At 40.8% G+C, this 218,283-nt stretch overlaps 1 long non-coding RNA gene across 2 annotated transcripts; it reads right to left on the reverse strand.

The window, feature by feature from the left end:
- Positions 1–16,942: 16,942 nt before the first annotated feature.
- On the reverse strand, positions 16,943–213,943 carry LOC123371594. 2 transcript variants are annotated; one of them, XR_006579859.1, is made up of 5 exons: positions 213,741–213,943; positions 153,830–154,835; positions 90,965–91,108; positions 77,343–77,460; positions 16,943–17,041 (listed from the first exon to the last, which is right to left on the reverse strand). It is a non-coding gene; the product is annotated as an uncharacterized LOC123371594 (long non-coding RNA). The 2 variants fall into 2 exon arrangements; XR_006579858.1 differs by lacking the exons at positions 16,943–17,041; positions 77,343–77,460 and adding an exon at positions 83,481–84,198.
- Positions 213,944–218,283: the final 4,340 nt, after the last annotated feature.

A 218,283-nucleotide genomic window follows, 5' to 3' on the forward strand; every position in this document is an offset into this window, starting at 1 on the left:
AGTCTGGTGTACCTGGTTACAATTACCAGTATCATGAAGAGATGAATGTTACCTTTTTAAACACAATCCACCATACCTGATTTTGCACTTTACAACAATTATCTTATACCAGTGTTTTTGTGTGCTCAATTAGAGTTTGGTACAAAATCCATCAAAATCAATTGAAATATTATACAATATAATAATCAGCAGATTAAACCCTTACTGAACAGTTAATATCATTTCATTATACTCCATCTATTTACTTTTTTTAAATTCCGCATTCCACTATATGTGGTAGAAATGTATATTTGCTGTGTAAAAAAAACAACCTGTTCACCACCCTATGGTTTTGACTAAATATTGCTAGAAAACTTTACAGTAGAAAAAAAAATACTAACACAATTTTTAAAGTACCCCAACTTTGAACAACATGAGAGTAAATTATTTCTGTATAATTTTTCCCTAAAAAATATCACAAGAAAATAACCAAAGTCAGAGTCAGGCATAAACAGAGTGGACTGACCAGATACCAGTGAGGCTGATGTGTGCACCGCATTATTTTTTAAACAGGGGCTGGTAAATCAAAATAAAGGCTCAGATTGAAATGTTTTTAGTAGCTCTCTGAAATGATACCAAAGGGATTAAAAGTGCATCCTGGGAAGCTAAAAATGAACAAGAAAGAAGGAAGAATCCATAACTGCATCCTCCCTTTCTATTTTTCAGGAATGCTGCTTTCCCCACAAGAAGGAGATCATCAGAACACCTCTGCAATTTACACTTTGTAGTAAATATCTAAACCAGGCAGACAGCTACACAATGCTAAAGGTACCTGATTCATTTGATGCTGTTTATTTCTATGTAGTTCAGTGAGGAATCCAATGGAAAAAGATCAACGATCGTCTCAAGTGAGAGAAGTGTGGAGCAGTGTGGGGTCTTCTCAACACATGTGTCCAGTTAACTCAAAGTCTCACTTTCTATTTGCTGAGATTTTCCATTAATTCATTTATCTAGACAAGCTTCAAGGCTTTTTATTTTAAATTCAAATTTTTGAAACCAAAAGCAATGAGTAATCTGATCCATGTTTGACTTTACCTCAAGTTCTGCTTCCAAGGTTCATTTCTCCTATAAGTAATATGATGACCAGACACATCACATGCCTTTGTCAAATTTTTCCAAAGCCTTGTTAGTATTAGTCTATCTGAAAGATGATTGTCTGAGTTTTGTTTTGGGAAGCTGTCCAGCAATTATTTATCATGTAAGCCCTGAAAACAATTACTTATATGGGGAGTTATAACTCATGTGAGTTGTCCCACTGGAGTGAATTATTAATATGCACTTAAATAAAGGCTACTTTTATGGGATTTGCAGAATCGAGCCCTAATATTGACAATCAACTATTCAGTGATAAGGAACAAATGACAAAGTTGTACTAAAAGCTACATACTCACGCTGTATGTTTGCATTCAAATTTTCACAAAATGTATTCAATTATTTATCTCAGCCTGCCTATCCCTCTGCTGGCCAACATATGCAATTCCTCTTAATCCGTCAATTCTCTGGTGCACGACAACCTACTGAAGTATGAACAAAAAACACGGCAATATGTAACAATGATCCACGATTGCTCATAGTAATGTTCACATGAAATGCCTAGTCAACCATTTTTAATATATTGTAACTGCTGTTGTAATAGGAAGTCATAAAACACAAAAAAGGAACTTAAATTTGTGAAAGATAATTTGATTCTTCCCACATGGCTAAACAACAAAGTAAAAGAAGCAGTGAGAGGCAAAAAGGCATCCTTTAAAAAGTGGAAGTTAAATCTTAGTGAGAAGCATCCTAGAGAGGAGCATAAACACTGGCAAATAAAGTGTAAAAATACAATTAGGAAGGCCAAAAAAGAATTTGAGGAATGTTAGCCAAAGACTCAAAAAGTAATAGCAATTTTAAGTACATCAGAAGCAGGAAGCCTGCTAAACAACCAGTGGGGCCACTGGACAATTGAGATGCTAAAGGAGCACTCAAGGACTATAAGGCCATTGCAGAGAAACTAAATGAATTCTTTGCATCGGTCTTCACGGCTGAGGATGTGATGGAGACTCCCAAATCTGAGCCATTCTTTTTAGGTGAAAGATCTGAGGAACTGTCCCAGATGGTGGTATCATTAGAGGAGGTTTGGGAACAAATTGATAAATTAAACAGCAATAAGTCACTAGGACCAGGTGGTATTCACCCAAGAGTTCTAAAGGAACTCAAATGTAAAATTGCAGAACTACTAACTGTAGTCTGTAACCAATCATTTAAATCAGCTTCTGTACCAGATAACTGGAGGATAAGTAATGTGACGCCAATTTTTAAAACGGGCTCCAGAGGTGATCCTGGCAATTACAGGCCTGTAAGCCTGACTTCAGAACTGGGCAAACTGGTTGAAACTATAATAAAGAACAATATTGTCAGACATATAGATTAACATAATTTGTTGAGAAAGAGTCAACATGGTTTTAGTAAAGGGAAATCATGCCTCACCAATCTACTAGAATTTTTTGGGAGGGTCAACAGCATATGGATGAAGGGGATCCAATGGATATAGTGTACTTAGATTTTCAGAAAGCCTTTGACAAGGTCCCTCACCAAAGGCTCTTACGCAAAGTAAGCTGCCATAGGATGAGATCGGAAACAAAGGGTAGGTATAAATGGTCAGTTTTCAGAATGGAGAGAGGTAAATAGTGGTGTCCCCCAGAGGTCTGTTCTGGGACCAGTCCTATTCAACATATTCATAAATGATCTAGAAAAAGGGGTAATCAGTGAGATGGCAAAATTTACAGATGATACAAAATTACTAAAGATAGTTAAGACCCAGGCAGACTGCGAAGAGTTACAAAAGGATCTCTCGAAACTGGGTGACTGGGCAACAAAATGGCAGATTAAATTTAATGTTGATAAATGCAAAGTAATGCACATTGGAAAGCATAATCCCAACTATACATATAAAATGATGGGGTCTAAATTAGCTATTACCACTCAAGAAAGAGATCTTGGATAGTTCTGTGGATAGTTCTCTGAAAACATCCACTCAATGTGCAGAGACAGTCAAAAAAGCGAACAGAATTCTGGGAATAATTAAGAAAGGGATAGATAATAGGACAGAAAACATCATGTTGCCTCTATATAAATCTATGGTACACCCACATCTTGAATACTCTGTGCAGATGTGGTCATCCCATCTCAAAAAAAGATATATTGGAATTAGAAAAGGTTCAGAAAAGGGCAACAAAAATGATTCTGGGTATGGAACGGCTTCTGTATGAGGAGAGATTAACAAGATTGGGACTTTTCAGTTTGGAAAAGAGACGGCTAAGAGGAGATATGATTGAGAATAATGACTGGTATAGAGAAAGTAGATAAGGAAGTGTTGTTTATTACTTCTCATAACACAAGAACTAGGGATCACCAAATGAAATTAATAGGCAGCAGGTTTAAAACAAAGAAAATGAAGTATTTCTTCACACAATGCACAGTGTTTCTTCAACCTGTGGAACTCCTTGCCAGAGGATGTTGTGAAGGCCAAGACCATAACAGGGTTCAAAAAAGAACTAGACAAATTCAAGGAGAATAGGTCCATCAATGGCTATTAGCCAAGATGGGCAGGAATGGTGTCCCTAGCCTCTGTTTGCCAAAAGCTGGGACTAAGCAACAGGGATGGATCACTTGATGATTACCCTGTTCTGTTCATTCTCTCTCGGGCACCTGGCACTGGCCGCTCTTGGAAGATACTGGGCTAGATGGACCTTTGGTTGGACCCAGTAGGGCCGTTCTTATGTTCTTATAAATCTTACCAAACATAATTCATACCAAACTGTAGAATTTTCCACACATAATGAGGTTTACCAATGGACAGTTTTGCAAATGATATAAAATACGACATTCATTTCTTTGATTCTGAGTTACTCTTCCTTTTCAGATCTTACTCACATGGGGCTTAGATGGCCAACCACATCCTGTGAACAGCAAATAGTCAAAGTGAACAGTTAAATAGCCCACAGACTAAAGTGTGTTTGTATAAATTGCAAATTGAATAGCTACAATTAGCAAGTACATTTTTAAAAAAACCTCAAGTTTAGTCACAAACAGGGCTAGAACCCTGGTCCTGAAAGTTGTTCCGTGTGGACAGGCCCCTGCAACAGCATGGATCACCATTTCGGTGGGGCTCCTTTTGGGTTAGAACAGCCGAACAAATATGCTGGATCAGGGCCTAAATTTGCAATGAATAAGTTAATCAGTTCTAATCAGTATATGGTATACTCTAAATCCAATATGTAAAACATGTCATTTGTACCATATTTACATATATGCCTCAACCTCATGAACCATCAACTTACTAAGTGATAAATTGACCCTTTCCTTCCTGCTGTCACAAAACTCTCCGGCATGGTTGGCACTACCCAGCCATCTGATAGCCACTACTATTGCTCCTTTGTAACATTGAAGAACATATCTAAGAAAGGTGGCGCTACTATCTCTCTCACCATTCATAGCAAACTGCGGCAGGATTATGTATAGAGTCACTGTTACTAACTGGAGGCATTATGGCTATTTCTCACTTCCACAAACATTGCCTTCAAACATGCTGCCATGTGAGTTATGCTAATCTTTCTGATCCCTTGATTTAGCTATACCCTTCAACAAAGACAATCATTTTTCTTTCGTACTAGACATCCTGGGAATTTCCCTGCCCAAAATTCTTCCCAATTCAAGAAACTGCTACTTTCCAAAAATGAGCACTATAAAAATATTCACTCTGCAAAGCTAAATAAGTAGCACCATTAACTTCACTTGTCTTATGCAAGCACACGTTTCTCAAAAGAACAAAACCAAGTAACAAGTGCAGCCCTCAGTGAGTACTACAGTAGCAAATGTAAGTGGCAAGATGGAATATCTTTTGCTGGAACAAAAAATACAATAATTCTGTGCCTGATACTCTTTCAGCAAATTTTATGTGCTGGTATTACAACATATGTGACTCAAAGCACTATATTTTCCATTTGCAAAGTTACAGTGTAATCTGCACCTCAAAGAAAAATGAAGTGTTTTACATGCTCATTTTACAATGTTTCCATGGCCAGATGGGACCTATTTAGATTTTAAATATCAATAACTGTCACATTTCATCTGTCAAAAGAGATTTTACTTGATCAATATTGTTAATATGGTTGCCAACTCTCCAGGATTGTCCTGGAGTCTCCAAGAATTAAAGATTAATCTTTAATTAAAGTTTATGTCATGTGATGAAACCTCCAGGAAATGTCCAGCTAAAATTGGCAACCCTCACTGTCAATCAATCAAAACTCTCTATGCAAGTCTTAGTTACACAATCTCAGCAAAAGTTTTATAAAGCAATAGCTGTTTAATAGGTTTGTTTAGTTTTTCTCGGCACCGTATGGAGTACCTTGCCTACATGGAAAAATAACAGCATTAGATACAGTCTAAATTAACTTTACCTAGCTTGTGCAGCAAACTCCTGATCTGCTATCCCTGAATGCAGACTACCAGCGGTAACAAATTGGTGGGTGGTTTTGTTATATGAGTAAATGTGTACTACAAAGATGAAGCCACAAAATGCATTCTCAGTTGTGACTTACAAAATTCCAACTCAGGTCTCCAAAGGTGAAAGGCTAATCTTATAATTAACCAACTGTGACATTTAGCTGCTCCCTTGAGCCACATTTTGTTAATTACAAAAAGAAAATCCATTGTAAACAAACAAAAGAATGAAAAATGAACACTGTTCCATCAAATGAAAAGTAGGTGGCTGTGAGGAAGAAATTGAAAACCAACTTTTTTAGTAGGGATTGTTTTGTTGCTCTATGTATATAGTGTATTTTGTTGTACAGTGCATAGCATAATGGGGTGATTATTAGGGCTGTCAAGTGATTTAAAAAAATGCACGATTAAAAAAATTAATCATGATTAATTGCACAATTAATTGCACTGTTAAACAACAATAGAATACCATTTATTTAAATATTTTGGGATGTTTTCTACATTTTCAAATATATTGATTTCAATTACAACACAGAATACGAAGTGTACAATGCTCACTTTATATTTATATTTATTACAAATATTTGCACTGTAAAAAACAAAAGAAATAGTATTTTTCAATTCACTTAATACAAGTACTATATTGCAATCTCTTTATAATGAAAGTTGAACTTACAAATGTAGAATTACGTACAAAAAAACTGTATTAAAAAATAAAACAATGTAAAATGTTAGAGCCTGCAAGTCCATTCAGTCCTACTTCTTGTTCAGCCAATCTCTCAAACAAACAAGTTTGTTTATATTTGCAGGAGATAATGCTGCCCGCTTCATGTTTACAATGTCACCTGAAAGTGAGAACAGGTGTTCTCATGGCACTGTTGTAGCTAGTGTTGCAAGATATTTACATAGAATCATAGAATTCAAGATCAGAAGGGACCATTATGATCATCTAGTCTGACCTCCTGCAAGATGCAGGCCACATAAGCCAATCCACCCACTCCTGAACTAATTCTCTCCCTTGACTCTGCTGTTGAATGCTCCAAATCATGATTTAAAGACTTCAAGTAGTAGATAATCCACCAGCAAGCGACCCCTGCCCCATGCTTTGGAGGAAGGCGAAAAACCTCCAGGGCCACTGCCAATCTACCCTGGAGGAAAATTCCTTCCCGACCCCAAATATGGCGATCAGCTGAACCCCAAGCATGCGGGCAAGACTCTCCAGCCAGACCCTCTGGAAAAGGCTAACAATATCCCAACATTGACCCTTTGTACTAATTACCAGTGTGGCACGTTATTGACCTATTGACTAAACCCGTTATCCTATCATACCATCCCCTCCATAAACTTATCCAGCTTAATCTTAAAGTCATGGAGGTCCTTCGCCCCCACTGTTTCCCTCGGTAGGCTGTTCCAGAATTGCACTCCTCTGATGGTTAGAAACCTTCGTCTAATTTCAAGCCTAAATTTCCTGACTGACAATTTATATCCGTTTGTCCTCGTGTCCACATTAGCACTGAGCTGAAATAATTCCTCTCCTTCCCTGGTATTTATCCCTCTGATATATTTAAAGAGTGCAATCATATCTCCTCTTATCCTTCTTTTGGTTAAGAAAAACAAACGGAGCTCCTCAAGTCTCCTTTCATACGACAGGCTTTCCATTCCTCGGATCATTCTAGTGGCCCTTCTTTGTACCCGTTCCAGTTTGAATTCATCCTTCTTAAACATGGGAGACCAAAACTGCACACAATACTCCAAATGAGATCTCACCAACGCCTTATATAACGGGACTAGCACCTCCTTATCTCTACTAGAAATACCTCGCCTAATGCATCCCAAGACCGCATTAGCTTTTTTTAACGGCCACATCACATTGCCTACTCATAGTCATCTTACGATCAACCAGGACTCCTAGGTCCTTCTCCTCCTCCGTTACTTCCAACTGGTGCGTCCCCAGCTTATAACTAAAATTCTTGTTAGTCATCCCTAAATGCATAACCTTACACTTCTTATTATTGAATTTCATCCTGTTACTAATACTCCAGTTTACAAGGTCATCCAAATCTCCCTGGAGGATATCCCGATCCTTTTCCGAATTGGCAATACCTCCCAACTTGGTGTCATCCGCAAACTTTATCAGCCCACTCCTACTTTTGGTTCCGAGGTCAGCGATAAATAGATTAAATAAATTTGGACCCAAAACCGAACCTTGAGGAACTCCACTGGTAACCCCCCTCCAACCCGACAGATCACCCTTCAATACGACCCTCTGCAGTCTCCCCTTTAACCAGCTCCTTATCCACCTCTGGATTTTCATTTCGATCCCCATCTTTTCCAATTTAACCAGTAATTCTTCATGCGGTACCGTATCAAACGCCTTACTGAAATCTAGATATATTAGATCCACCGCATTTCCCTTGTCTAAAAAATCTGTTACTTTCTCAAAGAAGGAGATCAGGTTGGTTTGGCACAATCTACCTTTCGTAAAACCATGCTGTAATTTGTCCCAGTTGCCATCGGCCTCAAGGTCCGTAACCACTCTCTCCTTTAAAATTTTTTCCATGACTTTGCATACTACAGATGTTAAACTAACAGGCCTGTAGTTACCCGGGTCACTTTTTTTCCCCTTCTTGAATATAGGAACTATATTAGCTAATCTCCAGTCAAACGGTACAACCCCCGAGTTTAGAGATTTATTAAAAATCATCGCTAACGGGCTTGCAATTTCACTTGCCAATTCCCTTAATATTCTAGGATGAAGATTATCTGGGCCCCCCCGATTTACTTCCATTTAGCTGTTCAAGTTTGGCTTCTACCTCAGATACCGTAATGTCTACCCCCATATCTTCATTCCCATCAGTCCCTCTATCACTATTCCTTAGCCCTTCATTAGCCTCATTAAAGACCGAGGCAAAATATTCGTTTAGATATTGTGCCATGCCAAGATTATCCCTAATCTCCACTCCGTTTAAAGTTTTAAGCGGTCCCACTTCTTCCTTCTTGGTTTTCTTCCTATTTATATGGCTAAAAAACCTTTTGCTATTGGTTTTAATCCCCTTCGCTAGGTCCATCTCCACCCGGCTCTTTGCCTTTCTCACTGCTTCCCTACACCCTCTGACCAGAATAAGGTAAATTTCTTTGCTGATCCCTCCCATTTTCCAGTCCTTGTACGCTTTCTGTTTTTTCTTAATCACCCCTCTGAGACGCTTGCTCATCCAGCTCGGTCTAAAACTGCTACCTACGAACTGTTTTCCCTTTCTCGGGATACAGGCCTCTGACAGCTCCTGCAACTTCAACCCGAAGTAACCCCAGGCGTCTTCCGCCTTTAGATCCCTAAATATGTTAGTCCAATCCACTTCCCTAACTAGTCGCCTTAATTTAGTAAAGTTAGCCCTTTTGAAATCGTAAACCTTAGTTTCAGATGCAATTTTGTTTATCCTTCCATTTATTTTGAAACGAATTAGCTCATGATCACTTGAGCCAAGGTTGTCCCCTACAACTATTTCCTCAACAAGGTCCTCGTTACTCACCAAAATCAGATCTAAAATGGCATCCCCCCTCGTCGGTTCAGCAACTACTTGATGAAGGAATTCATCAGCTATCACGTCTAGGAAAAGCTGAGCCCTATTATTATTACTAGCATTTGTTCCCCAATCTATATCCGGGAAGTTAAAGTCTCCCATGATCATACAGTTCCTATTAGTATTTACGTCCTTAAAAACATTAAAGAGCTCTCTATCCATATCCAGGCTAGATCCCGGCGGTCTATAGCACACCCCAATCACTATCCTACATGCCAGATGCGCTAAAGATTCATATGTCCCTTCATGCTTCAACCACCAATCCAAGAGACATGCATCCATGTTGATGACAGGCTCTGCTGACGCCACCAGCAGAAGGTTGATTTTCATTTTTGTTGGTTCAGGTTCTGTTGTTTCTGCATCGGAGTGTTGCTCTTTTAGAACTTCTGAAAGCATGCTCCACACCTCATCCCTCTCAAATTTTAGAAGGCACTTCAGATTCTTAAACCTTGGGTCGAGCTATATTTAGAAATCTCACATTGGTACCTTCTTTGTGTTTTGAGAAATCTGCAGTGAAAGTGTTCTTAAAACGAACAACATGTCCTGGGTCATCATCCGAAACTGTTATAACATGAAATATATGTCAGAATGAGGGTATAACTGAGCAGGGGACATATAATTCTCCCCCAAGGAGTTCAGTCACAAATTTAATTACCACTTTTTTTAAATGAGCATCATCAGCATGGAAGCATGTCCTCTGGAATGGTGGCCAAAGCATTAAGGGGCATATGAATGTTTAGCATATCTGGCACGTAAATACCTTGCAATGCCAGCTACAAACGTGTCATGGAAATGCCTGTTCTCACTTTCTGGTGACATTGTAAGTAAGAAAAGGGCAGCATTATCTCCTGTAATGTAAACAAACTTGTTTGTCTTAATGATTGGCTGAACAAGAAGTGGACTTGTAGGCTCTGAAGTTTTACATTGTTTTGTTTTTGAGTGCAGCTATGTAACAAAAAATATCTACATTTGTAAGTTGACAGAGAGATTTCACTACAGTGCTTGTATGAGGTGAATTGAAAAATACTATTTCTTTTAGCATTTTTATAGTGCAAATATTTGTAATAAAAAATTATATACACTTTGATTTTAATTACAACACAGAATACAATATATATGAAAATTTAGGAAAACATCCAAAATATTTAATAAATTTCAATTGGTATTCTATTGTTTAACAGTGTGATTAAATCTGCAATTAATCGCAGTTAAACTTTTTTAATTGTGATTAATTTTTTTGTTAATCGTGTGAGTTAATTGCGATTGATCGACAGCCCTAGTGATTACTCTATACTGGGGCTTCTAGACATTATGTTAATACAAATAAATAAAATAATAACAATGAAACTTGCATTATTCTTCATCATATAGTGCAGCAGGTGTGAAAGAAATATGAAAGTAGCAGTGCATAAAGGAACACCCATTTTTAATATAGCAGCAAGCCAAATATGGTGGAACTCACTTATAGTGAACTCAGATATGCTGACACCTCATTTAAAATGAAAGAGAAGTTGTTTCAATACATTGTTCATGGTAATATAATGCCAGCACCATACTGAACACTTCACAGATGGATAAGACGACACAAATGGTTAAAATTTAGACAGCCATGAGAAAGTTGCAGTAGTTACAGTGAACCCCTTTTTGAGTTCTAGGATAGCTGTAAAGTTATGTCATTATAAAAGGGTTCCACTGTTGTGCACCTAGAGTGTTCACCATTAAAGTTCTCAGTTACTTTAGACAACTACACATTACAATTCTCCCATTCTCAAAACTGTAATGATTTTCAGCGACTACTGTTCAGTTACAAGTTTTCTTAACACAGTTCATCCCAATCACAGTTTGTGCCAGCCAGCTAATTTTCTTTGCTTGTCACAACTAATTCAATTAAAAAATAAGACTGGCTCTAGAAAACATTTCACTCTAGATTTGATGACTGGCTCCATTCTTTTTTAGCACTTTGTAGAAGATGTTTGTCTGTGTCACAGGGTGCACTCACTGCAGGTGGCCTCCTCCCGGATGTCCTGGGGATTAACTCAGGCAAGATGTTTTGCCCTCTTTGGCAGTGCCCTTCCCATCATGATCTCCCCCTGTGGCCCCTGTTGTTACAGAAACCCTGGCCTCCTCTTTGTGACTCGGCCCTCTGGCGGGTCACTATGAGGTTTCCCTTTCTGAAGGTTTCCCAAAGTCCTTCTGCACAAGCAATCTCAGGCAATCCTCTCCAGCACTGCCCTATTGGTGTCACTTTCCCAGTGGCCAGTAGGGGAACCTGGGCCTGTCCATTACTCAGGTTCTACTCCAGGGACCCTCAACCCAGCAGTTCTGGGCTTTCCTCTCACAGCTCCTTCCCTACTTCTTACAGCTTTTGGTTCTCCTCCTCTCTCTGGGTGTACCAGCTCCAAATCCTGTTCTTTCTCATATGGGTTCCATCAGCAATGAGGTCCCAACCCTCCCTTGCTTCTCCTCCAGGTGCAGCCTGGGCAGTTAATAGGCCTATCTTGCCACTTTAACCCCTTCTAATCCTGTGTGGGGTGGATACCCCATCACCGTCTGATTGAAGATTTTAAAAATCTTAAACTGCATCCACTAACCAGATCTACAGATACAAAATAGGTTGGGTAGGAATGACTGACATCCAATTATTTGTACAACATTGACACAAGACCACACTTTAGTATTAATGTTAAATAAAACTTTTGCTGACAGCAGTGTGTGACATGTTATGACATCTGGCACTTTTCTAAAAATAATGGAGTTCATTTTCTTATTCTGTAATGAGATATCATGAAATCTAACAGCTCCTGAAGTATCAGTAACACATACACATATAAAATCAGGCCACCTCTGGTTTCTTCTATATTGATTATTTTTAAACTTATCACCGGATAAAAATAAATGGCCAAATTCTGGACTAGTTTACACTGACTGTGTGCAACCTGACTGCAAATCATGGGATTCCACTTGGTGCAAGTCAATGCAGAATCTGACCCAAAGGTTTTGACCCAGAAAAGTTACCATAGGCTTCCAAGCCTCACGGAGGCTTATTTTTCATGGTTTACTCCCCTGGCCCTATGGATGGCCAACGTATTCTTTGACCAAATGAAACCTAAAACATTTGAGTCCTTTTTTATTCAACTAAAAACCCACACAAGTTTGGAGAATCTCACATAAACAGACACATGAGAAGCTTTGGAGCAGCAGACAACAGTTCTCATTTTCTTTATGTTGCAAAAATAAACTTAGTTTGTTTTCCTTACTATTCCCTCTGCTCTGAGAAACTCAGCCACACAAGATCTTTATAAATAGAGTATGGGTTAATGGTTTAAAACCTGGGGCTACATTTTTCTCTTGCATGTACTCACAGAAAGCCCCACACATTCACCTGAGGGAAGAATTTGACCTCTAGAGTCAGGTTCTCCAAAGTGATTCATTCTGTGTATATTTCTGGGATTATTTTTTTTTAAGGGAGACTGTTTTGCCAAGATAAATTAGCCTTGATGTTTGGTTAAGTTAGTTGCAATTCTCCCAAACAACAACAACGAAGTACTTTGCTGTAGTGCAGTTATAAACCCTTATCTCTTTCTTGCAAAGAGAAAATGCTGGTTGTCTCTAAAGGTATTTCCTTGCTGCAATAAAAAAACCCTGGCACTAAGTCTCAGAGCCTGGGTCAATTGACTCAGGCTCATAGGGCTTGGTCTCACAGGGCAAAAATTGCAATTTAGACATTCAGGATCAGTCTGGAGCTGGGGGCCTGAAACCCATCCCCCTTGCAGGGTCTCAAAGCTAGGGCTCCAGCCCAAACCAGCCAGTCTACACTGCAATTTTTAGCCCTGTGAGCCCGAGTCAACTGACCCAGGCCAGCTATGGCCAGGCCACAGATCTCTGCAGTGTAGATGTACCCTATGAGGCAGAAAAAGATATTACTTGAGTGTCTATAACATAGATAAAGTGGCTGAGTGTAAACCAGAACAAGGCTTTGTGAATTTATAAGAAGCAGAACTGTGCATATTTTAATATGAGATTAAAGGATTTAGAGCCAAGACTTTAAACGAAGTAAATGTTAATCCGTTTACTTCCAGTCTGATACAAAATAGCACTCTATGAATCCTTAGATTACACTATGTGGTGACTGATGACTTTGCAAACCATGAGCTTGATATCTTTGTGCACTGCCCAGACAAAACTCTTATTGACTTCAATGGATGTAATACCCAGTTTAAGGAAAGCCAGATCAGGCTCTTCATATCATTCCATTGCAGAGAGAAAGCTTTGCATTCTCACTCTTAAAGGAGGAAAAAATGCCTAAAAATAACTACTGGGCACACAAAGACCCAAATTAATGCTCACCATACCCAGATCACAGTGTCCTCAAATTGATTGGTATTACCACGAAGAAATTATCCTGTTGCAAATTTGATTTTAAAACAGATCCTGCTCTAATAGACCTAAGCCTATTGTGCCTATGCTTTAATCGAGGCCTGACTGAATTGCTGTGTGTGTATGTGGACTGCATTACAGCATAGATAGAATATGTATCACTATAGGTAATATATATCATACACACAAACACTATATATTAACTAAAATTGAAGGTTGTCGTAGAAAACTACTGTCCCACAGGTTTCAAAAGTTACTAATAGTGTGAAAAAAAAATATTGTCACACAGTGCATTGTTGGGCATAAGCCTTCTCGTGTCTCTAGAAGTGTTTAAAATTATCTTTATCCACTCTGGCCCTTTTGCACAATTCTACTTTTTTCCCTGTGATATTGTTTTACTTTAATGGGACTGAGAAGCCTAAAAAGCAGCACAAGAGGAAAACATGCACCCCTCCTCCCAATGCAGAACGGCCAAGTTATTTTATTTATTTATACTTCTCAATGAACCTATCATACATTCTAATTTCAATTCTTCTGCTTAAAACAAACAAATATCACTATATCAAAAATAAAGTCAAAATAATTTTGCATTATGATTTCATACAGCACTGAAACTCCAAATTATGGACAAAAGAGAATAAGCATCAAACCTCAGAAATCTTAGTCAGTCTTCACTCCAGCTTCATTTAGCTTCAAATCAAAGTCCACCCAGAGTGGAGAATTACAATGAACCTACACAGTATAGTGTACATGCAGTAACTCCGTGGCCTGAAGCTTTTCAAACTAGCTATCACCAGAATTATGGTCACTTGGAATGAGTTGCCATTCTAATCTGCTGCACAGGAATTTGTGGATTTGCCATATTTAGCACATATGGCAATTCCTAGTAGCTGGTTAGCCATAATGTAATTAATATATTCAAATCTGGAGATTCAGATCTTTAATTATCTGAATTCAGAACTGTTTCATGATGAAGTGTATTTTCATGTACAATAGATACACCTATGTCCGCATCCACAGAGATCACATCCCACCCTGTGTCACAATCCAAAACCTTTGTTAAAGGTGTGCTTTCTATTTTATTTACTGCTACTTTTCCACAGATCTTTTAGATTGCTAGGTACTATAACTGACTAACTGCAGGGTGTTACTGAGGGTATGTTTACACTGCAGTACTGCAGCGTAAGCCCAGACTTACTGGGACTTGAGTCAGCTGACCTGTGTTAGAGAAGCTGGGTCTTGAGCGACTACACTAATGCTTAACCCTACATTAACAATTTTCTAACCCGGGATTAAACACGGAGCTCCAGTGCTCACACAGAGCTGAGTCAAACCAAACATATCCCAGACTCCCCAGTGCCCTCCTGAAATGTGGCTGCTGTAGCCCTTTGACTGTGATGCATCAGGGAAAAACTTGACTGTCCACCCTGTGCATTACAAGTAGTTTGAAGAGCCTGCCAACACAGCCTGCCAAGGAGCCGTTTTCCATGCACGTGGCACTGGGGAGGATGGAAGGGGGGAATTATCCACAGGAGAGGGGTTCAAAAAGGAAGAACTGCATGGTATTTAGTTGCCCTTCCCAGCTGTTCATGAGGCTTGATGGCATGGCCTACCCCCACATGGAGTTGTCCAAGCTACTTCTCTACTGAGGGTACATTGCTGGGAGATCAGGCCATAGTGTGGGAGAGGCAGTAGGACCCTGTTCTCTTCCAGCTAGGATGGAGATGAGTCACTCAAACTGTTCTCTCTGTTGAGCTCCCTTAGCCATTGTTCCTTTTCCAGGAACTGTGTTGCAAGTGCCTACTCCCTTGCTGAAACCCTCTCCTCCAGCTGCACACAGAGCCTCAACCTTTCCTCCTGCCTATCACCAAGCTGTTTCTCCAGTCTTGAGTCCTTCTGGTACTGGACCTGCTTGTCAGCCCTCTCAAGAGCTTCAACCATAACTTCTTCATGGAAGCACTTCCTCTTGGTACAGTCAATGAAGGTACATTAGGCCAGGGATCAAGTTGTAGATGTACAGCAGCCAGTAGAAACTGAAGGGCCTGAAACAGGACAAGAAACAGGATTATTGTCTAAAATACCTCAATGGAAGAGCACAGAATTAATTCTTATGGAATTTCAAGGACATAAAATGTTACATGTCAAAACTCAACTGCAATGTATTGTGAAAGGGATACTTCTGTCCAGAGAATCTCCCTGGACACAGCCTGGTTAATCGCAGTTATAGAAGTGAAGAGACAATGGTAAGTTTCAAATTACAAGCTGTTTTTGTTTTATAAAAATTCCATAAGTACTTGGGTTGTGGGTAGGTGGCAAATAGCTTTTAACAAAAAGTTTTTTCTATCATTTCAGAAAATCTTTCACTTTTGGAGGCCATAATTGTTCTTGTGGTGCCCTATTGGCAAAGGGAGATGTTATTTCAGCTGCTAGTGGGAAACCTGCCGTGTGTGCAGCTGAAGTATTCAAACATATAGTGGCTGAACAGCACATCTATGAGTGGAGTGGGCTAATCAGCTATCCAGGTGGCCCTAGAAAATACGCTCTTCCCTACAATGTGATTACCTATCTGGAGTTCCTGCTTCAGGAAAAGTTTGCAGCTACCAGCATCCGGATTGGGTCAGAATTCATGAGGGATTTAACAGGATGCTGTGTTAGTTTCCACATGGCTTAGCCTGTTATGACAGCATGCAAACATGTAGAAATCCACAGCCTTCCTCCTCCCCACTCCCGGAACATTTCTGGACAAAAATTGGCACCCTGGTTGTCCTTGGGAGAAATGATTTTGTCATCCATGGACTACTTCTAACTGAAATGGGCTAGATTTGGAAATTAAACACACACACACACACACAGAAAGAGAGAGAGTTCACTGTTTTCAGGTGGTTCCATAGACAGTTGAATGTTTACAGTGCAGCAAACTTAAAGCCATTATTACTTTAAAGAAAACAAGAATGATGCTAACAAAAACCTGGGCGTTTCCAATAAAAATACTCTTTAAAGCTGTTCTTTACTGTTTTGCATTTCTCGGTCAACATTTTGAATTTCACATGGTTGGGGGTGTGAGGAAGGAGATGCCAAGGTGCTGGGATATAAAATCTGCTACTAGCAGATACATGTTGATAGCCAAGGCCTCTCATAAATTTTGCATTGGTTCTCAGAGCTGTATTACTGTAGCAATAAATTTTAAATTGGAGTCAGAAACTTACCGCGCATTGTCTCCTCTGAGTTTGCTAAGGGAGATGGAGAAATCAAACAGCTCCTCCATGTATGGACCCAGAATTTGCTGCTGATCCTGTTCCGCAGCCTGCTTTGGGACCAGTTTCAGCAATAGAGTCACTTCGTGGTCCCCATATTGGATTCAGGGGCCAGCAGGGGATATCTCAGCTGACCAGGTCATCATGCACCACTGTTGGTTCAGTGCTGGGCACAGTGCCCACCACCCAGTCAAACTCCTCATAAAATGGGTGTCAGGTTGGCAAATTGACTAAGGTGCAGTTCTGATCCCTGGTCTTCTGGTATTCACTCTTCAGCCTTGTAATCTGCTCCCTGCACTGCTCAACAATCTGAAAAATTTGCAAAGCTTTTTAGCTATCCACTGGTACATGTGATTTTGCTAAAGTCCACTGTTTTGCTGGCCTTGTACCAGACATTCAGCAAAATCTGGCTGTGCTCTCATGACCATGAAGCCACACACTTTGCAAAAAGTCTTGTTTTATTTGGTTTCCATTGCAAACACAGAATGCTGTTTGATGGTGTTTGGAGCTCAGTGGTCAGAAGACAATGGAAGGGTTAACGCTGACTCACTGAGCTTCTGCTGTATGCCAAGAGGGGTTGTTTCTGTTTTCAACTGAATCTATCAGAGACTGTTAGGATAGAGAGGACAAAGGAAGTTGGTCCATGGGACTGTGGGATACTTTTGGAAACTCCCAGGACACTAATCAAGTGGGGCTACATCTGCACTGCAAAGAAACAGGGCTCGAACCCTGGATCAAGGCTTGATGTAGGCACAGTCCCTCAGGGTCCTAGGACTCTAGGTCCAAGCCCAGTCGGAGAGATTTGTATGTAGGTAAAAGGAGGTTTGGGCTCAAGTCTGAGCCCAGGCTTACACTGCAGTGTGGACATACCCTGAGTGCTGTGGCACATCAGCCCCTTCTAGGTATCAGTCTGTGTGCTCTGATCTGCACATGACAAGCTCAGAGACAAGTGTTGTACTGGTCCCCGATACTAGGAGAGGCAATGTGGCCTCATGGATAGATCTTGTCCCAACTCCCACTTCTGAGTTCTATTTCTAGCTCTGCCTCTCACTTTCTGTATGGGCTTGGACAAGCCAGTTCACCTCTCATTGTCTGTTTCCCCTCTCACCTCTCTAGTCTGTTGAGACTAGAAGCTCTTCAGAGCAGGGATTGTCTCTCATTACATTTGTACAGTGCCTAACATGATGGGGCTCCCAATCTCAATTAGACCCCCAAGGCACTACTGCAATACTAACAACTGACTACAGATTCTTGCCTTTGGTGGGTTTCCAGCTGAATACACATCTTCCCAGTGTGTCTCAGAGTTCTTCTAGTAGGGCTGACAGAAGAAAAGAATGCAAATATCCCAACAATAACAGCTCACATAAAATCTCAACAGAGAAGCTCCTGAGTCCTGCCCCAGGAGAGAGGAGCACCCAGATAATCATGCCCCATCGGGCTCTTCAGGTTTACTATGTGGACTGCCCCCTCTTGTTCACCTCTCTTCTGGAAGGTAATTAGTTGCAGGGTCCACAGGACCCACTGGCCAGAGTTTCTGTCATGTGTAGTACTGGACCCTCCAACATTCAGAGGTTTGCAGCTGCTATTTGTCCCTTCCCCACAGATTATAGATCCCACTTATGAATTTCCCCAAAAACTTTCCAAATTTTGCATGAGTTTATGTGCCTTCCTCATCCCTGCAGATCCCTGCTCTTTTCTATCCATTCTAATCTGTAACTCTTGTGGGATACATGCACTCCTACACTACCCCTACATATGATCTTTTAAATTAAGTTGGTCAAATATCACATGGGGGAAAATCCTGGATTGTAAAAACACACTCATGGACTCTTGATCTCTGCCTCTTAACATAAAATTTGCCATGAAAATCAAAGTTACAAAAGGTATAATGGGCAGTTTATACAATTTACACCTTGAAGTTCTATAAATCAAGAAAAAATGTGACTGGTTATAAACACTTTGGACTATATTTTCTAACAACATATAGCTCATTTTTTCCATCTTTTCTGCCAACATGCTGAGTGCTCACTTTTTCCATCTACCCCACACAAACTGCTTTAAAATGCTTCTTTAATACAAATATGCTAGAATTAATATAAAGAAAATAATGTACACTAAGTGGTTGCATGGAGAAAAACAGCACTTGCCAGCAGACATCACACACTAGTCTTTGAGGTTGTCCAGGTCTTTTCTATTTTGACTTTTATTCTGTGACTATCTGAGTGCCTTCCAGCAATACACTGAGTGACATGGTTAGCACCTGTGATGTGATTCCTTCTCCATTGTGAAACTGAGCCTATTTTTATTTTGATTATGATGCATTGTGTTTTTGTGCATGAGGGCATGGTCCAAGAAGTGCACCAACAGAAAGGAGTTTCACAATCTTGGATCGGCCCATGAGATAGCTCCATCTGTTCACGTAAGAAACCTTTAACCTTGCATGAGACCATTCCATCATGCTAAAGGAGTGGAGTTGGAACTGTGGTCATGGCCCCAGAGCATGAGGTGATCTTTCAGAAATCTTGGGCCCAAATCAGTAAGATCCTCCAAAATAAGGACAAGATGCTTTCCTCCCAACCCCCTCTCCCATACCTCTCAATTCCCTTATTTAAAATAGGAAATAGCTGTGGTAACTGGTGCTGGTGAACGTTAACAGGACCAGAACCTATCCATTAATCTAACTTTACATTTCTATTCAGCGAAGATTAAAAATCCCAGCCAACTTCACTGAGCACAGCAAACAACTAGTTGGTAACAACTTTCATTTATACATTCAGTGTTAGATTTGAGTTCTACAGTTCTAATATGTACATGAAAAATACAACAACAAGTTAGGATTTTATTTTCAAAGTAATGTGCAAAGAGCACAGAAATCCCTACTGCTTTCAAGTAAAAATTTCTGTTTTCTGAGATTTCTGTTATTTGCTTGTTTCATTCTTTAAAACTTTTTATTTGTTACAGTGGAGTAACTGCCAATTGAGATGAGGGAAATTTAGGTAACCAGAATGAAATTATCTAAGATAGAACCTCCAGACAACGGTATTAACACCCTTGCAAAAAGTGACATGGATGTGCAATGATTACAGATGGTCAGGACTGCATTTTTCACAACTCCCTCTTAAAGACAGCCCCTCCTGATGCACTGGGGCATTGGTTCAATACAGGCTGGGGCAATGGTTCAGTTTTGTATGGAAAAGTGCTGCAATACCAGTTTCTGCAGCTCCTGAATTTCCTTAGAGTTCTTGACACTACTCAGCAAATTGTAAATAAGATTATGTTTTATTTTTTAAACAAATGTGAAATCTAGCAAAATCAGAGCCCAGTGTAGTAAGGCTGCAGGTATGACAACAATTTTTCCCAAAATATTAGAATAAAGATAATAGCAAAGAAGTGCTTTGAACCTGAGTTGCTTGTTACGAGCTTCTTTTCACACGCTTGTATTATCCTTTTAATAGCTATCAAAATATAGTCATTAAAAGGTGACAGCCTAACCATATTGGATTTCTTTTTAATCAGAGCTTGAGTGCAGTGTAATCATTGTTGTTACATGATGTACTGTGCACTGCCAATGCCAAGTTGGCTTCATCTTGCATCCTTTTTTCCAGTGTGAGAAATTTATTTATTAATTTACCAGTCCTGTAAGTGGTATGTGTGTCTAATGGGGATTTTGACAGTAAAATAGCCTAGTTATAGTGCCTGATTTATTTAATTATTCACTACAACTTTAATCTCCCACTCCCTTAAATTTCAGAAAAGGAATAGATGTTTTACAGCCTGTGTATATTTTCTTGGCTTTTCACCAGCACTATCTAACTATCAAATACACTGTATAACACCTTTTTGGCTCATGTAATTCTGTGATTAGAACAGCTTCCAACAATGACAGAAAGAAATGCTACAGAAAGAAAAAACTCTTTGAGGCAGCTAAAAAAAAATCCCTTCAAACAAATGTGAATTCTTTAATTTTTACCTGTAAGAAATGAAAAAAGTCAGATATTACTTTGGAGACATAACTATATGTATTTAAATAAAGTATGAGAATGGAGAAGTTCTAAACCAGAAGATATTGTGCAGAGGTCTCCCCTGTTTTCCCATCTGCTGCTATTCAAGGCAGAATATTGTGCCAATGACTTTGTGATATTAAAACACTATTTACCTTTTCTACATAATAGAAATTCATCCAAGGAGAATTCACATTTGTAAAGTGTTTTGATAAGCCCCATGTTACCTCCATGATGTACAACAGGTAAGCATTATACTGCTTATCTTATTAGTGATTATTCTGAGGCTCAGGGAGATTTTTCAATAAGATTTGGATCACTTGGAATAATCCAGAAGACTGGAAGAAAGCTAATATTGTGCAAGTTTTAAAAAGGGTAATTACCAGGATGACCCAAGTAATTATAGGCCTGTCAGCCTGACATCGATCTGAGACCAGATAATAGTGCACCTGACAAGGGACTTGATTAATAAAGAATTAAAAGAGGGTAATATAATTAATGCAAATCAACATGGATTTATGGAAAATAAATACTTCTTAAACATGCTTGATATCTTTTTTGGACAAGATTACAAGTAAATAAAGGTAATAGTGTTGATGTAATGCAGTTAGACTTCTGTACAATGTTTGGCTTGGTACAACATGGCATTTTGATTAAGAAACTAGAATTATACAAATTCAGTATGGCACACACTAAATGGATTAAGAACTGGTTGACTGATAGGTGTCAAAAATTTAATTGTAAATGGGGAAGCATCATCAGGCAAGTGTGTTTCCAGCAGGGTCCAGCAGAGATCAGTTCTTGGCCCTATACTAGCTAACATTTTTCTCAATAACCTGGACGAAAATATAAAATCATCACTGATAAAATTTGCAGATGACTCAAAAATTGGGGGAAGCCAATTCTTGCACCAGTTTAACAAATTAGAGATGGAGAGACCAAATGATCCTTTCATTCTCATGTTTCTTTCTGAGACTTTCCTCCTGTTCTCTCTTAGACATTGTAGGGAGGCTGAGCGGCCTCCCTCCAACCGAGAGGGGGAGGGAGTATTAGACGCACTTTGAAGGGCGGAGCCTAGATCGCCCTGCCCCCCTTGCCAGAAGTACCAGGGCGAAGCCGGAAGTATAAAAGGCCGGCCCGGTAGCTCAGTTGAGGGAGAGCCTACAACAGAGGAGGACACTTGGCCTGTTCTCCAGAGGCCCCAAGAAGAACCTGTGCCTGGCTGTTCCTGATCCCTTGGTATGGATGAGGACTGGCTCCATTTACCCTGAAGAGCCGGAAGAGGCCTGGAGGCCGCAGGTACCAAACCCTGGGCAGGCAGGAAGTAGCCCAGGGACAGCCACGGAGCAACCAGCTGCAGAGCCCAGTGTGGCTAGAGAGATACCTGTGCTAAATGCTCACTACCCATATGTGCAGTAGAGACCATACCTCCATCAGACAGTGGTGAGTTTAGAAGTATTGTTCATAGGCAGGTTTTTATAGCACCAGAGAAGTCACCAATTACCACTATGATGCTATTTCCAGAAGCACCTTCTGCAGTTGGTATTTCTGGAAAGCGAGAATTAACAGTTGTCCCTTGCAGGTAAGTAAGAGAACGAGGAGCCAATGCTAGATACAGGAACCCTGATTATTCCTTTGAAGATTACATTGTTTTGAAAATTTTCAAAACTGCCTACGAGATTTAGGACAACAAGTCCCAATGAAAGTCAATTCACACCATCAATTCTTTAGTCACATTTGAAAATCTCACCTATAAACACATTCTAAAACATTTCTTCAGCCTGAATTTAACCGGACAAACAGAACCCACCAAGTATCTTTAGAACACAGGCCTGTTCTAAACACTCACTTATAGGTAAGCCATTAGATGGAACTGTTAGGTTTAGTGTGAAACAATATTATATGCCACAGGATATAAACAATTCACACTAGAAGTAGGCTAACAATTCATAACAAAAATTGATGACTATTTCCTCCTTATTCACAAATTGCCCACAAAATGATCACAATTGCCTTAGATGTATTTATTATTCAAAATTATTCACAGATGATTTCTGAAAATAATTCTTCAATGGCGAGTTTGTTTCATTTACAATATGAGCAATGAGAATGCACATATAAGCCATATGTTAGTAAATTAATTTGACAGGATATTCACAGAAAACAAAACACAAAAGATGTATGAAGTGTACTTACTTCCAAATATTAGGGCTAGATCACTCCAGTTCCCAGACAAAAGTCCATGGGAAAGGAGGAAAACTCCAGAAAGACTCCCTTGGACATTTAAAGTGATTTCATTTCAAACTTCAAGTGTTCACTTTTTTTTTTTTTTGGTTCATTATTCACCCATTTCTAAGGTCACATAATCCTCGGTTTAACATAGTCTATTTTGTTGAATGCAAGCTGACATTCCATACTCATCACCAAGATATCTGTACAGTATAGAAACAATAAGTGTCTTAATTTTACATTTAACCTAGCTACAACAGGGAAGATCAGGAATTTTTTTCTATTTCATTATGCTCTCCTTCCCTTCCTTATAATCCCTCTTTTTTCCTTCCATTCCTAAACTCCACAGCTTCTCCCTTGTTTCTCTAACCCCTGCTTCTTTCATCTTCTTTCATATTCTGCCCCAACACATCTTCCAGGTCTTGCCTTCCCTATCCCCATATCCCCTCCATCTTCACCCTTTTTTCCCAATTACATGATTTTTACAACTATCCTCTTCTTCTTTACAGTGAACAAGAACAACAAGCATAATAATAGCAAGGTTACAATAAAAAAAAAATCCATCTTTTCGAACAGTCCTCCCAAGTCACAAAACCTATCCAGAAATACAGACTAGCTCATGTTTTATTTACAGGCTTATTTTCATTAATTAAAAAAAATTGTTACGCTTGTCTCTCTCACCAACAGAAGTTGGTCCAATAAAAGATATAACCTCACCCACCTTGTCTCTCTCAATATCCTGGGACCAACATAACTACAACACCACAGCATATAATATGCAAGTAGAATGCGGTTCCTGCTGGGAGCCCACTGAATTTCCTTGAAACTGCCAGGAAGTTATAATAGCAAAACCAAGGCTAGTCTCATATCATTGTGTCATCTATCCACGGGATATCAGTGTAGGACTAAGACTATTTTTTTTTAAATTAAGTGACTACACTTTCTAGTAAGTACTCCAGAGCTTTGAAGTCAACAGGGCTCTACATGGGTGCACTAACCTGCCTATAAACATGTTGCAAGATTAGGGCCTATAATAGGAAATTACCACACTTCATCTTTTATCCCCCATTTTCGATTTAGTGCTGGTGAAAGATGAATGATTAATAGCCATAGAAAACCAAATCCTCTATTTACCCACAGAGAGTGGGCAGCCCTGGCACTGTGTTCTATCCCAGACCTGGAAGAACTATCTCTGGGATAAACTTGTTTAAATTCTCTTACCATTTCAGGCCATTTGTCTTTCTGCTGCAAATACCAGCAGACATGCCAATTCTGATAGCAGAAAGTGTAATCTGACAAAACTAAAAGCAGTTTAATAATGTTTAAAATACACACAGAGCAATAAATACAGTCAATAATTGGAGGAAGTGTTTGTGAAAAGCAACCAAATCTAAACACTTGCACTGACCATGCTCTGCCTGCCTGCAATACGTATATTGTTTAATGTAGTGACCTAAGAACAAGATTTCAATTCCCTGTTTGCCATTTTTCAAAATAAAAAGGCCTGTGATGACAGGTGACTGGTAATTGCAAAGGCAATTATGCTGATGCTATTGACAGATGTCTGGGAATGTGCATTTCCTTGTAAATTGGTGCCATGGGAATACATGCTGGACTATATAACTGATGTAACATTCTTACCATAAATTGACCTGTGTAAAATCTGAACGATCTTGAATGTAAAAGGGATGATGGTGGGTAATAGAGACCAGTCACATAGCCTTGGCATCTCTACTGCACACCCTTAACAGAAGTCTGGAAAACACTGTCTCAGTGTTATATCTCTAGCCTTATATCTCTTCCCTCAGGACAGGATCCATATGTAAAATCTTGCCCTTTCTTTCCCCAAAAACATTCTCAAAGGGTATATTACATTAAATGTATAAGAGTTTTTAAAAGCCAAATACCCCACACAGCCTTTTTTCTCTTTCAATTTTATATTTATTGCAATGCTCTGGATACACATGAACTTTAATTACTCTATTTAATATGGTTTCACCTGTCTTAAAATGGTAGCTACAAGCACCTTGCAAAATGGACTGAAAGGGGCCTAACTACACTTTCGCTTCTGTTTGTATTGTAACCTTCCTTTATCATGCTTCCTAAATAACAACAGATATCCTGATCAGCAGTAGCTCTACTCCATTAGGAGAATACCATGGTTTTATAGTGAATAATGAAACTGTGGTACTTGATTTCTATGTGCTGAGCCATTAATTTAGGAATTCTGCCTATATACAGAGACAGCAGCTATTCTGTTGCGATAGTTGCTGCAGCCTATCATTTACAGGAGATACACACAGAGTTCTCTCTTATATAGACTTTATTTTTGCTTTCATTTGCTCTTTTCCTTAAACTAAAACGAAATTCAAACTGTATAAGATTATTCTTTGGTTATGGCAAAACACACAATACGTACCAATGACAATTACTACACTGTGAAGAATATAGCCTTTTTTGTTCTCATACCAGTTTGTTCTGCACAAGGTTGCTGGGCATTTTTCTGGGTAGGATGAAGTAAATACCTAAAAATCATCCTCTTGTAAACATAGGAAAATTAATAGAAACAGAGGAAAATTCTTCCATAATAATGTCTACAGTTAATTGGAAAAGATGCTTCTAAAGTATACCTGCCACCGTATTCAATTTTTTCTGTTTTTAAAAATGTATTGTACAGTAAGCATAACTAAAGTAGATACATTTATTAATTACATTTACTACAGATCCTATAATGCACTTTATCAGCTGTCCCAGTATTTTCAGACCAAGATGACTGAGGCTGCAAATCATCACAGCTGTATATGTAGTAGTTGTCTTACCACAGATATAGTAAATAAACAGAGAAGGCAAAATAGATACCACAGTAACTAGAAATTCTTATGTATGCAATAACACAAAGCAGGGATTTGTGTCAATTTCAAAGGCTCTTGCTCCATGTACAGTACCAAGTTACCACAGCAATGACCCTTTGAAGAGGAAATGCCAGCAGCTGAATTTGCAGACAGTTTGGGCCAATCCGAAACAGCCCCAAAAATGAAGTGAATTATATTTAAAAGCAAAAGGGCCTGATTTAGGTCAAAATCAGTCTAATTAAATTCATTCTTAATTTAATGTGAAGGTTTTTTCCATAGCTGTGCTGGAGGTAAAGAAGGGGTTTTTGACTGTGCCACAATCTCTGCAAAATAGAACTGTTCCAGATGGCAGACAATTGGTTTAGTCCAGGCTTGGTTGCAAAATGAATGTTTTGCTCTGTGAGGAATGACCCTCTGCTTTTCAGACAACGTAGCTCAGATTCAGAGCAGAATTTTTTCCACCCTGGGAAAGATAAATACAAAGTTTTCTGTGCTTGAGTTTTGACCAGTATCACTTACATTCTGGAGGTTCTTGGGGAGCTGTGGATTACAATCTGGACTAATGTGACATTTGACTGGTTAAACCCAATGGTGAAACATTTAGCCAGTTCTTAGAAGAAATTGTTACTGTGCCCTTGTGAAGGCAGGATGCCAATCTCCTTTAAAGAACTGATTGTTAGCCAGGAAGCCATCTCTTGATGCTTGTTGACAATTTCACTATCTATCACTGTATGGAGGTCACATCAATTAAGTATCAAGTGGCTACAGGTGGAATAAAAAAGGTATAGCTCCAAGCAGTGTTGGAAAAGCCATCTTTATTCAAAGCTAACAGCCTAAACCATAAACAAAGTCTCATTCCCCTGAATGAGTCCTGGAGTGCAGTCAGTTCCAGAGAGAAAAAAAAAACCATCTTCACCTTCCCTTACCCAGGGGAATTTATACAAGCTAGAAAACTGGCATCAAACTCCCCATCAATTAGGCAGAAGGTTGGCCACTGGAAACCTGTTGGTGAATCACTCAATTCCACCTCAGACTTTGGGTAACTGTTTTGGGCGGGGCTTCTAGACTATTGTATTTTAGATGTGTGCTTTGTACTCAATAAAAACAAGGATTTTTGGATGGAAGCACTCTTGTGCGTACCAATTATTTATTAGATGGGGGTGCTGTGTCCCCCACTGATTTATTTCCTGCCATTGCCTGGAAAACAGAGATTAATTACCATAGCTTTGGGTTCAGTCAGATAATCCCAGGTAACTGATGTATCCTACCTGACTCTTTGTTGGGTATAATGGGGATTAGAAAGGGGGCCTCAGAAAGCAGGAATGACTTAATCAATGAATTGTTGTTCTTAACACTGGAAATAGTACAACTAGGTATACATTAGTAATAGTGTGGATTCCAGTGCATGTTGGGATATCAGGTAATGAAATTAAAAATGAGGAGGTTAATATGAAGATCCCTCTGAGTAAACAGACTTCAAAAGTTTGGTTAAGAGATAACTAAAGAAGGAATGTTAAGAACTGCGGACCAGTGGAAAAAAAGGTAAAGCTTCTATGAAATACATCCTAAACTCGAAGAGCTGAGAGACCTCAAGATGAAAGAATATAGTCTGGAGGAATTGGTGAGAGTACTGGGAAAGTAGGCTAGCATTAAGAAAGCATTACTTCCCTTTTTTAAGGATACAGGACTGGGTAAGAGGATACAGATATTTGTTTATATGAAAACTGTAGTAGGTGGTGGTTATAGCCTCACATGCTGAGGCTGCTGAACCATATAATGATAAAGAATAAAAGAAAGGAGGAAATCTGGAGTCACACAGTCAACAAAGAAAAATGTTGCTGTTGTGTTTTGTGTGTCACTACTATACCATGGTATGATTTATATCAAATTTGTAATCCCTGCTTTGAATCTCCTCCATGACTCACATGTGTAGTAATAATTTTTCATACATAATAAGGATTTGGGCTCAAACAGTACCTACAGTACCTGAGAGTAGCAGATGACAAATAAAATGTATCGCTTTGCAATTTTAACTACATTTAATGTCTGTCTTGAGTGTATATCTTATAATTAAACTTCCAGAGATTAATTTCAGTACCCTCCTCCTGCCTTCCCTCTATGACGAAGAAAATACCTAAATGAAAAATGTGGATACTGAAAGTATTCTTACCAGTGAGAATGCTGTATGATCCCCGTATGTTTGTTTGGAGAATGGGGATTGAGCTGGTAGGTCTTTCCTTTAGTGCTCATGAAGAAGGGGTGCAGAGGCTGTCCCTTTCCTGGAGTTCTACAAGAAAGGAATTCAGAGGATGAGGATTAAGGGAAGGCAAAAGGATGGAGTGTAGTGGAAAGGTACAGTAACCTAAATGTTCCGAGCAGCACCCATGTTTAGCCTCACCTGTCCACATTTCCCATGAAGAAATCTGGGAGGGAGATGACAGAGCTCAGAGCTATTCCTTCACCCTACATGATTTTTGCCAACTATACATTCAATTTAAAAACGCAAAGTGAGACTATATGTATGAGGAGAAATTTTGAAGGCTAAATACACAGAAACAGGCTTTGGAAGAAAGAATAATGTAGAGTGCTCATTCATTTGAAAAATACTTGCTGATGAGCCACGCATTATCAAGGTTTTTGTCAGCAAACAATTCTAGGATACAATAGATTGTTTAATGGACCCATTTAATCAATGTGAGTCAAAGTTAACTGACAGTACAAACAGGTAATGATAAAAGGTAATTGTAGCACAGAGAGGGGTTAATAGTGGACTGCCTCAATCCTATGTATGATGACTGATGAAGGTTTAATATAGTTACAAATAATCTGGGGGCTATTGTACGTGACAAAATTATTGAAGCTAATCAAGACTAGTGAACACTAAAGAATTTCACAAAAAGCTAAGAAAGCTAGATGACCGGGCAACCTGATGACACAGGAAATTCAGTGTAAACAAGTGCAAATTAATGCAAATTGAAAAGAACAAACTGAATTGTTCCTACATAGATGGCGAGGGTATGTCTACACAGCAACTAGACACCCGCGGCCGGCCTGTGCCAGACAGTTCGGACTCAGGCTGTGAGGCTGTTTCATTGCTGTTTAGGCTTCCGGACTCAGGATGGAGCCCAAGCTCTGGGACCCTCCCACTTTGCAGGGTCCAAAGAGATTAGGTTTTATTTAAAAATGGAGAAAAAATAATACTTAAAAATGTTATACTGTCATTACATGAACCAATGATCTACCTTAAATACCATGTTTAGTTCTGGTCACCCCATCTCAGAAAAGATATAAAATTATATAAAGAATTAGCAAGAAGTAGAAAAGGTCAAGAGAGGCAATTAAAGTAAGAGGAAGACTGTTCTATAACCAATGTGTTAAAAATAATTAAATGAGGCAGGAATCCCATGGAAAAAGTAGTATGCAATCATGTAATTACAGACTGTATCATAATTAAAACTGAGTGGAATTTTTCAAAAAGTTTATTTGCTAAAAAAATGTCGTTTCAGCCAACACAGAACTAGTGGCAAATTTGTCATGAATTCCACACACAGTTTTGGCCTAAAAAAAAATTGGGAGTGAGTGGTGATAGATCCATAAAGGAGGCGGCGACAGTGCTAGCTTTGTCATTTTTAGCCCCATTGTTACATCACTTACCCAGGAAATAGAAAAGACTCAGGTTCCATTCCCCTTGGTAACAGATGTAGAGAAGGGATTTGAACTCTGATCTCCCACCTCTCAGGAGAATGCCCTAGCCACTGGGATATTCTAGGACAGAGGTCCCCAAAGCAGTGCCTGCGGGCACCATGGTGCCCGCCTGGGCATCCATGTGCCCCCGCCTACTGGCCGCCAGACAAGCAGCCACTGAAATGCCGCCGAGAAGTGGCAACATCAAGAAGCGCTACCGCCAAAATCCCACTGAATTTTGGTAGCATTTCGGCGGCTACGCTTCTTGACGTTGCTGCTTCATCACGTCAGCATTTCGGCAGCTGCTTGTCCAGCGGCCACAGTCCTCGGCGGCTAGTCATCCGGCACCCGCCCCACAGAAAAGGTTGGGGACCACTGTTCTAGGATATATCACCCTTAATCTGCTCTGTTAAAGCTGTTCCACTTTGTATAAATAATTAAATAGTCATTGAAGCAGGGATCTGAAATGGGGTGTCCTTCATGCCAGGCTATTGCCCTAATCACTGAGCTAAATTAGGTGAGTGACCTGAACCTCTGCTGGACATTTTGTGAAACGAGCCATTTTAAAATGCACCAGCTCAAACAACATGTTTCATTTGACCAAAAACTGACTTTTCTGATTCACCAAAACTTGATTTGGTTTGACCCAACACAAAATTTTTTCTTCAATTTTTCATATCTGCCAGAAAACTGAGCAATCAGTTATCCACCCAGCTTTATTCCCAATGCATATTCACAAGTAGGATCAAAATAAGGTTTCACAGAAAACCTGCATTGATTTAAAGAGAAATTTGAATAAAGAGTCTGATCTACTAACACAGAAGTGGAAGACTGCCCCAGGGATAGGAGTGGCATGGAGGAAGATACACAGATTAAACTGGGGGCTGACTCATCATTGCTCTCACCTTATGCTGTTATGCTGTTATTTAGACCCTGTGTAATATCAGTATAAAGGGGGTTCACTATATTATTCTTATATGGTAGGGTCCCAAACACTTTTACACTAATGTGAATGACTACACAAAGTACAGGGCCAGGGTAAATCAGGGACAAAGGGAAAGGACAAGAGCAAGTCTTGTGTGGTGCATGAAAGGGAATTTGAGAAGATTAAGACAGAGAAATAAGCAGTAGGGTAGTTATGTACAGCCTTGAACATGAGGGTGAAGAGCTTCAATTTCATGTGGAAGATTCATAGGAGCCGGTGAAAGAAGCCAGATTCAAAACAGAGAGTGGCATGGTCTGAGTACTGGGAAAAGAAGTTCATTTTAGTAGCAGCATTTGGGATGGACAGTAGAAGCGATAAATTAGAGGTCAGAGAAGATGAAATTTTAATAGCTGAGGTGGGAAATGATCCAGACATGCATAAGTGTTATAGGTGGCTCTCTCAAGAGCAAGGAGCAAAATTGTGGTGCAATGTATTTTTCAAAGGATTGTATTGATTGTTTAGTAGCAAATACAAAATAATTTCAATTATAATCCCTCTTTACACACACATAAATCATGGGGGCAAAGGGGCAGAGAATAACTTTTTGTGCTAGAAGAGTCCCTTACTCAACTCTGGTCAACAATGGATTATTTTTTTAGAAGTTTGCAAAACGTTTATCTACATGACAGGAATGTTGGAAGGTGTGAAAATATTATTTATACTAACACAAGACTTCATAGTATTTAGAGAAAAAAGTATGCCTTAATTTATCAGTGCTCATAAAGAATTTTCAGAGGTTCAAATGGAATGTCCTCTTGTAGTACAAAGTTCCCAGCTATTATTCCTAACAAGATACAATGTCTGAGAGGAAGACGCTCACACTACAAATCCATGTTGAAGAGTGCACATACAAAAAGAAACAGGAAATCTGCAGGCCATGAAGTATCAATAACCAATGAAGATCACTTCCCTCACCCCTACCTCCCCGAGCTTTTTTTTTTCTTAGTCTTAGGTATTGAGTACAAGCGTGAATAGGCTATAACACTGATTTATCTGATGGATTATTTTATCTGTCTTTCACATGCAATTGTTTCATTATTGTGCCTTAAACTTGTCAAGGGAAAGCCCAATACATTACAACTGGCATATTCTTTGTTGACAGTGAGGTAAAAGTTTAGCTGCATAGGTCCTGCTCTTAATAACTGTGGTATTGTTGTTGTTAGACACGGGTCCAAGAGACAGCTAAAGTTCTCTCTGTCAGCAGAAAACTTGGCACTGCCATATTGATTTTTAGGCCTCATTGTAAAAGACTTACAATTCCACAGTCTTTAGCAAACAAACAGCTAGGAGGTATTTTTATTGTTTTATTTTTCAAAACTATTTCTAAAGAGATAGCCAGCTGGAATCTATTGATGGGCTCTGTGTATGTGTTGTGGGGGAGGTGGAAGGGGTAAGATGGGGGAGAGGACAAAGAGAGAGACTGGACAGAGTTGGGGGAGTTAGAGGGGGCCTCAGTCTCCATATGTATTTCACCAAGTATAATTGCTTTATTCTGGAATAACTTTTGTAAATGAGTGTAAGATTGCATGTGGGACAGAGCAGGTCAGAGAAAGCAATTTTATGGTTCTTGTTTTCATTGGCAATTGTAGAAAGTTAAAACCTTTTATGACTTCATCCTGAATTTGCTATCATAACAACTTATTTTTGAATTGCTGCCTTTGGAAAATGTACCTTAGTAGGATGCATTTTCCTCACTGTTAGAGCCCTCACAAATCAACAACACAACCTGCCACACATTTTAACCAAAACATCTGAGAATTTACTTTGAATAGCTTTGATATGCCTGATTTGAGCTGGATTCCAAAAGCCATTGTGAACCTGATCATTATTTTCCCACTAAAGAAAACCGACACACTGAATTTCTATTTGTCAGTTCACCACTTGAATAGATTTCTTGAGAGAGGATTTCAGAAACTGCCAGCCAAGTAGCTAATATCCTTGTTTTTACTGACAAGAAAATCCTGCCTGCTCCAATATATAGAGAAGCAGCCCCCTAACTTTTTTTAAGTTTTAAGTTAACTCTGCTTTGAGGTAGTTGGTGCTATGTACATGATCTATGTCTACCCAATACATATTAATATGTCCGAAGAATTGCTGTGTGTTTCTATCTAAACCTACAAATACCTCTCCCAAAATAAGCAGTCTCTCATTTTTTCTGCACTTATTCTAGTCCTGTCAGTACACATGTAAATAAGAATCCACTTTAGATGAAAAGTGATGCCCGATCAAGACTGATTTTAATTTCTGTGCACAGAATCAGTAGATAACTTATTTGTAGTTGCAGTGTGTGTTTTTAGAATTTAAGAAACTCTTTTCATTGCACAGATCAGTGACTGCTCAGTAAACAAAAGAAGACTATTTAGACAAAAGAGTCTACCACCGTTAAGCTTTACATCCAGAAAAGAATACAAAGGGATTTGTCAACCTATACCAGTGGTCCCCAATGCGATGCCCGCCGGTGCCATGGCTTAGGGTTGTCGCTTGTCGACGGCAAGCGGCGTCATCGAGAGGCATCGCCGTCGAAATGCTCCACCGCCGCAGTGGTCCTTCGTCTGACACCTGCCAGACGAAAAGGTTGGGGACCACTGACCTATACTGACCTCTCCTCAGCAGTCTGACTTGGAGTTGTGTGACAATTAACTGAGCCATTTAAAATAAATATGTTAGAAGTTGAAGCAATATTATCAAGCTGTAAGATAATCATATGTACTATTGTTCATTGTGTATTTGGATTGTTTTACAGAAGAGGACCTACTTTCAGTTTTAATCCTTCTGAAGTCATTTTTACACACTTTTTTAGAAACTAAATTTCCCAATTACAGTATAAATATTCTCTGGGTATCACATTATGCTACAAAAATTTCATATAGCCATAATTCATAGTTACTTTAATTATGCATCTGTGTAATTTGATATGCAACTGGAGCTTGATTTAGACTCCAGTCACATGTTGCTGAAGCTCACACTAGTAGCTACCATGTGAGTGACAAAGTTGGATGGTCCTTTGATGTTATGCTTCAAATGAATCCCACAAAAGTTTGTTTTAAACTTAGTACAAGTGTTTCACCCCAAATCAATTAAAAACTTGATTTTCAAATTATTGAACCCTGTAAACCAGCTGCTATTCATCCAAATAAGCAGCCAGGAGTGAGTGCTAAGGGTACCTGCATGGCCCCACAGTATGCCAACATTTTATGGCTGACTTAGAACAACGCTTCCTCAGCTCTCATCCTTTACTTGCGCTACATTGATGATGTCTTCTTCATATGAACCCATGGGAAGGGGGCCCTTGAAGAATTCCACCTGGATTTCAACAATTTCCACCCCACCACCAACCTCAGCTTGGACCTGTCCACACAAGAGATCCACTTCCTGGACATTACAGTGCAAATAAGGGATGGTCACATAAACACCACCCTATACTGGAAACCTACCGACCACTATTCTTACCTACATGCCTCCAGCTTACATCCAGGACACATCACACAATCCATTGTCTGCAGCCAAGCCCTAAAATATAATCGCATTTGTTCCAATCCCTCAGACAGACAGAGACAAACACCTACAAGATCTTTATCAAGTATTTTTAAAACTACAATATCCACCTGGGGAAGTGAGGAAACAGATTGACAAAGCGAGATGGTTACCCAGAAGTCACCTACTACAGGACAGGCCCAACAAAAAAAAAAAAAACAGAACACCACTGGCCATCATGTATGGCCCCCAGCTAAAACCTTTCCAGCACATCATCAATGATCTACAACCTATCCTGGAAAATGATCCCTCACTCTTACAGACCTTGGGAGGCAGGCCAGTCCTCGCTTACAGAAAGCCCCCCAACCTGAAGCAAATACTCACCAGCAACTACACACCACAGCACAGAAACACTAACCCAGGAACCAATCCCTGTAACAAACCTTGTTGCCTACTCTGTCTCCATATCTACTCTAGCAACACCATCACAGAACCCAACCACATCAGGGGCTCATTCACCTGCACATCTACTAATGTGATATATGACATCATGTGCCAGCAATGTCCCTCTGCCATGTACATTGGCCAAACCAGACAGTCTCTACATAAAAGAATAAATGGACACAAATCAGACATCAGGAATGGTAACATACAAAAGCCAGTAGGAGAACACTTCAATCTCCCTGGACATTCAATAACAGATTTAAAAGTAGCCATCCTTCAACCAAAAAACTTCAAAACTTCACAGATTTCAACAAGAAACTGCAGAGCTACAATTCATTTGCAAACTTAACACCATAAATTTGGGCTTGAATAGGGACTAGGAGTGACTGGCTCACTGCAAAAACAATTTTCACACTCTTGGTTTTGACACCTCCTCATCAATTATTGGGAGTGGACCACATCCACCCTGACTGAATTGGCCTTGTTATCACTGCTTCTCCGCTTGTAAGGTAACTCCCTTCTCTTCATGTGCCAGTATATCTATGCCTGAATCTGAAGAAGTGGGGTTTTTTACCCATGAAGGCTTATGCCCAAATAAATCTGTTAGTCTTTAAGGTGCCACCAGATTCCTCATTGCAGGAGTGAGTGAGCACTCATCTCCCAAACCTTCCTTTCTCTTCTAGCAGAGACTTGCTAGTAGGCTCCACTTATGCATCAGCAGTAGAGCAAAAACAATACAGCAGAGCATTGACCTCAATGTGATTCCACCTGAGCACAGGGATTCACTCAAGCAGTTCTCAATGTAGGATTGTGGCCGGTAGCAAGAGTGGGTTGAGAGGATCCCTGCCCAAGATGCCCATCAAAGATTCACACAGCTGTAAGGGTGCATCCACACAGTTCTCAATGCAGAATCAGAGCCTTAGTGTGTCAGAATTCTAGTTGCAAATGGTGCAATACCCTTCTTGCATGTATTAAGTAATTTCCTCTATACCAATGCCTCAGGAGGGTTTTTAAGAACCTTGTCCCCCCGCTGTGTCAATCAGTCCCCCACATAAAATATACCATGTGCATTGCATTTACTTGTCTATAATTTTCTGTCACCACTGAAGTTATTCACCCAAAATAATTGTGTGTGTGGTCCCAGATGTGAAGGGTGTAGTCAAATCTTTGTCTGGTTCATTTAATTACCTCTGTGCCAGGGCTCTAAGGAGGGGCTTGTGGAACTCTGTCCCCCCTGCTGTGCTAATAAGTGGCATCCCACAGTACATACTGACTGGCAATGAAAAGCAGAGAACAGGAATTTTTTTCTGACAAATTTAGGCCTCAGGCAGATGCATGAGACCAATCAGCACCAGCAGAGCTTCAGATACACAGCCTGGCATTTCTGCTAGTCACGAATCACAGACTACCAAGAATAAGTGATTCTTATTCTTATTTATGCAAGAATAAATGGCCTGGTTTGCAGAGTAAATGGCCTAGTTTGACTGGATAAGTCAAGTTCAAGGTCTTGGTCCATATCTTCCAGGTGTTCAAGGGCCTGAGCCCAGATAGCAAGAAAAAAAACCCATCATCTAAAAGTTCTGGAACTGAGACCCTGGTTGACAACTCTGCTCCTCTGGCACCATGGAACTTTTTACCACAAGGGTAAATCTCGCCTGTTCATGAGACAGCTTTGCCAGGGGCTAGCCAGATACAATAGAAGGATTGCCACAAGTACGAAGAACCATCACAAACCTCACTACGTGCTGCTCCAAGTGCATTTCTTCAACTTGACTTCTCTAATATAAATCGCAGAGCAATGTGTACATACTAAAAAAACATACAGAAAGCCCCACTTCACTCTACACCCAATTCTCAATCTGGGGAGAGAATAAGAAGGAACCACACGTGACAGATGTTAGGATATTTAATGTGCACCTGGAGGGCACTCCTATACTACCAGTATAGGAGTATAAGGACAGTATAAGAGCACATAAAGAACAGAATAAACTAGCATGAGGCCTCTTTATACCATTCAGACTCCTTTTTACCCAGCCAGATTGGTAAATGGGGGTCAGTGAGACTCAAGGCCTTAGTGGTCAAAATGCAAGCCACACATACCACCCAGATAAGGAAAACAGACAGAGCCAAAACAGCACCGGAGGTGGTCAGTCTGGGACCCCCACACACACTTTCCTCTACACCCCTAAGACCTGGATTAGATTTTGGGCACCGTACCTCAGCCACATGAGCTTGGGGAATGTAAAAAATAACAGCTCCTGTGGGGAGCCAGCCCAGGAGCACTAGAAGACACCTCATAAGAAGCAGATGAAGCACTTTCTATCATTAGATTGTGACTTTTTCCACTTGAGCCTCAGTGCATTATATTTTGTTTATGGTTTGGCTGTAAGTTTAGATCTCCTCCCATCATAGGCGGCTAGAAGGGGCTCAACCCCTCGGCCTCAATCTAGCTCTGCCTTGTCATTTTCTGAGCCATCCCACTGCGTATGTGAAAACCCAGCTCAGCAAGCGAAGCCCTGGCTAGGAAGTGGGTGAGGTGAATGGGGCATTGCAGAGGGAGAGCCCTGTCTGCACACTGGACTAACTGGCAGGTGGAGCTAGATTGCTCAGTCCCAGTAGAGGGCACTGACTCCTTAGCGGTGCCCAGGGGCGGCTCCAGACCCCAGCACGCCAAGCACGTGCTTGGGGCGGCATGCCGCGGGGGGCGCTCTGCCGGTCGCCGGGAGGACTGCAGGCGGATCTGGTGGACCTCCCGCAGGCATGCCTGCGGAGGGTCCCGTGGAGCCGCGGGACCAGTGGACCCTCCGCAGGCACACCTGCAGGAGATCCACCGGAGCCGCGGGACCAGTGACCGGCAGAGCGCCCCCTGTGGCATGCCGCCCTACTTGGGGCGGCGAAATATTTAGAGCCGCCCCTGGCGGTGCCTCCTGGGAAGTTTGAAAAGTGCCAGTGGTGGGAGGCTGCACTGGGTGGGGAAGCAGGAGTGTCAGGAGTGGGAGCAATCGTGCCCGGGGAGCCCCGGGTGAGTGGGAGAGACCTGCCTGAGTAGAGATCCTGGGGGGGTTCCCAAAAGGAGTTGAGATTGGCATAGAGCAGAGAGTCCCCATGTTGGGAATAGGAATGAGGCTCTCTAGGAAAGAGCGAGAGTCCCAGGAGACACGGGGGATCCTGAAGCCCTGAGTCTGCGGGCACCGACATCAGGCATGGGGCAGGGCAGGCATCACAGGGGGAGGACCCCATCTGTGCACAGACATGTGTTAAGTGTCACTGTGGCAGGCTCCTCCGAATCTGTGATTGGCAAAAGCCCATGGGCTTCAACAGGAGCCATGGCTGAGGTTGAGTGCTGGGCAAGCTCAGCCCCCCCAAAAAGAATATTTTCACCAGCCATCTATGCCTCCCACCCCTTTTCCTCATAGCCTTTCCACTGCCAGCCTCACTTTCCCTGTCCCCCATGTTCCTCTTCAGCCTGTGCTCCCCTTCCACTGCCCCTTCTTTCTTCTCCCCATCTCCTCTTCCTTCAAACTCCCTTTCCCCCTTTTGTTTTTCCCTCTCCCTTCCTCCCATAAACTTATGCCCTCCTGTCTTTTGCCCCCCACTGCAAGCCAACCTCTAATAAAATTTAAAAAAAATAACACCACACAAACAAAACCCCAACACCTAACAGTTAAAAAAATGTGGAAACAAAAATGACATTTGCTAGCCATCATTTTGTTCTCTCTGCTTGTATGTGCTATCCATTTCTCCTTTGCCTTTCTTCTCAATTTAGATTGTAAGATCTTTAAGGGAGGGACTATCTCTTATTCCATGTTTCTACAGTGCTTAGCACAATGGAAACAAACTTTTGGTTTGGCTTTGTAGGCACCGGTGTAATGAAAATAATAAATAGTAACAACCACCATTCTGAAACAACAGAGGTAACAGAAACTCCACCACTGCTGCCTACTGATCCACTTGGGCAAACTTGCCTAAAACTTCACCATTTCTATTACTGCATGTCACTGTTGAGATGTTGCACTGGATGATTTTCAGGTTGGTTTTGTTTCTTGTTTTGTTTTTAATTCTTTCCCCTTCACCCGCAAACATTACAAGAGCAATAGGAGAATATTTTATTGCCATTTAAACTATTTTTGCAGCACATTGGATGAAATTCTGTTGTTCCCTATTCAATAAGCCACATTATGCAAGTGGATACAATCTCTAATACAATGATTCCAGCAATATTGTCTCACTGGGGAACAGGAGTTTGAGAGGAACCCATATGGAGGCTGAAGTGAGGCTCTTTGTACTGCACTTCCACACACATACATATTCACATTTTGATCACTTGGGTCACACAATGGCAGATTTACACTGTTAACTACTGTTGATTTTGTATGTATTTTATTTATTTATTTTGATTTCTATAAATCAAAAGTTGCTATACCAAGTTCTACGCATCCACTGCAGACCTTTGGTATTCATCATGATAAGTCTGAAGATTGTTTTTCCCTCTAATTTTTGTGGGGTTTTTTGTTTTTTTTTTAAACTTTGGGTCATTATTTTGATGTTTTGTGGTTTGGGTAATCTTTTTTGTTGAGGTCTCTCTCTTTATTATTATTCTGGGTTTATAGGACATTTCTTTGCTTAATTTTAAATTTTGTTTTATTAAATTTTAAGACATTTAGAGGCCTTTGGACATCCATAGTTGATAGCTACACTTATCAACATTAATAACTAGGTCAGTCTTTAGCAGTTGCAGCATTTTGTAGTTTATCTTTCATCTGGTGTGGTGCTTATTCATAAACTTAGCACAAGTTTTCTCTCAATGGGATTTTTAAAATTACCCCTCTCTCTGACAAACACTCTTACAACTGCCTCAGATTTGCACATGAAAGCATGTTCGTATGCCATTACGGTCTCAACAGAGTAGATTTCCCTAATGCTACTGTGCGCATATGTTCAGTAGCTTGGCTGGATCATATCTCTTGGGGAGAGAGGCGGCTCTGACTCAAACCAAATCAGCTCTAATGTGGAAATGGAATAGAACAAAGGTAGATGGAGAGAGTGAGTGTACCATGTTAGGAAAATAGGCCAATAGATTCAGGTGGGGCATATTGCTTTTTTTAACATCTGTTTCTGTTTTTCAGTTGTAGGGCAATATGTGAAACCAACATTTCAGTAATTGAATGGACATTAAAAGCAAGAGATCTCCATGCAGCAAAGAGGCCACTAGGGGATGCAGATTCATTTAGTTAAATACTTAGTGAAATGAACCTCCGCAGACAAGGCTGTGAGATTGTGACTGCTTTCAGTTTTGTTCTGTATAACTTTTGTTCCACCCCCTTCCATGCAGTGCAATTTTCCTAAATCCAATGCCTCAGTATGCTGAGAGTCAGGGGCGGCTCCAGGCACCAGCACACCAAGTGCGTGCCTGGGGCGGCAAGCCGCGGGGGGCGCTCTGCCAGTCACCGCGAGGGCAGCAGGCAGGTTGCCTTCAGCGGCATGCCTGCGGAGGGTCCGCTGGTGCTATGGCTTCGGCGGACCTCCCACAGGTGTGCCGCCGAATCTGCGGGACCGGGGACCTCCCGCAGGCAAGCCGCCGAAGCCAGCCTGCCTGCTGTGCTTGGGGCAGCAAAATACCTAGAGCCACCCCTGCTGAGAGTCTTAATTCCTCATACAAGTTATTTGAGAAGTAGCAGCTTCCATCCAAGGTAGCTCGGGTAGCAGCCAGATTCAAAGAAGAGATAGGGAGTACGTGAATCAGGAGACTTGATCTGATGAGGGGATAGCTAAATAAATTCAGGACCTTGACATCTAAAAATGGACTTATGTCCCTACTTCCATTTAATTTTACAGACCACACAGAGCTAGTACTCTTTAAGAGAAGAGGCTGCCGTTTTAATTAAAACTGAATTTGGCATAGATATTTTGGATTGCAAGGGAGATTTCATCTCTTTTCTGGTGTATAGGAGATGGATTTATTTAAACTGTAATTTTAACTGTGTCGAGTTCAAAGCAAGAGAAATGAAAATGAAATCTTGTATGTGCACCAGGTTGATTTTTGATATTTCTCTATTATTTTGATATTTCTCTACTATTTTGCATCATGTTTTAATTAAAGGAAGGAAGGACAGTACTGAGATTTCTGGAGTTCCTACAAGGTGTGAAATTCAGTCAACCAAAGCAAAATGTTTCAGATTATTTAAAAAAAAAACAAAAAAAAGATAGTGTCCAGAAGCAGCAGTGCTTTTCATATAGAGAAGCAACTGCTAGATAGGGCTGCTGCTCTTGCATCCTCATTAGAGTGGTATAGAAATGAGGTATCCCTCAGTGGCAGGCCTCTTGCCTACATTACAAAAGCAGAGGTACTGCGGCATGGTCACTCAGGGGAAGGCGGTGGGAGCTGAAGATTAAACTAAACAAGAACCACAAGAATTATCATCTGTATAATAAAATCATTTATACCTAACATGCTATTCCATGTCTAATAAAGTGCAGTATTATAGGAATGGGTGTAATCTGATTGAACCATTCTATCTCCAACTACCTGATCATACTAGAAACAGATCTCCTGAACTGCTAGTTGCACATCTAACCAGTCACTGCATGCAGATATTTCTGAAAACTTTAAGCCATAAGGATGAGTGACAATGTCTTCAGAGTGCTTTGCAAATGTAAACCATCACATAATTTCTAATGAATATTACTATCAAGCCTGTGAGAATGTGTTTGGAAGAAAGAACCAAATGCAGCCAGACGTGCTTTGGAAAATGCTACAAATTACAGATTTTGTTTTAAAATATCCAAATGAACTATGTAGAACTGTGTATTTTGTTGGTGGTCCAATTAATTTTCTTCTAACTTGTAGCAAGTGTATCTTAATGTGCTTCAGTGATGTTGGGATCTTGATTGACTCATTTTTATGATCAGGTTTCAGCGTGTCCAAATAGTTAACACACAAAAATGTGGTATGCAGTGAAGAACATAACAGAAATGAATGAAGCAATGAATGAAGCAATGAATCAAGTGGTACTTATGTACCTATCATGCTATTATGTGGCATCTCACATGTTGTAATTTTTCCCCTCCCTCTTGTTCATAGTTTGCCATAATTGAAAACAGGAAGCAATGCTGTGTAAGCCTCTGTAAGAAATAGTGAAAGAATAAGTATAATATTAACAAGAAAGCCCCGTTGCCTAAGCTCAGGATGAGTGTCATGCAATGATCTCTGTTCATAGCTTTTAAAAGAAGTGTCATCAAGAGAGACTAAAAAGCACCTGTTGGAAAAAGATGAGTGGTAAGCAAAGAATAGTGGATCATAAATTGTGGTGTTATTTTGATAATATATTAGTCTAAAACTATTTTTTAATCACAGGGATGTTAAATGAACTAGTCAGGTCCCTTTGAAGTTGCTCTCTGATCATGAGACACATCAAAAGATTCCAAATCAGTATAATGTATTCTAATTATTCTAATTATTAAAATTCGTGAAAATCTGACACAGTTAATGGCTGCTGTAATGGAGCAAGCTCCAGACACTCACCAAAACCCTCATTAGCTCAGGAATATACTTTCTGCTGTAACAACCACAGCAGGCAAATATGCACAGTATTGTTAACTGAGTCTCACTAAGGGTATGTCTACACTACAAAATTAGGTCATTTTATAGACGTCGATTTTTAGAAACTGATTTTGTACAGTTGATTGTGTATGTCCACACTAGGGCCTGGTCGCACCACACAAAACAGGTCTAGCAAAAGAACAGGTTTCTGAATTTATACTCAATTATTCTGAAATTCAGTTCTTTGCTCACTTCTGAAATGCTTTTTGGGAGAAGTCAATAAACAAGAGACCCAGACAATGATTACTACAGGAAGCATACGTTTGTTTCACAGACTATAATGGATTTTCATGGACTACTAAACTGATAATGATGAGAGTCCCATATGATTGTTGGACGTTAATTGAATGTTAATTTGTATTGTTCTGGTACTACAATAAAAATGGGATAACCAATGAAATGAAAAAGAAATGTTAACCTAATAAAAGGAAATACATTTTTACAAGACACATGGTTAACTTGTAGAATTAACTTGAGTAAGCAAGTCCAGGTAAACCCAAGGCTCATCCATAGTCTTTACTTCAACCTGCTAACTCACAGGAAAATGACAAACTGCATTGTCTTCATTAGGATTTTACTTCATGTTATCTGGTGTTAGCTAACACAAGTTAAGAACACAACTTTTTTCCTAGTAAAGATAAGACCCTGAGAGTATAGAGGATGAGTACAGTCACTATTTAACACTGGAATTAGATAGTTGTATCTGAATAAGCATATGTTTCTTACTCCATATACAAAAATAGACAGCCAAAGGACAGTTTTTGTTATTATTGTAATGTATTTTATAGGCCAAATTCTCCACTTAGAAGTGTACAGCTGAATTCAGTATTGATATTCTGCTCTCTGTAGATGCATGGAACTCCCATTAACCAATGCATCAATTGGGACAACAAAAATATTAGAGTCATGGTCTGATGGGAGTACCTGATAGGAGAAATTGGTGGCATGTTTTAATAAAGCAATTTAAAAAAATACCAATACTTAATGCATTAGGGCATGCTAAAGCCATAGAGTTACTGCCTGAAATGAATGTCATAAAAGGGTTGAGCCGCTTTAGTCAAAGCCTGACCTAAATGGTTTTCATGTGTTGTGATACATTGACCACATTTTGTCGCGATTATCATCCGGCTGCTGCATTTTCAAAAAGTCGAGTTACTATGTGTTAAATCTATGTCATTTATATTACATGATGTGACAGCATGCTATTCTAAATTACATCGAGATATACTGTATCAGGTAATGCTGCAGTAAATTGCAATGCATCACATCACACATATTGCATTGCAATTTACTGGTATCAGGTCGTTAGGAAATATTCCTGTCCATCTCCTTCCTTTAACTTAGCAGGTAGAAATACAATATATCACCAACACAATACTTCTAAAATATTTTTTTGGGGGGAAGGGAATCACTGTGAAGCATCCTGTTACCCAGCTTGCTGGCTGAGCGCTCAAGCCAAGGAGAAGCAAAAGAGAGGATTATCTAGTATCAAAAAAAAAAAAGAAAAGAAAACAAATGCACGCACTTCATGAATCTAATGAGTAACACACCACTTACTGTAGGTCAGCTTTGGAAACTGAAGTAGTCACTAACCTGGTCATTAATCTCAACCTCTTTTTTCATATCAAGGATAGTGCACCTTATACCATTCCCTCCCAACTGATTGTCAGTATCAGGGCTGTCAAACTAAACATGTTTAGTGCCAACTCAAACAAACTTCTAGTAATTCTTCCACAGACAGGCAAGACCCTAAGCCTCCAGCCCAGAGAATTCACATCTTAAAACAAAACTACACTGTGCTGTGTAGCCCAGGGGACCCAGAGAGAAAATCCCTTGCAGTTCCTCTGTTTCTTTATGGAAGGGAGGGGGATCTTATAGTACGTGCAAAGGTTTTCTTATTGTCCGACTGATAGGTTTCATGGGAATGTTTATATAAAAGGCACAATCGGGAAGAAAAATATTGCTCTAAATACAAGAGAAAAAAATTAGGAGTTAAAGTTCTGGTGTCACAGTGCATTGGCCAATCTGTAAGGATAGCTGGTTTCCTGAAAACCAGCACATCACAGATTTTTCCCTAAGTCATGTGGCTCTGAAATTACTAACAGATACATAATTTTAGCCTCTTGTTTCTTTCCCTGTTTTGTTTTAAACCCTGCACATCCGTGTGGTGGATTCACACAGTTTCTAAAGCAGATCCCTTTCAATGACAGATCTTCAGGCACCCTGCCGCTTGTGTTAATGAGAAGCATTGGTTTCAAATCAAGGCATCAAAAGAACAATTTTCTCAGAACATTATCCTGTAAGGGGTCTCTAAAGCAGCTTTCCCTCTGGATTTAAACAATCTATGCTACAAACAGAATCTCTCCAGTTAGATTTATGATGTGAGAAGTAACACCGTTTTGGACAGGCCTTTTGAATGAATATAAGAACATAAGAACAACCATACTGGGTCAGACTAATGGTCCATCTAGGCCAGTATCCTGTCTCTGACAGTGGACGGTGCCAGATGCTTCAGAGAGAATGAAGAGATCAGGGCAATTGCAAGTAATTATTTTTCCTCCAACCAAGAGCTCAGTTCAGCATAGTGTTCAATTTTCATGACAGACTCCAAGAGCACCTATGGCTCAACTATGGCTAATCATAGAATATCAGGGTTGGAAGGGACCTCAGGAGGTCATCTAGTCCAACCCCCTGCTCAAAGCAGGACCAATCCCCAGCTAAACCATCCCAGCCAGTGTCAAGCCTGACCTTAAAAACGTCCTTAAGTCTGACTCAGAAGCCAAGAATTTCTCTTCTCTGCTCCCATTTCCTGTTCAATTCTGGCAGTCCATGTGGAGCAAGAAGTCCCTATAGAATGTGTACTACATATATTATATATAGGGCTATCATTTAATCACAGTTAATGCAAGCGATTAATGCAAAACAAATTAACTAGATTTTAAAAAATAGTCATGGTTAATTGCAGTTTTAATTGCCCTGTTAAACAATAATAGAATACCAATTTAAATGTATTATAAACATTTTTGATGCTTTTCTACATTTTCAAATTCAATTCCAACACAGAATACAAAGTGTACAGTGCTCACTTTATATTACAATAGCACCATGTGACTGCCTGCCCTTACTTCCAGGTGACACTGTAAATAAGAAGTGGGCAGCGTTATCTCCTGTAAATGCAAACTTGTTTGCCTTAGTGACTGGCTGAACAAGAAGTAGGACTGAGTGGACTTGTAGGCTCTAAAGTTTTACATTGTTTTATTTTAGAGTGCAGTTATGTATCAAAATAATAATAATTGTACATTTGTAAGTTGGACTTTCATGATAAAGAGATTGCACTACAGTACTTATATGAGAAGAATTGAAAAATACTATTTCTTTTGTTTATCTTTCTTAAAGTGCAAATATTTATAATAGAAAATAATAATAAAGTGAACACTATACACTTTGTATGTTGTGTTGTAATTGGAATCAATATATTTGAAAATGTAGAAAAACATCCAAAATACTCATAATAAATATAAATTCGTATTCTGTTACTGTTTAACAGTTCAATTAAAACTGCGATTAATCATGACTGTTTTTTAAATCTCGTGATTAACTGATTTTTAAAAAATAATTTGACAGCCCTAATTATATACTATCATCCTGGGCACTTAAAACTCCCCCTGTTCTGCAGGGGATTTTCCTGCTCTTCGGGGTGAATTCTGTTGAATAGCACTACATTCTTTAAAACAGAGAAACCATAGCAATTTTAAGGGGCCAAGATTGTAAATCAGCTGAGCAAAGTCACGAAAAATTCTATTGTTTACAAATAATGTGGGCTGGTTCTCAGTGGCATAACCATCTCATAGTTCATCATGTATGAAGGATAAAACTTGGGACTGGTGAAGAAATTAGGTTAAAATAAGAACCATTCTGAACATTCACCCAATCTCTCTTTTGAGGTTTGAAAAGTATGGCTGGTTGACTAGTTAGTTAATTTAATTTTTATGCCTGTGGTGATCTATCATAAAAAGACTATTTCTGGCCCAGGCAGAAATGGGAGCCACTGAACATATCATATGAAGGACTGTTCAAACCTGCAATCTCCCATTGCAGGCACAAACCAGGAGTGAGACAGTTGTGTCATGGATGGTCACTGTATCATGCTAGCTAGTTAGCAGCAAGTAAGTACCATAAAAAGGGTCCAGACAGCCTCAACACTTGGAAGATACAAATAAATATGTAAATCAAATAATCTTTAAAAGGAGGAGATGCTTTCCAGCAACTTCCCAGCAACAACAACAGTTGTTTGTAGGGCCAGTTGTTACAAATACTGCACTTCCACTTCTCCCTATATACAAAGGAATTTGTTCTTAGGATTGGACTTCTCATCAGCTTTGATTTCTAACATAAGTAAGTGTTTCAATGCTTGTTATAGGTACTTTTAGGACTTTGGGTGTCATGACAGCCAGTTATGAAGGGCTTCCATGCATCATGCCCAAGCTCACTGAATAGCTGCAAAAGAGCCAAAATGTTTTGTTTCTTGTTTCTGTAGCTATTCTATATTCCAGTCTGTGTGTTGTGTCTCTGCATCCAGTAGCAAAGGGATAAGCATGTCCAGTATATTACCATAAGCAAACCAGGAAAAGGTTTTATGTAGTTAGAGTACTAATTTATTTTACTTTGTTCTATATCATTGCTACCCCAGAGGCCTACTCAACAGCTGCTGAATCTATGGAAGGACTCACACTGACTTCAGTGCGCACTGGATGAGGCCCTAATGCCACTAAATATGGATCAAGCTGATGACAGTAACCTCTCCAACCTACCCACATCAGTAGGACATGTGGAACGTGAATAGGCAATATCTTTACGTAGGCGTTTATGAATACAACTATGAAACTAGCAGCAACTCATATGAACATATATTCATTTCCTTCTGCACCCAGGTTGTTCTCAAGAGAAGAAAATCTCATTTTTGTATACTCACCTTTGACTATGATCACACAATCAGAAATATTTCTCATTCAGAACCTAGAAGTGCAAATATTTGCCTTTGACTCACTTAAAAAGACCTCACAGTTGTATTCATTATTTAGGGGTCTGACCTTCTGACAGGTTGCCTCCTTCAAAGACCAAGGGCACAACATGTGTCTTATGCTCTGTCAGATTCATTCCTTTCAGGTTCAGTTTGGCCCTTAGTACCACAATCTAGCCTGAATTTGCCTTCTCACCAAGTGCCTGCATGCTGTATTCCAAATATATGTAATTGGGTCAACTTCAAGCCATCTTTATGGGTTTTGACAGCATTTCCAAGTGACTCTTTGTCCTGAGTTTATGGGTATGGTTAGGGATGTGCTCCAGCTCTGAGTTAAATTAGCTTTTTAAAATATAGCAACAGTGCAAGACAAATACTGTATTAATCCAATTTGCATGAGCTAGAATAGCACAGAGGGGGCATAAAGATGTTCTAAAGGAGAATTCCCATGCAGAAAATCCTCAATCCAGTTAATTTTGGAATTAATTCAAAGATGTTCATGACCTTATTTTATAGGCTTCTGTAAATAAGGGGTGCAGCACATTTTGTTTGAACAGAAAAAGGAGTTCAAATTTTGCTTATTAACCAAACCCCTAAAATCTATACCAAATCTCCATTGGTCATACTAATATTTCTTCAGATTTCACTGAGAGAAGCCCTTAAACTTTGTGCCTAAATAAACCGGATCAAAGACATAAGACAATTATATGTTCATGCAAAAGACAGCACATTTTTGTCAAGACGCCTCATAACTAAATCTGTTTGTGTCACCACATGAATCCAGAAAAATGGCCATTTCTAGCACTGCCCAACATTTTACCTCCTGCTCCCCAGACTGTTTCTCTGTGAATTGCCCACAATGAGAATTTCCGTAAGTTTTGACCATCTGCTCCCAGATGTTTCCCTTAAAGGCACAGTATTAGGGCAGCAAGGGGGAGAGAATATAATAATGATAATATTAATAATATCTAGCTCTTATAGAACCCTTTTCATCATTAGATTTCAAAGCATAATATCTCCATTTTACAGATGGGGAAACTGAGATACAGGGAGGAAGTAATTTGCCCAAGGTCATCCAGCTGGACAGTGGCAGAGCCAAAAATAGAGCATAGGTCTCCTGAGTCTCAGTCCAGTCAGTCCCCTATTGACTAGGTATGAGTGACCTTCCTCAACCTTTACTTAGTGTTAAGGATAAATAATAAAGATAATTAATAGTAAGCCAAACTACTAATGATTATTTGTTTTAGTGACTGCCTTGGGGTGTGATCCTGTTCCCACTGAAGTCAATGGCAAACTTCCATTGTCTTCAGTGGGGACAGAATCAAATCCCTGGTTTCCTTCCCCTTCCCCAATAGAAGGACAATAATCACACAAGTTTAATATCTATTTTTCTGCTTTAGAAGTAACATTGAAAAAATGTACACAAATGTCACTGTGTATTTGTTTTTCCGTTCATTGACCTGACTTGTGATTTGCCCTTGGAAAACTCAATAAAAGAAAATACAAAAAAAATAAGATAATGGGAGTATGATCAACCCACAAAGCCTTTCTTGGACTTAGTTTTTGGACATTTTTGTGTTTAAGATATTTTTAAAATTGCATTAACTGAACTGAGAACTGTTTTCCCCCATTCCCTCATCTCTTCCCTCTTTTCAGACTAATCTATTCAAGTACTTTGGGGACTGCCAATTTGGAACATCCCTCTGACCTTGACAATTGGCAGCTGTGATCAATCACTCATAAAATCCTGCATGTCAGCTAGAAACTAGTTGTGCTTCTTAAGCAAGTCAATCTGTTAAATAGCTTAAGACATAAATCCATGCAAAACATTTGAAAAACAAACCCTTTGAGGAAGTATTGTTTTATGACTCTTTAAACTAAAGATGGAGCAGAAACTCCTCATCCTTATTATTCTGAACTGCTCACAGATACTACAGAGATATCTTTTGTAGATAGTGGGGACGATAGCTCACTTTCTGGTGAAATTTACCAAAGCAATCATGTACATTGGTCCACACTGCCCATCTCAACAGTATATAGTAGTAACCAACTTTTTCAGGCAATTGAAACAGTTTATCAGACCTACACTTAATTTATAAGTTCACAATCAGACGCTACTGCCTCCATTTCAATTGTCTATACTATCACTTGCAATCAAGCAGACTTCTCCAAATCCCAGTCTCACAATTAGCCCAGACTCCACTGCAGTTTAGAATGCACAAAACAGAAGCTCATTTAGAAGCCAAAGTGCGTGAACTAGTGGGCATATCAGTGGGGCAGGAACCACTGTATGGCAGGGAACCACTGCTATCATAGAAAATGGAGGGAAACTTCTCCCTTACTATGTATGTGCATTGACTAAACTGATACCAGTAAACAAAGGAGCCAGGCTTTCTAAACTACACTTAGAAAGCAGGGGAAATCTGTAAATCTTACCCTGATTCCTAGGAACTAATTCTGGTTTTATTCGCCAGGATGCAAACTAGGAGGAGTAATTCAATGGAAGCCAAATGGAGTGAGGCTGCGCCTGCTACTGAAGGCAATGGAGTCTCTCACCTTATACTTATAATGCAAGCTCTTCAGGGCTCTTGTTATAGATTTGTACAGGGCCTAGAACCATACAGAGGCTAAAGTCTCTTGGCATTACCACAGTACAAATAATAATACCTTATCTGAAGAAAGCTGAAAAATGGGCTTTTGAACTCATCCAATTACATGCCTGTTGGTAGGGGTGGGTGTGTCCTCTCTCAGCTCCTTTGTATTAAGAACAAATATACTATTTTCATAGGACAGGAAGGTTCCTATTGTTAACATTTCCTGCCTAAGCCAGTTCCTCAAGTAAGTCTGATCCAATGTATCTTCTGACCTAAAATAGCAAAACTCATATTGCCTTCAGTGGGATAAAAATCAGACTCTAAACTTAAAATGAGGTTGGGTCTATTAGTGTCTAGCATGATTCAAATATTTTTAATCATTTCTGGATTGTTTTAATAGATTAGCTTTTTCTCATTTTCTTCCTTATTCGTATTCAGCAAGTTGATTTATTTTTCCTTGAGTAACAAAGCATAATTCATTAAGATGAGAGAGTACAAACATATTGGAATTAATGTGCAAAGCAATGCACCATTCAAATCAAATGTTAATTTCCTTTCCCCTGAAGAAATGGTTCAGGTCTTCCAAACAAACTACCAGTACATCATGGAAAAGAAAATCCATAAAAGTTATATTACAGACCACAGAAAGCAGGTAGAACAGAATTTTGGCAGAATCAGTTTAGCATGGAAACTCATACTCTTCCTAATTATTTCTGTTTTTAAAAGTACTGGGTCAAATGATTTCTTGGTCCAGTTTACTTGTTATTAAGATTCTATACACGATCCAGCATCCCCAGATGCTCCTATGAATATAATTTAAATAACGTGTAAAACCTCTGCATATTTAATCTGTCCCTTTAAGCAAAAAAATCTAGCTCCTTCTCCCTCCCCACTTTGGACAAAACCAAAATGAAATAGTAATTTTAAAAGCTCAAATGTAGAAGCTAATGCTAATCTTTTTGGAATAAGAAGCAGCAAAGAATCCTGTGGCACCTTATAGACTAACAGACGTTTTGCAGCATGAGCTTTCGTGGGTGAATACCCACTTCTTCGGATGCAAGATGTCTTGCATCCGAAGAAGTGGGTATTCACCCACGAAAGCTCATGCTGCAAAACGTCTGTTAGTCTATAAGGTGCCACAGGATTCTTTGCTGCTTCTACAGAACCAGACTAACACGGCTACCCCTCTGATACTTGATTTTTGGAATAAATTAGTCATTTGCGACTTTATCAAGTAGTATGAAATGAGAAAGAATAAAAAAGAAATTAAAGAGGTAGTGAGACACAGAAAGGAAAGGAAGTGAGAGAGGAGAAATAGACACAATGAGAGGGTCAGCGGTCAAATGCCCCCTGAAGTCAATGGGAGTCTTTAATGGGCTTTGGATCATGCACAAATGAGGATCGGGCACAATAAAATCTGATCACCAAAAAAACCTTGTACAGCATGAGGCTGCCTTGCACCATCTTCTGGAACCAGGAGAACAAGTCCAGACTGCCTCTCCCTGGACTGGATCCAACTCCCACTAAAATCAATGGAAGCTGAGTCAGGGCCCTAGCAAGCATGGGGTTTTTTTTAATTAGTTTTTTTTAAATTTTATTATGTGATAATGTAATGCTTTCTCAGGACTTCCAGAACTGTAAATCATATTGTTACTCTTCTGCCTCAGCAAGAGAGAGGTTTGTTATTGCTAAACTGCATGCCAGCTCCCTGACACACCAATGTTATACAGCCCAACAACTCCTCAGGACTCTGCCAGACCTTTCCTTTCCTGTCAGATAAGTCTGGATGCTCCCAGTTCCCAACCACCCTGGAAGAACATCCCTCTGTAGTACCCTGCCTGTCACTGGACACTTACAGAAATTACCAAGTCCACTGTCTCCAAAGGGAGAGAATACACACTAACCTGCTGGCTCAGCTGAGGATGTACACCTCACTTCAATATAACAGCATTGAGATACATTTATAATAAAACAAGAAAAGTTTTTTAATAAAGCATAGAGATTTAAGTGATACTAAGCAGAGATACTAGAAACAGAAAATGGTTACAAAAATAGAATCATGCTTCCTAGTGATTAAAACTTAACTCAACAGGCTACTACCCTAACTAAGATAGTTCTCTTACCTAAAACAGCCTTTCAGCATCACCCTGCCATGTGGTAGGGGATGCACCCCTCAAAGACATAGAAAGCACTCACCTGTTTGTCCCCTAAGTGATGAAAAACAAAGGGGTTCTCTCCCCTTCTTCTTCTAGTCCAGTAAACCTTTGAAATGCATTTTCTTTTGAACTGTATCCCCAGATAAAGTTATCTTCCCCTGCTGTTTGTGCCCCAGAGAGCTGACACCATGCTCTCTTTATCCTCACACACAACTATTTCAAATTTACTGACAATATATATCTCCAGATCAGTGGCACCGCTATGGGCACCCGTATGGCCCCACAATATGCCAATATTTTTATGGCCGACCTGGAACAACGCTTCCTCAGCTCCCGTCCACTCACGCCCCTTCTCTACCTACGCTACATCGATGACATCTTCATCATCTGGACCCATGGGAAGGAGACTCTGGAAAAATTCCACCACGATTTCAACAGCTTCCACCCCTCCATCAACCTCAGCCTGGACCAATCTACACGGGAGGTCCACTTCCTAGACACCATGGTGCAAATAAGTGATGGTCACATCAACACCACCCTATACCGAAAACCTACCGACCGCTATGACTACCTTCATGCCTCCAGCTTCCATCCCAGACACACCACAAGATCCATTGTCTACAGCCAAGCACTGAGGTACAACCGTATCTGCTCTAACCCCGCAGACAGAGACCAACACCTAGAAAATCTCCACCAAGCATTCTCAAGACTACAGTACCCACACGAGGAAATAAGGAAACAGATCAACAGAGCCAGACGTGTACCCAGAAGCCTCCTACTGGAAGACAAACCCAAGAAAGAAACCAACAGGACTCCACTGGCCATCACATACAGTCCCCAGCTAAAACCCCTACAACGCATCATCAGGGATCTACAACCCATCCTGGACAATGATCCCACACTTTCACAGGCCTTGGGTGGCAGACCAGTTCTCGCCCACAGACAACCTGCCAACCTGAAGCATATTCTCACCAGCAACTGCACACCGCACCATAGTAACTCTAGCTCAGGAACCAATCCATGCAACAAACCTCGATGCCAACTCTGCCCACATATCTACACCAGCAACACCATCACAGGACCAAACCAGATCAGCCACAACATCACCGGTTCATTCACCTGCACTTCCACCAATGTAATATATGCCATCATATGCCAGCAATGCCCCTCTGCTATGTACATCGGCCAAACTGGACAGTCTCTAAGGAAAAGGATAAATGGACACAAATCAGACATTAGGAATGGCAATATACAAAAACCTGTAGGAGAACACTTCAACCTCCCTGGCCACACAATAGCAGATCTTAAGGTGGCCATCCTACAGCAAAAAAACTTTAGGACCAGACTTCAAAGAGAAACTGCTGAGCTCCAGTTCATCTGCAAATTTGACACCATCAGCTCAGGACTAAACAAAGACTGTGAATGGCTTGCCAATTACAGAACCAGTTTCTCCTCCCTTGGTTTTCACACCTCAACTGCTAGAACAGGGCCTCATCCACCCTGATTGATCTAACCTCGTTATCTCTAGCTTGCTTCTTGCTTGCTTATATATACCTGCCCCAGGAAATTTCCACCACTTGCATCTGAAGAAGTGGGTATTCACCCACGAAAGCTCATGCTGCAAAACGTCTGTTAGTCTATAAGGTGCCACAGGATTCTTTGCTGCTTCTACAGAACCAGACTAACACGGCTACCCCTCTGATACTTGACACCATGCTCTCTTCCTCGCCCTTCTCTCAATGTGCCTTCCTGTTAATTCAGATGCAAAGGTAATTTCCGTAGTTTCTGGCTTTAGGCAGACAGATACATCAATATTCTTTTGTTTAGGACAAACTTGTTTATCAACTCTGCCTCCAAAATATATTAAGGAACCTATTTCCAGCACACATGCATAACTCTTTACATACCATCCGTACATTTCATGCAATGATATTAATGACCAGTGTATCACCAGCTTTCATTTGATACTTCACATGACACTCTTTATAGATAAATACTATGACAGCAATATGTTAGGAGTTAGAACAGTGGGCCTTCTGCCAGTTGGCATTAAAAAGCTTTTAGGGTCACAGATAATAAAAATGATTTCCACTCTGAGATTGAAGGAGGTGATTTTTTCCACTGTCTCTGCAAAACTCTGTTGTATAAAGTAAGAGCTGTGAAGGCAAATTTTAAAGATAGGATGGCATGAGTTCATCCTCATCAAGGCCCAGGATACAGTTTAACAGAGGTTAATGAGGTATTGTGGTGCCCTTGTCCATGTCAGGGCTACTATCTGGTAGGCTCAAAGGATGGTGGTAGTGTCTTCAGAAGATTGCAGGCTAAAAGTCTAACAGAATGTGCAGTCTGACTGGTGTCTATTCAATATTTTATTTTGGGTTGACATAGTTTGGGAAAAGATGAAGTGCCAGATTCATTTCCAAGTTCATCCTACAGAGAAATTTCAAATTTCTTATTCCAGTTTGTCCTGGATAAAGGTGAGGATGACAGTATTTAACCACTGGTATCACTGCCCAGAGAAATGGCATCCCTCTGTTTTGGACCTAAACTACTGAGTGGAAAGGTGATGGGTTCAGAATTACAATGGCCTCGTGAAATTTCCTCAATCTGATGTCCATGGAGGAAAGATTCCAAACCATAGGAGATCTACAGAAATTCATCAACACTTAAATATAACAATTTATCTTTCCTAGCATCAAACATTTTATTGTCCTATAAATGAGCAGTTTACTACTGGTAGATGAAACCCATTGCTTCCTGGGGATTAAAACTATTGTTTTTGAGTGTGATACCTCGTATCTTGTCTTGATAATCCATGTAGAACTGAAATCAGTAGGAGCTATTAGGGACTCAGCCCTTTTACAAACCAGGCCACTTATTTAGGTGCCTAAATATGGATTTGTGAAGCCAATGTCTGACATCCAGTTATGAAAAGTATCATTCTTTCAATAACTGACAGATATTACCCATTATCTTTATTTTACATGTGAGGAAACTGAGGCAGGAAGATAGGAGATTAGGCAAACCACCTGTCCGCTCTCTGCCTCAGTTTCCTCATCTGTAAAATAAAGATAATGGGTAATATCTATCAGTTACTGAAAGAATGATACTTTTCATAACTGGATGTCAGACATTGGCTTCACAAAGCCGTATTTAGGCACCTAAATAAGTGGCTGGTTTGTAAAAGGGCTGAGTCCCTAATAGCTTCCACTGATTTCAGTTCTAGATATCAGATAGCTTACAGGTTTCAGCTTCATTGGAAGCTTGTTCTGGGTTGTCAGGTGCCTAAATATGGGTTAAGTCGTTCAGCTTTAGGCATCTAGCTTTGAAAAAAATTGGTCAATACCTACCTACCTGACAGGGTCATTGTGGGGCTTTCTTCATGTTGTAGAATAAATCTGAGGGTCACAACATAATGCAATGTAAGTGCAAAGTATTGGAACTATAAACGTTTTGGGGAAAACATGGTCTGTGATCAATATATATTATATTATTATTATTATTATTATTACCGTATTAAAGTAAAATCCACTATGATCAATGTATGGCTAATCAAAATACAGTTTTGAACAATGAGTATCCAAAGTCATGTTCTGATTGGACAATTCAGTCTTTCCAATGATGTCAGAGCCACGTACCAATTCCCCAGGATATATGTCTGGATCTAATTAAGAAGATAAAAAATAAGAAAATCCCTATGAACTTTGTGATAAATGGGTTTTTAAATCTCATTTCATAAAGGGAAGCATCTAAAGCATTTTTTTAGAATCAAGATTTCTATAACCCCAATATTTTTCCTTTGTTGCTAGAAAAATCCTGATCCTTCTTCCATAGAGAAATTGTTGCAGACATTATTTTGGAAAAACAACAGCTGCCAGGAATGACAACTTGGATCAATTTCATTTCACTTGGGATCTTTTGCAAGGGATCTTCTCTTGAGTACTATCATTTACTCTTACAATTTCTTCTTTTCCAATCTTATTTCTTATTTACATTCTTGCTTACTTTAACTTCTTTTTCTGTTTAACTTTTGTAAATAAAACCTATGCCTGTTAAATAATTGTTTTGTTCAAAGGAGATATTAAGGGCACAAGAACTATATTAGAAATAGTCTTTTCTATTGGGTGTTTATTTTCAAAAACCTGCCACATTCAAAATCTTCTGCATATTTGTCCATTAAAATTAGAATGAAATGTTATGTAATCTTTTCTGTTTTACTACTATAGATTTTATTAAAATATTTATTGTATTTATTAATGTAAAGTTACAGGAAATGGGGATGGTCAGGGAAGTTTTTTTTAACTCTCTGTCACTGTTACAGGGCAAGCTGCACCTCTGTCATCTTTCTGATCTCTAAGGGGATGTCTTCACAGCAACTAGACACCAGTGGCTAGCCTGTTCCAGCAGACTTGGGCTCACGGGGCTTGGGCACCTGGGCTGTTCCTCTGCTGTGTATGTTAGAGAGCTTTCCCTTCACCCTCTTCCCTGGTTCTTGTCACGGAGACAGAAAGCAGAAGACCACAAGTCCTAAGTGCACGCAATGTGATGTTTATTGGAGTTAGTTTCCAGTAAGCAGGTGTCCCATAACTCTGCCACCATAGAGCCTTGTTTCCCAGTGTTCTGTCTCCTCCGTCCTCAGTAGACATAATTATACCTGAAATGCATGCCCACAGTCCCACCCCTTACAACTTATGGTCATGTTCCATTCTTGGGGGGTTATGAGTCTGAGGTCTTCATCCCACCCCTTTTGTACCCCAGGAAAGGAGTAAGGAGTCAGGTTGTGCTATGGTCGGGGCAGGCATTCTCCATTCCCTCTTGCCTCTTCTGACTGGTTGTTTGACCTTGCCTTGAGTTAAGGAGTTGAGGCAAGTTTCAAGTGTGCACTCGTATATTATATTCCCACCATGCCCAGTAACACACTAACTACTCTTATCTGTTCTCATTACACTAACAAGGCCAGCTGGCTTAGGCAAAAGCAACATACACAGTATCTTTGTCACATATTAGTAAGGATCCCTTTGCTCGCACATATTAATAAGAATATGTATAAGAATAAGAATATGTATGTATATGAATATGTACATACATATGTACATATATGAATAAGAATAAACAGGCAAGCAAAACCCAAAATATCTCAAGCGAAAATACAGGCCTGGATTCTACATTGGCACTAGCACTCCTAACAGTATAGACACTTCCAGACTCGGGTTGGAGCCTGGGCTCTAGGACCCTGCAACCTAGGTGACTTAGGGATGTAACTAACCTCTGTCATTGTGGTTTGTTCTCTCTCTCACCCTCTCCCCAGAGGAAGAATCACACCTGCAGTGGAGCATTTTTGTTTTGTTTTGGTAAACGTTGCTCTGTGTTTACTTAAAAGAAGGCAAGGTCAAAGAACTGCACCTTGCATTTGGAGCAGAAGATGATGAGATTTCCCATGGCTTTTATCCCCCGAGAAAGCTCTCTCTTCTGCACAGACAAGTTTTACCCTGGAGATAGAATGTGGCTGAGGAGTGGAGCTGGCAACTGACTCAGCAACTGTAGGCTTCTTATTGGAGCTTGAGATGGTCTTTGAGATACCCTGCTCCCAGGACACAGAGCTCCTTGAAGACACTGACTGAGACCTTGAACTTGACTTAATATAATGGAGAACAGGTTTGAGGTGCAGCTGGGGATAGGGATATTTCTCTAACAGAATATTAAAGACAATAACAGTATCTCATCCGTCAACCCTTCATCACTTTTCCTTCCCTCTCCCATCTTCACTTTTCATTTTGGGAAGCTGAACTGGGAGACCTTCCCAGCTTTCTAAAGGAATATTTTAAACTGAAATGTAAACAGAATGCTTCTCTGTAACAGCTTTGCACAGCAGCTGAACTGGGAAAGGAACAGACTTTTTTCTGGAGCCCCAGTAGAAAGGCCAATCCCAAAACATGCATTCTATTTATACCAACACAAACTTATTCTGGAAAAAACTATACAAAAAAAAATCAAGAGTACCTGACAGAGTTGTATAATTATTGGTTTGAAAATTGACACTGTACAAAGGACTTTACAGAAATGTCTCACTGGGATGTATGGGTAGATATAGAACAAACTGTGGATAGGATTTCATATACACTACAAACAAAATTGCAGGTTTCTGCATAGCTAAGAGTAGAGCAACATAAAGAGTTTGGAATGTAAGGTCATAAAAGTTGACATTCTATGACTCTTCACTTCACAGTAGCTCCAAACCAATAAGACAGCCCTCACATGAAAAGCAAAGTAGGCAAAAAACTTAGCAAATATTCTTGTGTGTCATTTGTAAAGCTATGAACTAAACCAAAGTATCAAGGTCAGTTTGAGAGAATGAATCTGAATTGATATTTCACCTGGTAACAGAGGGGGAATGTGAATGCTCTGCATACATCAGTTCTTTTGTCAGGATTTGGAGAAAGGGGGAAAAGACCAATTAGAAATCACACAAGTCTAACTCCTGATGTAGAGTTTTAGCACTTATTTCTACAACAGCCCTTCTTGGTTTCTTTTAAGTTGTTCTGTCAATGGTGATAGGATACTATTCTCCAGGTTATGGCCTCTTTTTTGGTCAGCAAGTAGTAACACAGGATAAAGAAGATCACAGCGAAAGTGGTAGGAGGATGAACTTGGAAGTCAGGGTTGTTTGATGGAATGAAAGAACTTGCAGAGGTTATAGAAATGAGACTCAAAACACTGGCTGCGAATGTCTGACTTCTTATCTGAACTACTTGACTGCATTACCCTACAAAACTTGGTTGGCAATCCATGAGAACAAGCACTCAAAGGAGATTTGTGGTACTTCCAGCTTCCGATAGAATTGCCTCTCATGTTATTTCAGTAATGGCAGGCTTTGTCCAGAATTTGAAGTGGAAACTCAAGGAAGGGCAGAGAAAATGAAAAACCATATGAGAGTGTTATATTAATGTATCTGTATCTCAAAAGGGTTTTGTTTGAGTTAGGGATGAAGTGATTTTTTTGGGGGGGGGAGAAGGAGGGGTAACCCTTTACCACTCCTTAAATTGACTTACATAAATGTCAAACAGACAAAGTGGTTGCAACTTGGAAAAGGGAGAATAAATGAAATGTTAAAATGCAGCAGCAAGTTATAGAACAAGTAAAATCATATGTTTACCTAGGAAGCTTGATCAGTGCCGATGGTTCCATCAAGGATGAGGTTAAAAAGAGATGTGCTTTAGCTACAAGTTCTGCACAGAAGTTGATTGAATTATGGTCTGATAAAAACATTACCTTTAGCACCAAAGTGAAAATGTATCACACTAGTGTGCTAACAATATCACTCTATGGTCATGAAGCAGCTACATTAAATGAAACATTCAAAAGGCTGGAGGCAGTAAAAGTGAGAGTTCTTCAGGTGACAGTGGAAGTAAAGTAGAATGATTTTAAGATAAATAAAGAAGGTAGAAGGAAAGTAGGATGTGAAGTCAGGGTATAGGATTGGCTGCAATCAAAAAGATTACGATGGAGGGGACACTGTAAAAAACAGTGACGTGGTGCCAAAGAAAATAATGCAAATACAACGAAAGTCAGTCAGACCTAGAGGGCAACCATGACTAGATGGCAGGCATATGAACAATCTGGGCTTTATGGAGGACGATGCCATCGACAGGAATGAATGGTGATGCTGCACAGCTCACTGACTGTAAAGATGCCTTGGGATGAGAACGAGATGACAAAATGGACTCCGATCATTTCAACTCCTACTACAGTCAACGAAAGTCATTGACGTCAACAGAAGATGGATCATGCCTTTACTGACTGCCCTTTGTTCTGGATCCAGAAAAACATTTACACTCAGCCTCGGTATTTTGGTGACATAGGCCATTGCACGCATCACAGGAGCAGGGGAAGAGCTTTCTCAGTTGTAACTGCTTTCACATAGGATTAGGCTGTATTTTCAGAGCACATTACAAGATGTCTCTTCACAGAGGCATTTTTCTAACAGATGTGCATGGCCCCAACTCCACTAGAAATATGACATTTATAGTAAAGGACTAAAAAGGAACAGAAGAGGTGGAAATCCTGTGCTCCCTTTTGCTCTATATCCATGAGACAATCCTATCTAGAGACTATGATGATGGGCCCTTTAGAGGATGGGCCCTTATATGTAATAATACTCTAACTGGAACACCCTTTCCTATTTCCGATTGGTTATTTTATAAAATATATTTTCATTAAAGTTTCAATAATGACACACAGAACACCTATCTTATATAAAGTACAAACATCAAGTTTATAAAACAGCCTTCCATGGTATTTTGATCTTTCACCTGTGGTCCCAGCTAGACTTAAGAAATGCAAATATGCATCAAAAGGAAAAATTATCCATTTTGGAACTCACTAATTTCTACCTAAAACTGTTGGGCTGAAAATGTGGAACTTTTCTCAACTGACAGGATGGACAGAATTGGCAATTGGCAGAGTGAACATTTACTGATGAAACCTTCAAAGGCCCAGACTCCATGACCAAAAATCTGTAATACAGTAAATACTATTCAAAAACCTAACAGGCAAAATCTGCACACTAATGCAATTCCACTGAGGTCCAGGGGGTTGCAAAGTGGCAAACAAGAATACAGTCTGGCCCACACTGGTGTTGATAGTTCATTTTGGGGGCAGGGCGAGCTTCACAGATTGGCACCTAACATTTAGAAAGGAAAAGATAACTGCCACAAGTTTGAAGAGCCCACTAATCTGTTGCAAAGATGTAAGCGTCTGCCTATTTTCACATTTGTGAGCAGCTATGCTGAAGTCAGGGGAACTACTTGTGTGCTTAAAGTTGTACCTGTGCTTAAGTGCTTTGATGGCTCAAGCCAGTGTGCTCAGAATCTTGCAGGATCAAGTCTTTAATGCCTTCATGCTGGGTGGACTTTTCATGGATGAGGCACTGTATTTTCCACCAGGGAATTAAAAACAACCAAAGTTCCAAAGATAGTTGAAATGCATGAAACTTAACCCCCTAGGAAGTATTTTAGCTTTGTTAGCTTTCAAAAAAATATAGTAAAAACATATTGCATTTACATTATAATTGCTACTCTCATTAGCATAATTGTTATAGAGTTCTTAAACACATGATTAATAGCTCACATTGCTTACTGGTGATGTCACTAAATGCTGTGCATATGGTACATACTGGTATAATGCTGAAAAGCATGAGCATAAGGCGCATTCCAGGAGAAAACAGTTAAAAGCAATTGTCAAGTCTATTAATTAAACAGAAGCTAGCTTATTTCCCTCTAATACAAAACCTGGACTATGTCTTAGAATTCTGAGACTTTTCACTGCCCACTCAGATATTGGGCCCCAATTATGAGCCCAGGTCTTCAAGCAGGGCTGCTTTTAAAATTCATACAGCTTAACAAAACGGAATGAGGTCCGGATTTTCAAAGCCTAATTAGTGTGTGCATTCCTCTAGCTACTAAGCATCCATTTGCATTTCCATATTAGGGTGGTGTTTTCAGAGGTCCAAAGTCCACTCATATTTCATATGAAAATTCAGCCAAAATGTGCACTTGCAGTAGGTAGCTGAAGGTTTGTGCACAAGCAAAAGCTGCACTCTAAAAATATTTTCTACATCATCATAAACACGCACAAACTCCTGTGCTGTCCTGCACTGTTCACTTCAGGCCAGCTGTGAATAATCTGATGTCCACTGTAAATAGGGCTGAAGGGCTTGCATGAACAGTGAGCCTGGCTCACATACTATCTATCAGCATCTCTTCCTACAACAATAAGGCTAAGAGCAGGGAGCAGACCTGGTGCCAGAGCAAACATTCACATGCTGACCACAATCTTGCTGCTTCATGAAACTGCTGAACACCTTCCCCACAACAGACCATCCTCCTGCTCACACAAAGGTGGATCCTGGATCCAGGATAATGTCTGAGCCAGGTTCAATGGCAAGGACTCCCATCCCGAAAAGGTGGAGAAAATGAACCAAAAGTGGAGGGACCTCTAGAAACAAGCCTCACCAGAACCCCCAATAGCTCAGGGAAACAGCCCTTTCATCATTGCCTCATAGACGTAAGAGGGAACAAAAGCAGTTTAAAAGCCAGCTGCTAAAGTCCCAGATTATGGATATAGGGTAGTTCGGGTAGCAGATGGCACACAAGTGCAGATAACAAATGCTTGCAGTGGAAGAAGCAGGAATGAGACATAATATGCCAAGAAAGCAAGAGCTCAGTGAGGACAAAGATGGCAGACCGCATTAGAACAAATGTGGGGTCAGCCATCCAGAGAAAACCAACACCCTCTTAGTAAGGTGACTGATGCAGTATCCTCTCTGTACTGCCTTAAAGTGGCAAAATCTGACCTCTTATTATACATTGTCTTTTTGAAATTTCAGATTAGTTTTTTAAATAACTATCCTGGGCATTTTTATTCCACTCCAAGAAGAAGAATATAATATGTTGAGAATAATTTTGGCTGATCGATTCATGGGGTCTATATAAGGGAGACTGACAGCTGTAACATCAGCACCAGAAAGTCAAGGGAAAACACCACAAAAGCAAAAATAAAACACTGTCTCTTTAACATGTCCACTCCTTGGCATTGGAGCCAATTTTCAAACAGGCGAAGGAAGGATTTTCCCCTCAGCTTGACTCAGAGACAAGCAGTGCTGAAAGGATGGAACTAATGTCCTGCTGCATTGTTTGTGCGGCGAGAGAATGCCTGCCAGGCACTGTTTCACACTCCTCCACACCATGCAGAAGCAGCCATACAGTTGTATGATAAACGTACATAATACAGTTTCTGATATCTTAATTTAACTGTCACTTATACCGGTGTAAATGAGGAGTAACTGCAGTGAAGGCACTGATGTAAGACTAGTGTGAGCAAGTGTAAATCAGGCCCATTTACTTTAGGGATTTATATTTTTAATATTCCTCGTGTTTATCCTTTGGCTGAGAGGGGTTCAGTGGAAAAATTCAGGGACACTATGGGGAGAGGTATGACTTTTCTCTAGAGATACAAATCTGAAGCATGTCACAGAAATGAAAGGAATTCCCAATCTGATGCCTAACTGAGAAACCTTTCAGCTGTTTGCCTGCTACACAGAAAGTTTCTCTTTAATTAAATAAACTGATAGGCCAAAAAATATGGGGGAGGGACTACCAGCCACTTGCTCTTACTTCTCCTATTAGAAACATACGGCATACAAATGTTTCCCATTTCAGAGGGATGAATTAATATCTTTATGCATTGGGCCTGGGAAATAAATTCTAATACTGAACTTATTTACACACTATGTATAATGAAGACCAGATCTGTTTATAAGAGGAAAAAAGGTTTGTTTTATTTTTTTTGTTCCTAGGAAAATTAAATCAAACTTTGTTGGTCACGGCCTACTTGATTTCAGACTGCCTGGTGGACAAAAGGTTTCTTGAATTTACAATCTATCCAGGGTTACTGATTTTATAATGTGAGGCATGTTTGCATTATATATTTTATGTCTTCTTTCCCTAGACATATTTCTCCCACACACTCAGAGTACAAAATTTACCTACCTCTCCTACCAACCTCTTACAGGAAACACACATAATCTTTATGATACTTAAATGAGTGTATTTATGGCATGTAAATTATGCACTAGACTCTAAATTAAAATCACCCCCCAGTTATTTAATTCATGCTCTAAACCAGGTGTACTCCAGAATGGAAAACTAGCTGCCATTTGCACCAGCTAATCTCAACCTTATTCTATTTAATTTTCAATCAATGGATCCACTCAGCCAGATAAGCCAAATGCAGCGTAAAATTTACAACTATATAAACAGGGGCGGCTCTAGACATTTCGCCGCCCCAAGCAGGGCGGCACGTCGCAGGAGGCGCTCTGCCGGTCGCCGGTCCCGCGGCTCCAGTGGACCTCCCGCAGGCGTGCCTGCAGAGGGTCCGCTGGTCCCGCGACTCCACCGGGCTATTTACTGGTAATTTTCTTACATTACAACTCTATGGGCATTGGGCTATGCCCCCATATTCTTCATAGAGATATTGTTATGAAGTGAGTATGGCATAATTATGATGTACTTTGTGCAAGATAGGATATGTGCGATATCATTGGAAAGGTTATGATTTATTGAATATGGTTATCCTATTTGTATGCATGTATCATTTCTGTATCTGAAGTTAGGAATATTGAATATGTATCAATTACAAGTGTTTACACGCCTGGAGAACACCCACCAGACAGAATGCAATCAGTTGAGACGGCTCACTGCAAGGAAGAGCCATTAGAGAGAATACTAAGTTTCAGAAGATGTTTATCACCCATAGAGAAGCCTTTGAGTTATGGCTGGAGCCTGAGGGCCATGTGATCAAGTTACCTGATACTGGACACCATGATAATGCTAGTATTTTTTTTCACTGACGGGGTGGTGGAGGGGAAAATCTTATTGGAAGACAAAGGATTCCCGCAATATGTAAAACCTATTTAAGGCAGGGGAATGAGATAATCTGGGGTTGTTCTTCATGGAATCCCCGCCCAGGATGACTGCTGTAAACATCTAAGAAACAAAGGGCATGTCTACACTTGCAGAGTTTTTGCGCTGTAAATTTCACTGGTGTTAGGGAATTGGTGAAAGAAAAGTGCCGGTTTGTGTACTCATTTAATTCCTCAGGCATCAGAGAGTGTTTACATTAGCAGCACTTCTATCCCTGATGAGAGCAGCACTCTAAGGCAGCTATCCCACAGTGCAGCTCTCTCCAGTTTGACGATGGGTCTTGTGGGAAGGGGGGCAGTGATCAAGGAGCATCCTGGGTCCCTGCACAGCCTCCTCTCCCCAAACACTGATCAGCTCCAGTAGCTCAGCATTGCTCCAAGCAGGGGATTGTTTGCTCCGTGGAGCAGGCATTGTCACCTGGCCAGATAAGTGAGCACTTGCAAAGAAAACAGGAAGGGGAGTTTCAAAGTTCCCAGGGCTTTACAGCAGGAGGGGTGAGTATCTGTTTACCTGACAGCAGAGCTGCTGGCTAGTTACCTAGGCACTGTGGGATATCCTCAGGAGGCTAAAAGCTGTGTAAACAGGAAGAACGTAACACATCTTCACTTGCACATAACTTCAAAAGCATCACCAGTAAGAGTTGTATGCCTCTCATGGAGGTGGTTTTCTTTTTGTGGTGAAACTTCTGAGTTTCACTGCAAAAAGTCATTGGCAAGTGTTTTTGGTTTTTGCACAAAAAAGGGACTTTTTCTGCGTTAAATGGCAAGTATAGACATGCCCATGAAAAGCGGTTTCTTGAGAGTCTTGGGGAGGAGGCTATTGGGCTGTTTTTTGTAAGGGGAGGGATGGAGAGACTTGGATTGTTTCTGAAGAAATAAAGCATGGGAGAGGAGGAAACCTTTGCTGCTTTGGAGTCAATGTGTATCTTTCACCACAATTTTCGTTGTCACTAAAGTTGGCCCCATGTTTGTACAACAATAAACAGAGTAAATGCTTAATAAAAAAACAATAATCATTTTTCATACCACAATATTAATGCTGCATAAAATTACTACAGTAAACTCACTGCAACTGCATTCAGGGCCACACATGACCAGCCTGACTGTGTTCTCACATCATTGTGAATCAGAAAGTATTCCACTGAAGTCGATTAGGTTACATAGTGTAAAATCAGCACAAGTGAGATCAGAATTAGGCCCTGTGTATCTTCTGAAACTTTGTAACAAAACTCAGACTGAGGCCCTGATCCTGCAAACACTTATACACAAGCTTTCCCTTGAGCACATTAGGAGTTCTGGTGAAGTCAATGGAACTATGCACAAATTATGTGTGTAAGTGTTGTGGCATAGGGCCTACAATATTTAAATTCTCAAAATTAAAAAAAAATCTAAAAATATACCAGCACAAAAGGTGTGGTTTTTAAACAGAAACTTTGAGCTCTGTATTGCAATAATTAGCGCACGCACACTCATCCACAAACACCTCTTATGTAACTAATGTATAGAAATCTGCATGACAGGGGAAGCTGTGACTGTGGGTTTTTTTATTTCTTTAACAGAATATTTGATTTACTATATGTATCTTGTACAAACTTTTCCTTTAAACAATTATAATTTTGCTTGTATTATTTTAAATTTCAGCTGTTACTGTTCAGACTCTTGCTCGTGATTATTCTTTATAACTGTCATATGTTCTTTATCAGAGATAATTTTGTTAGTTAAGAAATGGAGTCATAATTTGAAAACCTGATGGTGAAAACATCATTTCCTGTAATCGAAGACATGACACACCCATTAGTACACTAGTAGGAATATTCAACACATTTGACATTGTGCCAGGAAAGGAATAGATTTGATCTTGGCTCATTGACCAGATCCTAATAACTTTCTTGGCAAATAGAGCAGATCAATTTATCAAAATTAGTTGTTTCCAAACTGTAATGGCACTAAATATTTTATCTTACTGGCAATGGGTACTGATGCTTTGAACATTAAATCAAATGCTATAGCAGATTTAAGCAGAATAGCCTTACATAAACACACCCAAACCACCTGCCCCTAAATTATATGCCATATGCTTTCAGACAGCCAGGGGCTTCAACCAATCCCATCCCACCCTGCTGTTTCCTTAGGGTTACAGGACTAGTGGAATGTAGCCCATTCACCTCTGCCACTCCAAGGAACCTAGTTTAAAGTTCATATTTTTTAGAAAAGTACATTAAAAGTAAATATACAACAGGGGAGTTCATTGGAGTTCTTTGACCCTTTGTAAACCTGACTTATTCCTGTGCTAAATGTAGTGCTGAACTATACAGACTGGGAGTATTCTCAAAGACTGAGATGCTAAATTACTGCCAACATGTGTGACCAGAGCTGTCCTTGGTTGACCTTGGGTGCAGTTCCAGAGGGAACTTTAAGTAACATTTAAGGGCAAAGCTGGTAACCCAGCATAAATATTATTGCATTACAAGCTAGCAGCCTATAAATCCCCTCCTATTTTTGAACCCCCAGAAAAAAAAAATAGATGCTAGGCTCCATATGGAGGGGGCATATCATTGGATCTCAAAAAGCTATAGACCTATTTGGACTTTTTTACTGTTTTATGTCTTCATATCGGGAAACTACGAAAAGCTATAAAGGTTACATACCTATTACTTGCTACTTTGTGAAAAACAAATTGAAAGTGTAGCTGCCCAAAACTCTGTCACATGCATTTTATTCTGGGCACTTTCTCTTTCTTCTTCCTTAGAAAATTGAATCCCCAGATGTGTCTGACTAAACAACAGAGGGAGCTGAATTGTCTCATTTTTCTGTCAAAGAACCAGAAACAATGACTGTGTAAAGACAGTAGGAAGGGTTTTTGTTTTAATTCTATTAACCACACTGAACACTGCCTGGAATCGGACTTAAAGAACATTCATTCAGCTGCTTTCACATATTATAAAGCATAAAGTTAACTTGGACATGCTATTTACTTTTGTTTTAGTTTATAATGGTTTTAATTCACACAAGAATTACACTTTTCTTGATTAATCTCAGTAGAGTCACACACACACACACACACAATATGTGTAACTTTTGTGGCAAGAGCAAGGAGCATTTAAAAAAAACATTCAGCTGAGCTAAAAATACTAAAATCCTTTCATTTTTTCCTTTTCTGTTTTCTCTCAGATACTATTAAAAAAATCAAATAATAAAAGGATCAAAATAATAGTACCCTTCTTTGGTACCCTCAGAAAATACTTCTCCCCTTTTAAAAAACAAACCAAATAAAAACAGTTTTTCTGATTTGATTCATGTCATCTTTCAGTCTTAAAATAAACTTTAAAAATGCCAGATTAGCTATTCTTTTTTCTCAATTCAGTATTCTCTTTTGAAATCTCTAATTCACAAGACTGCAACATATTGGAACAGTGGGAATCAGCACAAAATATTTATCATCATTAGCATGTGTCTCTCTGCTTAACTTATCATTAGTTCTGCAAGATGCTGGATGGGCAGCCCTAGAAAGTGAAGTCCTCTCTGTACAAGAAGATAGAGCAAGCTTCTTCATTCTGCCCCACCAATGTGTCTCAATGTTACCAGTTAGTGCCAAGTGTGGTGGCATTTTTTGTGATATGGACACGTACCCTCCAGCAACTGGACTGAGAAAACCAAACTCATTTTTCCATAGGTAACCGATGGGCCGACAGAGGATATTTGATTGGGTCAAATCCATCTTGATGGCAAAGAGTGCAAAGATCTACATTTCTTTTCAGTTTCCTAAATCTTTCTCTCACAATCACTCCTGCTTTAATGGAAGATAGAAGGCCTGATTCAATTCTCACACAAGTTTTTATACTGATGTAACCCAATTGACAACAATGGAGTTGACTCCTGATTTTATGTTGCTATGAGAAGAGAATGAGACTCAGCAACTGTAGCCTACAAAACACTCTCTCTCTGTAGGAAATGGTTTGCTTCTTGTACAATTGGATTTCCAAGAGCAAACGGCAGCTTATTTTATTATCTATTATATTACAATAACACCTAGAGAGCCCAAATGAGATTAAGGCCCCAAGATTCTAGTGCTAAACATGTACAAAGTAAGAGAGTCCCTGCCCTGAAGATTTTATAATCTAGACAAGACCAACAAATGGTAGGAGAAAGGAAATTTGCTGCCCCCATTTTACAGACGAGGAACTGTGGCACAGAGAGCTCAAGTGACTTACTCAAGGTCCCATAGGAAGTCTGTGGCAGAGTCAGAAATTGAACCCAGATCTTGTGAGATACAGACAAGGGCCTTAATCTTAAAGACTTGTGTTTGTTCTACTGTCCAGAGATTCTGCTCTGTCATTCATAATGCCTTCCTTCTGCTGTGAGCAGAGAGAATTAACTGCAAACAACATTAAATAGAAAGAGGAGGAATCATGCCCTTCCTGATTTTAACTTTTATAAAAAAATTTAAAGCACTTTTGAATTTTTAATAGTAATAAAGCTATTAGTATGTGACTCTCCCTCACTGATTTCCTGCTCTCTCACTCCTGCTTCAAAGCTGGCCATTTTATATTATTTGCCTACACTCACTCAGACTCTATTGAGTCTGCACCAAAGAGTAATATAAAAAGCCTGAAGGTGGCTTACAGATACTACAATGGTTAAACTTTAATATTACATTTTATTTAATTTTATTACCAGCTTCTAATATTTAATATTAGAAGCTGGTAATAAAATGAGCTGAAGGATCCTTCACTGAAAAGCAGATGAAAGTAATAAAAAGGGACAGGTAACTAAAGAACACATATGTTTTCACATTCGATGTACCAGAGCTAGGTGGGGGTCAAGGAGGCAGTGTGGAATGGGAGCTTAGATCAGGTCTCCACTAGGTATACCTACTGTGGAGCGGACAGAGCTCCAGCTCATTCTGCTGTGAAGCCCAACAGTGTTCTAGCAACTACTCCTCCATCTCCTCCTTTGGAGCTCTGCAGGACCCCAATGTAGGGAGAAGGCGAGACTGCATTAATTGAGGCTGGGATTTTGAAAAATCACTGAGTTTTGACCTGACTCTGCTCCTATTGAGTTCAATGGGAGTTAGGCCATTGCTGAGATCTTTGCAAAATCCTTCTGGAATGTTTAGGTTAAGAAATCATGCTATCAGGAATTAAGGAATTTCCATAGTAAATACTCAGCCCACATGGTTGCCACCTTGAGCATATGCCCTAAAACATTTAGTAATAATTTGTCAAAAGCTATAATACAAACTGGAACTGGCTGTACCTACAGCTCTCACAGCATACGGATTTATACTGCATCACCGTAGGACCTGTATTTGTGACCATTTTGTGTAAAATAGAGTTAAATTTGGATCAAATGTGACAGCTCTTGTAAAAAGGGACAGCCGAGAGGTACAGCTGGCACACAGGCAGCTTCACCACAGTAAACATTAGCTCTTTTCTGTCTATTTTTTTTCTGCAGTCACAGCCACTTCTGTCCCCCTTTCATGTATTCTGAAAAAAAGTTGGAGGCAAGACAGCTCCTATTATGTCCTGCAGTTTCATAAACAAAATCAGGCTTTCACATTCAAAGAGACTCATACCTAGGACTAAGCTAACAGTTGAGTTCTAAATCCAAATGCCCCCACTGCCCAATACTTAGCATTCAGGGGTGGTCGAGTTTGTAACTGAGCGACCTTGCCGTGGTGCAGCAAGAATTCAGGGATTTATTGTATGCTATTGGCATTCATCAAGTCCTTTTTGGGGCTTTATATCTCAAAGTGCTTTACGGAGCAATTAACTACATATTGTACCTACAGCACAGTTCCACTGAGGCCATTTAGAGCAGTTTTCATGCCCTTACCAGAACCTAACCCTTAATCTCACATGATTAAAGAAGAGTTAGTAATTCTGAAATCCAAAGCTAAACACAAAACAAGGGAACACCATGCTCTCTTTTTTTATATGCATTTGTTTTTATATAACTATATAGCTACATAGACATTAAAATAGGCTTTCAAAAGTGCCTATCCAAAGCTTTACCTGCAACTGGCACATTATATATAATTGGTCAATTTTAAAAGCAATGGCTTTCATTTTTTGTTGCCATAGGTTGTGAGAAGTGGTGAGCTGGAGCCGGTTCCCACAGGTTCCCGAGAATCGGTTGCTAAAATTAGACCTCCGTGGAGAACCGGTTGTTAAAGGGCCAGGGAGTGGGCAAAGAACTCCGGTCCGTGGGCCGGACCATCCTGTTGCTCCCAGGATTCCCAGCTGGGGAGGCTGAGGCTCCCCCGGCTCTTCTCCCGCTTCCCCCCAGCTGCAGCGTGGCCAGCCGCCAGCATCAGCTGGGCAGCTCAGCTGAGCTCCCAAGTCGTCCTGCTGCCGCTTTTTGAGAGGCCCGGCAAGGTGGGGGTGGAGTCCTGCTGCAAGCTCCAGGGCTGGTCAGAGGGGAAGGGAGGGGGCAAGTGGGGCAATTGGCCCGGGCCCTGCAGGGGTCCCTGGCCCCATGAGGATGTCTCCCCCGGGCCCTCCCCCACTTGCCCCACCCCGAAGAGCCGCAACATGGACAGCAGCTGGGCAGCTCAGCTGAGCTCCTGAGTCGTCCTGCTGCTTTGAGCTGCCGGCCAGGTAAGGGGGGAGGGGGCTGAAAGCTCTAGGGCTGCCGGGGGGCAAGTGGGGCAATTTGCCCCCAGCCCCACAGGTATGTCTCCCCCCCGCCCCGGCCCCTCCCCCGCTCCCACCCCTTAAATCAGAACTTTTTATAGGGAACCGGTTGTTAAGATTTTGGCAGCTCATCATTGGTTGTGAGTCCAAATCATTGTGGACAAAATTTTGTATCCATGACTAATTATAGGTGCAGTTTAGTCCCTGAGCTGTCCAAAGCTTGGGGAGAGGGTTGGGCTTCAGAGTCCAAGCTCCAGCCTGAGATGGAACACCTACATAGCTATTTTTAGCAGCCTAGTGTGAGCCCCACAGCCCAGGGCTCTGAAACTCACTGCCATGGGGGACAGAGGATGAAGATGGGTATGTAGTGTAGTTATAGCCTCGAGTGCCTGACTGCACCACCAAATCAGGTGCAATCCTTAGACATCTAAATGACCTAAAATGTGCACACAAATAACTAACTACACCTATGCAATTTAATAAACAAAGGCCTAGTTAAAGCCAGGCTATAAATCAGGCCCTAAATACTGTCAATTAATCACAGTTAACTCAAGTGATTAATGCAAAGCAAATTAACTAGATCAAATAAAATAATTGTGATTAGTTGCAGTTTTAATTGCTCTGTCAAATAATAATAGAATACCAATTTAAAATTATAAATATTTTTGGATATTTTTCTACATTTTTCAATTGACCTCAGACAAGTACTGGATTGCAACCTCTTTATCAGGAAAGTGCAACTTACATATGTAGAATTATTTTTAACATTACTGCACTCAAAAACAAAACAATGTAAAACTATAGAGACAACAAGTCCACTCAGTCCTACTTCTTGTTCAGCCAGTCACTAAGGGTATGTCTACACTACCAGATTAGTTCGATTTAACTTAATTCGAATTTGTGGAATCGACCTTACAAAGTCGAATTTGTGTGTCCACACTAAGGACACTAATTCGACTTTGTGAGTCCACACTAACGGGGCAAGCGTCGACATTGGAAGCGGTGCACTGTGGGAAGCTATCCCACAGTTCCCGCGTCCCTGCTGCCCATTTGAATTCTGGGATTTCCCCACAATGCATGCTGGGGGGGAAAATGTGTCGAGGGTGGTCTTGGGTAACTGTCATCATTCAACGTGCTTTCGGACGTCTCAAGGGGAGATGGAGGAGCTTACTGACTCGCTCGGATCTCAGCAAAACCAATATCCCCATTGTTATTGCAGCTTGCTGTGTGCTCCACAATCTCTGTGAGAGCAATAGGGAGACCTTTATGGTGGGATGGGAGGTTGAGGCAAATCGCCTGGCTGCTGATTACGCTCAGCCAGACAGTTGTGCAATTAGAAGAGCCCAGCGGGAAGCGCTGTGCATCCGGGAGGCTTTGAAAGCTAGGTTCCTCAGGGAGCAGGGTAACCTGTGACTGTTCAGTTTCTTTACAGAGAAGCTGAACCTGCCCCTGCTTCAGTTACTGTTGACTTTCTTCTGTGGTTACATACCCCGTTCACCACGTTTCCCCCCTTCCAACACACGTTTAAAAATAAAGTTAATGGAACATTGTTAATTAACAATGTTTTCTTTATTAATGAATTCGCGTTAAAGGGTTGCAACAGGGACGCAGACTGTGGTGGGTAGGGTGTGCAGTGATGTTAACACTGCTTCTACACTCGAGGAATGATAGGCTCCTGCTCCTAGAGCGGTCTGCAGTGCCAGACTGGTTGTTTCAACGGAGCCTGCCATCCCTCCTTTTCGGGACTCTGTGTGCGGGGGCTACGTGACCTTGTGGCGGGGGAGGACGGTTACAGATTACCCTGCTGCGTGGCTCTGTGGTCCGGGACAAGGACCGCTGCATAAGTTCTGTAACCGCCCTCCCATGCCACAAAGTCACGTACCCCCTACCCACACAGAACATGGAAAACACCTCCCAGACCGACCAGGGTGCCTATTGACTGCACTGTGTGTGTGACCTGCTGTTGATCCTGCCCCCGTGTCTGTACCCTGGTAAAGGTGACTGTCATATGCAATTAACAACCCCCTTTCCCCCCCCCTCTTCACAGACAGTCTTCTGTAGAAAAACTTGACGGAAATAGTAATTAACTGCAAACTACTTTTAATAATCAACTACACAGTTAGGGGATGAAACTGGGATTGGGGCTTCGGTGAGCCAGGAAGGGAAGGACTTCTCCACATTTAGGGAATGAGAGCTTTCGGGTAATTGAGCACTCTGCAGGGGTGCAGTGACAGTTTTCACAGCCCTTGTCGCCCCTCCTTCTTGTTACTTTGGGTGAGGGGGGGTTGGGACTTTGTGGCGGGGGAGGGCGGTTGCAGATACAGTGCAGGGGGGCTCTGTCCTCCTGCCTGCGGTCCTGCAGAACATCCACAAGGCGCCGGAGCGTGTCAAATTTTCCCTGGGCATTTCCTGTGTGGCTGGTCAGAACATCCAAGCTCGGACTGCTGTCCAGAGCGTCAACAGAGTGGTGCACTGTGGGATAGCTCCCGGAGCTACTAAGGTCGATTTCCATCCACACATACCCTAATTCGACATAGCCATGTCGAATTTAGCGCTACTCCCCTCGTCGGGGAGGAGTACAGAATTCAAACTAAAGAGCCCTCTAGGTCGAACTAATTATCTTCCTGGTGTGGACGGGTGCACGGTTAAGTCGAATTAACGCTGCTAAATTCGACAAACTCCTAGTGTAGACCAGGCCTAAGACAAACAAGTATCAGAGGGGTAGCCGTGTTAGTCTGGATCTGTAAAAGCAGCAAAGAGTCCTGTGATACCTTATAGACTAACAGACGTATTGGAGCATGAGCTTTCGTGGGTGAATACCCACTTCGTCGGATACATGTGGTGGAAATTTCTAGAGGCAGGTATAAATATGCAAGCAAGAGTGAGTCAGGCTAGAGATAACGAGGTTAGTTCAATCAGGGAGGATGAGACCCTCTTCTAGCAGTTGAGGTGTGAACACCAAGGGAGGAGAAACTGGTTCTGTAGTTGGCAAGCCATTCACAGTCTGTTTAATCCTGAGCTGATGGTGTCAAATTTGCAGATGAACTGAAGCTCAGCAGTTTCTCTTTGAAGTCTGGTCCTGAAGTTTTTTTGCTGCAGGATGGCCACCTTAAGATCTGCTATTGTGTGTCCAGGGAGATTGAAGTGTTCTCCTACAGGTTTTTGTGTATTGCCATTCCTAATATCTGATTTGTTAGCATTTACAGGAGATAATGCTGCCTGTTTCTTACAGGGTCGCCCAGAGCGGGGGGCAAGTGGGGCAATTAGCCCCAGGCCCCGGGCCCCGCAGGGGACCCCACAAGAGTTTTTCGGGGCCCCTGGAGCGGGGTCCTTCACTCGCTCTGGGGGCCCCGGAAAACTCTCGTGGGGCCCGGGCCCCCGGAGCTTCTTCGTTCCCGGTCTTCAGTGGCAATTTGGCAGCGGGGGCCCCCAGCTGCTCAAGACCCCAGGCCCCATGAATCCTCTGGGCGGCCCTGGTTTCTTATTTACAGTGTCACCTGAAAGTGAGAACAGGCATTCGCATGGCAGTGTTATAGCCAGCATTGCAAGGTAATTACATACTAGATATACTACACATTCATACATACATGCTTCATCTTGTAGGCTCTAAAGTTTTACATTGTTTTGGTTTTGAGTGCAGTTATGTTAAAAAAATTCTACATTTGTAAGTTGCACTTTCACGATAACGAAATTGTACTGCAATACTTGTGTAAGGTCAATTGAAAAATACTATTTCTTTTGTTTATCTTTTTTACAGTGCAAATATTTGTAATAAAAAATTATATAAATGAGTTCTGTACACTTGTATTCTGTGTTGTAATTGAAAACAATATATCTGAGAATATAGAAAAATATCCAAAATTATTTATAATAAATTTAAATTGATATTCTATTTTTAACAGTGTGATTAAAACTGCAATTAATGACAAGTATTTTTTTTTTAAATCTGGTGATTGATTGTGATTTTTTTTTAATCGTTTGACAGCCCTATTAAATACATGTTCATTTCTGTTGCAGTTGGTCTGAACTAATGGAAGGATAAAGAAAGAACAAAAGAAAAAAGACATCAATTTTGAGCAAGAACTAGATTATTTTTTAACTGGATAATTTGTCATGGGACAGCAGCAGCTGAAATGACTACTACTGAAACCCAACCCAACGCTTTTTCAGGGTCTCTTGTCAGCCACTTGTCCGTCTGCCTGTGGGAGATGTACAGAGTTTTCTGTCCTTGGCCCCCCTTTTTCTTCTTCCTTTACACCTCATCCCATCTTAGTTTCTCGTGTCATCTCTGTGTTGAAAATTTACATTTATACCTCTCCACACCTTCCTGTCCTTCCTTAATTGCGTGACATAAAATCTTGGCTCACCCACCCACAGCTCGACGTCAACATACCTAAAACTAAGCTAGTTATTTTTTCTCCTAAACTCTCCCCTTTTCCTCATTTTCTCTATGGCTGTTGACAGTACTACCCTTCTCCTGCTATCTAGAACTCATAATTCTTTGACTATTCCCTCTCCTCGCTCATTTAGGTGGTCCGGATATTTCGTCACTTCTTTCAAAAAAATAACCCTTTTTCTCCATCTCAACAGCTAAACCACTCAGCCATGCCTTGTCATCTCCAGCCCTGACCACTGTAATCTCCTTCTCTCTGGGCTCTCTGAAGTCACATCATTGCCCTCTCATCAATTCAAAATGCTGCAACCAAAATTATCTTCCTTGGCCATAAATTACATCATGTCATTCCATTCTCTGGATTGTTCAGCTGGCTTTCCCTTTGCCCACCAAATCTAGTTTAAACATCTCATCCTCCTCTTCAAGTCCTATACCACACATATTGTCTCCTACACCATTCCCACCTTGTCCCCTTCTTTCCAGTGATGTCTGCCTCTGCACCACTTTGTTTCTGTCTCCCACCCCTGTCTTCATGCCTCCTTTCATGCTGGCCCTGTGCACAGAACAACCACACTATCCCAGTCCTCAAAGTTCTATTCTCTATTCTTTCAATTCCTTCCCAAAGACACACTATTTCTGAAAATCCCACAAGTATACTCAAATGAAAAACAATAAATTAAGGGATTAAAAATATCTAAAGTAACTTCTTTCTTTAGATCGCCCTCTGCAACTTGTCCTTCTGTGACCGCCTGTAAGCTAGACTGAAAACTCTCCAGGGCAGGTACTGTCTTGCTATCTGTGCTTTGTACAGAGTGTCAAGCACATTGTCATTACTTGACAAAAGATAACTCCCTCTCCACAGAATCCTCTCCGCACCCTCTAGCTGACCTGTGACAAGAGCATAACAGTAGGACTTCTGCCATTAAGCTAATCAACATAGCCCAGAAAACCAAGCCAAGTATCCTGAAAAAACTCCATTGCACTCTCAGCCTGCTGCTTGAAACAAAGTATATGGGAAGGGAGGACTTCTAAGAAACACTGCCAGTATACAACATTATTTCCTCTTCTCCACATCTTAACTACTTGGGGGAAATGTGATAGCTTGTCCTCTCCTATGCCCTATTCTGAACATGGGTTCCACTCTCCTGGGATAGAGAATTATATATCTATTTACTCAGAAATCTGTTTAACATGTGTATATCGTGCCATTTCAACAGCTTTCCTGTTATCAGTGTGCATCTCATTCTGCCTGGAGCAGGTATAATGAACAGCACCCTCGGGCCAATCAGATACATGGTGGAAGCTCATGAGGGCCAAAATTAGGACAGCAAAGAGCCAAATGAGACTCTCAAGTCACAGGTTGAGTGTCACTGCTCAGCAGTGCACACTATCACCAATTACTTACTATATTTTCAGAAGTAATGTGATACTTACATATTGGTCCTCCAACAATCTTCATACAGGATAGAAGTTCTGTAATTCTTAGTCTCTAGTGTTACTTAATCTCCCCGTTTTTGGAACAGTGTATACTGAAGTTTCTTCCCAACTTGCAAGATGATTAATGTTCAAAAGATGTCAGGTTTTGGTTTGGGCACAGGGAGCTAAATAGCCCAGTTGTCTATTAGACCCTGAAATAGGGTGACCAGACAGCAAGTGTGAAAAATCGGGACAGGGTGGGGGGGGGGGGTAAATAGGAGCCTATATAAGAAAAAGACCCAAAATCGGGACTGTCCCTATAAAATCGGAACATCTGGTCACCCTACACTGAAAGAACACTAATATTTTAACATTTCAGTCTCAGTTACAGGGAACAGTGGCATTCAAAAGCCAAAATTTGGAAGCAAAGCCATTCCATTCCCACTCAATTTTATTTGGTAACTTTCCTCTTCACCCATTAAATCAGGTCATTCTGGCTTCCCAATGCCACTGCTCATGACTAATAATAATCACTACCATATTTTGCTAGAAGTTCAGAAACCTCTACCCAAAGAGGGATAAGTGGCCTCCTTTATTGTTAACATGCCAAGACTTTGGTGATTCTGATACATCAACACATCAAACTCACCTTAATAGGGGTAGGACTCTGAGAAACCAAAGCTCCAGTTACCTTCCCCCTAGATTTGTGACTGTGTGAGTGCAAAGGTGGCAGCCCAGACAGATGTAGATGGAAAGGGATAGCCCAACTGTGAAAAGGAACAGAAAGAGGTATTGTTAATGTATTCATTTGGTTTTTTAAACAAAGTATTATTTGGTATAAAGGCAGACTGCATGCTCACTCTCTGAATCAATGACCAGTTTTTAATCACTAGACTGTGCTAGCTTGTTTTCAGACATATAACTAAGAAAACATTTTGTGAAGCCAAAAATACAGTAAAATTGACAGAACCCCAACAGTGTGTGTGGTCCCCACAATGCGAGAACTCTTCATCTCAGGAGCTAGTATCTCAGTTTGGTGCTTAGCCATATTGTATACAGTTCCAGCAGGTGTAATAAATGTCAAATGGATTAGTATAAGCAGTGCTGCCCTCTTGCTGTCTTGTCTGCCTGGCTAGAATTCTACTTGAAAAATACATCAACAGTTTTTAGAGGAGGGGAAATTCTCACTCTGTCTGTCAGTCCAATCCATAAATATTCCCCCTAACACCATGCAAACACACATACACAAATGTTGAGCTCCCGGGCAGAAAAGCTTCTGAAATCAGTGACAGCCCTGTTTAATTATTATGATTTTTGTTTATTTGCATAGCACTGCAGTGTGCAAATTATTTCACAGGTATTTATAAAGACACAGTCCCTGCCCCACAGACTTGATAGTCTACAGAGGCATCCAAAGAGAACTCCTGACTGGTTTGTAGTAAAAGGGCTTGTGTTTGCTCTGTAAAGGATATTTGTGAGAGCGCTCCTGCACCCTTAATGTTTACAGAATAAAAGAATAATCAAATAAATCATTAGATCTGTGCTTGCTAAATCTCATTTTGCTTATTCTATGATGAAAATTCAATATACATTTAACTTTCATTCATTTAATTTGCCAGTAAACAAGGAATTGATGCACTGGCTCAGAAAACCTTGAACTTGGAAGAAAGAACATGTGTTATTTCAAACTAAATGAAGCATGAAAAGTTTAGTTTGGTGGTGATCTCTCAATAGAATCTTATATGGCTGAATTTTCCATAAAGTAATAAACAGTCACTGAAATGGGTTTGTATTCAGACACACTTGGCTCAGCAAGCTGTGGTTTAGCCCCATAGGTAAGCTCAGGTTTGACGTGGGTTAATATAAAATACTCCTTGACGACTTGTTGCGGTAGCTGAAATCTTATGCTTGGTGAACCAGTAAGAGGGTTCAGATCCAATTCTTCCACAGTTCGTGAAGCTGGAACAGGCCTGGTCAGTCAGTGCCCTACTTCATCAATCCTGTGTGCCTGATCGGTCTGAGTTTCACTAAGAAAACAGTAAGGGAGTCCTGAGACTCACAGACATAACAAATAAAAAAATACATTCATGTTTCCAACTGTCCACACATTCTCAAGCAAGTTGCACCTATGTTATATTACTCAGCATGTGGTTTCAATTGTAACAACAATGCACATTTGTTCGACTACATGCTGGCTGCTAACTACACTACTAGCTATGTTTAAACATGGCATGGCCTATGACTGACTCCCTTTCAGGGGTCAAGTGTCTGGCATGCGCTTGCTATGTTATGGTCAATATAATCTTATAGATTACCCAAGCAACAGATCTAGACTCTTTGATGTCATGAAGGCTTATGTATACAGAGTATATATACACTGTGTATGTACCTTTAGGGAGGGAGAAAGGGAAAAGAAAGAGAAAGCTCAATGTCCCTGTAGGCCTTTCCAGCATTTGTCGTTCCCTTTTCATTTGGATTTACTTGAAACTGTTTTTCCCATAAAGAATTAAACGACAACATTCCCCACCACTCACCAAAACGAGTTGATCACCTCTTAACTGGTATTCACAAGGAGACTTTTCTTCTTCTTTTACACCACTGACATGTTGCCTTTCTTTGCAGGAAAGCTGACAACGAATGTTACACCATGGAATTTCACAACAATATTTGATAGTACTTAGTCTCTATCAAAACATTTATGTTCATGGCTTTCAGTGTTCCAGGCTCATGGATTTATGACATGGCCTATATTTTTGCTTTTAGTTCCTACACCCTCATAGTGGGGAGATAAAAGGGTAACTAAAATTAAACATCCTTTGATAAAGCATACCCTATTTTACAACGGCTGTGGATTATTTAACAATGAAAGGGGGCTGTATCCATCAGTCTACTGGAAAAAGAAATTGATCCCTGCCATACATTTTGGATGTGCTTTATTCTTCTTTGAGCCATTTTGCTTTTTAATTGTTAATATATTAGTCTATTAGTGCTTCCTGTCATTTCCCAATATTAGACCCTGTTTTCAGTTGTTTATAACTTTGTGAAATTTAACTATTTAAAAGGGCTGAAATTTTACATGCCTGATTCAGGGTGGCTTTTTTTCCCCCCTCAGATCAAATGGCTCAGCCACTTCCAGGTACAATATGTTGTTTTGCCCAAAGGTCTTTGAAATGCTCTAGCACCCTCAGGCTTAGGAGCTGGCACTTGTGTAGCCTGTGTCAGGGATGTGCTGTTTGCGACCCGCATGAAAATCTGCCCAAATTTGCCAAAAGCCTTTGGAAAAAAATCAGTTTGCACATGCTCAGTAAAGACTTCTTAGGGTTCACCCGCTAAAATAGTACATGATTATATAATAAAAGACTGCATTCATAATACACACACACACACAAGGAGGCCGAATTTACATTGCAGAAGCAACCTTCATTCTGACATTTCCGAACTTTTGAGCACTTGACTTTGCAACCTTAATAATGTTCTTTTAATGTACCTTTCTATGTGTAATTAAACAAATCAGTTCAGGAAACATGTTTCTTTTGCTCCTGGAAACAACCTTTAAATACATTTCTCCAATCCATGTGACACAAACTCCAGCTTGGAAAAAGCTTCCAGCAAGATCAGAATTTAACAACTGAGGCCATTAAAAACAAAACAAAAAAGCTATTTAAAGATTTTACATCCATCTCCACTGTAAAATATGCCATCCTGTTCCTCCTACCCTCCAGACTATGGGGCATCATCTGGCTGCCACAATCGAGCCATGTCTTGCAACCGTAAGACTTTATGGTGCCACTTCGGTCACAGAAAAAGATGGTCCCAAGCATAATGAAGAAGGGCTCTGTTTTGTGTTGCAATACAGATCAAATCTTTCCAGTGAAAGTCCCAGAAAAGAAGGACAGGTTTAAAGGTTTATCCACCCCCAAACAATGTTCTCTCCACAGCAAAGTCAAGTGTTTTCTATAGACCTCAGTATACAGAACCTTCAACAAAATGTGAGCTCTTGGTTTGCTAGAATATCAGTCCTCAGCTGAAAGAGTGTAAACCTGAATTATGATGGGACCCAAAGAGTATCCCCACAAACACACTGGGTGAAGAAAGTAGGATTTGTTTAGTATTAGGTTTCCTCAGAGTTCCCCTAGGTATACAAAATTTACATTTTCTAGTTCAGTTTGTCCCCTTTCAAAGTCTTTGAGAGTTTGCAGGTCTTCTTGCAAAAATAAAAAAAACTAAGACGCAATGTGGAAAAGGCCAATGACCAAATCACATCATCACTATAACTTGGTAAACATGTTACATATCACCGATAAACTGAATAAGACGGAGCCACTAAGTACAGGAATGTGACGGTTATCATCACTATCTTATGTCACAGCTCACTGGGCACTCATGTTGCTTACTTACTGAATGTAGGGGCTGGGAGCTAATATTTTACAGCCGGAGTAACAAGCTAAAGGCGAGTAGCTGACAAGAACAGAAGTGGCATGAGGTAGACTCCTTTACTGCTTTGGGAAGTTGAACAGTAGCAGGGGTGAAAGTAACTTAAAGGATTTACCTGTACTCTGCAGTCCTAGGAGGGGGCGTGGCCTCTACCAGAAGAGGCGGTGCCTTTAAACCCCAGGCGCTTTAAATCAGGATTTAAAGGGCCCAGGGCTGGGGCTGTGGTAGCAGCAGCTGGGAGCCCTGGGCCCTTTAAATCTCCCCCGAGCTAACAGCTGCAGAGAGGGCTGGGAGCCCCAGGGGTGATTTAAAGGGCCTGGGGCTCCAGCTGCTGCTACCACAGCAGAGCCCCAGTCACCTTAAATCACCATCAGAGGGGGCCCCAGCCTCCGGCGGAGCTTTAAAGGGCCTGGGGCTCCGCTGCAGTAGTGGCAGCCGGGAGCCCCTGGCCCTTTAAATCACTGCCAAAGCCCCGCGACTGCTACCCCAGGGCTCCAGCAATGGGGCTTGGGTGGCGATTTAAAGGGCCCAGAGGGTAGCGGCAGTGGGAGCCCCAGGCCCTTTAAATTGCCACTCGAGCCCCGCTACCGGAACCTCAGGGTAGCAGTGGCAGCTGGGGTTTAGGCGGTGATTTAAAGGGCCTGGGGATCCAGCTGCCACTACCCTCCAGGCCCTTTAAATCATAATAATAATTGGAGATATACCTATCTCCTAGAACTGGAAGGGACCTTAAAAGGTCATCGAGTCCAGCCCCCTGCCTTCACTAGCAGGACCAAGTACTGATTTTTGCCCCAAATCCCTAAGTGGCCCCCTCAAGGATTGAACTCACAACCCTGGGTTTAACAGGCCAATGCTCAAACCACTGAGTTATCCCATCCCCGTAGCCCTGCTGCTGGAGCCCTGGGGTAGTGGCGGCGGGGCTCTGGTGGCTATTTTAAAGGCTGGGGCAGTAGCGGCTGCCGCAGCCCCAGATCCTTTAAATAGCCACTGGAGACCCGCCACCACTACCCCAGGGCTTCAGGGACAATTTAAAGGGCCCGGGGCAGTAGTTGCGGCAGGTACCCCAGGCCCTTTAAATCGCTTCCCGAGCCCCGCCACTGCTTCCCCAGGGCTCCAGCAGCAGGGCTCTGGCAGCAGTTTAAAGGGCCTGGGGCTTCAGCTGCTCCTGGGAGCCCCAGGCCCTTTAAATTGTCTCCAGGGGAAGCCAATCCACCTCGGTACAGCACACTGGCTCTTGCCGGTACGCCGTACCGGGGCATACCGGCTTACTTTCACCTCTGAATAGTAGTCATTCACTGACAGATCCTGGTGCCTCTAGAAATAGGGTCACTTATTGAAGCCGAGAGCATTTTAAATAGCCCAGAGTTCCCATCATGCTCTCTAACTATCTGGTTTCTTATATACCATGCCCCTCATCGTAGTATCAGAACTTCCATAGAAGCTAATTTCTCAGCACTTTTGAAAATCAAGCCATTATTTAAGTGGCCAAATAAATACTTGGAAACCTAATTCTATTTTCGAAAATCCTGGCATAGATGTCTAAATAGGAAAAGACAGAGTGGAGAAAGTACACAGGGGAACAATGGTAGGCATGCGAAAGTCATTTTGGGGGGAAATTGTTAGTGACGTAAAAATGGGGACAGTTAGATAAGGATAAATGTCAAAGTAAGCAAGTCTCACATGCTAGGGCATACCTCAGAAAGGAACAATTGCTTGCTGATCTAAGAGGCAAGGATCATAGGTAATCACTCAACCAATTGACCTAGTGCTAGCAGATTGAAAGGTATTCAAGTGGAGCGAGCAGGAGCTAGAAATATGTGGAAGCAGCACACACAGGACCTGGAAGATGAGGGAGGGAGGCCTCACATCACAGAAGCTGCTTCCCCAGCCAACATTCCATGTAGTGTTGATGGGCTCTCGAGACAGAGAAAGACAGAGGCCCACAAAACAAATGGGGTCAGGGTGACGAGGGAGGAAGGAAGGAAACTGGAAAACAAAAACAAAAAAGTGTGTGGGTGTGAAACTGGAAGATACTGTATCTGAGAATAAAAACACCTACTTTCACAAAATGAAAATCACTCCACAATAAAGTTGTTGGGGCGGTGGCAAATTAATTTTGCATATGTGCAGCATAAGCATGTGCAGGACACATTGCATTAAATAATAAAATTACACACAAAAGATCTGCTAAAAGCATCAGGCCAGGCGTTGACAGCTAAAATACAAAGTTACACATTATGGGCCAAATTCAGCTATCAGTTATACCCACGTAGACACATGCAAACCTAGTTGGGCTATCGGATGCCAGAATTTGGCCCATAAAGCATATGGACATAAAGTATGTTTCCCTGCTGCCTAAAGCAGGACAAATGGGAAGTGGAGGCTTACATTCTCTCAGCTCTTCCACTTAACAGATCAGGCATTTGTGAAAAGCAAATATTTTGATTTATCCACTTGCTTACTGTTCTAGTCTGTGGGTATTTCTTTTCCCATGCACAGTGCCAATGAAGAAATAAATGTTTTAACCCCTTTATTGTAAAAGCTCACTTAGAGCTAGGCTGGTGATATCCTATTTCTTTAGCCAGCACCACCTAGCAAAGTGTGTTGGCAACCTTCCCACCCAGAAATGAGGTGAGAGACTTTCAGATGAACCTCCCTTGCAATCCAGTTTCTGGGAGATTCTGTGATGGGTCCATTCCTCTTCTTCAGCCCCAACAAAAAAAATTAGAAGTCAGCACTTATGATCAGCCATGTCCAGCCAAGGCAGTCATGAAACAAAAAGCCTGACCACACATACTTGCTTCACTCGGTAGCAGAGAATTCATCAGACACGTACTATGCAGCCCATACAGTATGATAGCTGAGGGGCCATCTCAAGATGAGATTTAGTCAATAAATTATCTGTTAGTTTTAGTTATTCTGCATGTCAGGTCATAGTTCTGCATTTCTTTGTCCAGGTGGTTACAGATGTTTGCATATTTTTGTCCTTGTCTTTTCACCTCCTCAGCATTGATTTAAGAGTTGTTATTCTCAGCAAATAGAAAGTGTGAGAAAATCAAATCCATCTGTTTCTGCCAAAAAAAAGGAAATGGAAGAATGGAATCAACAGAAAAATTCACTTGCTAAAAACCACTTACGCACACCACAGAAGACTCTGCCAACAAAACCCATGTTCAGACACGATGATCAAAGTAAACAAACTGCCTTCCTGGTAACAAATCCACATCACCTGTCAGTCTTGCCAGATGGTCAGTTGCCTTTGGTCAATTGCCACTTAACCAATTTGAGAAATATTTGACGTCTACCCATCATAAGTTTTCAATTTCTGTATAGCACTCACAGATCAGTTCAGTGGCAGAAAAATACCAGGGATGAACCAGAAGTAATAATTTTACTATATAGTTTCAAACCAAATTTATTTTTTAAATTTAAAGGGGGCGGGGAGTAGTTTTCAGGCAATCCTACCCATCACCATTTATGTTTTTAACCATAAAGAAAGGATACTCTGCTATTTACATACACACAGAAAGGGAGGCAGCATTGTCCAGTGGATAGGGTATGGGACCAGGACTCAGAAGAACTGGGTTCTATTCCCAGCTCTACGACTGGCCTGAAGAATGACTTTGGTCAAATGTCTTTGTGCCTCTGTAAAAAGAGGCTAACAATGCTGACCTTTGTAAAGCACTCTCAGCTCTACTGATGAATAGCCCCAGATAAGAGGTAGGTATTATTATTACATCAGATAATATACAATTATATTTACATTAATAATTCCTAATCATAATGCACACGTTCATCAGATCCAATGAATGAAATAAATTTCCCTTTGGATTTTATCACATTATTTACCTTTTGATATATAGCATCTTAAGTGGGTGTACAGCCCATTATGTCTTTGATCCATAATCTCACTGAAGGTGCAGCATTTCTCATCCAATGTAATGCAGTATACTTCTTTTGCAATTAATTAAGCACAAGCCCAGACACTTTTATTGCCACTGCTATTGAATTTCAGACACATTTTAAAGGATATTTCCAGGATAAAAACTATGGACCAGGTTCACTCTGACTGCCTTGTGCCACTCTGCCAACAAAAAGCAACCTAAATGGCCAGTTTAACTGGGTTTGTGGCTGATTTTTTTTTTAAGATCACCACAGCAGTGCAAAGCAGGCATTGTACTGGTGAATCTGGTTCTGTATTTTCTTTTCAAAAAAACAAATGTCCCGACCTATGATATTAACAAATGTTTGCTTATTAAAACTAAAATAATTTTGAAAATCTGATTTACTGTTCAACATTACTGCTGTTTGCTTACTAATTAGCTCAGCATGGTTTAGTGGAGTACAAGTGACAGAGTAAGGAATTTATTTCTTCTAGTCCTGGCTCTACCAACAACTCACTGAGAGGCCTTGCGTAAGTTACACAGCGTTTCTGTGCCTTCGTTTCCCCATTAATAAAATGAGAATAATAACCACAACAAACAAACTTATTGGAGAGTTGTGAGAAATTATGTTTTCCCCAGGTTAAATCCCTATTATTATTTTGCATTTCACTCAACTTGGATAAAGACAATAGTCAATCTGGCTAGCATTTACTCAGATTCTAGACAATTTCACTTTCATGTTTTCATGCACTGGCACAACACTGTAGTGTTTGAGCTGGCAATGCTGAATGGGCATATTCATTTAAAAAAATCTGCTACAATTTTTAAAAGGTCATGGAAACATTCTGTTTCTCATAGGTTTTACAAAATTCAATTCCTGGGCAAGCTGTGATCTGGTAGTGTTCCTTTATGACCAGCCCCCACCCTGCCTTTTCCTTACCAACGCTGCATGTTGGGTGGGGAGGTAGAACCTGTTTCTCTCTTGCAATTGCAACCTATGGTAGGTATTAGGTAGCCTACAAGAGGGAGTAAGGTGGAGTCCTTAAGCCCCTTTATCCCCTTGCACAGGCAGTGAAGATCTAGTGATAGAGGCTCTCAATTGGTATTCTAAACTACTACTAACCAGGTACTTTGTTATTCAAGATTCTGGAACATAAAATAGGAAACAAGGCAACCTACATTTTTAAGTGAAAGGTTTTGCTCTAAAAATTTTCAGTTTCACCCAACATCCAGCAGAGATCTGTATGATGATGCAAGAACCCACAGATGTAATGAGACACCCATTCCAGTAGCAAGCACTTGCCTTTCCCACACATTGAGAAAAATCCCTTTCCCATCACATTTTAAATTAGACTGGGCACCCAGACACCTTCTGCTTTCACAGTGGCTCAGAATCTCCCCTTCTCCCCACTTTTTTCCACATCCATCTAACAAATCAAATCATGGAACCATAGTTTGTTCGTAGTCTTCCGATTGAATGGTTCTCTCTTTAGATGAAAACAGGAGATGATGTTTTTCTCTTATTCATTGCAAAAAAGTATTCCCTCTCTGATCATAACTGTTTGGTTTGGTTTTTTTTAACCTGAAAACCAACTGAAAGAACTTTTTTAGGTAATTAGAGAGTATCCCTGTCCCAAAAGGAAGTGTTGGAAATAAATCCTGTGAATGCAAAAACACTCTTCAGTTGTATAAATTTTGTCATTGGCAGTAAAAAAGTTTATTTAGTTCAGTCTAGTACTTCAGAGGAAACACTGTTTAAATTATGACTCATGACTAAGGATTCACGTCATCAAAAATAAGTGGAACATTTCTAACAGCCCAATACAGAACCAAGGGCATTCTAGGCATCAACACTACTAGACCTGTGAGATTTCCACTGCTGCAGGTGATTTGTAGAAAACACCATGCCAAAGGCACAGATCTGTCTTCTAGGAAGAAAATGTACTTAATTATAATGTGGGTTTCCTTTTTGTAGTATTTTTTTCTGTGCTTCTTTCTAGTCAAAGTGTGACTCAAGTTTTAGGAGTCTTAGTGTTTAAAGTATTATTTTCATTGAAGATTGTAAGTAAATAAAAGACTGTCTAGAAGCTCTGGGCCATGAGACAATACTCCTCATCCCCATGGATGCATTCCACCAGCATCCTTTCTCCAGGGATAAGCCAATGTGGCTTTACCAAGTGCCGCCGTATGAGGGAGCGGGCTGAGGCCATATCCACTAGACCCCTCTGAGGCTTTCTCCCCACCCGCATGGGGATGGTGACTATCTCACGCCTCTTCTTCCACCCTCCAACCTTGGTTTAACCACAGAATTCAGTAGCCTCACAGTCCATCACCCTGGCAGTAACAGCTCTTATGCCCCGGCTGTCCACAGCATCAGCATACAAGCTGTCTCAGGCGGCATGGGGTTCCTTTGTGCTCCACCCACCACTTGTCTACCAGCTTCCAAGCAGGGTGCTCATGGGTCTCGCAGGGTCTGATGCTAACTCAGGGGGAAATCTGCCTCTGCATATTCCTCTGTCCTTTTGACCATGGCTTCTATGGTGGCAGGCTGATGTCGCCACACCCAGACCTGTATGCTATCGGGGAGGCACTGCACAAACTGTTCGGGGATCATCTGATCCATGATTTGCCCCATAGTTTGGGTGTCGGGCCTCAACCACCACGTCACCCAGTCCGTCAATTTCTGGGCAAAGGCCCAGGGCCGAACGCCCCCTGCCCACCGGCCTGCCTGAAACTTTTGCGGTATTTTTCCAATGAAAGCCCCAGGTGGTCCAAGATGGCTGCCTTCACTGTGTCATAGTCCCTAGCCTGGCCATCTGTCAGGGCCATATTTGCTGCTTGCACCTCCCGCTAGGGGCTAGACGCAAGGCCCATGTTGTCCTGTCCCATCCAATGCCAAGGGCCACCCGCTCAAAGGTGCCCAAAAAGGCATTGGAGTCATCCGCCAGGGCCTTCTTACAGAGGCTGAGGCCCAGGGGGTGAGTACCATCTCCCCTCACAGGAATCACCAGTTTCTGCAGGAGCTACTGTTGCAACGCTGCCTGTTCTTTAATAAAGTCCTGCAAAGTCCTTTGTTGCTCAGCCTGCCAAGCCAGTAGAGCTTGCCTCTCCAGCTGGTAGGACTGCTGAAAGGCCTGCAGTGTTTTCTGCATCTCCCCGTGTCGCTCCATGAGCCACTGCAGAGTGCCCTCCATCTCCGGGTCACCAAACTGTGTCTCTGGCAAAGGATCCTGAACAAGCCCCCACATGTAACAGGGTTCCATGACCTGCCTCTCTTCCTGGGGCCCTCTTGCCCTTCCCAATAAGGCTCAGAAAGGCTTCAGGGTTATGCAACACCCATGTCTTTATTTACTTATCGTTGTCTCACCACCAGTATCCATCTATATACAAGCTTTACAGGTTTGGTTACATCCTTTGCAGGCAGGGTCAGAACTTCAGCTAGGAAGCCAGCTCACTCGCTGACTAACTTCTCCCTTGCTCCCTCCCCCCCCATCTTCCTTCTGGCTCCCTCCCAGGCTTTATAGTCCTCGGCTTGTCAGGCCAGCAGGTGTTGCCAATCCTCAGGCCGGCATCAGGCCTTTTCCATCAGCCCCAATCTGCTTCCCTTGATTGGAGCTGACCGGGCAGGGGCTAATTAGGTGCTTCTGCACCGGCACCCTGCTACAGAATTATATAGTGCATTCAGCATTCTCTTTGACCAATAGAAAGTATCGGTTACTTGCTGTTCACAATACTTGGTGGCACCCAACTAGTCTATGAATGCATTATATAATACCAAAAAGAAACAGCCAGGGAGGCCTTATAAAATATATGGAAAGTGTAATGCTGACAAAACTCTGTTAATAATAAGCACACTTCTCTCTTTACAGCAACTATGGGTGGTCCTCCAAAAAAAATTCTGGCTGCTAGCTGGCTAACTGGCAAATTCAAAACCAAATATCTGCCATCAGGTGTGAAAGGAGTGAGACAATCCAAAAACAACGAGGAGTCCTTGTGGCACCTTATAGACTAACAAATTTATATGGGCATAAGCTTTCGTGGGCTAAAACCCACTTCATCAAATGCATGAAGTGGAACATACAGTAGGAAGAAATATGAAACATGAACAGATGTTAACAGTCAGATGGGTCACTACAAGAACTAAAAAAAACCTAATTTTCCTATGCTAATTTGCCCCTACTGTTACTCACACCTTCTTGTTAACTGTTTGAAATGAGCTGCTCTGATTACCACTACAAAAGTGATTTTTCTTCCTTTTGATAGCCCACTTTAATTGAATTCTCTCAACCCCCCACTGGGTAAGGCAACTCCCATCTTTTCATATACTGCTCTATATTTCTTCCTATTGTATTTTCCACTCCATGCACCAGATGAAGTGAAGTTTAGCCCACAAAAGCTTATGTCCAAATAAATGTGTTTGTCTATAAGGTGCCACAAGGACTCCTGGTTGTTTTTGCTGATACAGACTAACATGGCTGCCCCTCTGAAACCTGAGACACTCCAGTCTCCCGCAGCCATTCGAACTTTGCAGAATTTCCAGCACTGATAAGACTTCCCAACTCATACCTCCTTTGTTAGGCCTCATGACCCTGCCTGAATTACTTTGACACTGGGGATAATCATTCACCATTTACAAGAAGTGTTTCCAACATATCTGAATCAAATATATTTGACAGTCCAGATATATCCCTTCAAGAACTCACACTGCGCTAGTTACATATTCCTGACCAAGGGTTGGGGAGGTGGAAGTTGTGGGTACAATCATAAGATGTACATCAACCAAAACAATAAGCATTCCTGCTGGTCACATCTAATATGGATAGGCACTGTATACATTTCACATACAAAGTACTCATCAGCTAAATCAAAGCTTTTAATTATTGGGCAAGGTTGACTCATGTGAATACACAAAGTTAATCTGTACTTTCTATTTTTTTAAACAACTCATCGAAAAAAGAATCTGTAGGTAACCCTTCTCCGCTACCCACCCAAAATATCAAGTATTGATCTCTGACTCCTCTGTCAGAATCAATTTATTCCCTAGTCAAATAAGTCCCTTTCATTCCTGCTTATATCAAATGTCCTTTCAGACCTCCTTCTAGGTCTCTGTCCCTCATATAGATGGCACATTGCGGGAAATGTTTGCTTTAGCGTTTGCCATCAGGGTTCTGGGATGAGGTATCAGATGACAGGCTTTCATCTGGATATAATTTATTCATTATATCAGTACTTTATATTAAAGAAAGTGCACCAGTGTGAAAATATGAAGGGAAAACACATTTTGGCTATTGAATAACCTGGAAATTATTAAAGTTAAAAGCTCCTGGGTCAGAGGGAGCAGCATCATGTTATTATGATAATATGTTAATGTTTCAGTCACGTAACCTCTGTGGGTCTTTGGAACACCTGTGATGGAAATGAGTTTTGTGCTATTACAATACTAACAAATAGATTGAGCCTAGTCAGTTTAAGTGCTTGAAACTGTTCATGGGACTGCTTTATTAGCTAATAAAACACATCCTGGCATAAATATAATAAAGATTTCATACATGATAATACCCTAAGTCAATTTTCAACAAATTCTTCCCTTTTTTTCCCAATTGTATTAGTCTCTATTTTCCTGTTCCTTAGGTTTTATTCAATACAGCTCCTGCTCAACAGATGGCTGATGCCACTGCAGTGAGATTGAAATTGTGGGAATGCATGTCAGCTGCCATATTATCTGTCATTAAAAAGAGGAGAATACTGCTGGTGAATTTAACTCTTAAAAGTAGCCTTGACCAAGATCTCAGTCCCCCTTTTTTGGCATAGCAGAATATATACTATTGGCAATGCTGTTTTCCCATTCCTTGTCAAGGGAGTCCCTCAATATTCCCCTCTTAGCTTTATCCCCCCAAATTTACACCCTCTCCCTCTTTGCTCCCATTGCCTCTGCTTAGTGTTATTGACTTACAATGATACATAACTGCACAGCTACTACTGTACAAAGTTGCGTGCTTCATGTAGCCCCAGCAATGTCACTGAGAGTGGCATCTGGGAAGCCATTTTCCTTTTCTGATGTCAACACTCCTCCTTTTCCAGCCAGAGATGGAGAGACCTATGAGGCGAGAAGACAGGCCTGAGCTGCAAAGTTCAGATACGGAGCCAAACTTTCCCAAAAGCTTGTGGGGGAGGGTGTTTGGATCAGGAGTTTGATTTGGCCTCATCTCTAAATGAGTTATCCATTATTTTCTGGTGGGGAAAATAATGAAAACATCAATGTTTTTCCTAAGTCTGTTAGGAAACAATAAGCAAGTTATAGAAATATTTAAAAATCTAAAAAGGGAGAGGAATAGACGGAGTCCCTTGTGATTGGAGAGAGAAGCGTGGCGAGTGGTGAAATCAGTTGGCATTGCATGTAGAAGGTAGTGCATGGCAGTTTATGCTGATAGAAAGGGCTTAGTTGCTGGAATCTAGAAACAACTGGAAAATAAGCATGTCATCACACTATTGAAGTCATTAGCTATTTTCTCATTCTAACTGCAGCAAATTTGAAAGCTGCTGATCAATGTCATAAATGGGTCATTGCTTTCGATGAATTGCCAAACAGAAGTGTATGAAATACTACAATTGAAAGAAGTAGTAGGAAAACAAGCAATTAAAGGGACTCAAGGTAGTGAAGAGAGAGAATTCTTCCAAAATAAAATGTAAATATCATTAAGAGTTAAGTAACAAGTTAATTCATGCTCATCTCAAAAAAGTGCAGAAAGTCAGTTTCTTCAGACTCTTCAAAATCAATTTTGTTATTGAATGATTTTTTTTGTCTAATAAAGTGGAAGAGCAGAACAGAAATTCATTTCTGCATGTCAAACATTTTTTATTCCATTCTCTTCACCAAAAATAGCTGAGCAAGATAATTGCTCAAGCAAGAGAAATTAACTGATAATGTCAACGAATGTGTAGAGAAAAATCTATTCCTACTTAATACTATTGATCCTATATCTGAATATAGAACTACAGAGTATTTGTCCAAATTGCTAAGGAAGCCAACTAAGATCAAAGAGAGGAATGACAAGAAGTCTGAGAAGGAGGCCTTTGTCATTTGTTCAAACACCCCAAATAAAATGAAAAAGATGAGGGAACTTTTCAGGTACAATCACCCTATACTTCTGTAATATGGGTGTTAAACACAGTATTTAAACCATATTGAGGAAGAAAAAGCAGCTGCCACAGTCCTAAAGCACATGGTGGAAGCTGAAAAATTCTTCCACAACCATGATCTGTCTCAAGCTTGGTTAACAAATATTGATTCCCCAGCTTCCCAGAGATGCTTGGTGGAGCACCTTTCCACTTACTGTGCATTCACTTTGAATGGGCACAGAACAACACATTATATCTGTACATTTGTGCCCACCTATTGCAATTACATTGAAATCTGCACTGAACACATGTGCTTTATTCAACAAGGATGTTTACACATGCACAAAAAGAAATAAAAAGAAGATGACATATTACCAGCTGATGAAAGCGCTGTCAGAGTCTCTGTGGAAATCTGGGTTGATATAATTAAAAACAAGAACTGGAACCACAAATGGATAAAATTTAAAAAAATCCAGAGAAACTATGGAACTTCAATTATTTCAATAGCATTGGTGGATGCATCTTTGAAAATCAGAACACTTTTATTTTTGCACTTAAATTTGGATTAAGGACCCTAACTTTAAGACACTTTTGATAATTTTGGCCCTAACTTCTCTATCTTGATTTCCTATTTGTAAAATGAGAATATATCATTAGATCTGTGTGAAATTCATAAATTTTGTTTCATGGAATCATAAAAATATTTGGTGTTTAGTTTCATTAACTTTCATACACCCATAATTTATTTAAAGTTTTGACAAAGTAGCTAATTTTGGCATAAAAATATGAATATTCATGTTTTTGACATGACCACAATATTTATGGAAAAGATGAGTACATTTTGGTTCAGAAATGTCCCCATTTGCTAGATCAATTCAGCTGCACAACTTTGAACAAAAATGGGAACATTTTCATGTGTGCAACAACTACAAAAAATAACTGAATATTGAGTAGTTTTGAATTTCACTAAAAATATTTTACACAGTAACATTAATATTTGTTATGAATGTAGGCTTGCCAACATTCCAGGATTGGCCTGGAGCTCCAGAAATTAAAGATGAAACTTTAATTAAAGATTATGTCATGTCAGTAAACCTCCAGGAATATGTTCAACCAAAACTGTCAACCCTATAAATGAACAGTAATCTCTGAGTCCTGTTATCACATTATGCAAGGCAGCAAAATCAACAAATCATCAATTTAGAGGGGAAAAAAGCCATAACCATGAAGATGTTGCATCTTGCATAATCTTTTTTTTCAAATGAGCAAAACAGGCTGTAAAGAGAACAGCTGTAACCTACCTACAAACTAACAGCTGTAAAACAATGCTGTGAAATGGAAGAAATCCCACCTTCGAAAAATCCATTTTTTCCCCCAGTCACACTGTCTAAATTAATAGCTCTGTTCATTTGCATTTTTAAAGCCTTTAGTAAATTTGGCCATTTTTGCAAGATATTTAAATGTCAACATTTTATTGATTTAATAGAAATTCCTTGAGTGGGATTCAAGCGTAATGTTATTTTTTCCTCCCTTTTGCACATATGTTTAAATAATTATGTAAAAGGATTCCTGACTACGTCTTCAGTTCTTTCAGAGGATGACTCATGTAATTCATTTTCACAAGGCACGGTATTGCTTAGGTGTAACTGAACGTTACTTTTATATATTTAATGTGGACTACAACCAACATAGACCAGTATAGGGACTAAATGACTCTTTGCTAATTATGTCAGCAGACAGAAACAAAATACGGGTGTGGGGGAGAAAGGGTGGATGAGGGAGGGTAATTGGCAGTCAGAAGAGGGATGAGGTGCTTGGTGACTTGGTGATGTGTGGGAGAGATTTGGCAGCCTCCCTCTGAATAATATATCTCCATCTATCCTGACCCCTGAGATCTACCACTCTTCCCAGAACATTTAGGTCCATATATTCCCCTTCTGTGCAAAAGCAACAAATAAATGGAAAAAATCAGTAGCTCAACTGAAGCTGCTGAATCGGCACACACTCACCCCCGCTCTCCGGCCCAGTCTGCAACACTGGGAGGGTTATGGGACAGGATAGGAGTCAGGACAGGGACTGCAGAGCCATGGCTTCAACTCCATGGCGCACACCTATCTGCATGAAGGGAGTATCCTCCTCACTATCCTGCAGCCCACCTCCCCACAGCACTGACAGCATTGGCTTCACAGTGGAATTCCACAGGATCGTTCAGCAGGTGTTAATCCCGCCTCCAGTAGAATTCATTCTCTGTTGCTCTTATCTATGGATTGGCTGAAGATTTACAGAGGTGAAGCATGCAGCTTTGTGTGGCTTCTTCTCTTCACCTCCCCACTTCCTCCCCAGCCTACTTGATATTTGTCAAAGAGAGGAAAGTGGTCTTGTGATGCAACAGCATCCTCCTTAGCCATTTTCACCTCCACAGAGCTCCACAGCCCTTCTGCTCCTCTCTGCACTGCACTGGGTGAGGAAGGTTGGAGAAGCAGTCGGTGATCCTTAGTTTGAGGCTCAAATGCAACTGTTCGGGGCCCCATTTTGTGCCATCCTCACTGAAATGTTGTCCAGTGTCATTCAGAGCTCATGAAATCTATGTCTCATGCAATTGGCTACACTCTAGGATTGCTTGCAAACGCACACAACTAAATAAAGTGCAATCACAGAGCCCAGCACAGAGCCCAGCCCAGCTGGGATCCAAATTAATCTTGAAATGTAAGGAGGACATGCCAGGCCTTCCATACTTGCCTGCAATCCACTTGAAACCCAGAGCCTGCCAGCTGGCCATCACGGACCTTGAGGGCCATCTTAAAAACACTGATATCCTGTTCCATAGAGAGTAACTCAGCTGATCGTGGAAACTCCACCTTGCCCTTATGCAGCTGGATTAGAAAGATGTCATTTGCTAATAAGTCATATTAATTTAAGGAGATATTAGACAATTAGAAACCAAGATTGATTGTACTTTGAAGTTCACTTACAATGACAGAACTGTGACATGTCCCATGGGACAACCCTGCCAAGATAATTATGATCTACCCCTGGATAGACCCAGGTTCCAGTTATCTGGACATTCTCAACAGCAGATTTACAGCAGTGGAGCTTTCCAGAAGAGATCAGATTGGAGCTACAACCCAACAATGTGAGTTAAATAAATAACACTCCTTTCTGAGAAAGTATTTCCCCAGAATCAACACTCTTAATATAAACCTTGTGCACACAAAGAGCGGCTTCTCTGCTATGGAAGAACAAAGAGAAAAACAAATTTTTCTGTGGCCTTTCATGGTCCTTAATTTTCTCCAGCCCTTAAGTACTAGGGTGATAGGCACTTTGTAAATCCCTAAGACCAAGAAAAATATATATTTGATAATTTAGTTCCTAGGCCATGTCTTGAAAAACTGCAGATAGACTGTGAAAATATATCAAAACATTTTCCTTTTATTTCCTAGCATGTGTGAACAAACCTATTTTTTAAATAGGGCAAAAATTCAGATGGGAGCATCTTCTTTTTTGCTGATTATTAGGCCAGAGAAAGAGATGACTGCAAATGTTCACTGATTGCAGTTTTCTTGGGGCTCTTCACAACCTTTTATGAATAAACAAAAAGTGTGATCCAGAGATTTATGCAACACTGGAATTCACAAAAAGCAGGTCTGAAATATTGTCATAGGCAGCCAAAGAGTATTCAAGAGTCCTAGGATTCCAACATACACTGTGAGACAGGAACTTCTTTTTAGCAATTTTTACTGAAGGTACCAGAGTTGCCAAAAAAAATTTAATTAAATAGCCAAAACTATCTGAAAATAGTCAAAAAAATTGCCCAGTTTATCACAAGTGGGAATTTTTTAATTTCATTTACATTTGTTTTCATTGTACATTAGGAGGTCAGTTTGTACTGGATCCATTTTTGTATTTCCATCCATTTTTAATGAAGTTTCTTTTTACCTTATTAGAGCACATAGGAATAATAATTGGGTCTGGTGGAAAAGTGGGATCATCAAGGGGTTTTTGGGACCCTGGCTCCCTGCTGCATCAAGCAGCATCTCATCCCACATAAAGTATAACAGCATTTACTGGTCTGTAGTTTTCTGTCATCACCACAGTCACTGACATGTATTACCCCATATAAAATATTCCAGCACAAATGGGACTTTAATATTCTCTGCCTGTGAGTGCTTGCCTGTGCAATGTTAATATTCCCTTTTTGCAAGCACTTATTCAAATAGCTAATAATAGCCTGAATGTTCATGGGGAGCTAACACAACAAGAGCAGAAGAACAGATGAAGATAAAGATAATTCATTTTTGGATTCACTCGAATGCTCACAGCAGTGTCTTCTTCAGTATTCATGCAGCTATTTATGCTGCTCCTTCTTCTCTTTCTTTTCTACCCACCCATGTTGGAGAGGGGATAGCCTATCCACACAAGCCACCATAAATACTGCAACTAATGCTGCCCCTGCCTCATGGCTGCCTGTCCTCCCCTCAAATACAGCCACCTGATGAGGTAGGGCTGGAGACAAACACATTATAATGGATTCTCCCATCAAGTTTGATGGGGGAGCTACAGTCACTTATTGTGGGTCCTGAGGTGAGACTAAAAACCAATTTCGTACCTGCACACCCAACTGCAAGTGCCACAGGTAAAGACAATTGTAGATGAATGTGCATTGCTTTTAGTTTTATACTTTGCTCGTCTCTCCTTGATTGCAGCAATCTGTGAGCTCTCAAAATCTTTCAGTCCAAAGTGGCAGAGCTGCTGTCATTGGATTTCATCATGGGCTAAGATCTCCCAGGTGGTGCGGCCAATAATGCAAGATTGGAGTTTGACCTTAATAGTGTCTTTGTAACATTTTCTTGTTCTGCTGCTAAAATGAGTTCCAGTCTGTAATTCTGCATGAAAGATGGCCTTCAATATTCTACTGTCAGACATATGGACAACATGACCAAACAACCTCAGCTGTGCTCTCACTATAAAAGCTTCAATGCCTTTGATGTTGCAGCACTCAAAGACCTCACTGTTTGGAACCAAATCTTGCCATGTAATTCCCATTATCCATAGTAGACATCATAGGTGGAATTGGTCCAAGTGTTTTATATTGCACTTATAAGTAGTCTACATATCGCAGTCTGCTGAAGGCATCACTGGCTGTACCAATAAGCTTTGAATGTCATCATCAATCATTGCATCTCGTGAAACAAAACTGCCTAGGTAGCAAAATTTGTCAGTGACCTTGAGTGGTACATCATCGATGGACACAACTGGAGTACTTCCCAGACGAGGCTGGACTATGACTTCTGTCTTCTTTAAGCTGATTAAGTCAGAACATCATGCAGAAAGCAGTCAGTGAGCAACTGAATGTCGCTGAGGTTATGGGCCACTAAAACACAATTGGCAAGCAGTAATTTGCGACTTGTCTTCATAACTTTTGTCTTCGCATGCAGGCAATGCAAATACAAGGCACCTCTATGCATACAGTACTGCATACAAATACCACAAAGTCTCTGAATGCATCTATTAGAACAGCTGCAAACATGATTCTAAATAATGCGGGAGCAAGAACACAGCCTCCATTGGTGACAACAAAGGGAGCGGAGTAGTAGTCTTGTCAAAGACATGAACCTGCACGAAAAGACTTCAAAATGTTGACAAACTTAAGAAGGCAACTTGTGGAGAACTATCCACAGGCCATCTCAATTTACAGACTCAAGAACCTTAGTAAGATCAACAGCAACTTCATATATGTCTTGATTCTGCTCACGTCATTTCTCCTGAATTTGCCAGAGTACAAAGATCATGTCTGAAGTACGAGGTGAAGGACAGAAGCCACATTGGCTTTCAGCCAGTATCTTTCTTGGACCACCTCAACCATGGATTGCTTGTTGTCTAGTCTCTACCCTTTGACTTGTCCAGCTGGGGTGCCCTACCCAACAGACTCATAATGGGATGGTAACTCTTGCCGCTGCTACTGAGCAGCAACTGCAATGGAATGCTAAGCTTTATTTTACACTTCAGCCATTAGGAGGCATTTGTGTGTAAAATACCTTCTTTAAGCTAATCTCAACCATACTTCTCAGAGCACTAAAGGATCTTTAGTGAACATGTCTGTTGTCTCTCTCTGAGAAGGAAGCTCTGTAGCCAGTCCATATTTGGTACAGGAGCCACATCTGCTAGTAGGAGCCCTGCAGCCTCCCATATACAAGAAGTACACGGCAGCAACATTTACAAAACACTCAGTGTCACTACACCTTCCCTATCCTTCTTGCAAGTTTAGGAAACACATGATATTTTTCCTCCAAATTGAGGCTCTGTAGAAAAGAATGGCTTTTTCCAGCCAATCTTACCAAATCCTTTTTCCAACTCCTAGGGAAGAGTCCTGTATCAGTTCACGTAAGAACAAGTTACTCCCAAGCTTTCTCTCTTGTTATACTCCACTTCCCCTCCTTTTATGTGGGAATTAGTATCTAAACCCTGCCATATTGTGATAACTGGATTCCTCTGCAATCCGTGCAGTGTGGACTGAGTCCCATTAATTGCCTGCCCACAGTGAATGGAATATTTCACAAGCTAGGGTACAGTTTGGTTTTATCTGAACATTGCTTTTCTATATTCAATGCAGAATAAGAACACCACAGATCAGCATGTAGACCATCATGAAAAACTTTTTAGAAAAAAATCCTCATCCAGTAAGTGAATAGTTGTATCATGGAAATTCTGATAGTCACATCAAGAGCTGAAAGTGACAGGAAATTCTGAACTCGATTGGATAGGATTTTCTTAAGTGCATACTTAGCAGAGTTCTCTGTCCCTCTGTAGTGGTGGCTGGGTCTTCTAGCCCAGCAGTAGAGGCTCATACTTCTAGAATCAAAGGGCCCAAATTCAACCCCCACTGCCAACAAACCATTCAGTGGCACAGTGCTATACCTGAGTTAGGAACAAATGTCTCACTGAATTTCAGTATGGCTTGTGCTTCTAACATCAGTGTACCTAACCTTTTCACTGATCTTTGCAAGACCTCACTGTCTCCTACCTCAGACTCTCCAGGGATACCTAGGATATGTCTACACAGCAGCTGTGAGCATGCTTCCCAGTGCAGGTAGACAGACATGCACTAGCTCTGTTCCAGCCAGCACACTAAAAAATAACAGTATGGCTGCAGCAGCAGAGGTGGCAGCACTGGCTAGCCACCCAAGTACAAACTGACCATGCACATGGGTGGCTAGCCCAATACAGTGCCAGTGCTGCTGCAGCCAACAGCTACTTTTAGCATGCTAGCTTGAGCACAGCTGGCACACATCTGTCCACCCAAGATGGCAAGCACATTACCAGCTGTTGTGTAGACTTACCATTAGGGTATGTCTACGCTGCAATTAAAACCCCATGGCTGGCTTGTGCCAGTTGACTCAGGCTCGCAGGGCTCGGGGTAAGGCGCTGTTTAACTGTGGTATTGACATTCAGGCTCAGGCTGGAGCCCAAGCTCTAGGTGGGAGGACCCACGAGCTCAGGCTCCAGTCTAAGCCTCAATGTCTACACAGCAATTAAACAGCCCCTTAGCCCGACACCCATGAGCCCCCAAGTCAGCTGGCACAGGCCAGCTGCGGGTGCCTAACTGCAGTGTAGACATACCTATAGAGACAATGAAAAGAAGTCCAGCCATACGTGGCTGATGTATAGTCCTGGCCCAAAACCTCCAATCAACTCTCAGAGAAGCCATTAAAATTTACAGTTGAAACCACTGCACCAACCAGACAGCCAAAAACTTCATGTAGCATTAAAACAAGCTCCCCAAATGACTATCCATGGCCCCTGAAAATCAACTACAGCTGCTGAAAACTAGTCCAATTCCACAGGAAACCCACAGAACTGGCAACTTTAAAAACAGCAAGTTTCCCCCAAACAACTTTTAATCATGTACTGGTCCAAAGCGGATGCATCATCTATTTCTCAAAAACCTCATGATAGTTGACTAAGTGTGGCCTTTTCCACTGTCAATCACAGTCCTCTCCAGCACAAAATGGCCAAACACTAAGCTATCAAAAATTTCCAATATAAATTATAAAAATACTTATATGAAAAAAAAATGTCAATACATTTTAGATTATGTGATCACAGAACAGAGGCACAGCAGTTTATATGCAAATATTTATCTCTTTCCCAAACACTATGGACGAAATTCTGAACCAATTGGAGCCTTATATAACCCTATTGACTTCAGCAAAGTCAAACAGATGTACTGCAAGTCAGCACAGAATTTGAACCTGTGACTGTAATCTTGAAACCTCAACAATCTGAGAGGAAAATAAAGGCTATCATTCAGATTTGGGGCTGCATTGTTACTAATTTGCACTGTACTGCTGGCAAGAAGTGGTTATGCAGCCCTCACATCAACCTGCCTGCCTGCTGGCATGAAGTGGTTCTGGGATCATCCCAGTATACGTGGGTCATCTAGCTACTCTAGTAGCTTAGAGCAGCATGGTAGCTCCTACACCCCCCATTCTCCCTGCTGCCTTTGCAGAAAAGGCCAGAGGAAAGGGAAAATAGCTAGGACTTCTCTCCCCTCCACTGATTCCCACTTAATATCCCCATATTATCTCCTTGGAGCTGTTAGCAGCTAGCCCAAATCAGAGCGGCCTTTAGGCTTTTCTAACTTATGCCAAATGAATGGATTGTTGTCTATCATAGCTGTGCATCACCTTTGAAAATCTCCCCCTCTAAATATCCCTCCAGGAACCTCAACTGCTCATACTTGAAACTGGTCAATTGCCTCAGCTAGAAAGCCCAGGACATATGGATGGGAAACCAGAGAAACTAAGACGTCACAAATTCTCACACATCAGCAAAACAAGTTGAGAGTTATCACAGTAAGATCTGCAACATGTATGTCCAAGGAGCAAGCAGAGTGGGAATTCAACCTGAGATGACGTGCCCTAATCACGTGTAGAGATCCACGAGCAATGGATTTCTCTGACCGGAGACTTTTGTCTTGAATGTTCAGTTTTGCCTACTCACCAATTTGTTGAAGATATTGATTAGTCACTTTGAGGAAAGAAAAAATATCATTGGATTTTGCCTGGCTCCAATTCAAACACAGTCAACTATCTTGAGAATCCTAAAGAGACAAATTTCACATTCACAGTTCATATCTGACAAACTGGAGTTAGGCCATCTCATCGAACAAGATGTGCTTCACAAATAAAGGGATACCTAACCTTACATTAAAATATGTGTGGCTGTAGTTAGACTTCAGGTAGTTTAGCTATTACCACCTCTGATTATTTGATAACCCATTTGGTGCAGGTACTTGCCCCAAATACTGTCAGATGGACTGGGGCTACAGATAAATGTGCCAAAAATTCATAATCAACTTGGAGCACTATTTGCAATACCTACTATAACAAGATCTTCATTTGTTCTTAAATCCAGATGTTACAGCACACAATAGCAACTACTGGACTATGACACATGTATATATACTGGATGGACTTTCTAAACATGGTGTTGGATATGCTGCCTCATTAGGGTAAACTCATCCCCCATGCTCCAGGGCTGTTTGCAATTCCAGTGCTTGAGAAATTACCTCATTGATAGATATCGCCAGGCACCCTTCCATTTTTATTTTAAGAAGGTTTGCCAATTGTTTATGGGGTTAATAAATATTAACAGGAATGGTTGCTTCACGCCTCCCTCATGGTCAAAAACATTAATGCAAAAGTTGAAACCCTGCTTTATTCCATGAGTCAGTCATAAGCATACCTGTGTGAATGATTTTGCTCTAATGGATAGACTGGCATTGAAACTAATTGATAACGGATGACTCATGATATATGGTCTGCTTTTCTGGTTCCCTATATTTAATAATCAACATCTATTTATGTTTTAGATATACATTCTCATTATTTGTACTTAGCATATTCCACTTGGTTTATTTTTCCAGACTTTCTTTGTTCTTCACATACTTTCCTTTATTCTTCTGACAATCAATAAAATAGCTAAACAATTTAACAGAGAAACAAGGTGGGTGAGATTAGATCTTTTATTGGACCAATTTCTGTTGAACAAACAGTCACATATATTAAGTCCCACCAATTCTTTCAAAATAAATATCATCAAAAATACATCCAGCATGAAAAAGGGGAAAATAAAGTATAGCAATAGCCCAAATTCATCACTGGTGTAACTTCACTGCACTATTGAAAGAGTGACAGCAGGGTCCCATTTAGCCCATTAAGTGTTTGAGCTTAAAAAATGGTCATTTTAATAAATGTATACTGATTTAGTGCATTTTAAAAATATAAATTAAGCATGGAATCATTTCAAAAATAGCAAGGTAAATTCATCCCTGGTGTAACTCTAGTGTGGTTCATGGAGTTAAAACTGGGATGATATTGGCCCTGTGTTTTTATAATGGGAGTACTTAACTTTATTATTGGCAAAGTTGGTGTGCAATCATTCCTAGAGCTGTTTCCAGGTGGCTTTAAATAAGCTGGGCTCACATACAGTATTTTAGACACAAAAATGAAGCACATTATTTTATAATTTTTTTTTGCATTGAAGTTACATACATAAAGCAGGGATGGGTGAAAGGTTCAGACAAAATAAGATACCTCTCCTGGTTCTGACTGGATCCCTATCTGAATTGTGTCCTCAGTGCTTAGTAATAACTTAACACTGAAGACCTAAGTCAATATAAAGATTGGGCCCAACCTACTCCCACTGAATCAATGGCAAAACTCACAGTGACTTGAACAGGATCAGAATCAGGTGATTCTGTATAGCCTCTGAAATTTAGATGCCACAAAAAACAAATTTAAACAAAACACATGAGGCAATGGCATGCTTGGTGAACAAAATTACGTAAACATTTGATGTAAAATTTATAAATCAATACAAAGCATCAATGGTTTAAGAGGTGTTAGATTTGGACCTGATCCAAAGCCTACTGAACTCAGTAGGAGTTTCTATTAAATTTAATGTGCTTTGGAGAAGGTCCCTGATTTGTTTTTTCCATATCTACTTATTGCAGTTGTTTGGGGTGAGAATTCACTCATTAGATCCAATCAAGAGCAATAAATTGTGTTGCATCCGACGAAGTGGGTATTCACCCATGAAAGCTCATGCTCCAATACGTCTGTTAGTCTATAAGGTGCCACAGGGCTCTTTGCTGCTTTTACAAATTGTGATTTGTGATTCCCATTTTCGCTACTAGGTTAAGGAAACATTAACCTGTGTTATTTGTTAAGTACAAATAAAAACTTCTGTTTTTAAACATATTTTGGTAACTCATGGCCAAGCCCCCTGGAGATACTCGATATGAGATATTATTCAAAATCTGTAAGCCTACTAAATTAAACATGGAACTCTGGGGTCCTTGAAAATTAAGTGGAGAAATCGGAGATTTTTGGCTAGATAACTCCGTGAAAGTAAGTGGCTACACAGTACAGTTAGGTTCATTGTTCTGTGCCTTCTTCAGCCTGGTTACTCCATTTAAACCCAAAGGTTAGGTTTATGCGTTCTTTCCACAGCTTTCATGTTTCTAATATTCTTTTTGATGCTAGCTAGAATTGAAACCTTTTCTGTCCCTTTTTCGTCCCTTTTTCATTTTCCAAATGAGAACAAAGACTATATTTCTCTTGAATATTGTGTCATTAATATTCCTGCTCCAGTATGTCATATTGTTTATTTTGCTGTATTCCTTTGAAGTTTCTAGCAATTTTGCTCATTATTTTTTGATATGCACTTTGTTCTTACCCAATGGTTACTTGAAAAGCTGTTTGCAAGCATGATGTTTAAGTAATCACTTGTTCACCTCTGTGGTGTTTTAATATAGAAACCTTTGTAGTTAGGTTTGTTCACTGTATTTTTCAATGCTTGCAGTAACCGTAAAGGATTCCTTCTCTGCTTTTTTCAATCTCTCTCTCTCTCCGCTTCTATATTGATTTAGTAGCCAATTATGAAGAAGTTTCCCAACCAGTATTCTAGGTCTCTTCATTTCCAACTTGTCAATATTTTACTCCTGTTCTTTGTGGAAAATCCTCCTTGTCTAAACTCTATATGCTGTTGGCTGACTAGGATATCTTGCAGTAATCACCAAAGATGGCATCTTCAGAGTGGATCCTCAATGTGGCCTTGCTGCTTTTACAAACGATGGCATCCTCTGGGGAGCTAGGATGAAATCCTGATGCTGCTAATGGGAGCAGTGCAGAGGGCATGATAGAGGCTGTTTAACATGACACCTTCCAGAACATTGCTGAGTGTACTTTGCTGCTCCTTTAAAGAGGAGTGGAGCCTCCTACCCAGTGCATACTGCTCACACTCTCCTGAGCACTAAATGAGAAGCCTGTCACTTGCACAAGAGGTAGTGAGAAGACACCTTATGCTTTCTTCTCCACCAAATGCACCCACACAACAAAGGGCATATTTTGGCCATTCCTGTGCAACTATAAGAACCCTTAAAATATTAATCTGAGTAAATTAGAATATAGTATGCAGCATTCTTGTTTCTTTCTGTTATGGATACATGCTATCCTGTGTAATGTGCCAGCACCCAGCCCAGGCATTAATTCACATCCTCATAAGCCCTCAAAACAAGATAAATGTCACCCTTAAGAGCACACTAGTCTTTTTTTTCCACATAAGGCTATGTATTAAACTCGTCCTCAACCTGCAGTCTGCAGACCTCTGGTGACCCAGAACAACAGATGCCTTAGGGATGATGTGGAACCAGGACTGGAAGTTTGTGAGGAGAGCAGTCAAGGAGATGATGTACATCTTAGGAAGTGGTTAGTATATATAAGCATTACTGGACTTTTGGGACTAAAGTAGCTTCATAGATTCCTAAGTCAGAAGGGCCCTCTGATTATCTAGTCTGACCTCCTGCATAGCACAGGCCACAGAACTTCCCCAAAATAATTCCTGTTTATACAGTGTATGGGCTACAGATTTACTGACTAGATCACTAGACCATATCTAGATTCATTTCCTTCCTGGGATACACCTTCCATATTCATTTGTCAGATGTCAGCCCATGACCAGGTAGAGGCATTTCCAGCCCATGTCCCAGCCAAGGCAGTTCCCATTCACTCCATCCACTTCTCATAAAGGACAGTCAGAAAAATAGACTAGTCTCAGTAATATAGACTCCAGAAATAGAGATAACCCAAACCAGTTCAGCCCTCCCCAGATTCTATACAGATGAATAGGAATGATTGTCTAACAGAACTTAATACCAAATCCTGACACAGCACAGCTCAACCACTGAACCTTGCTGTGTACTTCTGTAGTTTGAATAGTTGATATTTTCCCTCAATAAGCATATAGAAAAGGCATTATGTGCTGCCTATTTAGGAGTTACAGGAATTGAGAAGTTGTGAGGGAATTCTAGCAGTTGGCAAACAGAATATATATGTGGTAACACTGGAATTCATGCATTCCAAGACCGGACAAGCCCACTGTGATCATCTAGTCTGACTTCCTATCTAACTGAAGTCATAGGACTTCCCTGAAGTAATTTCTTTTTGAAATCGATCTTTTTAAATCAAGATTGGATGTTTTTCTAAAATTCCCATGACAGCCCTTGGTAAATTGTTCCAGTATTTAATTTCTCTCTCTGTTAAAAAAATGTGCCTTGTTTTGAATCTGAATTGGTCTAGCTTAAACTTCCAGCCATTGGATCTTGGTATACCTTTGTCTGATATTCTGCAGAGCCCTCTATTAATCATGTTTTTATTCCCGATGTAGGTACTAATAGAGTGTGATTAATTCACCCCTTAATTTTTCCTTTTATAAGTTAAGTAAATTGAGCTTTTTGAGTCTTTCACTGTAAGGCATGTTTTCCAATCCTTTAATCATTCTCTGAACCCTCTCCAATTTCTCAGCATCTTTCTGAAACTGTGGACAAAGGGTTCTGGTAGCAATCATACCAATGCCAAATACAGAAGTAATATAACCTCCCTACTCCTACCCACTATACCCATTTATACAACCAAGGATCACATATGCCTTCTTGGTCACAATATCAATTCAAAATACCCTTAGAGTTAAGGAACGGGGCTAGGAGTCAGAAAAGTTCTCTTCCCACCTCTAGCTCAGACATCCTGTGTGATCTACACAGTAAGTTACAACCTCTTTGCTCCTCACTTTCTTCTTCTGTAAAATAAATAAATGCCTATCTGAAGGTTTTGGAGAGCTTAATTTGTTCATGTTTGTAAAGTTCTTTGAGATTCTCAGATGTAAGGTGCCATGTACATGCAAAGTTTTATTATTAAAAGCTCTCTCTGCTCTACTGGCTCCTGAGATCTTTATTCATTCGTAATGAGTGTGTTTGTGCAAAATGGCAGCTCTGTTCCACTGCAGAGGAGGCAGCATTGCAAATCATTTCATGGCTCAGTGTTTGTGCCCTTGGAGATCTCAAGATGAAAAATGACATATTTAGCACAACAGTATAACAGTAATTCATTCACTGTTGTGCTATTTTCCTTTCAGTATGCCACGGACCATTTTCGATAATGACTTAGAAATTGCAGTATATTTTTACACTTTACAATTTTTTTCCAGGCATGTCTTGAGTTGTGTCTAAAAGGCGTTTAGTTTCTGCAGTAAACTCCTCCCTGTTAAATTCTTCTCCTGCAAAATTTAAATGTGGATTTATGAACAGAACATTAAAAATGAATTCTGGAGTTGGTTATTAATCAGAATTGGTATTTTCACTCTTCCAGATTAAACCACTTTTTCCAAACTAAAAAACAAAGCCCCATTAAATAAATGACATAAAAATGGAATTTGATTTCAAGCAGAAAAAGCTTGCAATAACAGCTAATAACTGCTAATGTGATTCAAGCAGCATCTTTCTTCTTGCTGCACCTGAGAAAAGAATTCCATCTTTGAAACTGTATTTAATTGTACCAACAGAACTCCACTGGCCATCACATATAGTCCCCAGCTAAAACCCCTCCAATGCATCATCAGGGATCTACAACCCATCCTGGACAATGATCCCTCACTTTCACAGACCTTAGGTGGCAGGCCAGTGCTTGCCCACAGACAACCCGCCAACCTGAAGCATATTCTCACCAGTAACTACACACTGCACCATAGTAACTCTAACTCAGGAAATCAATCCATGCAACAAACCTCGATGCCAACTCTGCCCACATATCTACACCAGCGACACCATCACAGGGCCTAACCAGATCAGCCATACCATCACCGGTTCATTCACCTGCACGTCCACCAATGTAATATATGCCATCATGTGCCAGCAATGCCCCTCTGCTATGTACATTGGCCAAACTGGACAGTCTCTACGTAAAAGGATAAATGGACACAAATCAGATATTAGGAATGGCAATATACAAAAACCTGTAGGAGAACACTTCAATCTCCCTGGACTCACAATAGCAGATTTAAAGGTAGCCATCCTGCAGCAAAAACACTTCAGGACCAGACTTCAAAGAGAAACTGCTGTGCTTCAGTTCATCTGCAAATTTGACACCATCAGCTCAGGATTAAACAAAGACTGTGAATGGCTAGCCAACTACAAAAGTAGTTTCTCCTCCCTTGGTGTTCACACCTCAACTGCTAGAAGAGGGCCTCATCCTCCCTGATTGAACTAACCTCGTTATCTCCAGTCTGATTCTTGCTTGCATATACATATTATATTATATATACACACACATATATACACCTGCCTCTGGAAATTTCCACGACATGCATCCGACGAAGTGGGTATTCACCCACGAAAGCTCATGCTCCAATATGTCTGTTAGTCTATAAGGTGCCACAGGACTCTTTGCTGCTTTTAAAAATACTGTGTACCAAATGTGTTGTTGCTGTGCCAACTTTGGCATATAGCAAAGTTTCTATTCATCTACCACATTCTCAAAAACCTAAGGTATATTGTGTTCCTTTGAAATCTTTTTCTTTCTTGTGACATCAGACATTATTGATTTTGTCTGGAAATAAAGATCGTCAAAAGTACTAAAATGTGTAAAAGAAAAAGTGCACATTTCTTATATGCCTGCATATGTGAGGTGAAATTTTCTAAGAGAATCAAGAACAGGAAACAGACTCCCAAACCAGGAACAGCCACTGCAAACCTTCAGTGATGTGACTTCCACTGAAGAAGTTCTTGTATTTTTAGTACTTCACTTGTATTGAGATTTGAATTTGTGTTTTATCTTCTTGGGCCAGGCATCACAGGACAAGTCTTCATAACTCGCATGAAGCTAGAGCTCAACAGAATGTCTTCGGTATTTTCAAAATTTGTTTCATTTTTGCTGTCGACTAGACTTTATATAATAAATTGGGTCATTCAATTTTAAGTATGCAGTTTTCAGGTAGCCAGCCCATATTTCCCAGATAATGCATGCTAAACTTTTTACAACTGATTGTGTAATTAACAGAACATAAAAAATCATATGCAGATAGTTATTTTGCTTTACTTTGGTATGTGGTCTAAATTGAAGTATCTGGGGGCCTAAAAATATAAAAGGTTCATTTAACAAAAATGTATATAATAGCTATTTATTAATAAAGAAACAAGAAAAAAGTATGAAATTTTCAATTCATTTTCTACACAGTGAATGAGAACTAATACAATCAAGTATGTAATGGCTGAACATAAGCTTTTTCTAAATTTTGCAAATATAGATCTGTCCAATAGATCATAGATTCATAGACTCTAAGACTGGAAGGGACCTCGAGACGTAATCGAGTCCAGTCCCCTGCCCTCATGGCAGGACCAAATACTGTCTAGACCATCCCTGATAGGCATTTATCTAACCTACTCTTAAATATCTCCAGAGATGGAGATTCCACAACCTCCCTAGGCAGTTTATTCCAATGTTTAACCACCCTGACAGTTAGGAACTTTTTCCTAATGTCCAACCTAAACCTCCCTTGCTGAAGTTTAAGCCCATTGCTTCTTGTTCTATCCTTAGAGGCTAAGATGAACAAGTTTTCTCCCACCTCCTTATGACACCCTTTTAGATACCTGAAATTTGCTATCATGTCCCCTCCCAGTCTTCTCTTTTCCAAACTAAACAAACCCAATTCTTTCAGCCTTCCTTCATAGGTCATGTTCTCTAGACCTTTAATCATTCTTGTTGCTCTTCTCTGGACCCTCTCCAATTTCTCCACATCTTTCTTGAAATGCGGTGCCCAGAACTGGACACAATACTCCAGCTGAGGCCTGACCAGCACAGAGTAGAGCGGAAGAATGACTTCTCGTGTCTTGTTCACAACACATCTGTTAATGCATCCCAGAATCACGTTTGCTTTTTTTGCAACAGCATCACACTATTGACTCATATTTAGCTTGTGGTCCACTATAACCCCTAGATCCCTTTCTGTCGTACTCCTTCCTAGACAGTCTCTTCCCATTCTGTATGTATGAAACTGCTGGTTCCTTCCTAAAAAAAATAATGGAGATATCTTATCTCCTAGAACTGGAAGGGACCTTGAAAGATCATTGAGTCCAGCCCCCTGCCTTCACTAGCAGGACCAAGTACTGATTTTTGCCCCAGAGCCCTAAGTGGCCCCCTCAAGGATTGACCTCACAATCCTGGGTTTAGCAGGTCAATGCTCAAACCACTGAGCTATCCCTCCCTGATCACATACAGTAACACTAGATAATGGGAAGGTGCACCAACAGTGACTGGAATTTCCATTGCTTTTATACACCAAAATTATTTAGACTGACATATGATGTTTCCTGTTAGCAGACTTTCATGCAAATACTGGTACAGTGGCACCAATAGGAGTGATAATGGAAATGGTATTATGTATATATAATGTCTTATGTTTTCCCCTCATTTTCTTTACACTAAGATTGGACAATGGTGATGTAAGCATGAAAATCAATTACATCCCCAAAATATGCAAGCAGGCACATTCGGTAAAGGTAACATTGCCTTTCACCAACTCTTATAACTTAGAATTATGCCACAGTGACTAGTGTCGGCACAAAGCTACATTTCAGCACTATTTACTGTACCCTGTGGCCTCCCCATGCCAAAGGTGAACAACACAGTACAAAACATACGTGTGCTTTCAACCAGCCTCCAGACTCAAATTTCAGAACATATGGGACTAATTTTGAAGCCACAGTCAACTTCTAAATCAAGATAGAATGAATCATTTTAAACGATGCCTTTAACCAGCACAATGGGAGAAGCCATCAAACTACCCATGTACTATTGCTGAGGTAGGATTCAGGCTCATGGTGGGCCAATAAAACTTGTGGTAATTTTTCTGTAAGTTAAATGGGTTCTTTCTGGTTACGCATGTGTCTTATTTTAAAATTACTGAATTTCTTCACACACACACAAATCCCACTGAGTCACTGGAAATTAGATCCCACAAATAAGAGAGTGATTCTACAGCTTTGTAGAAATCAGTCTCCAATAACACCTACCCAGGACATCCTCATCTGCACTAGGCTTATAGTCATTAAGATTTATGGGATAAATTAAAAGTTTTTTGAATGATCAGTGGGAGAATGCTGTAAGAAACAACAAGCACATATCTGAAATCTGTTCTGTATTCGGATGTTCCAGTAAAACCATAGTCTGGATTTCCTTTCTGCCTAAGTTTCCCCAACTATAAACTGGTGTTAATATTTACTTGCCTCACTGGCCAGGGGGGATGATTAGTTATTTCATGTTTGTACATGTTATTTATTGATTATTAACTATCTATATTACAGGAGTTTCCATGACCAAACAGATTTAGACCCATTATGCAGGACACTGTACAAACAGAGTTGCAGGCAGTCTCTGCCTCTAAGAGCTTACAATTTAAATGGACAAGACAAATGGCAGGGGAGAGGGATAAATAATACAAGGGTGACTTCAGCTGGTGTAAATTGCCTCACCTTCATTTAAGTCAATGGAGCTACTATGACAATTTACAGCAGCTAGGATCTGCTCAAATGTGAACAGAGTGGTGGTTTGCAAACGTCATGTTAGTTCCATGATATTTTTATTAGTATTAAGAATAATTAGTTTTGTAGCACAAAACCCAATTCTCCCTCCTCACCTGGGGCGTGGTCCAAAGTTCACTGAAGTCAATGGAAATCTTTCAGTAGACTTGACTCAGACCCTTGCTGCCCCCATTTACAGATCAAACCAGCTCCCGCTTAAGTCACTGAGAGTTTTGTCTCTGATTTCAATAGAGGTAGGAACAGATTGAGTGATCAAACATAAGCCAACCCATATTAGGTATTATAAAAAGAACAGCCAGTTCCCAGCTAGGAAAAGTTATTTATTCTGGACTTATAAACACAGAAAAGGCAAAAAGAAGAAGAAAAGGTCCAAAATAAACATTTTTGGACATGCATGACAAGAAACTCTGTGCAAAACAAATGTCATGATACCACTACCACCATGAGTCACTGCCCTAAAAAATACAAAACAGTGACAGAAAAACAAAACCACAAACTATAGGAATTAGAAAGCTACCAAATAACACCCTTCCGGACAAAGTTCCCCACAGTTCAACAACCCTGGGAGGAGAAACTAAACAGCTTAGAAAGAAAGGGGAAAAAAAACCGGATCAGCCTCATGCCACAAAATAACTAACCTGTTCAAGAAAAGCCAGACACACTGGATAATGAATGTGCACACATCTAGCCATATTAAACATTTTAATTTTATTATTAAGTATTAGTATGTTGCATCACACAGGAAAATTTATAAAGGTCACTGATTATAGCAGAGACACAAGGTGGATGAGGCAATATCTTTTATTGGCTCAACTTCTTATTATAATATCTGTTATTGGAACAAGAAGAAGAAATTGGCCCAACAGATATTACCTCTTCTATCTCGTCTCTCTAATATCCTGGGACCAACCAGCTATGACAACTCTGCATGTAAACTAACTATAGCAGGCAGCAAGTAGCCACTGCTACAGACCAGCTTTTAACAAAGCATTCAGGCACATGCTGTATTCCCACTGAAATCAATGAGACTTAAGGGCATGTTTAAAATTAAGCACATGCTTAATGATTTGCTGAATAGGGGCCATGGGTAAAGTTAGATTGGGAGTTGCATTATAATCCCCCGTTTTCTCCATGCTCCCAATACTGGGTCTGGCTTTCAACTCCACTGTGGCCTTCTCCCCTACTCCAGCTCCACCAGGCCTACACCAGTATAGAAGTGCCCTGCAAAAGGAGGAATTCTTTGCTGGGAATCTGACTGATCTAAAGCAGGACAAAAAGGCCTTGGTGGATATGCAAATCTGGCTCTAAGGTTAGGAAGTTAATGCTCAAAAATCAGAAAATGTCAGAAGGTTTTCACTGAAAATCCAGCTCAGAAAATGGCTTTGAAGGAGAAGTTTCATTGCAAAAAGGTTGGTTGATAAAACATTAGTATGGAAACTGGAAATAAGAAATAGGACTCTCACTGCTAAATTTCACAACTGGTACATTGGTTTGGCAGATCTGGCTTTCCATCCAATGGCAATGTTTTATTTAAAAGATAAACAGTAGAAAGTTAAGGAGATCTGGTCCAATCTTCTGTTAGTTTACAATAAATACATTTTGTAATTGTTTTTACATCAAAGTATAATAAGGATGTGTGTGTGTGTGTTTGTTATTAGTGTGTTATTTATGTTCCATCTTTAAGACATTTATTGGAATTATTCCATATTTGTATATTTTATTCCACTTTGGAAAATAAACATTTTAAAAGCAAACAGAGGCAGACAAGGAAAACAAAGGGCAGACTTCTGGTAACACTAGGGTGTCCAGACATCCCAATGTTAGAGGCTTTGTCTTCTATAGGCAAATATATTCCCCCCTCCCGCCCCCCAAAAAAAAGGTCTCAAATTTTCACACTGGCTATCCGGTCACCCTACATAACACAACACAATAAGGGGCCAATGTATAACTCCTTACACATTACTACTGGGCTCTGAGAGTGTGCAAAAAGCCCTTCTTCACCTCAAGAAGACCTCTTCCAACATTGCACTACTGGGCAGGAGTGGGCATATTGGCAGTCTCTGTACTCTCCTAACTAATCCATGTCAGAGACTTATTATAGAAATTGACACACCAAATCAAAGCAGGGGTCATTCTAATCCAGAATCCTGTTTGACAGTATCTTGTACTAGCTGCTTCAGATAAAGTTGCAACAAACCCCATAATGGACAATTATGAAATAATGCATTTATAGGGGACATTTCTTCCAAACCCTACCAATTAGTGATTGCCTTATGCTTTGAAGCATGAAGGGCTATGTTCTACTTATATTTTATCCTATGCAATGTATCTGTTCATGTTCTGATTATCCATATGACTAATCTTTTTCAGAAGTCTATTAAGTTCTTGGACTCAATAGTTCATGGCAATGAGCTCTATGGGTTAAAAATATATTTTATCATATCCACTGTAGCAGTGGATGTTCCCATTCATATAAATGTGTAATACTTATTGAATCATGCAAAACTCTTGGTTGCAGTTGCACTTGTTAATTATGCATTGTACATAAGTATTTGCTTTAAATTGATTTTCAATTTGTCGCCTTACAATTTCACTCAATGTCCTCTTGTTCTTTGAAGTAAGAAACAGGTAAATAGAAGCATCAGATTTACCTTCCCTATACCATTAATTATTTTGTATATCTCTATCATATCTTCTTTCTACATTAAAATTCCCAGTCTTCTCTTTCTCATCTTACATATAATATGTCCATGCCGCTAATCTTTTTTTATTGCCAGCCCCTCAGTCTCTTCTATTTCTGTTATATTTTTTTGAGGGAGGGTGACCAGAACTGGTTATAGTACTCCCTCTCCTTGGAATACACTTGATTTACATAATGCCATCATACTATTTTTCAATATTATTGTCTATCCTATTCTTCAGGCTTTCTAATATCTCTTTACTTTTTAAAGCACATTGAATATCTAACATGCATCATAACCACTATGTATTATTAGTGATTGTCTCAGAAATCAAAAGTATGTTTCACTATAATGCAAGTTAAGAAAGGACAATGAGACCTAAACACATCACAGAGAAACTTCTTTTTTTACATTTGCTGTTCTGATGCTGATTCTGTATTTCTGTTGAAGGAGTAAGCTGAACTGAATACTGTGAATGTTTTTGATATTGATAAAAAGAAACAAATATTAAATACACAGCTGAACTGTAAAGTGGATCACAAGTTCAAAGAAAGACAAAGGACAAGGTTTAGGCTATTAAGAATTACATCTTCTTGTAAATTCCACAAGGTAACAAGCTATCAGGCTATAATTAGGTAATCAGGAATTCCTTTAAAAATGCAGCCAATAAAGACATCCTTGACATATCAGGAAAAATATACTGTTAAACCAGAGGGTTTCTGATTCTATTTTCTATAAACAAAGAGGAAAGTGAATTACTGTAATTGTTGTTGCTTTTATTTTAATCTACATATTGTTTTCCCAAATAAGTACACTCCCCACTGTAGAGCAAAAGCCAGCTGTCAGTGTTATTTTCAAACAAATCCACAGATTATCTAGTAATCATTTCAACTAAGTTGTATAGATAATTATTTCCTTTGGCTATTTCTGCAATGTGGCTGGTTATGTAGTTTTGGTGGAAACACATTGTGAGCCATGCCCCACTCACAACGAGCTTCTGCCAATCCAGACAGTGGTCTAGGATTTAGTGAGTTATTTTTCTGCAGGGGTTCAGGGTCAGCTCCCTTCTGTGAGATAAGTAGGTGTGGCTGACTCCCATCAGGCTCAGCACTTAATTAGGGTATGGCTACACTTGCGAGTTGCAGCACTGGTGGAGGCTTTCCAGCACTGCAATTAGTAAGTGGCCACACCTGCAGGGCACTTCCAGCGCTGCAACTCCCTGGCTGCCGCGCTGGCCGTACACCTCACTCAGCATGGGGAATAAGGATTGCAGCGCTGGTGCTGCAGCGCTGGTCATCAAGTGTGGCCACACACCAGCGCTGTTATTGGCATCCAGGGTATAAGGGTGTATCCCAGAATGCTTTTAACTAAATTACTCCCTTTGTTTTGTTATGCAGCCTCTCTTTGTTTTGTTGTGAACCTCCGGAGCTCTGTAGCTGCTCTACCGGAGCTGCTTATCAGCTCCTGTTTGCTGTGATCAATCTGTGAACAATCAAATGAGATCCTCCTCCCTGTGTGATTCACAGGGATTGAGTGTTTGCATTTTGCTTGACCAGCAGCGAGAAAAGGAGTCATTCACAGGGGTTGAGTGTTTGCTTTGCTTGAGAGAAACGGGGGGAGGGGGCAGAGGGGGGAAAGAGAGTATGTTGGATGCAGGCTGTTTGCAGTTAACAGTAAGGGAGTGGGAAATTTTCTGATTTTGCACAGTGTCAGTTCCAAAAATCCACTCTCTCTTCCCCCCCCCCCCCAGTCCCTGTCACACTGCCCCACACCCCCCTCTTTTGAAAAGCACGTTGCTGCCACTTGAATGCTGGGATAGCTGCCGATAATTCATCACTCCCAACAGCGCTGCAAATGCTGCAAATGTGGCCACACTGCAGTGCTGGTAGCTGTGAGTGTGGCCACACACCAGCGCTGGCCCTGCACAGCTGGACGACCAGCGCTGCAGATTTGTAAGTGTAGCCATACCCTTAGAGTGTAGCTGAGTTATTCCCCAGGCAGTGAGAAGAGGGTTGTGACAACAAGTAGCTCTGAGGAAATCAGAGAGCTAAGGCTTTGAATTGGGCTGGCTTAGTGAATTCCCCAGCCCCAGCTCAGCCCAAACTCCCTGGCCCCATTCTGAAGCTTCCCCCAACTTTGTCTCAGCTTAATCACCAGCTGCTTCTCTCTTCATGCTCCCCTGTTGCAAGCCATGGCTTCATTCATCCCTATCCTCCTGTCTGGTTCCATCATCTCACATTGGTACCAGCTCCAGAGCTCAGTCTGAGCTCCAAGCATCAGGCCAGTGTTCTTCCCTCCTCTCCCCAACAACAAACCCTTAACTCCCAATTATAGGGCGGGGGGGATGGGAATAGTGGTCAGTATCAGGGCGCATGGAGAAGCTGGCAGGGATTGAGAGCAGGGAAAGGATGAGTGAGGAAAGAGAAAACCATTCTGTGGGGAGTAGAGCTGGCTGGAGGAATAAGAGCTCCAGGACATGCTTGAAGCCGAGATGTGGTGTGGGGCTTGACACAGAGCAGGAGAGCCCCACTCCTCCTGCATTACGTCTTCCGTGGAAGGCTTTGTTGCTGTTGGTGGTGGCTGGTAGTTCCTGGCTTCAGGCCTGCTGTAGTTCTTGGAGGTAGCTGTAAGGTCCTTTGGTAGCTGGTTCTAATTCCTGGTCCTTGTTGCAACAGCTCCTTATAATGGCTCCTAGTAACTGCTACTATGCACCTCCTTTTGGCTTTTACTGACATACATCTCCATCTGAAAGTAAGGTGGAGGAGCCAGCAACACCTTTTGGCCTCACATCTCTTTTCAGACCAATGGCAAATGGTGTGAGAATCACTAACATAGGAGAATTGGAAGGAGTCCACTTAGGGTTCTTGGGGAGGAGGAGGAGGAGAGGATTTTTGATTATTTGAAACAAAAAACAGAATGGAATTAAAAGGGGTTTTTTATTATTATTATTTAAATCCCCTCAGGTAAAGATACAAATAGTTTACTAAACAATGTGATGTTCGAGAGTTTTGGACAAACTTTGTTTCAAAATCCTGCAGATTTTCCAAAGGTTTCTCTAGAACGTAGGAAAACGTTATACAGAATTTATCAAACTTCCTCAAGATTTCTAGTTGCTCTGGCAATAAACAAGCAAGCTCTTGTCCAAATACAATTTAATGTTGTTAATGTGATGTTACTATAGTCAGTAAGTAATAAAACCATTAACAGAAAAGGACTATAACATAAAGATGTGATTAAGTTAAAAATGATTGACTACAAAAATGGAGTTCTGCAGAATGGCTTTCTCCCCTGCACTTCAAGTTTGTCAGAGAGTGAAAGCCCATCTTTAAGAAAACTTGTGACTAATAGATTTTAGCTCTAGTGATATTTTAGAGAGAAAATTAAGATAGACAATTATCACAGAAAAAGTTTGCCATTTTGGTCTCCTGCTGTATCCTGTCAATAAAAAGACAAATTGGAACTGATTCTGAGCTCCACTCATGCTAAGACATATACGGAGGATGGCTACTTAGACACAGTGATTAATTCCTGGTGTAACTGCATTGAAATCATTAGTATTACACAAAGGATTAATGTATTATTTGTTATTCAGTCACTACTATTATTAGAGGTGTTTTATGGTTCAGGGGATTTGAGGACTGTTTAAGAAATAAAAAGAAATCTGAACTATGATGAGAGCATGCAAGATTTCAAACTTACTGAAAATGCACAAAGAACAGAATCTTTTAAAGTAAGATAAGATTGATTCTAGACAGCTCCATTTCCAAACATGCCATGTACTGCGGAAGGCACTCTAAGGTGCATCAAATGGCATCAAAGTTTGATGCCCCTCATTGCAGCTCTAGACCTTTCCTATATCAGTCTTTGGCAGAACATTTCAGTTCATAGCACTGTGCGTCAAAGACATTACATTCAGCAGCATTTACTGCTATCCAAAGCATCACCTTGCCAAATATATCAAGTAGCATTGATCATTACAGTGTAAGTATTGTATGTACTTAATGTTTAAAATATTTGGGGGGGAGGGTTCTCTATACAGTACATTTGCAAAACTCCTATCAGATGTTAGGAGACTGCATGGTTTTTTAGAAGATTAGTGATAGATACAAAGCCTTTCACCTCTCCTCTTCAACATCACTTAGAATCCAACCCAGGTCAATGGGTGTTTGAAAGTCATTACAGATGATGGCCATTGTGTATGTGAAATGCACTGGTAGCCTTAGTCCAGTGCTTTAAGGGATCCAAAACAAGGGGGAAGCCTGTTTAAATACCCCAGCCTCTGGGCAGGACCGGGGGCCTCCTTGATTAAACGCAAGCTGTCTTGGTTGTAGGCACAGGATTGTCCTTAAAGGGCAGTACACTCCTTCACAAGTGCCAATGGGAGAAGTATCCAGTACAAAACCACAACCACGTTTGGCATCAATTGGCATTTTTCTAGTCAGTCAAATTAGCAACATGATGGAGATTGAACAAACCTCTCACCTAGAGATGGTCTCTACTGAAAATGGTTGAGGCACAGCAGTGTAGGGAAACTTGTACTTTTGCTACCTGTGCACCACCTGCTTTGTGTAATTGGCACTGGTGCAACTGTTGCTTGAATACGGTGTCCAGTTCTGGTGTCCACAATTCAAGAAGGATGTTGATAAATTGGAGAGGGTTCAGAAAGGACCCACCAGAATGATTAAAGGATTAGAAAGCATGCCTTATATTGATGGACTCAAGGACCTCAATCTACTTAATGAAGAGAATGTAAGGGGTGACTTGATTACAGTCTGTAAGTATCTACATGGGGAACAAATATTTACTAAGAGGCTCATCAGAGAAACTAAACAGAGAACGACACAATTTCTGGAAACTGAATTCACAAATTCAACCTGGAACTAAGGTGTACATTTTTGACAGTGAGGGTAATTAACCACTGGAACAATTTACCAAGGGTCGTGGTGGATTCTCCATCCCTGGCAATTCTGAAATCAATATTGGATGTTTTTCTATAAGATACGCTTTAAGAATTAGTTTGGGAAAGTTCTATGGCCTTCATTATATAGGAGGTCCGACAAGATGATCTCAGTAGCCCCTTCTGGCCTACAACAAAAAAAGGTTAGAGAGACAAGGTAGGTGAGGTAATACATTTTATTGGACCAACTTTCTCACCAAGAGATACTACCTCACACACCTTGTCTCTCTAATATCCTGGGACAGACACAACTATAACAACAATGCATAAACAAAGGTCATCAGTCTCCCATGCTTTGATCCAGAACACATTATAATGTAATCCAGTTCTCGTTATTTATAATGGAAGTAATATTCTTATAGAGCGAACAGACCCTTTAATTTTGATTATCTAACACATTCTTTACTCTGTTGGCTTACTATATCACCACAAGAACAATGTGCTGCACTTATGGCATTGTAATATGGAATAGTTATTTTAAATATACACAAAAAATTCTCATCATCCATAAACTAGATAATGAAAACTGTAGTCTCAGCAACCACTGGGAATATAATCTGGACTAACAATAAAATACAGGACAACATGACTTTGAAGACTGTGTTTGATTCTCTGGGAGCATATGAAAAATATCTTAGTGCTGATGTTACTTTACATCTGCAGTTTGTCATATTAAATTAGCAGTTACATATCAGCCATTTTTGCTTATTTCTAAAGGTTTCTCAGCATTCATTCAGTAAACAGTTTTGCAAACAAGTCATGAACAACCAAGTCAGAAGTCTATGTTACTGCTAATGCTTTACGGTCACACTATAAAGGCTAATAGTTAAGGTTAATAAGGCTTTTTTAAAGGTATATGAACTTTTTCCAATCTGTCATAATTTTGGCAAAAACTATTCTTTAAGGCAGAAATTTTCCATGTTTGGTCTCAGTCTGAGAGGTTTCTTTGCCAAATATGACAAAATATAATTCAGACATCTTTTAAGTTACCAGAACACAAAATATAAAATAGTTTAAGAAGCTTTTTTTTTTTTTAGCTCAGATAACTAAAAAAAGTGATTAAGTTTTAAAACCCAAAGCTTGGCAACTGACACAATTTTTAATAAAGTTAGTTTATATTCAAAAAGATGCCCGATCTGTTATTTGCATAATGTTACCAGTGACATCACCTTGTTTCAATAAAAAGCATTAAGCTCAAAATGGCTGCCAAATATTACATCACATCAATCATGTTCATTTTTACATTCAAAGCAGCTTTGTTTCATGTAAGTGACAAATAAACGTATTTCTTCACCACTTCAATTGCACAACACAACTGTCAGCACTGGAACTAACACTGAAATTCAATATGTGATAAGATAGAAAATAAGATCTTAAAACTCCCACTTGTTTGTATCACAGACTAATTTGCCTCTAAAACTGTTCCTTATCTTTCTCTTTTTCAGGGTCAATATATTTACAGTGAACCTCATACTGGGAACTCTGAAGAATTCAATTTACCTTAAAATCCAAAATGCAATAAAACATACAGTTTTGATGTATTTTTTTCCTAAATAATTGCTTCCATATTTTTGGCTCCCTTTGACTGCATTGTCAAATTGTTTTGATTATTAGCCGATGAAATGACGAAACTTTCTTTCCATCATACTGCCATGAAGATCACACCTAATTAGAATTAATTCCTTTCATATCATGACTCACAAGTATTGTTTAACCACTTCATTAAAAAAGTGCACATTTTTTCTTTATTTACCTCACTAGATGAGCAGGATTATAAAGGCTTCTTCAGAGCTTCCAATCACATTCCTCATATGTATATCCTAAATGAATCTTAAAAGCACAGAACTGAGAAACAGCCTCAAGAGATGTAATCATAAAGTAGATAACCCCCCACCATCACCATGCTTCAAACCTTAGCTGCATGCTGAGAGGAGGAGAGTGTCATACAAATTAAACTACAGTCCAGATCCTATCAGTGAGCTACTATTGTTCAAAAGTCCCAGTATATAGCACCCTCCTGTGAAGGACACTCATCACACCAGTTATGTAAACGTAACTTCCTGATGTTCAACATTTTTTGCTTCCATCAATATGCGTTGTCTCGTACCAGTCACAAACCCTTTTATTAAAATATGTATTTCACCATTCCATTTTTTCTAGAGAATCTCAGTGTTCATTTTTGTCCAGACTAATTAGACATTTCAGATCACATCCTCAGCTGGTTTAAAATACTTTAAACTGTTTAAAAGCCTCCACTGAAGTCACTGCAGCTGCGCCAACTTAGGACTTGTCTACACAAACTATTAGACTGAGGAGAGGTGGGGGTTATACACAAGCTGTGTAAATCTTTCCACCTCCTGATATTTCTCTTAAATGTACTAATTACATGAAGAGATTATGTGAGAAGTGATGAGGGGTGAGAGGAATTTGGCTCTATTTTCCATTCAGTATGAGTATGTCCATAACAAAGGATTCTGAAAAGCTTTTATTATTCATTTGTATTAAAACAATTACAGTAGATTAGAGTCGTTATTGAGTGTCCAAGGAGATTGAAGTGTTCTCCTACTGGTTTTTTAATGTTGTTATTCTTTATGTCTGATTTGTGTCCATTTCTTCTTTTGCATAGAGACTGTCCAATTTGGCCAATGTACATGACAGAGGGTATATTGTGTTTTCTATCAACATCTCATTTACAGTGCGGTATTATGCAACAGATCAATAGGGTGCATTAAGCACTAAACTAGGGCAATGCTGTTAGTTGTAACCTAGCACTCTGAGGAGTACTGCACAGGGACCTCTAACAAATAGTTTTGGCCTCCAACAGATCTTCTAAGATCCACACATTTTGCATGCCAAAACCCTGTCAGTTCCACCGGATTGGGCTGGAGGAGAGAAGCAGATCAAACATGTTCTTCTAACGGAACAATCCAGAGGAAACTTCATGTGGTTCTTCTCACACAATTTCCTGTCCCCTATGCATGTTTTTCCTGCATGAAGCAAACCTGGGCCCTGGTTTCTTCTACTGTGTTGTTCTCACTTTCTGTCTCATTGGCTGCCAAGCGAGACCCATCAACTCCTGCAAATAATATTCACACATGGAGAGCTGAAGCTGTGATTTAACCTTCCCAATAGCATAATACAAAAGAACCCTCCACAAAGAACCCTCCACAAAGATTTGTTTCCCAGTTGCTCTCTTGGCTGTAGGTAAGATACTGCAGTGACTTGAGAAGAACAAAAGCAGGTAAGAAGGTAATAGGACCAAAGGCAGACAAAAGAAAATGAATGTATATGCTGCAATTCTTGGTAAAGCCATTTCCTCAACAGGAGAATAGTAAAATTAAGGCTATAATGTGGCCAGATTTTCTAATAAGCAATACTTCCCAAATCTCCCTGCTGCTTTCTGGAAATTAGATGCAACTGACACACATTACTAACACATTTTCATGCTCTTCACCACTAGCCTTGGTGAGGATGCATATATATATATATATATACACACACACACAATTTTTTTTAACTGCAGTATTGTTATTCTCACATGCTTCATGTTGCATCATACTGTGTGGAATCATTTACCAACAGATGTCTTCTTAGTGACAAACTGTTTCCCAGCTGGAAAATGTATGATATTTTCATCACTGGAGTAATCCATTCGCCGGACAAAGTGGTTAAATGAGCTCTCTCAGTTGTTTTGGGTGTGGCATACCGGTAAACACAGTTACTTCCGATTAACCCACACATATAAAGTGATCTGAGAAATCTTGAAAGATTGTAAAGGAAACAAGCTTCAAAAGGAAATACACACAGGATTTTTATTTTCAATTTCAGTGTATTCTTTAGGCCTGTTTAAACCCTGGGTATTTCCATGCACTTTACCCACATTACAGGAGAAATGAACTTTGCCTTTTCATCTGTATATAAACATTTATGCCTAAACAGATACATTGGCCCCAATCCTGGGCTGCATTCCAGCTCTCTCTCACTCTTTAGAAAGTTGCTGAATTTTCACAGTGAGTAATCCCCCCATTGAGGGTGGGGGTCCTAGGTTGCACAAATCTTATGTAATGACTGCATGCTGCCTTTTCTCACAGTTCCTGATAGAGGAGTCTTTTCAGAGTAGGCCCAGGGAAAGGAGGGAGATATGTGGAGTGGAGGTAATGGGGTGTGACCAGAGCATTCTGCACTCTGGTTATTTTGGGTTACTGGTCTCTTGAAGGCCACTGCAGCTTGAGCATAATGTAGAGCAGCTCCTGGGGCTGTTCTAGCCAATGCTGGGAGCTGGTACTGCCCACATCAGTGCCAGAATCCCAAAGGTGCATACATGGTTTATAACCACCTTGGCCCCTACCCAGAGATTGAAGTTCATAAACTGTTTCTCGTAGGTGCAGCTAAGAATCAGGTCTGAAAAGGGACAAAATATTTGATTTACATCTATTGGAACTTTAATTTTAATAGAAAGGCCTCAAAAATGAAGAGCAATTTTTCCCTTCTGATATTTCTTTTAAGAAAGGTCTGATCTCCAATCTATTTACCAAAATAACACTGATCTTATTAATCAATATGCACCTGGCTAGTTCTTGGATTATTCAGGCCAATAATGGATTCCAAGATCTGGTCCCATCCCTTATCTCTAAAGAAATGGAGTCTGTGCTGGGCAACTTCAACAGTTTACACCTTGTTAGCTTGTTAAAAAACATACAAGAACAAAATCCGTCAAGTATCAGAAGGGTAGCATTGTTAGTCTGTATCCACAAAAACAACAAAGAGTCCGGTGGCACCTTAAAGACTAAGGGATTTATTCGGGCATAAGCTTTCATAGGTAAAAAGACACACTTCTTCAGATGCAACCTTACATGAGTAATCTTTACTGATGTATGTAGTGCCATTTAAATCAACAGGCCTGCTCTCAAAAGTAGGATTTGCAGGATTGGACCCTGAAAGGAGTGACATGGAAAATCTGTGCTATCTGAATACAAAGAGTTAATAGTGTCACTGATTACTGAAAATGAGCTGTTGCAAGGAGTGTAACTGATACAAGGTGCTTATTCTGCCTCCCACCCCCTTATGCTTCCCAGCACACACACTTTTCAGTAAAGGTCAGGAATGTGGACTTAGACACAGGCATTTCTCATAACAGGTTAAGTCTTGGGAATTAACAGCAAGAGGCAAAGCTATCTCAGGTGTCATTCCCCCTTTTAGGAAAATATAGCATAATCAAAATGACAAATTTAAAGAGTTTTTTTAATATAGTAGTTACAACAGTAAACTGAAAAGAAGTCTTGCCACAAGGGGAACATGGTCATAAACTCCCTTTTGCATAGCAACACTGAATGCCCAACCAGCGGTAGTGGAATTCTGCTCTAAATGCCAGATGATCCACACTCTGGCCACATGTTCTTTGTTGCATAGGGAGATGATTGGGGTCCTGTGAGTGTTAACCCACATGTGGTAGAATTATAGGGTTTGGCATCCAGGATGGAAAATGGTCAATTCTGCACCAGCAATAAAAAGATTTTTTTAAATAAAACTAAACTTTCTTATTCCTGGATCCTTCCTCAGAGAAAACTGTCTACCATAACAAAATGTCTTCCTCCACCCCCAGCAATTCTGTGCTGTAGACTTATGTGCTAAAGACTAAAAAGAAGAGTCTACTCTAACCTGTTAGTATTTTAGGCTGGGATGAAGGTATGTCCTCAAAAGATCAAGACCAAAGCCGCAACCATCATTCAACACAGTCTCCACATTGTTTACATATTATGAATATTTTAAAGATAAATAATATTTCATTGTTTTCTATCATATTTTATAGCTTTCCCTTTTGTTTTATACCCAAGGGCTCATATCAAGAGCCACCTTGAATTCAGGGAGGTAACTAAATTGTGGAATTTAGTCTCCCACAAAGAAACTGTTGACTTTTTTTTTTTTAATCTTCCATCCAGAGGCTCTGAGCCAAATAGATTTGAGATGGAGAGATGCCCAGATTTCTTGCAGCACTCATTCACTAAACTATGCTAGCTTATTGTATATTCCAGTACAATAGAATGTATCTGACTCACTGAGAAAACTACTGACCCATTTTGCAGCACTGCAATCCCTGAGATACAATGATCTGCTCTAGTAGAACATGGGGGGTCAGCGTTCCAATGGCTGCACAGGTTGGATGATCTGCATTCAGCTGCCAAGGGAAAAATAGAATTCTGACACAGATGTGCTTCAACTCCAGCTGCACTCACACCTCTTAAATACTACACACACCGAAAAAAAAAAAGCCTTTCAAAACTGTCTTGTTGGCAGTTTTTACAGCAATCACCTCCATAACCATGGTCCATTACTGGCACTTAACAATTGGTCCTTTGGAATGGTGAACAAACCAGTCGTTGAAATCATATAACCCACACAGCTGTCTCTGCTTAACTGTGAGCCTGTGTGACTGCATTCTGATCACGGACTGGATGGGATGTTGCCTCTCAGGATTTTTAACTGCCAGTGTTTCACTGGTTTTCAAGAGGTTAGGAGACTGTTTGTGTTTCCACATCTTGGCCAAGTAACACAGTGTAAGGATCTTTCCTGCAGAATGATGAGGTTGATATGCAGCCTGATTTACAAGCAAATTCATTCTGACATCTATTCTATTGCACAATTGCACTTCAGCAAACAGCACCCTTTCAGTTGCTATTACACAGAGGATCTTGGAGTCACTATGTGGCCTTGCAGTAGTTGCTTATTCTGGAATTTACAAAACCTTGTTCAAGTTACCTATTGTGCTGAGACTAAGTGCATATTTGGATATCCAGTGATTCCTAGCACCAGTTTGCATCTAAGTCCAAATCTCATGAGAGTTCTGGGTGCTGAGTGCTGCAAAGAGGATAGTGCCAGAGCACAGTTAAGATGCTGAGCCCTCAGTTGGCATGTTCAAAAGGGTTTATAAGCTCCCACATATTCAGCCAGGTGCTTCTGACTTGGTTGTGCTAAGTCACACAAGTAACAGCCATTCATCGGTTCTAGCCACCCACTACATCTAAAATCCCTTACCACACTGACTTAAACCAGACTGGAAAACATGGGTAGGTGAAAGAAAATGAACACACAGCACGTTAACATTTGATTCATTTGCATGCAGTCAATGATAGGACCCTTTTGCTTCCCAGTCATTCTCCCTCTCTTGCCATTGATTACTTATAAGAACTATTCCCATTTCATCTTTTTGCATTTCTGATGTGATGCATGCTTCGTGGGTCTGCATGGGCTCTTCTATTCCCCAGCAGCTTCCACAGCATGCCTCCCTGTTGAATATCTGGAGCCCAGAGCAGGGCAGGGATAATGCGGCATTTGATAAGAATTGGTACTGCAGTGGCTGGGTACCATATCATCACGTGATAGCTGGTAGAGCCAGAATGGCCAGGCAGCTAGCTTGCACACCCACCGCAGGGCCTGAATTCTCAAAATGCCAGCCCTGTTTACCCTCATATTTGAACATTCCTGTGATATCCAGAGCATGCAGAACTGAGCATTCAAATTCCCTACTAACCCCCATATCTTCTCTGAAAATTCTCCTGCAGCTATCTATCTCAGTTTCCTTGTCTGTAAAATGGGGATAACAAAGTTACTTCAGAGATGCTGAGAGAATTAAAGTCTGTAAAGTGCTTTGAACATGAGAACTTTTGTTGTTAGTGCTAAACATTTATTACGTGTTGTAAATGCTAACTATTGACTTATTACAACAGCCTGACTATCCTACAGCGACCCAACAGTCAACAATGCAATGTAAATTATTCCAAATGTTCCATGACGATGCACCTATCCAATCTAATCCTGTAATCAATGGGGTTTTTTCCTGAAACAGGACAGTATGGTAAGGTCCATAAAGAGGGACCATAGCTCTAACTGTTTGGTGGACCCTCTTTTCATTACATAGCTACATATGTTGAGTAAAGAAAAAATATATATAGTGCCACCTTGACCTTTCATTCAGCCAGGCCATATGCCACTATCTCCCTATTTTATGCAAAACACTGTGCTGGTTAAAATAGTAAAGAAAAAAAATATTTTAATCCTAAAAAATTAAAGAAATTTCTCTCTCATGCGGGTTTGAAGGAACACTGACCAGCTACACAAGTATATGCATTTTTAAAGGCTAAATATACATGCACCACTTCAAAAATGTAACAGCTCTCCTGGGAAGGGAGGAACCCATTACTTTCAGGCCAGGATTCTTTTTTAAACTATTCCCTTTCCTTCCTCAAATCTGGACTCTGTAAGAATCAGTTCAAAGCTTTTCTCCCACATTCACTGACTTTGTTTCATAAACATCCTCCTCCTTGGCATTGTCTCTAACTTTTAATATACATTTCATCAAACATATTAAAAGTAAATAATTAGATTATTTATACATTGATTATTGTGCACCATGGTGATGAATTAAACAATATGGGACTGTGGAGACAGTTTCTTTTGGCATTTCCAAACAATGTTTGACAGCCTATTTCATATTATGAAGATAAAACTGCCTCAGGAAAGTCCGTTGCTCCAGGATGGAGGAACTGAGAGAGCTGCATGTCATGACATTAAAGTTGCAAGATAGCAATGTTACTTCTGCTGCTGTAGCATCCTGCCAAGAGGAGACACCGTCTGAGGTATTACTGGGAGAGAAAAAAGGAGAGATATCTCAGGCAAGGTGTTCTGTTTCATTTTTTGGCCTAGTGTAATTCCATTGTCTTCAGGGATGAGTCTGCCCTATATGTTCTGCAAAGCATTTTAGAACTTTAATTGAACAACATCATGTTTTCAAAGAGAAATACAGCTCAATATATAAATCACTACATTAAATAAACAGCACCTTAGAACTAACATGTGATATAAGAAAAAGAGTTTTGTTTAAAAACAGTTTTTGAAAAATTTGGCCTGCCCGGCTGGACATGCATTCCAGAGTTCAGCACTTTGGTCTAAATTTTCTCTCCTCAGAGAAAGGTTCCCCTCACACTGGCTCTCTTTCTCCCTGCAGTATCAGATTTCTACGTTGTTTTCTTGCTCTCTCTGGGCCAGATCCTGCACCCACTGAAATCAATGGAAAAATCTTTCCTTGATTTCAATGGAAAGAGAAGAAGGTCCCCTTTCTCTCTTTCAAGTCCCCTGGCTTTCAAAGAGGTTTCACATTTTATTTACAGGACCAGTGTTCCCAACTTGGTCAGTTTTTATCACACGTTTAGTGATCAATATTTAGTATTTCATTTAAAGTCCTAGCTCCTGAAATCAATTGTTTATATGAGAATCTTCACTTTCATGTTTTGTACAAAGTATGTTTTAAGGATACCTAGGCCTAAAAACGTGACCCAAGTACACCCCAAAGGCTCAGAAACCAAGAGTCAATAAAATGAACTCAATATAGATTGTAAGGTCTTTGGGGCAGGGACCATCTTCTCTGTCCAGCGCCTAGCACAATGGAGTTTTGGTTCATGACTAGGACTCAGAGGGGTTACTGCAATAATAATTGCCTGATTTGGGAGAGGGAGAATTTATTATTTTTTTGAATGGTTGGTTTGGCAAAACTGCCAAAAACTCAGTTTCAGCTAAGAAACGGCAGGGAAGAGAATGAGAGACAGGAGAAGAAGGGAAACATATGCTAAAGCTGGTCAGAAAATCGTTTTTCTCCTATGGCAAACTGGTGAAAAATCAAACCAAAAATTCAATTTGGAAATGCTGACGTGGTGACGCATGGGAGGCACTTATAGTTTGGGTGCCTCAGGCCTTCCTTCTCATATAGAAGCTGAGCTGCCTGGCTTGACTACATCTCCCATGATGTACCGAAGTCTCATCTCCTGCTGAGGCATCATAATGCATCCTGGGAGTCCCTAGCTGCAGTGCAATAAGAGAAATAGTCTGACTGGAGAACCTGACCCATAGAGGAAAATGGGGGCATCAGACACCCAGATTACAATTCCCATGAGGTACCACAGCAGCATTTCCAAATCAAAATTTTAGGACAAAATTTTTGGCATTTGGTTGTTTGTTTTTCAATGAAAAGTGAAAATATTCCACAGAAAGCAGAAACGTTTCATGAAAAAATATCAAAAACTGAATATTCCATCGAAGGCAAATTTGATTAAACTTATCAGCCAGCACTACTGTATATTGTTTATAGATACAAGTGGAAGTCATCCCTATGGAGGTCCCAAGTTTTAGTTGAAGTTGAAGTAGAATTTCATTTAGAGATTCAGATGTGGGGAAAGAGAGCTTACTTAATTACCATATAACTACTACCTATCCGCTAGAGTACAACTCCTTGTAACACAGGAAATAGAGCAGGACTTAGAAATGGAATCTCATAATTCTCTCTTCCAATGCTCCCTCACTTTCTCTCTGGGCTTCTTTCTCTAGGGCCTTATGCTTCTCTGCTCCCAGGCCCTCATTACCCTCCCTGCTTTCACAGCACCAACTCTTTCATTCTTTCCATTTCACTGCTGCATAGACTATCTTCAAAGGCAATCCTGATCTTACTGCTCAATTGTGCTAACTCCAAAATAATGATATCACTACAGCCAAGCCTTGGTGTGCACCTGAGAGTTTCACCGTCTGCCCTCCCTTCTCCACTGTGGTGTCTGGGCCATCACACCAGAGATATGCACTGTACAGACTGAGTTAGAACTGTTAACACTTAGAAAACTACATAATGTCCAGATTGACATGGCCTGAAGGGCTACCAAGAGTGGGAACATTCATCAGGTAGTTTGCAGGAGAGTTTGGACAAATAGAAGGGAGGAAAAAGCGACCAGGTGCTTAGGAGGGAATTTTCTGAGAAGAGGTTCAAGTCTAAATACTTGTAGAGCTCAGGCGTAATGTGAGACAGTGCCATAGTTACTTGAAGGACTGGGTTTTAAACTTCTCTGTGATGTTGCTGGAGAAACACAGATAACAGAAGGATCCAGCAGCTGGGACATTTCTCAGGTTGCCTAAGATAAGGTTCAGCAACTGTTGGGAGGCTCAGAACCGGACACTTCTCATTGAAGTGTCTTATCATCTAGGGGGTTGTCAATGGATTCTACAGTTGGAAAGAGGTTCAGGGCACTTGGAGATGATTGTGGGAGTTTCAGATAGAGTACTTCTGCGGTGGGGGGCGTTAACACTGGCAGGGCTGGCAATATAGAAAGCAGAGCCCAGAAAGAAAATAAGACACTGCAATAGCAAAATAGAAAACAGGGAGAGGACGAAAGAAGGCCCTGGACACAAGAGGCCTGATCATACCTCATTGTTGACAATGGGTGTTTTGCTATTGACTTAAATGGCAGCAGTATAAGAGGAAAGAGACTGATGGGACCCCGGCAAGCAGAGAATAAACCAAAATGGCTTTAAGAAAAGAGAGATTGGTTCAAAGAAGAAGGAAAGGGAAGAGAGAGACCTTTCAAGGAGAGGTCAGGAAGAGAAGCCAAATGCTGTCTCCGTGAACTTAGTTACACCCATTTTCATTTATTTAAGATTTATAATATGCACCATCACCCACGGCTTCGGGTTAACACATACTACTATTGGAATTCACACAATAATTAAACATACCTTTTGTGGCATAAACCAGAGGCTTGATATTCTACTGTGTAACCAAATCTTAAGTGATCCAGTGTCAGACCCCACCACTGCACAAGTTTTCCCATCTTGCTGGGGTCAACATTTCAGATCCTGCTACATGACGCCTAGTCATCTGAACCAACTACTTGTCCAAGCACAAGCCATTCACCAGGCATAGAATGACATGGAAAAGATGGTGCTGAACCCCAATTCCTTAAAGGCCAGCCCAGCCCGTGACACAGTGGTGAAACTCCATTAACTGCAATGCAGGGATGCCTCAGGAACCCAAATTTACAGGATGTTGAATACAATGCAACATTCAGAAGCACAAAACACCACAAATACTCCATATTGAAATAGTGAATGTTTGCTTAGTGTTGCCATGGCATTTAGACTTAAAATTATTGGTTGGTGGTCTCTGGTAGGCCAAGCTGCTTTTTCTATAATGCTTTTCTTTTTTGACAGTAGTTTTAAAAGTTATGAAAACTGAGTATGGTATTTTGTTAAATCATTCAATAAAAAGACTAATTTATTAAATAGTGTTTTTTTAAGTGTCAAAACTAGGTTTAAAGAAAAATAAGAACCAGCGCTGGCTGGAGCCAATGGAGTTTTCCATTTACTTGGGCAAATAAAACAAATACTGTAGGTCCAACAATTAAAAAAGGGAACTTATTTGTATTAAAAATGATTAATGCTTAGACAGCAGCTTAAAGGCTGGAAAATAAACTGTTCAGAGCATTTGGCTACTGGAAAAGTCATTTTTAGTAGTTAGCTGCACAACATCTGGAAAAGCAACTTATTTTATTATATATTTAATAATAAACATCATATAGTTTGCATTTAAAAAGTCGGATTTTATAACTGAAGTCTCTAAATGGCTTTGTGGGTTTAGACAAGATAAGACATATATAAGGATATGTAGATATATAGGATATTTAAAATTAGGAGAGGCGTTCACTGATTCGTACAGAAGTTCAGACTCCATAAAATGGCTAATGCCATTCCCCAAACAAAGGCTTGTTAGACATGTAGACATTATGAGCTCAATCCTGCTGGGTGCTTAGCATCCTTGGGAGATGCTCATTAGAATAAAACCCTTTCTCTCTGGAGTCACAGGAATATTCTGCACTTTGCAGGATTGAGACTCAAGGACAGGTATCTGCAGAGTGCTGGGTTGGACACTCATTGAATTGAGGGCACTCTGCACCTTGTAGGATGTTGCCATGGGTCTGGGACACAAATTCAAAACCATTGTTTAAAATCCTTTAATCGGGATTAACTTGTCAGGGGACTGAGTAACAATTTTGTGTAGCTACATATGTCACCTGTTTTATATAGATATATGCATGGTCAATGGGACACTGGAAAAGTCATGATTTGATAGGCATTAATTGTCAGGAAAGGGCCAATACAGATGAATATATTAATATACACACAAATCAGTAACAATATAAACATAAAGCAAGAAAGAAAACAAAGCTGGAATTTTCAGAGGTGCCTAACGGAGCTGAGATAGGCACCAAAGTCCCATTGAATATTGGTGGAGTTTGGGTGCTTAACTGCTTAAGGTGCCTTTGAAAATTCTAGACCCAAAGTCCATTTCATTCCAACCAGTCATTAATGCCCAGGAAATACCATGTGTCTTAAAGCAGATTGCTTAAATCAGCAATGGTGAATCAATGCTCCAGCATTCTTTTAAAGGACTCTAGGACTTATTCTAATCACTTAAACCATTGTAAATTTGGAATAAATCCACTGACATGCTGTAGAAAGTCAGTCTCTCTGGACACCTTTGCTATAAGGAGACAAGACATGGACTGTGGGACTGGATGAGGTTGGTGTAATTAAGGACTGTGCTGTAATTTCTGGCTTAATTATGGTATGTTCCTTCTGCAGAGATGATGGGGCATGCTTCAGTTATCAGTACTGTGACACCTGGCAGTTTGTCTAGCTGCACTCAACTCAGGAAATGTGGGGGGGCGGGTTTTGCTGTCACTTCACTCAGAGTACAGCAGCTTGGCTTGCAAAGTTGCGGGTTTGAGCGTTTGTATGTAATAGTGATACTTGACCGGATGAAATTCTATCAGTGCCTGGACTTCCATGTCTTAGAAACCATTCTAGAGCATATCAAGGTTGCCATGAGGCTTCAGTGTCTGCACCTAGAACTAGGTCAGGCACAATTAACAAGGCCAGATGATCTCTTCCAATATTTCTTTCACTTCTCCCAAGCAAATGCCAAAGTGGTGAGCACAGTAAAAATACACGGTGCTTCTTTTGTCCCCTGAATCTCTTCCATATATCTAGGGAGAAGAGAATTTGGTTTGCCAGATTAAGGATGTTGTGTATTTGGTTGTCATGGTTTTTGTTGCTATGGCAACTGAGTTAGATTATTATGGGTTAGCTCAGCCGGTTTCAACCAGCTGAGTGAGCTCTCTGTATATCTGTAAATAAAATGGAGGTTTTGGTTAGCTGCCTGCTCTCTGGCCTCAAGTGATTGCTTCCTACACCGGCTGCCCCAAGGATATAACACTGGCGACGAGGGTGAGACTCGGTGCTGCTCCAGTAACAGAAGGAAGTAGAAGTTAAGGTAAAGAACAAACAAACAAACAAAAAAAGCTGCTTGTTTGCACTGACTGTGAAAGTGAAACTAAAAATCATGGCTACTCTGACCAGGCCCCTGGAGCCTTTTGATGAGAATACAGAGCAGTGGCATGTGTATACTGAGCGTTTTGAGCTTTTTGGTATTGCAAATGACATTACAGAAGCGAAGAAGGTGCCAATATTCTTAACTGTTGTAGGGGCTAAAACCTACTCTCTGCTACGCAGCTTACTACACCCTGTTAAGCCTGAGACTAAATCTTACAGTGACATTGTGGAAATCCTGGGGTCTCATTTCTCCCCAAAACCACTGGTAATTGCTGAAAGATATAGGTTCCACAAAAGAGACCAAAAGGAAGATGAAACAGTTGTACAATTTGTAGCCATTTTAAAAAAGCTAGCAGAACACTGTGAATTTAAAGAGATGTTAAATGATGCCCTGCGTGACAGGTTAGTGTGTGGCCTCTACAGTGAAGCTATACGGAAGCGCCTACTGACAGAGGCTCAGCTTACATTACAGAAGGCTGTTGATATTGCTGTCTCCATGGAACTGGCTACAAGGGAGGCACAATACATCGGTGCATCCCCTAGGGTGCAAAAAGTGTCACAAGAACTGACCCACAAAACGGTGCAGAGTCAAGAATGTTACCGCTGTGGTAAGCTGGGTCACCAGGCATCAGAATGCTGGTGTAAGGACCTGGTGTGTCGACACTGTGGCAAAAAGGGACACATTGAGTATGCCTGTAAACAAAAGAAAAAGAGGCCTGTGGTCTGGCCGACAAAAAGAGGAACCTTGCATACCCTAGAGCAGACACAGGATGATCAAGGTGACACCTCCTCACAAGAGGAAGTGCCACTGCATGTTTTGTCTTTGGCAGCGGGCTCACATGAATACTGGGTAACCCCTTTATTGGAGGGCAAACCTATACGCATGGAACTAGACACCGGTGCAGCTGTCTTGCTGGTTCCTGAGACTGTGTATAGGGAAAAGCTACAGCATCTTCCGCTTAAGGCAACAAAAACTGTTCTGAAGACGTATACAGGTGAAGCTGTGCCCATGTTGGGCACTATTGATGTTAAGGTGGAGCTCAATGGACAGGCGGCTAAATTGCCACTGTTTGTGGTGAGAGGTGACTACCCAGCCTTAATGGGTAGGTCTTGGCTTGGGAAGATTCAACTGAACTGGGCAGAAGTGCACCGGATGACTAAAGAAGAAACCAGTCTAACCCCTATTCTAAGGAAACATGCTGCTGTTTTTGGAGATGATTTGGGAAGTATGAAGGGAATCACTGTGACATTGAACATTAAACCTGGCAGTCCACCAAAATATCTGAAAGCCCGAACTGTGCCATATGCCATCAGGCCAAAAGTTGAAGCAGACCTGGAGCGCCTGGTCACCAATGGAGTCCTAATACCAGTTACCCATAGCTCATGGGCCACTCCTATCGTTCCAATCGTGAAGAAAGATGGCTCTCTCCGGATTTGCGGTGATTTTAAAGTCACTGTCAACCCAGTGTTGTGTGCAGAGCAATACCCGCTTCCCCGCATCGATGACCTCTTCGCAGGCCTGGCTGGGGGACAAAAGTTCAGTAAGATTGATCTGAGTCAAGCATATTTACAGATGCACGTCGATGAAAAGTCCCAAGAGCTGTTGACTATTGTGACTCATAAGGGGCTTTATCGATACTGTCGCCTACCCTTCGGAATAACATCTGCTCCCGCCCTGTTCCAGAGGGCTATGGACCAGATCTTGTGTGGCTTGGCAGGAGTTCAGTGCTATCTGGATGATATCCTGGTCACTGGAAGAAATGAAGAGGATCACTTAAAGAATTTAGAGGCTACCCTACAAAGACTGGAAGAGTATGGCCTACGAGTTCGTAAAGACAAGTGTGAATTCTTCAAGCCCTCTGTTGAATATTTGGGACACATCATTGATTCTGCAGGTCTTCATGAGGCCCCTGCAAAAGTTAAAGCTATTGTGGAGGCTCCCCCACCTCGAAATGTAAGCCAGCTGCGCTCGTTTCTAGGACTCCTGAACTATTATGGAATGTTCATCTCACAGTTAGCCACACTGCTAAAACCACTTCATGAGCTCCTTGGGCAGAACAAGGCCTGGAAGTGGACTGAAGCCTGTGATGTTGCGTTTAACAAAGCTAAGGATGCATTGCTAAATTCTGAACGCACTTTGATCCATCCTTACCACTGCAATTGGCCTGCGATGCCTCCCCTTATGGAGTGGGAGCAGTCGTGTCACATATTATGCCTTCAGGAGAAGAGAGACCTATTGCTTTTGCTTCACGCACTCTAAGCAAAGCAGAAACTAACTACGCCCAAATCGAACGTGAGGCATTAGGAATTGTTTTTGGAATTCGGCAGTTTCATCAGTACCTGTTTGGGCGAAAATTTACTCTTCTCACAGACCATCGATCTCTGACATCAATTTTTGGACCCTACACAGGCATTCCCCCATTAGCTGCTAGTCATATGCAACGTTGGGCATTGTTACTTTCAGCACACACATATGAAATCAAATATCGGAAATCCACTCTGCACGGCAATGCAGATGGCCTCTCAAGGTTGCCTTTGCCGGTCAAACACCAAGATAGTGCCCAAAAGGAAATCTTCTACTTTGAACAGGTAGAGAATACACCCATCACTGCTACTCAGATAAAGAAGGCAACTCGCGTTGACCCAGTATTGTCCCACGTTATGGACCTGGTGATGCATGGAAAATCTCGACAAACCTCTTCGGTCTCATCCGACCTTGTTCCCTACATGTCCAAGCGGACGGAGTTATCGGTCCAATCTGGTTGTTTGTTGTGGGGGAGACGTGTCATTATTCCACCACCACTGAGATCACAGATGTTAGAACAGCTACATTCCGGTCACTGTGGAATAGTGCGCATGAAGGAAATTGCACGAAGCTATTTTTGGTGGCCTGGACTGGACAGCGCTATTGAAGAGAAGGCAAAAGCTTGTATGTCATGTCAGGGTGTGAGGAATGCACCCCAATGGGCACCCCTACACCCATGGGACTGGCCTGAAAACCCGTGGCAACGTATTCACATTGACTTTGCTGGCCCCCTTGAAGGAAGCATGTTCTTGGTGGCAATAGATGCCCATTCTAAATGGCCAGAAGTCTCTATAATGCAGTCCACTACTGCAGAGAGTACTATCCAAAAACTACGAGGACTCTTTAGTCGTTTTGGTTTGCCAGAACAACTTGTGAGCGACAACGGACCGCAGTTCGTTTCTCAGGAGTTTCAAAATTTTATGAAGGCAAATGGGATATACCACATCACGTCAGCACCATATCATCCGTCCACCAACGGATTAGCTGAAAGATTTGTGCAGACAATGAAAAACGCTTTGAAATCAGCAAGGGGACAACACTCCATTCAAAAGCGTCTGGATACCTTTTTACTTTCCTACAGAAACACACCTCATGCTACGACCCACGCATCTCCGGCCTTTCTAATGGTGGGACGACAGCTGCGCACTTGCTGTGATCTGCTGAAACCTTCTGAACCCCGACAAATTGTGCAACATCAGCAGCAATATCAAGTCATCAGACGGGCACCCAGAGCAAAAGACCGAACCTTTAGCCCGGGACAGCCAGTTTTGGCTCGGAATTATACTTCCAGAGCTAAATGGGTTCCGGCCACAGTCATCACTCAAACAGGACCTGTTTCCTACACAGTCTGGACTGCAGAGAATCTTACCTGGCGGCGACATGTAGATCAGCTGTTGCCAGGTCATGCCAGTCCTCAGGACCCATCTGCAGTTGAGGGGTCTGACTTCACCTCTTCTGGTGAGGAACCGAATCATGAGTCACCTGTTTCTGACTGTTCTCCTCCATTACTGCCGGCGGCTGAGATACCCCTTTGCCCAGCACGAGCTGATACCACCTCCTCACCTGTTCGTGCTGCGGACCCTGAGCCCCTAGTGCTTTCGGGTGCAATAACACCAGAAGTTCGCCGTAATCCACCTAGAGACAGAAGGCCTCCTCATCGGCTGGATCTTTAGCTAGGGCGAACCCACGGTTATGGGGCAAAATAATCCCCAGGGTTTAGCCGGGAATGGAGGCAGTCTACCCTCCTTCTCTAGTCTAGTGTGTGTTTTATTTAGGGGATGTTCTTATTAGGGGGGGAGGAATATGTTGTGTATTTGGTTGTCATGGTTTTTGTTGCTATGGCAACTGAGTTAGATTATTATGGGTTAGCTCAGCCGGTTTCAACCAGCTGAGTGAGCTCTCTGTATATCTGTAAATAAAATGGAGGTTTTGGTTAGCTGCCTGCTCTCTGGCCTCAAGTGATTGCTTCCTACACCGGCTGCCCCAAGGATATAACACAGGACCCACTTGAAAATCATAGGTTCTTGCTCGAGAACTGAAAACTTGTGAGGTTTTAGCTCTGTTTTGCTCTCATAAGAGGAAAACTCCAGGGTCACTCCGCTTTCTTTTTAATTTTTTCTTTTACTGATACTAGAAGCAGGACAAGCATTAATTTTAGACAAGAACTTTCCTTGTTTCCATAGTCCAAGATTCCATTTAGTTAGAAATGTTTTTAGTTAAATTTCCCTTGAAAAACAGCAGTTTAAATTAAGGGTACATATGTTTAACAAAACTCAAAAACATTTTGTGAAACCAAAATGTTATTTAAAAAACAAAAAAAAATAGAATTTTCATAAAAAGTCCCAACACTCCTATGGTTTCCAACTTCTCCTCATCGGACAAACAAATCCAGCCCCACACCTTCCCATCAACTCTTCCATAAGCATGGACCCACGTGAGTCTACTGAACAGAATGTGAAGAAACATGAGTGGCTGAACATGTACTGAAAGAGCTGGGGGAGACCTAGGGAGAAGCAGAGCCAGTCAGTCTGCATTTATCAGGGCTGACCAGCCAAATCCTAAGGAAATCCAAATGGAGCAGGAGCAGAGCCTTCTGTAGCAAGGGAAATCCACTGATATTCCATCACCTGACGGATTCCTTCTTCCACTAGTCCCCAAGGAATTCCCTAAACACACAGCCTGCATATTCACCTCACTTCTGGCCTCCACCCACACACATTTTTAAACAGAAACCAAAACTTTTTTCTACTGGAAAGCTACCTGTTTTTTTAATAAATGAGTCATTTTTGATAGCACGTTCAGGCACACAATGTCATATGTCACACACTGACTTCTGCATTGGGCGTGCATCTTCCACAGAAAAGCTCTTATACCACAGCTATTTCCCAGGGAGCTCACGCAGCCACCATGTAGTCACTTTGCTCTAGTATAGACAGGAGGTAATCCTGGGTATGATTCTCCACTGCCTTCCATCTTGGGTAGTCATTTGCACCTGTGCAGTGTGTGACTGCAAAATAAGTGTAAAATGCTACCAAATCTGCATTCTTCTTTCTCTTAAACATTGTATAATGACTATACAAGAAGTAAGGCTGCAGGAATAAGGCTCTTTGTACCTAGCTGATAACCCCTTCCATTTAAACTGATTATGGTAGTTTGAAAAAGCAATACACCACTAATGACAACAGGCCAAAGCACAGTGTCCCTGGTAATCAGAGCCAGAACTGGTACTACTCACACCTATTCAAATTCAATAGAAAAATAGACTGAATAACTTATTTCCAATATGCAATGGACTGTGGCCTATCCTTGTCCTTCTTGTGCCATTGAGATATGCAACTCCATAATCCATGGTTTCCACACAATGGTCGGAGTGTCACAGGTGTTCATTTCCTCTAGAACTGTGGAATTTTGTTGCTATGTGCTGCTAAACAGCTGCTATGTTTCCATCCAAAAGGTGACAGCATTTCATTGGGCAGTGAAGTTATCTTTTACCTGCCTCACAGAGAGGTGAAGCTTAGTAATTAAGGGGCTAGATTCAGCTCTGGATTAATCAAGCTTCTGCCATCATGACTCAAGGCACAGGGAACCTGTGGGCAGAAAGTCCAAAGCCATGCAGGCTTACAGTCACACCACCTCACAGGTGAACAGAAATGTTTTTCGTGGGGAGCAGGGTGGGAATGTGGCCTGAAGGGCTCACTACATTCTCCAAGTTCCCACCTTCACTGGAGCTCCATAGAAGCCCCAACTACAGTTAAATATTATCTGGCCATTCTTGGGAGCCAGAAGCTTGTTTTGTTGCAGGGAGGTGTAATTTGTAAATGTATATCTCTATACCTAAGTAGCAATGGATCTAGTCCAATCTTGGTAAAGAGCTTTGAGATCCTTCAGAGAAATACACTAAGTGCTAAGTATTATTAGTGTATTATTTGTTCCGAATGCAGTGCAATTTCTGCTTATTTTTCATAGTTCTTCCTTTTATTTTAATCCCTTTCTTGTCATTTAGGATCTCCATTGTAGAGACCATGATGAGTTTTCTGGCTGAAAAAACGAAGACTTCTGCAGCACAAAATCCTCATAGCTTCACTACTCCCATGTTACAGGGACCTACAGCCAACGGGAAAGCCAAAAGGGCCAACTCATGGTCCAGAATAGTAAACGTATCATAAAATATGGGAGGAAAGGAGGAGGGGAAGGGAACAGAGAGGAATGCAGAAGAAAAAAATTAAACTGTTTACTCCCTTATGGCTTTAATTGTGTAGCAAAGAGGTATAGTTATAGCAAGAAAACGCTTGGCTTAGTCCTGCAACAGCCCTAGGTTTTGGACAGAAGCAATGTTATAATGTATAATTATATAATTTACTTGAACAGTTGCTTTCCATATGGGAAGTAATGAATTTGCCCAGCTGCATTTTGGCAAAGACCGAACCTACCATTATTCAGGGTAGAACAATTCTGCTGAAATTTGGAAATCCTACAGAAAGAATCTGTACATTTCTCTGATGGTTCCTGACGCTATTTCTTTTTTTAAAAAAGAAATATATCATTTCGCCCTCCTTTATCAGGGCTTCCAAGCCATATCCAACATATGGGATTTGCAGGATAACTTGATTGTGTTCTGTTTTGCTGGCTTCCAAAATGAGATAACCAGCAATACTGCACTACTCTGTTGCTACAATGAAAGTGGGCCTAGGGGACTGAGGAAAGGATGGTTTTATTTTGAATGCCCCATTCTACACAATTAATCTTATAAGGCAAAATGTGCTTTGAATTAATAGAATTGTTACACTCTTTCAGCTGCTCTGTAATCTATATCCCAGTTAAAATTTTGTCTTCTGTATCAATAACCCATTAACTGAGGAACAACATGGTCCTCAGCAGCCACAGAGGAGGAAGCAGGGTTTATCCTTATGTAAATACACATTCCAGCATCTCAGATATAGACACAAGTTTGGTTACATCCTTTTGATATTTTCAGGAATTCACTTTATGTTCTATGTGTTTTAGAACTGCAGCTAACAGCAATAAAGAATCTTGTGATGTCAATAGTCTCTGTCCAACACACGAGCCTCATCAGATTCCCTCCTGTCACATGAATATCAAGAAATGGGAGGTTTTCAAAATAAAATAAAAAACTAATAGGCCACACTGTTGGCATGTACACACAGGATATAAATTGTGGAGTGTGTGAGCTGGAAAAGAGAAGCCTCAGAGTCTATCATACTTTCAGAAGTTTGAAGCACAAATGACCTAGCTACCAGAATATCTGAGATCCTCAAACTTGAGTCAAATGCATATCAGTTGGTAGCCTTCATATGGCAAATCTTTAGAATATTGTGCATAACATTGCTTTATCAGGCATACACTACTACTTAAGTTTATGTCATCCAAAGATGGAAAAGAGGATGTGTGTCCACAAGGAAAAAGACAAACCAAAATTAAATTGACAAGGGAGCACCGAAAGTGGTTCCACAGATGCCACTGTAGCCCATAACTTTTTCAGTATCCCAGAGGGAAATTACCTCAGATTTCTTGTGTTCTCATTTGCCCAACACATGTTTTTATTACACAAAACTAAAAGATATAAAATGTATTCCATGAAATTCCTCCAAGAATCAATTTGCCACATGATATTGCTTTCTGCTCTCTTTGTGCATCATGGTTTTGAGAAGCAAAACTACGGTGGTCTGGACAATCTATGAAGGGCATCTGAGAGCCTTAGCACAGCTCATGAAGAGTCAGCAATTTGTGCCAGTAGTGCTGATGGTCTTCTGCCAATTCACGTCTAAATCCACTGGAATGTTAAAACATCCATGCTGTGTTTCAAATATCTGCTGGTACCTACTCTGAGTGGCTATAGCATAAATAAAGTGAGACTGTCTTACACAGACAATGTAATAGAAAGCTAGTCACAAGACAATCATGTTTTCAGGATGGATTTTAAAAATCTGCTTAAGTCCTTGTTTTCAGAGGTAAATGAGACTCAATTTGAAGTCAGAGTTTTAGGCACTCAGCGTGTCTGAAAAATCAGACCCTCATAAAGCAAGTATTCACAATGGAGCTAGTGGACCAAATCAGAACAGTTCAGCAAAGCATGAAGCCACTGTGAGCTGCCAGATGTCAATGGGAGCTGCTGAGTTCAGCTCTTTCGAAGATCACCTATTTAGGAGACAAAATTACTCTTGGGTATTTAGGATACTGTGGGGTGCAATCCAAACCCTTCCCTGCAACCGTGGGTGTCTCACAATGCTTTTCTGCTGAAGCTCCCAACCTGGGCTCCTCACAAACAGCATGCAGGTCACATCTTGAGTGTCTGTGTACAGCCACAGCCCTGATCCAGCAGCCTGTCAGCAAACACCAGCCATACTCTGGCTTTCAGCAGCCTTGGTTACTATTGCAGGGTGACCCCAACATACTCCCACTCCCAGATTTTCTCTCAAAAACATGTCTTTTGCACGGTCCAGCCCTCTCCTGGACAGTCCAGATATACTAGGTTCATTGCCCATGTAAGGCAAACAACACACAACAGTCTGCTACCTTAAATGAAGTTACCCAAACAAGGCACAACACTAGATTAGTTTTAATTAAAGAGAGATTTTAAGTGACTACAAGTATAAGGCATTAAAGTCAGAAATGTTTGCATGAGAAATAACGAAAAATGCTTTCTAAACTTAAGAAACTAGATTTGATTCAAGGTAAAGTTCTTACCACATGAGTCCAGCAACAAGGCTGACCAAATATCAGGTCAGGATTTGCTTCCAAAGTCCATAGGTTGTTTCTTTTGTCATCTTAGGTGGACAATAGAGATGGATAGAGATAACTTGGGGTGTTTTGCCCCTCACTTTTATAATTCAGTTGCTTTTTAAATGTATTTTCCTAAAGGTTACCCCCTACTTAAAATTCATTCAAAAAGTAACATGGTGTCTGATGCTGAAAGGCAGATTTTCCTTGTCTCCTGTCTTTCCCCTTTCACTGTCTAAGGATCCTGTTTACAACTTATATGGAAACTGAGGTAAAACACACATTCCTTCTGTTTAGGACCTGCTTGATCAGGTGCTATGTGAGTTTTAACATGTGCCATCATCATCATTTGAGGGAATTCATAACTTTACATATAATGCTGCTACACACATTTTACCATGATATTATTAACCAGCAAGTCATTCGTTTTCAAATGATATCTCATAAGGCATATTTTGGACAAAGATTACTACAATAGTGTGTAGGGTGTGAATACAAGTGTGCGTTTGGTCACAGTATTTCAACACACATATAGCACAGAAGGTTGTTTAACGAAAATGTTCAAGACCTAGAGAGTAAAGGACAGTTTTGTGGGATGGGAATCAGGAAATCTAGGTTCTATTCCAAGGTCAACCACACCTGCATGACCATGAGCAAGTCACTAAATCTTTCTGTGCCTCAGTGTCCCTTTTGGTAATAATAGTTCCTCCCCATAAAGAAGTGTCAGGAGTCTTCATCCATTAACATTTGTGAGATGTTCAGATACCAAGCACCATATAAATGCCTATAAACAAAGAGGTCCTGGTGAGGAAAAGCTGATTTTACCTCTGGGCCCCAGTGAAAGTTGAAAGCTATGGGCAGCTTTAATTTATACTTAGCGGCTCGTAGCCCATACGGCTGCTACAGGAAGCAGGACAGCTGGAACTCTGGACATATCAATAACTGATACACTCTACGCAGGGAAATCCTCTAGACTACACAGTGGGCAGATTTGCTTCCTTTACGGCTACTTTATGCTGCTAGAATGATGTGAAGGAACCATAAGGAAACAGAGACGTGGGCTCCTTTATTTCAGTATTTTGTGGTAATACCTTACTTTGGAAACCAATCTTTCCTAGACCCCATGAGGCTGATGTCCAGATTGTACCTAGAAATGCCACTTCAATGGGAAGTAAACTGCAGACTCTTTGCAGGAACTGATAGCTTGATGGAAGAGGTAACAATACTGAGGGGAAAAAATAAGATAAATAAGGAGAGAGAAAAGAAGAGGAGAGGAACGAGACCTTCTGGAGAAGAAATAAAGGCTACATGGACTATGCGTAGGAAGTGTCCAGAATACTAGCAATAATCTTTGGATGGTGACATCTAATCACTTTGGCTCCAAATCAGAGAGAGAGAGAGAGAGAGAGATTTTACTAGCACTGTAGACTTCTATTTCTCAATTCTTCTTATAGCCAAAAGCAAGATAAAGATATGGTCTACATCTGAGTTTGGAACCCAAGTAGGGCCCTTCGCTCCTGGCTGGCAATGATTGGGAAAAACAAGGAGGCAGCATGCTCAGCCCAAGTGGAACATGAGAACGTTGCTCTGCTTTTTTCTCAGCTTCTGCTGGCAGATTTATGGATCAGCATGGACAAGAAAGAAAACAGCTGTGTGGAACACAAGGCTTTTGATGAAGGGAAGAGTAAAAAGGAGGAGAAATGGAATGTTCCTCAGTGCTCCAAAATAGGCTAAAACACCCATCCCCCCCCCACACACACACACTCCCCAAATCAGCACAGTCCATAATCTCTTCTTGGGGCAAACAAAATACTTCCACAACAGTGATACCCCAAACCAATCACTTTCTAGTATTTGGGATTTTGCTGATGCAATACATTTTCCATTCCACTGAGTGATTCTGGAATAGTTATGCAAATTTTAGCATATTCATCTGTGAACGAAGATGCTGCCAGCCCTTCGCACAGGGTGACAGCTCCTCACTCCATGATTCAACTCCACATTGTGAGAACCTGGGGGGTAGAATATTTTACTGACACACTATTTCCATCTAATTCTTTAACCTGACAAGTGCCGGTCTAACTTCCTCCCATCAGTGAAAAGCAATCCTCGGCCCCTTCCAACATTTTATGAGAAAGAGCTTGTAATTTGGCTGTAAAAAATAGACATATATTCCAAGGTGAAATTTAGCATGAAAAACTCTTTGTCTGAGAACTATACATACCTATAGGCGTGCACACACACACTCACAATATTTGAAATAAAATGTTTAGGTCACTTTTTAAATTAGTTTAAAAATACGGTAATTTCCATATTTCAGGTGCTTTGTCCTACCCTGAACATGAACAGCTGTTTTTATTTAAAGCTGAAACATGACAGGCAATGAGACCACAGTGTGAATGCCTAAAAGTACAGGAAGAAAAGAGCCATAACAGGGCTTTTATTATGAAGGAAGTTGGTAGGGTTTATAACATTAAACTACTGCTCACCAAATGAAAGGGCATGAGATTATTAGGTTTGTCTCTCTGGATGAAGTCTGCATTAAGGCTAGGCAAGGTGAAGGCACTCATCAGAAAGAAATAGAGGGAAAAAACCCAAAAAAATTAAAAAATGGTTCAATACTGTTAATTTTTTCATTAGGAGAAAGGAAAGGAATTATTTACAGTATCCAGCACACCACTGACTGGGCCAATATCATATCTGGTGAAACTGTTAACTTAAGTGAAGTTACACCAAGAATGAGTCTGGTCTCTGAGCCGAATTCTGATCTCATATTAGTTAAAATTAGGAGTAATTCCACTAAAATGAATAAAGTAGCACCATTCTAAGTGTAAAACTGATGTCACCGCAAATCAGACCCTCTGTATTGAAATGATCTTAGTAAACCCCCAAATGGCACATGCTCTGACAACTCAGAGGTCCAGCTGATTGATTGTGTGTGGAATAAGCATGAATGCTTATTGGCAGACATTTTTTTAAATAAATCCCATTATTGGTTATATACAATATTTTACTTTATAAGTGTATCCATCTTACAACCATGGAACGAGTGTTACTTTAAAAGACCCTATAAAAGCATACCAAAGAGGTCCCTTTGCTGACCGAACCATCTTAAGAAACTATCTATCTTTCTCTAGGAAGAAGAAGAAAAAAGGCATTCATCTTCCCATTTTAAGAGCTCACAAATTTACTCCAAAAACAATGGGGCCATCCTTGCATATTGTAACAGAATATGCTACATGACTGCACTGAGATATTATTGATAAACACATACCTTTAATTATTTGTATTTAGTTATTACCTTGTAATTTTTTTTTCCTTTAAGTAAAAAACCCTCAGGAGGAAAAGAAAACAAAACACTGAATTCTTGCTCCTTACAAGTGAAACCTGAAAAAGAGAAACTGAAGATCCAGAGTGCCCTCTAGTGACAATACAGCATCAATATTAGTACTTAATGTGAAGAAAAACATAGTTTGTTTTCATATGAACAAACCAATTCTGATGTATTTTGTTTCTTTTTCCCATTATTCCACATAGAAAGTTTATAAACATGAAGTGAACATTCCTGAACCTTCTTCAGACAGAGATTTTTTTTAAAAGAGACTGGAGAAACTATATAATTTTCATATACTGTCCTTCCCCGCTGAAGGAAATCTGGAATTCATTATGCATGGAAAATAAAGTTCATGCTCAACCTCTCTCAGTTCTGAACACTATAGTGGTTTGAAATGAAAAACAAGTCACTGGTAAACTTGTGCATAGGTGGCTTTGTTTAACACCTGAAGCACCAAGTGTAGGAGAAGGAGAAATCTATCCACCTCACAGGGGAAGAAACATTAAATATACTGGACTGGGCAGGGAGAGAGATGAGTTTTGCACCCAGAACTCGAGATCACCACAGATCCTGTGAACTCTTGATGTCAGGACCATTCATGCTGAAGCTTTGTGCCACTCTGCATTAAGGTTGGCCCCACTCCAACTTCCTACCCTGTTTCCCAGATAAGCTGCTGTTCCTGGAACTCCCCACAATCACTATCTTGAAGGGAGGGGCTGCGCACTTGGAAAAGAAGCTCTGCACAGACTAAAGCTACGTTAACTTTTTTGTGGATTCATTGCTTGTTGCTGAAAGAAAGAAGATACAGGTCGCTTTGATGCTTCTCCTTCTTGGACCAATGAAGGACTGACTCCAGCTTCACACAGGAGTGGAAGATTCACATTCTTGCAAACAGAGGCTGACTCAGACTTGGAAATGGGATAAGAAGCCATTCACTGGTTTGAATCCAGAACATACTGCAAGCAATCAAAGGCCAATGGCTATTCAGCGTGATTTATATCCAGCAAGTTGTCAAGTCCTACTGGACCAATGTCTGCATTGTAACTGTGCTATTGTTGTTATGACTGCAAAGGATATAATAAGTGTAAAGGTTACATATGGACTTGCAGAGGTTGCCCATCTTAGGTCATCACTGACACATTTTGATGAGGTGTGGGGAAAATCTGAACAGCCAGTGCTAGTTTGAGGATAAACAGACTTCTCCCACATCAGGAGCATTAATCCAGTACCTACTCCCAAACTCAGTTTTGAAAGAAAATACATTCGTGAGCATCCACTTGTAGTTTTCTCCTAGGACTCATGATTATTTTCCTTGAGGGTAACCTACAGAAAAATTCCATATAATTTAAATAACGTGACTGAAATAAAAAAACTGAGGACACTCAAAGCTAAAACTGACAATCCAGCCTCAGCTAAAGTTCATTCTAAAAGCCAAAAGCTGTATTTCAGTTGAGGGAGGCACTTTCCGAACCTCAAAATTTTCAGCCCCAAGTGACTTTTTCCAGTTAAATTATAAGCCACTGATTTAATACGTTATCTATTGCCAAAGTTTTCCAAAAGAGGGTAAGAATACCCTCTCTGGGCAATTTGTGTGCAAAAGGAACAGCTCATTAAGGACTCCTTTATTGAAAATATGTAAACAAGGGTCTTGGCCGCAAAGAAACAATTTCCTGGGGCAAACTTTATGGTCTGGTTTCCCAGAAACACACTGAAAACTTAACAAAAGTGAATGCCTTCCATTGTTTTGTCTGGAGCCACAGAATACAACACAGGGCCACACCCAGCAAGGAGTTAACCATATCACCACTGGCATGAACAAAACACAAAGGTTACAGCAAGAACAGATCAGGTAAAGCTGGAGTTTCAAATTATAATACATGGCATGCCTGGACTTTTTTTCCTATGTCAAAAAGATTTCTGTAATTTCTACATTCATTTTGTATTTAGTACACTACAACCTTAATTACCCAAAGTACTATTATTCAATACACCCTAACATCTGGGTAATTGAGATGCTCTTGTATATCAGGCTAAGAGATATTGTGACTGAAGTTCTGATTCTTTAGATGGAGAGCAAATGACAAAGTTATAGTGTGGTTCTACTCTAAAAAGTGATTTTGAAAAAGGTGGCTCCACTGGTCTCTGTATGCCTAAGTCAATCTGTTTACTATATTGACTATAATATATTTTACTACTTTTACACTTTCATTGAACAGGATGCTATAAACTGGAATATGAAAATTGTATATGGATTGCAGATTATGTGATCATGTAAAATCCCTATCGTACAGTATAGGCAGAGTAACAATGTGATGGTGAGTTCTCTTGCTTCCTTATTCATTTTGGGCTATGATACATCAATATGATGTAAATCTGACAATAATATTTGATATTATGCTTTGTAAATCACTAGCACTCTTACTAGCAAAGTGTTGCTATAGTTTTGGGTTTTTCACTGTCCCCATTACAAGTTTCATGTGTGTACAGGGGGGGAAATCTTACTTATTGCTTCTGATAGTACTTTGTTTAGTCAAAGTTAAACATTTTGGTAAGGAAATCTAAGCTGGTGCTTAGTGATTTTCAGAACACAGGACAGAATAAGATAGGATGAGTCTGACTTTCTTGAATGATTTCTGGTTTGTTCCTTGAAAAATCCTTACTAATCATATTCACAAGATTGTCTAGCAAGAACTTCTGATTCCTCATTGTCTGGTGTAACACAGGATTTTCATGACACACACCTTTGACACTTATGTGGGTCACCATTAAAATTATTTCTTCTCTAAATTACAGAGGAAGAAATCCATATTTTTGACCATGGCAAGTAGAAAGACAGACTATTGATGAATGAAATGTCATCATAAAAACTAAGTGAAAACGGATTGTGAGCTTGATTAAAATCTTCACATTCCCCCAGATCCAGCTTTATTTCAAAATGTTAAAATCTACACTTTCAAAGCCAGTTACTAGAAGAAGGGCTCTCCAAGTCCCTGGTGAGCTTATATGAAATGTGAAGAGATTGTCACTTTAGGCCACTCTTTGCTATGTGACAGATTTGTTTGGGATGGCCTGAGGCAGGGGTTGGCAACCTTTCAGAAGTGGTGTGCCGTGTCTTCATTTATTCACTCTAATTTAAGGTTTCGCATGCCAGTAATACATTTTAACATTTTTAGAAGGTCTCTTTCTATAAATCTATAATATATAACTAAACTATTGTCGTATGTAAAGTAAATAAGGTTTTTAAAATGTTTAAGAGCTTCATTTAAAATTAAATTAAAATGCAGAGCCCCCCGGACCGGTGGCCAGGACCTGGGCAGTGTGAGGGCCACTGAAAAATCAGTTTGTGTGCTGCCTTTGGCACACGTGCCATAGGTTGCCTACCCCTGGGAGGTAAGCTGGCAGATACAGAAGCCCTCATCACAGAGGGACATCACAGGACATAAGGAACAGCACAGTGAAATGTGCCACAGTAAAAAAGTGAACTCTGAATCTTGCCATCCTTGAAAAGGGCTCAGAAACCCTGGCGAAGAATTCAGAGTGACTTTGCAGAAAAGGAGAATTGTATTGTTCCCTGTAACAGTGGGTACTCAAAGGGCCTGATTCTCCAGTCCAGCATAAATCAGTTGTAACTCTACTGAATACTGTGGAGTTACATTGGTGTCTGGGAAGAATAAAGCATGGACTTTCAAAGGATGTCAAAGACAATGGCTCTCAATCTCAAGAATTTCAGATATTCTTTTTAACAGGATATCAATCACAGTAAATCAGCTGCTACAGCCTGCATCATATTGGCTCACAGAACATCTTCTCCAAGCATTAAATATTGCAACAGATGATATTCACTCAAGTATGTCAATATACCACTTTGAAGCAAAATGTTTAGTTATCTGACTGCTACTCCTCAAAAAAAAATTATATTATATATAATGTACTCAGTTGTTTTAAAACAACTGGAAAAAATACCCCTAAATGGACAAGAAAAATATGAAAACAAAAGAATAAAGTATTCTCTCCTAAACAAGAAAACAAGAAGGTAGAATTAAGGGTCCAGATCTCAAAGCAGCTGGAAATATGGTGGATCCACCTACTTAGCTATTCCCCCAACATATGCTATGTTATCCATGCTACACATCTGTAAATCCAGAAAACGGATTAGTGTGCTAAGGACCTGATCCAAACCCCATTAGCGTCAACTGAAAGACCTCCATTGACTTCATTGGGCTTTGTATCAGGCTTTGAGTTGCCTACCGCATTTATATATAGCAAGAACAATTTCGTATTTTCGAGGTCCATGAACACTGAAGATTGATAGACTGAGTCAATGAAAGTCAGTGTTTCCCAAACTTGGGACGCCACTTGTGTAGGGAAAGCCCCTGGCGGCGGGGCGGTTTGTACCATCCTTCAGATTTCCCAGTGTGTTTTGTGTCCGATCGTTGTCTGTCAATCTAACATCAAGAGCCTCTGGGCCAGGAGCACACCTTCAATTGAATCTTATAGTTGGGAGTTTCTCCAGGAAGAAAAGGCAATTAGGATGACTTTGAAGGAGGTCTATCACCAGTGCTTAACTAAACAAATTAACATAAGGCAATTTGCTTGTTCTGCCACCATTCACAGATTATTTGTTATACATTTCAAAGAGAGATGAATACAGAGATATCCCGTGGATGAATACAGAGATATCCCGCATTTCCAATTCATTTAAATGCTAGGATGTTCTTTTGATCTGAATCATCAGAATACAGCATAGACAGGACTGTTGATTACATTGTGGACCCTACTCCTCATACATATGTAAATACACAAAAAACACAAACATTATCTCCCCACGTGTCTTTTGAGGGTTATTTATTTTGCAGGATGTTTAACCCTTTCTAGCTATGTGTCACATCAACACATATATATATATATATATATATATATTTATTAGGTGCTCAGAGCTTTATTTTAACATAACTTGAATTAAAATATTTTATTGTCAGACAGTGCCCAGTGATCCAGGAATTTCAGAAGAAGAAGATGAAGAAGAATTTTATTTACAAATCACCTCCCTCAAAAGTGCTCAGAGTGCTAAGCAACAATGTCTGATTCATTAATTAAACATCCTGACCTCAACAAAATTGCAGGCAAAGTGGGTAAACAAATAAAATAATAAAAGAAACAGCAGTAGTAATTTAAAAACACCCAAGGGAAAAACTATGTTTTTAAGGGTAGTTTTTAAGTGGGAGGGGGGTGGTTAAATGAACCAAATTTCAGGAGGGAACAAATTCCACACCATTAGGCCTCAGCAAAAGCTTGATCACCTCCCAACTTCAGGCACAACAACAGAACCCCTAAACACCAAGTGGTATGTGAATGTACAAACCTATCAGGTGGTCTTGAATATAACCACAGCCAGCTCCATTCAGAGCTTTATAGACCAGTAACACTAATTTAAACTGACCTTGTCACTTGACAGGCAGCTAATGTAAAGAATACAGTGCAGGCTGAATATGATCAAAATAGCTCAAATAGCAATTGTGTTGCTGCATTATAGCAAGCTGCAAGCAATGGATCAGCCTCATCAATAACCCAGCGAAGAGGGAATTACAATAATCAAGCCTCAAGATCACAAGGACAGGCATTGCCATTGCCAGGTTGGGATGAGGTAAATAAGGGCACAACCTACACAAACTGCATAGCTGTAAACCATATTTCCAAACCACGTCTGGCTTTCCATGGACACAGCATGGTCAAAAATAACACCAAGATTTTTAACCTGACTCTCAATCTCTGAATGAGGCTCTCAAATCAAGAGAGACACAGAGGAGGAGCCACTCATCTCTGTCTTCTCAGGGTTCAGGGCAAGATAGCTCTGATGCATCCATCTAGCAATATCATTCAAGCATTCCTCCATACCTGAGACTAAACTCGCAGGGTCCGTGAGACAAGACCCATATAATGCAGTATTATTAGCATATTGATAGTGTTCTACCTCATGCTTCACCACGATCTCCCAAGTAGCTGCATATACACAGTAAACAACACTGGTGACAAAATCAACCTCTGAGGAAAGTCAAATCCAAACTTGTCCCACACATCTCTGTCCCCTATCCAGCTTCTTCAGCCAGGTGTTCTCAGACCAGAACAACAAGACAGTTAATGCACATGCATATGAGAGAGAGGAGCTGGCTACAGGACACACTTAATTCACCCTTTGACACAGAGATTCACACATTCACTCTCTCAGCTAGGGTTTGATCCTGATAGTTTTGCCATTGACTTTAGTGGGAGCAGAATTGAGCCCAAAGTGAGGCAGAAACTGCAACTCAGAGTCAAATTTGGGTTATTCTTGGTTCTGTATATTCAACTTTGAAATAATTGTTGAACAAAAGGAATTCTTTAAAAGCCAGTGATTTTCTTCCCCATTAACATCAATGGAATTTGAACTTATTCCATCTTGATTTTGACTATTTCCTACTTATTAATAGCAAAATGAAAGGGCACCATGGAATAAGTTTTATCTTTTATTTGTTTTTGTAAAATATTTGTTATATATTTTCTATTGTTTTTAATTAATGAGTTAATTCTCGTGTTCTGAAAAATCTGTGGTGTTTCTCTGAATTCAAATACAAAGAGTATTACTTATTCTCTCCCATCATACATTAATTATGCAGGTTAGCACGAGCCATTTTCAGCTCTATATTTTCACCAACAGGTGGCGCTAACAATTCTGAATTCATTACAATACAGTATCAGTTAGAAAATGATATTGTCAAGCAAGTTAAAAAAATCTTTTTCACTGAAAACTTTTAAGGCAAAGATATTTCACAGGTTAGCTGCAAAAATGTTACGTAGGAGGGAAGTTATGATCAGATCAAATGAGGATGTGCTAAATCTGAAGTAAATTGAAGTCCAGTGCTCTGTGATAGGCACTTTAGAAATATCGTAGATTAGATGGATAGCATATGCTAAGAGAATCTTTTCTCTTTATTAACTGAGTTTTAACGATGTGATATTTCCTAGATACTATCCCAGAAGTGATAGTTAATTTAACACAACACTAAATACAAAATAAGATCTAAACAGGAATGAAAGAGATTCCAGAAGTCTACAGTTCTTACACATAAGGTAAGTTGATAAAGGTTCTGTACGTTTTTGTATACACAAAGTTCTGCTCTAGAGTATAAATTATGTTAAGACTAGAGAAATGGTAAAATTCTAGGACTGAATTCTGCTCTGAGATATGCCCATGCAACTCCCATTGACTTCTTACAATGTTACTAGACAATTTCCAAAGCACTGACAGAAAACTTCAGTATAAGGTACTTCAAATTTGATACTCCATTTGCCTCTAGTCTGCTTAAAAATTAACGTACTCTCTGTTTAGGTATCAAATGATGATGTATATACTAAAAAACATTAAATTCTAGTCACATTTCATATATAAAAAAACAGCAGCCATTTACTTGCTGAGATTCTGTGTTCTGCACTCTTTATAAATGAAGTAAAATAATGTTTGAGAATGAAAGCATGAGTAACTACACTTACCATATTTCATGTGTCAAAATACTATCTCACCACTTATGGAGCCCAGAGAAGCAAACTACTGATATTCCTTCCTGGGGGAAACCAGCTAGTAGATTTATACTCTCTTGTTCACAGAAAATGGATCTTGGGCAGGGGGTGGAGGGTTTTGTGGTTTTAGCAAGTAATGAGATTTAGCAAGCAGTGCTGAAAAAAATAGAGAGGGCAAAATCCTCAGCCTGAGCAACTAAGTGTATCGCCATCGATGTTCAATTAATGTCAATGGAGCTATTACACCCGCTGAGGATCTAGAAAGTGAGACAAAGTAGAAAATCACAACTGGCCATACTTCAGAATCATAGTCACGTACCAGCTATACTTTTTAGTGGATATTGGATTCATAGGCAACAAGACTGACTAAAATCTGTTCCACAATTGTAATATCCTATACAATTGTTATGGCAAAGATTAAGGGCCCAAACTGCAGTCTTTATTCATGCAGGTAGGCCTTACTCTCATAAGAGTTATCCCATTTACTTCCATGGGGCAACTTGCATAAGAAAGGGGTGAAGGATCAGGCCCTGAGAAAGTAATCTCCTCCTCCACCCTCACATCCGTGAAAATTCAACTATTTGAACTTCTCCAGAGGGGTGTTACAAATATAAATCCAGGCTCCCTCTGCTCAGGAACTAAGCCAACATTTAAATAATTTTTCATCTATTTTATGCATATTATGGGTTGGATTCTAGCTGGATCAACTGGCTTAATAATAACAGAACCATATCAAGAGGAGCAAACAACCTCTACTCTGGTCGAGTTTCATTCAATAAGGCTCTGGAGGAGCTGTGACAGTTGCTCTAAGATAGAGGCACACCCCTCATGCCTGAAAAGTGCAAGTGAGAATGCATGCACACTCTGGGACCATTATTGGTTAAAAAAAAAAATTAACACCTGCTGACAGGACAGGCTGCCAGCTTCCTTCAAACGAGCAGCTGTCAAACCTCTGCTTAGAGAATCATCTCCTGATGTGAGCAATCTTGCCACTTACCATGCTGCCCCTAGCTTCCCATTTTGGGGGAAGGTGATTGTTTCCAGATAACCCCAGAATGTTACAGCCTTTTCAATCTGTCTTTCAGGCTGGGCATGGCTGAGAGATTCACTGTTGAAACCAGTGCAATATCTCCTTCTGGGGTTGGAGAGTTGGTTATACATGCAGTCAGGAGCTTTCAATACTGTTGACCATGAACAATATCCTAGCAGTGTAAACACAATCTTGCTTCAGCTGTTCTCTCTTTTCTGAGAAGGTGTGTTAGGCAATTATTCATACACCCAAGAGTCCTCTGATGCAGGGTGTGCCAGGGCTCCAGTATGTCATTAACTGTATAGTACAGAGGGATAGCCAAGGAATATAGAGTTGGTTTGGACTGACACATTGATGATGTTCAGTCCTTGGAATAGTTTCTCTGCTTTTCCAGTGTTTGTTTGAGACAAGGTCTGAGAAAGTGAGCCAGCTGAGGTTTCTTCCAAATATAACAGAGGTGATGTTGGAAGCTAGTGGGAAACATCTACAGTTCCATATGGAACATACACCATCTTTCAAAGAAGTTCACTCTGAACCCCCATCTGTTCATATACTCTTAAGTAGGAACTGTGGACATCAGCACCTTTTCCCATCTGCCTTTTGTCAGGTTTCAACCATTTCTTCCCGATGCAAAGGTCAGCACAACTATCCATGAGTTTGTAACCTCCGTGTTGGATGAATTCTCTGAAGGCCACTCAAGAACTTCAGTTAGTGCAGCATGGGGTAGATTGATTTCTAGTGGTACTAGGTGTTCACCTGTGGAGTTCCTTATGGCTCAGGTCTAAATCGTCTCTCTCATCTTTTGTAATTACCTACATTAAGCAGTTTGAGGAAATTTTCAGTTCACGTGATCCCAAAGGTCAGCAGGACATCTCTCTTTCCTCAGATGCAGGCAGCACCATCTTCCAGCTATCCCTCTGTCTAATGAAAGACAAGTGGCTGAAGATGAACCTAGAGAAGACAGCAGTGATGTCTGTAGGAAGAGGAAAACATTTTTAAAATATAGCAACCACCATCACATCATCCTCCATCAAAGTTGTCTGCTCTGAGGCTATCAAGTTAGTCATCAGCCATAGGGTCCCCCATGCACTCATCACTGGTTTGGGATGCTCAGATAACAATGGCCTTAGATAACTAGATAAGAGAATGTGCCCCATCTTATCAGTCAGACAGATCTGGTAACAATGATCCAGCACCTTTGTGATCTCCAGGCTTGTTTACTGCAACCCACTGTATGTAGGAATGAGCATTCCAACATTTGAAAAATACTTCAGTGAGTCCAAGACAGACAGACACAAGGGGAAAGAAGAGAGAGGATCTTAAAGGTGGGAGATATACAGCAGTATTTTTACTGATGTTCTCAAGATACAAGCGTGGGAGGGAGAGCTCAGTGGTTTGAGCATTAGCCTACTAAACCCATGGCTGTGAGTTCAATCCTTGAGGGGGCCACTTAGGGATTTGGGACAAAAATCTGTCAGGGATGGTACTTGGTCCTGCTGTGAAGGCAGGGGACTGGACTCAATGACCTTTCAAGGTCCCTTCCAGCTCTATGAGATAGGTATATTATTATAATAATAAAGGCAGATGATCAGTCACAGACAAATGCTCTGGGCTGATAGGTCAGCTGCTGCTCTGGACCCTGGTCTGGGATGTCATCAGGTTGGCCCTTGTCAGGTCTTTCTCAGGCTAGGCAGAACTGAAATGGCCAATCCATTGCAATGTGCTCATGCTGCATTATTAAATTGGTCTCAGGATCAAGTGAAAACAAAGCTGAGTCTCTGAGTATAGCTGAATGTTCTCCAAATAGGGGTGGTGATGGAGTGGCAAAACTATTCTACCAGCACAGGATTATAATGCAACTTAATTTTCCTCTTTAAATTTACTGAAGAGAAAATTTCTAATTTGTCTTCTACACTCAAATTTCTCTTGTGTGTAAACTCACTCATATGCCGTACTGGAGTGCTGGTAACAGGAGTATCTCTTAAGCTTGGCAAGTATTATGAACTGACAATACAGTTTGTTGCAATTATATGAATGGGAAAAAGAGCCATGAGACAGCTGAAGCTTGGGCACAGCAAGGTTTTGTTTTATTTCACTGTTGTTCTACTGCAAATATGGTATTAGATCTAAAATATTATTCTCTTTACTCACATTCAGTTAACAATTTTGGGTCATTTCAACATGCCATGTAGATGACTTTTTTAATTATATGGAGATATACTTATCTCATAGAGCTAGAAGGGACCTTGAAGGGTCATTGAGTCCAGGCCCCTGTCTTTACAGCAGGACCAAGTACCATCCCTGACAGATTTTTGCCCCTGATTCCTAAATGGCCCCCTCAAGGATTGAGCTCACAACCGTGGGTTGAGCAGGCCAATGCTCAAACCACTGAGCTATCCCTCCCCCGATTCTGACGTTGTACAGAATTACCAAGAGAGCTACATTTGTATTTAAAATAAGAGAACCAGAATTAAATAAGAGAAGCAACCAATCCCAGTAAGGGTGTGATATTTGAAAGTCATTACATTATCTTCAGCTCTGCAATAAGTTTCTTTGTACTGCACTATGAATGATATTGTTTTGCACTTTGAGATCAGATGAAAAGAACTATATACATGCTAGCTATGATTTACTGAAACCAATCAAAATATTAATCTGCAATACTATGAAGCAAATACTATGCAGATATGCTGTCTATAAAATTATTTGAAACAAAAATGGAAAACTGAAAAATTACAGCTGGCATTTTCAAAAGGTGCCTTAAAAAGGTAGGCACCCATTTCCTACTGAACTTCCCTATTTGACTATGGTATATTTAGATGGCCTGTCACCACAGTATCATTGTCCTTCCATGGAGAGACCATTCCATACTGCTAAGTAGAATTGAGATTTTTTTTGCCTTTACTTTTAAACAGAAGTAATTATTCTAACTCATAGTGACATTTGGAAAGTTGTGCACAGCTTTAGGTGTATGTTGCAGCAGGCTAACCAGACTATTAAACTGTATTTACTGCTAATTTAATTGACTATATATGTACTGTAGGTGATTTGCACCAGAAAGAAATAATTTCATTTGAACCTAAGCTATTTATATCATAAGTTATTTCTGATCCCAATTCATCTGAAGCCACTATAAAATAAAGAGAGCATTAGATTCACAAGGCTTGTTGGGTTACTGAGAAACACACCTTTGGGATATTGAGGCCATCTTAATAATAGCTCTGTGTCTAGTTCTACAGCATGAGGTGTGCGAAAAATTAGCTAAAAAGGCCAAGAAGCAAAGCTAACTGTTATAACAACAAATAATTGGGTAAGAATGAAAAGGACAAAGGCTGTGATTTCTATGTGAGGTCTTTAAAAGAGGAAAAAAGCTCTAAGAAGAAATACAAAGGGTGAAATCCTGGCCCCATTGAAGTCAATGGAAGTTTTGCTATTGACTTCAGTGGAGTCAAAGTTTCCCCCAAAGCCAATAAACCACTTATATAATGGTGTTTATTTATAAAATACATCAATTGTTCCCACTTGGTTAAAATTTCACCTGAAATATAACCTACATTCTACTGAAATTTCAGTCACTAAAGATCATTTTTAATAGCATCACTGGTAATCTCACTTCAGGGACCCCCCTCCCCCAGAACTCAACTAGTATGGAGATTTAATCCTTTCAGATAAACAGGCATTGTTTTTCCTGTTCCCAGTTTAGAGCATCAGTATATTAATGGATGTTCATCAATATATTTTCAGTATTCAGGAATACTGGCCATTTGCAGCAATCCTCCATCAAAGATTGGCAAGCCAGGGGGCCTAGGAAAATGCTGCTTTCCCCTCACACTGGACCAAACCATTCAGCATAATTACAGTTTTGCTAGGATTTATTCTCAGCCAGTTCCTAGTTAACACAACTTGGATCCTGATTATAATGTTCTTTGAGGGAGAGAGATACAGTTGCATACAATGGGAAGCCATCTCTCTCCAAAGGAGAGCATATAGTTGCTGAGGAGAGTAGGGAGTCTTGGGTTCTTAGCCTGTTCCTCACAGTCTAGCCCCTGACTGAGAACAGAAATGAATCAAGTACTGAATCTAATGCTTTCTGTGTTGTGTTGTTACAAAAATCCCAGTGACTTCCATTTAACAGGAAAGTTTCAGGACAATTTCAGTTCCTGCTGTGTGTTGACAAACAGTCCTGCCAAGCAAATGATGAAACATGGATTTCATAAACATTTGCAACTATCTTTACCCTAATAAAAAACTTCCCAAGTAAATAGCACAAGGGAGTTCCAAAATTTTAGTTTCTAAGGAGGAAATTTTATATCAAAAATATTTACCGTACTTAGCCTGCAGGTTGGAAGACGTGGGATATAGAAACTACTGTATTACTCTGGAGTGCAGTGAATGTTTGTTACTGGCTGTGCTGTCACAGTAAGTTTCTATGTATGTCTTTATGTGCCACATGGCAGGGAGTTTACCCTTCCGGTGATTACCTTTGGACGGGGGAAACCTGAACCACTGACTGGAAGTAACTATAATAGTGATCCTGCTTGGCAGAAAGCCTGAAGCCATGTATTGTATCTCTACAGGCTCCAGTCCTCCACCACAGATGTCATAGTGGTTTGTCAATACAGACAGAGAAGGAAGTACTAGGCTATAAAAAGGGAGTAAGTCTGAGAAGAGAATGTATAAATAAATAAATATAACATTAAATCAGTTGTACATGGATGCAGGCCAGAATTTACCATCTGGTTGCAAAGTGAGTGAAGATTTACTTATGTTCTCTTGTTATATTTCCCATGCAATTATTGTTCACACCAGCAACCGCTTCACTATATACTGTAGATCACTGGTTTCCAAATTGTTCAGCCTAAGAGTCAATAATATTATGTTTAAAAGGTCAATAGGCTACAATCACTACTTTCAGTTCTATTCTGTGTCCCATTCTATTCCTTTGTGCTACTCAAGTGTGCAAAAAGAAAACACCTTCAAGTACCCTGTTGGGGATTCCTCTTGTGTGTGAAATGTTCAACAAGCACAAAGTCAGTGTAGATGGCTCTCATGTCTTCTTCCCCACAGCACAGCTCCAGGTACAAGGGCCATGTTGGGTGCAGAGGAAGATATCAAGATATGAAAGAGGCGTGGCTGGAGCATGCTATTATCCCTAGCTGTGCTGAGATTTCAAGAAGGGACCAAGCAGAGAACTTCTGGGGTTGATGAAATAGTCCCTGGGTGCTACAAATCACTATTCATTCTGTGTCATCAGAACTGCTGATCATTAAGCAGCATATGGTTTGGGTTGTGTCTGTAAAGGGGAAGGTGATTAGAGTGTGGAAGGCGTCATCTGAGTGAGTCTAAGAAAGTATTTAAGCAAACTTTAAAGGGTAAAAAGGCAGAGGTAGCAAGAGAGAATCAGGGGAGAACATACAACATACCAAGCTAAACAAAGTTCTCTCTGTAAAAGTAAACAAGGGAAAATATGGCAACAGCATCTCCTTTTGCAATGTATTTCTCTAATTCTTTGCAAAGCCCAGCACCTCTTCACCTCTCGAGTTACTATCTTGCCCTAAGTAGATGACTGAAAAGAGCAGCAGTTTCAGTATGGAAGGTAAATATTCAATTGCTAGTGCTGGTGATACTGCTATTCATTTCAGACATAATGTTGTCTATTCTCCGGATATGTGAGAAACTTATTTACTAACGCCCATTAGAACTATTACAATAATTCTCTGTTTAAACCCATTTTCAGGTTTTTTTTAAAAAAGGTTAATCTATATTATGCAATATCAATTTCTATTTTTTAAAATAATCAGTTAATTGAAAAGATGAACCAGTGAGATTACAAAAGTAGAACAAATACTGATAGAGTCAAATATTTGAAGTCATACAATGCAAGGTGAGGACAAAAGGTGTTAAAATTAGGCATGAAAATGAGAAAACTAAACACTGTAGAATAATCCTCTCTCATTTTATGTTAAATATATGCATCTGACACAAGACTGAGAGCCCAATCCTTAAAGGACCTAGGCACACACTGCAAGATGCTCAGCACTTCGGAGAATCAGTACTTTAAAAATTGGAACAAAATGTTCAAATTTGAGTGTGTAAATCTGGGCACCTACATCCTCATTTGGGCACATAAAAATGATCTGATTTTCAGAGCACTCCGCAGCTCCTGTTGACTTCAATGAATGAAATATGATTGACCAGTATGAGACAAAAGTGTGGCAGCTCATTTCACTAACCTAGAGTTATAGCAAGCAAAAGGCAAACAGGAGCTTAATATTTCTTGCAGACTACAGCCAACTCCTCTATCGGCACACAGACCCCTCCATGGACACCTATATCCTTTCACCATAAATGTTGGCCAAGGTAAGAGACCAGTTTTATTCATTCATTCTGATAATGCTCCACATTCTCCTGCCAAGCCTGTTACAGTGATATCAATGCAAAGAATGGTGAAGAATTAAAACACCTTTACTGCCACATCATCAGCATGGCCAGGGAAGCAATGAAAGGAGTGCTGACAGATGGCAATGGAAACTGGGAAGATAAATAATGACCCAAGTTGTAATTTAGAAGCAGCACAACTTAAAATGTTGTAGTACCCAGTGAATCTTTGAAATCTGCAGGAAAAAGCCATAATTATATGAATGGTAGTAAATGACCATCAGAGCTCCTATGCTGCAGAGTAGGATTAAGATTACATTAAGTAAAACCCCAGTATTATCTGCATTACTTTTTAAAGTCAAATTCTTCTCTCACACCAGTAGAATTCCTTAGTATCTCTACTGAAGCTAATATAATTATTTTCGATTTCTGCTAGTGGAACTCATTGCAGAATTCGGTCCCTAAATTTGTAATGTCAGTGATTCACTCTCTCTTTCTGTCTTGTGTATGGGATGTTATTGTTCTGAAGCAATATCTCACGGTGGCAAAATTGTGAAATTCCTACAGTCTCTGTCCCCCATCCCCTTTGGTAAAGCAGTTCAAATTAATTGCACTTTAGGTGGGAAAATTCAACAGCTTATCTGTCTCTCATTATTTGTCAAGTACCACCAGTAGTTATGTTCTCTCAGTTCTGTTTAGTAGAGACCAAAATTTCCTGAGCCATTCTTGTAAGATTTTGGCCTAAAATCTTTCAAGACTGACAGTTCTCAGGAAATTCCTGCCGTTTTGCCACATCTGAACTTTAACTAAAAAAAGGCTCCCTCTTCTTGTTTTGGATCCAGCTCAGAACCAAAAATCACAGGGATATTCTTTTCTTCTCTAACATGGCTGAATAGCTTAAGGATGGTGCCTGTACATGTGCTAAAGTCACCAGAGCTCAGGAACTCCAGTATGTTTATTCCTATTGATAGTGAGTTAGGATTTAAACAGCATGTATGCTGTGGCTCAATTGGATACAAACTCCTTTGGGTATCTCTGCAACTAGAACCTTCTACCAATGAGGAGCAGCCAATGCACCTTAATATATAATTTTTTAAAAACAGCACTCAACACTCTTTAAGCCAGCTCAGATACAGAGATATGGATCTGAATTCCCTCTTCCCAGCTCAGACCCCAACACGTACAGATTTTTAGTCCAGCTCAAATTTTAACCCTTTGAAGACTCTGGGCCAGAATCACTCTGCCTTACATAAGACATCTCTGCTTCAGTGAAAGTCCAAGTCCAGGCATTCTAAGAGGAGGTAGCTGATGGTACAAACACGATCTGCCCTCTTCAGGGACTCTGCTAGGGAAAGCAACTTTCATTTTTGTTTGTTGCTCCACCAGGGTCCTGACTGTGGCTGCTATAGCAGGTCTGTGTTGAATCAATGTACTGACTCAACCAGAATTCTTGTAGGGGTTGGTGGGTGGGAACGTATGCTAAAGTGAAAGCACCACTTTCTTAACCAGGGAGCAGTATGTGCTCCTCACCACACCAGTCAAGTTCTGTTCGCCAGTGCAGGAGATGGGACCTGTACCCATTCCACCCACTTTGGGGTGGCTAGTATCAGCAGCACTAGCCCAACAGTAACTATGGCTATCACCACATCAGGGATCCAAATGGGGAGAAAACAATTTTCAACCATTTGCCCACTGTTGTGCATCCACTAAGGGCTAGACACAACACAGCCCTAAATATTAGCTTCATGGATTACTGTACATCTTAGAATTATACTATAAAATATGCTGGACATGGAACGTGGGTGAGATAAGGTTGCTGTTAAAACCTTATTTTTTTACAATTCCTGCCATTTTGTGATTTTAAGCATACAACCTTGACATTGAAGTAGTGTTTGCTTTAGTACTTTTATCAATGGAGTAGGAGGAGTGGACCAAGCATAGCTGAAGAAATTGTAGGGAACCAGAGAAGTCTTGTGCTTTATTTATTTATTTGACACATTGGTTTAAAAAGTCACCTGATGTACAAAATTTAGAACATCTGCCTAGAAACTTAGCCCAGGTGCATATTTTATAAAATGTGTATATATAATACGTCTTCCTAAGCATCGAGAAATGTTAGGATTCTGTGGGTTAACTTTGATCTTTGATCCATTATTCTGTCACTCAAACACACAGAACTACCACCTTAGTGACTCTCAGTGTTTGGTTTGATTAAATGAATAAATATAAATAAAGCTGTTTTTTCTATACAGCAAAATTTGCAAAGCATTCCAGGAATTTTATTTTATTTTGCCAGTTTTAGCTTATGTGACATTTTTGCACTTCTTATTTTCACCTTTCACTAAGAGGGCAAAAAAAAAAAACCCTAACTTTGCGACAGTCTATTTCAGTAAATTAAATGAAGATATTTAGACATTGACCAAAAGTTCATGCTGTGCAACAGATGTTCCAGGAACTAAAAGCCAAAACCTCGAAACTCTTGTATTTCTAATGAGAGAACTGCTTTTTTTATTGCTATAATTGTGTTGCACAGCTAGATGCAGATAGAGATGATAAATGTGGAGATTTGTGTAACAGTCAGACACTGCACAGGTGTCCTTTATAAACGTCAGATATGGAAAGACTGCTCCTTGGAGACTGGAGTATTACAAAGCTGAATGTTCTACACATTCATCATTGAAACAGGCTGGATGCCATCACTCTAGGCCAAAGCAAAGCCAAGTGTTCTCAGCTAGACTCCATAGCACATCGAGTAATCAACTATCCTAAAATGGAAAGCAGAACTTTTGTTTTAAAATTATCATGGGAAGTGGAATCACACAAACATTCAACTCTTCTGAGTCAGAATCTCATTCTTTTTCCTCAAGGTTTCCATAGAAAAAGGTAATGAAATTATTTCAGGAGGTAAAAATGCTGTAGTTTTCCCAAAGGAAGACATAGTTTGCAGTCTGCTAGTGTGTTTTAGTAAGGTCAGCAGTGGGTATATCTGCTTGTGTTGATGCCATTAAAACTTTTTTAAATAAAAAGAACACTACCAACTAAATTTATGAACTCAAAATCAACACAACCACACCCAGTAAGGCCAAAATCCTGCTGGCCTTACTTGTGAATTGTCCCAGGGCCTTCGGTAGGACTATATGTGTAGCATCAACAGACCCCGGTCATCGGTGGGCAGGATTAAACCTGGGACCTCTGGAGCTAAATGCATAAGCCTCTACTGCATGAGCTAAAAGCCACATGGCCCTGAGCTAATGCTGTAGAGCAGACTCTTTACTCTTTAAGTGGTCTTGGTGCCACTAGAGGGGACAGAACACCACACCTAGGAGATGTGTGGGTTACATAAGCATGCAGGGTTTGGTATTTTTTCTAATACAAATGACTTTATACTTCAGCTTGGTTTATAAATAAGACACCCTAAAATAATAGCTCTGTTTTACTGGGACAAGTATTTAAACCTCTTATACTCTTATTAGAAGTAGCCCACCCTTTTACCTGTTTCAGTTTAAGGACAGCATTCTTCCCAACAACTATTCACTGAGGCACTTTTACACATTACATTAAAGAAGAAAAAAAAAACTGGTTTATATATTTTTCTGCTTCCTCTCTGATGCCTTCTGTCAGCATTAAACTGGTAGCCTAAGCACCTTTGAAGCTAATGGTAAAGCTTCACCAAGATATAAGACATGAGCAAATAATCTTTTGCATGGTCTTGGCAAACAGAAGTAATCATTTATTCCCCATTGGAGCAGGTGGGAGGCAAGGGATGAGGAATAGGTGCGGCCTTACTTCTGCCCCCATCACACTGGCTCATGCTGCTGAACCTGTGCAGGGGGCAGCATAGGTGGTATTAATTTGCAGCAGCTGCAGGCCAAACAACAAAATTACTACTCCATAGTGCAAGGGAGGGAATTGTGGCTCCTTCAGCATTATTGCACGACCCCCTACTATGAGTTGGGTCATATGACACAAGCTAGCCCTTAGTATGTCTTCAATTATCAAGACTTCTACTTTAGTACATACATCTGTAACCACTCTTGTAAATATTAGCAATTACACTGCGCACATGTTTCAAAGCATGACATCTTCTGGGAGAAGAGAGGCCTCCAAATATAGAAGGCATGTGCCTCATAAATTCTTAAGAGGGTCTGCATTTACATCATATTTGTTCTAGAATTAAGTAAACTAATAATCTCCATACAAGAGTTTATCACTGTAAATATATAGAACCTAAGATATGTAACAAACTGTACGAAACTCCCAACTTTTGTCAATGCTGGATTAGAAACACACGTTTGTTGGTGTACATTTCCACAACCACACAATCAAAAATCCCATCCTTTACCTGACCACACATGCATCCAGAGTGGCTATTTCAAGACACACAGCAATGTGTATTATGTATCTAACGACAGAGTTTAGACTATAAGACTGAAATGTTGTCAGTGATACGGTATGAATTTGCCCCTCTCAAAGAACAAAGATTTTTTATGCCTTTCCAGGCATTTTATAGGAGTCAGCTCCACGCCAGGCCAACTAATTCAGCAGAAATCTCAACAGGATTTTTAAAGAATTTTTCTTCATTTAAGAGGACTGAAACTAGGTCCATACAGATCCACAGGAAAAGGAAAGTTCCCAAGGTAGTGTTACCCCACCTGTTGGGCTGACTGTACTAGAATGGTACCAGACTAGCCCCTGGGCAGCTGACCCAAAGAGAGGAACAGTGGGTGTAGAGAAAGTTACATTACCTCGTATCCATCCAGCTCCCCAAGGAAAAGGTAGGAATGTGGATAAAATGTTAGATCTTTGAAAACCACCCTCCCTTCCCTCCCCACACTTGCGGCCACTTTTAATGCATATGGCAGCAGATGTGTACAAGGCTGAGGCCTAAAGGGAGTCTTTTAGCCCAAGCTTCTAAATTATTTTCTGTTTACACTACCCCCAGCCACATTTCAAGAGTGCATACCACCAATAGATGCTCCCTGCCCATACTGAGCCCCTTGTAGTTTTCTGGTAAATGGCAAGTAGGAGCTATCAAAGCAAGGGAAAGATATGCAGGAAAGCAAAAGATGAGAAAAATAAAAAAGAGAAAAGGAAAAAGAACAGAGAAAAAAAGCAAAGGACAGGAGAAAGGAAACAGGAAAATATGAGAATGTGCTGGTGTAGGGCATGAAAAAAAACAAGATCGGAAAGGGGACAGCATCCATCCATCAATCCACTTCAAAAGACGCTCTAATGAAAAGGGTTAGGAACCACTGCCTTAAGGACTCATACAGGTTTTCTCTCCTATTTCCAATAGCTGCCTTCCATTCTATTGACTTCAATGAGGTTGTGGGGTTGTAAATAAGGTCAGTATTTAGGTTGGCAGATACAGGGTGGGATTTTTCAGAAATGCTCAGTGTTGTTTTAGCTCCGCTCTCCTTGACTTATCTGGGAGAATGAAACCTATGCAGAGCACTACTGAAAATCCCACCCATAATGCTCAATTCTGATCCAAGTTATACTAGTACAAATCAGGAATCACTCCACTGTTATACCAGTGTACGTGAGATCAGAACCAAACCCATGAACTTTAACTCTAACTCGTGCCAAATACAGGTATTCCATCAATTTCCATAAACCCTTAGGAGCAGAGCAGTTGTATTTAGAATAGCAGAAACATGTTTCATACTTATGAAATAAGTAATTTTATATGCAAAAAAACATAGTATGAAGCACCAAGGTAGAGCTATGTCAATAGTGAAAGAAGTTGGCGGTCATCTTTTGGCATGAGGGCATATTCACTTACAGTGCATATCCCAATTTTATGACCCTACTGTGTCCACACTTACATTTCAATAACAAAAGCACCTTTGAAAAAGCACCTATTTTCAGTAGGCACACAGAAGATTTGATATGAAAGCTATTCATTTTAAACCTTCTGAATTCACTACTACACAATGGCAAACCAAAAGAACTTCATGAGTAAATTGGTTCAGCTCTAGCAATATTACACAGAACATTAAAGAGTGATTTACAAGCCTTCCACTGAACGTGAAACTTACCCACCTTAGTCAAAAACAAAGATTTTTAAATTTTCCTTGTAAGCGAGAGTGGACACTGATCAGCGAGGGAAGACAAAATTGAGTCCCAGCTTCAGGTCTCTTCAAATTCTCTTCACTGAGGCTTGCTTTATTTTCAAAAATACAAAATTCCAAACCAGAACAAAGCAATTCAGACAGAGGCCTTTCCAGCTTCATCCAGCTAGGAGCAGAGAGCACATACTCTCTCCCCCTATGACGACCTCCTCTACACCTGTTTCCTCTTAACACTTTTAACCCAACCCAGATCAGCCATGTGATAGGCAGGAAGCCAGCAGCCTTTTTCATGCTGGGTATCTTTACATCTTTTATCATTTCTAATAAACAATTTGTCTCATAACTTAATGATATGTATTTTTACCTCGTAGAACAAAGGGTATGTCTACACTACAGAGTAGTTCGATTTTACTTAACTCGAATTTGTGGAACTGACCTTACAAAGTCGAACGTGTGTATCCACACTAAGGACAGTAATTCGACTTTGAGTGCACACTAACAGGGCAAGCATCGACATTGGAAGCGGTGCACTGTGGGTAGCTATCCCACAGTTCCCGCAGTCCCCGCTGCCCATTGGAATTCTGGGTCGAGCCCACAATGCCTGCTGGGGGAAAAATGTGTCGAGGGTGGTTTTGGGTAACTGTCGTCATTCAACCGTCACTCCCACCCTCCCTCCCTGAAAGTGCCGGCGGGAAATCTGTTCGTGCACTTTTCTGGTCAGTGACAGCGCGGATGCCACAGCACTGCGAGCATGGAGCCCGCTGCGATCATTGCTGCAGTTATGGCCATTGTCAACTCCTCACACCTTATCGTCCACCTTTTTCACAGGCAGATGCTGAGAAATCGGGCGAGGAGGCTCCGGCAGCGCGGTGAGGACGTGAAGTGTGAGAGTGGCACAGACCTCTCACAAAGCCCCGCGCCGTGGACATCATGGTGGCAATGGGTCATGTTCATGCTGTGGAAGGCGATTCTGGGCCCAGGAAACAAGCACGGACTGGTGGGACCGCATAGTGCTGCAGGTCTGGGATGAATCACAGTGGCTGCGAAACTTCAGGATGCGTAAGGGCACTTTCCTTGAACTGTGTGACTTGCTGTCCCCTGCCCTGAAGCGCAAGGACACCCGGATGCGAGCAGCCCTGACTGTGCAGAAGCAAGTGGCCATAGCCCTCTGGAAACTTGCAACGCCAGACAGCTACCGGTCAGTAGCGAACCACTTTGGCGTGGGCAAATCTACCGTAGGGGTTGCTGCGATGCAAGTTGCCAATGCAATCGTTGAGCTACTGCTCTCAAAGGTAGTGACTCTGGGAAACGTTCAGGTCATCATAGATGGCTTCGCCGCGATGGGATTCCCAAACTGCGGTGGGGCTATAGATGGAACTCACATCCCTATCCTGGGACCGGACCACCAGGCCAGCCAGTATATTAACCGAAAGGGCTACTTTTCAATGGTGCTGCAAGCACTGGTGGACCATAGGGGACGTTTTACCAACATCAACGTCGGATGGCCAGGCAAGGTTCATGACGCGCGTGTTTTCAGGAAATCTGGTCTGTTTAGACGCCTGCAGGAACGTACTTTCTTCCCGGACCACAAAATAACTGTTGGGGATGTGGAGATGCCTACAGTGATCCTCGGGGACCCAGCCTACCCGCTAATGCCCTGGCTCATGAAGCCCTATACAGGCGCCCTGGACAGTGACAAAGAACTCTTCAACTACCGGCTGAGCAAGTGCAGAATGGTGGTGGAGTGTGCTTTCGGACGTCTCAAGGGGAGATGGCAAAGCTTACTGACTCGCTCAGATCTCAGCGAAACCAATATCCCCATTGTTATTGCAGCTTGCTGTGTGCTCCACAATCTCTGTGAGAGCAAGGGGGAGACCTTTATGGTGGGATGGGAGGTTGAGGCACATAGCCTGGCTGCTGATTACACCAGCCACACAGCCGTGCGATTAGAAGAGCCCAGCGGGAAGCGCTGTGCATCCGGGAGGCTTTGAAAGCTAGGTTCCTCAGTGAGCAGGGTAACCTGTGACTATTAAGTTTGTTTACAGAGAAGCTGAACCTGTCCCCATTTCTTTACCCAGTTAATGTTGACTATCCTCTGCAGTTACATACCCCGTTCACCCCGTTCCCTCCCTTCCAACACACGTTTAAAAATAAACTACATGGAACTTTGTTAATTAACACCGTTTTCTTTATTACTGATTTCGCGGTAAAGGGTTAAAACTGGGACGCAAACTGTGGTGGGTAGGGTGTGTAGTGCTGCAAAGACTGCTTCTAAACTCGAGGAATGACAGGCTCCTGCTCCTAGAGCGGTGCGCGGTGGCGGACTGGTTGTTTCAACGGAGCCTGCCACCCCTCCTTCTCGGGACTCTGTGTGTGGGGGCTATGTGACTTTGTGGCGGGGGAGGACGGTTACAGATCAGCTGCTGCGTGGCTCTGTGATCCAGGATAAGGACCGCTGCATAAGATCTCTAACCACCCTCCCCCGCCACAAAGTCACAGAGCACCCCCAAAACAGAACATGAAAACAACCTCCCAGACTGACCAGGGTGCCTAGAGACTGCACTGTGTGTGTGACCTGCTGCTGAACCTGCCCCCCGTGTCTGTACCCTGGTAAAGGTGACTGACCTGTCCAATTACCAGCCCCCTTCCCCCCTTGAAACAGTCTCCTCTAAAAGAACATGACAGAAATAGTAATTAACAGAAGAGTCTTTTTTATTATCACCTAGACAGTTAGGGGATGAAACTGGGATGGGGGCTTGGGTGAGGCAGGAAGGAAAGGACTTTTCAAAATTTGGGGAATGAAAGCCTTCCTGTAATTGAGCACTGTGCAGGGGTGGAGTGACAGTTTTCACTGCCCCTGGCGCCCCTCCTTCTTGTTACTTTGGGTGAGGGGGGTATGGGACTTTGTGGCAGGGGAGGGCGGTTACAGATACACTGCAGGGGGGCTCTGTCCTCCTGCCTGCGGTCCTGCAGAACATCCACAAGGTGCCGGAGCGTGTCCGTTTGCTCCCTCATTAGTCCAAGCAGCGTCTGAGTCGCCTGCTGGTCCTCCTGCCGCCACCTGTCCTCCCGTTCGCTGTGTGAGCGCTGGTACTGTGACACGTTCTCCCTCCACTGGGTCTGCTGGGCCGCCTCAGCTCGGGAGCAGCCCATAAATTCGGAGAACATCTCGTCCCGTGTCCTTTTCTTTCGCCGCCTAATCTGCGCTAGCCTCTGTGAGGGGGATGCCGGGGCAGGTCGGGAAACAGCCGCAGCTGTGTGATGGGAAAAAGGGAGTGAATTCCTTACAAAGATACATTTTTGCGAACAACGAACATAGTCTAGTCTGTCTCTGTGAACAAGACCATGCACAGCACCTATCTCATGCGCACTCAGGACAAGTTCGAATTTTCGGCCTTCGCATTCATTGCCTGGGGTCTTGCACTGGAGAACAGACAAGTGGGGCAGGACAGCAGAATTCGTGGAGCAGGCACACATGGTAAGCCGTAGACTTTTGGCTGCTTAAACCTTAATGTATAGCAGCGCCCTCCTTTCACGCTCAAAGCAATGGTCATAGCGTTTCAAGTTCCTGCTGCCGGCAATCCGGAAAGCATGAACTCTGCCCCTATTTCACCCCCTCGCGGCTGTCCCCGGGAAAGATCCCTGTATGCTGCCCCTCTACCGCCTCCACCACGTGGCTGTAAACCGCCGCTTATTTTTATGTAAAGGAACAGTCAAGCATTCCCAATAGTAACATTCCCCTAATTCAAAGCAGGATGCCCTGAGCGAGATCACCCTGAGGAGGATCACAGACAGAGATAGAGACCGCATGCTGCGTGAAAGCCAGCACAAACCAGGGGCCTATGCCACCATGCTCGTCGAGGCAATGCTCCCAGAGTACCTGCTGATAGCCTGGCGCGGAAAAGTGTCCTACCACGGAGGACCCAATAAGGCCGCTCTCCCCAGGAACCTCCTGCGGAGGCTTTTCAATTACCTCCAGGAGAGCTTCGTGGAGATCTCCCAAGAGGATTTCTGTTCTATCCCCATATATATTGACCTTCTTTTCACATAGTTAATATTCCTGCTCTGTTAAAAATAAATGTTTGCATGTTTAAAGCATGTACCGACTGATCCTTCCCCTGATTCAGGGTCCGTGTTAACGGCTGGAGAGGGTTGGTAGGGGATCTCAGTGAGGGTGATGGAGATCCTGGCTGTCGGGGAAATCAGCGTTGTAAGCGCTGTCGACTGCCTCGTCCTCCTCATCTGCTTCCTCATCTTCCCCGTCCGCGAACATCTCCTAGGAACCAGCCATCGACACGATCCCATCGTCAGAGTCCACGGTCACTGGTGGGGTAGTGGTGGCGGCCGCACCTAGAATGGAATGCAGTGCCTCGTAGAAGCGGCATGTCTGGGGCTGGGATCCGGAGCGTCCGTTTGCCGCTTTGATCTTTTGGTAGCCTTGTCTCAGGTCCTTGATTTTCACGCGGCACTGCGTTGTATCCCGGCTGTATCCTCTGTCTGTCATGGCTTTGGAGACCTTCTCGTAGGTCTTTGCATTCCATTTTTTGGAGCGCAGCTCCGAAAGCACAGACTCATCGCCCCACACAGCGATCAGATCCAAGACTTCCTGGTCAGTCCATGCTGGGGCCCTCTTTCTATTCTGAGATTGCATGGACACCTCTGCTGGAGAGCTCTGCATCGCTGCCAGTGCTGCTGAGCTCGCCACGATGTCCAAACAGGAAATGAAATTCAAACTGGCCAGACAGGAAAAGGAATTCAAATTTTCCCGGGGCATTTCCTATGTGGCTGGTCAGAGCATCCGAGCTCGGACTGCTGTCCAGAGCGTCAACAGAGTGGTGCACTGTGGGATAGCTCCCGGAGCTATTAGCATCGAATTCCATCCACACCTAGCCTAATTCGACATGGCCATGTCAAATTTAGCGCTACTCCCCTTGTCGGGGAGGAGTACAGAAATCGAACTAAAGAGACCTGTATGTCGAACTAAATAGCTTCGTTGTGTGGACGGGTGCAGGGTTAATTCGATTTAACGCTGCTAAATTCGACATAACCTCCTAGTGTAGACCAGGCCAAAGTTACAAACTTGAATCAACTTCAGTTCAGTTAAAGAAACAATATTAAGGATTATGACCACAGTATCATTACCAGCATAGTCCAATAGAAATATGTCTGCACATTTGGGAGCAACACGAACATGGACTAAGGATTCATTTAAATATACGTTTATAATTATAATGATTTACTGTTTTATTTATCCAAGTGCCTGGCATTTTATAACATGCTTTTGAATATACTGAAAGCTGATATGAAACAGGCATTTATGTTGTTTAAACAATATTTGCCAGGATTACATGCTATTTGCAACAGCTTGTAATAGCATTATTGGTTCAGAATTTAATGTATTTATAATGTGTGCTCTTATAAGATTATATGTAATAAGTTATGAAAGAGCATGACGCCATCTGGTAATCATTTAAGAGCAATTAATAGGCCATTTATTAATGGAATTTTAATTTAAGGTGTTACCCAAATTTGTTCCTTAAATATTTTTCAGTTTATTTAAATTGTGCCAAGGAAACAACTTTACAGCATGTATGGGAATTATATAGCTGGAAAGCTTTTGGTTATTGGCAAGTTACATCTCTAAAGCAATCTATACTGTATTAGGGATTAAGCTTTCCCATCGTAGTGGGAGGCACATATAGTAAAACACCATTTCTTCAGCCAGAGAAATCTTGGACCTTAAAGAAGAGCACATCCTTACTTACTCAATGGGATTACAATGGGAGCCCATTCACACAAAATGTAGTCCTGGAAGCCCTGATGGTAATCAGGGCTTCTGCCTGTGACACTTTACCCCTGCCCTTCCTGGCTAATAAAAGGGAATACAGCTCACCTGACCCCTGTTAGCAGAGCTTGAGAGTCTGCAGCTCCTGAACACGAACCTGTGGGCTGCTGCCACATCCCCACTACCCCATGACAGTTCTGCTAGTGGCTGGAGATTTGAAAGGCCTAAGGCCTTATATGCTGCCTAAGATACCACCCACAGGGACCTGATTGGGTCAGTACACTGTTTAAGGAGACAGGATGTGGTCGGTTAAACAAGGTGGATCTTGGCTTGCTGCTGCTAGAGCCTCTGCTGTCTGCTACCTGACTCCTGACCTCATCCCCGGTTCCTGACTTTGACTCTGCACTGTTCCCAACTTCTGCCCTCAGATTCATTCCAGTCCCTATTGCCCCCGTTTCTGACTGCTCTGGCTCTGACCTAGGCTATGGCTCTTTGGCTTCCAACCAAACGCTCACTCTCGGCTTTGGCTGCTATTTCCTGACTGACCTAGTTCTGACACCTGGCTCCTGACATGCCCATTGGTCTCTGGTTCCTAAATACCAAGACAGACAGCCCACATCCCAGTCTTCCACAGACCCCAACACAGGCTTTCAACACCCTCTTTGATTAGGGGAATCTATTAGTACCTGTTTTTTGGAGTGGTAAGTGTAATCAATGTTAATCAAACTATTTATCAACACTACAGACCACAAAAAAATTATCACCTAGCATCTTACCCACCCACACACCCATTTCTAAGCAAGCTAATTAAGCAACTATTTAAAAAAAAAAAACCACAGTCTCCAATACCATTTGCCAGTGTCCTGGACTCCCCACAGTCAGGCTTCTGTTAGAGACACTGTACTAATCCAGCATGTGTTCATAGACTTTGTCAGAAGGGACCATTATGATCATCTAGTCTGACCTCCTGCACAATGCAGGCCACAGAATCTCACCCATCCACTTCAATAACAAACCCCTAACCTATGTCTGAGTTATTGAAGTCCTCAAATTGTGGTTTGAAGACCTCAAGCTGCAGAGAATCCTCCAGCAAGTGACCCGTGCCCCATGCTACAGGCAAAAAACCTCCAGGGCCTCTGCCAATCTGCCCTGGAGGAAAATTCCTTCCCGACCCCAAATATGGCGATCAGCTAAACCCTGAGCATGTGGGCAAGACTCACCAGCCAGTACCCAGGAAAGAATTCTCTGTAGCGTTGATGGCCTCATGGCTATAAATAAGGGAAGTAAGTCCATACTCACCCTCCTGGACCTCTCTATGGTGATTGATGGTATCAAATGCCAAAGTAAGACCTTCCTAAGAAACTGATGAGTGAAGAGACACATTCTTAGATGACTCAGAGCCTTCCTCATAGACAGTTGTCTCTCGACCACCAAAGCCCTCTTACTGTGGAAAACCTCAAGGCTCAGTCCTCTCTCCTGTATTATTCAGTGTAAATTTTGCCACTGAAACAATTATAATCAGATGTTAACAATAATTAACTACAAATACAATTAAATGCTAATGGACACTTGGGCAGAGTAAGGTGCAATGTTCATTATTTTAGTACCTTACCCAACCCATCCCCTAGGAGTGGCCATTCTGGCCAGCAGAGCATACAAGTGAAGGTAACTGCTTGGGCTTTGCTTTTCACATGTCCAAATCATAGTCCCTCCAGCAATTGAGCAAAGAGCCTCACTTACTACAAATGTGGCTGCATCCATGGACATAGTTTAGTACCCTAAGCCAAAATCCAGGACCACACCAGAATGCAGTCTTCCCGTAATGGGTATTCTTCTTGTCAGTTCCACTTACTGCAGCTTTGCAGCTGCTAAGTTTAGACACAACTGAAGACCTGGCACAATGACAAGTAAAGGCATAGATGAGGAAGGAAATGCTGTAATTCAAGGTCCTCTGTGTTTTTCAGAAACCCAGAAGGTGAAGGCAAACTCCATTTTATGGCTTCCTGTCATTTTATGGGCTCATTTTCAATTATATTATTGTCTCTGTGCTGAATGGTAACAAATGTCAGGGCCTTGCAGGTTAGCTTCCTAGTGGAGAAAAAAAAATCAATGGCATGAAGTCTGGATATGTTCTTGGGTATGCAACTTGTTTATTTTTCACTGTATACCCCAGTCCTTAACCACAGGTGGTCACAAACAGCACACAGGCAATCCTCTCTTTCAGGGATCTCAGCCCAATTACTAATATCCAGTTCCCAGGGAAAAACTCAGCCTTAAGAACTGACACTAGTTAGAGAGTATCAGAGGGGTAGCTGGATTAGTCTGGATCTGTAAAAGCAGCAGAGAGTCCTGTGGCACCTTATGGACTAACAGACGTATTGGATCTGCTGTACATCTAAAAATAATAATCTTCCCCTCCTGGAGGGAGGGACAACGATGGAATGAATAGGGAAGAAGGCACTGGTCAACAAAAAGTATAAATGCTGGGCTCTGTATAGGAGAAACCAATGGACATCTAGCCTTGTAACACCCTGCAACTGAGTCTTCCAGGTCCCATCGTGGGTTCATGAAATTACTATGGGGTGTACCTGCCCTACCTCCTTCCCCCACTGCATACACCACATCCATAGTATTGAAAAGCCATGGCAGGGAGAGGAATTTCTGCTACTAACAGTGCTTTAAGCACTATTTCCTGATGGCCTGGGAAGGTAAACTTGCTGTGCAGAGTAGCTCTTCCTTTCATTCCTTCCTATGGCCATGCCTTCTAGCTGCGGCAGGGACTGCTGTGGAAAAAGAGCCACGTGGTAGAGCATGGATAGGCAACCGATGGCATGTGTGCCAAAGGCAGCATGAAAGCCGATTTTCAGTGGCACTCACACTGCCCAAGTCCTGGCCACCAGTCTGGGGGGCTCTTCTGGCCAGCCTGGGGCTCTGCAGCCACCCCCAGCTGTGGCCCACTGGCCCCAGCCAGGGGCAAGAGGGGGCGTAGCTCAGCACCCCCACCTTAAAAATTGTTCCAGTGCAACAGTACTGGGATATCTTTAAGTTCTGATTTGCTGCTTACATCACTATCATGCCACGTGGAACAGTGCACTGCATTTGACGTTGTGCATGCTGTCTGTCACGATTTTTCCCCCCCACTGTAAGTTGAGGGGTACATTTGACAAAATGTCAGCTCCTAAGAAAGCAAAGTTAGATGTCCATTCATTTCAGCCTTTTTTGGACAGACACATTTGGATTTGTTCAAAAGAAGGACTATGCTGTTTGTGCTTTCTGTTGTGAAAGTGGTGTTTGTCGTACATCAAGTATTCGACGACATTTTCAAACAAAACATGAAAAAAAAAACCCTTTCTTGACGAAGCAGACAAAACTGAATCGATCAAAAAGGCAGTAGCAGGATATGAGAAGCAAAGCAGTGTTTTTAAATGCTTAAGTGTAAGTAAAAAACAAGCCGCAGAAGGAAGTTACAAGATTGCACAGTGCATTGCAAAAAACAGAAAGCCGTTTACAGATGGGAAATATATAAAATAAGTTTTTCTCAGCAGTTCAGAGGTTTCGTTCAATGATTTGCCAAATAGGATCATATCTTTATCTAGAATAAAAGAACTGCCTGTCTCTGCCAGAACAGTTGAGAGATGCGTAAGAGAAATGGCAGAAAACATTAAGGAAAAGCAGACGACTGCATTAAAAGGACAGCAGTGTTTAGCATTGCAGTTGATGAGAGCGAGGAAATAAATGACGTTCCACATTTGGCAGTTGTTGCAAGATATTTTGCTTCTGATGAAATCCAAGAGGAACTTTGTTGCCTAAAACCCCTGAATGCCACAACAAAGGGGGAAGATATAGTGGAAAGTTTTGTAAACCATTTTGAAGAACGAGGAGTTGACATCAGAAAAATATTGTGTGTGACAACAGATGATGCTCCTGCCATGGTCAGGATTGGCCGCCCAACAGTCAAATTTCACTGTATCAACCATCAAGAAAATCTGTGTGCTAAAATTTCTAATTCAGAGCTTAATAATGTGATGAATACAGTGGTGCAAATTGTGAATTTCCTTGTTGCTCGATCTTCTTTGACTCCCAGACAGTTTCAAGCACTGCTAGAAGAGATGGACAATGCTTATAATGACATTCCACTTCATAGCAACATTAGGTGGCTAAGTCATGGCAAGATTTTGGTGCGCTTTGTAAACTGTTTTGATGCAATCAAGGCCTTTTTGTCAGAAAAAGGACACAACTGCCCCAAATTGGATGATGACAAATGTCTGTGTAAACTCATGTTTCTAACTGATATCACCGCTCACCTAAATGAACTCAACCTCTGTCTCCAGGGTGCAGGGCAAACGGTTCTGGATCTTTATGAAGCCTGGAAGACATGTGTTGTAAACCTAGCAGTTTTTTCCTCGGGATAGTCAAACTTCGACTTTCCGCTACTTCCAACACATAAAAGAGCTATCAACACATTGCACTATCAGTGTTGATGAGATTGGAAAGTACATGCAAGAACTGGAATCAGAATTTTCTGACAGATTTCAAGATTTCTAGTGATTTGTTTGGCCCAATGCTTTCTTTTCTAATTAAACCTGAAAAGTTCAATGAAAGTTACTTGGATTTGTCTGTATTTCGTGGATGGGTGTTGAAGATTTCAAAATGCAGCTCATTCAGTTAAAAAAGCTCAGAACTGTGGGCATCAAAGTTTGGAGATCTGCGGAGTGCACTTGAAGCTACCGAGAGAGATCACTGGGCTTCTATTCTGATCTGCTAGATGTCCCTGCCAGTGAAATTTAACTGTTTGAAGAAAATTGCGTTTGCAATGCTTTCAGCATTTGGATCCACATACCTGTGTGAACAGATATTTTCATATATGAAATCTGTCTTCTGTCCCTCTCGGAGCCGGTTAACAACTGATCACTCTTTAAAAGCCTGTGTGCAGCTTAAAGTATCCAAATACGTGCCAGACATTGAAAAACTCAGCAAGGAAAGCAAGGGCAAGGATCCACACTAAACTGATAAGATCTGCATTTTAATTTAATTTTAAATGAAGCTTCTTAAACATTTTAAAACACTTATTTACTTTACATACAATAGTTTAGTTATACATTATAAACTTGTAGAAAGAGACCTTCTAAAAATGTTAAAATGTATTACTGGCACGCGAAACCTTAAATTAGAGTGAATAAATGAAGACTCGGCACACCACTTCTGAAAGGTTGTCGACCCCCGGGGTAGAGAAACATGTTTAGCTGCCTTTTCACATCACCTCCCGGACTCCCTTTTTTCCAATAGAATATTTGCATCTCTAAATGTTCTCTTTTGTGATACATGAATGGAGAGAAGCATATGGTCCTAAATAGCAGCTACCTGAAATTGTCCTGCTGTTGCCTTGTCCACATCTTTAGATTTTATATTTTAAATATAGTAATTTGAATTATGATGACCCAAAAATCTTTCCTAGGTAAATTCCTCTCGAGTGTTCTTTCAAAATATTTACTTGGAGATTAAAGCCCGTTAGCTGAAATCATGTCCAGGGTGATTAGGTACACGAAAGACCAAGAAAGACACCTGTGAACAGCATGGCAGCAAAAGGCCCAGATCCAGCTGTGTGTCACAGTGAGTGATCCTTGTCCTCCTCCCCTGAGAACAAATCTCCTGCCTTTGCTGCTACCCAGCCAGACAGGATTTAGAAATAGTCTGTAAAACTGTAATAATCTGCTATTGGCAATAGTTCAGTGTGGATTTGTGTCATTCCCTACAAAAGCAAATATATTTGCAAAATTGATGTAAGGCAAAATTTCCACATTTCCAGCAATATAAATATCTGTTTTCAATGAAAATGGTAAAATACCATTCTGCAAAAATAGTGACTTTTCATTTATTTGCCCTGAGCAGCAATTACAAACATTGAAATGTCTTTAGTGTAACAGTGAAGCGCTCTTGGCTCCTCGTCACACTGAGCTTTCCCTGCTATTGATATGCTTTGTACATGGCAAGAATGTGGCTCATTTGCCACAGGTCATTTGAACTGAACTATTCTACCACCAGGGTATACTCGTGTGTTCTGTGAAATAGACACAGTATGATGAAGTTTTATAAAAGTCTGCCATCTAAGACCATCATGGAGATATCCCACAAGTAGGGGCAGGTGTTTGCAGAGGTCACAGGAGAAAGACACAGACACACAAATGCAGGACAGAAAGAACTCTGAAATGTTCAGTTTCATTTTTTAATGACTAAATGATAAAGGACCAAATTCTCCTCTCAGTTACACATGTGCAATCTCACTGAAACCATGGATGTAAGAGAAGATAAATTGGCCCCTACACTTACATTGCTGTAATTAGAATTGTTATAGGAGCAGTGGGACTGCCCCTGTGCTGAAAGTGCTGCTGGGAAGTGAGGGGTGGGGACAAGGGAGCGTCTGAAGCACTGGTGTCAGCAGAGAGAAGAGGCGCAGTAACTGAGGGACCTGCTGTGCCACTGGTCACACTGGCACAGCTGCCAATGGGCATAACAGCAGCAAGTGGCTTTAGTCACATTCAGAAACGTTCCAGGCAGTCAAACAAGTCATATTATTCATCCATTGCCCAAGATATAAAGCACATTAGATAAGATGGCAACTTCTACCAAAAATTCGTGAAATGTGTGTATTTATACCAGTGGTAGCCAAACTGTGGCTCGCGAGTTTGGCCTTAACATAAATCCCTTTTGTAAAGGATTTATTCTATAATGCATGTGTTCAAAATAAAAAAAAAGGACCTTTATTCTGCTGGTATTACAATTCAAATATCTGTGAAAGCTGATAAAGTGAGGCTCAGAATCTCTCTCCTTTCCTAATCTATAGAAGGTGAGACTGATTTTTAATAGTTAAGCTTCAGCTGCTCATTCAGCATCTTTTCTGCTTGATGCAATATGTTTGCTAGTGTTGCCCTTTTTCAATTCAAGCTAGCAGGGGCGGCTCTAGGTATTTTGCCGCCCCAATCCTTTGGCGGCTTGCCTGCGGGAGGTCCCCGGTCCCGCGGATTCGGCGGCACGCCTGCGGGACCAACAGACCCTCCGCTAGCATGCTGCCGAAGGCAACCTGCCTGCCGCCCTCGAGGCGACCGGCAGAGCGCCCCCCGTGGCTTGCCACCCCAGGCACGCGCTTGGCGTGCTGGTGCCTGGAGCCGCCCCTGCAAGCTAGTCAAAGCTTGGGGCCCTAGGGGTGTTCCAGTTGGGAGTAGAAATTGTTGTAGTTAGCTATGTCTCTGATGCATGTTTATTTGCAAAAAAGGTTATGTACAGAGTCCTGTGTCTCTGAATGCAGAAAGAATCAATTAGGAGGAAACAGCTTCTTTTTCTCCCTACACCAAGAGCACTATTTTAGTCTGCAACCCTGACCCAAAAACAACTCCCTGGCTTTCTTACAGGGTCAGCCATGTGCTTTAGCTGGTCCTTCAAACTGCCTTGTTCATTCTGTCTGTTCTTGTCTGACCTCAGTTTCTGTGACATCTCCCCACCTCCCCCACACACGCCATTCACCTATCCAAAACAATACTCAGCCAAAAGCTCCTGGGAAGATTCATATATATCTTTTGTTTTTGTGGGAGAGGGGAAGGTTTACACTTATAGTTATATAAATTGAAGGGTAAGTTCACCTACCAATCTCAACAAGTTTTAATTCAACCCATAACATCCAGCTCATAACACTCTGATGTTGTCATAACAAGGGCATGTTAGAATTAATATCAAACTCATCTTGACTCTTAAAAACAATGAAATGGTGTTTATACATAGCTCAGTACAAACATTTTAAGCACCATCTAGATTTTTGTATTTGATGTCATTACTTTACGTTTCTGTTAATCAGAACATATGATTTTTTCTTAATTACCCTATATCATCAAGGCCCAGTCTGTCCATTCCTAATTGTATGTAAGGAGGCTGTTTAAATCATCTCTTGGCACTGTCTTCTCCAAACATGAATAAGTTTGATTCTTCAGCACTGTGGAGACTCTAGTATGTTTGCGGGAGGAGGGGCAGAAGGAAGATTTGAAGGAGGAGTGTTGGCAGCACTCCTACTGGAGCAGAGCTAAGGATGTGGTGAATTGTCTGCAGTGCATTGGTGACTGGTCTAGCAGCAAAATTCATTTGTGGGTGTCTGGATGGAGGTGTATATATTAATTACTTTAACTCTTTGTTCCTTGATGTAGTGGTTATAGGAAAGGTATGTTACAAGCACAACTTTTAAGTTATTTAAAATAAACTAATGGAAATATTAAAAGTTCTAGGGTTTTATACCATTTTTTAAAATGAATAGACTATTTTGATTGAGTCTTATGAGGTATTTTATGCAAATGCTGAAGAAGCACCTATTCCCTGGTCACAGAGAGATGTACAGAGGAAAAATTAGTAAGGTCTCTTTACCTGTGACTCTATTTAAAGTTATCAATATCATTAGGATAAAGTTACTATACAGTTAATTATGCAGCTTACTATGTGGTTCTCTTCAAACATTTATACCAAAACCTAGGCAAGACTCCCACTGACTTCAATGGAGCTTAGATTTCATCACAAATTTGTGACATGTTGCTGGCGACCCAAACCTGCATATTTTCCAGCAAAAAATTTCATCCAACTATAATTTCACCCAGCACTAGTCTTGAATGAGAAATAGTCAACATGAAAGAGTGAGCCCGCAACAGCATAAGGAGATTATTGTTAACAAGCAATTTCTTTATGCGGACCCTTTATCCCTCCTCTGAAATTTACTGAGATATGCCCAGACCATAGAAGGTGAAGGAACTTGTGTTTTTGGAGGACCATTAGAAAAAAAATTACTCACCTGTGAAATGGGCAGCCCTAAGGGGGTCCAGCACACTGATCAAATATTGTACAGATAGTAAAGAATTTGACAACTCAGACAGATCCAGAATTTAAACTCGTTCCCTGGGAAGCAGTCAATGGTAACATGTAAAGTAAGTGGATAAATGTAAAGTAATGCACACTGGAAAAAATAACCCCAACTATATATACACAATATGATCAGGGCTAATTTAGCTACAACTAATCAGAAAAGAGATCTTGGAGTCATTGTGGATAGTTCTCTGAAGACGTCCAAGCAGTGTGCAGCGGCAGTCAAAAAAGCAAACAGGATGTTAGGAATCATTAAAAAAGGGATAGAGAATAAGACAGAGAATATATTATTGCCCTTATATAAATCCATGGTACACCCACATCTTGAATATTGCATACAGATGTGGTCCCCTCATCTTAAAAAAGATATACTGGCATTAGAAAAGGTTCAGAGAAGGGTAACTAAAATGATTAGAGGTTTGGAACGGATCCCATATGAGGAGAGATTAAAGAGGCTAGGACTTTTCAGCTTGGAAAAGAGGAGACTAAGGGTGGATATGATAGAGGTATACAAAATCATAAGTGGTGTGGAGAAAGTGAATAAGGAAAAGTTATTTACTTGTTCGCATAATATAAGAACTAGGAACCACCAAATGAAATTGATGGGCAGCAGGTTTAAAACAAATAAAATTCTTCTTCACACAGCACAACCTGTGGAACTCCTTGCCTGAGGAGGTTGTGAAGGCTAGGACTATAACAGCGTTTAAAAGAGAACTGGATAAATTCATGGAGATTAAGACCATTAATGGCTATTAGCCAGGATGGGTAAGGAATGGTGTCCCTAGCCTCTGTTTGTCAAAGGGGGGAGATGGATGGCAGGAGAGAGATCACTTGATCATTACCTGTTAAGTTCACTCCCTCTGGGACACCTGGCATTGGTCACTATCAGTAGACAAGATACTGGGCTGGATGGATCTTTGGTCTGACCCAGTATGGCCATTTTTATGTTCTTATGCCATTCTGGACTTGTTTGCAAAAGGCAGAGGCTTTCTTGGATGAGAGAACCAGAAAGATGCACCCCTCTGATTTCGGTTTCTCAAAAAGGACACAGCACTCTGCTTTTAAATAATAGTTAAAGGACCAAGCTCAAAGGCTTGTGACTGAAGGAGATAATGCATTACTCCTTTTAAATGCTGCACAGGGGTAAGAATTTTAAATAGATTTCCCATAAGATAGCCAAAAAAAGAGAGCCTGTTTTTTCTGTTGGTTAGTACAACACTGTTACAGCATCTCATGGCCAATTCAAGCCTCTGTAGCATGTGGGGTGCATGTCTCTTGTCAGGGTTATCAGAGTATCTCTCTCAATATTTCCATGCCATTGCAGGGACCTCAGGCATTGGTGCAACTTGGTCACTCCTATTGTCTGTCTGTAGCGCGTAATAGTCTAGTCTCCTGTAAATTGCAATACTTTAGTCTCATTTTGATTGTTCGGTTTAGTTTGCGCATGCTGGATTTGTTGGTGATATACAGGAGGTCAAACTAGATGATCAAGTGGTTCCTTCTGTTTTTAAACTCTATGACTGTGACCCCCTACCACATAAAAACACATACTTATTATGAAAAGCACTTTGTTTGAAACTATGTAAACTTTTCCCACATCACCACCACCACCACATAAACACATGCTTGTCATAAAAAAAAAAAAACACTCTGAGACTAGATTTTCCATCTAATGAAAAAAAATTAAGAAAAAAAATTACCTCAAGTTGGGACAAAAAAGCCAAAATTGAAGTTTGTGTGAAGTTAAATTAAAAAAAAAAATAATTTCATGTCTTTTAAACCATTTCAGGATACCTTGATTTTTTTTCCAATTTTTCCTCTAAACAAAATATAGTCTGTGTGACTAAATTCACACACAAAAAAGTTGATTTCACCAAATTGGCATTGTCAAACAGAAAACTATCAATTAAAGTTTTCTAACCAACTAAAATCAGCATGAAAACTTAAAAGAAATGTGTGATGCTCCAACATCACAGAGGTTGTCAGCGATACCACAAGTCTCTGCTTCAGCAGAAAGACATTAATATTGTAAAGCTAGGTCCTTAGAAGGAAGTACTTCCCTAAAATTTTTAAATATGCGTATATTAAATAAAATAATTTAGCATAACCAATATTATAGGGTTACTGAACAAAATATGTTCAGATCACTTAACATTGTCTAATTACTATATTTCTAACTAAGTCTTCGGAAGAACTCAAGAAGAAACTACCCCTTGTTGGTTCCATCCCAGGTTTTACAAAAGATTCAGTGCATTTGAGACAGGACTTTTGGAAGTCATTAGTTACACTATATGTAAACATGTAGCCTGATTGTGTGTAATCATCAAAGCTGCTGGTTCTTTATATTAATACTAAGCCTTAGCATTCTAATTCAAGGCTCTCAGAAATCTGAAACAAGTCACCTTTTCTTTTAACTTCCTTTTGACCTTTTCTCTGGCATACTCCTCTTCTCCAAATAATCTAAACTTTTTCTTGACACACATCCAAAATATTCTTTTTTGATCTTCCTCGACAACAAACACTCCTCTGCACAAATTTGTATTATCTACTCTGTTTTTCTTGTTTTCCTTGACTTTCACTAATCTGCAGGGCTGGCCTGTGATCAAATAACAGTGTTAGACTACAGTACCCCAAAACACATGGAGTTCTTGCTGACATCATGGGGTCAACTCCAGAATGGATTTTCCTGAAGTATGTGGCACACTTGAGTCTCAACAGATTATTTATTGCTGCTGTTCTGACAAGCTGTCTACACTTACCAGGAAATTCTCCCATACCCTAGAAAAGTTCCCAGACTGAAATTGATGAAGGGAAGAGAGAGATAAAATAATACTAAAGGAAGAAGCTGAGTTTCTGAAAATTATTAATTCAATATGACTACTAGTGAGCCAGCTTGTGACTGGACTTTATGCAAATGCACAACATGAAGCCTTGATCCCATTCCCCTCCACATCAGCCAACACCTCTTGCTCTTGGAAGTTGGAGAATTGAAACACACAACTCTAGAATTCATTCATTTAAAAAAAATTAGTCATAAGCCTTTAAATCATTTAAAAATACAAGTTGATCCTAAATAGAATAAGTGTATTTTACAACTCTTGATAAGTTAGAATAGGACTATGAACATGATCTTAAAAGGAGACCTAATTTTTCTGAGAGCCTTGCAGCTAAAAGAATTGATCATCTCTGCATTTAAACTATACTAAATACAATTCATTTCCTGGCAAAATGGAAAAAAAACTCCACCAGGTTATGAAACTCAAGGCTCTCAAACTATTTTGGTTGGACAACTTTCTTAAATGGACCTGAGAGAGCTATTTTTTTTAATATACCTCTCTCAGGTCCATTTAAGAAAGTTGTCCAACCAAAATAGTTTGAGAGCCTTGAGTTTCATAACCTGGTGGAGTTTTTTTTCCATTTTGCCAGGAAATGAATTGTATTTAGTATAGTTTAAATGCAGAGATGATCAATTCTTTTAGCTGCATAAAGAGTTAAGATATGTGATCCCAGAGGAGGCTGAGTTACTCCAGCAAAAGTGGTCATGTAAAGAAAAAGAAAATACTTGAGTTTTTCAGGAAACAGACATAGCTACAAGACTTAACTTACAATACAGTTATAAAGATGTCTGTCTTGCAACCATAAAATAAACTGTATACTAATACCAACTCCCACTGCTCTCTCTTCAACTGAGTGTTGTGAAAAAAGTAGCTTGAAAAAAAAGACAAATTGAGGACACACTAATACAAAGACATCATTGGGAAAGAATAAAAGGAAAGATTAAAAAAACATATCTATAGCTTGGCCAGATAACATCTATGGGGGCAGGGAGAGAGATAATCAATGCACGCATATCTGACATAAGCCTTAAGGAAGAGTATGAATTGTTCAGGATGATATAACCAGAAGTAATTTATATTTCAATGGCACCCAAAGGACTAAGACAGTATCAGAGCCCTGTTGTGCTATACAAACATATAGAAATATATGGTCCCTGTCTTTTAGATTAAGTTTTCAATCTCAAGAGAAGACACAACAAGTGAGCATAACATGGAAGGGAAGGAAAGGGGAGGGCAACAGTAATAAGATCATGTACTTATATAGGCTAGCTAGAAGCACACCTTCATAGTAAATGGGAGGTGAAAACCTGGGCCTCTTGAAGTTAATGGGAATTTGGATATTGACTTCAAAGAGGGCCAATATTTCACCCTATTTTAATAAAATATAGATATGAGGAATCCTCACTGGCCCCATTATCTTTGAAATTCAACAAAAGAAATAGAGGCTGAACAGAGGAATCATTTCCTAAGAATGAACTCTATTAGATGATGGAACACCCAATGGAAGCCCCATTGCTTTGATAATTAGAAACAGGATGAAACTAGCAAATATGTGGCAGGGAACAATGTTGCACTGGAAAGGGAATAGACAAGATGCCATAATAGTGATATGTTAGAATTTTCCTGATCCATATTGTAATTGTAGTGTATTTTGGGCAGGCTGTTTGGGCCTTCTTGGTGATATGATCCCAAACTTAAATCACTCCCAAAACACAGGCAAGACATTACCAAATCATTTTACTTGCACACGTCTCTAGCATAGCATATTAGTAGCCACATTAACTGATGTAGAAATACACACCGACAAGAGCTCACACTGGATCAGCACTGGTTACTCCCTCTGAAACAGTGTAGCTTGTGATACCCCATACCAGCTTCCATACACAGACTGGTGTAGAAGGGGACTGATCTATGTTTTCACCCCATGCATCCACGTTCCTTTTACATGTCTAGCACAGCTTATTCACTAGATACCCTATGGAATACAAGGATGGGAATTTTCCCTGACATCAGTGAAGAGACTCATTGATGTGTTTTATTGGTTTAATAATAAATGGCAATGCTTTTAACAAGACCCTTTTGAATTTAAGAGTGACACCTACAAGGAGCAGAAAGCAAGAGCCACAACGACAGTGAAGATCAGTCTGCAAGGAAGGGGAGCTTTTCTGATTAATAAGATGAGTGAACAGGCAATGCAAATAATGGGAGCTAGAGCAAAAACAGGAAGTGGGTGTGGGGCCAGCATGGAAGGCAAGGAGAGGAGACTCAGTAGAAGTGGGCAGGAAGAGGAAGAGAACCGTAGCAAGGGAAGGAGTGGAAGCAGTAGAAAAGATGGAAGCAGAGTCAAAACAACACAAAGCAAGTATGGAAGATATTAGTAGGGGAAGGAGGTGGTCAGGGAAGAAGTAATCTAGGAAGTATAAAATCATACATTATGGCCTGTAATGCCATCTCAGGGGTTCGGTGACTTGAACTTCACTCTTATAATTATTAAGTTACCAAACCCACCCATTTTCTTGATAGAATTATAGCCTGGTGATTCACATTGAACTGTTTATTCTATATTTGATACACACCCGAGGCAGTGGAAGGCATGAGGCCTCTCAAAAGAGCGCACAGAAATTTTCAGTTGCTGAATCAATTAATATGCCCTGTTATTCTGTAGAATCCCCATGATGTTTTTCCATCTTACATTTTTCTTAATTCTTTTAAGATGTATACAGTTTAAGAAACACTCCCTTTCAAACAGTGATTTCATTGGCTATTACCTTACATATGCTGACATCTCTTCTAAAGAGAGGTGTCGAAATGTTTAAACAGTTGAGAAACCTGACCGACTGAAGACTTGGGGAGTTATATAGTAATAATAAACAAACAAAAATCATCTGTAGATTTTGGGTTCAATGTAAAATCTGCAGATGGTATTGACAGAATGGATAAAATGTGACAAACACATGAACACTCTGGAAAATACAACACACAAGCCAACATTGGAAACTCTTGCTCTTGGTCCCTGGAGAATAGAGTTGAATTATGTCATTGCAACTGTTGACAAAGAACAATTCGAAGCACCTTCAAATAATCAGAACCAATAAAAAAAAAGAGCTCTAGTACTTGGAGTTTTCAAATATGTAATGTTGAGGAAATGAAAAGTAATTTTCCTGACAGCTCTTCACATGTGATAAAAATATTGGGAAGATACTGTTTTAAATGTACTCATTCAGCTTAGCACAGCATTTTGAAAATTGATATCTGAACTCTCTTTGACGTGTATAAACTGAGGACTGCATTTGGCTAGTAAGGGTCAAATATTGCCTGCAGATCTGCTGACAACTCTGACTGTTAACAACCAAGCTATGGAATGTATCTGAAGACAGAATTTGGCCCTATTTAAAGAGGATTTTTTTTGCAAACCTACCATTGCTGGGGTCCATCCTGTGGTAGTGATACCACTTAGGGACAAATCTTTCCTCAGGCAAGACTCTCATTGAGTTCAGTGTGAGTTTTGCTAGAGTAGGGCCAAATTCTCAACACTGCAGACACTGAATAAACGGTCTTTGCAGATAAGATCTAAGTGGGGCTGTGTAACAGGGTGGACCCCTACCCCTACCCCTACCCCTGCTCCTGCCCCTGCCCTGAGGGGTTACAAACGGCCTGGCAGGGCTTGAGAGCGGTGGCTCTAAAAGCTGGGCTGATTAGGGAAGTGGCTGCAGCTGGGGCCATGCCCCAAACTGAACAGGGCCTTATAAGAAGGCCAGGGAAGCCAGAAGCCCAGACAGCCTTCCTCTGCCTGAAGAGGAAGAAGGGCCTGGCTGCAGGGGCTATAGGCAAGGTACCTAGGGTGAAGCAGGGCTGGGGAAAGGCTGAGTAGCTGGGGAGCTCCAGCCTAGAAAGCCCCAGGCTGCAGCCTAGCGAAGGGCCAACAGGTACTGGGGGTTGCAGAGGGCAGCCCAGGGGTAGGCCAAGGCAGCAGGTCCAAACCCCTTTGCCTGTGATGAGTAGGCTGATACTGCAGTCTGCCCCAGAGTGTGGGGCTAGACAATGACTGGCAGTAGCCAATACTGAGGCAAGGTGGGGATAGAGGGTGGGGGTTCCCCAAGGAGGGAAGACCCAGAGAGAAAGGGGTTACTGCCAGGGGGCAAAACCCCCATATAAAAGGGCACCGGGTCCAGGGAGGTACACAGTGGGACAGAGGACAGGCGGATCACCTGCAGAGGGCGTTCCAGTGCTGGAACAGAGCTAATTCCCGGAGTCACCAGCAGGAGGCACCGCAGGGGTGAGTCCGACCCATCTACAGGCTGGGAGTGTGATATCCCCCATGCCATACTGTGGCCATGCGACTCCCACGATGCACCACCGTGATTCAAACAGGGGACATGAGGCACATGAGCAACAAACTGCCATAAGGTACTGTGGCTACATTTCCGAATCAGAAGTTTCAGTTTTCAGCTGAACGTTTTCAATATCTGCCCAAAAGTCAAAATTTTCAGCAGGGAAAAAAAAAAGGACTATTGTGACAAGCTCTAAACTTAATTTTTAAACCTGCCTTTCTCTAAGCAGAGCAGAGTAATTTAATCCATTCAGGTTGTGTTTTGTTGCCACTGTGACTAAAACCTGCTATATGATCTTCTGAAATGTCAATGATGCAGGATTTTAAAGCTGTTTTACATAAATATTCTGAGCCAAGTGATTCCCTCAGATTCTCATATAACTCCTATGGGCCAAATTCATAGCTCACGTACACAGGTGAAACTTTCAGGGAAGTCTTTGAGCCATAAGCAGTGGATTTATAAACTTTGATGTAAGTTACATTTCCTTATAAAGTGGGTGTAGATTTAAAGAGAAAATAATGGAGTTACCCTGGGTTAACACCAGGGTAAATGAAATCCAAATCTGGCCTATGGATTCTTGTTCTGCTTTATCTGACTTGAGTTACTGATAACTAAGAACCACAGTATCTTGAGGGCATAAGGACCAGCGGGTGGAGGAGAGGGGGCGGGGCAAAGTTGAGAGGAAGAGGGGCAGACTGCTCAGTTCAGTCTTTCCTAAGCTTAAAGATTGCAATTCTAGCCAGCCTTTATATAAGCAGCAAAATAAGGCCGGAATCTTTTACTCCCTGTAGTACAGCTTATTTGTGAATGAGTGAACTAGTATTTCATCATATGATGCTTAAAGAAAACAACATGAGCACACTGCCTTTATTTATTTGTTAAAGTTTAGATGCCTGTCAGTAAAGAGACCAGCATGTTGAGTAACTGTCTTGTAAAAGACTGCAGACAAAAATAGAACCACACCACTGAAACTAACTCAGGAACATCACTTTGTAGTTATCCTTTCTCACCTAGAAAAGTCTACATGACAACCAAAAAGCCTGAATGCATCATTTGATTGATGGTAAATACTTATCTATGCCCTACCAACAAGAATTATATTGTATTAGTCCCAGATTATACTTTAATCATTCTTTTTAAAACCATGGTAGGTGATATTTTATTCAGTTAAACGCAATCATGCTTCACAGTAGAACTGTTCAGAAAGGTCACAGCTGAAGGACACAAAGCATGTAAATAGTGAGCAGTGCACTTTCTAATTTTATGGAGATGACAATGCAGTCTTTTCTTAGAACTAGGACACAAAGTTCAAATTTTTCTAATTTATCATTGCATAGGGTACCATTTCCCTACATAGAAAAAGAGTGTTTAATCATGATGCTTTGCAACAGGTAGAAAGAAAAATGTATATCTTCAACAGTGTGATAGTACATCCACATGACTGCCTTGCAGCTTTGTAAACTTGTGCTGCAACGTGCTAGGCTATCCATTGTAATTTTGAAAAAATGTTTGTAGGTAGTGGAGGAAATGAGAACCTATAGAGCAACCATCTCTATCAAACCAGCTCTAAAAATCTCTATCCTGCAGCCATGTTTTCAGCAAAGTCAGTCTGGATATCTAATAATCTGTTATTGTGTGTGGTTTTTCATACAAGATAGTTGTGTTTAATGCTTTTTCATCTTCCCCAGAAGATGGCTAGTCATCCCATCTGGTAAATAAAAAGACATCCATCTTTTTCTTTACTCTTGTTTACTCCTTTGGGGTTATCCAACTTATCCTTCTGAGGTAAGATTATTAATAATATAATGAAAGTGAAAGAAAGACATCTGTCAGAATCTCTGGATGGCCGCTAAGACAGGACCAGATGTATGATGGAGCAGGGGCTGGTTAGCATGGAAACTGGTACCTGCTGAAACAGGAACAAAGCCCAGTACAAGCACAGGTAGTCTTCTGACAGAAGAACTAGGCAATGGTTTGGGTACCAGACAGGTAGCAAACTGGAAAGATTGCTTCCCTAAGGAGCCCATATACTTGCATTGGAATCACCTGGGTGGGTCCTTTACTGTGGATTAACTGAACCCGATTGAATGGATGTGGCCTATCACCAGACCTACAGGTAACTGCTTCTGATTACTCATCACAGTCTCTCTCTCAGGTATGACACATCAGGCTCAAGGTCAAAAGTAACTCGTAGGTGACTCATTGCAATTTCAAGTGAGGCTATTCACAGTCATGGCACATGGAGAGGCTTTGCTATTTTGAGATAAATAGGCTATGTTTCATACTGTTTAAACATTCCATGTTTCTTCAAAAGGAAAACAGACAGAAGAGCAGCTCTTCCTTTGCATTTTTTTCTTCTTTAAGGACCCAAACCATCAGCCATTACTCATGAGAGATTCCTGACAGCTTTAATAGCTCTCTGTATGATATAAATGATATTTTACAGTATTTACTATTAAAGTAGCTTCTGGAAGCCCTTAGCAGGATCAGGTCCCTATCACACTAGATGCTGTACAAGCTTATAGGCAGGCATAGTCACTGCACTGAAAAGGCCCCACTCCTACAGAGACTTGTGGCTTAACTTGTCGCATAAGTACTTCCATTGACTTCAGTGGAGCAAAAATCTTTACAGGCGTTGGACCCAATTTAAGACAAGACAAAGCAAGTGAGTGTAACATACAATAAAGAAAGAGAGGAAAGGGATGAAGAGAATAAATAATCAGTTTGTGCCTAACTTGATTGTCTAATCCCTATTCAACCCAAACCTTCTTTGTTGGTTAGTTGATTTCTTGTAGGCATCAGATGTGCATCCTGAGGCAGAATTGGAAGGAAATGGTTGTAGCCAGGTGGAGTAGACAGGGGAGGACATTCCATGAGTAAGAGGCAGCATGGAAGAAAATGAGATGGTTGTAGAAGAGGCAGACAAATGGATATTCAAGGCTAGATGACTGGAGGGGCAGAGGGTGATGCAACAAGAGACTAGAGTTGTTAAATAGAAAAGGTCACACTATGGAAAATGCATTGCAAGTTTGTCTGGATTTTAAAAAACTCCAAGAGTTTTTCCCTCAGTTAAGTATTTGAGAGAAAGTTAAGTATTTGAGAGAAAAAGATATCAAGCTTAAGTTGAACTGTATCTATTTGCAATATCCTCAAGCACTGGGTGACCTAGCGGTCAGAGCAGCAGAGTGAGAAACAGGATTCCTGAGTTCTACCTCCTGCTCTGCAATGCATGTTTTATGAGCTTAGGCAGGTAACTATTTTTTCCTGTAATATGTTTACACATCTGAGGCCTGGTCCACACTAGGACTTTAATTCGAATTTAGCAGCGTTAATTCGAATTAACCGTGCACCCGTCCACACCACGAAGCTATTTAATTCGACATAGAGGGCTCTTTAGTTCGACTTCTGTACTCCTCCCCGACGAGGGGAGTAGCGCTAAATTCGACATGGCCATGTCAAATTAGGCTAGGTGTGGACGGAAATCGACCTTAGTAGCTCCGGGAGCTATCCCACACTGCACCACTCTGTTGACGCTCTGGACAGCAGTCCGAGCTTGGATGTTCTGATCAGGCACACAGGAAAAGCCCCGGGAAAATTTGAATTCCTTTTCCTGTCTGGCCAGTTTGAATCTCATTTCCTGGTTGGACATCGGGGCGAGCTCAGCAGCACCGGCAACGATGCAGAGCTCTCCAGCAGAGGAGTTCATGCAATCTCTGAATAGAAAAAGGGCCCCAGCATAGACTGACCGGGAAGTCTTGGATCTGATCGGTGTGTGGGGCGAGGAGTCTGTGCTTTCGGAGCTGCGCTCCAAAAAACGGAATGCAAAGACCTACGAGAAGGTCTCCAGAGCCATGACACACAGAGGATACAGCCGGGATGCAATGCAGTGCCGTGTGAAAATCAAGGACCTGAGACAAGGCTACCAGAAGACCAAAGCGGCAAACGGACGCTCCGGAGCTTGCCACCACTGCCCCACCACTGACCGTGGACTCTGACGATGGGATAGTGTCGACGGCCAGTTCCTCGGCGATGTTCGCAGACGGGGAAGATGAGGAAGGGTTTGTGGAGGACGAGGCAGGCGACAGCGCTTACAACGCTGGTTTCCCTGACAGCCAGGATCTCTTCATCACCCTCACGGAGATCCCCTACCAATCCTCCCCGGCCGTTAACCCGGACCCTGAATCAGGGGAAGGATCAGTCGGTAAGTGCTTTAAACATGTAAACTTTTATTATTAATGGAACAGGAATCTGAACTATGTGAAAAGGAGGTCTATATATATGGGGATAGAACAGAAATCCTCCTGGGAAATCTCCACGAAGCTCTCCTGGAGGTAATCGAAAAGCCTATGCAGGAGGTTCCTGGGGAGAGCTGCCTTATTGGGTGCTCCGTGCTAGCACACTTTTCCGTGCCAGGCTTTCATGAGGTACTCAGGGAGCATTGCCTCCCCGAGCATGACCGCATACTCCCCTGGTTTGTGCTGGCTTTCACGCAGCATGCGCTCTCCATCTCCTTCAGTGACCGTCCTCAGGGTGATCTCGCTCAGAGACTCCTGCATCTAATTAGAGGAATTACTGTAATGTTATGCCTGGTCCAAAGTATTTTTAAAAAATCTCCGGACAGACGGCGTAGCAGAGACTCAGCACACTGCTGTGCGACAAGCGTAACGGAAAGCCAAAGAATCAAATGGACGCTCATGGAGGGAGGGGGGACTGAGGACGCAAGCTATCCCACAGTTCCTGCAGTCTCCGAAAAGCATTTGCATTCTTGGCTGAGCTCCCAATACCTGTACAGTCAAACACATTGTCCGCGGCGGTTCAGGGCATAGCTTGTCAATGTACCCCCCTCCCGCACCCCCAGAAGGAAAAGGAAAAAAAATCGTCTCTTGACTCTTTTAAATGTCACCCTATGTGTACTGAATGCTGCTGGTAGACGCGATGCTGCGGCACTGTACTGTAGCATCCTCTCCCCCCCCACCGCCTCATGGGTGGCTGACGGTGCAATAAGACTGATATCCGTCATCATCATCAGCCTTGCGGTAGATCGTGTAGTGCAGTAGGACTGCTACCCATCCTCGTCATCAGCCCATAAGTAGACGGCCTGCTAACCATCTTCTTCATAGCAACAGGGGGCTGAGCTCCATCAGCCCCTGCCCTTCATGTGTAAAGAAAAGATTCTGTCCTGTCTGGACTATCATAGCAGCTGAAGGCTGCCTTCCTCTCATTTCATTTCACTAACAAGTCACTGTTTCTTATTCCTGCATTCTTTATTACTTCAGCATACAAATGGGGGGACACTGCAACGGTAGCCCAGGAAGGCTGGGGGAGGAGGGAAGCAACAGGTGGGGTTGTTGCAGGGGCACCCCCTGTGAATGGCATGCAGCTTGTCATTCCTGTGGGATCTGACACGGAGCAGCTGTGCTCTCTAGTTCTCTGATACACTGCAACCCTAGTACAGTTGCCCCATATTCTAGGCAGGACTGATTCTATTTTTAGATACCATAAAGGAGGGATTGACTCGGGGAGTCATTCCCAGTTTTGTCTTTTGCGCCCCCGGCTGATCTCGGCCAGGGGCACCTATGACAGCAGCAGAAGGTATAGTGCAGTAGGACTGGTAACCGTCCTCACCTTGCCAATTTACAATGGTATGGTAGATGGTGCAATATGGCTGATAACCATCTCTGCTGTCATGCAAAAGCAAATGAATGCTGCTGTGTAGCACTGCTGAATCGCCTCTGTCCGCGGCATCTAGTACACATACGGTGACAGTGACAAAAGGCAAAACAGGCTCCATGGTTGCCACGCTATGGCATCTGCCAGGGTAATCCAGGGAAAACGGGCTCAAAATGATTGTCTGCCGTTGCTTTCCCGGAGGAAGGAATGAGTGACTACATTTACCCAGAACCACCCACGACAATGAAATTTGCCCCATCAGGCACTGGGATCTCAACCCGGAATTCCAAGGGTGAGGGGGACACTGCGATGGGGTGGAACGGGGCAGAGTTTATGCCTTCCGGATTGCCTGCAGCAGGAGTGCGCACGAGATAGGTGCTGTGCATGCTCTTGTTCACAGACACAGACTAGACTGTGTTCATTGTTCGCAAAAATGTATCTTTGCAAGGAATTCACTCCCTTTTTCCCATCACACAGCTTCGACTGTCTCCAGACCTGCCACGGCATCCCCCTCACAGAGGCTGGCAAAGATTAGGCGGCGAAAGAAAAAGACATGGGACGAGATGTTCGCTGAACTTATGGGCTGCTCCCGAACCGAGGCGGACCAGCAGAGCCAGTGGAGGGAGACCCTCTCTCTTTACCAGCGCTCACACAGCAAACGGGAGGAGAGGTGGTGTGAGGAAGACAAGCAGGCGACTCAAACGCTGCTTGGACTAATGAGGGAGCAAACATACACGCTCCGGCGCCTTGTGGATGTTCTGCAGGACCGCAGGCAGGAGGACAGAGCCCCCCTGCACTGTATCTGCAACCGCCCTCCCCTGCCACAAAGTCCCATACCCCCCTCACCCAAAATAATCAGAAGGAGGGGTGCCAGGGGCCGTGAAAATTGTCACTGCACCCCAGCAGAGTGCTCAAGTACCCAAAAGCTCTCATACCCTCAATTTTGAGAAGTCCTTCCCTTCCTGACTCACCCAAGCCCAAATCCCAGTTTCATCCCCTAACTATCTAGTTAATTATTAAAAATACTTTGCTGTTAATTACTGTTTCCGTCATTTTTTTTTTTTTTTTTTTACAGAAGACTGTGTTTGAAGGGGGGGGGTGGGGAAGGGGGTTGATAATTGCATAGGACAGTCACCTTTACCAGGGTACAGACACAGGATCAGCAGCAGGTCTCACACACACAGTGCAGTCAGTAGGCACCCTGGTCGGTATGGGAGGTGGTTTCCAGGTTCTGTGTGGGTGCGGGGGCACGTGACTTTGTAGCGGGGGAGGGCGGTTACAGATCTTATGCAGCGGTCTTTGTCCTGGACCGCAGAGTCACGCAGCAGAGGAATCTGTATCCGTCCTCCGCCACAAGGTCACATAGCCTCCGCACACAGAATCCCAAAAAGGAGGGATGGCAGGCTCCGTTGAAACAACCAGTCCGGCACTGCGGACCGCTCTAGGAGCAGGAGCCTGTCATTCCTCGAGTTTAGAGGTGGTCTTTACATCACTGCACACCCTACGCAGCACAGTCTGCGTCCCAGTTTCAACCCTTTAACACAAAGTCATTAATAAAGAAACCTTCGTTAAGTAACAATGGAACATGTATTTTATTTTTACACATGTGTTGGAAGTGGGGGAAACGGGGTGAACGGGGTATGTAACTGCAGAGGATAGTCAACAGTAACTGGGTAAAGAAACGGGGGCAGGTTCAGCTTCTCTGTAAAGAAACTGAACAGTCACAGGTCACGCTGCTCCTTAAAGAGTTCCTTGTCGCTGTCCCAGGCGCCTGTATAGGGCTTCATGAGGCAGGGCATTAGCGGGTAGGCTGGGTCCCCGAGGATTACTATAGGCATCTGCACATCCCCAACAGTTATTTTGTGGTCCGGGAAGAAACTGCCTTCCTGCAGGCATCTAAACAGACCACAGTTCCTGAAAACACGCGCGTCATGAACCTTGCCTGGCCACCCGACGTTGATGTTGGTAAAACGTCCCCTATGGTCCACCAGTGCTTGCAGCACCATTGAAAAGTAGCCCGATTTCTCAGCAGCTGACTGTGGAAGAGGTGGACGATGAGGTGAAAACGGCCATAACTGCAGCGGGCTCCATGCTCGCAGTGCTGTGGTATCTGCGCTGTCTTTGACCAGAAAAGTGCACGAACAGATTGCCTGCAGGTGCTTTCAGGGAGGGAGGGCGTGATTGATGGTTGAATGATGACAGTTACCCAAAACCACCCTCGACACATTTTCCCCCCCAGCAGGCATTGGGGGCTCTACCCAGCATTCCAATGGGCAGCGGGGACTGCGGGAACTGTGGGATAGCTTCCCGCAGTGCACCGCTTCCAAAGTCAACGCTGGCCCCGTTAGTGTGGACTCACAAAGTCGAATTAGTGTCCTTAGTGTGGATACACAAATTCGACTTCATAAGGTCGATTCCACAAATTCAACTGAAGTTGAATCGAACTACTCTTGTAGTGTAGACATACCCTGAGAGTTGTGAAGATTAATCAGCTGCTATTGAGCACATTGAGATCCTTGAATAAAAAGCTATTTCACAGCTGTGTATTTTGACTTTTTGCTTCTGCAGGTGTGTGCTAGAATGAGTATGTACTAGTGCCCTACCACAGTATACATATTTCTAATCCCACTATCTGGGCCTATTAGGGACCAAGTGCTGCTCCCACTGAAGTTAGTAGCAAAATTCCTATTTACTTCAATAGGAGCAGGATTAGGCCCAATGTACTCTTCTTTCTAGCAGTTTAATATTTGTTTACATAATAAGGCAATGGCATTTGAAAGATGTTGCTTTTCTAGAGCTTTATTACAGCCATATGATTTTTATTAGGTTTAACACTGAAAGCCAAGTGCTTTCAACCACTTGAAAGTGCATTCCCCTCCCAGATTGCCTGTAATTTTTAATTCCTACTCCATTGGTTTTTACACTTATTACAAACACAAGCTGTTGCAGCAAACAATTTTAAAAAATCCATTTCTGCTCAAATAAGACATTTGTGGATCCTAAATTTAAAAAAAAATTGTTTCCAAAAGTTTTGTTTTTAAAATTTTTAAAAGTAATTGAAGTAGATTTCAAAATGTCATTTTAATATTTTTTAAATGAAATATTGACTTTTTTGGATTCTCTCCCCCATCTGCTGACCAAAACAATTAGATGAAATCAACATGAGTTTACAAAATGTTTCAGTCAACCTGAATGTGCATTTTTTGGCCAAAAAGGTTTTGACCAAAAAATTTCACCCAGCTCTGCTTATTTGTTACTGTTACTTGTGGGAAGTATTACAAAAATACATTTCTATTATTCTACACTTCACTGATTCAAGACAATCCTTGCTGAATAATCCCATACAAGCCAATTTGCAGTTGTGTTATTTGGCCTCAATCCCAGATTCATTACTCAAGCAAAACCCTCATGAGTTTTGCCTGGGTAAGGAATCCAAGAATGGGACAGTTGAGAGTAAATTTTCAAAGGAAGACTGTTCAAATATAGCGGACCTTACTCCATGATCTCTCTGGATTTGACAGTGTATCAAATAAAAAGTTACTGATCAACTTTACTTTTATATAAAAGCAAAAAACTTTTTAGTGTTAGCAAGCTAACACTAGAAAAATTAGAAATTGTGTTTTGTAAAGCTAGTTGTTTCTTACCAATCTTAATTTCAGACTTTAAAAAAGTTTGAAATTGATTTAATGCTGTATTTTAAAGAAGCTAATTCCAATACATTTTCACACTATATAACATGTACTCTTTTCCCTTGGAAAGTAATATCCTCTTCATTGTCCTGTCTTTAATCAAACACCCTCCAATCCTTAATTCCCTGTCATATTTGTGGAGGGATGAGGTTGAGACCCTCTCTGAGACATGACTTCTTAATCCATAAATTCCTTAACCAACTGGAGGAAAGGTTATCGAATGAAGTGAGGCATTGCCTAGAGCTTTCCCCCTTCACAGCTAAAAGTGATACCTGACAGCCTTGGCGGGGGGCGGGGAGGAGAGAGAGATCTGGACATGACTGCTTCTCAAAAAGCTTCTTAGAAGCAATTGATTAATAATTTTCCAGGGGTTTTTTTGGTCAGAGGAACATCCCTCAACCTGCCTTTGCACTCCACTCTGACCCCCACCATTGGTCCAACATACAGGGTCAAATTCTTCCCTCAGACATACTAATCCTACTGTCTTCAGAACAGATTTTGGCCTTGAAACCTTGAATTCTTCAGTATTCTCACCGCCACCACCACCTTATTTTTCACTAAAAATATGATTTAAATAGTCATGAAAAAATAAGTTTATGATCAGTAATATTGGGACCAAAAAAAACCCACCCGAAATTCACTACTATGCAGACAGTGTGAATATAAAAATGCTTTTAAATTGTGCTGGAGCAGCTGCAGCTTTCATTAACCTTCACTTGTTCCTCTGACTGCACTTAGCATTCTAATTTAGAAATAGAGTATAAATTGGGAGAATTAAACTCTCCCAGAGCTTTTAAAAAATAAATAGATAAAAAGAAGTATGCAAAGCACTACTGAAAGTTTGACCAATACAACACAGGGGTCCAAAACAAACAGGAGGTCAGCAAGCCTGGTGGGTAGTGGGGAGACAGAGTATTAGTAATGATCTTTCTGTTTAAGAGGTTTTTTTTATTTGTTTGTTTTTAAAGAGATTCCCACTTAACACAAGAACAAAAGATTAAAGATTTGGACTTTTTTCTATTTTGTTTTCTTGAGCTTATTTGCTATAATATGGAAAGTGGTGCTTAAAATGTAAGCAAGGTGGTTAGGTCAATGTCATACCCATGCATTGTTTGAGGATGGCTGGAGGGGTATGACTTCATCATCCACCAACCAGATGGCTCCTTTCAGAAAATTCAGCTCAAAGCCTTATTATATTTCTTGTAATGCCTGGTCTTTGCTTTATTATGATCATTATATCTTGCCAACTTGCCTGTCCCGAAGTAGCTGGGAACTGATTGAATTAGAGTTGTGACCTTTATAAAAGTGACCTGAATTCACCAATATTCTGTTGTCATGCTGTTTTATATTAAATGTATATGCTCCGCTGTAATACAATTGAAGTTTGCCTCACTGACACCATTTGTGTACTAGCAGCACTCTAGGAAAAAGATAACTGTAAAAGGTGGTTTGTCCATGGATGGCAGGTACTGGTTTTTATGCACACTTAAGAGTTCAGTTGTGTTCCAAGTTGATAGATATATCTAATTTTCTTCAATGCACAGATCATGCTAATTGCCTTTAACATATTGTGGAATTTTCATATTGTTTTCCTACTGGGCAATGCAATAATGTGGTTTCTCTTAATATTCATCATGAACGCTTTTATGATCAGGCCATCAGACAGGTACTTTGACCCAATGAAGGCAGGGCCGGCTCCAGGCACCAGCTCAGCAAGCAGGTGCTTGGACAGCCATGAGGAAGGGGCAGCACATCCAGCTCTTCGGCGGCAGGTCCCTCACTCCCTTTTGGAGCGAAGGGCCTGCCGCCGAATTGCCGAAGACTGAAGCGGCGGCAGTAGAGCTCCCGCAGATCGTGGCTTTTTTTTGTTTGTTTTGGTTTGGTTTTTTTGCACTGCTTGGAGAGGCAAAAAACCCTGGAGCCGGACCTGAATGAAGGACATACCTTTGTGCTAGAATCTGTGAATGAATGTAACTTGCCTTCAGAATTATCCTAGGAGGGGGCTTAGGGTTTACCTGGACTAGCTAAAAGGACATCTGTCTTGTCTACAGTGGGATTTTAACACCTGGTAGCTAACAAACATTATATATTGTTTGTTCTCATGAGGACAAGGCCCTTGACAATCTTCAGAGCCTGGAGGTTATAAAACTCTAGAACACAATGTAAAACATTTTAGTCAAATTCACTTTGGTTAGTTTTTGGGAATGGATTTGGCCCATTTTGTTTGGGTTTTAACTACAAATATTTGTTTTGTGTTCTATTTTCTGTAACTAAAGTAGCAAGCTAACACGGGTAGACCTTAGAGAATTAGAAGTTGATTCCAATCCTTAACCTATATGAACTGTTCTCCTTTTCACTGATACATGGCAGGTACTCATAATTTAACTCAGTAGTGAGAAAGAAGGGCATTGGTCTTGTGATACAGTTCTCAAGCTCTGCTCAGTACAGACAGTAAATTGGCTGCTCAGTTGGGCTGTGGGACATGATCTTATAATTGCTATCTAGTTCTTCACTTCAGAAACTGTTGTAGCCACCATTCCAGAGGAACGTCCATGCTGATGAGGGGTTCTGCTCGATAATCCAAAACAGTGCAGACCAACACACATTAATTTTCATTATCTGAGTCAGATGCCACCAGCAGAAGGTTGATTTTCTTTTTTGGAGGTTTGGGTTCTGTAGTTTCCGCATCAGAGAGTTGCTCTTGTAAGACTTCTGAAAGCATGCTCCACACCTTGTCCCTCTCAGATTTTGGAAGGCACTTCAGGTTCTTAAACCTTGAGCTGAGTGCTGTAGCTATCTTAAGAAATATCACATTGGTACCTTCTTTGCATTTGTCAAATCTGCAGTGAAAGTGTTCTTAAAATAAACAAGATGTGCTGGTCATCATCTGAGGCAGCTATAACATGAAATATATGGCAGAATGCACGTAAAACAGAGCAGACGACATACAGTTCTCTCCTAAGGAGTTCAGTCTAAAATTTAATTAGCTCATTATTTTTTTTAACGAGCATCGTCTGCATGGAAGAATGTCCTCTAGGAATGGTGGCCAAAGCATGAAGGGTCATATGAACATCTAGCATATCTGGCACGTAAATACCTTGCAATGCCGGCTGCAAAAAAGTGCCATGCAAAAGCCTGTTCTTATTTTCTGGTGATATTGTAAAGAAGTGGGCAGTATTATCCCCTGTAAATGTAAACAAGCTTGTTTGTCTTAGCGATTGACTGAACAAGTAGTAAGATTGAGTCGATTTGTAGGCTCTAACGTTTTACATTGTTTTGTTTTTGAATGCAGTTATGTAACAAAAAAACTACATTTGTAAATTGCACTTTCACAATAAAGAGATTGCACGACAGTACTTGTATAAGGTGAATTGAAAAATACTATCTTGTTTTTTACAGTGCAAATATTTGTAATAAAAATATAAAGTGAGCAACGTACACTTTGATTTCAATTACAACACAGAACACAATATATTTGAAAATGTAGAAAAATATCCAAAAATATTATATAAATTTCAATTGGTATTCTATTGTTTAACAGTGTGATTAATTTTTTTGAATTAATCGCATGAGTTAACTGCTATTAAATCAACAGCCATACTTATTTTTAATTTGTTTTGTATGACGCTCCTTCTGGTAGCCTCTGAGCCCGTCAGATATTGAAGTAGAGCAAATATTTTAAAATTTGTTCTCTCGAATTAGAGACTAAACTAATATACTAAATACTCTGCATGATAAATAATATGCAGATGAGGACCTGATTAGCAGGTTTTCCTTACCTTGTGCCCTGTTTGACAAAAATCAGGCTGTCACACACACCATTCAAGGAAACAATTTACACTCCACTCACTTCAGTAGAGCTTTCAGTGTCTACTTCTGGATAATACAATTTCAGAAATGGACAGCAGAAGCAACCCAACAGATCTGAACCGCAGCATCTCAGTTATCATTACAGTGCAGCTCATGGATAGGGAAACCATACATACCATTTTTAAGCTTGTCCCTGACGTCGTAACTTTTTTAGCAAAACTGGGCATTTGTTCCATTCTCTCTTGCCGGGTGGGGGAGGGGCACAGAGGAACATTTGGGCAAGAACAAAAGGGATAAATTCCAAGTTTTTCCAAAAAAAGTCACAGTGGGGTCTGGTCAAGGGGCCTCACATGGCATTAGCACACCTGCGTGTTGTTGCCACTTAGCCAGTGTCCCATTTTCAGTTTAGTGAAATGTGGTCACCCTACTCATGGAGCGCTGGTGTAACGTACTCTGTGACTCACCTCTCCGAGATTGAACCATTGCATTCTGTTCTCTCTGACTGTCAAAGGTAGAGCCAAATAAAGCCCACTCCAGAAATTCAGTCTGGGAGGGACAAAAGCATAGATCATTGTGTCAAGAGGAGCAACTGTTTTCTGGCCAACCTCACTTGTGGGGGGGAGAGGACAAACTAGTATGAGCCACCACTGCTATCTGAGAACCCAGAAGCAGTGACAAGTCAAGTATGCCTCTAAACTCCAAAAGATATTGGCAGGACCATGTCATATTCCTGCCCTAGAAGGAACAAGTATCTCCCTTCCAGTTCCTCACAATGCTTCCCCTTTCCAACCAGCATCACTTTCATCTAGTCAAGGGGTGAGCTCTAGCCCGTTTGCCCTCATCTGAATCCCCAGATCTATCAGACATTGGCAAAGCATAGAATCCACAGTCTCTGGGGATCAAAAAAGGGAGATATGTATTCAAATTTGAGAGTACACAAACGTTTCAGTGAAAGCTGTAGCTATTGGTTACTCCCAGTAGTTCATTCTAAGTGAATAAAAGCTGCCCATACAAGCTAAGTTAGGAGGACATCAGCCATGGAGCCACAGTGTGATTCTGCTTCAACTGTAAAGAGAGTTCTGCTCCTTATCTGTAAGCTTCCATTGTGAATTCTCTGGAATTCTTCATGTTTTTGGCATTCCTGCCTATTTCAGCACTGAGTATAGGTACCATTTCCTGTGGTTTTAGAATGAGATGCATGGACTTGTTACAAGTTGGCAGTCAAAATTCATGACACAGAGGTAATATCAGCCAGAGAAAGTCCATTTCATGTTCTTGTGCCTTTCGAGTTTCTACTGCATTATCTTTCCAAGGGGAAAAAGTTTGTGATATGGGTCACAGAGCAGAGAGTTGCATGCAGATCCCAAATATTTACAGGGAAAGCAAAGAGCCATCCTGCTAATTCCATCCCATTTCTGATAATGGACTTGTACTGTCCAAATTACTACTCACCTCTTTAACTCTCTCATATTTCCATATATAGCGTGGAATTCATTGGAAGCAGAAGCTAGCTGCTCATAGAATTTCAATAAAACTATATTTACAAAAACGTGTTTTGAAGAGCACTTCTACGACTGCTGGCAAAATAAAAGATTTATTCTATTTTTTAGAAGAGACAAGATGTAAAATTTAATGTTGCCAGCTGCCTGGCCCCCCATAGAAAATTCAACCTCAGAAATGGTGTCTATTTAATTCTGTTTCATTTACATTCTGAGAGAACATGTGCATTATATTTTGTTGTTTGCTTCCATTGTGTAATGCACGTGCTCATTGCCTGAAACAATCATTGTACTTATCATTTAAGTGCCAGAATTTCCACACATGCCCCACTGCACAGTGACCTTCACAGCTTTTCTGTCATGTAAATGTTTTGTCAACCACACAGAGAGCTGCTGTTGAGAGCACTGTAGAATTAACAGATGAATAAAACTTTTAATGCCCTCTAGTGTTTCTCACTTGCAAATAAGAATTTATAGTCAGTGAAAAATTTCACAGTTGGTTATTTGGATTTTCAAGTCCCTCTGTGTATATTGAAAATAAGCCCATTGTAAATAAAGCCATGTCATGCAGGGTAGGAGATTTAGCAAACTAGCACTAGATTTATACAAGCTGTGGAATATTTTCAGTTTTTAGAATTGAAGTGTTGAGAAGCCAAGGATAGTGAAACATTTTAGCTTATATTGTGCAGTCCCAATAATCTATATATAGTCAAGGCCCTGTGTCCTTCATGACAACCCAGATCTTAATTCTGTGCAAAATGACTGAATTCTGCAGCACTCTCATACAAACTTGAACTTCTGTGGCAACTTCATTTAAATAAAAAAAATTAGGTTTTTATGGCCTGATCCAAAGCCTATTAAAGTTAACAGAAATCTTTCTATTGGCTTTTGGCTCAGGTCTTTAATGAATTAAATATGAAGACAAAATACAAACATTACAGTACACTCTGTTATTCATTTGAGATTGAAGTCTGTTTTACATTGTCCCCATATTTTCAGTTTTTGATATGCCACAGATTTGTGGAGTGAGAACTGACAGCTGCATCGTAAGACTTGTTGAGGTGAAGCTGAACGTTTTGGCTGCTGGAATTTTTGACATCTGGGGAGCCAGAGGAAGCAGTTTGAGACTGACAAACACAACAGTTGGATGCTTCACCTCAAATTATCTGCAGTGAAACAGTTAATGTTGATTTTGAAATTGTCACTAAGTTTCAGCCTTCACAGCCCATTGAGATAAGCAAGGCAATTCACATCGCTCAAGGTTGGTGTTTCAGGCTGTCTGCAGACTCAGGGATGCAATGCTGAGTCTGTTTAAACCCAGTTCAAATTCTGAAGATTTCTTTCACAACCATAAGGGGTAGATTAGGGACTTAATAATGGGACAATATGGCCCCTTATTTTATTTTTAAATAAAAGCTTTAATCTTGAGTACTATTCTGTGGCAAAGGGTGGATTTCAGAAAGACAGTTGCAGAACACATGGGGCTCTGGATATAATACACAGTATAGGCTTATGTGATAAATCTTTAATCTGATATAAATATAAGACTATTTTTATTCATAGATTTTGTCTTCAATATTCCTGAAAAGGTCAGGATTTTTGCAGATACTTATGGGACAAACTCCGATTGCCCTATTCAGAGCCTTATTGAGGTCATTGAAGCAACTTGTATGAAATGAAGTAAAAAGGATTTGACCTAATACAACTTTAACTGGTAACCAAGTTGGAAATTAAGGTAGCTTATCTTTAGAAATCAGATTCACCTGCTTAACTGTTCATTTGTTTTTGTAGTTTTACATGGCAGCAGTCAACATAAAAACCAATGAGTGTCTCAAGATAAGAAATTGCAGATACCTCATGAACAAACCAAGGGAAGTTTGCCAATCCATTTGGTAGAGGCACTACACTGAATTAATGGAGTTTCTCAACGTCACTCAGCCCCTTAAGGATGATGAATTTAAAATAAATTCTCTTTTCAAGTGAAGAACACAAAGCTGGGAGATAATTGCCTAGATCATTTATGTTGTCCTAATACATCAATATCTGGACTGCTTAAACTTCAATAATAAAGCTGAGCATGTAATTACATACTATTTTTAGCATAACCTAGAGTGCCATGGCCAATAATTTTACAGGTGTTTTTAAAGCTGATCCAGCGTAGCAGTAGAACAGGTTTCTCAGTAATGTCCATACATGAAAAGTGGACACAGAAGCTAACGCACACTAGATCCTCAGTCTGAAAGGTGATTGACTAGTGCGTGAAAACCTGGCACCTTGAAGTCAATGGCAAAGCTCCCATTGACTTAAACAGAGCTAGTATATCACCAAAGAGGTAGGAAATTAACTTTTTTTTTTGCTGCTCCCATTTTTGCAAGCTAAAATACTATGAACATTTTGATTTTCTAATAGGAAATGAAGCAATAATTTCTCAGTGTCTTCTATTCTTTGCTGAAGCAGAATCATTTACAGATCCATTGAATGTGTAATTTTAAACCCTTTTAATTTAAAATTTCTGAAACTCCTCACATTTATACACTATTTTCCTTTCTAAAACCTATAGATCTGTTTTAATTTTAGGCCTATCATAACTGATAGCCTAAATGTATTTGCTTTATAACACTTTCCATTCACCAAGCACAGAATGGGCTCAACCCTGCAAATTGCACCTCCCTGCCCTATCTTGACCTATTGCAGTCACCAAAGGTCTGTGAAGTGATGTTAGTACTGCCTTCCTTTTTGTAGAGTCTCTGTTACTGGAAAGGGGCTTTATTCTTATCTGGAGTGGGTTTGACTTCTGGACTGTTGGGTGGTTTGTTTGTTAATATTTTAAATATATTCTTTTTTGTGATCTTTATTTCATTAACTATTGAAGGGATACTCTTAAAAGGTTATAGTACTAAATATGGTTATTAGTTGCATCTTTTGGAAGAGTGCTTGTAATTGCTGTTTCTTGAGACTATTGTTTGTATTTTAAAGCATATATTTTTGTATAGTATTGATCTATGTATGTGAACTTGAATTAGGTCAATGTGTGTCAAGGTACACATACATAATTTTTTTTTTTTTTTAACAGTTGTGTTAGCAGGTTTCTTAAGGTTACTACTGAAAGAACAATACTGTGGGTCAGAATTAAGGTTGTGCAGAGATGAAATATGCATTATACTTGATTAGAACATACATGGTCCAAAAAAATAAGTAAGTTTCACAATTAAAGTATTAATTCATTCACATGAAGTGCTTATGTTTTATGTGAGAGGCAATAATGTGATGTGATCATTACCCCTTAGCAACCTCAACTGATTCTTTAAACAAAGTATTTTTTTAATATACCCATTTATTCATTACATCTTTAACTTCTTTTGTAGAGCTAAATGAGGACAGATTTTTACAACTGGAACAAATCAGATTATTAAAAGGTGAAACTGAGGGGGCCCCTCAAGCCAACACTGACTCCTACAGAACCCTGCCTCTTTCAGGATGAAACCACCTCTGTACAACAGGCCAGCACAAAGAGCTTGCGTTAGCTGTCTCTGGGGGGTGAACATCACCCTCACTGCACACCTGGGAAGATATACACAGTATCTAGGTAATTAAATTAATCAGGTATAGCTTGTTTTCACACAGATAAGTGATTTGCCAATATTCAATTACTCAAAAAAAGTTATTTTTACAAATACACTTTTTCTAGAACACTAATACTGAGTGACATTAAGGAGAATATAAATTCAGAGATTAAGTATCACTGCTTTTTTTTATCCCTTATTACCTGTCTAACCAGCATTTCATGACCAAGGCAAGAAGGGCTTCTTACCTCTTCCTTACTAAACTGACTCTCATTTAAAAAATGTTTTATACACTTTTGGATGTTAAACTCTCCAAATTTATGTTGTGATTTACATGGAGCTGCTGTGTAATGATTTATTCATACTGATCTTGTTAGTGGGATGCTTGCTGTGATTGTTTTTGTAAAACAAGAAGTCATTTTACAAGAATGATTTACAGTTCACCTTTAATTTTTTTTTTTTTAAATTAGACCACAGATGAAGGGAACAATAGGTATATAACTGGTCATACTATCTACAAAAAGGCAAATAAGGACTACCCAGGGAACTATAGATCAGTCAGCTCAACTTTGGTACCCAGAAATATAATGGAGCAAATAATCAATTTGTAAGCACCTAGAAGAAAGAAGGTGATAAGTAAGGCTACAATTTAATCATGGGTATTTTTAGTAAAATTCATGGATAGGTCACAGGCAAGAAACCAAAAACACAATACATACCACGGCCTGTGGCCTGTCCATGACTTATACCATAAATACCCCTGATTGAAGCTTAGGGGGGCACTGCCAGGGTGGAGGGGGGCATAGCCCAAGGCACCAGCTGCCTGGGGAGTGGGGGTGGGGGAAGCTCTAGGGGGCCAGCGGGGAAGGCAGGTGCAGGGAGAGTGGAGCTCATTGGGGTGGGGGGTTGAATGTGGGGGACTCAGCAGAGAGTGGACTGGGTGAACATGTGGGGGTCCAGATGCAGGGGGGAAGGAGCTCAATGGGGATCTGCATGTAAGAGGGTGGAGCTTGGCGGGGGAGGAGTCTGGGTGCAGGGCTCACCAGGGGTGATCCAGGTGCATGGAGCTCCATATGCAGGTGGTGAGGCTCAGCAAGGTGCGGGTTCAGGTGCAGTGACTCAGTGGTGTGGATGAGGCTCAGCTAGAGGTTCTGGCTCTGGGCAGGGGGCGGGGTCTGGATGCATTGGGGTTGGGCAGACAGGGGAGCAGCTCCCCATATAGTGACCCCTCCCCCTGCATTTGCCAGCACGCTGGTAGACAGGCAAGCTACACCATTCCTTAGGCTGGAACAGCTTCTTTCTCTGCAGCCAGTAGGGTGACCAGACAGCAAGTGTGAAAAATCAGGACAGGGGGTGGGGGGTAATAGGAGCTTATTTAAGCAAAAGACCCAAAAATCGGGACTGTCCCTATATAATCGGGACCTCTGGTCACCCTAGCAGCCAGCCATTTTCATTTCATATTGAGTGAGGTAGGCCAATGGCTCCATCTTCTCCCTACCCTTTTCTCTCCCCCTTGAAGCAATTTGCACCCTAGGAAACACAAAAGTAGCAATCCATGTACTCCTCTGACCAGTGACAATCAGAGTACCTGTGCTCATCACCCAGGGGACCAAAAAAAAAAAGTATCCTTATACTCTTCTGCCTCTGTGCAACCATGCAAGGCCAAAATAGTTTAATTCTCCTATTGTGGCTCTAAACTGCATCTGCCTAATGGTCTAAAGTTAGGATTCCCTTCCTTCTATGCTTTTGCACAGTTCTTTATCTCAGTGGCTCTCAAACTGGGGGTTGGCACCCCTCAGGGGGTTGCGAGCTGTCAGCCTCCACTCCAAACCTCGTTTTGCCTTCAGCATTTATAATGGTGTTAAATATATAAAAAGGTGTTTTTAATTTATAAGGGGGAGGGAAGTCACACTCAGAGGCTTGCTGTGTGAAAGGGGTCACCAGTACAAAAGTTTGAGAACTACTGCTTTATCCCTTTTGTTACTCATTATTTCCTCTTTTGTCCTTTTTTCTGCACTCAAACAAGCTCTGGTCTCCCACATTGACAAGGAAACATTATTTATATTAACATAGACCCTACGATACCTAGTCATGGACCCGGACTCCATTGTACTAGGAGCAGAACAAATATTTGACCCCCTTTCTCTTGAACCAAGGCTACCCGGACTCTCTTCTTCCTTTCTCAGTAAAATTTAGGAGAGTGCTATTTATTCACAGCTTTCATTTGTACCACTGCTTACTTCTTCCCCTCCTGTCAGCTGCCACCCTAACCAATCGTTCTCATGAAACTGTTGTTCTTTTCTCCTCCACACCCCCAGTGCTATAGATTTTTCTTTATTCTTTTCAAGCTTTCAGTGGCTGAGTAAGCACAATCTTCTCAAGGTCATGTTCATCCCTTGTGTAATGAAATATTAGGATTTGCCCCTGCCCATTTCTGGCATGACAGCTCAGTTGGGGGCGGGGGTTTCCCCTCTCCCCATAGTGCCAACCTTATCTTTCTATCCATTGCTTTCTGTGTCCTGAGTGCAACAACATGGGAGATCTCTCCTCTAATGCTGCAGCAAATGCCCGGAACATAGGTCTGACTGGGGATTAGACCTCACAGAGGGCATGATAAAGGAGCCGTGAAACAGTACAGCAAAAGTCTGACTGGAATTTTTTGTCTTCACTAAGGTGGAGCTTTTCAAAAGTCATGCACAACAAACTCCCCTCTGTGCTTTTGAAAATCTCCCCATTTCATTCCCTATCATCTTTTAATTTTCTCAAAATAACTGTTTCATTCTTTAAAACCATTTTTTCTGTTCACATAAAATAATACATGCTACTATTTTACTTTAGAAGATGCATAGGAGCCCAGTGTGCAGGAACCCTTCAAAAGCCCAAGTTCCACATTTAGCTTTTGTGCTGTCACTTGCTGCATTCTTACCAATTCTCTGGATAATAAGAAAGAATCCCCAACAAGTATATAGGAGTTGAACGTAAAAACTCTGACACCAGATGGTGCTATTTTGCTATTTTTAGAAAGCATGTGAAATATTTAGATATTAAAAGAATAAATTTTGACAAAATCTAAACTAGAGAGAAAAGTATCTATTGCATCAAATTATTGGCCAGTTATGTGACTGCTTTAATGATCATGTATTCAGCATTTTAAGGAACTATGGATTTTCAGAGCATATCGGATATGAAACAAAAAAATAAATGTCTTAACCTTTTGCAAATAATCCTGATTAACTCATGTTGAAAAGTTATATAAAATGCTTAATCCACAAAAATACTACATTTGCTTCTAAGAGTGTGGTTTAAACCCACAAAAGTGGAATTTCAGTTACAACCAGCTATCACACAACGTGGAGAGGAGGGGGAGAGAGAATTAAGGGCAGAATATCTGGATTATTGGCCATAACTTTTCATTCCTTTTTTTATGCAAGTATGAGAGAGGAGTTGTTCCTTCTCTCCATTTCTTCTGTTGATTTGAGGCGTATTCAGTATTCCTAGCCCCAAGCATTAAAAATTCATGAGTCAGCCCCCTCACCCCAAAGTCACAAGACTGTCTTACAAGGGAAATTGGGCTGTATAGTTTGGATGTCCTCCACCTCAGTAGAAGGGGGACCAATCTCCTCAGGGATAGGCTGGCTAGAATAGTCAGGAGAGGGTTAAACTAATAGCGAAAAGGAAAAATAGGGAAGATATAAACACTCAGCACAAATGTAAGATGTTGGGAACAAAATTCATCAAGAAACTAAAAGGACATGGAAAAGTTGTTATTTAATTGCCTGTACCCAATGCTAGGAGCCTGGGTAACAAAAGGAATTGGAACTGCTCATTTATGAGCATAAATCTGATCAAGTTGGTATTACTGAAACCTGATGGGATGATTTGCATGATTGTAATGTTAAAATCAATAGCTATCTATTTAGGAAGGATTGAGTTGGGGGGGCAGAAAAGGATGGGGGGGTGAATTCTGTCAAAAATGGCATTACCTGTTTCCAAGTCACTGATAATTTGTGGAGAAAGGGAACTTGAATGCTTATGGATCAATATCCTAACAGATTATGCATAAGATGGGATATTAGTTGGCATCTGCTATAGATCACCAAATTTCACTAGTGAACAGGATGACCTTCTCCTCATGCACCTATCTATAACATGTAGGGGGCAAAAAACTGTGTTATCACAGAAGGACTTCAATTTGAGTGGCATATGCTGGAGGTGTCATACTGCCAGGACTAAAACATCCTTGGAATGTCTAAACATTATAGATTAAATTTCTTAACTCAAAATGTGTTGCACCCGACATGGGGGAATTCTTTATTAGATCTTATCCTAAAGAGAAAATGACCATAGGAAAAAAAATAATGGTAGCTTAGGTACAAGTGATCGTGACTTGATCACAGAACTTGCAAGAAGAATAAAGTCCAGACTAGTAAAATATGTGTTTGGTGCTTTAATGGGTCCAGTTTCACAAAATTGGAAACAATTACAAGCCAGATCAGGTGAGAGGAAGAATTTAATCAGAAAAATGTGAATGATAATTGGGAATAATTTAATAACACCTTACTATATGCCCCAAAATCCACAATCAGGGGGAAGAGGCCATGCTGGTTTTAAAAAAAAAATGCACTGGTTTAGAGGGGAAGCAATGGCAGCTATAATATAATAAATGGAAGAAAGGGGAAGTTGATAGTAATGAATATAAAAGTCAGAAGATAAGAATTTTAGGAAGTTGATCAGGGAAGCAAAGAGACACAAGGAGAAATCTATGGTCAGTAGAGTTAAGGACAATATGGAGGGTTCTAAACATATATATTAGGAACAACAACAACAACAACAACAAAAAGTCCTGACAATGGTTTTGGTCTGTTACTACATGGAAATGTAGAATTATCAATAATAATTCAGAAAAAGCAGAAGTGTTAAATAAATATTTCTGTTCTGTATTTGGGAAAAACAGATGATACAATCTCATCATATGGTGAAACACTCTTTTCATTCCACTAGTATTTTTGGAGGATGTTTAAGAGAAACTACTAAAGTTAGACATTTTTAAATCAGCAAGTTCAGATAACTTGCCTCTTGTTGAAAGAGCGAGCTGAGGAGCTCAATGGACCATTAATGTCAATTTTCAATAAGTCTTGGATTGCTGAGGAAGTTTCCAGGATTATTTGTATCAAACTGACAAAACAGGTATAACATGCAGTGCTGCCAACATGAGCGGAGTTATTGCAGCTACTTTTGTGGGGATTGCATCAAAAAACACAAACAGCTCAGGAATTTTGCTTAAGTTAACTACAGTTTTCTCCTTTGGCCACTAGAAGCCACTCTGCTACAGGCAGCTGCCTGCAGTATCTAGGCATCCCTGGGTAGGTCTATATCGCAATAAAAAAAACCCACAGCACAAGTCTCACAGTATGTTAACACTGCAATTAGACACCCATGGCTGGTGCCTGCCAGCTGACTCAGGCTCATGGGGCTCAGACTAAGCAGCTGTTTAACTGCAGTGTAGACATTAGGGCTCAAGCTGCAGCCCAAGCTTTGGGACCCTCTTAACTCTCAAGGTCCTAGAGCCTGGACTCCAGTCTGAATGTCTACACTGGAATTAAACAGCCCCTTAGCCAGAGTCAGCTAGCATGGACCAGCCATGAGTGTCTAACTGCAGTGTAGACACACTTTCAGAGCCCAGCTCAATTAACTCAGGCTACAGGGCTAAAAGTCTGGGCTCAAGCCTGAATACCTACAGTGCAGTTTTTAGCCCTGCAGCCTGAGCCCAAGTCAGCCACCCCAGGCCAGCCACACCTGTGCTCCAGGTCTTATTCCAGTGTAGTTGTATCCCAGGTGTACTCTGAGCAGGGCAGAGCTGGACCCTCCCGCCAAGATTAGCAACCATAGCGTCAACCTCACCATGACAGTACACAACAAAAGAGTTATTGGAGGTAGCAGGCCAGGGCAGCCCCTTACCCTGCAGGCTGGAAAGAGGGGACAGCAGCTGGAACCTACCAGGGAATATGGAGACTATAGGACCTTGCTGGGACAAAAGAGGATTGAAGAAGCCAGCCCGGAAGAGAGGTTTCAGGGACTGCAGGATACTATCTGGGGAACTGGAGAGTGGGGAAGCAAGTGTGTGTGTGTACGTACACACAGTTATGTGTAGAAGTTTGGATTTCAGTCTGTAATTGTCACACATGGTGGGGGGAGGGGTTCTCAGGAAGAAGCTTAAAAAGAAAAGACACAGAAAACAGACCAAAAACCATTTTAAGAAAAGAAATCTAAGTTTTTAAGTCATGATTTTGGGAGTTCTAAGTTGTGATTTGTGAACTCTGTGGTTTAGGAATACTGAATACTTTAACTGTCCTGAACCAGGTTTTCTGATCTGGCCAATGTGCACTCAGCATACAGCCACATAAGAGGAAATGGTAATCACCTTTGGAGCTCCTGGAACCAGCCAGAAACCAGTCTGGTCTTTAGTGTAAATTAGAGCAGCCCAAAAGGAATCTTGATCCCAGTCTTATCCTCTAGCCACTATAAGTTGCAAAAGTAATTCTACATAGAACAGTTATTCAACTAAACACAACTTTAAGATTTACAAGCTAAGTCTGGCTTTATAGGAGTGTATTTCAGAGATACTCTTTCACTGAATAAATGCTAAAGCACAGAAGGGATCAAATAGCAAATCTCAACCTGGAAAATATTTGTAATCTCTCAGAGGGTCAGAGCAATGACAATGCTGAAAATTGAGTCCTGTCTACACCAGAGTTTGTACCTTTGCTAGTACCAGGGCAACTAAAAAACAGCTACAATTTTCTAGTATGCATATGGTGCTAGAGTAAAAATAAAAGACCTAGAAAAATGTTTACGTGATCTACCATTCTTTTCAGTTCTTATAACCCTAACCACTATCCTGGTCAACATATCCCATCATATCAACCTAGCTGAGGGAGGGCTGACACAGAAGAGCACAGGGTCTATAAAGCCCTAGTAATTTTACTGATTGTTGCGCTATGGGGACCCACTGAAGTGCTCTCTTGTAGCTGGGCCCAGCATAGCAGACGGTCTCTCCAGTCCCATGGTAGTTTACCTCTTCTTGTGACAGCCCTCCAGCCAGGTCACAATTTAATTCCACCCTTCCCAGGTGAAGAGTACAACACAAGACAGCCTTCTGCCACCTTTGGGGCTTTTCCTAAGCCTGTCAGTTAGGTTCATCTTCCACCCTACCCTGGCATCAATACTTCTTATATAACACTTATGCACCCTTTCCTCAGAGCTGGTAGGGGAATCCAGGCCCTGGACCATGGCCAAGGGACTTTGGTTTAACATTTTCTTGTTTCATATAGCCACTTCCTACCTACCTACCTCTAGTTTGTGTTTAACACAGGCTCTCCTCTGGTTCCTCATCCACCAGCTTCTCCCAGCTCCTCCTTTCTCTGCTGGAACACTGCTCCTGCAGAATTAGCTGTCTGTGATCTGCCCCCTTTCTAAGCCCTATTCCAGAGAATAGGAACACATGACCTCAGCTCTCAGTAGTTTCTCGGTCTTCCCTAAACCTCCCCTGTAGCTTTCACTTCCTTCTTTTATAAAGCCCCAGCTCCTCAACACTTGGGTCTAATAACAAATCAAGCTTAGCTCACCTTGCTGCACCTGGAGGGTGTGTCAACTGAGGTCTCAAATTCCTGTTAACCTTTTGTTCTCCTGTATGGGGTAGGCACACCATCACATTTTGAATGATATAATGTCCCAAATTTATCCCTAATGCAACACCATTGATTTCAGTCATATTACACCAAGGAATAATTTGACTCAGTATATTTTCTGTCATTGTATATACTACAACCAGGAACAGGCTTTATGCACAGAGTAGACAGTGCTTAGTCTGTGTGTAGGGGCAAAAGGATGGAGGAACTGGAGATCAGAAATGCATCAAGGAGAGGGAAGAAAAGATGAAGACACATTTAATAAATATTTGGGTAATTAGGACATGATACAGAAAGAAAGGAGGAAGGACAGACAAAGGACACATAAAAAGGAATAGAAAAAACAAACACTTCTCTTTCCTGCTTTCCGCCTACTGTTTTCACTCCATTTTTCCCACTCCCTTCTTTCTATTTTTCTTCAATCTATGCCTTTCTTTTGAAGATGCTCATTAATATGCATTAACCAGAGTTGGATTAAGGCATAGGCAATACAGGCACAGTTTCTAGAGTCATGTGATGACATCAAAATCTCAACTTTCATTTTTTTTAAATAATTAAGTCTCAAGCCTTAATGATTGCAAATAAACTATGAACCCAACATGACCACTGCAGTGACGTCTGCCGGGAGTCTGACTTCATAATTCTCAGAGGTATGAACTGTCTAAAGAATTTCAGTGGGATGTTAATGCCAAGACCAGCACCAACCCAACAGAGAACTCTGTATATAAAGGAGGAAAAGAGGGTAATGAGCCTGACTCAACCTGATACACCTGCAGGGGTAAGCCACCCCTGGCTTCCTCAGTAGGGGTAGAGAGAATCCTAGCTGCTCCTGAGGTGTGTGTCCATATTTTCTGTTGGGGGGAAGGAAAGGGCATGCTGCTGCCTCTGCCTTTTTAGATCCCCCTCTCCTCCAATGGGGGGGGGTGCAACCACCACGTGGATGTAGAGCCACTGAGGTCATTAACCAGAATTTCAAAAACAAACAAAAGAAGGGTAAAAATTTAGAGAAGTAACATAGGATATAGGATAGTGGGCAAACTGACTGAACGGTTTAGAGCAGTGGCTCTGAATTTTTCCAGACTACTGTACCACCTTTCAGGAGTCTGATTTGTCTTGCATACCCCCAAGTTTCACCTCACTTAAAAATTACTTGCTTACAAAATCAGACATAAAAATACAGAAGTATTACAGCACACTATTACTGAAAAATTGCTTACTTTTTCATTTTTACCATATAATATAAAATAAATCAACTGGAATATAAATATTGTACTTACATACCAGTACTTTTATGTAGCCTGTTGTAAAACTAGGCAAATATCTAGATGAGTTGATGGACCCCCTGGAAGACCTCTGTGTACCCCCAAGGATATACATTGAGAACCACTGGTTTAGAGCACAGGTTTCTTAAGGGGATATTGAACCTTTCATCTTTAAGTCACATGTTCAAATGTCCAGTTATTACCTTGTTATGGCTGTTCAATAGTCTGCCCAATTCTTGAAGAACAGATGTCCATGCCACAAAACCACCACCACAACAACTACTAGCTGGTAGTGGACTGAACAAACATGGAAACCAAATTACATTGCAGTTTAGGATTGAGGCACATTCTTAACACAGAGAGGGAAAATTTTCTATACGTGCCTGCTTTGTGGCTTGACATATTGCAAGGCTAACTTCACTGATAAAGATGGCTGATTCTGTACTAATTTATGCAGCCACCCCTTGATTGTACAGCAATTGCCACAGCTACAGAATTGTTATGATTGTTTATTAAGCACTGGTAGCATGTTTGGCATTGTGTATGAAGAAGTTGAGGAAAACAGTCACATTCTAAATAGATAAACATCACAACAGTGCTAGTTTAGCAGTTTTCTTTATTATTTTTTTTCTTCCATGTGGTAACGTAAAGCTTCTGCTTAGCATCTACAGCTGAGGAAGCTATTCCTTAGATTAAAAATAACAAAGGGTGTACAGATGACATAATCAGAAAAGAAAATCTTTCTATTGTCAGTGCCTGCTGAGAATTGGTTACTGACCTGGTTATAACAGTCAAGCAGGTAAACCCATACTCAGGGCTGTAACTAAAATCCACTTACTATAGGCAAAAAGCTGCTGTTGTGGATTTACTTGTCACTATAACTATAAATCAAAAATCTGACCAAAAGGGCTGATCCTAAAAAAAAAAAACAGAGGTGAACGGTTTCTTCCAACTCCTCAAATCCTATTGAATTCCTTCAAACTACCATCATAACTTCAGTCTTAGCCAGATGGAATGACAGACAGCTCACTCTCATCCAAGCCTAGATCCCAGCAAGATAGTGTGTTAGTCAATCAACCACATTAGCCAGGTCCAAGGAAATAGAAATGTAAAGTTGTTTATCATCTCAATATTGGACATATGCACCAGTCCATGCTCTCTTATAAAAGACTTATGGCCAATAAGCAATTATCCTACATTTCCCTTTGGGTACTCATTGAAAGACAAGAACAGAGCCGCTTCAGTATGACTTCATTTATCCCTACCAAAATCTGTAATAGTATTAATACCTTGTGGTTAATGGTATCAGTGGCAAATGATGGATCTAAAAGAAGGATCACTTGATTTTTATCCATTGCCAGAAGATCATCCAGGCCTATCCAGGCCTAAAACCCAACCAGCCACAGTCAAGGAAAACTGAATATTCAAGATATAGCAAAAGTTGATTCAATACTACCTTCTTCCTAATCCCTCCAGAAAGGAAGATTATAGAAACACTGTCACGAGAGAGTTTCTTGAGCAAGGGCCTAACAACTGTGTCTTTAAAAGAAGTCATCAATATTTCCTTCAGAGGTTTGGGTTTGAAAATCTCCTCATGATATTACTCCCTAGCTCCACTGGATCACACTTCAGAGGGCCAACTGGATAGTACCACAGAGGCCAGGGTAGAGTGTCAGGCCAAGGACAAGTGCTAATAACCTTACATAGTGTGCAGTATTAGGCAAAAATTTATTTCATAAATATCACAATCCTTCCCAATTTTTCTTACATTATAAACAATAATCAACACAGTCAAAAGTGAGGAGCCCTTTTAAAGGGTCTGACAGTAAAGCTTTTCAGGTGGAGAGTGGGACCAGATGCACTGGAATTTTTCTGGCAGGCTGGGTGCCACTTTAAAGAGTTTGTTTCTTTTTCTTCATTCCCTTAATTTTTTAATGTTACATTTCTCTTTTTCCATAAACTCTCTCTAGTCCAATACATTTCAATAGGTTAAAGATACATCCTGGATTCCCCTCCCCCATCCCTCCCAAAACTGTTTCTTGTAATAAGAGCTAAGTAATAAAAGTGGACAGATTTCAAATATAGTGATCCCTAACATCCTTTCCTTCCTAACATATATAAATAGCTACTTCTGGGGTACTCTCTAAAATCCTGAAAAAAATTACAATAAAATAGTAATTTTGTAATCTCTGTAGTTTAGTGATCTCAAACTTACATGCTCAAGACTCAACTAAAATAATTATTGTAAATGTCAAAGGTTAAGGATTTGCAGAAATCATGTTTGAGGATTAGTCCTGCTTGCTTGGAGCTTTTTCCTTAGCTGTGAGGAACTTGTCTACAGCTGTAGGAACATAAATAGATCCAGGAAAGAAAATATACTTTCTTGAATGTATTCACTGCATCACGTTTGGATTGTTCCTCTTCTTTCTTTTTGTCACTTCTGTTATCTGGACGTACTGATCTGAGGTGTAGTGACCTTGGAAAATGTACAAATTAGTGTGCAGCGATATATTTTATTGGACTTTAAACTTTGTGATTTTATCAGTTTGTCAACAGCAAGGCCCTGTTGGAACTTTTGTTATTGTACTTCATAAACCGAAGTAATCCTAAACCAAATATTTTACATTTTCACATTTTGGCAAGCTTGGGGGGCTTTAATTTTTTTTAATTTATTTTACAAGCTCTTTTTTTCTTGAGGCATAAAAGATTCTAAAGATTTTTCACATACATTTTGATCACACTCCTAACAAAATGTAATATTGCTCACAGCAGATAATATCATTAAAAATAGAATTAGGTGCATAACTACAGGAAAAGCAATAAATGGTCTCTTGGGAGAAGTAGCTGAAGGATGGAGAAAAGCTAACAAGTTGCATGGACAGTCTACTGGCAACACAATCTGATTTTAATGTTCAATGTGTCATTCTACTGTTGTGCTTCACC

Source organism: Mauremys mutica, chromosome 5 (genome assembly GCF_020497125.1).
Source record: "Mauremys mutica isolate MM-2020 ecotype Southern chromosome 5, ASM2049712v1, whole genome shotgun sequence".
Lineage (NCBI taxonomy): Eukaryota > Metazoa > Chordata > Testudines > Geoemydidae > Mauremys > Mauremys mutica.